This window comes from Cyrtonyx montezumae, unplaced genomic scaffold (assembly GCF_038088225.1).
Source record: "Cyrtonyx montezumae isolate F1298 unplaced genomic scaffold, pur_monq_1.0 scaffold_3, whole genome shotgun sequence".
NCBI lineage: Eukaryota > Metazoa > Chordata > Aves > Galliformes > Odontophoridae > Cyrtonyx > Cyrtonyx montezumae.
The window spans coordinates 69,196,308-69,484,665 of record NW_027072034.1 but is presented as its reverse complement, the minus strand read 5'-3'; the positions used below and the strand labels follow the sequence as shown (position 1 = coordinate 69,484,665).

General features: G+C 36.2%; 1 protein-coding gene and 1 long non-coding RNA gene across 3 annotated transcripts; one reads left to right on the top strand and one right to left on the bottom strand.

Annotated features, from left to right (window-relative positions):
• Nucleotides 1–122,775: 122,775 nt before the first annotated feature.
• Nucleotides 122,776–130,755, bottom strand: LOC136052052 (uncharacterized). Its single transcript, XR_010622518.1, has 3 exons — nt 130,520–130,755; nt 125,217–125,346; nt 122,776–123,232 (listed from the first exon to the last, which is right to left on the bottom strand). It is a non-coding gene; the product is annotated as an uncharacterized LOC136052052 (long non-coding RNA).
• Nucleotides 130,281–286,732, top strand: GBE1 (1,4-alpha-glucan branching enzyme 1). Of its 2 annotated transcripts, XM_065741856.1 has the most exons (17): nt 130,281–130,551; nt 168,388–168,557; nt 175,851–175,966; nt 194,469–194,594; nt 196,537–196,672; nt 198,806–198,896; nt 199,383–199,592; nt 214,857–214,972; nt 215,193–215,320; nt 219,967–220,065; nt 222,078–222,188; nt 224,610–224,781; nt 254,486–254,670; nt 258,579–258,709; nt 273,878–273,995; nt 275,728–275,790; nt 286,447–286,732. In XM_065741856.1, the coding sequence occupies exons 1-17, from the start codon at nt 130,451–130,453 to the stop codon at nt 286,501–286,503; spliced, it is 2,130 nt and encodes a 709-aa protein (XP_065597928.1). In that variant the 5' UTR covers nt 130,281–130,450; the 3' UTR covers nt 286,504–286,732. The 2 variants fall into 2 exon arrangements, with proteins under 2 accessions (XP_065597928.1, XP_065597929.1); XM_065741857.1 differs by lacking the exon at nt 275,728–275,790.
• The last annotated feature ends 1,626 nt before the right edge of the window (nt 286,733–288,358 follow it).

Here is a 288,358-nt window from a genome sequence, read left to right as displayed (position 1 = left end):
AACGCAGTTCACTGATTTGGATAAGAAAACAGCAAGGTTTTCTGTTCTCACAATTGTGATTTAGTTATTATCGCAAAATAAAATAAATAAATATATATACACTATCCTAGTTGCCAGATTTTAAAGAATACAGTACAAGCTAGTTAGGTAAATTCAGTATGTAATTATTGGGATCGTTAATAACATGAGTTAGCTGTTCAATTTTCCATCAGAAAAGATAGGTGGAGGGACTGCTGACCATGTGTATAAAGCAGTTTATTTATATGGTTAATAATTCATATATTGTTAATTATTTTGAACCATTTCATGCACGTTACAGTAATCTGTAAGTAAGCCATTGGTACAAAGATAGAAGGAACTTCAAACTGTGTATGTTTAAAAAAAGATTTCCATCTCAGAGTCTTTATCTGCATGTTTGTGCTCAGTTTCATCAAAGACCAGTTTTTGGATGTGGTCTTGCTTAGAGCCTCTTAAATGTAATGGCATTAAACTCTTCTTCCTAGGGCAGGAGACTAAAGAAGGTATTGCTTGCAATGGCACACACACACACACACACACACACACACACACACACACACACACTAAAGGGATAGAAACAGAAAGCTATAAATTTGATTCTGGTTTATGGATTGTTTTAGTCTGTTAGAGGAGTGACCTAGATGTCAACCTAACTAATGCAGTAGGCTTTATATTAAGTGCTGATAGAGATAAGGATGTGTATTTTAGGTTTGACAAGGTTAGTGATATTTTATGTGCTCTGCAAATGATGCCTGCTGGTTGCTAATTATGCATTTCCTTGTAATACCTGTATTACATGATCTGTATTTATGTAGTGGATTCTCAGTTTATACAATATGTGTTGTCCTTATCTTTATCACTGATAATAGAAATGTTCTTCTGCTTACCGGAACTTTTGCTTGGTGACTTCTAACAATACTGGCAGAGGAGGACTGGTTACAGTGACAAAGTGTCTGAATAGATCTGAATGTGAGTGCAGATTTTTTCTGCAAAAAACATTCTCTTTCACATAGATCAAAAATATGGAGTGCTAAAGTAGCATGTTTGTGTATGGATGCATATGTGATTGTGACTACAGGGTCTGGAAGAATATATATGGAATTCATGTGCTTCCCCATGATGATGCCAGAAACTAACTTGTTATTCAGCTCCAGTTAAAGTTGACAAAAACATTTGCATTCAGTAGAGAGGTCAGAAAAGCCATCTTCTACTCTATTGGGAACATCTGTTTAGCGAGAGAACCAGACATTCTTGCCGGTGAAGGCAAGCAGAAGCTTATTTTAGTACCAACAATCCAGTGAAGTCAACTCCAAGCTGCAGATCTAAGAGGAATGAGATGTGCATTCAGGGTGCAGAATGAGGGTTTTTGGGAATACCCAAATACTGCAGTTGTCCAGACATTTACTATGTCTCTTCACCATTCAGCTGCATTATTGATTAGAGGAGGGAAAAAAGGACTTAAAATATTTGTGTTGGTATAATTGTTTGTTGGTGAATTAAGTATTAATTTAAGGATTCAAAAATTTAAATATTGTTCATATATCATAAGAAATTTAAGTTCCCTAGGACTGCTGCACAAGTTAGTTTAGATTTTTTTTTCTATTACTTCCCCCCAGCCTTTATTTTGGCAGTTGCAGTATTTGTGGGGTGATGGTAGGTGGTGTGTTCCATCATGGTGCTCTGGTATGATGGAACTAGTTCAATTGAAAACAAACATTTTTTCCATATATAGCTAAGGAAAAGCACAGAGGATTAACCTAGGGCCAGTTGAATTGTTTGGTGCATATGAATTGGTGCCTGTAGTCTGAGCAAAATATTTGGGAGTGTTCATAGTCTCTTTTACAATGGTGCGAAAGAATTTGATTTAATTGGAAAGCATTAGTAAATGTTAATAAGTAGCACTGTATTTACACTACAGAGTTTGGCACCACAGTTGCATATTATAGCAGTATCACTGATGTGCTTGATAAATCATTGTCTGCCATGATTCAGGATAAACTGTCTCAGGCACAAAGCATAACAATTTTGTGTTTGTGTGTTTCTGTCCAGATGAAAGACTTATAAAAGCAAATATTTGATTTTTTTTCTGATCTTCTAAGAAATAGTAGATTCAAAAAATAATGTAGTCATAAAAGGCACAGAAAATGATTCCAATAATAAAAGTAAACTGATCTTTAAAAAATTTTAAACACCCATTCAGAACAGAAATATTTCTCTCCAGATTAGACAGTGTTATTTGCTATTCTTGTTTGCTGTTGTGCTAGCTGCAGCAAAACTGTCACTCATAGCAGTCTTTTATTATTTATACAAAATCAGAAAGGAAATAATCGTACTCTAGTACCATTGCAGGAGGAATTTCTATTCCCTTGTTATAGATGGTCTTTTTTCAGTATGTTTAAAAAAAGAGAAACACCTTTCCCTCTATTAGAATTATTATTTAAAATATATACATATATTTTTCCCACATTTGGCAGAAAATATATGTATGCTTTTTCTTTTCAAATTTTTCTGCCTCTTTTCCTTCTCATTCTACTCTTCTTTCATTTTATGAATCCATTTATTATATAAGTTGCCAGAAGAATTTCAGGAAACTTTATATAACTTGTACAGAGTTAGTGGAATTCTATGCGTGTTCATGCTTATGTGCAAATTTCATGATCCTTGAAGGATTTATTGAAAAAGTTCAGACCTGTTATTCCCTATGGAAGTTTCAGATAATAAGCACTTGACATTTTAGTTGTTTTCTTAATTCATTCTGTTCATGGGACCACAGAGTCATTATAAAAATAGGATAGCATGGTTATGTTGTTTTGTTCAAGCAGCTCCTCTTTAGAATAAATTTATTAAAATCTATATATATGCCAGCTAAACCTAAAAAATACCTAAAAAATAATAATATTAAAAAAAAGACTAGTTCACTGAGCTCTCAAGAAAAGCTAAAAATAATAAAAGTACGCTGAGGGAGACAGCTTTCTGCATACCTTCTCATTGGGTGCTGCAGCTTACTACAAATTATTCTGCATTTTCCTTTTTTTCGGTTGGTGCATGCCTAAGAGATGTACAGTCAAATAATTTATCATTTTATAGGAAAAAAAGTCTTGAGTTATTAACAGAAAAACTCTGGCTTTTCCTATTAAACATTAATATTTTTTCATCTTTTATTGGATCTCTCTTTTCTTCCTCTAAGGATCAGTGTAGAATTTCCTATTTCTTCTATTGGATGTCTCATAAGTCAGCCAGTGTGAATCTACAGTTGACTGAGCTAGCCTTCATTATGAAATAAGACATTGTTCAATCTGAAATAAATAATATCAAAATGCTTCTTTGGCACTGGAATCAGAATTTTCTGTAATGAAAATAATCAAATATTAGTATTATTTTCTCAATGAACACATGAGAAAAGAATTAAGCATTGATTATGCTTTTGCTTAAAGTTTAAAAATAATGTAAATTACATCACTGTCTTGTTTGCATTTACATTATGCTGATTTTGTGTGCAATCAATCTGAATTTTACCAGGATGGTACCTCTGCTATGACCTATTGTGGAAGGAAACATTTGAGGGGATTTCTAGGTGTTATATATTTCTTTTCCTGCCAGCTGTGCCTGCTCACGGAGGACTGTCTGGAGTTCCTGCAGACAAAGGGTCACCTGTTTCTCTTTGCCTAAGGCTCATGCAGAACCCAGCCAAGGAAGCCTGCAGATATTTATGCTGTCAATATGTAGCTGTGGCAGCTGCAACAAGCTCAACAGTGACAACATCAAATTCAATGAACACTTTTGCGTAGGATAGAGTTCTACAGATTTGCACACAATTTCTACTCTGCTGCCCCTCACCCGCTGATTTGGATTCTGAGTTTTAACTATTTTAAGTCTGTGTTAACTATAGAAAACTTTTTCTGGAGGAAGGCATAATATAGTGGATAATTGATGGTCCCAAACTGGGCTTACAAGCACTGAATTACTGCTGCATTAGCATCCTAAAAAATAAAGGTGATTCCTACAAAGATATTACCATATTGTTGGTGAGACACTATTACATTCTCCAAGGAACTGCTAGTGTCTGATAGAGCTGTGCATTAGTAATACTTTATATCATGTTTCTTCCTATCAGTCTATGGCAGAAGAGATGCTACTGACTACATCCAGTCAAGGGAGAGATGTGTGCTTCAAGGACACGTAGCACAGTGCTTCTCAAATTCCAACTTCTCAGTTATCACCTTCTCTAAAGCATGCTGTATCCACTTGATGTAGTAAGTCAAATGGAAACTGAGTGTGTCTTTTGCTATTTTCTTTTTAAAATATATTAAATAATATGACGAATATGTTGCGTGACATCAGAATACTGCTTTACAGTGTGGAACTGTGGCATGATGGGATGTGTAAGCAACTGAAATTATAACCCTTCATCAGATATTCTTGGAGGATTGTGTATGGTACAGAGTGCCAAACCTGAAGCAGTCACCTCATGCGGTCCATTTGGCAGTTCCCAGACTGAGAAATCTGGGAGACACATTTTGATTTTGCTTACAAGGTAATATAAGCTGGTTGAGCAACAGGGATCAATATATTAGTTTAAGGACCAATATTTGTTTAGCAAAAAGGAATCAGTGTGTGATTACAGGAACTGTTGAATCACAGCCTGAACCACTGATTGAGATCCTGAAAGAAAGAGAAGCCCTGGGAGCACAGGTGAAGACAATTCACCTGTGCAACTGGAAGGGGGTGAAGCCACGCTCCAGACCACATTTAAGGGCCACCTGCCTCTGAGGAAGGGTCTTTTGTTGGAGATTTCTCCTTTTGGAGTTCTTTCCTTGTGAACCTAGATCCTGTGAGACAGGTGGGCATTCATTTTTCCTTCCTTTTGTAACATCTCCTTGTTTGTGCTGGTCCTTTTGCCTTTAAAGTGTGCTGTGTTCTGAAACTTCCTGGTTTAGCTTTTGCTTGCTATGGGAACAGTCTTGTTATTGAATAATCCTTACCTCGCTGAAGCCACAACAGACTATTTTTATCTTTGCATCCTCTAGGTGCAACAACTTTTTCTTGAGTTTCATATAAACTGTTTTCAGTTCTAGCATACCAAGATGCATTTTAATATGGAAACAGTAAATCAGAATGAATAGGCTCTGCCTTTCTAGTTGTATTTTCCATTTACAAATATGACAGAAATATTTATATTTATCTTAAACAATGAAGTGGTCCTCATTGTTTACAATGATGTGGTCCTTACCATCAGGATACTTTTCATGCAGTCTTACTTAAAAATGATAAGCTCCCACATGGCCCACACCTACACTGTAACGACATTGCATTTCACTTTATAGACTAGTCTAGGAGTTTTGATCTAGGAAGTTCTCATAGTTTTATTGAAGTAAAACCTCAGTAATGAAGTGAAATCTTATTCTGCTGTTAAGGTATATTATTTATTCCAAAAATACAGCCACTTGGAAAAGCACCAGAGGTATTAATACTGCCCTGGAAACCCAGCCATATTGATGAGAAACTTTCTGTTAAACTTAGTCTATCTGGTTGCTAATAATGTTGTCATGGTGGAACTTTCTAGTGCAGTTAATTGGCGAAGATCATTCGAAGTTATTATTTTGAAATGATGTGTTGCTTTGAAGATAATAATGTTTGCCAACATTTTGGATTTGTTTGTTTTTTTGAACCTGTTGCCATTTTTCAAAATTTCGGTAATATCAATTCATTGCCAGATTGCTGCTGAGAGACTTGCCAAAATAAAAGATTTTAAAAGAGAAGGTCTGGAACAGATAAGAGTCCTTGAGATTTACAACCCAGCCACTGGAAAGGCTTTTCTTAGTCATCCTGTCTTTCAGACTTTTAAAGAGGATTAACCCGTGGTTATGAATAAGGTTCACTATCTGGAAAGAGGAACAGAAGCTTTGCATTGTAGCATCTAAGAAAGAATCTATGTTGCTTATCTAACTGAAGTACTGAAAGGGGATGTTACCTTCTGCTCTTGTTTGAGGAGAGATGGTTTCATGTGTCCTTTTCCTGTCGTTCTTTTATTCTGACCTATTGTAAAAGGAAAAGTTTGAGGAGCTGTTTAGAAATGCTTTTATTGCTTTTGTTGCCAGTGTACCTCTACTGGGAAAAATTACGGATGATTTAATATTTCCATCCACTATGTATCTTACACATTCATATATACACATGTTGTTGTCAAATTTATGTTAGATGTTTTCTTCTGTTCTCAGAACTGTTTATGGCTTTTCTAAGCAGTATGGAAAACTTTTAATTTGTAATTAAAATTTTAAAATCTATATGATATAATTAGGACTGATATAGTATACTAAAATTCTTATAGAGAGAAATGTTAAAAAAGCTTAAAATTTTATCAGCTATTTTTCCCCAAAGGCTAATATTCAGGAAAAATACTGTAATGCATTTTTTTCCAGAACTGTAGTTGGAAAGGATAAAATGGGTAAAGAATGTGTATTTTTATTCATGCTAACAAAATCAAGAATCTGAAGAGGAACAAATAGCCACGAGAAGGAATACATTTCGTATCAAAATGCATAGCAGATTTCTTTGGAGCCCATCAAAAATCGATTAGTGCTTTTTTTTTTTTTTTAAAGCATCACTAAGTAATATTCTTAAAGATTAGTATTTTCTTATGAAGAATTTACAGGTTCAGCTGACTTTTTTTGAAATGTGAAAACTGCGCTTCATGGAATATTACATATAAGATAGGACTGGTGAGATAGTATAGCAGTATATGCTGGTTTGCTAAGTAGAAGCATTTTTTCCTTTCTGAATAATTACTTATGTTTAAGATGCGTGGCTGCATCAATGAGATCTCATGTTGAGTGCTGATGTGCACTACTCATGAGGACATACTGAGGTGAATAGTGTTTCCTGATACTCTTCCTCCTCCAATCTTTTTCAGAAAAAACATGTTAATTTTCTCAATTCTTTATCAAATTAAATTAATCTTGATATGATATCTTTTGCCTCATCATTACTTAAAATGTCTTATTTTCATAGCTGCTAGCGCTGTAACTGAAAGCCATGGCTACTTTATTTTCCACGCTTCTCACGTTCAGCATTTGAGCTTGGGCTTATGTTTCAGCAACTCAGTGACACTCAAAACTTGGGTAGGGAAGTGGGGAATCACAAAACTATTGTAATCATGGTGATAATACTTCAGACTGTGCTGCCCTCATAGTTTCATGTGACCTTAGGTGTCATTTAGATGCCTGAGGATGTGTGAACAGTTATTGTTACAGATACTGCCCCAGCAGCCTTCTAGGCCAGCAATCCTGGATGGCTGTATCAACTCCAGTTCTCTAGCAGAAGATGCTTTGCATGGTTGGGTCTGGGGTTTGTATGCATGCTGTTATCAAGAGAACAAAGTGTAAACCACCCAACAAATTGTTACTTCTTTCTCCTGGATCTGAAAAGTCTGAAGAGTTGTAATACAGACAAATGCACTTACCATAGCTACTATTGTTAATCCTCTGTGTGTTTGCCAAGTAGAACATCTGTGTATAGATAACAGGTGTTTAATAGATTTGGATGCACCCTGTTGGATACGCTTGAGCTCCCTGTCTTGGTATGAAGAAAATCAAAGCACAGTGAAAATCACAGCATGATGGTAAACTATTCATACACAAATTCTTGATAAACAGACATAAACATCGGGTAAGTGATCCTCTAGCATGGATCAAGCTCAGCAGTCCCTGTGTGCCTCTAATTTGGGTATCACTTCAAGAATTCCCCAGTTGTCAAGATAATAAAGACTTACTCTTTTGAGTTTCATCTGTGAATTTGTGATTGTTTCTACTGCCTTCCTGTGTTGACTCACAGCATACCTCCCCTTTTGGAGACAATTTCATGGTATTATTCTTCATTGTAAATCGCTTCTTTGTTGTTGTTGTTTGTAGTTGTTTTCATTTAGGAAAAGTGAGTTCTAAATCTATTTATTCAAAGCTTTTTCTAAATTCAAAACCTTTAACTGCAATATTATTTCCATTTGAGTAATAAGTTTTTTATAGTGTCCTATAGATGTGATTAGACAGGAACAGTTGTATTAAGCAAGAATAACTTCCATATTATTGGTGGGTTTTGTAAAAACAACTCACAGCTGAAAAGGAACCTCTGACTCCAAACTTTAGCTAACCTAATTAAAACATTAAAGTTTAGACAAAGCATCTTCATTCTAGAAGTCTCACGGGAACATGTTTTCTCTAAGGAGAGTCCTAGTTCTTTCAGAAGTGTGACACATTTCTCATCTCTCAACTTGCTAACACACAAAGAGCAGTTATGAAGCATAACAAGGGAAATGAGGAAGCAACAATGTTCTGAGACAAAGCTAGCTTGAATTATGGCTGAAAATATCAGCTAGTTTCTCTGTAATCATAATGGTCTGGTAAAAAATCACAAATGAAAAAGTTATTTAAATGTTGCAGATGTGTTAAATATAGTTTTCTTTGAGACTGGTGGTTATTTTCCTTCTTAGTATTAAGGAAGACTGGGCCTAAGTTTCCTTTAATCCCTGTGCTTTGTTTTCGTCGGAGCAAAATCCAAACAATTATTGGGAAAATTAGAAGAACTTTGAAAATTCCACTTGCATTGCTCTTTAGCTAATAATAATTGCTGTCATATGATGAGCAATATAAAGGGGGGGTATTTTCCCACTCTGCTATGCACTGCATGGCCTCTCTTCCAGCACTGGCTGCAGCTTTTGGCACCACACTGGAGAGAGGACATAGATATGTATGTATCTGAAGGCGGGCTAAGATGGTGAATGGTCTGGAAGGCAAGATGTATGAGGTCCCCTGGTTGCTTCAGCCCAGCACAGAGGAGCTGAATTGAGGCCTCATGATGGCTGCAGCTCCTTACAGGTAGTGGAAGGCCTGAATGCTGAGCACTCATTGTGACAGTGACAGGACTTGAGGGAATGGCATGGAGTCGTGTCAGGGAGGGGCAGCAGGGAGTTAGGGACAAGTTCCCCACCTGAGGATGATGAGCATGGTATAGGCTGCCCAGGGCAGTGGGCACTGCCCTAGTGCTCGAGTTCAAGAAACTCTTAGATGTGGTTTGATTTCTAGGTATTTTAAGTACCACGTGTTGTGATCCTGTGATCCAATTATTGGAGGTGATGGTTCAACACATATACCCATGGAAGATTAAGGCAACAAATGCAGCCAAACACTGTCCAATGATTTATTACAAATTCTAAGCTACTAAGAAATGAGGGAAGATGGGAGAGTTAGCAATAGTAAAGAGAGAAATCCTAACAAGTATTTTACAAGGCAGGGATAGTCACCACCTGGGATCCAGTGACATCTCATCGATCAGTAGGAAGGCAGCATGTCGGTCAGTGATATCTCATTGACCTACATGGCTGCTGTTCAGCAGATGGGGTACCCGTTCTTCCTCAGAATTCTTTGGGATTTTATCCTCTCCATCATCAGTTGGTTGCTAGGGGTGCTCGTGCCTACCCCAGTTATCAGGGGTGTCATATCTTTTGTCATGGTGACAATAGCTGTTGGAGTGCCCACATATTCTCCAGGAGGAACAGCACATCTGTCCTCTTACTCCTGTGTTCATGGTAGTTAACTGTTAACTACCGAACCGTGTTTCAACTGAGCCGGTTGTATTTCAGGTGGGTGCTGTTGACCAAAGCCTTAAGCCAGAGGTCATTCTGGCCTCTTAAAGCATGGAGCCAAGAGTTGAATTCGATGATCCTTGTGGGTCCCTTCCAACTTAGGATACTCTTTGATTCTATAGAATGTTTTACAAAGTATAGATTTTTATTTTATTTTCAGTTCCATAGCAATAGAAGATCTTGTTTCTTTTTTTTTGCATAAGAAAGGGACAATTTCCTTTTTTGTTGTAGTTTCTGTACAAGTCTGCCACTTAAGTTATGTTCTGCCACATAACTTAATCTGCAACTGTTTTCACTGACAACATTTTGAATGTTCATAAATATTGTCTTTCATAGCATGGATATTTTTAATGGATTTCATAGGTGGTCCTACTGTTTTTGTTTATGATCATGTCATAAGAACAATTCAAAATAAACAGCATTATTATAGTTTAGCATAGATTATATTGCTACTTCAATTTGAACAAAAATTATTCCATGATATGTGGTCATGTTATTTCAGAATATGGTATTGGATGCAAGTTTTAGAGAGTGTTTTATCTGGCTTCTTTACTAATTTTAATTGGTAAACAGATAAACTAATGCAGTTTCTACCAGTTGAGGAAAAAAGTCTTACATCAGTATCTTTAAATAAATGCTTTATATTTGATGTTACCTTTCAGATATGTGATCTCTCCTATTGATACTTTTGTTTTAAATGTGCTTAATAAACTTCTTGGTATTCAATTTCTCCCTGTTTAAAGATAAAATCAGACACAGTAGGTAGAACAGTATTTTGTTTTGTGTCCCTACCATTGAATTAGACTTACTGAATTGATATTCTAAATTGCACAAATACATAAATATATTCTCAAAGTTAAAAACATCTCTGATGCTAGCTAATTCAGTGTCTGATCTTTTATTCTATTGCAAATTCATGATTTATATTTTTAGTCATAAACTTTAAACTAGTCTTGTTACACAATGCTTTGTCTACCACGAGCTTGCAAACTACTTCTGAAGCTGATTACATTACTCACAATTGCTTTCTTTCAATTTCCAGATTCTTTCTTCTGTTAAATGAACTATAAAAGATAATGTACTCCACTTATCTTTTACACCTGTGTAGTATGTTACCCGGAGTTGTAAATTAAATCACCACTTTCAACTAACACTTTCTTTTTTCCCCTGTCAGTTTTTAATCTCTGTACAAAAACTCCCCATTCTTCATAAAAATCAATTCTGTAGATTTTTCGTGTTAATGTGGGACATTGTAAGTTATGTCAAAGAATGATATAAGTAAGACTGATGTCCATTTCTTTCTTCTTTTCAACTATAGCTGTAATATCAGCCATTTCCAGTAAGGGAGGTGGGAAAGAGCATAAATGGATGTGTTAGTCACTTTTTGGAAACTTTACGTATTTCTGTTTTAATACAGTAGTCAATTTTTGAGCTCTTTACGTCCAGCATAATGTAGGCCAGTAGACCAGTATTTTCTACTATATTAAGAGACTCCTTAATTGTCAAATAAAAAAAATCAAAAGTATTTGAGACATTTGGTTGCTCACAGCGTCTAGAAACATTTCAGTTTTTTGAGATAAATGATTCAGGTTTTATTTAATAAAGAAATAGCTGTTTCTAATGAAGTTGTGGCTATACAAACAGCTACAACAACAAAAAAAAAACTCCAAAAAATTACATTGTTTGACATGTTTATCCAGAGGAAAAAAAAATCTAAATTTTACTGTCATTCTTCCAAAGATTTTAAATGTAATTTCCCTCTCCAGATCATTTTTCATAGTTCTGGTTCAATGTCACACAAAAGTCTTCCTTCACCAAATTGGAACATACTGTTTTTCATGGGGAAGGCAGTCCAAGTAGAGAAAGAGCAGGAAAGCAATATGTGACATTCTAAATGAAGTTATTCTTTTAGGTGAAAATATCTGTATTATTTTCAAGGCAAAGGTGTCTTTAGCAAGTATTCCTTTGAAGTGAAATTTCAGTGTGCAAGTGAATCTTCAAGTGGACAAATGTAACTGTTTTCTGCATTGTGCATTGAGTTAATGTTATTCAGAGCTAAACACTTGGTGCCAAGGCACTATGTGAAGCTGACATTTACCAGAATCTTTGGCTCTGAGGAAGTCCATAACCTCATACTTAAAGGATCCATGTAGGTTTTTCTCCTATTATCATTCAGTGCATGCATATGAAGTCTTTTGTCTTTTAAACTAGTATGTGTGACACAAAGCAAAAGCATGTTCCATTCTTTGTGTAAAATAGTAGACTTCTCGTACATTTGCAGCTAAATTTGATAATACGTTCTCTTTTCCCCCAGGGCTTTGGTACTGGGGCCACTTCTATTTAACATCTTTATCAATGACCTTGATGAGGGGACTGAGTGCACACTCACTAAATTTCCAGATGACACCAAGTTGGGAGAGAGTGTTGAACTGCCTGAGGGAAGAAGGACACTACAGAGGGACCTAGATAGCCTGGATCAATGGGCCAAGGTTAACTGTATGCGTTTCAATAGGGCCAAGCGTTGGGTCCTGCATTTTGGTCACAACAACCCTACAGGCTTCGGGAGGAGTGGCTGGAAAGCTGCTTGATGGGAAGGGACCTTGGTGTACTGATGCTCAGTCAGCTGAATATGACCCCGCAGTGTATGCAGGTGGCCAAGATGGCCAATTGCATCCTGGCTTGTATTAGGAATGGTGTGGTGAGCAGAACTAGGGAAGTAATCCTCCTCCTGTGCTCAGCATTAGTGAGGCCTTACCTTAAGTACTGTGTTCAGTTTGGGGCACCTCAGTACAGAAAGGACATTGAGGTGCTGGAGCAAGACCTAAGAAGGGCAACAAGGCTTGTAAAGGGCTTGGAGAATATGCCCTATGACGAGCAACTGAAGGAACTGGGGCTGTTTAGACTTAGGCAAAGAAGGCTGAGGGGAGACATTATTGCTCTCTTCCAGTATCTGAAAGGTGCTTACAGCAAGAGTGGGGTTGGTCTCTTCTCACTGGTAACGGGTGACAGGATGAGGAGAAATGACTGTATGTTGTGCCAGGGGAGGTAAAGGTTGGATATCTGAAAACACTTCTTTACAGAAAGGGTTGCTAAGCACTGGAATAGGCTCCCCAGGGAGGTGGTTGAGCCACCACCCCTGAATGTGTTTAAAATCCGTTTGGATGTTGTGCTCAGGGACATGATTTAGTGGTGGGTTCTTAGAGTTAGGGTAGTATAGTTAGGTGATGATTGGACTTGATCTTTAAGGTCTTTTCCAACCTGAGTGATTCAATGATCAGACCAACAATTTGTATCTGTAATATATCAGCTCTAATTAGTCTCAAAAAATTCTCTATTTCGACTGTATCTTGAAGTTGTTCCCCCATGTCTGGTTGATGCTCATTTGAAATATGTATTTTATCTATCCCAAAACTGTAGAAGTTGAGTTATCAAGGGAGGGAAGTCTATTGATCTGGGAGCACATCAACAAATCTAGTGAACAATGTGGGTGTCCAAAGAACACAGGTGTGAAACTAATGATGACCCTATCAGTCATGATATCCTATCTTATTATTTCCCCCACTGTTCCTGAGAAATTGACAATTAAAATACGATTAATGTAGAATTAGGACAATGATAATACTCATAAAAGACTGTCAGATGAAGAATGATAGCAAGAGTACCCTATATGGATGCATATAGAGGAACCCTGCCCTATCAGGATATAAAGGCACTATGAAAGACAATAACAGTTTCCTCAGAGTTAGTCAGAGATGTACAATTAAGACTATGAGAGACCAGGGTAATGAGCATACAGTGCTGCTAAAAGGACACTGTATTTACAATTGGATAAAAATAAAGGTGCGTAGTGCTCCTGTGGTGACAGATGTTATGACAAACTGAAAAAAGTGAAGAGGGAACACAACAAAAATGTGTGTGGGGAAGTTGTGTCTCCAGCATCTTTATAATAGAATTTGCCTTTATCTTACCAAGTATTGTGGAGTACCCAAACCAAAATAAATGTGTATGTAAAGGAAAAATCAAAACCATGATGTTATTACTCTCTGGACTTGCACCCCAGATTAGCTGCCTGGAACCCCAGCAATTCTACCACTTCACAGGGAAACTTCTGTCTGAAAAATTTCCCATGACTGAAGTGTGTCATTCTTATGTAGGATGTTAGTGCTGACCCAGCAATCTGAGCAAATATATGGGTATCTCAGTTTCTGGAAAGTGAGGCCTTCAGAAAAGACCAGTTCCATCCAAACTGAGCTGTCAAGATAGTGTAATAACTAGAAACTTTAATGGCATGAAAGGCAAATATCTGATCAATAAAATCAGAAACATGAAAAGATTTTGGCAGTCTACATTTCAATGACATGAAGCACCTCTTTCTGGTACTGGTCCTAATTTCCATCAGTGCTGTACAGTTTTAATATTGATGGTAAAAATATGTAAATGATCAGATTTGAATTGCTCCTTGTAGTTGCTGATATTTTAGTTGTCATTAAAATAGTGTATGTTTTCACTCCTATATATTTCAAAATTTCTATTTATTTATTACTCTCCTGACTTCCAGCCTATTTTCAGTGTGTAAGTGTAGCAGGTAAAACCCAGTCCTCATAAATATATATATGCATATAGTAATAATAGTAATAATTTTTTAAAAAAATGAAAAGAAGAACTTTGGAATCCTTTCATTTCTGGCACCATTTGCATTTCTCCTTACAGAAAAGCTGTGAAACCAGTGCTAGATTCCTTGCTATTGAGCTACAAAATTGTTCATGACAGAGAGGTGCAAAAATATTTTAGAAGGAATTTGAGTGGTATTACCTACATCAGTCTCTCTGCCTGCAAGTGTTTTCCCCTATCTGATTAATCCAAATCAAGTTGTGCAAACCTCCTGGCTTCTCTGTGAGATGCAAACTTTTCTTATGTTGCTTTCCTTTCATCAGTTATCTGCAATGCTATTCTGCAGAAATGTCTAGCCTCATCAGCTAAGTTTATAACCTTACTGTGATTGCAAAGTCAGTAACAGTCTGTAAAATTTCCCACAGGGCCCAGACACCCCTTTTGATACACTGTCTGAATTGTGGGGGAAAATGGACAACAGGATCTATCCTAGCCCCCATTTCTGAAGGTTCAGTAGCATTATTTTAATGATAAATCGGTATTGATTTTTTACAGTAAGTCTCTTTGCTGTAATAGTAACGAGACATGATTTACACAGATGCAGTCTTTGTGTTCCAGTAATGTGAAGTTGGCCTCATTTGCCTTAGAGTCATTTATACATATTTATAGCCTTATCAAGAATGTGGATTTTTTTTTTTTGTATTCTGTTAACTAGGCTTAGGAAGGAATAATATTTTTGGAGTTGAAGATCAAGCAGTATAATGTGCAGCAATAAAAAACAAAAAACAACAAGAAGCAGCATTTTAAAAAATAGAAAGGTAAATACCTGAGGTACTATTTCAACAGTATTTACACAGTTTATTCTAAAGCACGGGAACACCCAAGCATAATGGTGATTAGAGCTTAATGGATTATTTTGATTGCTTATTTGAGAAAGCACTCTATTTTACATTAAATTCTCCAAAACTATTTAAATGTTGATTGAAATTTCTCAAATGGATGCACGGTAATCCCATTCTTTGTCTTCATTGGTTTATAATGACACATTGTTTACAAAATCAAAAAGCCCAGGTTTAGCTCTATTCATTCCTTACATCTCTCAGCTAAATGTGCTGTTAACTTGACTCGTTTTTTGTTGCTGTCTCAAGTTGCAAGTCAGTGTTTTAAGGATTGGGCTTTAAAAGGAAAAATATCCCATTGAAATTTCATTGCCTCAGAACATATGTTCAGACATCTCTAACAGTCTTCAAACCTAAGAAGAAAACGTCCTTAAAGGAAGCACATCTCTTTAAAGTGATCATCCTGAAGCTACAACTTGCTTATGTTTTAGGGCAGGGTGTTTATTTTACGCTCTTGTGGTCTCTTTGTTACTCATTGTGACCTCTGAAATGGTAATATAGGAATCATTTACTATTGTATTTTTAGCTGTTACTACACCCACAAGACTTTTTATTAACAGCAGGAGTGGAGGTATTAAAGAGATTTGTGGGCCTCAGAAGGCTGAAAGCACAGTAGGGATGAAATTACAAAATTATATTGTTATAAAATATATTTCTAAAACTGTGTACAAAGGCTCAGTGTTAATGAAAGTAATTGATAGCAAATACTGATTTCTTTTTACATCACCAACAAAGCTTTTTTTTCTGAGTAATAATGAGCCTCTTTTTAGTAACAATAGGAAAAAAATGAGTCTCATGAATCATTTATGTGGCCTCATTCATTGCTATTATTACTTCTGCCATCAAATATTTTGGGAATTCAGATTCTTTTTCTCTCTGTCTTTACATCTCACAAAATAGTCTTTCTTGTGCTTTTCAGAAGGAAAATTGAACTTTCTTCTTTTTTAATGTACAGAAAAGTACCAGATCTTCCATTCTGATTCTGAATAAATGTTCCTGTTGCTGAAGCTTTTAGCTGAAGGAAGCCATAAAAGATGAATAATTGCTAAAGGAGAAACAAGATAGAGGAAGTAAAAACCCAATGTGCTGAAGGAATCCATTTTCAAAAGGTCAACACCTTCAGTAGAGGATTTAGCCTAAATTGTCTAATTCTGTACTATTTTAGCTATTAGTAATTCCATAATACTGAAAAGACTGAAAAAATGCACTGAAAGTGTCAGGCTTGTGTAGCTGATTCAATTGCAAGTAACATTGCCTCATGCTTACAGCAGGACAATGAGTGTCAGGAGGCTTTGGCTCTTTTAGACTGTTTAAACTCATCGAGACATTTAACCTTCTCTGCTTAAAAGTAATCATCTGTGCATTTGTCATTTCTTGGTTGATTCATGTGTTCTACGGACAGCTGCATACAGAGACAATTCAGAAACTATCTACAAGTATCACACATTCTTTTCCACTGATTCTAAGAAACGAGAATTTTTCAGCACCAAGTCCTATTCCACTCCAGTTTTGATATCCCTCTTCATTATTTTCCAATTACAAGTAGAACTATTCTCACATCCCAGTTTTCTTGCTGTTTTGTATGTTTCTACAGTCTTTTTTTAATCATTATTTTTTATACTCAGTACCTCCAAAATCATTTATTTGCTTATGATCTGGAAGTTTCTTTTATTGACAAGTGCTGTTTAAACATAAAGTGGCTACAGCCTATTCCAGAAATAATCTCTGTACTTCAGGTTCTTCTAAAATGATGACATATGAGGTTTGTTTGGTATTAAGCTGCTTATGGTGAGAGTACACAACTACAAATTTTTTCAATTTTCTTAAATATAAATAATGTAATTTGAGAAAAGGAAAGATTTTTCAATTGAAAAATAGTATAAACTGCACATGCTTCAAATTTCTCCATTTATGAAATTTTTACTATTTTTTTTCTTTACATCCTTATGGATTTGAGATTTGTGGATGAGCAGCACTGTGTTAATGTGAAGTAGCATTCAAGTTTTTTTGGGTTTTTTGCTTTTTTTTTTTTAGTTGCAAAATCAGATTCTGGTTCTTCTCATGGAAAAATGTGAAACCTTTTAAGTGCGCTTTAACATGAGTTCACTGTAGTTCTCACCAACGTTTTAAATTTAAATAATGATTTTAAACATTAACATTTGGAGCTGTTTCTGATGTATTGAATAGCTGAAGGAAACATCATGCTTTCATTCATGAAATATGACAATAATATCACAATGTTGTCTATTGTAAGAAAAGACACAGAGTAAACTGCTTTCAAGATGCAACTTTTTTTTTTATAAGGAGGTAATGTTGACACAAACAGTTCTTAGACATCTAAATCTAGTCTGATGTCTATATCCTCATTGCACCAAATAAGATTTTTTTTCTTTAATTAAGAAAGTTGTTCAACAATGTTAATCAAACATCACTGGAACATACAGCAATGAGTAAGTCTGTGATGTCAGCAGAGGCTGGTTTGTCACTAAAGCCACTGTTGGTCATAAAGCCATGACCATTAGGTTAAAATTAAACCAGCTGCCAAAATTTCAAGTGAGATATTTTCAGGTGGATCAATATCATGATCTGACTTCTGATGCAACTGCACAAATGCTGGGTGCTGACACAAAAGAGTAGGTGGAAACTGGAGATGTGAAGGCTGGACAGGACTTAGCCCTGTCACAGTTCTTTTGAAGAGTTTGTGAGGCAGTGCCTGTAACAGGGAGTGATAGTGACAGATTGCTGGAGGCTGCCTCTTCTACTGGTGTGGTAATTGTGCAGAAGAGGGGTCTGTATACAGGGAAAAGAGAGTTGCAGAGCCCAAGTTCTGACATAAATTTTCTGTTGAAGTCTTGAAATCATGTTTGCTTTTTTTTTTCCTTCTTCCTGCCTGTTTCAGAGCTTGTTTATTCCATTAGAAATGCATTAAGCACAAGATCACAGTAACTGAAAACACTAAGGGGAATCTGTTTTCAGATACAGGAGTATCTCTACCTTGTCGTGTTTCACTGATTGCTTTTCTTAGATTAATTGTGCGTATATTGTGTTTCTGTGCTCTGTTACTGAAGTGCTTTTTTAGTCAACGTATCTAAAGAATTTTATAGCTGTGCAATGAATTATAGGGTTCTTTTTTCATATAAAGTATGCTATTTAATAACATAACAGAAGTATGATCTAAACTAGGCAAAATATCACAGAATCACAAAATCGTAGGGGTTGGAAGGGACCTTTAGAGATTGAGTACAACCCACTGCCAAAGCAGGCTCCCTACACCAGGTAAATTATCTTTATATATATATATATATTATATATAAAATCATATATAGTATATATATTCATAGTAGTATAAGAAAGTTTATAAAAATGCAGAAATTGTTCTTTATTACCTTTATGACCAAACTTGTAAAAAGAAAGGCCTGCTCTCCTCCTTGCAAACCTAACTCCAATAGCTATGCCCAGCTCAGAAAACTTGCAGAGTAGTTAACATATTTATTTTCTTTACGGTTAGAAAAAATATGTATTGGAAATTCAAATTTGCAGATTTATAAATTTCACCCCCCCTACTCTTTTTCCTAATCAACTGTTTCAAGCTGGAAAAAATATGTAGATATGTTTATTTTATTTTTTTTTCTGGAAAGCTGCCTCGCATCACTACTGTAAAACGTGATTCCTGTCTCTGAGAAAGAAGCAAGGACAGAAATAGATTACTTTTGGAGCTGCCATTTTGAAAAACCTCTTCAAAGCTTATTAAGAGAGAATTCAAAAACCTAGGATAGGTTTTGCTAGGATAGCAAAATAGAAGAGAATGAAAACCTCTAGTGCTACAGGGAGAAGTGTTTTGGCATCCTGAAACCATCTTTTGCCCTTTATTCAGACTGTGTGCACTCTGTGCAGGAGGAGCAGTAGCAGCATTAGGTCCTGCAGAGGTTGCCTGCAATGCTAAATCAGTAATTGGAGAGACTATCAATGATTTTAAGACAACAGTTCCCAATGTCTTCATTCTTTTACCAGTCTCCCACAGACTCCCGTTGCCCTCTGTCCGTGCTTTGGGGCTCTGATTCCTGTTCCAAAATAGGCTTTCCCAAAACCACAGCAGCTAATTTTTAGGAGTTTGGAGAATTAGTTATAAATTACTGGGGATAGATCTGATGCCAGGCAGGTGAAGTGGTCTGTAGGTGTTAGGGACAGAACGTACCTGGACAGATAGAAGGCCCTGCCAACCTGCAACACCCTGCATATCACCCACCTGAATACTCTGAGACAGCAAATTCACTCCCAGGCTGGGCAAAAATCAAGGCTAGGGAAGGAAAAAAAGACTTCTACAGATAGATATTCTCAAACTGCCAGAACTAAAAATAGCAATCCTAGAAACCTGAGCAAGGGTGATCCCATTTTGTTAAGGTCAGATGGGAAAGCGAAAGTACCTATTAGAAGTGATAAGAGGCAACCAAAGTATAGGAAAGATAACAGAAGCAAACAACAAATATCCAAGTCATTTAGACTTTGCCAGCACAGACCGGAGCTGAACCTGATAGTAGTTAACTTTAGGTTCAATATACTTCTTCCTGTATGTTTTTCTGCAACAAAATAACAGATGCCCATGCTCAGGGTTCTTAAATCTTACAGTTACAGCCAAGTGATCTTGTGGTATTCACTATTCTCTGAAGAGAATAGCTGCTGCCTCAGCTAGAAAGTGCAAGCAAGTGAGACCCTACAGCAGCTTCTCCTTTCATGTGTGAAGAATCGCAAAAATTAATTCTGGTTACAGTGGCCAGCCTACCTGGGGATGCTATTGTTATTCAAAACATATGATCTGTGCTGTGCTTGAGTCACAAAATACAAATTTGCATTTCATTGATATCAGGATTTGTTTTCTGTGGCTTTTGAGGTAGCCTGGACTCTTCCTTGCAGGACAGAGAGCTCCAGGACAGCAGAAGGAACATTCCCAATGGGTTCGGGGTAGATCAACACATTTCTCTTTGATGTAGAAGTTCTTGAACCAGAGAAGTCGAAAACAGTAGTAAGTAAAACTGCATTCAGCAGAAATGTTAGATGTTTATACACACAAATGACAATGTACAAAGTAATTTCACAAAGAAAACTAATACCCAAAATAGGATCTCAAAATGCCTGATAATTACTGTTAAGTTATCCAAACACTTATTGTACTTACATGAATATGCTTTGTTGCCATTATGGTTTCTGCAGCGGGCATTTGAACATGCTCCAGTAAAAAAAAAAAATAGCTAGTTGCAAAGAGGGACTTGATTCACTGAGGAAATGTATACATACATAAGTTTGTTCATATTACAATAATACAGATCTATTTATGGAGTATGGAGGCATCCTTTTGAAAGAGCTCGGTAACTTTGAGCAAGTCTGAAAGTGTCTCAAGGGGATTCATTTTACAATTTAATATCTAAAGGTGGTATTCATCCATGAGTTTCCAATAAATGTAGGAATTTCAATGTTCACAAGAAGCAAGTGACACACTTTTATTCCTGACTTATTCCTGACCCTACCTCAAAACATCTGAGCTTATTTCAGGTTCTGGTAATCTGAATCTTTGAGGGAGCAGCTACAGAATGAGCTATTTCTTGAAGTTCACTAGAGATTTCACTCTTGTGGACTGGGCAGGTCATAACTCTGTTTTGTCCAGAGAGTTTTAAGCCACAGGAAGTAGCTTCTCTGAAAGAGGCAGTTGTAACTTTTCTGGGCAGTCCTGGCAGCTCCAAGTCCCATCCCTCCAGCTCCACTACTTTGCACAATTTGGAAAGTGTATGTGAATGCTTTGTGGTGCACCTTGCAAAAATTTCAGGGCAACTGAACCTTCACCAAATGGGAACTTCATGTTACAGCCAAGGAAGAAAGGTTAAGAGCAAAAGATGCAATTACAAGTATGACTAAGCAGGTGGATTTATACTGAAGACAAACCTCAGGAAAAAGGAAAAGGTGGAGTGGGGGATGTTAGAAAGAATTAAGCAACAACTGAATGCTTAAAAAAAAAAAGTATTAAAAATGTCTAGCTGCAGTAGCAGCATTCATGTGCCAGAAACTCGTCTTCCTGTTATAGGACAAGGTTGCTATAGAAACTTACAACTGGGAGCTAAATAAAGTAATTTCTATGCTAGTGTTGGTGTCTGTAACTTGAGCACCTGATGCTAACCAAATTGTGCTCAATAAACAAATTTAAAGTCTAAAAGCCTGCGATGAGTTTACAATGGTTTCTCTACAACTGATTAATCTCAATTGATCTTGTCTTGGAATGCAAGAGTGTGAGAAATCATAGAAACAGAGAAAAGACTGCTCAAGACCCTGCTGAAGATATCTGCCACTGTTTTATTCTTATCTGATTTCCTCCTTCATCTGTGCATCTCTTTATTCTGCCTTAGCTTTTTTTTTATTCTGAAAATATCATTTTCATTCCTGGTATCTCTGGTTTTCTTTATATGAGGGATGCTCTGAAAGTAAAGCATCCTATTTTATTTTGTTTGCCCATGACATCAGCGACAGATGTTGGTGGTATGGCAGTAGGGATTAATCTTCCTACTAATATTCCTTTACATTTTGTTGTCGTGTGACAAGAGACACCAAAGGGGCAGTCTGAAAGAATGGCATCTGACATGGAAGAGTGTATGAAGCAAAAATGTGTCACTGAATTCCTTCATGAAGAAAAAATGCCCCCTATTGACCATTCATTGATGCTTCCTGAATGTTTATGGAGGCCAAATAGTGAATATTTGCAGGACATGTACAACAACAGTGGGTCATCTCCACTGTTGCAGATTCTTATGAGCATGGCATTCAGGCTCTTATTGATCACTGCCAAAGTGCACAATTAGTGATGGCAAGTATGTTGACAAACAGCATTTGGAAGGTGAGAATTTGCTTTACCAAAGACTGTTAATGTGTGCTCTTTTTATCTGTTTTAGTTTCTATGGAAATATATAGGAGGTATCGCTTTTAGAGTGACCTATCTACACATTAATTCTGTAATAGCCTGCAGTTATTCTTGCATTCCCTTCTTATAACATTAGGCATTTATTTCAAGTTAAAAATGTTAGGAACAACGTTAACATTCTTCTTCCCAGTTCTGCAGTCCAGTCTCTCAGGAACATGAAGTGAGGGGCAAGTTTGCACATGTAGGCAGCATATACCATGGGAACTTTGAGAAATGCTTGTCTCCCACTGGGCATCATGGGCTCAAAGTGGACTGAGATGTGGGACGGTCTGGTGAATCAGCATGCCGTGGTATCAAGGGTTAGAAACAACTCTTTGGAGATGAGGAATCGTTATTGTTATTATTGCAGCACTTTCATGCTCTGACTGGGAGACAAGAGATCATCTCAAGTGTTTCAAAATGCAGAATCTATTTCTGTTTGACATTATCTTGAAGTCCAGGTAGAATAAATAACGAGTCCCATGAGTGATCTTATAAGATAGACTTAAAACTGCTTTGTCTTTGTTATGCATGGACCTCTGCAACACCTGAGTGTAATGACAAGAGCTGAAGTCATGAAGGGTGTCACAGAGCCATAGTTATGACCTCTCTCCCTTTGTCAGCTTAGTCAAAACCTGTTTGTTCATCATCAGAGTAACCATAATAGCCCATAAATAGCACGTGAAGGAGCGGGTTAAATGCTCAGAGTAGACGATACCTCTAGGGGAAGAAATCAGGAGAGCCTAGCAGTGGTGAGAAGGTTTTCTCACTTCTCAGCAAAACTGAGCACCAACCAGCACAATCTCATCCTTGGCATAAGAGCTGAAAAGCATGTTGGGCAAAGCAGTGTACAGGTAGCAAAAGACCACTTTACTTTTATGCACTATGTGAGGTGAGAACTAAGGGGAGAGAGAGAAGAGCAGGAATGGCTAGGCAGCCACTGCAGGAGGAATACAGGCTGACCAGAGCAGGCTGGTAGCTGGACTGCTGGGAAGAGACTGGGCTTGTTGGACCACAGTCCCCATCAGTTTGCTGTGAAGGGACTGGCAGCACACATGATCCTCAGGAAGGGCTGAAGCAATAGCAGGACCTAGAACAGTATTGGTAGAATTGGTCTCAGAGAGATAGGTCTTACAAGACCTGCCTTACATGCAAAGGATCACCCCTGGCTTTGGCAGTCAGCACAGGCAGCTGGAGATTGAGCTGTCTGTGGCTGTGGACAGCAGCAGGCAGGCAGGCAAAGCTATCAGCCAAGTCTGAGGGTAGCAGGACCAGCTGTTATGAGTCCAGATGGTGGAGCTACTTGAAGGGCAGTATATCAGCTGCTTGGTCAAGGAGATCTGTCTAGAAAAGCAGAGAATGTGTGTGTTTTATCAGCGTTCATGCAAACCAAGGCAATCTGGGCATGAGGCCAAAGTCTCTGGCACAAACATGGTCAAAACAGCTAGACTTTGAAGTGCTTTTCAAAGTGGTCTCTTTTTCATCCAAATCTGTCTGGTAATACCAAATTTTAAAATTAGCTGGACCTCCAGAAGAGCTACACAGCCTGTATCTTGTCAGAGGCAATGCCTGTGGATATGTATGCATATGCATCCCAAATATACGTGTTTGTGTGTGCATATAGAGACAAGGTCTGCTCTGGAAGTAATGCATTGTGTTGTGTTATGTTGGTCCATGATATCAGAGGCAAAGATTGGTGATCTGGCAATAGAGACTGAACCTCCCCACCAATTTTGCTTCTGTGCAACAGATGGCAACAGAGGCCTAGTCTGACTAAATGCATCTGACAAGTGGATGTGAGCACAATGGCACACTGAGTGGTGCGTTTCAGCAGTGATGACAGTGACAGTTGGTCAGATCTGCTAGTGAAGATCCTTACAAGCATGGATGCAAGGTCTTGTTGATTGCTGGCAAAAATGCACAGCTAGTGGTCATGACTGTTGAAAAATAGCGTTCTGTAGGTGACAATTTGCTCTATCAAATAGTGTTATTGTGCTCCTTTATCTCTGCTGTAGTTTCCATGGAAGTAGATAGGAAGCATTACTTTCAGAGTGACCTACGTGTGAGCATCTATCTATCGAACTATGTGCACTTTTTGTAATCTTTTAAGCATAGCAGGACAGTGGCTTTTTAGAACTGAATAGAATCCTGCTGCTCATGTCAAGACCAGGGGTTAAGGAGATCATGCTGAAGTAAATGTAGTCTAGCCAGACCCTTGGCACTTGCCTAACATAAAAGGTGTGTTCACAGCCCACTGACTTGAGGAGATTTAGCCACAAGCTGAAGTTTTCACAAATGCTTAAATGCTGTGTTGAGTAAGAATAAGATGAAATCCACACATGAATTTTAAGAATACATTTGCTGCTTCATTTCAGAGTTGCTTCCAAGTTTTTGGATTACAAAGGATTCCATAAGGAAAGGATCAGGAGGTATTAAAAAATTTGTTTACTTCATGTATAGAGGGTCTTAAATTGGGGAAATCAAGATTGGAAGGTTAGGATCCTAAAATGGAGAAACCAAGGATCCTAAGCACTTAATGTTGTTGGTGACAAGATGCAGGCTTTTGTAGGGAGATGTTCAGAGCAAGGAAGTAACTAGTAGGGTACTTGCAACACCCCTCTCACTTAGTGGGGTTGGGTGAGCTCAGTTATTTTAGCTTGGACAGGCAAAGATACAAATCTGTCTTTCTTACTGTAATAGAGGCAGCTTTTCACTACCTGTAAGGAGTAAGTAATCTGAAAATTGAGAAAACTATATTATTTCCTTGTTAGAGTATAAGGAAGATATATTTAGGTTTTCAAGGACATTTTGAGGGTCTTGCTTTGAATGAGATCTAATTTGTAAAATTGTTTTTATTTCAAGAACTGGCAGTCTCTTAGGTTCATAGGTACATTAGGTTGGAAAGGACCTACAAGATCATCTAGTCCAACCATCCTCCTATCACCATCCCTACCCAACTACTAAATCAAATCCCTTAGCACCTCATCTAAACGCTTCTTGAACAGCGCTAGGGATGGTGCCTCAACCACCTCCCTAGGCAGGCCATTCCAGTGCCTGACCACTCTTTCAGAAAAAAAATGTTTCCTCAGGTCTAATCTAAATCTTCCCCGGCGCAACTTGTGGCCATTGCGTCTCGTCCTGTCATTATTTATCAGGGAGAAGAGGCCCACCCCCTCCTCACCACAACCCCCCTTCAGGAAGTGGTAGAGTGCAATAAGGTCTCCTCTGAGCCTCCTCTTCTCCAGACTAAACAATCCCAGCTCCCTCAGCCGCTCCTCATAAGACTTGTGCTCCAGACCCCTCACCAGTTTTGTTGCCCTTCTCTGAACACGCTCCAGGGCCTCAATGTCCTTCTTGTAGTGAGGGGCCCAAAACTGAACACAGTACTCGAGGTGCGGCCGCACCAGAGCTGAGTACAGGGGGATGATCACCTCCCTGCTCCTGCTGGCTACACTATTTCTAATACAGGCCAGGATGCCGTTGGCCTTCTTGGCCACGTGGGCACACTGCTGGCTCATATTAAGCTGAGCATCAACCAACACCCCCAGGTCCTTTTCCTCTCTACGTTCTTCAAGCCATTCTGCCCCAAGCCTATAGCATTGCATGGGGTTATTGTGGCCAAAGTGCAGGACCCGGCACTTGGTCTTATTGAACCTCATCCCATTGAGCTCAGCCCAGCTGTTCAGCCTATCCAGATCCCTCTGAAGGGCCTCCCTACCCTCAGGCAGACCGACACATCCTCCCAACTTGGTGTCATCTGCAAACTTACTGAGGGTACACTCAATCCCCTCCTCTAGGTTAGTCTTTACAACAGTTAAGTCTGTTTGCAGAAGTTTAGGAAACCCTTGAGTAGACACTTAAGTACAGTGATATTGTTGCAACGTTAAATTCAGCTGTTCCTACAAGTGGTACATTTTGCCTTACTATTTCAAGAAAAAAGATCTAGTAAAATCTACACAATAAGTGATACCTGGAATCCAGATTTTTGTTTTGTCTTTTCTACATGTTCTGCAATTAAGTATCCAAAAGCCAAAAGAGCCACAACTTCATGTCCCGCAAGACTGGAAAGCAATGTTTATACCCACTGACATTGCTTTTCTTCCTACCATTTTTGTCCTTTATATCATTTCCTCATTCTGGCTCCACTTACTGCAATGTCCCTGAGCGGGAAACAATATGGCTTGTATCTTCCTTCAAAAAAAAAAAAAAAAAAAAAAGAAAGAAAAAATCTGGGAAATGTAGCTTTTTTCTGTTTGCTTATTTGTTTGCTTCTTCTTGACAACACTGATTTACGTTAACTAAGAGCAGCTGTAGATAATATGTATTTTAATTTCCATTCCTGACACATTAGTTCTGCCACTTGAAATATCTGTGCTATAGAGCATCATATATTTCCCTGAGATGCTTCTCCCTCTGGCAGGATCTGAGCTTCCAAATACTCACAAACCAGAGAACTGCTAGCTGGTCTCTTCCCTGTCATCTGTCTCAGGACCTATGCCAAGCCTTCTGGACTATGTTCCAAACCTGAAGCCTTTTTTTCTGGTGAAGTTACAAGGAAAGACAGAAGTGTTTGAGTTCCAAAGGATCTGCTCAGGCTGTAGTGATTTCCACACAAGCAGATCCCTGTACTCAGATCTGACTGAGTCCGGTAAGCTCTGACTGAAACACAGAGGGATTTTTTATGCACAAATCTTTTGAAGAAGGAATATCCACAGGAGCTTCATAATGCATAATTTTAGTCATGTACTTTTATTTATTTATTTATTTATTTATTAGAAATAAACAAACTTTAAAAGTTAATTTTCATCCATATGTAAAAAGAGGCTCTTAGTTCCTAATCTAAATGAAGTGAATAAAAATGAAATCATGATAATATAAACCATGGCCTGGAATTTGCTAGGGCATACACACCCACTTAATTTAATATGCACCAAGGACCACCACAATGATTACTTACAGCAGATTACATTTATCATGTGCATAACTATTTCCAGGATAAATGTGTAACAGGTCATCTTTCAATACACAGGAAACTTAATGAGGGGTCAGAACTTAAAATCCTGGATTTGAATGACTCTGGAATGTGAAATTTCAAAACACCAGTCTAAGGATCTGTAAGTTGCCAATATATTCTCTCTAAACTTCAACAGAAAAGTCTAGCTAAACATTTTCATGTGGTATTCTTGATGGTATTTTTCACAGTTATACCTACGCATATTTTACTTTAAAGAAGCTTTTGATTTTTAAAATAAGGAGATGGTATTTTGAGGACAAAATTTTGTTTATAAAACATATTTGGGTTTTTAGTAGGAAGATGGTAGAAAGTTGTTAGCTGTTTGTGGGAAGAGTTTATTGCGTTACATCTTTGTTTTATTTTTGTTTCTTAGCCCCACTTTTGGGAAAAAATAGTGAAGAGAGAAAGGAACAGTAACTGTTTATGACAGAAATGAATCTCTTCTTCAATGCTTTTGTATGTTTGACCAAGCATGATATTTCTTCCTTTTAATTCTTAAACACTATTTAATTTTGAAGAAACTTTTAACATTTTTGAAAAATAATGATGAGAAAATAATTTATTTCAGAGGATTTTGTAAACACTATGCCTTTAAGGGGCAAACTGGGCTGATACTTTCCATCTTTCACATGCCTGTGATGAAGTAACTGACAGTGGCTGTTGAAGTGGGAGGGTCATTGCAGCTGAGTTTTGGTTGGTATTGAAGCTCTGGGCATTCAGAGTGGGCTGGGTGCATCTGGGTAAGGATCAGTGCAAGTAAATGAAGGTGAGTCTGTCTGGGGCATTTTAATGCAATTTTTTTTTTTTTTTGAGAGAGAGAGTGGTTTATTATTGTGTTTCCAATGTAATGAAAGTTCTTTCTTGTTACACTATTCATAAGACGGATATCTGTTTTTTTTTTTTTCTAGAAAAGTAGTGTATCTACTCAAGTATTGTCTTCTTGGCTTATGTTTTTACTGACGTTTAAATCTCTCCTCACACACCTATTCCCTTTTTATCCTGCATTTTGATGGCATTGGGTGCTTGGGGATTTTGGGGAGGAGAGAGAAGAAAAAAGAAATAAGAGAGATTACTTTCATTGTGGAAATGCCTTAATACTGGAAAATGATGGCTGATGCTTTAAAACATATAATTCTTCCAGTATAAAAATGCAATAACTGTCTTACAAAGAAATAAACAGATAACCATTGGAATCTGAATTTGTATTCATGAGTACCAAACCAGAAACTATTCTGTCTCTACTTAGCTCTAAAAATAAGGCTTACCTTGCTGAAAGTCAATGTCCCCTTCCTCCACTGACAGAGGCTGCATAATACTGCAAGGAGTTAATTGAATTGAGTGTGACTCCAGGAAATTCAGAACTTTTTGAAACTTGATCAAGGCCTCTCTGTCTTTATTTTGATGTAGATCCATAGCATCCGTTGAAAGGAGATATAAGTCTGCTTTCACAAAAAAAAAAAAAAAAAGTCAGGGGTTTAAATATATTTCTATTTAAATATGTTTCAAGTAAAGATGAACGAAATAAATAAACAGTAGTTAGATTTGTATTGCAAAAGGACTTTATATACTAGTGTGGAGGCAACTGAACCTGGAAATAAAAAATTAAACAAAAAATCAAAAGATGTAACAGTGATGGAAGATTTGAGAAAAACTGAAAATAGTAATTTAGATAGAAATATGAGGGTGAAGAGATCTTTGAAGAAATCATCATACAGGAGTAAATTTTGCTGAGGAACTTCATTTGAGGTGGATGAATAGGCAATTGGGAGAAAGGAGGTAATTGTCCTAGCATGTGACTACAAGATCAGATATACCCAAGGAAAAGAGTGTATTGATTACCTAAAGGATTTAGAAGTCAACTGTCTGCAAGGTTGCTAAGGAAGCAAATACCTCAGTGAGAGAAGGATACAACCAGAGATATAAGAGCCTGTAGTATTATGTGATGTTGATTATCATATAAAGGATATTTTCTTGTGGTTGATTCAGTGAGCAAAGAAGTATGAGGTAAAGTAATCCAAGTGTAGGTATATTTATAAGCAGCATTGGTAGAGGGATATGTGAAGTCAAGAACAAGAACAGTACAACAATGATTTACATGACTGCCTGAATAGTACTTATGCAATCGTCAAGTATCATCATAGATCTGTTTGGAAAATCTGTGTTTCTTGAAGGATATAGATCTGCTGAGAGCAATCAAAGTCCTGTCTTTACCAACTCAGTCAACCTGTTGTCAAATGTGCCTGGTACCACACTTGTGTCTACTTAATATGAATGAACCAATACTGATCAAACCTGATGATCAAAGCATTTGAATGGTCAGAGTTCTCAATAAGCATACCAAAGTTTCACAAGCCTATGAAGCACAACAGTTATGTAGGATTCCTATTAATATAGTGAGTAAAATTGGCAAAAGGGGGAATTACAACTTTAGCCACCCTTGCAAGTATTTCTTAAAAATCTTCACTTAAAAATGAGAATGAAAAACAGTTTGTAAAACCTCTGAATGTTGAAGACTTATGTTTACAGACAGGTGCAATAGTTTCCCTGAATACATAAAGGTCTGATATGTAAAGATCTGTATTTTACACAGTGAAGTAACTTTCCTATGATCACCTGTGGTTTCCATTAATATGAAGAAGATACATGGTGTTGAAAAGTATATTATCCTAGAAAAGCCTATGGATAGCCCAACTGATGTGTTCATTTCCCTTTCACGAGCCCAAGGTTTGTGACTGACATTAGGGGAGTACTGGAGTGCAACAGCAAACATTCAGACAGGTTGCTGAAATGATTTGCTTTACTAACCAAAATATAGAAAGACATCATATTTTATTTATGTTATTATGACTCAGAAGGCTTATAACAAAACAACAAAAGAATGACAGAGTACTATGAGTGCTGTTTCTTACAAAATACAAGGCATGGAAGAATGTGCTTATGGAATTTTGAAATCACTTGTTGTGTTGCGGCTCCTCCATCAGGGACCTTGAACAGGAAGCAGGAATGTGAAGCATGTTAAGTGCTCAGAAATACACCAAGTAAGGTCTTCCAATTCCAATGCACTATGGATGCTGACAGAGAGTATAAGATACCAAATGTCATGCTCAAAAAGTGGCTTTCCTCTAAATGAATGTTAGATTTTTTTTGACAGAGCTGGGAATGTTCTGCCTCTTCTTACACACTTATAAGCCCTGTATGGCTTGTCAAGCTAATAAAGCCTCATTGAACTGAAACTGCTTTCTAATTATGTTGTGTGGCAATACCTGTGGAAACTCTTTGCCTTCAATAGAATTGCAGAGGTGGAACTGATTGGGAGTTAGTGAGGGACCTAGTAAACAATGCTCAAGAAGGGATAGGATTCAGCACCCTCCTGCATCAGTCATTTGCACAGAGCTAATAAGAACAAAATCCAGTAAAGCACTCTATGTGATATGAATGGCTGTGGAACTCTGCTGAATATAAAGATGCTCTTGTACAGGCAGCTGTCAGCATAGAAGTACATACTTATACAGTCAAGTAAACTCAACATTTCTCCAAGAATTTTTGTAGTTTTGTCATTCACAATCTGGGAAGAAAATTCTCTGACTCCATCGTGGTGTTAGAAAGTGGCATTCCTTTATTCCTCATGATAGGTACTGGGTGACTTGACAAAAAATGTGCGACTCTCAGAGATCAGGTTCTACATTTAAACAGTTAAAACATACATATGCAGTACGTGGGCATACATATTCATTTTCCAAGAACTCATTAATATATGCTAATGTCATTCTGGGTATGTGCAGTCACATTTAGGGTGGTCCTACACCCACTTATTTTATCTCTGTTTTTCCACCATCAGCTTAATCTCTGAGACTTCTGGCTAACCTTTAGCTGTTTTTCCCCAATTTGGCAAATTTCCATTGGTTGTTAGGCCATAATGAGCAACTTACAGAACAATATATGTGACATCTGAAAACAATGTTCATGCACCTGGTGGGTACAGAAGATAAAAGTAGCCTATTATGACTCTAGTGCCTCTTGTGAAGCAGAATTAAGAGAAAACGAGGCTGTTCACTCACTAAGCAAAGAAGCAAAGTTGAAATTGAAAGTTTTAGAATTAGTACTTTTTTATTTTTATTTTTATTTTTGCTGAATTAGGATGTTGGTCCTTAAACAAATACACTGATCCTATTGCTAAACAAACCAGTCTATATCAGTTTCCTCCACTCCTAAGCATAGCTTCATATCAGGGATAATTCTCTCATGATGCTGCTTTAACAGCACTGATTGTGGAGGTGAGCTCTGTGGAGAAGCACTTGGGTATCCTGGTGGACAACAGGTTGGACATGAGCCAGCAGCGTGCTCTTGTGATCAAGAAGGCCAGTGTATTCTGGGATACATTAAAAAGAGAACGGCCAGAAGACCAAGGGAGATAATCTTCCCCTCTTCCTTGTCTACTCTGCCTTGGTGAGGACACGTTTAGACTATCGTGTCCAGTTCTGGGCTCCCCAGTTCAAAAAAGATAAGGATCTCCTAGAGTCCAGCAGAGTGCCACAGCTGCTACTGCTCGTCCTGAGCACCACATGCCAAGCTGACCTCGGTGCCTGCGGGGACGTTAGTCCCACATCTCACGCTCCTCTCTCCCAGCTGCACCTGCAGGGCAGTTTCCCTTCCCTAACTCCGCTCTCCCTGAGCACACCCGGCGTCACTCGCGGCTCAGCTCCAGCAGCATCGGATCCCAGCTGGAGCTGCTCTGCTCTGACTTGGGGCAGTGCTGGGCCCTGCTCTCAGATTCCCCCCAGCGGATCCCCAGCTATAACAACTTGCCACCCTAGTCCAATACTTCAGCACAGGTTAGGTTTCTGTCCGTACAAGATGGAAGTCATTGCATCTTGTCTCTTTTCATTTTCACTTGAATTATTTCCCCTTTTCCTCTTTCTTTTCCTCTTTCTTTTCCTTTAACATGATCTTACTGTCAATCCTGGTTGAATGCATTACCTTTTTCTACTGAAGATGCAGCATGTTTGATGGCAGGTTTTGTGTAAAGAGTAGCATGTTGTGGTAGCTTACAGTGTGGTAGATAACAGCATATCAACAGATTTATCGAGTTTATCTGAATGCGTATTTAAAAATGCCAAATGCTTTCAGCTTGGTTTTGGCGAGTCTTTTGAATCTCATTAAAATGCAACCTTGAGGGAGTTTAGAGATCTGAAGCAGATGTAATTAGCTCTTTCTTTAAAGGAAACCTGCCCTTGCTGACAAAGTACGAGTCAAGATGATTATGATTCTTGAAGGGTTTATTATATAGAAACTCTTAAAACCGTAAGAGTGGGTCTCCCTGCAGGTGTACTTGAAATTATATATATAAAGAAATAATAATAATTAAAAAAAAAAAAAGATGGAGGATTTGCTCCTGATGTAATGATGCAACTCTGACATCACAACAAAGAACGAGTGTTCCGCATTACAAGTGAAATCACAGGTATGCAGACACTAGCATTTCTATCCTAACAAATTGCTTGACCCACACATGATTGAAATCACAATACAGGGTGTGGAAATAGCACTTGTCTGAATACATGACACAGGGTTGGAAATTGAAGTGTTTGCAAGCTTTTCCCTTGCTAGCATTTTTCTGGTGTGAGATTAACATAAGCTGTAGTTGCCACTTGATATTCATGTCAAGTTAGCATACTCATCAGGCGGAGCTGGATTTTGCCTTCAGCTATAGGCAGCAAACTCCTTTTTTTTTTCTTGAGATTCACCTCTAAATAGATGCTGAACTGGGACCAGGGAGTAGTGCGAGACGTTCTGGGTACTTTATTCTAAACAGTTATTGCCAAGCTGAAATGTGCCAGCTGCAAGAAGCTGTTTCCAGGACTTTGCAAACCTCCCCCAGCCTGCTATTTCTGATAGCTCAGGCTGCAGCTTCCCACAGAAGCTGCAAATTCTCGGCCCAGCAGAAGTAAATAGGGTGTCACACCGTAGGTGTTGACTGAAGTGTGCTGGATGCACACTGTTATAACAGAGAAATTGTGTTTGGCACAATCTGAGAAGGGAAAGAAAATTTTGAAGTCTTTTGGAGAAGTTTTTTTCTTTAAAAAAAAAAAAAAAAAACCCTCAAAATTTAGGCAGTCTTCGTGTATTTTCACTCTTTGCTTTTATCTTCCCATGGCTCTGCTGATTGTCCAGCGCTTCTGTGAGGTGTCTCGTGTGCCCGTGTGGACAAAGTACATCAGTAATGGTATCTCCCTCTTCTTGACCAATGGCTGGTGAAATGTCTTGCTTCATGCAGAAGTTATACATTTACCACTTGCTAAAACAGAGCAAGAGTTTAAAAACTGAATACAGTCTTAGCTAAAACAGAATATTACTGAGAAATTGCAATGATAATATGCATCCTGAATGCACATCTATGGGGTAAAAAAGTGACTTTCCTGAAGTTCTCATCTTAAGCATGTGTATCTTGCCATTTTGTCTCATGAAGCTGGTTATTTGCACCTCTGTGGAGTTAGAAAAAATGAGTAAAATTATTCTTGAAGTGACTGGTCAGAGTGGAATGAGCAGATTTTCTAAGTGTATGAGATTGCCCTCCGCAAATCTAATACTCTCTCTTATACATTCTGTTCAGAGTTCTTTATAATTTTGCCCCTCCCTCTGCTCTACCTGCAGTTACCATCTGCTGATGAACATTATCTTACTGAAAGCCTTACAGTGAGTGATGTTAATGTAGAAGCCTTGTGTCTTCCATTGGTGTTGATTTTGTAACTTCATAAATCTAGGATAAATCTAGGGTGACATTGGCCTTCAGCAGAGTTGTCTCTCTATGATGTGAATCCTTGCTCTCTGGTTAAGGGAATGCTGATATCAATGTAGTTAACACTACTTAATTCAAATGAATTTGAGTCACCTGTCTGTCACAGTTGTTTTTTTTTTCCTGTCAATCATCTCCTAAAACAACAGTGAATTATTTCATAATATTTTCATTTATTCGAGCTATATGTCATGTAGTCTGATATTTTGCTTTGATTGACTTGTGTTTAAATATCAAAAGGTAACACCTTGGAAGAAATCCATGTTTTCTGAGGAGGCTGATGGTGTATTTTTTCATTGTACTAAAGATCCGTAGAGGAAGCCTTGAACTAATTCCAAGGGTTCGGTGCGTGCATATCTATATGCACACTCTTACATGCACATATCTGCACTGTCAGCACACAGTAGTATGTGGCTGTACCTGCTTCAGCCCAGGAATTATGTTAACGATGTTTGTATGGCATTGCACCTAGCCCAATAAGCTCTGCCTCTGAGCAGGGCTTTCTGCTTCCAGACTCAAAAGTATTTCAGCCACAGGCAATTTCATCAGCACTCTGTATTGTGTAGACACTCGAATGCACACAGTCTGTGTGTTATGGCACAGTTGTGCCTTGAGCTCTGAGGACCTCATGTCTAAAATGCCAGGCTGCTGTTCATTGTGTGCTATGCTGGAAATTGTGATCCTGGGGGGATGCAGGCAGTCACTGCGTTGGTAGCCAAAGAAGCCTAGGAAAGAAAATACCAGAGAATGTAATTTCTCGGCAGGCAAACACAGAACAGCATAGGCAAAATGCAAGGTTTACTTTCACAAAGAGGAAAGCAGTGTGACCTGCCTCTTTTAAGCCTGTTTGTTTCCAAATTATAATCATTGTTTCACAAAGTCATGAGGACAAGTTGTATTGATAGAAATAAGAGCAATCAGAAAATTTGCATGAAAGTCTGAGACATACTATAATCATCTCCTCATGAATGCAAAGCCTTTTGGAGTCACTGCTGTCCGTATCAAGAAGAAACGCTGTTTCCATCATTTCTTTTATTTTGGAAATTTGGGATTAAAGTATTTTTTAATGTTAATTTACAAAAATAAAAAAAAAAATAAAAAAAGAAGAAGAAAAGTATTGTTTTTACCATTTTGAGCTTTTTGAGGCAAATATTTAAAAAAATATCGAAGTATTTAAAGTTGTACTGGATGCATATGCAGCTTGCTTAATTTTGTGTCATAGAAGAAAGGAGAATTGATGCTGTCTCCTTTGTGATGTTAGATAAAGCATAAATGGGTGATATATAGAGTAACACTAGCTGAAAGGATATTCTGACCAATTCCACAGCCAAAGCAAAGCCAGAAGTATCTGCTCCATGATCGGCCCAAGCACAGAGGTGAGGCTCACTGGTTTGTAGTTCTTCGGTTTTTCTTTCTCCCTCTCTTGAAAGTAAGTCATGTTTTCCTTCTTCCAGTTACTGGAGACCTCATCTGACAGCCACTACTTTCCAAATATGATGCAGAGCAGGTTGCAACCATGTCAGCCGGTTCCTTCAGGACCCTGGGATGCATGTCCTTCCAGCCCCATAGACTTGTACACATTCAGCTTCATGGGGTGGTCTTGTACTTGCTCTGCTCCTACAGTAGAAGGGATTTTGCTCCCTTAACTCTTAACTAGAGGTTCAGGTACACGAGAGGCATGGAAAGACTGACTGCCAGTGAAGACTGAGGCAGAGAATTCATTGAAATGCCTCAGCTTTCTCCATATATTTGAAGCCAGTTTCTCCCTTCTCATTTATCAATTAGTGTACACTCTTTGCCTATCTCTTCTGACCAATGTACCTATGTAATACTTTATTATTATTTTCCACATACCTTGCCAAATTCAGTTCTATCGGCACCTTAGTTTTCCTAATCTCATCTCTGCATGTCCCAATGGCATCCCTGTATTCTTCCCAGACCATCCATCCCTGCTTCCACTGCCTGTACTTTTCCTTCTTTTCCTTCATTTTTCCAGCAGGTCCTTGCTTAGCCATGCCAGTTTCCTGCCTTTTTTGCTTGATTTCTTATGCTGGGGGACAGAGAATTCTTGTACTTTCAGAGATGTGTCCTTAAAGAGCTGCCAGCTCTGGGTACCTGTACTTTACTGTCTACGTGAAGAAAACAATAGATAAGGGCTTAATTTAAGAAGGTCAAAATAGTAAACAAATTTAAAAGGGTCAGTGTACTTCAGAGTGTAAAACAATGTCAGACAGCGGAAAGATTGTTTTGATCCTAATTCTCTGCATCACATAAAGATGTCGGTCCTTCTTAGACTTCCCTGATGCTAACAAAGGAAGACAAGAGCTGACTTGTGAGACCTTGTTTTACTGTTATAGACTCTGTCTTCTTCCGGCAGAGTCTTTCAGTGTGTCAGTGTATAAATAGCCCTTAGAGAACTACAGCTCACAGTTGTGCTATTTGCTATATGCACAGCAGAACCAATTAGAAGTGATGAATCTATATAGTCAATTTGATTTGTCAGTGTATGGTTTTTTGGAATTGTTTATACTCCCCCACCTGTACTTTGCAGTACACAACTACTCTCCACACATATGGTATAGCAATCTACCATCAGAAACCTATTGTTCATACTATGCATTAATACAAATATATATATATATATAAAAGATACAGTTTTGAAGCCCAGTTGCACGCTGCATTGAATTCAATGACAAATTCTTTTTTTTTTTTTTTTAATTGCCTTGTAAGAGAGAACTGTGTTGGTTGGGGAGCTTTTTGTTTGCTTGTTTTATTGGTTTTATTTATTCTATTCTTCAAGGAAACTCCCCTTATTTATATACACATATAACAAAAAAAAATTAATTCCCAAATTTGTATAGTTAGCTAGCTCTGTAATCACAAGCATTGTTGAAATGTTTTTGGCCAACAAACAAATCCCATGCTGATTTCAAGGCAGGGTCAATTAAAACAAGTAAATGTTTTTTCTCTTTTTAGGGAAGCTTTTGCAACAGAAATGAAACAAATTATGTTCTACTCCAAAACATAAACAAACACCAACTACAGAATTTCTTCATTTGGGAACAAATAACTTATGGCATAGCATGGAAATTAATAGTTTATGTGTAATTCTTGTATTGTAGCATTCTACAACTAGTTCTAGTAGTTCAGTTAGCTTAATCACTCCTGATTTCAGAGAATCTTCTCATTTGTAGCAGTCCCTATTAGGGTACAGCAGGCCCATGGCTACGAACACAAACATGGATTAAGAGTCATAATGCAGAAAACTGTGGTTGACTTCTTTTATTTAATTTTCAGTGGGTACTTTACAGCCTAATATACAGCAGTGACAAATTCTGCAGTGTGTTTTCCTAACAATGTTCCTTCACTGTATAACCTTTTTTTATTCTGGGACACGTTGCTTCCTTGGCGCTTTGGAAAGCTCACTTAAACAGCACCATTCCTATATCTTCGGCAAAGACAGGAGTAACTGTTTTGCCATGAATGTGTACCAGCAAACTCTGATAACAGTTATGGCAATGGGAAAGTGTTTGAACTTCTTCTGATGCAATACAGCTTCAAGTAGTACTCTTACTACAGGACTCCATGGCTTGTCTGCTGGCAGGACAGAGGAGTGAGTGGCTACGCACCCTTGACCCACTTCCAGATCGTTTTCTTTTCAAACAGGAAGGGTTTGTTTGTTTCTTTGTTTTTCCCCTTCTGTTTTTCCTTCTCCTGTTAACACAAATATTGGTATGTATATAAGTTATCTTCTATAAATCTAGTGCATAAAACTAATATGCAGCTTGGTGGTGACTCCTCAGCATCTGATGGGATGTGCTACTTGCTAAAAAGAAGGACTGGAGAGGACGGGGAGAGATAAAGCTAATATTTCCAATGCCACCCCAAAAATGTGGAAGGAAAAATGGCTAACTACCTCTCCAGGATAGACAGCAGACAGCTCTATTAATAATGACAAATACAGCAAATGTAGCAGTGATTATTATATGAAAATAAATATTCATTGTGAATGTTAGTCATGAAAGTTTGTATTACTGAGGTTATTTCTGTCATTTTTTGTTCTATAGTTGTTTCTGTAGTTCTAATCAGTTTTGAGGGATAATATTTATAGATTTTCTCCTCACATCCAGATAATCAGTGCATAATATAGCATGATTGGATGTTTTGTAACATGATGATATTTTTTGAGGCTGTGAAGAGAAAGCTGCTAGTAATTCAGGTTTTCCTTCATGTTGTTTTCCTGATTTATGGTATCCATCCCCCGTTGTCTTAACTTTCTCTTGCAAGGCTGCAAAGTTGTGCCCTTTTTCATGACCTAATCTAAGAAACATGAGAGTTCACATGAAGCTTCCAGCCCCAGAAGTAAGCAACTTTACTTTGGGTCAATTCTCATTTGAAAACAAAAGTCTGTATAATGTTAAAAGGAGAGGAGCTGCTCACGTATCTGTGCATCACAAAATGCAGTTGAGGTCCAGAAATGTTTACAAGAATGCCATCTTGAACTCAGCCTTTAGAAACATCACGTACACCAGTCATTTGAGAAATGAAGCTTGGACAGCAATTCAACTTGAAAATCTTCTCATCCTTTTTGAGCTTGATAAGACAATCAGAAGTGCATGTTGTGGGTTGCACAGCAAAATGAAACCATTTCTTCAGTTTATTTAGGACAGAGAGCATCAGATACTTATTGGTTTGTACTCTTATTTTGGTTCCTGTCTGGTTAATGTGGACCCATTGCCTACCCAAAAACAACAAAAAGGCTGGCTTAGCCTCTTTTATCTGCGCCCTTCTGTAAACCTAACAAGGTATAACATTTCTGTATTCTTTTAATTTTCTTTCAATATTCTGTGACCCTGAAAGTTCTGAGAGGGAAATTTCAATTTGGAAGTGGTCAGTTGAAATATGCAGAACTCCCGTTCCTTCACAGTTGATCTCCAAACATTCAGAGAAGCCTCTGTTCTTGCTCAGCCCATTCCTTCCCCATGTTCTGATCTCAAATCTTTTTCGCATCCAACTCCTTTCCAGATGCTGTTTTCATCACATAGCTCATACCTTCTCTTGCTGCTTTTAATGTCTTCTGATTTTTTTTCTTGTCCCTGGAAAATAATTAATATTGTCCAACTCAGTTTTCTTTAGATTTCTTTTGTCAGCAAATGCCTGTACACCATTCCAAAAATAAGTTACTTATAACTAATCAATGTAAACACATTCTAATTAGTTATGTAATCTGAATAAACTCAGTGAGCCCTCTCATCCAGCCTAGCTTTTCTTTTGTCACTCAGCATGGTGCTGACTCTGAAACTGTGGTATTTTTCAGAGTTAAAAGACAAAGCTGCACTGGATGTTCAAATGCTTTGTATCTTAGAGTTTTTCATATAGCAAGGCTGACTATATGATATTCTGTTCTGAAAATGCTTGTCGGCTGTTTTACACATGAGTAGCTGGAGAGCTGTTATCACGTAACATGTAAACTGTAACATTTGTCCTTCACAGTCCAGGCAGAGCTGTGGCAGTCTATGTACATAGTTAAGTAGTCAAGATGTGACTACTAGATTTGACCATCATAGAATAATAGTCAAATTGTGAATAATGTTGTATGCCTCCGGGTGATGCAATAGGATAAAAATAAATAAATAAATAACTTTCTCACCCAATTCTGTTCTAGATTTTACTAGCAGAAGATGAGAACTCAATCAAACTGAGCAGTTCCCATTCAAGTTCTGTGATCTGTTTGATAATCAGTTGATTTCCTAATTATTACGGAAGTAACCAACAAGACTACAACAATACATCTTTACAATTCTAATTTAAATGTTATTCTAATGTAATTTCAGAGCATAAATCCATGGTGTGCTCTCTTTGAGACCTAGCTAGCACCTTTGGCACCTGTAGGTCTTTTCAGGAGAGTTTATATGAGGATATTGGTAACAGAAACAATTTCTTTTTGCTGTTATGATGGCAAAAAAAAAAAAAAAAAAAAAAAAAAAAACCAAGGCAGCAGTGGCATTTTCTTTGTTCTTTTCTTCAAAACATAGAGGGTACACTATCTAGATGCACAAAGTGTTGTAATGTAGGAGGTCAATCAGTCAACAACTGGATCTTTTCCTTTCCCTACAGTGGCTGAGTATACAGGAGATATCTAACATAATTATGAAAAACACTTAAAAATAAAGAAAAGCTACATGAATATTTATGTAATTAAACATATATTTTTTGTTCAGTACATGTTAAGATTTTTGTTTGCTTCTTTAGGAAGTCATTTAGAAACTTCTACTCAATTGAATGTTTGGGATGCTATCAAAAATATTATTTTTCAGGTCTTTCAGCAAGTAGAAGATTATATTAGTGCCAAGGGAGCAGTTGAAACCAATTGCTTTAGGCAATGTAAAAATACAAAATAAATGTCTGTCTTGATCCCAATGAGTGCTTAACTTATGTAAGAGTGGAATGTTAAGGAGAAAGGAAATGTAAGAGCAAAGTGAACACAGCTTCAATTCTTCAGGTTTTTTTCTTTGTTTGTTTCTTTTGTTTTTGTTTTTCTTGAATGTGGATTCATGTCAGTAAGGTGTACTTTTAATTGAAAAGAATGATGAAAAGAATGTAAGTTGGAAGAAAGAATGCTGAAGGAAATGACTAGGAATTTAACTGTAATAACGACTTGCATAATCTTTGTGTTACATCAGGCAAACCACGAGGCAATGTTTTAGAAAAAAGCTTTGTCAACAAAGATAATGCTTCAGTCCAAGATCCAAATGGTGTATGACTTGAGCCAAGAAGGAAATGCCCAATGTGAATTTCCTTGTTTCTCCTTTTAAAACAAAATTGGAAAAAAAAAATGCTGCTTTTCTTTCTTTCTATTTTTTTAATCTTGTCCTTTGATGTTCATTCTGTGTTTGCAACCCACTGAAAAAAATGATCTGTCTCTGACATCTTTAAAATTTTCAGTCTTAGCCCACTGTAGTAGTTTACTCTTCTCCTAATTCCCTGGTGGCTCGTAACACTGCTTCTTACTGAGCCTCGCTGTGCAGCATGCGTTGAAACTAGTGTAGGTTCCAGTTCACTAGATGTGCCATCAGAGTGCAAAGGGGTTGAAGTTCGATACGCACAAAAATGAACTCCTTCAGAGACAAAATTCTTTAATGCACTCCTCTAATGATGTCAGAAGAGGCAGGCTTTGGACAGCCTGAGTCTCTCTAAAGTTGAGTTTGGAACATGAAAACCAGAACCTCAAACTTGCAGATTGTTCTGAAAGATCTATTTTGCTTTGTGGGAGGTAGACCGTTTCTCCCGGCTCCTTTGCCTTCTCTTCTTAAGGCAGAATACTTGCATTTGAAATACATTATTTCTCTAGTGCAGCTATATCAAACAGTTATGTTAAATCTAGATAAAAGACTGTAGGGAGGCCTCCCTGTGTGCCCAGTGTGTGTATCTCAAGTACTGTGATACTGCACTTCAGCAGAGATTCTGATGGGTTTCCAATAGGCATTGTCAGGTTCCGTGTACTTGCATAGTTTGGGAAAAGGATGCCTGAATTAAATATCAATAGCATGCAGTCCAACTGCCAGGCTCTACAAAGATTTGTGATGGGCATGAATAACATGACAAATGTGTTTGAAATACATAGTCACATATGTATGTTTGTGCCCAGATGTACGTAGTACTTGCTACATCTGAATGTTCAAGACGATACTGACTCCCAATGGATAGGAATAACAGAGTTATTAACTAATGCACAGACTGAAATTCAGTATGCTGATTAATATTTGATTTTAAGGAGCAGCTTTTTTAAGAAATCCAAACATAGAACACAAAACATCAAATGATTTGCATAGCTACCTTGAGTTGAAGGTTTTATGCACACAGAAATACAAGCAGGACTAAAAATGTGATAGACTTGTGGAATGTTGTCAACTGAGAAGATAAATTACTGTATCTCAGAGCATTTCTCTAGCTCATAGAGCACATAAACATGTGTTTCAGGAGGGTTTGTATTCATTTTACCTTTGTAGAAGTACAGCACTCATTACTGTCATTTAAGCATATTAGCAGTGAGGATATAGGACACAGGCTTACGTCTGAACCTGGCCCAAGTCAATGAATTGACTGAATAAATGAAGTCATGTTTGGAAGATCCAGGCAAACATTTACGTGAAAGTAAGGGCTGTGTCAGCTCAGCAGTCACGCAGATGAAAAATTAAGTCAATTTTCTGGAACTACTCAGGATTTGTTGTTCTCCCATTATTAGGTACTTGAAAACTTTCTAAATACAAACATTCTTTCTTGTCTTCTGGTTGGATGGGAAATGGCCACAAAACTTATCGGTGATTAGTTTTGTTTTATTTAGACCTTTTGTGTCGTGGAGTGAAATTGGAATAGACTGAAGACTGCCACTCTTCTAATATCACATAAAGCATGAAAACAATGAATAGGTGATTGCTGTTACTAATATGGGCACAACAGTATGACTAAACTAGTTCCTCTATCACTCCATATGCTTTCAGAAATACCTGTTTTTGCTGACAAAATCACAAGATCTATTCATGTACCTTCTAGAGGAATCCTTCCCTGTCCTGAAAATGTCCTTCAGTACTCCAGCTTGAAAAAAGTAACTTCAAGTTGTGTCTTTTTCTTCTGTTCTGCTTCCATCTTTATTTGAGAGACCAGTTTGAATACATTGTACATGATGAGAAGTTAAGGCTGAGTGAAAGAGGACAGGGGTTGACAAGTCAAAATAACACTTGTTAAGCCCACAGTTTAAGACAAATGGTGAATATGCATGTATTAGTTTCTTTAAAAACAATATTTTTCTGGAACAAGCTTTCAACATAAATGATACAGATATATGTTTGTTTCTGTAACACATATCTTTGGATATCTTTACAGACAAGGGTATATTGGTAAAATAAAAATCACTGGGATGTGAATCTGATATATTTACTTTTTCCATCTCTTTATGAAGTCTTATATAACACATTCTTTATGTCTTATTTCCCCACCTATGAAAAGGTTGTCATTCTAATTTTTCCACAGTTTTGGTCTCTGTTTTCTATTAACTATCATTAGTAATAATGATGATATAACTAAAAAACAGAAACCATGTTTTTCTGAGAGGAGTCATACTGTTTAAGTATTTAGTGGCCTACAGAAGAGCTCAAGCATTAATAACAGTGTACTTTGGGATGTTTAAGTCATGACCAGTTTACTTATAATATAGATTCCAGGTTTCAAGAGGCTATTAAATGTGTAATGCTCTCCTCTTCAATACTGTCCACTCTCTCTGACATTGTCTGATGACAACATTTACTCAAGTCCAAGTGTTTCTTGGAAGTATCTTTAAGTGCCAATAAAGAAGCATCTCAGAGGCTCCATGTCTCAGCACAGTTTGTATTTTTCCAAGCTTGAAATATAATGCACTCAAATTCAGGTGTTTTGTTTTGTTTTTAATCAAGGAAAATTATTTTCTTTGTCTAGCATTAGCTCCTTTTCCCTTGCCTTCTGTAAAATCTTTGAGGTTTCTTTTTTTTAAATGAAGAAATAGATGTTGTTTTCTATGCATTATGTTATCTTAGGAAAGATCTGTGAGCCTTAGAAGCTTTTATTATCATTATGCTATAGAGGAAAGAACTGGGAAATAATAAATTTGTTAGAGAAGAGGCATGGAAGATTTTCATCTTGAGATGTGCCGGAGTGTCTCGTAATTGGCAAGCAGTTGTACAGTCAGATCTACCTGGTGCAATTTGGTCCTGAATGCTGAAGGGGAGTTAGAGAGTATTAAGGGTTTCTGTCCTAAGAGTTGATGGACTGGCCACGTCAGATAGCAGCGAATGCTAAATGATACAAGAACATTTTCTGACCTTTTTGTGTTCTTTCAAAATGGATTCATTCGTTGTTCCTTTTTTTTTAAATACACTTATTTAAATGAAAATTCCAGCTCAAACATTATTGGTCCTCTGCTGCATGAAAAGAATTGACATTTTTCTTTCACCAGATGTTTGCTAACAAAAGTGTCATCAGTGTTGTTTGTTACTTTGAGATGAAATATTTTATATTGGGCATAGCATATAATTAACTATAGATAAGCAAATAAGAGCAAATTAAGTTTCATAATAGGAAGTATTCTTGAAAATCAACACACTAATTATAAAGTGCAATAGCTCTGTTTATAGAAATGTAGGGTTTTTCCAAGTTCTAAAGCCCTGTGTTTGTCAGAGATGGTCTCAGTTAGAAACTGCTTAATGCTGCCCAAAATAAATTCTTAGCATTTTCTGTAATATTAGCTTGATTCTCAGAGGTAGAACTTCCATTGGTCTCTGGTAGTTTTGCTAAGTGTCATTTATTTACAGGAACTGGATATTATGGATAACTTCTCACTTAAATTTCACATTAAAAACAAAATCTTGTCCCATAAGGTATCACAAAGCCTATGGACCATCGAATGACATTTAAGTGAAAGTATTAGAAAAATAGCATGTTATCAAAGAGATGTTGTGAGAAGTCATTTGTTTCGGCTCTGACTTTTCTCTTTTTCTGTTTGCTTTTTTTTTTTTTGCAAATCTGCTGCCAACAGCTAAATACTTACATGGTAAGATGTTTAAACAAAAAAAAAAGGTTAATAGATGAAGATGGTTTCTAAGTACTTTAGTCCAAATACAGAAATTTTTAAATTGTAGCAACATAATCTTTTTTGTTTGGAAATGTTGTCTGTGTACTCTATTGCACTCCTACCTGCATATGTGTGTTCTTCAGTAATACTTGAGAGCCATATGTGGTGATAGAGCACAGGCCTGCTGAGGTACAGGCACTGGCTGCTCCTATTATTTACACGGTGTTGGGCAAATCGTCCACACACACCTGTTTCACCATTTCAGCTTGTGTGAGGTGGAGGTCAACCAAGTAGCACGAATGCAGGTTACATTCCTTAGGTAGAGCAAGACTTTCTGGAAACAGAAAGCAAAATAAAAGTGAGAGCAAGCCCCGTGTAGTGGAAATGCTGAGTCATGATTTGAACCAATGATTGAGCACCTGGTAGGAAGGCAGGGCCAACCCAGGGGAGTTCAGGTGCAGGCAATGTACCTAAGTGATTGGAAAGGAGTGAAGCCAGGATCTACCCCTTCCCAGATATTATTTAAGGGTTGGCAGTAGATGTGAGGGTATCTCACCAGGAGGTCTCTGCCTGTGTGAGGACTCTGTAGTCTTTCTGGTAAACAGTTTCTCTTATTTCTGTGCCTACTCCTGTTGTGTTTGAGAAGATGTTCACTTGCTGTGGCCTGGGATTTTGCTGCTCTGCTGTCTTGTGCTTTCTGTTGAGTTACACCCTGCAAGCAGAGCTGGTACTGATGTTGGTAACTGTGTAGAAGAATTATGTAGAAGAACAGTGATTGCACCTAACAGTTGTTTGTTTGTTTTTTAAATTAGTTAGTTAAGGGCTTCCCAGTATAAATCCTAATGAATGGGGAAGGAGTTCAGGAGGCAATTTCTTCCACAGAACTGGAGGAGTTAAGGACCAATGATGTCTTCAAACAGCTACTGTAACTTTCAGGCTTGCATTCTGACTTCATACTAATTTTTCCCCTCTACCTTATCCAGAAGATACCTATGTCTTTGTATACAAGTAGCAGCTGTAAAATAAATGTACACACATTGGTTATAGGTGAGCATAACATGGTACCTGGATGCCTACAGGCTGCCTGAATGCTTCAGCTTGCACCTACACTAGTTCTCAATGGTTTTAAGGCATCTCAGAGACTTATACAAATGTGCTTTCTGGGAGGTGGCAGAGATGGAGGTGACAAGAGTATGAGCACAGAGCTTACAAAGATGATCAGTTGTTATCTTGTGTGAAGATAAGGGAAGCATGGTTCATGAAAACCACCTGCACCTCATCTCAAGTTCTGCAATGAGGGTAGGTGCTGCAGGAGGGCACAGGGCAGCATCTCCTATCAGCCACATGCAAAAATGGGCCTGAACTTATGCACTCATCTAGAATTAGGTCCTGATTTAGCTGTTTTTTCTAATTAACTGGACAAATGGCCACTAACTTTCAAAGTGATTTGCTTGAGTAAGGAAAGCATTAGTATGTCATTTGGGATTTATTCATATTTTATGGAGCATTTAAGAATTCTTCAGAATGAATTGTTATGCACATATAATATCAGTTACATAGAAGGCTGCTGAATTCAACAATGAACAGCTAAAAAGGGCAATTTTGTCCTTTATTGCCCTGTTTTTTCCCAATTTCACTTTGTCTGGAGTAAAATTAATAATAATACTGTTTCTAGCATGTCTGAACATCTATTGAAATAATAAATCAAGCTTCCATGGCACAAGTGTGATTTTAAAAATACATAAACATTAATGAGCTTCATTTTTCTCAGCTTTGTCTTTTTGTTTCTCACTTTGATAGCATATCAAACCATTCTTAATAAATCAGATCTCCAAGTTAAATTGTACACTACATGTAGAACAGTTTATGCTGTGCAGACACATAAATGGCTTTGGCAACCACTTTGAAATATAAAGAGATTCATAAACAAAATATTCATCCAAAAATCTACAGTTCAAAACATACTCAATTAGAATTCAGAAAGCAGATGAGTTTTAAATGCAATCTTAAACTTGGAAGGAGAATCTATCAGGAGATAATTGATTCCACCGAACAGAACCAATCATTGAAAATGTTCTGCCACCAGAGGATTCTAGGGGCTATACAAATGATAATAACTCTATACTTTTCCTTATGATATTTCTGACAGATTTCTACAAGCCATTGTCCCACCTCACTGAGCAGACTCCCCCTCTTCTGTCACGCTACGTTGCCCTGCTGTTGTCCTATTTCTTTCCTGGATGATGAGGGTGGCTCTGTGTTCACCTCCCTTTCTCTTCCAACAGAGACTGGGGAGAAGTGTGCTTCTGAGGGGCTATGCTGGCTGTCTTGCCGCCTTGAGAAAGGTGCCATTTGTGCAGGCAAATGTGCTTCTGCCACTTCTGTTGTTGACAAAGGGACTTGCCATATGGACAGAAGAGATGAGGGTTGCCACTCCTTATACCCCAATTTAGTTACAGTGATGGCTGGAGCAAAGAGATTCATCCTTTTAAAAGCTTTTTGGCTTTCCTTTCTGTGGTAGGATAGATTTGTCTTAAACTCAAACTTTTCACTCCCATGCATGCACACACCTGTCAGATCAACAGAAATCAATCTTTTCTGTTTATCTACAAGCTCTGATCCAGCTTGCTTGCTTTTGGCACTTTGGGGGTGGGGAAGGAACTGTTACTGCTTTCATTTCAAGTGTTTAGTTTTAATGTGAATCATTTAAAATCTGAATCAAACTGAACAGATCTGTTTTTTTACTTTCTAACCTACTTTATTTCCAAAACTGCCATGAAAGGCATGAATTTTCCCAGATGGACTTGGGCAGGGACGTGTAATGGAAAGTCCATGTGGGTGACAGATCAATTTTACTAGGCTTATGCAGTGGGACAAACCTAATCACGCTACTACTGTCCCACAACAGAGTTAGTGGTGTGTGCTTTGGTTTAGTGTTATGCTGTTCTTTCTCTCTACCCATACAGAGAATGTGCTTAGACAATCCTAAAAGGAGTCTATGAAATAATTATTCTGGCCCTATATAAATAAGTCATTTTCTCCCTTGCTGCTTCTCAGCAATTTAACTGTTTTTTTATTTTTCCTCTGCCCTCCTTTTCACCGATGGTTTTATTCATATAGAGTGCTTTTAATGAAAAGTCTTTGTTTTGTGAGAGAGCTTTGTAGGGTTATGTGTATATATGTATTAAAAACTTTCTTTTAGTTTCTCTTTTAGTAAGCATTTTTTATTAATTAATAATTGTGCTGATGCGTTTTGTACAGTAATTTACTTAGAAGTGTGCTGGTTGCACAAGGGCATAATTCTCCTTGTAAAATAATGAAAAAGTATGCAGTCAGTGTTTCTATATTTTTAATGCTTCCATGAAGGAAAATTGAGCTAGGATTTTATTTAATTTTTTTGTTTGATTTTTTTTCCTAATAAACATCAATAAAACAACACACTGCCATCTAGAATTAATAGGAAAGATTGCTATGATATGACAGCAAAGGATGTGGAAACCTTTCAGGCTGACATACTAGGCGAAGTAGGGATTACTGCTATTTTAAAATAAGTTATTCTATGAATAGAGAAACTAAAGAATCTTTTTTTTTGTGTGAGTATTCATGTCTTATGTGCTATCTCTGACAACAGCCATCTCAGCCCCCACCTGCATCTCCTGTACTGTTCTCTCTCTAATCCCTGACTTTTGCATCTCTAAATCCCTGGAATATCTTGTGCTCCCTTCTGTGTTTTCTAACCACAGGCTGGGCAAAAAGCACCATGTGTTGCAGATGGTGCTGAGCTGCACATTTGCTGAATGGCAGTCGATAGACCAAACAAAGCAGCTAAGCATTTAGTGGGTACAGCAGCCTTGTGTCCGAATTTACATTTCTGATCTGCAGAACACAGGAAATTTCTAGTCTTCTGCCCATTTGGCTGATACAGATTGGTAGGGTTTTCTTTCCTTATTATTTTAAGGACTGACAAATAGGGAGAGAAATGTCAAGATCACACATCTTGTTTCCTTATGTTATGAAAGTGAAAACCATCTTGGTTGTCTTACTTTTCAGCTAGGCTCAACTTGAGCATAAATCCTTACAGACCTTTAATAAGCTCTTGCTTTGAAAAATAAAGTAGCTGCCAAGACTTAGATATATAGGCTGTGGTCTTAGTTTCACAGAAAATAAAGACTTTGGCACTCTGGGATTAAGGTGCAGAAGTCCAGCTGATACTGAGATGGGTGGGAAGGGGAGAAAAGTTCCAATAGTAAGAGTTATCCAGAGGAACCATGGCTAATTTAAGCCCTAGAGACGCTCATGCTTTGAGATGCACTAAATATAAAAATGTCTTTTCCTCTCCTTCTTATAAGGAATATTTGAAACAGCACTGCAATTAACTTCCTATAAGTTACATTTCTCTTCTGTGGGGTCTGGTGCCCTTTTTTGCTCTCCTCAGTTCTTGCGAGCAGCCTTATGTTGGGCTCATTTAAATATTGATAATTAAGCTGTTTCTGTATCTGTCTTCCTCTAAATGAAAGGAATATTGCTTCCAACTCATCTGGCTCAGTTAGAAGATTCTGGATGATGTATAACATCTTCTTTAAGAGATAAAACACTAAAGTAATAGTTATAAATAGATGTGTAAAATCATACTGGTGGAATCTCAGAAGCACCACACTCAAGGAGAGCAATGCAATTGACAAGCAATTTAAGCTACAGTGTGAAAGGATGCAGAAATAACAAGATTTGCATGAAAAATATCGAGATCATGAGAACATCAAATTTAAACAGAAAACTCATGTGCCTCATGATTAAATCATGAGAGCTGACATTACTGTTATAACATTCAATATCCTTGGCTTTTGAAAATAGTTTTATAATGAGGGTGGAGTGTATCCATCTGTACAGAAGATGAGCATTGTTTGTATCTGGTTAACTCATTATGATGAGAATCAGGAATACAAGGCTCTCAAATCTTAATACAGGTCAGAAGAACTCAGATACCTCCAGCTATGGCTGAGGCCCTCCTGTCAGGAAGATTACCCAAAGTAAAGGCAGAGATTGACCCTGCTTTTGAATCATACGGTCAACCAGTCAATCAGACAGTGATTAAACAGTACCAAGAAATGGGGAGGAAAAAAGAAAAAACAGAATGAATTTCAATCAGGTAGCTTATTGTCTATTTATTCCATCTTATCAGTGACTATCATTTATCTTAGGACAGAATACAGCTACTCACATCACTCACAGAGCCAGGAAGTCTAAAGAAGGGTCACTGCAAAGAGGGTATTTCACATCCATCAGGCTCTACACTTGCATGACCTACAACCACTATGGCAGACTCCTTTCTTTTTCTTTTGGTGTTGTGCTTTTTGATATACTGCGTGGTCAGGAGAACCTAATAGTTACTTATGTGGAAGTATGGACTTTTAAAAGCAGTTTGTACTTTTGTGATGTACTGTATCATAGTACATCTGGATTTTTCTTCCACTGCCTCTGTATTTAAATCTAAGAATGATAAGCTAGTTGTAAATGGAGGTGCTTCAAGTGTATTCATATTTTCTGAATTCTTTAACTGCTGGGAAGAATTCAGAAAATGGAAAAAAAAAAGAAAAAAGAAAGTAATTATCATTGGAATAGATTTATCTTTTTTTCTCTCTGAGTGATACTCACTGAGCTATCTTTAGTGCTTAGCTTTGAGTATTTTAACTAAATCTGTAAGATGTTTGTTTTCTATTTGTTTTTAAAATAGGTATCATCTTCATGATAAGAAGCAGCAGCATTTATACAGAACATTATTTAAAAAAAAACTGAATGAAGGGGAAGATAAAATAACTGGAACCTATTGTCTGGAAGTAGCTACGATCAGATGTTTTATAGTGCTCTCTTGAATAAGAAATATACCTCTGGGAAATATTAAGACTGTTCCCCTATTTTCCTAAAGAAGCAATTTTTTTAAGCCCCATACAGCTTATGATGTCATGGCCATGTCAGACAAACTTGTTTCTGATTAAATCAACTGCGTCAAACAGGACACTCCTTGCTGTGCCATAATCCCCAGCAGCCAAGTCAATTTTGCCACATCACATTTCTTCATAAAATATCTCATAGCTGACACTGTTACAAGAATGCTTTTGCCTTGAAAAACTGAAAAGATAATTAACTATTCCAAAGGCTGCAAAATCTGTAACGATTCATTGCAAAAGTTATGATGTCTTCATACTTACAAGAACAATATTTTTTTTGTTTATAGCAGAACAAAACAAACAAACAAAAAAACCAAAATAAACAGGAATTTCTTCTCAAAAACAACTTACTATATACTGTTCTTATCTTTTTGAGTTTGTATCTTGGAAACAAATGTCTCTTTTGTTTTTGATGTCAGTGGGCTTTTTTGTGTGTTTAACAGAGGCTTAAAATATTGTGGCCAGTATTAATAGAACTATATTAATGAAACTGCAGCACAATAGCATTAAAATAAAACCTGTAGAAGGAAAATGGATATTGAAGGGCAATTTACACTTTTACTGTGACTTCATGATTAGCAGTAAGAATATTATTTTACATGGAGGAGGAATATCTTATGCAAACAGTGTGTTTTATTGGTCTCATCCATGTTACAAAATATCAAGTGAAGACAATACTCAAATTAGAATCAATTATAAAAGACCTATCTCAGTCTTGCTCGAATCTTGCTTTTCTTTCCTTTGGTTGTGAGGAAGGAGAGAAAAGCAAACCATGCTCAGTTCCCCCATCACGGCCAGGAGCAGAGAGCAAACCCCTTGTTCTTGAATGCATGCTCACTTGCAAAAAGATCCTTTCCTCCTGTTTGATCAGCTCAGCATTACACGAGGCAATAATGTTTATTTCCTATGTAGTCTACCAAGCACTGAAGGGATTAGGAGTCTGGAATGATTAAGCCCTGAAGGAACAGAATGTTAGCCAGCTGGTGTTGAATGTTTCAGAAGGGGCATCCAGAGGAACATAGCCACGGGACCCAACCACCCTGAGCTGGGCACGTCCCCACCCAAGTGGAGGGTAGCCCAGGGGCACTGCCAGCAGTGGTGCCCAATAAAGGAGAATGTGAGTTGGAGAGGACAATTCCCTAGCTATGCTGCAGGGATCCTGTGGAGTGAAGATATTTTATGTACAAACTGAAAATTTCAAGTTTAGGTTGTGTGTATATGCTCCACATAGGCAATTTGATTTTTTTACTGAGGAATAGGTAGCCTAAAAATCAATTCAGCTGTTGATTAAAAGTTATCTCTACTGGAAGTTTCAACATTATTTCATCAACAACAAACATTTAAATCTGCATCTGTAATGCAGACTCCAGCAATAAGAAAAAAAAAGAGCAAAAAAGAATTTGCTGGATGTCCTGCCTGATTCTAGTGTGTTTCAGAAGAGTAGTAGTAACATTCTGCTTCTAGTTCAGTGAGGTACCCTGAAGATCACAGTTCTTTGCATTTAACGCTATTTATCTTTTAAATTCAATTGCCTGGAACTGGCTAGTTTTTCTTGAATATGAGTTTAGGAGTTAATCAGAAGTACAAGTGTTTTCTGAATGAAGATTGTTTTGTCCCTGGTATTTTGTGCATCAGAACAGAGTGTACTTAACAAATCGTAGTTCTGGGATAAATCCACTTTTGGAGGAACAAACTTCTCAATTCTTGCTTAACTTTCTCAAAAACCATAAGAGAAAAAGTGTTCTTCAAGTTTTAAAGTATTTAAATTCTGAAGTTTTCTTTAAAGCAAATTTAAGTGTACTTGGGACACTGTTTTGGTTTTGCTTTTGCAAAACACCTTCCATATTAAAATGATCTTTAAAGGAAAGCTTATAACTTTTGAAGATATTTAATCTTCAGTGGAGGTTAAAATGCATTGTTATTCTTTGTTTTTTTATTTTATTTTAAGATTAATCTAGTTTCTAACACATTTAGCTACTGGCAGTTGCTTTTCCTCTCAGAACCCTTTCTCCTGCATCATCACTATTGCTGTACTCTCTGATTGCTGTACTTCACACATTAAGGGAAGAGACTAAGTATCTGTCAGATGCCGTTTGTTTTCCTGTTGTCTTCTCAGAAGCTGTTTGGACAGTGAAGTGTTCTGTTTTGATGGGGATTTGGGTTTCCAAATTGCATGGTGTGCAAGCTTAAAAAACAAAACAAAACAAAACAAAAAAAAAAAACCATTGTCCTTCAAGGGGAAAATACTCCCTTCTTCAAACAGGAACTCTCACCTCAGGAAGAAATGCTGTCTTCAGCACTGGTCAGGTTTCCTTTTCTGGCAGAGGTCAACCTGTCAGTCATAGCTTGCATCTTTGAACTAAAGGTAATTTTTCACTCATTAACCCATTAGATATTCAAAGCAGTTATCCATCTCCTCGTTTTAGTTAGCTTTCCTGCAGGAAGCAGAAGAGCAACTTTGGTAAATATATTAGTTTGTGATTACTGGGAAGATGAACTTCAGTATTCAGCAACAGTTAGAGCAGCCCAAGAGGTGACTATTTTTTCTCATAAACTCACTTGTTGTAATGTGTAATCTTATTTTTTTTTACTTTTTACTTTTTTCTTTTGTTGAAGTCAAGAATGCTGCATGTAAAGAAGCTCTAATTAAGATATCACTGTTGGAGAGCTTTAGTTTCTGTTAGAAATCCAAACTGATTCACAAAGTACAGAGTGAAATGACTACATGTCATGCCTAGCACTCATCACACAAGTGTGCACCTTGCTGCAAGCTTTTTAGAGCTCTCCTCTCTCCACTTGCCAAAAATGTTGTCTCTTCCTGCTGGAATTTGGTGCCAGGCCCAGCCAGCTGCCTGAACTTTCTCCGTTATCCTTTGTCACCCCAATTCCTAGTGTTGCCTATAGCTGTTGGAAAAATTATGTCCAATTAGGATTACTCATGAACTTTTTAGTGACAAAGAATTCAGTGTTTTGCAGCAGACGTTCAATTTTTCAGACAATGCACTTTGCCTGAATCCTGTTGGGAAGAACTCAAATTGTGTACCTATGTTGATGTAAACAATCCTTGTTTTCTGATATTCCAGTAGTACTTTCTGGAAGAGATTTGAGCATCTAGGTTTGAGAAGTTTAGAAAAATGTTTGGATGTCTTTCCAAAATGTGACAGGTACAACCACTGAGCTGTAATTGCTGTATTCTCAGGGCTTAGTGAAATGACTTTCTTCTCAGTTTCTTGAAGTATATTAGTTAATTCTGTTGGTAAGCTGTCTTGATTGCCTATTTGGATGCTAAAGAGAAACAGACTGTGATTAGTCTGATTTATTTTAGATGTCTACTTTAAGTCAAGGTCAATCGCATACCTTATTCTCACCGCTGCCTTTGAAGAAATTATAAAAGTGTAACTCAAATGCAAATATGTGAAAACTGGGCAAAATGAAACTTTTATTCATCTCCAGAAGATGTCAGCTATCTCTGTTGTGGGCTGTCATTACATTTGCATTTATCATCATAGGATATATCACTTGATTTAGATTTCTACCACTCAGAAAAGTTCTTCCAATGAGTAACTGTAGAACTCGTCTGAGGGGCTGTCATTGATCTGTAAGAAAGAGGAAGACTGTCTGAATTCCTACCTATGCTCATATGATAGAAAAGGTGAAATAAAAAAGCTTTTTAATAGCCACAGTTTTTCCTTCTTTTTATAGTCCTGAATCAAATTCAAGTGAAATGAGAATTGCAAGAAGCCTTGGGGACTTATTGTGGTATTTTTCTCACTAGATAGACATCTTGATGCTATTCACTTATTTTGCCTAATCTTGGTTCACAAGGAAAAATGCACTATTTCTTTAAATTGGAGGTCAGAGAAGCATGTTTCCACTGTTCCATGGAAGATGATTGTGGTGATGCAACTGATCTGAATGCACAATTATGCATATAAAATAAAACCAGCCAGAGTCAAAAAGGCAGAAGTTTTAGAGTCAGGAAAAATCATTATTTCCTAGAATGTAAGAATTACTGTAAATAGTAGGTACTTGCATGATTACAATTCATTTTCCTTTTAAAATGAGACAGTAAAGCATATGAACAATCCTGTGGTCAAAGTCTAATTTATGCATTTCTGTTAGGAGTTTTGTTTCTGTTAACATTAAATTTCTGATTAACACTATTATGTAAACAGAAGAACTAGGTACTATCACAAATATAAGACACGTTGCTGAATTTGTTGTTTCTTGACAGAAAAAATATAAGACATTTTATTTTGCAGCAGATTATCACAGACATCTCACTTTCACAGCTTATTATCAACCCTGCTAACGACAAGAGGGAGAAGATCAGGTTTGTGATGAAAATGACCTTGAAGCTTTTCTAACTCTGTCCATTGCAAAACGGAAATGTCACAAACCTCTTAGCAGTTGTAATGGTGTCAGGCTTTTGTTATGAAGAGTTCTCTAATGTGGGAAGAAGACAGAGAAGGAAGGATAAAAAGGACATGTAGCAAGCCATAGAATTCTCCAGCCAAAGCTTCTCAACCTTCAATAGTAACTTATAATTCTAATTAGAAACAGATACTTTTCAGGACAGTTCATGGCCCTACCTGTGGATGGAAGAAGGGCACTTCTGACAGCTATCTGGGGTGATATTAATCCATATACTCATTAACGTTGTTGCAAGTTTTGGCAGTGATTTCAGCAGAGCTGGTGTTTAACTCTGCCTCTCTCCAGTGTCCTCTACTGGCTACTACTAAGCAAGGAGCGCCCAAGAAGAAATTCCATTTGAAGTCAGAAAGTAAGCTAATCTAGAAACTTGCTGTAAGTGTTGAATAATAAAGCAATGTGCAAAGTATTTTTTTAGTATTTCAGGAATATATATTTAAAAGAAAGACATGGCAATCAGAACAATCATAAATCCAGATTGTTTTTGAAAAAGTTGATCTTTCTAACAATGGAAATAAGATGTCAGTGCCAAAAGAATTCTGTTTAGACAGGAGGAATGTTATCTTCAGCTGTACCTGTAGTGAAGACCATATTATAAACCAGTCAAGCTTTCCTAAGCTTGTTGAAAAGGGGGGAAAAAAAGGAAAGGATGGAGAATATACGTCTAAAAATCATTCATGCCAAAACACAGATTACCATTTAAAAGTCTTAGATACTTTTTTAAACTAGTAAAACATCCTTGAGTTGCTGATTTCCCTTTTGTTAAGCAATCTGTGCTATAGTGTGTCAAGTTATATTTGATGCACATGAAATGTTTTAGCTTCTGTTACCCACTGCAAAAAACTCTTGGACATACACCCATATGCATTTGCTCTCATGCCACTTATTCTATGAGCAAGTGGGAAAGAAAGTAACCAGAATAAAAATGATGCAGAGCATAGTGCAGAAAGGAAATAACTTGATTCTCTGCCTAGCTGATGGAAACAAATGCTTGAGAATGATTGCAGCGGTAAATGGTTGTTATTGCAGATAATTATTTGAAACGCTATGCAGGAATATGGTTCCAAACCCATTCTGAGCCATGTATGCATATGTGAAATGCTGACCAATATCTGAAAAAGTAGCCTTAATCTTTCCAAGACTAGATTCGATTCTTCAGTTTGTTTGTTTGAAGTTTTTCTGATAGTATGGGGAACTGGAAATGAGTGGAAAGCATACTGTGAATTTCAGGACTATTGGATCTCAGGAAAAGGAACATCCTACTGCCTGATGATCTCATGAAATTATAACCATGTAGTGAGATTTTTCCTTAATGAAAGTGCAGGTCAGAACTGCGGACATGTAAAGTAATTTTGCAGGTTTCTTAGGTGGAAACCTTTTAGCACATACTTTTAAAATAGAATGTTCTACCAAGTATTAGCCACCCTCATGCACTTCACATGACTGTTCTGATGTTAGTGTCAATACTCAGAAAATGTAAGAAGCATGAGGCATATGTTCTGTGAGACCTACTGACAAATGCATGCAGAATTTGCAGGACTTGGAAACAATTTATCTGTGGCTTGAAAAAATAGATCCTATGTGGTAGTCTACAGAGCTGAACCTGCTTCTCAGTGATCATTCACCTATTAACAGTTTGTGTTATTTTCTTATTTCAGGGACTGTCTCAAAACTCCATAGTAATATATCAAAGGAATTAATGCTAGGCTGTTAGTTTATTGGTCAAGTCGACCTAAACTAACTGTTGCAGGTCAAATAGGTAAGAATTGTATATACGTGAATTTAAAGATATCAGACTCCAGTGATTTTTTTTCTACATTTCTACAGTAATGTTAAATGTTTGTATTTATAGTACTTCACGAGGAGGGTACTTTCTTTTACCCTTGTTCCTGATATTTGAAACTGCCAAAGGGGTATTCTTAGAGTGCCTCTGATTCTTGACTGAGATGGAAGAGGAATGTATTGGAAAGGTAATAAGGCAGTATAAGCTAATTGAAGTGTGAAGGAATAAATATCAACTGTTCCTCTTCATTTTCTTCTTCTGCAGTGCTTTCTTGTTTGGGAAGGACATTCCTACAGATGGTTGGTGCAAGAGGGGTAGGGACAAGGTATGTGAAGCAATATCTAGAGCCTAGAGGCAGTGTGAGACAAGAAAATTAAGCATCTGAATTGTTTAAGGCAAGAGTCAAAGTAGGAAATGTCTGGGACTAGGTGAATGAGCTGTTGCTCAGAGGAGGTGCAGTTGCTGTGCTCCCCAAGGCACTCTGTGCTTCTGCAGGTCTACTGGCTTCTACCTGTATGCTTGTGCAGCCACTGCTGCTTTCTCTGATCAGGCATTTCATTTTGTATGCTCCTGGGGGAGTGCTGCTCCTGTCATACCAGCATGGGAAACCTGCCCTGTGATAGAATAACAGGTAATGGCTTTCAGTTTTGTGAGGGGAGGTTTGAGTTGGGTATTAATTATGTGAATTTTTAATGCTGAAGTAATTTATCACATATTTGATACCGTCACAAAATATAGACAAGACTACAAAAAACAGAAACAAGAAGAATTCAAGAATATAGCGTATATACTCCCCCAGTTCATTTTCAACTCTTGTGACCCAACAGTGATGGGTGTGGTGATGAAGGCAGGTCAGGTGAAGCAGGGGACTCCCATGTGCGTACCCAGCAAAAACGTTGACATTGGAATAGTTACAAGTTTTGAAATAAACCACAAGCCAGTGAAGGTGGCAAAATATGGCCAAGATGTGTTAAAATAGAACCTATTCTGGGTGAATCACCAAAAATCTATGGATGGCATTTTGAAGCAACAGAAATCCTCATCGGTAACATCATCTGTCAGTCCGTTGATGCTCTGAAGGACTGGTTCAGGGTCGAAATGCAGAATTCTGACTGTCACTTCATAGTGAAGCTGAAGAAAGTGTTTCAGATCATCTAGGTAACTTTTTTACAGCAATGGGAGCAATGGGAACAGACTTGCTATTTCTGTTCTAAAAGTGAAGTGTCCTTAGATCCACTACGGAGAGTGGAAAAAAAGGGGAGAGGAATGCAGTGTTTTTCCTTTCTGCAACCAGAAAATATAGTGGAAGCAACACCTCATGTTTGTCATGTCATTTTAGCACTGGCGAATGTGTGATTTCTTCATTTCTTTTAAAAGAGATATCTGAATTGTGGCTTGACTAGAGAAGTAAGGTTGAGTCAATTCTCACAGTCATCAGCAAAATTATTTCAAATCTACAGTAACTTTATAGGTTCATAGGTTCATAAGGTTGGAAAGGACCTACAAGATCATCTAGTCCAACCATCCTCCTATCACTATTCCTACCCAACTACTAAATCAAATCCCTTAGCACCTCATCTAAACGCTTCTTGAACAGCGCTAGGGATGGTGCCTCAACCACCTCCCTAGGCAGGCCATTCCAGTGCCTGACCACTCTTTCAGAAAAAAAATGTTTCCTCAGGTCTAATCTAAATCTTCCCCGGCGCAACTTGTGGCCATTCCCTCTCGTCCTGTCGTTATTTATCAGGGAGAAGAGGCCCACCCCCTCCTCACCACAACCCCCCTTCAGCCCCCTTTATTTAACAACAAAATAAAATTTGTTCTTCCAGAACTCTAGTGTAGCATTAGTAACTCTTGAGATTATTGTTATCAGATCTAAAAATATTTTTTCCTTTTTTCTCATTTGTCACATCACATAATCGCAAGTAACTCTCATGATCATTTAAGGACTTTTGTTTGGATTCTCATTATTTGTTTGGAATCTTTGAAATTATCCAAATGTTCTGAAGTCTCAATGTAAAGTTGCCTTACATTTTTAATCTTTTTGTTTGTTTATTTTTAAAGTACTTTTAGTCCCCCAACCATCAATGTCATGAAGAGACGTGGAGGAAGCTGCTAACCTGTGACATTTTAAAGTGCATGTGGTAGGGGATGTTTTAAAGTGGGATAATTTCTACCTTAAGTTTGTGTGCTTAGCAAAGGATGTGTTGGTCTTTACTGATTCCTGTAGGCTTCTACAGAAGGCAGTGAGGATTGATATAACACGTTGTCCACAGCTACTAGTGAAATAAATGCAGATAAATACTGGGCTACACACAAATATTTGTGAACGTGTGGGTATAAAATGTTTCTTCGCAAGATGAAGTGCAAGTATTAACACATTGAGTTTAGGATGGAGGAAGATCAATAACTCCCAGCTAGCTGCAAGATGTTGTGGACTCCTTGTTTAGAGGCAGGGTTTGGATGAGATAGGGTTCCCGGATTCTTATCCAGAATTTTTAAGATGTCTCTTTTCATAGCCAAACACAAACTTTCTAATCTGTTCCATTACATAATAGTATTAACTGCGTTTTTGATGTTTGCATAGGACTTTGAGATCATGCTTGGAGTGAAGGCTGCTACATATTTACAAGGCACTGATTTGATTCTGGGAAGTGATTCTGAGGAACCTGAGTACAAATTTAATGACCTCACAGAGATGTATTAGAATAAGGGATGGCAGGATCTGGTTGAGAATTCTAGCAGCTATTTTAATTACACCAGTGACCTACTGAGAGCATCAATTAAGTTCCCTTTCTACTTGCTTCACAATAAATGTTTTTGGTGACATGTTATTAAGGTTTTCTGGGATTTAGTTGTTGTAGTTCTGAAAATCAGAAGAGTATTTAGTAGTAACTGGTGTAAGCAAGCTACCGTAACTAGGCTCTTTCAAAAATAATTTATGGTTTGTTTTATAGGTTCTACCACACTTATGGATCTAAGTTTAATTATTGATGCAATTGATTAAACTAAGCCTAGTAAAGACAGTAACAAGACAGAGGAAGGGGGACAGATTTTTTTTAGAAGAATACATTCTTTAAGCAAGCAAGAAAGCTAGGAGATAAACAAAACAACATTACACTGATGTTAGTAAACCGAGCTGATCAATATCCTTATTATTGGAGAAAGCTGAATCTTCCCACTCCAGAAGTTTTCTGTGCAATCTTAAGAGGCCAAGTGTAAAAGTGGGAGCTTGCAGTATGTATAAGAAAAAAAAATGGATACAGAGTTTGGAGAAATTAAATGGATGTAGAGATTTCAGTCTGATCATTCTTTACAAAACACTTGTGGCTGGCAACATTAATTACTTGACTTTTAAAGAAAGAGGAGGTGAAGTTAAAAAAAACACAGGGAAAAAGAAGCCCTCTTTATTATCTAGTGCTGTTTATATGTTTACAAGAGTACGATCTTTGTCAATTGCTCTTATTTTATTTAAAAGCAAAAAGAATCATTACATGTTGATGAAGCAATAGTTCTGGTAAATAATAGCCGTTGGGGTGTCTCAGACAAGAAGCATGCAAAATCTCTGCTGCTTGCTATGGCAAGGAGCTGAGAGAACCTGCTGGACCCACATTAAGTGTGTATATGTGTCTCATAAGGGGACCAAGAGATGACTCCTGTCAGAACAGGTCCCTGTTGAGGACTACAAGAATAAAAAGATGTGTGTGTGCTCAGGGAGCGGGAGCATGTAGAGAAGGAATGCATTGCGGTCGTTTGGCAGCCACTAGTAAATTATGCCTCTTACCTGTAAACTCTCACAATCCCCTTTCAGCATCTCACAAAGAACAATAATTGTTTATTGATCTAAATGTTAACAATGTATCACTTGTTCTTCAATAAGGCCTAGAAATGTAACTCAAGGGCAATAACTGCTTTGGATAAGCAACGTACTTGATGGACGTGTGATCTTTTTTCCTTGTACAAAATACAAGCATAATATTTAAGCATTTTGTTATTGTGATGCAATCTCTCTACATATGTAGAACTGTATGGACTATAGATTTTTTCTATATATCAGACATTTTTCTCAAGTGCTTAATATTTCCCTATAAATGTCTGTTTAAAATTTTTTACAAAAATTGAGATTAAAATCCAGCCCCTATCATTCTGTGATTAATAGCAAAATGCAGAATTCTTTTCGAAATCACTTTTTTACTTTCATGTAACATCTGCACTTTCTTAGATGCTCAGATGTTGCATACAAAAATGAAAAGTGATGCAAGAAAATACAAAATACTCTGTAGCATAAACACCAGTAAATAAATTCTCCACACACTGCTAATATTGTGTGTACTGTTTGGACATATTTAAATAGAAACTGAGTATATTGCCTTAGATTGCAACCAGTCACTTTTTAAGAGAAAGGTCATAACATAAAGATGTATCTTTGTGTATTTGCTTATTTTCATATTTAGGGGATTTTTAAGGGAGTCCGTTCTTTTTTGTTTCAAGATAGAAGGGATACATTTAAAATTAAAGTTGCTGTCACCTAGGAAAATGGCAGACAAGTCATCACTGGGTCTTAGATAACAATGCTGGTAGCAGCAGGCCATAGCATTTATAATATAAAGCTAGTTTTCATATAGAACAACTACAGAAAAGTTTTCAACTGTAAGATTTCTTCCAACCTGGTAGATCTGAAGAGCTGATAAACTCCTAGATATCACAGTGACAATTAGTTACTTATCTTTCAGTCCTAAAAAAAGAGGTTGAAAGTTAAGTGGCAACATAATGCTAAACGCCTCTGAGACAGGGCCCAGGTCCAAGCTAGGCAGAAATGACAGAAAATCATTGAGAACAGAAGACGTTAAAAGGTCAGAAATAAATTGTGATCAAGCCCTGTTTGACCATTTTATCAGTTGGTATTTTTCTCGCGTTTTAAGAGCGAATCGACATTTTCCCTTCTCTGAAGCTGTTTGTGTTGGCAATAAGGATTTACCTACCATCTAAATACATCATCTTATTTAGATGTGTTTTGTACAGTAGAAGGGTCATGTTCTCAGAGGAAACTGATTTAGGGAAACTTTTAGTGGAAACTTCAGTGGTAATATAAGAAATGAGAGGCAGGATTGGGAAGATGCAGCTTCCCAATTTAGATGTTGTAGAATGACTAGTGGAAATTTTTTTTGCCCTCTGAGTGAAATTCTTGCTGGGAATGAAAGTAAAGCTCTTTGATTTTGGTGGCATCCGAGTACTTTATCCCACATATTTTATGCCCCTCTAAGCAGAGACCTTTTATCTAGCAAAGACTTCAGCTTATGAATATATTGTGGGGAAAAAAAAGTGTATGTGTATATTTGTGGATGTCTTTTGACTTGTTCGTGTGTGTCATGTGTATCTCCTAGATTTTGATCCTTCTGCAAAAATTCAGTCACAAAAATAATTTTCTCTATCCTCATTGATTATGTACGTTCTCTCTCTTTCTCAGAATTTTGTTGTGGAAAAGTGGGGTTTTCCTGGAAGTTTTCCTAGGAATTTCACATTAAGGCTATCATATCTCAGATTGAATATTTCCCTTTTGCTTTGTCATTGCAGATAAACTGCTGCTATCCAATAGCTGAGAGACATTTACCAGGTTTCAGTCCATCCTTGCAAGTAAGACATTCTGTTGCCTTAGTTGCTTTATATATCCAAATATGGAGGAATATCCAAATATGGAGGAAGTAGCTAAATATACTGGGAAGTGGAAAGGATTTTTTAATTATTTTTATTATACTTTATTTCTTAGATTTTACTGCTTAGTGTGTTTTTCTTCTGGAGGCTAGAAACTGATTTCCACAGCTATAATGTCTCAATTTAGATTTGTTATTTGTATTGTAGCACCTTCAAAGGGTTCTACTGAGTAACTTCTTTATATGTTAAGTCATTAAACTTAAAGATTATGTTGTTCTTGAAATTTTTGAACTGCAAATTAAAGCAGATTGAGAATAGCTTTATTGGAAAATCTGTGTGCTTTCCAGAGGATACAACCCTTCATTCCATGTGAACAATCTAATCTGGGCCAGATGGAATCATTAATTGTGATTGATTGGCAAAAAATAAATTAAAAAAAAAAAGATAGGAAGATCAAGATGAAAGAGATGGAAAAGACTAAATAAATGGAAAAAAATCATATATTATTTGATTTACTTTATTTTTCAATAATTATTGTGGTACATATTTCTTAAAAATCTTAACACTGATATTTAAATGTGTGGCTTCTTCTCTACTGAATGATAATTAATATGTGATTATTTTGGTTTTCTTTGTTTTAGTGGGCTAATGGATACTTGTAAAGATTAAGACATAAGCCATATTTTTTTTTTCCAGAATTTTGTAAGAAATTTGGACAGGGCACTGGTTGGGTCACTCCTCTCTCTTTCATGTAGCCATTCCTCCCTTGGTGTGTCCCTAAAATAAATATAGTCTCTTTCAAATCCTGTAAGGTCTCCATTTTATGTAGGAACTTATCTGTTAGTGAGTACAAATTATATTTGTGATAATGGGAATTTCAACATGCAGATAACTGATTTCTACTTACTTTTCTATTTGCACATCCTGTAACTCTAGGAAGATTATTGTGGACTTTATTTTTAATCCAAGCAGTACTGAACATGCAGACTCAATATATATATCTAGTTGTAATTCTCACTCATATGCTCTGTTGCCTCATATTGTAAAACAAGTGAATTTGTTTTCAAGGGCAAAATTACTGAATTTGCTGTTGTTCTGTGCTTCCTCCCAACTCTTCAGTGGGATTGACTGCTGAATTGGAACCCGTTGCTAGCTTTGGTCTATTAAGAAATTCAGTGTTAGCATACCTAGCATGTAACAAAATCTTACATGCTTGGGAGTGAAACATCCTTAGGGGTAAATGTTTTGTAGAAGAAGATATGCTGTTGGGTTTTTTTTTTTTCTCCAGCTCTGAGAGCTTCTGTGGATATTTGCTTGTTATATTTATGTTTGATCATCAGTATTTAATGTTTCCACTTTGTGTGTCTGGATATCTTTGCACCTGATGTTAACATGAGCTTGTATTTTTTCCTGTAATGGACCTTGCCCTGTAGATGTAGAGCCCAAGTGAAATTTATTTTTACTTATTCCAGAATACAGTTCAACGTCCAGAGTTACAAACTGATTGTCTACTGATGTGCAAGAATATTTCTTAGAAGACTGAAGACTTGTTTAATCTCCATTTAATGTCAGATGTGCTCTTAAAGTTTGCATGATAATGTTAAGGGGTGACATCTAGGGAAGAATGATGTTTGAGTATCTTACTTTCCTTTGTTATATGCTAGAAAACATTGTAATTCTCTTTTCTGCATTGTCAGTGTCCCTCTTCTCACTTCTGAGATTATACCAAAGTTTACATCATATCTAAAAGGATTAGATTCATGAGAAATGTGTGGTCTCTACAGTTGGAGATGGTTCAAATTCTGACAGTTTGCTGATCTGATGTGAACTGGAGTTTGTGGAAGCTCTTGGCATAGTACAAGGATATTCAGGTGGAGTACGAGTATATTAAGTTGGAGAACAGTGTGTATACCATCATACTGAGATGACTTCTTTAAACAAAATTACATTATTTAATGTAGGAAATAGAAACATGAACTGAGAAGAAAATACCTTCAACCTTGGGACAATACCTCATAAGATATGGCTATTATCAACTTAAAAGAAGGTCCTGTCATGGACTCATGCTATTATAATAGTTGATGCTTTTATTAATATGTGGAATTCTCTAACAGAAGCTTGGTTTGTAGAAGTGAACACTTCATGTGTATAAAATACTTTAGAAGACCAGAGGGTATTTCTAGGATGAAATTTGAAGGAAAAAGCAGTATTTCAGGCATGCGTTCTGGGATTCCTTTGACATGTGCACAGGTTTATGTCAGAAGTTTAAAAGCTGAAAGAAGAACATGCTATTACTGTTTTGGAGTACCATTAGCAATTTATCCATGTAGTCATCCTGCAGGGTTATTTCAGAATAACCAGCATTCCAGTGTAAGTTTATATAAATACATACGTATCTATAGATATATTTTAAAATGTGTGTATATATTTAAATATGATAATCCATATTGGTCTGGGATTTGAGAAACAGAGATTTAGGCTACTGAGGTATATTGTTTAACTGATAAAAGCCAGATATGCTCTGAAGTCATAAAATTAAAATACATTTCTTTGAAGATATTTTATGTCTATGATCAGACAGCAAGGAAAGCATAGATCACAAGAATCTGTCCAAAGGCAGAAGTGGGAACAATTTCTGTTAAACTATATGCACTCAAAGTGGTATTGATCTTTAAGAAAGAGTAGTTTATTTTACTGAATGATGTAGTTTTTAAAATTTGCATTTAAAAACTAGCTCATTTCTTTCTAGTTACTGATTATCCTACTGAAGAGTGTAGGAGAGGGGAAATATCCTGTTTTAATGCATGATTAAACTGTGCTGCTAGTTGCCTAGCATTGCAGCTACTTAACTCTATGTTTTATATTAAGGTAGCTGTGGATAACCTGGATTACATACTAAAACCTTTTTTCTTGCATCTTTGTTTTTTCATAAGAATACATTCTGCAAATGCTCTACTAATTCATATAACTTACAGAAATAATAGCTAGAGCAAACCATGGAAAGCATGCAGGATAAGCTGAGTTTTCATCTGAGATTTAATGGCAAAAATGACAGGAAAATAGTGGTGTAGTTAAGAACAGGAGAAGCAGAATAGCTGTCTTTATTTCTGCTTAAGAAGATAAAATAAGTAGGATTTTTCTCCTTTGTATAAGGACAGTACAATGCAATTAAGGGTTGCTGTGGTGAGAATATATTTTTCTCTCTTTTTGTTCTGTGCTGTATGTATTTGCCATCATAATGAAGAAAGAATTTTTGTAAATAGTTACAAATGTAGGGGTTCAAATTAAAGAAGTGTTAACACATTTCTGGAAGAACTTATTCTCCATCTTTTAATATATTTGCAATTCTAATTCAATAGATCTCTAACACTTCCTACAATTACATCACTACTCAATATTTTAATAGGAGTTGCATGTAAGGGTGTGTTAGTATGCAATATGTTGTTCAACCTCTGGTTATCCCTGTATGCTTGGTAGCTTATCAGTCAGACTGTATTTTACACTTAACAAGGGAGACAAAATTGGTCTTCATTATACAGTATATTCCTGAGGAATTTTCATATATTTTAAATGGGCCATATTCAATAGACTATATCTCTGTTTGTTGTTAACACTTTTGTTTTTCAGTATTTAACAATTGCCCATTGCAGTGATCTGCACTGACCTGCAAGTGTGCATATACCTATATACACAGAGAAAGAGATGCAAATGATGGTAGTTGTCAAGTTAGAAGATAAATCCAGGGAAGCTTGCATTTTATGTGAAGTATCCATGAGCAGATGAGCTCATGAGCAGACCAAATTACTGGACCTGGGGTAATATAATATGACGACACAGTTACGACCTCAGATAAAACCAAGAAATAATTGTAATTAAAAAAAGCACAGCTCTATAGTTTTGGTCTCTTTTTAAATGTATGACAACTTCAGATTTTCACTTTGCATTTGAAGTTCCATTAATGTCTTTTCAAATTTTTGCTCACGTTTACTGCTTCATTCTTTCCCTTTCTTGAAGTGACCACGTGTGTGAACTAGCTACATATAAGGAGTATTCATTATTTGCTTATTCAAGTATAGCAGGATATTCAATTTCAGGGTTTTCTTTAATTAAAGATATGGAAGATGCCTCCCTGTTCTCCAGGTAATGCTTAAAAGAGCTCAGAATTTTATAGTTCACTAGTTAAGATATCTTTTGGAGGTTAAGCTAATGACATCTTTTATACCTAATTAACTTTCTGACAGTGCACTAACACAAAAATATTAAACTTTTTTTTAAGTTAACTAATATAATCTCATAGAATATCACTTAATACTGAAAGCCCCGAGCAGAGCTGAAGTGCAAATTTGAGTTTTATGTATTGTACAAAGGTAGAATATTTATGATCCACAGTTCCTGTAATCTTCTTTCACTCTAAGTAGTTTTTTCTTCCCTCTTCCTCCACAGTTGTTGTGATATAAATGGGTTAAAAAGCAGGATGTGCTTTTCCAGGCATAGTTCCTTGTTCTCAGCAAGAAAATAAAATATTCAGAGGAGAAAAGAAAAGCAGCCCTAAGAATTACGTCATCACTTAAAAACCAAGAGCTTTTCTGTGATTGGTTGAACATTAAGGCACAGTAGAATAAATGATCCAACATTTTGTGTCTTGCACCTATCTATCTGGGATGGTTTACATTAGTCTGATTCTGCCCTGTTCCCTGAGCACAAGATCCATGTGCTGCAGATATGCCCTTTCTCTTTCCTGGGGATGGTTATTAATCTTCTAGTAGAACCTAAAGATTCAAGCATTAAGGTTACTTCATCTTCTTTACAAATGCCACACAGAAGTATACAAGAAAATGACTTGTCCTTCCAATGTAGTTGTAATGTGAGGCAATTTGTCAAAGGTTATCTAATTCTGAAAAATATTCTAGCCCATGTTGTCAGCATAAAAGCTGCCTTACAGTTGTGAGATTTTCATAGGTAGAACAAGGAAAAAGAGGGTAAAACATCTGAGTTATGCTGCTTTATCAGGATCTGCGTCTTCACTCTGAGCAAAATAGAAGTTCTGAATGGAGTTACAAGCATCACAAAATGATACTGCTCTTACCCCTGATCTATTCAATAAGTTGCTTCTACCATTCTATCTTCAGCGCTATTAGTGCTGGTGATAGTAGGCATTAAATGGCTAAGCCACAAATTATGTCTCATACTTGGGGAGGAATTTGTAGAGATAAATGAGGAGGATGGTGCCAGAAATCTATGAGCTGGAACAATTATTTTGGCAGAAAAACTTGGATGGATAGAAGTGAAGACATATGGTATTCAGGCCAGAGGGGTGGAAACTGCAGTAGCTGAGACATGACAGAATGAAAACTTGGATGAAAACCTGTTTCCTCTCTCATTCCAGACAGCTCAACTTCTTAAATACCACGTGCATAAGGAACTTTTAAGTTCTAGATGTTGTTGTGTGGGATTAAGTGAAGGGACATCTCAAAAATGATTACAAGTTGTATAACTGTGTGGGAGGACAGTTAAGGTTGTCCTGAATCTGAGACTAGAGTAAAGGAAATATATTTGAAGAAGGAAAAGAGATAGGGCTGTATTATAATTGTGCTGTAATTTAGCTGGATGAGAGATGGATAGAAATGAGAGTCTACAGGCTGAAAAACTTGTTTAAATTTGAGGTTCCAGAAAATTAATTGTAATTCTTGCCTTCAGTGTGAAGACTCTTTGGGTTAGGGCAACAGCCTTATCTTCAGAAGTTTTGTAGTATCAGGGGAAGTTAAGTCAGTATTAACAAACAGCTGAACTGAGTGGGTGCTCTTTTTGCTTCTTTACCAGAGGAGAAATAATTTGAAATAACAGTTGAGTTGGTGATGCTCACCTTTTCTCAGACTGAAATGCTGACACATGGAGCATTGAAAACTAAGCAGGCTTATGTATTCTTTCATCTAATGACTAAAGCACTCATCCTAATGTAGTAAGGTCATATCACCTTGGTTTGACCTAAGGTCAATACACCTATGGTTGTATTCCCTCTGTGTGCAAACAGTGCAGTTCTGCTCGCTGTATGACAATAAGGGATAGAATAATGAGTACTGTTGAATGATTACAAAACACAGGAACGAAATTTGAATGACTAACAAAGTGGAAAAATCTGTTTCAAAAGCTGTGAGCATGGAACCTCTGTTGTCTATGATATGCCCATAAACTTTGCTTTGAAAGCTGTGTGTTCAGAGAGTTTCAAAAGGGGGAGAAAAGCATGTTGTTCTGTTTGCTATTAATCTTCTGTTTCTTTTGTCTGCTCAATATATTACTGAAAATAGAAGACAGACTTATGATATGTACACAAGAAAAAACCTTTTCCTGTGACAAATGGCAGGAAGACAAGGTCAGTAGCAAAAGCGATGTAAGGTTTTGCTAAGATCTGTTGTATTATTACACTGTACAGTTTGCAAAACAAGAACACACTGAGGCTAATAAATACTGAGCTAGATTCTTCTACTTATGTTTCTGTTTATAAAAAAATAATAATAGTAGAATAAAAAATTCTCAAAGTTCTAAATTTCAGTTTCCCACCCTTATGTCAGTCAGCTATGATTTTCACCTTGGTAGAAAGGTGCTCAGGATGTGTTCGCAGTTCTCTAAGAGAAAGCAAAACCGTTGCAAGAATGCTCTGAAAATGAATCAATTGTTGATCATTAGAGTTCTGAAAAATAACACATCATTTGCTGATAATTTCTGAATAATTTTACCTTAATACTTCTATAAGGAAAAATAGATTATTTTTCCTCTGTTATCAAAAGATTATCCTTGAGTTGTATTTGACACTAAATGACTGGCTGAAAATATTGATAGCAATAGCATACAAACACTAGCAAAACATGTTCCTTTCAGAGTAGCATTTTTATCATAGGAGTTATAAAAATACATTTGGGAGAAAGGAAACAGGGAAGGAAAAAAGAAAATGATATATAAAATAAAATTACATTTGAAAATTATAGCTGCCTCCTTAAATGAAATAATGAGTGAAAGGTGGTATGAACATTTCTTTGACGGAAGATTATTGCCAAGAATCTTCATGCAGCACAAGCTCCCTACAGTGTATGTTTCTTTATTCTACAATCTGTTTACTGTAGCACTGTTCATAATAATTGGATCAATAGATTTTTGTTACCTAGAGTGACCAAGATGTCTTGGAAGGTATCAGGCAGATGGCACTGCCTGCATTGTTCCCAGGGCATACCAGTGTGGGGCAGGTGTTGCTTGGTGGGTCTGTACAACTGGGGAGATTCCCCACGGGCTGGTAACTCTGCCAGTCAAACTCGCCTGTTGAAGACTTCTTAGACTCATGTTGCAGGAATGCAAAGATGATTGTATTACTTTGAAACTATTTTAATAAAGACTTTATCAATATTTAATGCATATTAGGACTTAAATAGAAAATATTTATAAGGAATAAATGGCATTAAATTGAGAATTATAATTTCCAGTAACTTCTATTTTTTTATTAATATTCAGAGAATTTCTCCTCTAATCCTTTTAACAGATCATTCTGCTTGGGGCTGCTGTTTCAATAGAGCTCCATTCCTGGCCTTGTCATATAAGCTCCCCATTTAATTTATATATAAAAAATTGAACAGGTTTAATGTTCCAGTTTATCATTCTTTTAATTAAAATGGAAAATACGTCCCTTTGTATCCCACTTCAGAATCTGAAGTCTGAGACATTTAAGACTGCTGTAAAGAAATATTCCTTAAGATGCAGTAGATGAGAGGGATTATGATAAGCTTTCTTGAACTGGATGTTGAATTTATTAGAAGACTAATGGTCAATAATTAACAGACTTTGTTATAGCAAGGCATGTCTAGATTAAGTTTTCCTGTAAGCTGACCTAGACAGTGACTTCAGTATATTTTGGACCAAATCTCCAAATTTTCTTGTATGTTTTATGGCACAGACTTTAATGATGGTAGTTTATGAAGTTTAAAAGGTGTCTGCATCCAATGGTTATTGCTAATTTCTGCTGAGTTATTGAAATGCTCAATTTTTGGCAGTGAGAGTATTGCGACCACAGCACCTGCTGCCTCCAAATGGGAAGCCCTGATTTAAGATATTAAAACTAAGGAAAGGGGTGAGTTAACTCCTGGAGACTGAGGTCAGAACCTGCGAGACCAGAAAATCTGTCTGCAGAGTGCTCAGAAACCCTGGTCACAGAGTCTGGTTGCAGTTTTTAATTTATTTCTGTTCAAAGCCTGAACAAACCAAATCTGGAAGGCAGCACCTATTTCCCCTTCAAAGAAGTACTAACATGATCAGCTTCAGTCAGATAACCTAGCACTAGATCAAAATCCCTCCGGGAAATATTTACATTTTACCAGTTTACTCAAAGGAACAGCTTTAGGGATCCGGAGATATCTTTGGCATTTTTTTCTGCTGAAGGAAACACTAATGCCAGGGCTGAAGCTAGTGATTTAATCATAGGATTGCTAGAGGCTGCAGTACTCTGTCTGCTCAGAAATCGATACCTATGCTCTCAATTATATTAGAGAGATGTTTACTTCTTCACCTGACCGAGGTATTAATTTGTATGCTAGGTTTTTTTAAAGATAATGATTTGTGAGGAGGGTAAACTAATCTGTTTTGAAATCTTTTCATGCTGCATGATTTTTCTGTTTCTGACTGATTGTTTCGCATGCATATGTAGCACTATACATATGCATCGGGATGCTCTACAAAGAATTTGATATGCTGTATATGTAGGAAGCAATATACTGCTTTGTTGAAACAGCCATCTGCAGAGTGCAGTAGCAATCCTTGTGTTGCAGGTGCAGCTGATTTGGGTTTAGGAAGTCAACAGGAGAATTCAGATGGTTTATAGAAGGAATTAAAGTAGGTACGATGCAGTTTTCCATGTTGGAATGTGAGCAGGATGGTAGCATTAAACTCTAGTCTCGTGAAGGGCACTGTGAGATTTTTTTAATGGCCAAGAGATGGATAATGTTTTGTTTCCTATTCTGAGGAAGGGAACTTCTCTTAACAGTGTGCCTCCCATCGCTGGCCATGATATTGGTATAACAGGCCCGCAGGAAAAGACATCATATTCTGTGATTAGCTCCTGCTGCTATCATTGCTGCCTGCCAGGCAGAGAGAGGGTAAGCCTGGCTAAGTGACTTGTCCAGTCTGTAGCAAGACATGGTACTCGGTGGGATGGTGGAGGTACTGCCATACACTTTTCTTAGTGACGGAACATACTTCCACATGGAAGCACTACAGCTGTCCCCTGAGACCTCCTGTCCACAGACTGACCCACCTCCACTTCATTTGCTTAACGAGAACCGACGAGATCATGGCTTAAGGTGGTTGGCTACAAAGAGCACATTAAACATGTCAGAGCAGGTGATTCTCCTGCTATATAAATTGACAGCCTAGGATTAGCTGGTATTGCGTTAGAAATCTATTAACATTTGAAGCAGTTTGCTTGAATTAGAAGTCTTGATAGAATTACAATTACTTTCCTTCTCCTCTGTGATCTTTGTTGCTATCTTTGTGTACCTTGTAATGAGAAGGCTTATAACTCAAATGAGATATTTCCCAATATCTTGTGTAGCCACATTCCTATTTCAAATTTATAAGCCTATACAGGTAAGGGAGAAGAAGCAAATGGAGGAAAGAAAGATAAGCAGAAGCCCATTGGCTTTTCAAGCTTGACAGCACATTCTAAAGAATAGAGGTGGAGAAGTGTGGAGGTTATGGCCTAGGAACAGGAATGTATTGGCAGTCTTCAGAATTGCACAGGATATAGGCAAGAGCATTTTTCTTCATATAAACCCAGTTCAGGATAATGCAGGTAGAATACCAGGGGAAGGCAACATCACAATCAGGGAGCTGGATGCATTCCCCTTCTGTCTGGATTTCTTTATCTTTGTAGATGCCAGCTGCCAGTTAGAAATGGGCAACATCTGCTAGTAGAACAGGTGGAGGATATTCAACTTTCTTCATAACTGCATCTATAAAATTAGGAGGCTACAGTGTGTTTCATTCCTCTGGTAAATAGCTCCTAGATAATTTGTACTCTGCTATTTTAAATCTACTACTAGCAGTTGTAACATGATGTATGTGGAGTGGTACCAGAATTAGTACAAGAGGAGATTAAGGCCAGGAGGTGAAGCCAGATGGATACGGTGAGTTTAGGGCACAAACTTGGGAAACTGGCTTGAAGAGAATACCAGATAGTAGAGACTGCTGAGCAGACAGAGAAAGACAAAGTGGGAGGGAAAATATAGTGACTAACAGCATTTGGTGAAAAAAGTGAGTGGTCTCTACAAAAAGTACCATTTGGGGCTCGCAGTCTCACTGCCTGGGAGAACGGTGATGTAAAGGAAGTAATGCTGTGCTCTGTAGAGCAAAGGCAAGCAAGGGGAAAAACCAGGAGTGACTGAAAAATGGGCTCAGGAGTCTAACCCAGAAAAAGTAATGTATAATACAGAGTACAGAAAAAAAAATTGCCTGCTATACTAAACCAAATGTCATTATGTACTTCTCCCCAAATGAGAGGATGCTTCAAAGTAATGATGTCATAAGACAGCTGACCATCTCATGAGAGCTGTAAGAATGAGATGCTGCATCAAGTGATTATGGATTTACATTTGAAACAGCAACAAAATCAATGAAAAAATAACAGTCATAAAACAACCCTTCTACAATATTTCAGTTTTCTTATAGGAACTCAGAAAATCCTTAGATTTAATTTTCATCAATCCTACTGTTAATTTTTAACCCGAATGCTTCAGCTCATGCCACATTGCTATTCGTATTAGTACCTAACCTATGTATGCCACAGACCATTCTGACTTATTTTAAAACTCTTGTTCCTTATGCTAGTGCAGTACCATTTTACTCATGTGAATCAGTCTTTTGAACAGCCCCTTTTCTGTGCATGTGTTCTGTCCCAAATATTCAAATTACTTCTGTCTTGTATGCCTTGATCATCCTCTATGAATGTTAAACTGTGACTGAATATTACATACCCTCCATAACGTATCCCTCCCCTGGTACAGCCATCTTTGAGTTATGCCAGGAAAACAAAATCATACTTTATCCAAACATGGAAAATCATCCCATCTTCATTTGGAATCTTCATAGCCTCCAGACATTGCTCAGATCTAATTTCTGACAGACAGCATGACTTTTCATCTGATCTTCACTCTCTTCTGCAGCAATGTCTAGGTTATTTTAATTTCTTATTCCTTTATTTCCTACAGGTAGCACTTTCTGCATAAAAGCTTCTATAATATACTCATTCAAGGGTGCCCAATATCCATGTCATATCTGAATCTCAGTCATTTTGGTTCGTAATCCTTTTATCTAAGTAACAGTTCATCTGCTGATAGCTTTTCCAGTTTAAAAGTTCTTGCAGTTTACTGTTTAAGTAAGTGAAGATAAAGGTTTTGTGACATCAAGATAAATTATTAGTATTTACTGGATATGGCACAAGTATGACAAAGAAGAACTTTATATTTTGGAAACTTAAATTTGTGATGATTATGGGAAAAGAAATCCGGTTATCGATGTAAATAACCTTTGAAAGTTCTCATGAAACTAGTATTTACTAATCAGTATCAATTTGTTTTTCCAAATGCATAGGTTTTGAGTTTTCTCATCCATTTACAATTTGACTTGTGTATAGTAGAGATACAGAGGGTAATTCAGTCCCAAAAAGTCTTCACCTATTAAAAAATAGTAACTGTGTTATATTTTGGGGAGTTATTTCATTTTTCTTTTTTTTTTTTTGTTTGCTTGTTTCTTTTACATTTTTAATCTCTATAAGGAATAAAGATTTAATCCCTAATTTACACAATCTGTCATTAGACATATAAACCAAACCCTGTAGTCTACAGAGGTCATATTGTCATTATCTTGTTTTATAGTACTTAAAGGAATTAAAATATTTCTAGATACAGGAGTAGTTCTGAAATTTGCAATGCTATGTCTATTGTTAAATCCAACAGTCAAGAACTGTTGAGGGGGAATAGAGAGGAATTATGCTTGTTACAAAATCCAGAACAGAAAGAAAATGTCAGAGATGTATCACATTTCCAATTGCCAATAACTGAGTCCATATTTGCACTGCATAATTGGAGTGGAGTCAACCTCCTTCAATGCACAGAACTGGGGAGTTAGATGTCTCAAAATCTGGGGGAAATGAAATAAATAATCCTCTAACATTTCAGTAATGAATGAGCTTGTAAACTACCTGTACTTCTTATTAATGCAAATATTCCTTACAGTATATTTTTCTTAGTACAAAACTACCATTTCCTCCCTTCATTTCCCACCCTTTTTTCCCCTTTTCTCTCTTTTTTCCCCTTCTTTTTCTCTCCACTTTTTCCTAATTTCTTCAGGATTTTTATTATCTTGATATTGTAAATAAAACCTTTCAAAAATACTGGATAAACCAAAATAAGTAGAGTACTGAGACACCTCTATTTCCACTGGAGATTGTAAACAGATGGAGTGTTTCCAGAACTGGATGAATGAAATAATTATTCACAGAATCATAGAATTGTAAAAGTTGGAAGTTTTGAATATTTCTACAGAAGGTGACCCCACACTTGCTGCATCTAAAAAGAGCAAATGATTTCAGGCAAGGTTCTTTCTCTTTTATTACAACACAGATAGGAAGATGTATAGATGAACAGGTGAACTCACCTGTAATAATAGGGTAATTTAGATGAAAAAAAAAGAATCAGGCTGAAGAAAATGACTGCTCAAGGGATGTGTGTTTGTGTAAACAGTACCCTATTACTACTTTTGAGCTCACGTTATATCTATTGTTTTCTAATGGAAAGTATGTGTCAAAGGTATTCTATTGATAAGTCTATATTTAGCATAGATGAGAAGCAAGGGAAAGGACTGCTGGAATTACCCAAGTTACAAAGATCAAGTAACACAGAGAGAAGAGGGAATTAATCAGTTCCACCCACAGTACTTGCAGTGAAAGCAGGTGTCTATTAGGATATTCATACCTTCACAGTGCACCTCTTTGGCTGACTGACAAACTGTACCTGAGGAACACATAGCTCCATTTCTTCTTTCATTCTGTGATACTGGCCAGAGGGAAATTTCATATGTTAGCTCCCTCCTGAACAGCATGAAGACATCTTGATACTCTTGCTCTGGTAATGGAATACTTCTCACTACATATTGGAGTGAGTGGTTCCTGCTTCTACAACAGTAAGATGAACTAAGGAGGCCTTGTGTTATGAAAGTTTAAACCAGTGTCTTCCCATAAGACTTTTGAACTGACACAACATAAAGGGATTTTTTTCTCTCTTAAAGAAGTGGGCAGAAATTCAATCATCTTTCAAATTACTCAGGAATTACTTTGTTTCTAAAGATCATGAAGGGATGAGAAAATCATGAATAGAACTGACTGAAAAAGCACCTTTTTATATACAAAGTGCTTTCTGATTTCTGGAGACTATAACGGCACACATATAGTTATATAACATGTGTGTAGTTATACATGTAATTACTATACAATATATAATAACCTTTGTATGTGACTTTATTTATTACAGTCACAAACACATATATGACATATACAGCTTATCTATGCAGATGAAGGTTGTATACTGTAGACCTTTTTTTTTGCTGTGGTACCCACTACTACTAATGCTGAAGTGATGCTCAGAATGTCATGACACAGGTAGGATGTCAGATTCTTTTCCTGACAGTTGTATATTCTAAACAGTCACATTGACAAAATAATTTATGCCTTTATCTAAGGAGATTATTTTATTTGTTTGTGCCAGTGTCAAAACTCTCACTCATGGGATTAGGTCTTACTTCTGTCGACAACAGTGGCCAACATGAAATGAAATGGTTATACAATAAGCAATATGTAGAACGTTGTGAATGTCAACATGTAAGATTCTTTACCTTCTCAATTACACCAAACCTTAGATATTTTCTAGAGACCTGGTCAGATGTTTAATACTTGCCTGACATTCTCTTGAAATATTGAGTGCTTTAAGAAAACAAAAAAGAAGCCTCTAGAAATTTTTATAAGTTTTTATTCTCTGCTTCCACAAGTTCAGCTTGAGATTTTCCATCCTGGTTGGAGATAAATGCACTTAAATGGTTATGCCAAAACTTGATGCATGTATTCCTTTTGCGTGGTGTGGCTAAGGCAGGAGTTGTAGTACATTATTCCTCTCTCTCTCTCCTTCTGTGATAAAAATGTAACCTTATCGCGTTTCATCTTCCAAGTGAATGTTTTTGTGTAAGAAAACCTGGAGATTTCATCCTTTTTAAAGCATAATACGGGATGAAATTTTCATATTCTTTTTCCAACTTTAGGGCTTGAGCTAGTGAATAACCGCTATAGAAAGATGAGATCCATCATTGCCAAAGATGAGAATCTGACGTGCTCTATCTGGTGCTAGTGTTTGTTGACTCAGGAAAATTTGGCTGACTTCTAAGAATGTGGAAAAAAACATTTGTAAAATGGCTACCATTAACCAAATGCAGCAAATAAATAAATAAACTTTTTCAGCTGGTTCCAGATTTTGAAGCCAATGCTCTAAATGCCTCCATTGGCAGCTCCAAAAGGAATGCCAAAAGCAGATCAGAAGGCAGAGGAACTAGAAATATCTTTTGACTTTTCAAGTTATATTGTATTGAATCAGATATTCCAGGTTGTAAACGATACGGCACAGGAGAAAGATGATAGAAGACCTGGGTTTAGCTGAGCAAAATATCTGCTTTGAAGCTACCTGGCAATATGTTTTGCCCATTTCCCTCTTTTTCTTCTTTCACAAATGATTGTGGTGGTATTTGATTCCCTCTATTCATCCTCCTATTTTCAGAGATTAAAATGTATTGGTTTTTTTCTTGTTGTTTTGGGAAGAAGGTAGTTTTTGAAGGGAAGGCTGTATATAGAGATTATTATGTATTCCAGTGCCATTTACGTGGATAATTTGGAACTTATATTGTGCAAAGATTTGTATTTGTAGGACTCACATTCTAAAGAAATTGAATAGTGCCAGGGAGACTGCACTTCACTTTTTCCCTCTCTCACACAGTTCTTGTGTGATGCTAATCGGAGCAGAGCGCGTAGTAAATAAAGCCTGAACAAAAGGATATATCCTGAGGAGAAGTAGAGAATATATTGACTAGTTGTTATGAAGAGTGAAGTGTCTATTGTGTACTCTGAATGGCACAAGTATTGTAGGGAAGAGGAAATCATAGAATTAAAGACAGTCTGCAAGCATAGGCATAGCATGATAATTTAAAGTTCCTGGGACAATTGTAAATCCTGATTTCTCTGCTTGTTGGTGGATATTTGTTTTTGTTTTTGAAAACTTGATTATGAAAATTTACATCCTTTAAATGGGGTGCAGAGGAAGGATGTCTCTCTCTGTAAAAACTTTATCTGTGCTGATGCATAAGTACACTTTTCTAATAACAGTTCACCTTTAAGATCTTTGAAGAAAATTCCCTTGGCAAAGAGACCTAAGGTTAATGTCTGATGTGAAACTGTTATTCCCATCTTCACAGTACACAAAAAATTACTGACCTGTCTGAATAAGAAATTAATATTTTACCACTAGTTGATTTGCTGGCAAGATATATCTCTTTACCTTGAGAATTTTCTGTTTAAGTAATCTTAGAGCAATTTATTTTTGTTTCTGGCTAAACCTTAACAGTAGATGCATAGCATAAAATATTTGTGCAGAGAAACTGATTTGAAATGTGATAAAGGATCAGAGATGGCTATATTTCCTAAACTGCAAGTAGGCAGAGACTATATAGTTGTAAATAATATAAGAGATACTGAAAAAGTTCAGTTACATAGGTTGAAATACAACAGTAAAAATTACACAGTGATTTACTTTTCTACAACAATCCAGCATCACTTCAAGAAAAAAGGCAGAATGTAAGTATAATTAAATTGTTTCTATATTTTTTGATTATATATATTAACTGATAATCTGATTTTTACTCTTTTTTTTTTTTTTTGAAATTCTAAGAAGATAAAGGATAGGTGACCTTGAGATAGACATTGTAGTGACGAAGGATATAGAAGAGACTCATTGCTTTCTTTGGCTCAGCCTTTGTAGTGGCAGTGATGGTTTTCAGGTCCCCACCATGTCCTGTGTTTAGAACAAGAGTTTCTGGTAATTTACTTTACTCATGGTAGGGGAAGTTCAGGCAAGGGACTGCTTAAGCAAACCAAAGAAGCATAAGCCTATAGGACTTGATAGTATGTGTTTAAAAATTCTGTGGAATTCTATGGGAATTGTCTGAAGTTATTGAAAAGCTGCCTTCTGTCATCTTTGAAAGGTTGTGGCCATTTGAAGATGTCCCTGATGACTTGAGAATGGCAAATGCATCCATATTCAAGGAAGATTCAGAAAATGATAGGTCGATCAGATCACCCTTGCACCTGAAGGTTATGGAGAAAATTCTACTGATCTTAGTTTTCCAGGGATATGAAAAACAAGCTGACTGGGAACAGCTACTCTGCCAGGCTCAATTTTCTCTGACCAACCAGTTTACCTTTGAGGATGATATGACTGGCTTGGTGAATGAAGGGAGAGCAGAGTATATTCTGATTACAAGAGAGTCTTGGATGTCGTCTGCCATAGTATTTCTGCTGTCCAAGTGGTAAATATAGGATCAACATGTATAAAACTTGTTAGACTGCCGATAGGTTATGATCAGTGATATAAAATCCAGGTGGTAGGTGTTTAATAGCAACGTTCCTTAGCAGTTAGGATGGGGCAAATTGTGATTACTGTCTTTATTAACGAGCTGAATGTTAGAAATGATAAATCCTGATCATGTTTATATATGACACCACATCATTAGGGAGCCAGTCAATACATTGGGAGGTAAGACTGCTATTCAGAGAGAATTCAGAAAAGCAGAGAAATAGGTTGACAGAAATGTCAGAGAGCTCTATAGTGGCAGATGGAAGAAGATAAGGCCGGAAAGAGATCTAAATATCACTTTCAATTTCTTAAAAGGTATTGTTAGAGAAGATGGAGCTAAACTTTTGTCAGAGATTCACATCAAAAGGGCAAGAAATAACATACAGAAGCTACGTCAAGGAAAGCTGTAAGTAGATTAAGAAAAAGTTCTTCCCCATGAGAGTTGTTTCACAGTGGACTAAGTTGCCCAGAGACCTTTGGAGTCTCCATTTCCAGAGAGAGCTAAATTATGGTTTATGCCTGCATTGAGATAGCTGACATATTCAATGAGACTGTGAAGAAAAAAATGTCAGTTCCAGAATTCTAGGCTTATAATATTAGAAAACACCTGCTAGGTGATCAAGTCATTCTATCACTTCCCAGGAAGAAAAAGGGATTACTGTTTGATGCTTCAATGCAAGAGAATTTATAAAGGCTTTCCTGTTCGTATTAATGGTCAGGAGATATCACAGTTACTGATTTCTGCAAGACATTGTAGACGGTCTTTGATCTTAATACAAATGGTGGCAAAGCAGCACACCATATTCAAATCTCAGCTTTACTTTCAGTATATCTAAGGATGGAGCTTATCCTGCTCTTTGAGAAAATTGAATCTGGACTGTTAGAAAAACTTGGATATGAAATTTAAGTAACTCATGTACTGGCTGAAATGTGGATAAATTTGAGTGATTTCTGTCCTAGAACCTTTCCAAATCTTCTGTCCTAGAAGATTCTGTCCTGTTATTAACAAACACAATACAACATCTGTCTATTTGGGACATATGTTGGGATACATTTGTTACACAAAAAGCTACCTGGGACACATGCTACAAAAAGCTACATGGATAGTTTTTTGCAGACTGTCAGGTAAGAGCAGACAGAAAGATAAACATTTGTTACTGCAAAGTTGTTGATTATTGTGACTTACCCCTGAACAACACTCTTAGAATTCTGTCATAAGACGTGGCTATTGCTGTTCAAGTGTACTATAATATTATAGGTCAATATGCAATAAAACTATTGGCAGTCTCTACACTAATTTGCATTATAAAATTAAGTTGGAATTCAACATACACTTTTTGATTTCTTGCATCTGAATAACTTCAAAAGATTCAGCACAATGACAACACATGACTGAGTCCTCATTCTTTCTGGCAGTAAGGCCATAAGCCTGAGAAATTTGCAAAGGAATACAGCTTCTTCATCACGTTTGGCCCTGATAATACTCTGTGTAGGTAGAAACTGTTGCTCTATAGTGCTTTCTTTTTTATTATTATTATTATTATTTTTAGAAGTGATGCTTTAACTATGATAACCACAGGTTACTAAACAGAGAGCGTTTATTTTCGCAGTTGCTTTGAAAAAGTCAATTATGACTGCAGGAAACTTCATTGATTCTTTAGTCTGTACATCTTAGATGGTCACTGAAAGATGAATCTTAATTTTCTAATGTTTTGTTTGGAACATCAAAATTTACTTTTTTTTAAATGAATGCTGGATACTGCACAGCTCAGGAAACTGGTAAAACAGCACCAAGCATACTATTATGCTATTCAGTGTCTCAAATTTAGACACGGTGATGACAGAAAGTCATTACCATCTGACAACTATTCCATAAATTTACATCAAAGGCAATGATGATGCTAGTCCAGTTTGTTAAGGACATCTGTCCACTTAATATGGTCATCTTTATTATTGGTTTAAATTTTGACTGAACAGTAATAGAGAATAACTATTAAAGAAAAGACTCAAGATAGCATAGAGGTAGTGCAAAGAAATGCTCACTGTTCCCAAGCCTCATGGGAGCTTTCTGGGATCCTTAATTGGTTTGCACACACCTCAGCTTCTCTACAGTACTGAGCAAACTAAAGGCAGTTTGCTTGGCTCTTCTCCTTGAGAAATCCTCGGTATTTTCCAGGAATATAAAAATCTTGCCTTCAGTCATTGCTGCCACTTTTAAGGCTGGAGTGTGAATTGGTCATTTCCATAAGCAGTAATATTCTAATATAGAAGTTACACTTTTCAAATCTCATGAACACTTTTCAAATCTCATGAACACTTTTCAAATCTCATGAACACTTTTCAAATCTCATGAAAAAGTTTTCCAACTTCACATTTCCACTGTTGCAGTATAATGTTTCTGCGATTACATCTTCAACATAAAACAGTGATTAGTTCTCTGTTTCACGGAAAATGGGACATCTGACAAGCTGTCAACACCATATCTTTTGGTACATATTTGTGGTCTTTTGTTCTCTGAATAAGCAGCATAAATGTGGTAGTACAGACATGAGCATAAAAATACCTAGTTTAAATCTCTTTCACCCAACTATAAAAATAGCTAAAAATAGGTTATGAAATTCAAGAATTTAGGTCAGTTACCTTTAATATTTGGAAATATATCTTGCTTATACTACTTGAAAAATAAATAAAACAAAAATATTATTTTTTTTTCTTTTCTTTCTAGCAATACGGGAGGAATTTTGGAGCATTTCATGAAGTTTTTTTTTTTTTTTTTTGCAAAGTACACGAATATTTTTTATTCTGTTAGTACAGGCATGATTTATTTTCCTTTTTTTTTTTGTTTGTTTGGTTGGTTTTTTTGTCTACTGCATTTCATTTCCAAGTGAGATTAAATATATTATAACATAAACTGATTGTATTAGAAAGTCATTATAAGTAGCAGGTATAGGTCAATGACTATTTGGCATTTATTTCAACAGTTCTGATGGGTATTCAGATGATGGTTGCCTTACTAAATTTTATCTTCTTCAGTTTGTTACTCTGCTGGTATAAACTGATAGAGCTCCATGAAATTCAAAGGGTGTGTTTGATTTTTACGTACAGATGCATTATATTAGAATGGTGTATTCTAAGTATTCATTTTAGGCATATTTTGAGCAATGTAACTGAAAGCTGAAGCAAAACCTAAATATGAAAGCTACAGACTGGAATCATCTTAAATGACAGAGGAGATGGTAAATGCAGAATTCAAAAGTATGTATTATGGTTTTGGGATACCTGAGTGTAGTAAAACTGAGTTTTTAGGTATTTGATTTTCTTTGTCCTTCTCTTGTGTCCCCATTTTCCTGTTGCCATGCACACAAACATCCTCATTTTTCAAGATGCCTGTTTATAGGGCTGTTCTTTCAACCTAATCAAGGAATTGATTTGGGCTAATCAAAAAGGCAGTCAAATAAGGCTTTTTCATTTTTAAGAGAGAATTCTAATCAGAGCTGTAGCACAAGCTTAGCAAATGATTGTGCTAAAACAATAGAAAGTGAAGTGCACCATAAGACAAGGAAAGGAATTGTTTAAGCTACTATTGCTACTAAACACTTTGCACTTGAAACAATAGTTTTAGAGGAGTTCCAATGAGCAATTAAATGCTGCTGTGTGTTCTCAACAAGATACTAACAGCTGCCCACCAATGTGTGAAAGGAAGAACAAGTGGGCTTACTTGTCAGAGAAATTCAAATTAAGTGGGATAAGCGGGTTGATAGCAGCTGAATCTTTACTTAGAAACCAGCTGCATGATATTTTAGAGATTCTGTTTCCAAGCCTCAAAGTGTGAGTCAAGAAATTTGACTCAGACACAAAATAAAAAGCCAAGGATATGAGAAAGTGGCAGACCAGAGGGATCAGATTTTCTGCCTGTTACCTTGATAGCTTTTTGCAGGTGATAAAGGTGACCTCTGCTTTTAAGCAGCCAAGGAGGTGCATAGTCTGAACTAGGGTCAATATCACAGGAGGAAATAAAAGACATGCTCTACCACAGAGTCTAGCACATAAAATTGAATAAGCTGACAGCTTTATGTAACTATTTACTCTATGGTGGAAATTAGTAGTTACCTTAGCAACACTAGTATCACCTGAGACAGCCATGCTGACTCTGATTTACAGAGATGCATTCACTTTGACAATGTATTGAGTAACCTTTCTGAATGTTTTACTGTGCTTTTATGGGGAATGAGATGTATTGCAACCAAGAAAAATGGTTTCCCCAGATTTCCAAGTGCTACATGCTGGTCAGAGCCTTAACTGGCATAAATCCAGAAAACTTCTTCTCCAATGAAATAATGATGATTTATTACAATGGAAGAACCAGCGCATCATTTTAGGCGTGCTGTGGTTTATTACCAGTCACTCTTTTTACTTGTCAGATATGAAGGAGTTTGACTTGCTTCCCACTGTACTTGTAATATCATTGCCATGAAAATGAGAACCATTAAAAGCCTTTGGTGCTATCAGATCTTTTGCAGAACTGAAATGTGCTTTTTCTGCTAAACTCAGTTGGTAAGATTAAATTGGGGTCAGCTTGGATTCCCTTCTGTCACAAGGTACTTCAAATATTAAGAACATAACACAGTTATTACTAAAAGCATAGCTTTCTATTGGAAAAAAATTCCAAATTTGGTCCTGTGATACTGCATAGTTCATATTACATGCCAGTTGGATTATTTAATTCAAAAACATTCTGACAATTCTAAGCATACTCACATATATAGCATACTATCATCTTCAAAAGACACATTAAGGTATATTGAATTCTATTGTAAAAATTCCAAGCCAAAGCAAGTGTCATATTCTAGGTGAGGTTGATATTAATACCCAGTACCTGGAAATTGCATCCTATTTGGATACTGAATTTGTTGAATTTTCAGCTATTTCAGCTTGTGTTGTGGGTGAATTCTGATACTGCAGATATACAGGTTAATTCATTGTATAAGCACTCTGCATACACTGGAAAGGCTTATCCTTATTTTTACTCTATTGTAAACTAGACAGATTACATTTGTGTTATGTCCTTCTCTCAGTCACTTTGGGGACCTTTCTTAGAAGTCTAGGATAATGTCTCCTGGAATATGGGCTCCAACCTTAAAGGCGTGGTGTCTTTCTTCATGGGAGAGGTGCTCCAGACCCCAGTGAGCCTTCTGGCCAATAATGTTCTTGTACTCCTGGAGATGAACACTGAAGTGCAACTGGGTTCTCACAAGAACAGAGTAGAAGAGGGAAAATCACCTCCTTAGACCTGCTGGCCATACTTATTTTGATGCAGGTCTTTTCATCAACCAGTGCCCCCAAGTCCTTCTCTGAAAGGCTACTCTCAATCTACTTGCTGCCCAGCCAGTATTCTTGTATAGGATTGCCCCAATCCAGATGTAGAATCTTACCCTTGGCCTTATTGAACTTCAGTAGATTTGTAAGAACCCATCTCTCTAACCTGTTAAGATCCCCTCAGTATGGCATCTTTCCCTCTAACACAACAACTGCACCACACAGCTAGGTGTCATCCACAAACTTGCTCAGGGTGTGCATAATGGCACTCTGTGTCATGGATAAACATTCTCACTTCTCATGTTAGCTTTGATTACGTTTTGAACTTGAATATCTGTTGATGGCACAGAATCGGGTTTGAACACCTTTTTACTTTTGTGTGAGGTCTAAATCAAGCAATTTCTGTACCTGAACTCTCTCCTATTATGAAAATTTGGTCTTGACTTCCAGAATTGTTTAAAGCTTCATCAAAATTTTCCGTAAGATCATTTCTATATTTCCATTCCTGTATTCAACTTTCTGTTCTTTCCTTAATATTTTATTAAATGTGGAAACACCTTGTTTTGTACCAAATATTAATAGAACTGTCAGGTGGATGTTTGTTTGCCACTACCTCTGATCTTTTTATATCTATGATTAGTGGTGACTTGATTCTTCATCTAATGTTCTGCTCTTTTCCTAATATATTGAAGAAATATCTTTCTTTCCTGTTAATTACAGCTGTGGGTTTTGTTGCTATAATTTTTTAAACCTATGGTGGTCATCTTGGTTACTGTCTTCTAAATTAATATTTAAAAAATACTTATGTAACATGAAAAGGCAAAATATGTAATACATTTTCAAACGAATTGATTGGTTATCAATGTAATTGTATCGCATACTGAGATTGATAAAATATTTTCTACATGTATTTTCACTGGGAATGGAAGTTAAAATGTTAATGGAATTAATCTGTCTAGTTTTAGGGTGGATTTTTTTTTCCAGTAATTTCAGGATTTTATTTGGATTTCTTTTTGGCCTTGATAAGTAGTTTCTAGCACAACATCAAGTTTCTATTTATTTATTTATTTATTTATTTACTGGTTTACATCTTCTTGTTGTTTTTCATATTCTAGTTTATTTTACATATGTTGCTATTACCTGAGACAAGTTCACCTTTTATTTAGCTTGTAGTTATTCTTTCTATCTCTATTCATTAAGAATAACTTGAAATACTAAGTGAGGTCCTCAGTGCTGTATGGAAAATCTTTGATCTGTTTTGTATCATTTTTTAATGATTTAAAAGATTACTAATGACAAAGCATGGCCTTGGAGAAATGGTAGGAACAGATGAATATCCATTTTCTTGTTATGTTAAACATATGGAAGATAAAATTACTTAAATGTATTTGCTTGGGAGTTGACTCCTAGAGTCAGCAATCTAGTTTGTATTCCTCTCACCATAAGATATTTGAAGTGTTTGTGAAATGCATAAAGTAGGTTCATTCCTAGATTTATTACCATATCACTAAAAACTCCTGAGCAAGAAATCTGATACTGGTGTGTACGGCTCTCCCTTAGCTTAGAAGTTTTTCTCTTGGGTAAGAGAAATAATAGCTCTCTTCACCTCTAATTTTCAGTTTAAATCCATCCCTTTTCTCAAATATTATTCTCATACTATACATGCATTTTTCTGTACTCAGTTGTTCATCTCTCAAATGAGCTTTGGCACCCTTTACACTAAGATGAAGCAGTGCACTGTAGTACTGCAGTAGATTATGTCTTTACTTCTTGAAGTAGATCTTAATGAAGACCACATATTTGTTCACACTTCAGTAAATTTAACATGTAGAACACAGGCACACAATAGCATCTCTCTTTTTCTAAAAATGAGAAACTGAGATGCAAAATGCCTTCAACTTGTAGAAACAGTCTTCAAGGAGCACAGCTGGTGCTTCTAAGCCATGATTCACTGACTTTCAGCCACCAAGCCTCCTTCATTCAGAAGTTGGACACCTTCTCCCTGATCTTTCTATTGCTGAGTTTGCTAAATGTTTATACATTCTCTCTTTTATTCTGACAAGCTATATTATAAAAGGGCTACCACATATTAAATGTCAGAAGTTACACTGAACTGTAGGGAATTACTTCTTAAAACACAGTGATCTTGTAAGCAAATCTTGTTGGGGGAAGAAGAGTTCTGTTTGTGACAGATGACATCTTTTGAATTCCCATGAGGGTTGCAGGAGGATCTGGAGAATGAATAAATAACGTGAATTCGAGTGTATCTAGCCCTGAAAATGCTATGAGGACAAAATAAATGTGCATAAAATAAGGAAGATAGTGGATAAACTTAGCATGTGTAACAGTTCTAGAAAATAAGTGATAAGTGGTTTGTTTTTCTAGTTGTAAACACATGGGTAGCAGTAACTGTCGCACACCAGAAAGTAAAGGTTGAAATCAACTTTAGGAACTGAGGAATAAAAGCAAATATTTTCTAGGTACGTTTTGGGACCCTTTGGGTTTCTCTCATAATAGTTCCTTTGGAATTGTTTCTTTTCTGATTGGAGGAAATAATCTTTATGTACAGGAGCAGTGCCTGAAGAAATCATTAGGGCAATGAATATTTCAGAAAGAGCATGGGGAGCACTTCAGGGAGAAAAGCATATCAGCAGAAAACATGTTCTGAGGAAGTTTATGGCATTTTAAATCATTTCCTGGCCTCTTTTTTGCATATGGAAGATTATTATATTGGCAACATGTATACATCACGGTTTTGAAAGAGAGATGGAATTTTTCTTACTACAAGGGGAGGGAGGTATTGATAGCTGTGCAAGAAACATATTAATATCCCTTATCACAATTCCTGCAACAGTGCTCGGATTGTGTTTCAGCTCTTTTTTTATTTTTTTTCTGGTAGCAATGATGAATGTCCAAACAGTAGAGATAGAAAGCAAGACCTAACTAATCCAGGGATGACTGGGTAGAGAATATGCATCTGCACACAGGAGGAGATTGCTGATCACATTCTTGTGAGTAAGCTATCTCACTCAGCTCTTTACCCGTTTTCACACACATACCTGCAGCTTATGGAAGCCACACTCCTGGGTCTCCTGCATTTTTAGGACTAAGCAAGCTAAAAGGAAAAGTACAACGACAATTTTTTTCCTCCTGGTCTTTCCAAGGAAAGAAAACAGAAAGAAAGAAATAAAAGGAGGTAGCCACAGTTTTTTAAGTATGTGGGTTGCCCGCCCACACAGCACAGCCTCAAAATTTCTTTCTTCTTATTATTTATTTTTATTATTTTTTCTCCTCTCTGTCACCACAGTGAGTAGACCAGAGGTGTACAATAAGATGGGAGGAAACACACCTTGGTCAGCTTTTCCCAAAAAAGGGAACTACAGGCTACTGAGCCTCACATTTGTGCCTGGAAGGATCATGGAACAGATCTTCCTAGAAGACATGTTAAGGCATATGAGGGACAAGCAAGTGATCTGAGACAGGGAAGGTAGTGCCTGACCAATCTGGTGGCCTTCTGTGACGGAACAACAGCATTGGTGGATAAAGGAAGAGCAACAGATGTCCAGGTAGACCTGGACTTCTGCAAGGCCTTTGACATGGTCCTCCTCTACATCCTTATCTCTAAATTAGAGAGGTGTGGATTGGAAGGGTGGACTATTTGGTAAATGAACTGGTTTGAAGTTTGCAGCCAGAGGGTTGTGGTCGCTGTGTCCAGGTGGAGGCCCATAATGAGCAATGTCTTCAAGGTGTTCATCTTGGGTCTGGTACTCTAACATCTGTCATATCTACATGGGTCTCCAGATTGTTAGTTAGGAATGCTAAGATGTGGGAAAACATGTTTTATTTGCTTTAGTTATACCCATCCCTTGAGGATAGGAAGGTTCTTCTTCAAGACATTCTGCTGTACTATATAAGGATATACTATATTAATATATATATTTATATATAACATATACTTTTACAAAAGCTACTTTCTTTACTTATGTGTGTACACATGTATATAAATGTGTGTATATAAATCTTGGGAGGAAAAATGGGAAAAGAAAGGGCAGAGGTTTCTAAACTAAAGTAAAAAGGGCAAGATTTCCCACCTGTGAGAAGGGATAAAGGCCGAGACTTTCTGAAGTAACAACTTAACAAGGAGCTCCCCAGGCTATAATTAACCATCTGTCTGCTTTGCTGTGGTACCAGGCTCCTAGGAAAAATCAAGTTGAGAGGTTGGCTGCTCCGTGCTCTTCAAAGCAAACAGGTGCCCAAACATGGCCTTTGGGAACCCAGCTTGAGGAATCTATATTTAAAATTCTTGTCCAAAAAGTAGCACTCTTTGTGAGAGGTTTCTAAGAACATTTGGTCCTGATGGTGATTTTGTGTGTGTGTGTGTGTGTGTGTATGTGTTGGGGGAGGGGGGGAAGAAAGTCACACTGAAACTTTGAAAGTTAACTTTTTCTAAAAAATACCAACTGTAAAATTCTCATGTTCTCTTCCTCACCTTGTCTTAGGAATGCAAAGCAACTTTTAAAGGACAAGTGTCTACTTTGCAAAAGCACACTTCCAATGTTGCCTTTCAATGCAAAGATCATGTACTGGTGTGAAGATATATCCTTCTGTGACAAATAATTTACATATTCCAGCTCATCAGAGAGCCCAAAGACTTTGTCTTATGCCAGTGTAGCTTTGGTGATATTTTCCTGAACTCAGGATTAAGTTTACTGAAGTAAAAAGTGCCAATCTGTCTCATCTGTTTCACCAGTATTGCTAGACAGAAAAACATCAGTGTTCCTTCCACAACAGTATCTCAAGAGGGCAGTAAAGAATGACCAGACTATCAGATGGGAATGAGTTGAAGTTGTAATGGTATTTTCTTTGCTTAGTTTGTACTTGGCTGTATGTCCATACAGTCTTGTCTAGAGTTGCAGGAGTTGCTCAGGCATTTAATTACTTGAATTCCAATCAGTTGAAACTATTTGGTTCAGGAGATAGCATAATAAAGTATTCTCCTGAGTTGACTATATCATTTTTTTAAGCTTTACTGACAAGCTAGAAATAGTCACATATTTTAAGTGTTGCCAAAGATTGTATTTAAAAAGTATGGAAAATCTGAGCCTACATTTTCTGTGACACCCATGATCCTTCAGGAATAGCAAAAGAAGATAGTATGTGCTTCCTAGGTAGCTGCTTAATTATCTGGCTGACTACACACAAGCTTTGGCCTTGTCATAGTCACTGTAATAAACAGCACTGGTTAGTAAGGCACTAAAAGGGGACAGTTTGGACTAAGTCTTCCCATTCCTGTGCCACTGCGTATCTAGGTCAAGAAACAGGAAGATTGACTTCACATTACCTACTGCTGTTTGGTTCCTGGAGTACAGACTAATTTCATCCCAATATCAAGGTGACAGGAAAGACTGGAATACCCAAGAGACTCAGGGAAGAAGGAAATGTAATAATATCATACCTTTGAATCGTGTTATTTTCCATGTTTGAGAAAAATGAATGTCTTCTGGCTTTATGTATAAATGGGGCTACTGGAGTGTCTGGTGTCCAGCTAGGCATGCAGCTACCATGTATCAGTAATTACAAATAATTCTTTCACAATTTTGCTACCTCATAGAGTTTGTGTGGATTTTTCTGCTATTGGTTCATTTATTTTTAAACTGATTTTTTAATATATAATTCTTGTGAAAGCGTGAAGGATTTCCATGCATTAAAAGAAAAAGGGTGTGGATTTTGGATACAAATCCAAATGAAGAAAAATGTCCCCAGAGAAATCCAGATAGTGACTCATGTAGAATACTGCTCAACACCTGAGCAGGCAAGATCATGTGTAGGATATGGCTTAAGAACCTCCCAGTTTTTCTCTCTATAGATAAGTTTGTCAAATCTGGAATAGAATGTATGATGTATTTTCATTCCAGGGTAGAAATGTTCTTTTTGAGTTTCAGTATGTGGTTGATGAGCACTTGTCAGTGCACATTTGTAAAAAGTAAAGAAAAAATTATAGCACATACTTGGGCCCAAGAGAAGTGGAATTAAAGTCACAGGCCTGGATTTCTCTCTGCAGTATGATTAAATCGGTCCGTTTATTCTGTTAAATGATACAACTTTGTATTTTGCACTACTAGAAGTAAGGAAAGTTCATACTGTTGAAATAGGAATACGAATTCTCCATCTATATCTCAATAATTCTCCTCAGGCTTCCACATAATTATATGCTGTGGACTATCTGAATATGATTTTTTGCCAGCTGGAAGATCATTTGAGCTCTAGCCTGACAATCCTAATTTGTACCATAGAATTCTTTCACTTGAAATTTTCAGTTTTCTGAGTTCACCTTCTTTTTGAGACAAAATATGTTCTTGTGTTTGTACAACTTCTCTATAATGGCTGAAGAGGAATTGCATGATAATAAATATAAAGTTGAAGAATGGCTAAGAAAATAACAACAGTGACAGCATAAGCTCTGAACTTTCTCATACTGCTTTCATTCTTCCTGAGAAGGAAATGTGGATAGCAGATTTAAAAGCCCTTGAAGGTTTGTCTGATACTTAATCATACAGCTAAATATCATAGTTGAACTGAGATGTACTTTTATTCAAGTAATTAGACAAATAATTCCCAAACCATGTAGGAAGAGCTGTTAATAGCTACCTGCCTTGACTTTTCTGCTTCTTTAATTCTTTAAAACTAAAAAGTATATTGCTAGATAGGATGAAACTCAAGCCATAGTTTCACCTTTGCATCCAACAACAAACTGGAGAACTCTGTATGTTTAGTCAGCTCCACTGAAAACTACAACAAAGCAGCCTGTAGGTATATATATATCAGTGCTCTCAGAAGCAGTTTGCTATGTGCAGTTTCTATACCAACATAGCCATTCTAGACACCATTGCTCTAGGAGACCACCCATTTTTCCTGATTGGTCCCAGATTAGTGCCTGTCATCTTTGGTTAGCTTTGAATAGAAGTGTCTCAAGGACTTCCAGGAAATAAGAATTGATTATTCAGAGTTGTATTGTCTTCCACCCATTTTTTGGAAAAGAATGATAGAACTTGGTTTAAACTTCTTTTACAGTACAGATGAGCCAGTGTACAGAGTTGTGCACAAGCATGTACTGAGTTACTGTCAGAAGCAAAAAAAAAGAGAGGAACATTTGTGTTAATGATCAAATGTTTCTATTTTGATGCCTGCTATAGTTACTTCTCTACTGACAAGGTTTATGTGCTGCTCCTTCCTCTGAGCTTTGTTTAAAGTCCTGATTTAACCACACATGCATTTATTTTAGCTAACATACTGGTAGGGCTGATAGTATTAATTTGTCGTGGTATAAGACTTCAATGAGAGTTGGAGGTGGTATTGTGCAGTGCAACCTTTATATAGGGCCTGCTTGTTTCATTAATGTATTTGCTTCCACTACTAATATTATTTTGGAAAGACAAATACCATAATCCATGGCTAATTATGAGGCCAGACTAATTCTGTCATGTCAGTACTTTCTTAATCTCTTTCTAACCAGATTAAAGCCCTTAATTTAGAGGCTATTGACATTGCAGATTGCAGCATTCCTAGGGAGCTGTTACAGTTTATCTTTTCATACAAGTTATTGTGATTTTTAATAGCTATTAATATTTTTTTCAAAGAGTAAAAAGACTCCTTGGGATGAAGGATTCCAAAAACACATTTTAGCAAAAGAAAAACTAAAAAAAAAAAAAAAGCTATTTAAGCTTAAAAATTTGAGAACTATTCCCTTAAGAAGTTTCTACCCCTATAAGTCTTAAAGAGTCAGAGCATAAATATTAGTAGCTCAACACAAAATCAGTCCAGTATTTTGGTACAGTTAGCAGAAGAGCCAAAGTGTAGGAGGGCTATTTTAAACATGGAATTTATGTTTTGCAGTCTACCCTGACTGAAAAATCGTGATTTACACCTGACAAGTACATACTTTGATCACAGGCTGATTGTGTGTTACTAATGGGATATTCTGAAGTGAAAACATAAATGATGCCTTAGGCTGTATCAGGAAAAGCTTTCTAGGGAAGATGAAGAAAATGTAATTACAAAAATATTCTTCATTTTATTCCTTGAATAAGCAAGCATGGCCAAGTTTTGCTGTTATCTCTTCCCAGAAATGTATTTAAATAATTATCAGTAGTTTTAAATATACTTCCATTACATGATTTTGTTAATTCCCTTTTATCAACTCTTTTTTTTTTCTCTTGACCAGAACAATCCACTTTTAAAGCACTTGAACTGTGAGTGTGAACTCCTGATGATGCCAAAGTCAGTTCTGAACACAAATTAAATTGCTAACTTGACTGTGAAAGGTTGTAAATGCTTTGTACGTAGTCTTTGTTTAGAACATCAGCAATTGGCACAAGACCAATATATTGTATATCCCCATTTGAATCTGCTATGGTCAAAGCGCCTGTGTTATCACTTGGCTTATTCTATCAAGTTCAGTATTTATTTTTTAAGTAATTCTTGTTCTCATCTTAAGAAAGAAGGCTATATTTTTCCTAATTGAAATGCTTATTAAATCTGTTTTAGCATGGATTAGTTTATTTCCCTGTCATGCTTTAGCCTAAAGGAATTGCTTCTGACAGTTTATTTCCTGATGTCTTATATGTGTTTGCAGGGATGTTTTCCTCTTTAAATAATGCCTAACAGCTGTTGTATAACTCGTACAGTACAATAACTTTAAAATATAGGCTCTGTGATTTTGAAATATCGATGGACAATTGATGACAGAACACTAGAAGTGATTAATTTAGCTCAAAGAATGGAACTCAAAGAGCATAAAGCTATTCTTCATATCTCAGGCACAAAATATTGAGTCAGATTTTTCCATTATTAGCTGTATAAACTTTATACTGATATCTGTACAAACATTCTTATACATACATCAATCAGAGATGTTGTAATCTGAGAAATAATGGTCCTAACTTGTTTTGTAGGAAAAAAAGCTGCAGTGTTATAAGCTATATTCTTTAATAGCATCTGTAGCTTGGGTTGCTTTTACCCTTTAGGTTTTGCTTCTCACAGAATCACAGAATTGCAGGGGTTGGAAGGGACCTCCAGAGATCATCAAGTCCAACCCTCCTGCCAAAGCAGGCTCCCTACAGCAGGCTGAACAGGTAGGCATGCATATGGGTCCTGAATATCTCCAGAGAATCTCCAGAACTTCCCAGTTGTTCCAGTGCTCTGTCAGCCTTACCATGAAGTCACATATTGGTGCAGAACTTCCTATGCTCCAGTTTATGGCCATTTCCCCTTGTCCTGACCCCAGAGACTGCTGAAAAGAGTTTAACCATTATCTCTTTGTCTTCCACACTTAAGGTATGTATAAACACTGATAAGATCCCCTCTCAGTCTTCTTTTCCCAAGGCTGAACAGACCTATGTCACCCAGCCTTTCCTCATAGGGGAGATACTCCAGGCCTTTTATCATCTTTGTGGCCCTGCATTGGAGTCTTTCCAGGAGATCCCTGATTTTTTTTTTTTTTTTTGAGGCTGTTAACAAGAGGGGAAAGCAATGAAGAGGACAAGAGGAAGAAAACATAGAAATTACTGCACTCATAAAATACTAGACTAAGAAAATCTCTCAGCTAATTGTTTGTAAGATGGACTAGCTACAGGGTTATAAACTAATTAGGATATAAATCACACTGTGTGATAGGATACTTACTACAAAAAAAAAATCTAACCTTTATTACCAAGCACATTCTGCTCTACAGATCAAAATTAACATTTAAATTCAGCCTGCTGACTTCCTGCCAAAAACCTAATTCTGTTACCAAGATTATGCACATTCTTTAAAAAAAAAAAAAAACTATGCTTTTTCTCATTTAATTTTATTCACTTTCATAATTCTCAGAGCTGTTTCTCTGTCATTTAGATGCCAGTTACAATTCTCCTGCTGATTTAGATAGGATGTAGATAGAATCCTAGCATCAAGAATCCACTGATTCTGTAAGAGTGGTTGTTTATTGCATGCTGTCCATTCTATTACATTTTTAAGCTGTCAATTCCTTTTATTGTTTATATTTAAGTTAACAAATTACTGAAGTCCAATCATGCACCAAGATCCATAGTGTAGTTAAATTTGTAAGCAAACAAGCCACTGGGACCATGCTGTTGGATTCGTTGTCTTGGGAAGCATACCTTTCTCTACAAAAAGAAGCTACATGATGGTACTTGAATCAAGAAAATTGTATATGTTCATAGACTGACACTGCTACAGCAGATGACATCCACAGTCCAGTTAAGATATAGGAACAAGGTAGATTAGAAAACCCAAAATGTGTGAAACAGATTAACAATACAGAAAGCAAAAATGAGAAATTATAATGGTCAAAATGGTGTTTGTCCGTTCCTGCAAAATTGGTCATGAGAGTTCATTGCTAAAATTTAGACAGCCAATGCCAATTGAGTTTTGAAACTACAGGAATGCTCATACCAAGGGTGTTAGGTCAGAATGGGCTTCGGACTTCCTGACACCACAAGTGTAGCAGTGTCTGTACCATTCAGATCTCTTTACAAAGATTGGAGTGTATCAAGGACCATCCTGACCCATGTTTTTATCAGATCTGGGTGTTTGAACTCCATAACTTTGTGAATACTGCTAGCTTTGACAGCCAATGGCCTGGAAATAATGTCCTGAGGGACTGTTGCCACATCTAGCTGAATTCTGCCTCATCAATACAAATAATGAGATAAGTGTTAGAGTTTGGATTTATAGACTTACACCTTAACAAACTTGCTGCCTTAACTGTATAAAAAAGTAATTGAATTCACATTTTCAGTTGTTTTAAAGTTTTTCAGGGAGGATTAGGTAGTGAGGAAACTTTCAAACCATGTGACTTTTAGAAAAGTCCATTTAACCCAACAATTACATAAAGTACTGCGTCTCTAATATCATAGTTGCCATAGTAATGTCTGGTTTGTTATTTATTACTGAAGTAAATTTTCTCCAAAGTCTGCCACCAATTTCACACTGAAAAAGGATGAATTTCAGTCTGTAGTTCTTTTCACATGCATTCACTTACACTACACTCTAATTAACAAACTATCACCCTTTATTTGTGATATTGTGATACTGTGAGTGATTGCTATTTTTTAATCTACATTCCTGTTCACGCTTTGAGGGAAAATAATATTCAGAAGTAAAAACCCATGCTGAAATTATTTTTTTTTTCCTATTGAAATAAAAAATGCATACAACGCTTTTAATATGTCCGTCTTTACCTTACGTTTATGCAGGATTATTCACCACACATTACTACATATTTTGGGCTTGGATTGCCTTGCTTAGACTTTTGAGTGTCACTGTGATGATAAAGGGACTTTCCTTGCTATCCCTGTGACTTTAGGAAGCCTCTCTTTTCCTTTGTAGACTGAATCTTGAGTAAGTTGCAGTGCAACTATTTGTGTTGTGTTTCACATCAGATGGATGCCATCAATTTATCTGCTCTCCATAAGACTTCCAGAAGACACAGTAAGTTCTTTAGAATTTATTGTAAAGATTTTCCTCATAAGAACAATGAATTCTAGGAAAAGTTCTATGAACATCTCTAGAGAAGGAGTTATGGAAAATTATTTTTGTATTAGTGCTGGTCATGCTACTGTAGATAAAATATTTCAAGTTAATGAAGTAAATTAAGGGCTATTGTATGCCTGGTGTCATCATTACTGCACCTATGACTTTCTAGGTAACCACAATTTTGGTATTTTAAACAATATCCCTGGAGCATGAACAGGCATACATATCTTATGCCCTTGGTTTAAAAACAAAAACAAACAAAAGAAACAACAACCAAACAAACAAAAAACTCACCAACCACATGTATTTCTATTGCAGATTAATATCATCCTCAAAATTAAGATCACTTAAATACTTAAATGGCTTTTCCCAGTGAAATGTCGTCATAATTTATGATCATATTCCTCTTGATTCAAACAGTAGTGCAAATAGCAGTAGAGCATAAGAAAGACTTGCTTTACTCTTTTACTTTCTCTGCTAACTCTTGGATGCTGATTATCACCTGGATATAATCAATATGCTCATAAAGGACTCAGAGCATTTCAATTGTTTTCCTAGCACTTAATTTTTTTTTTTAATTCTATTTCTCACAAGGTCTTTGAGAAATGACATTACCACCTCTCATAAAAATTATCATTCTACATCTTATGAAGTGACCGAACTATATATATTTTTAGGGGGCTACCTTTCCAACCTGCAAAACTCAAATTATTTCTGTTTTACTGAAAGAGATGAACAAAAAAAAAAAACAATCAAAAATTATGCATCGTATCATCAGAAAGATTAACTATACAAATAATCTTTAGATATTTGTATAACAGGGAAAATAGACCCATATTGTAAGCACAGTTATCACCTTATCAACTATCAGTAAATACTGCTGGAATTTTTCTTCAGAATGTGTATACATACATCTGTAATTTCTGTTCTCTGGTCTGCTCTCAATTCAGCCATCAGTTACAAAATACATACATAATCTCCATTGATGTCATGTCTCTGGCCTATGTGTGCTGCAATGTTTCATATTTTTTTCAATATTTTCAGATCATTGCAGCTAAGAACAGAATGCAGTATTTAGTATTTGATATTTTGTATTAGACAATAAGATATCTTTCATTTGGAGATCATTCATGTAGCTCCTTCTGTATCTAGGTGCATTTGGATAAGAAAATTCAATCAATGTCACTCTACTTTCCTCCTTGTCTTTTCTGGAGTTTTGTTCTTAGCATCAATTTCAGTAGCCAGCAAAAGACAGAATACATAAAAACCTCAAGCAAATCAAATCCAATCAAAAATGAGAACAGTGCTGCAAAAAGCACTTTTTACTCGGAGATTTCATTAGAAGATAATGATAGCATCATTTGAAGAAAAAACTGAAAATTTGTGGATACTGGTTCTTTACGAAGATATTTTGCAATTTCCAAATCAATCTCTATTGTATACATATGATATCATGTGAAGTATTTATATCTGATGCATAATTTACATTGCAAGAGTGTCAGTATTAATGTTCTAAACATTTACTGCATTTGATAAGGTATAAGGCAGCTAGGAACAGATTGGCAAACTTGATTCAGCAAGTCACAAATGTATACATGAAGTTAGATAGGACCACTTTTTTTTTCTCTCTTCATGTGGAATTCTTCAAGATATTGAGATGTAATAAAACTACCAAACAGAATTGGATTCACCAATCTGGAATGAATAGGAAAGGTATATATTTTATGTTTAAGATATGTTTTATGAAATATGCAAGGAAAAAAAGAATATATATTTTTTTTGCATTCTTATTTTCTAAAAGTTTACTAACAAGGATCTTGACTATGGCTTTTCTTTTAATAAGAAAATATCAAACTTGTTCAGTGGAATGTAGAGTCAGAATTATTATTTAAATGGACAATTGTCCTTTTAGCAATTTAATTTATATGGTAGCAGTAATCACAAAAAATCACTTGAGAGCTATTTTTTAAATCTCTCTGGAAAAGTAAAATGTATTTAATAATTTTCTGAATGTTTTTGAAATGTTTGTGAAAATAATGCATTTGTATTAATCAGAACATCATTTAGCTTTTATCTTCCATCATCATGCAATATTTTGTCACATCAGCGTAGTGTTACAAACCTGACATTTGTGAACCTAAAATCACAAGCGGAATTAATGCTACTTTACAATGAAGAACAAATGGTTTTAAAATGTAGAAACTGATGGGATTGGTGTATAAGATTGTTATGTGGTTTTTAAATTACTGGGTTATGGATATCCCATTTTTGAGTGAAGTTTCACCATTATGCATATGCCTAATATCAGTATAGTTATTTCCTTGTCAGTGTGGAAATCAACTTTGATAGTCATAGAACTTTGAACTTTGAACATCTTTATACCCATCTAATAGCAATAAGACAGTTGAGGGACCATGCTAATATTGCAGGAGATTTGAAAGGCATAGCTTTTGCTGTGCATGGTTATGAAAATAACAACTTTAAGCAGAAACTGCACTGATGTATTTTGTATATATCAAATCAGCCACATACAAATGGCTGTGGAGAGAATTAGATCCAGATCCCCTGAGGGATTTGAGCATCTAATGATTTTGATGAACACCAATTGAGATTTTCAGAGATCTTTAACAAGTTAGGTACTTATCTCCCACTGACTTTATCTATTTAGTCACATTGCAGGGACAAAAAAAAAAAAAAAGCTATTAGACATTTCTAAGCAGCTTTAGATGCCTAGAAGAAAGGCATTCATTGAAAAAGTTTGTCCTATTTACAGTTAGTGATTTGCTATTTGTTTTAAAGGCTTAAATCTATAAAATTACCGTTATTGATTACATAAATGCAGTATTTTTTTCTAAATAATTAATAATAATAATAATAAATTCATTCTAAAGTAATAGTAATCTAATAAAACTGCATCCCATAAAGACAAATGTGATTTATATGATTTAAGGGCCGAATTGCAATTATAGAAGCATACATATGTGTAATTAGTTTAATGAATAGAAATTATGCAATTAAAAAACTTTAGAACAGGTCATAAAAGGTGGGAGCTATTGTTTGAAACTGGGACTAAAGTTTTCTATACTACTGAACAAAACAAGCCAGAGTGAATATGATACTTTTATCTCCAGCACAGAGACTTGAAAGCAAAGTAGGTTTATTTCACACAGCTATTTAGCTCAGTTCAAAGACCCACACATTCAGGTTTCCTGCAGAGCTCTACTGCAACCAGAGACTGACAGATGAAACGAGTCTTTTCATTTCTGTTTTATTACCTGCCATAGCAGTCAGTTATACCTGATCATATAAAAACATATCATAATTTTTATTAAAGTCCATAATTTACTGTCAAGATGTTAACCTTTTTCCAAAACTATTATTTCCTTCTTTTAGTTTTCTGAGCATATGATTCTTAACTGCTCCAGCTAAAACCCTTCTGTTTTGACTGCAGTTGCCCAGAATAAAATTGACATTTCTCATAAAGATTACATTCATTTTAGTTTTTTTGAAAAGCTTCTTGAACTTTAGAACTGCCCTCAGCTTTTTGCAATAGATGATTGGTTTCACCTATTTTTATACTTTTCATTTCTGAGTTTTAAGGCTACAATTAAAAGTGAGTTTGTTTTATCTTTCTACCAGTGAGAAGTGAATAGGTAAATCATAAAAGATGTAGAGGTAGTCTAATATATTTATAAACTGTGCAAAAACTTGGTGTTTTCAATTTATAGAGAAAGCTCAGGATTTTGATAGACTGGCAGTATGATTTACTGGTACTCTTTTTGTTGCTGAGCTTCACTAGAGAGCTATAAATGCTAAATAGAAGGTTTTCCCAGTTGAAAATACGAGACCATTTTTCCAGTATACTTTGTTTAAACTTCACCAAGGTAATTTCTACAGACTGTATTTGGCTTTCATGTGTAACTGCCACTGTGTTTACATGAAAACAATGAAAATGAATTAAGATGAAAAATAGAGGTATAATTATGTCTTACATTAAAACATTAATTTGTAAACATCCAGCTATCTATACGGGTTCCTCTCTAGTCAGCCCTTTTATCTGTAACTTACTCCTCATTCATGCATTCAGACTACTCCGTATTTTTCACTTTCAATTACAAGAGCTTTTCAATTTAACAACTTAAATTAAACTTTCAGTTCAGCAACTTACTGCAGTAAATTTTGTTAGAGGAAAAGCAGTTTGCTTGACCAAAAGGCTCCAATTTTTAAGAGAATGAGAACTTGACAATATTTTATGGTACTGACTACAATTAAGTAGCTGCTTACATAGAATATAGTCAATTCTATTACACGATACTCTTGGTACTACTTTGGATACATATAATCATGAATTCTGTCAGTATGTAAGCACAACTGGGTAGTGCTAATGAACTCTTCATAAGGCAAGATGATTTATTAAAACCTGTAAAGAACCATATTTAAAATTTTTAACCTCCCAAGGCTATGCTAAGAACAGAAATTAGTGCATGCTCTCAGACAAGTTGCATTAATCCAAAAGAGAACCTGAATAAATACATTTCAGTTATAAAATGTACTTCTTCAAAATGTTTAATCCAAATGACTTATTTTTAGTACTGCCAAGAGCAATATGCAATATATCTACAACTACATTACCAAAGTTCAGTTTAAAGCTGAATAAAATACATTTGTATTACTGCTTTTACAGAGACAACATGTATTTGGGTGTATATATAGATAAGCATGTATCAATACGTCTGTCTTTATGATGTTTTCATTCTGATGCAAGGGAGTTTATATGCATAATGAGCATGGACAAATAGGACTTCTAATAGTAACTACAATGAGATTATGTCAGTTATTTTCAGGAGAAGGGAACAGATTGGCATTAGAAGTGACTGATGGTTGATACATGAATCTGTGGCATGGAGCATTCCAATTGTATCAGCCATGTGGTACCATGGGCATGTTCAGAATTACAACATTTACCGTATCATACTGATAATAATAGAGGTATCTCTTCACAGTAGGAGCAGAAAATGATTTAGTTCTGCAAATGCTGCTGTGTAGCAAAGCTTTTAATGGCTTCCATGTACCAGCTGAAATATGCATTTGTGAAATATGCATTTGTGTAGTAAAAATAATTTTTACCTGACATGTTTCTCTGACTGAGAATTCTGGTAAGAGAATGCCACAGTATGCAGAACAAATATGTATACAGAGAATAACTGATTTTTCTTTGTGTGTGGGAGAGTTGTTAAAAACAGGTGTCTTGTGTTTTGATTTTCATGATGTTAAAACCCTTTTATGTTCTGTGTCAAGGCGAGGGAGCCATAGTAATGGCTTAGCAAAAACTCTGCAATAATCTTTTCACTTAAGTAAAATGTATGTTTTGTTTGTCTGAGATTCCTTTTCTCTCCCTTTTGGCATCCAAGGACAGATTGGGGTGCTCTCTAGCACGTGCTGCAGTATGACTACCCTCTTTTCATATGCTGAAGGAACTAAGGTTACAAAGAGCTCAAGTTGTTAAGAAGCATAAGAGCTAGACATGCATGGAAATTTGTGTGGAAATGCTTTGAGGAAACCACTATAGAAGATTTCTATTTCTACTTTTGCTTATTTAGCAATTCTTAAAAGAGTTCTTATGCAGGTACACACAGATTCAAGTAAATTGTAATAACAAGAGATATAGCATAGGCACAGGGAATTTAACAGGGATTTTATTGTATTTTATTTTATTTTTTGTAGTAAGACATGTAAAGAAAAAGAATTAAGGCTGTTCTCAGAGTTTTGCTTTTGCCTTGTTGACACAGATGAACTTTCACAAGTACAAAGGAAGATAGGGTTAAGCCAAAGAAGATCATACAATGAACAGGAACGGGGTCAGTTCAAGGTTGAAATACAGTTATCTCACAAGTTTGATCCAACGCTGTTTGAAATCTATGGCATTGTTTCTATGGTGTTGTGTTTATTTCGTATATTAAATACTGATTCTAAAGTGATCATTATTGAAGAGCACAATAAAAGGAAAGAATAAAAACAATATACTCATAACAGATATCCAATATGTTGCGTATACATACTCTGTCTTATATTTCTCCTTTTTAATATTAAGTGTAAGCTAGTGTAGAATGTGGTTCCTGGCTATATTTTTTTCTGAAAATTAGAGTCCTCCTTAGGTCAGCTTCTATATGGTAAAATTTTTTGTAGCCTGTGGCCTTTTAACCTACTGAGATCCTATCTATCACTTTATAAATGAGTATCTGAATATCTTTGCTTGAGCTACTTTGTGGAAGAAAATTCAGCATGATTCTTACCTGTGCATATTACTCAAAGATATAGTTCTGAAAATAGATGTCAATCGCTTGAGAAAAGTGTTCTTTAACAGCTTACAATACTAAGGCAATTTCCACAGCTGAACTTCATCTAGTATTACTACACATTGACTTCCATATAATTAATTTTAATGTCTTATCACCAATTATCTCTGCCATTTTATAGAATAAAAAACAACTTTTTCCTAGATTACATATTTAAAGCTTTGCAAAGGAACACAGAAAATATCTGCAACATAAATAACTTATTAGTCAAAGTTTTACAATTAGATTAACATTTTTTCCCTCATTGTGGTCTTGTTCAAGCAACTGAACTATCTTTAGGATATTAAATTTCATGGATATATTCACGTTGTATTGCTTCAGAATTCATTTTAACTGTACTATTCATGTGAGATAGGAATAAAAAAGGTATGGGGAAAGTGACTATGCAGTAGTCTTGTTGCTTGCTTTCTCTTTCTTTTCTCAGCTGCTCAAAAGAATCGTGAGAATTCATACACAAAAACTGCGTACCGTATTCCAGCTCAGGAATTCTACTTGGCAATTAAATTGACTTTACTGGTTTCTGCAGGTTATTTTTTATTGCTCTGGTATTATTTTAAGTGACTCATGCTCGAGATTTTTGTGCTTTAAGCAAGATAGATGTCTACAGCAGGATAGGAATGGACAGGGGAACTTCACAGATCAAAAAATGACTTGGGCAGCACAGGCTTCTTGTCAGCTCTGACAAGTCAGAGGTCAAAATGGGAACAATTTTAAGTGAGAATTTGGACTACTTGTTCAAGATGAATTCAACATCTTCAACAATTTTCTTTAAATGGTGCAAACATACTCTAATAAAATATTTACAAAATTGAGAAATGTGGAAAGTGTAAACAAAAGTTTGATGCTGGAGACCATAACTGAAACTGTCTAGCATCATGTAGATGCTATAATAATAATAATAATAATAGTTAGAGAAAATTACATGGTTTTAATATTCTTCTGCTTAATCAAGTAGTTAGTATTTGAAGCCTTGTTATTTTCATCAGAAATAGGTAATCTAAATCAGTTATCTTCTGTTATAATCAAATGCAATTTACAGAAATGCAGAGAATGCTGACCATAGAAAAAAACAACCTCTGGCCTTTCCATGAGATTGTCTCCTCCAGAAGAAGCGCTCTTCTTTTTCATAACTTTGTTAGCTAACTTGTCTCATTTTTTGCTCTCCTTATGTCTGGTTGCTTCATGCAGTTATTAATGCAGTGCAGCCATTAGCGCACTGGTATCTATCTGTAGAGCACCCTAGACTAATTCATTGGTCTTTGCTCTGTCAGTCCTCAGATTAATGCTCCTTCTGTGTATTTTTCAGAGTATACTTGCATCTTCTAAGTAACTTTAATTAGGAACTGTCTTAAAACTTGTGGGTCTGTTGTTGTGGGTTAACCTTGGCTCAGGCCAATCTCCCATCCAGCTGTGCTCTCGCTCTCTGTATTTCCTTATTCCAAAAAGCAAAACAAAGCAGGTATTTAGAAGTTTTGTTATGCCATAACTCCTTTCCTTGAGCAATATTCCAGGGAATGAGTCAGGCCATGTTTCTCTGCTGTGCTCTGGCCACTGCTGTCCCATGTCATCAGCCCTGCATCCCCCAGTGAGCATGAGGCTCACTGTTGGCTGAAGCCAGCAGTCAGCTGCTTTGCTCACGGTGAGTGAGGCTTAATGAGAACTACAGCAGAGTAACTTCACCTTGCATCCAGGCTTTTGAGGAAGAATTTGATTCTGGTTTGAGATGCAGAGCTGCAGCTGCCTCCTGAGGGAAGAGGATGCATCCTGTCCCCAACGGGTGAAGGAAGGGGTGTCTCCACTTCATGCAATGTACCTGTTCTGTTTGAAAAAAATACTTCAGTTTTACAGATGAGATTTTGAGTGACAGAGACAGCAGATTACTAAAGCCACATAGATGAAACGAGGAGTTGCATCAGGATTTATGAAAGTATTAGCCTGTACCTTTTCTCTGTGACCTTTCTTTTATTTTTTATCTTTAACTGAAATTTGGTGTTTTAAATGAGGAAGAACACTATAAACCCATTCATTTTTGGACTTCACAGTTATTAAAATAGCCTAAAACTGGCTTAGAAATTCATTAAAATCTGTTTTATTTGGCTCTCTGTTCAAATAGGGCAAAGTTCAGTAGTGATTGACCCAACCCTGAATATTGACCCGACTTCTTTCTAATCTACAAACATGAATATTTAAGCAATTTAAAAGCTAATGCTGTTTACATATGTTGCATGCTAATAATTCTGTTCTATTGTGTAAATGTATATTTACACTGGAAAATACTTATGAAGCTGAATTAAAGGCAAATGTAAACATTTGGGTTAATTTTTGCGTGTTTTCAAGCATATTATAACAGATAAGAGTAAAATTGGTCATTACAAGTCCATAGTGATGAAAAATGGCTAGACACAATAAAGGATAATTTCTTTGGTTTCCAGAGCATAATGGAGTATGAATCATATTTAAAATTAATGGCTGAGAAGGCAGGCCATGATTTGAATGTCATCAGTAGCTATTTTACTCCTCCCTAGAGCAGCAACAAGCCTTTTATGAGAGATGAGCTCCTGCAAACAAGCGTTTCTAAGCTATCTGAAAGCTCCTGATTTATAACAGAGAGCTTTAGAAAATGTTTTGGTTTTGCTTTATTTCAGAGCCTGGAATAAGGGAAGCAGGCTGGGAACAATCTCTCTGCCCTGAAAGTAACAAGCAGTTACTTGTTTGGAAGTAATTTTTTCAACTGCACTTTTTTTGTATCATGAAGCATATCCCTAACTCCATGATTTTCTAAATGACATGAATTATTGGACTTCCTGGAAACAACAAAGCTTTATCTGTTTAAATACTTAATCTTTAGCAAAAGGGAAAAAATAATTATGTAAATACATGCACAATAGGACCAAAGATCTTTGTTCTTCTCACATAGAAAGAACAAGTGCTTATGGCCAGCTCAAAATAATAATATACCTAAGGTTTCCAAAAATTAATGAAAGGATTGATTCCTTCTACCAACTTATCTTTCTGTGCAATCCTTTGAAATCAAATATCCAGTCAGGAGGAGTTTCTTGAAATGAATACCTGTAACAGTGAGAAAAGCTTTATTTTCCATTACTTCAGGTCTTGCATTTGGGAATTTCAGGAAATGGTTCTTCCCTAACACAGTACTACAAGATGAACTTACAGCATCTCCTGATGGGTTACTTGTGGCAGCCATGGTGTTGGAGAGAGGCTGGGCCTAGATCAATGCCTGCAGAACTGAGAGACATCATCACGGTGTCACAAAATGTGAGAGAGTGAAGGTACCACTGAGACATACTACAGGATACAAGCAGTAGGGCTGCATGTATGCCCATCTGCCATGTGGGATGTACTCTCTCATGCTCCCATAACCCACTTATTAACGTTTCCCCTTTCTTCAAAATCTACAGATCACAGAAGTATTGTCCATCTTCAAATACATAACTCTGTTAACCATTTCTTAATCTGTTTATTCCTGTATACCAGGAATACATTACAGTGCTGCTTGTTCAAAAATAGTGCATTTGGCCAGAGTGGTTTCTGACAATTAATGGGAAAGGAAAAGGAAAGAAGTAATACATAATATCTATCTGTGGGAAAAAAAGAAAAAATAGAAAAAAAAAAGATGGTGTTTGCCTTGAGCATATTATTCACAAAATAAATGGACTTCAAATTATGTGCCAGTACTCATTTTAGATACTGGATAAGTAGCATGGTAGAGAGAGATATACTTTTGTTTCCATTTAAAAGAACCTTTAATTTCTGTTGTTATGCACATATGCCAGGTAGTAAGTAAAGATAAGTGATCAACAGTGATTTTTTTTCATAAAAAAAGCATCTTGACACTTTGACAAAGACATTAAGTAGGAAATAAAGTGGAAAATCTGTGTTAGTTTGCTTTATTTTTTTCTTCTACATATATGCAAAGTAATTTATGCTTTTTGACTTTCAGCATAGTCCAGTACTGAAGACTGAAGTCTGCTGCTAAAGATACAACTTTTATTAATAGATGAAGTATGTCTTTTGTTCTGAAGTACCTAAGTAAGACCTTTTCTGACATTCAAACTTTGTGTTTACTAAAACTGTTATGTATTTTCAGTTCACAAGCTGTCCTTATAACTGTTGGAATTGTTATAGTGGTGTACTGCCTTTCATTCTTCCCACCAATCTCTCACGCCTCATTTGCTGTGCACCATGAGGTTGTTTTCATTTTTCAGTAACTTACAACACAGGGTACCCAAGATTTAGACATAATTCTATTTCACTGGCAGACTTCTCAGTTCTGTTCATCCTAGAATTGTCTATTTAAGAGCGTATTTGTAAAGCACTGCCAGTTAGGAACTCAGTTTAAAAGGATGTCAAAGTTTTACTACTTCAAATCACAGAAAGGAAGGATCATAGACTGAAAGGCCTAAGAAGGCATTGGAATGGCTCATTCTTACAAATTGAGGGAAGCCAGAAGGGACACTTTCATGAAAATAATAGCTCAGCTTCCCATTTTAGGGCATCATTCCTCAAGCTGCACTGTCCTATTTATAGTCTTGTTACATCAGAAAAACATTTTCAACTGTATTTAGGTTCTCCCACTCTTTGGTAATATCTAGAAAGGTACAGAAGCTATTCTACTAAAGGTACATGAAATTTTATTGAAAAATGCCTCCCTTCAAGTCATTACAGCATATAGTTCTCCAGGAGGTGAAATGGGTACAGTGAAAGTTATGGACTCTAATGATCTGTAGCCTGGCAACTACAGGAGTGATCTGGGATTTAAAAGATGCATACATGATAAAGTTCTGGCCCTGACAAACACACATACATACACACACACGTGTATATATATATACATGTGCATACATACATATATAAAAATATATTACATATATAAAAATAATAACAGCAAAGTAAAATCTTCTCCTTAGACACTACTTCCATAAATCCTAGGACATGATATCTTGACTACAATGCAGCAAAATTCTGTGCTCTTAATAAATACTTTCTAAAACAAACAAAAATATTTGAACCTGTCCTCTAGCTCCAAGTGTTTTGTATAATTTCGTTATTGCAAAAGAGTCTTGTTAAATTTACTTCTCATTTCAGTGTGTTGAAAAACTAAATGTCAAAACACTGGAATTTCAAATACACAATTGCTGCTTTTTAATCAATTATAATACATCAGTTCCATTCCCTCTACCTGATAGCTCTCCTGAGCTATGTAGTGTAGCTCTACTTCTGGTGACTCATCAGTAACCAAAGCAGAATGACTACAGAGAAATGCTACTTTTTCATGTATGGATAATTAGATTTTGTATATGTTGGGGATATCAGTGGAAAGTTTGTTGGAACATGAATAAACAGAAGGAATCTACTGGTTGGGAAGATGACCAAAGTAGTCTTAACCGTCACAATTGTCTTAGCTGTCCCTAGGCATTTTCCTATTGCACTTTTCCTTTAGATTAAAATACACCTGATACAGTGTTGTACTATGGAGGATGGGTCTGATGGTTTGGAAAGCAACCCAAATGAAATATGAACAGCTATTTGCAATGCTCATAGGAATACATTAGAAAAATATTACATGGAAGGAATTAATTTGGGATCCTAAACCATTTTTTCCCCCATTTATGACATTTTAAAATGCAGAAAGTTCTTCTGTGAAGCATGAAGAATGGTCAGGGTTAGCTAATGAGGCTGATAGGTGCACTTGCTGCATGCTTGATCTGTCTTTGATCCTAATGCTCATTTGGACATGTCTTATAATTGTATGAGTGTTAAGTCTGTCCAAGCTCATAATCAACAAATATATGGTCATTCATAGTGTTTATATCTGTGTCTTAGAAAGCTAGAGCAAAGCGATCAGAATGTAGTTTGCTGGATTCATACCAAGATTTTTTTTTTAATATCTGAGCAAAGTAATTGTCGTCATTACCGGTCATGTGAGCTGTGATATAGATATGGATAATGAAACTTGTGTTACTGGGTATCATTTTATCACCTATTGGTTCAGAAAATAATTTATTCAACACTGAGCTGCATTTTATAATTAGCTATTTGTATCTGGGATTATTCTGGTTCCCTATGGTAGCTTTAGAAGTCATTTATTGACTGTAAAAAAGTCCTAAGTGCATCAGAAGAAAGAACATTGGGCACTCACTGTCAAGGTGTATTGGAAAAAGAAGACTAAAAAAAAAAACAACCCATCATTTTCAGTTTTTCAGTTTTAAACACATGGATCTTTGAGATTTAGAGAAAATGGCCTGAACTGGCAGCTTAACAGATTTATTAAGACTGTATATCTGCCAAATGATGATGATATGATACTGCATGAACATACTGAGCGAAGTCAAGTGGTGCTTTTGTAAATGTACTTTCATTTTGGTGATATGACTCCTCAATCTCACAAGAGGGATGGGATTTCCCACCTTTAGTTCTGCACTGGATATCACAGCACATCAAATTAATGAAAGTCCCCCTAGTGACAGGATGCTACCTCTTCTCAAACTCTTAAATGCCTGAAAATCAAGAGCAGGAAAAAAAATCACTTATTTTCTAAAAGCTGAGTCCAACATAAGACATAGCCACAATTCTTTCAGCCTGTGTCTAGTTTCTGCATTGATAAAATAATCTGGAAATCCAGTTTTCTTAATTGTAGCATATGCAGACAGAGAGGCACTGCTATGAAGCAGCCTACAACTTATATCCATCCAGAAAGCAATTTTGCCTTCAGTTCTTTACCTGTTGGCTGTATAAAAAGGCTACACAGAGTACGATCTTAGTTTAAGCTGGTTTTACCAAGACTATTTGACTTATCTTTAGGTATTCTGACTTTGCTGTCCCAGGCACATAGGCATAAATCTCTGCCTTTATCAGCAGGCTAAATGTCCCCCACAGCAAAGAATTTATTATGTGTCTTCAGCCTCAGCTGTGAATTGTAGCTCTGTAAGACCTTAGCCCTTCTCCCAAGGAAGAGGAGCAGAAGAGCTCTTAGGTGGCTAACCATCACCTCTGAGCTGATAAATAGTACCCTCACCTGCACTTCACAGCTGAGAACAAGACCCACCCACTGCTGTGCTGGTTTTCCATTCCCTAAAGTGCTTTCCTACAGTGTCACCTGTAAGAGGTGGAAAGAAGATATTAATGGTCAAGTGCCCCTTAACTTGCACTGTCTGTTCAAACAACATAGAAGAGCTTGGAGTGACTGGTTTGTGGCTAACAAAGATGCCATGACCACAAAGCCCAATGAATTATCATTCAAATACCAATGCATTTCAGTAGTTCAGGTTAAATATTTAGTTATAGGAAGATTGCTTGGAACAGACCTAAGATTTGATTTTGAATCTTAAATCTCCTGCTTGCTGGTTACCTATGGTGATATGGCTTTTAATGGCACATCCCTCAGGCATCAGCTCTATTCCTGGGTTAACTCCTTTTTGGAGTAGCTGTGCTAGTAGCTTCAGTTAAAATCAGATCGAGTCCCAGGTAAAGCCTTTTCTGATTAAAAAAAAACTTTAGATACTCAGTACACAATCACAAGATTGATTATTATCAGCAAGGTTATGGTTGCTCTCTTCTATCTAACAATAAATAAGCTATGAATAGCCTTTTATCTTTCAAGACGGTTTCATAATAAAAGGATAATGATTTACAAAGACAAACCAAAATAATCTTGTATTTAGTACTTCTAAATAATTCCACCTTTTGGAATTGTTTCAAAGCACATTATCTGGAAATAAATTTTTGAGGCAACAATTACATCCATGGCATAATACAGCAGAAGTGTATTTTAGTCATTTCTGCTTATCATTCCAGTTAGACAGTTGAATCACATCTGAAGGTCTCTATCAGGGCTACTCTTAGGCTGGATCTGAGCAAATACCTGGGCTAGGACCTTGCCAGACTATGCTTGCTGTGCTTTTTACATTCCTCCAGGATAATGCCTACTTACTGTTTTTGTTTTGTTTTGTTTTTCCTCACCCCTCCCACCTGCCCCCAGTATCCCTGGATGCAGCTGCACCCACAGTGGTCCTTAGCTACAGAAACAGCATCCAGCACCTGACTGTCCTGTCAGAGAGTTGGAAGTCTGCTCATTGCCTGGGCAGCTTTAGGACAAGGACACAACATTATTATATATGCTGAAGCATTTGTTCTAAGCTGGAAGTAGTACTCCAAGGGCCCGGAACATAAATGTAAACTCAATGACCAGATGATGTGCTAGGAAAACAATAACAATAAAAAAGTCTGTTTCAGTGTCTGCATGTGGTCTGACCTCAAGAGAATTTTGGATTCAATGTGGTGCCTGGATTTTTGCTAGTAACTTGAGGGTACAGTACCAAGCAGTTTTACAACTGTGATTGCTGTACTGGAATATTAAAAATATTTTTTTCCTTGTACTTATGACCCATGAGACTGAAAACTCTCTGTTCTGAGAATTAAAGCATCAGTGCAGTTTAGGTTTCAATTGTAAGAAATGGAGATTTATTGATAAGACAATTGCTGAGTTAAGAATTTTTTTAAAACCAAAGACAATTCGTGAGTAACATAGGCAGCTAAATTGCACCATCTGGAGCAAGAGGCAGATGTAAGCTTTTCTATTTAAGAATCAGCTTATAAATAATAATAAAAGTTGTGTGGAATAATTGGCTCCTTTTCTGTTAGTAGAAACATTGAGGAGAAATAGCTTTATTAGTTCACAGTATATCTACGTAGCACATAAAGCTTTGTACGGACATCTGGAATAGATATTTCTTAATCTTTATTACAGAATAAATCCATAATAACTTCTAATGACTACTAAGCAGTATTGCTTGAGAGCTTCAGACTAACAGCCTGGACAAAGAACAAGCAGTTGCACTCTATAGGCTGTAAGAAAGTCTGAGAATTACAAGGAAGCCACAGAAGTGACCTTTTATTGTGTCAGGGACTGAGTGTTTCATTGAATACCTAAGCACCAAACAATGAACCAAATTAGATTGATACGTAAACTGCATTCAGACAATTTTGTTTACCATCTATCATTCTGGGCCTCTCAATTTTCAGCTTGGCATTCAGAAACTGAGGCATATAAAATTTTCAGTTATCTACTAAATTTCATGAAGAGGGTGGTATTTTCATAAGAGTGCATGCATTTCATTTTCAGAATACTAATCTGTTGTCAGTGATTAATAAAATGGTAACCATTTTATAAAATGGTAACCATTTTTTTTACTGAATATTATAGGGCTTGATTCACAAAAAAATGACCTTAATTCATGTAACGTTTACAGATGGAAGGAAAGGAATGTGTGATCCTTAGTAACATTCATACTGTCATCAAAGTTTATTCAAAGTGAGTCTAAAAATAAAAAGATAGCATACACCAATAATCTATGTATATTCAGGCAGAAACAGACTATGCTTTAGAGCCTTCTAGGAGAAAAAAATAATGAATGAAAAAGACTGCTAATTAAAAATTAATGTTAAGTTTTGCACTTTAAAAAAGGTGCATTTGATTCATGCAAGTTATTTCTGAATGGAAGGCGTGCATAAAAAAAGATTATATTCTCAGAAAAAAAAAAAGGAAAAAGAATAATTAGTGAGGCTAAAGTAACCATTAGTAAAGCAAACATTTATAGAGCTTTGACAGGGGAAGGTCCATGAAATGAGTGTCTTTAAAAGAAGCTGCTGCCGAAGAAAGGTATAAAAGCTTTGATTTTGCATGTGTGCCTATTCTTTCATGTCAAGAACTGTTGAGTTAATTCCAAATATATTTCATGATGTGTACAATTAGAATATGTGTCTAAATGAACACATGTGAAATACTGTCTACCCAAAGAAACCTGGTAGCTTTGTTCTTGTGATTGAAATTAACATACCAAGAACAGACAAAAATGTTGCTCTTTAGTGAATACTAGTAAGCATCAGAAAGAGAGATCTATCACAAGGTCTGTTTGGGTCCTGGTAATTCTGTTTGGTGAAATTTAATTTAGATTTAATTAGAGATGGACTGGAGTCGAGTCAAGACACATGTCTTCAATAAGAATTTGTTAATACAAGAGGGGTAAAAGTTACTTTTGTCTGTTGGCTCTCCCAGTTGTTACTGACTCACAAAAACCTATGTTTCAGGTTAACTGGCTGTGGCCATCATCAGTCATCAAAGCAAGATTAATGCCTCCCTCAACAGCATCAATCACATATTCACTGTTGGTGAGAAATACAATTTGGCAATATATCCATGCCGAGAGCAAGCAGCTCTGCTTATAAAAAGCTGTGCTTGGCTTTTATTTCCCAAAGGTGGGGAATAAAACGGTGGGCAAATATCAACCATTTGCTCACGGGCCTCCTCCAACTGTTCAAGAATACCACCAAGCTCAACATTTTTTCCTGCCAAACAATGATGTTAAAAATTTTAAAAGGCTTTCTTGTTTCTTTTGTTAGTGTCATGGCTCTTGAATACCTGTGGGTTTTTTGTCAGCATTTGCCTTTTCATTTGTGATTATACCTTTTTCATTATGTCTAAGAACTTTTCTACAGATGAGTAGCATATGGTATTGGCTGAAGAGATGAAACTGTAATGAGATATAGAACACATTATCAAAATGCATGCTAAATTGCAGTGACTCAGTTGTGTTAGTAGCATGTGAAATTAAATTCCTGACAAGACAATACAAATGCATATCAGCAGGCATGCAATAACTAAACCTGCTTAAAAAGTGATCCAGGAGATGGGGCAGATGAAGCAGTGTTGGGGGAAATAGGGACTGGATTTTCTCTTTGATCTCCTAAAAGTCATTCTAGTATTTTTTTTTCTCATTTTGCACATGGACATAATGAGGCATAGTATTACTTGGAGATGTAGAGATGCCTGCTGAACCAGAAGTTTTTTTTAAAAATGTTGCACTTATCTTACGTTTATAATTTCAAACAACTAAACAATCATCATCATCATCAACACAGTAAAATGTATTTTGTGACACACTGTAATTTGGGGCTACAGACAGTATTTAATTACCTCCACCAAAAATTTTTCATTAGGGAATATGAGAATCAATCTTCTATTCATCTGAAAGATTGACTATTAGGTTGAAAGAAGGAACTGGTATCAGTACCTCTAACACTTTGGACTCCCAAATCACCTGTTTTTGCATGGAAGAGTTAAAAGTAATAACATTAATGATATTGTTGTGAGCAGTTCACAAGGTTTGGAAGAGTTTGTTAACATTATTATTTTGTCTTGAGAGAGATTAAAGAAATGAAATGTTGGATTTCTAGCCAAGGAATACAGATCCAACAGCTGTAATGGAGGTTGAATATTTTGGATTGTAAAATGAACCTATAGTCACAAAAAAGGAGTGACAGAAGTCAGTGTGTTTCTGCTGTAAAGTCGCTATTTCACATTCTAAGCCTGAATGTAATCTAGAATTAATGGTAAAAACTGTAAAGCAAGGAAATGAGTATACAGAAACAGAAGCAATGGGAACATTTTGAAAGAGAAAAAAAGAATTTTTTCCCTTTTCAAACTGAAAGCAAATGTTTTTATTTATTCTAAACAAACAAAAAGTAGATAGGTAGTAATCTGTAACAGCAACATCTACATGTGGTAGTTCGCCATCTTGTGTCAAAATTTACTTTCTTGAGAGCAAAAAAGTAGCTAGCGACCTCTTAGCTAAGATAGATGTTACAAACTAAAGGAAGTAAAACTTAAAAAAAAAAAACAAAAACAAAAAAAAACTTAGCAGTTTTCAAAAACTGAGTGGTTATTAAGTAGGAGACAACTAATCTGTCCTTGTGTTTCATAAAGCTCTCCCTCAAGTGTCATAAATCCACAGTTCGGATTCTTGAATGACCAGTTGAAATTTTACATAATAAAAGGAAATGTAAAATCTGTTTGTCTCCTATGGCAGTGGATATGCTATCTCTGAGGTGGTTTCTTATGCCTGTAAACTCTGACACTTGAGCACTACCTAGGACCTCAGTTTTTCTTACCGTAATATATATAGGTAGTACATGGACAGTATGTGTGGGGCACATGGCTGGCTTGTGTCAGCACAAGATGAGTTTATTTGAGAACCATTTTCATGCCAATACTTTATCTATCTCTATTGCATTGCCAAAGGCCAAGTAAGAAGTACCGAGGTATTCTGATTCCCAGAGGCTGCTGTAACGAGATCACTTGTAACCCAGCTCACATTACCTTCAAATGAAGTGGGAAAGCCCTAGAGATATACCCCTGCTACTTCCTACGTGTAAGTCATTTTTAGAACTCATTCAGATGTCCAGAATAAATGGTGTATGCATTTGCTTTTAGCAGAAAACTGTTCAGATCAATATAGTTTTGTTGAAATTTTTCTTACTTTTTCTATGCCAGCTATTCTCTACAAAACAATGTTTTCAATCTTGAAGCTAAAAAGGAAAAAAAAAAAAAAGATCAGGAGTCATTGAAAGGACTGAGAGAGATCAGTTACCTGAGTGAGCACCTGCATGGCCTTGCCATGAGTGGAGAGGGAGACAAAATCTCCAGATTGGTATTTTTATTCATACTCACTCTTGTCTACTTCATATTTGAAGAAGTCTTCCTTCTTTAAGCACACCCGTATTTATCTCTTTCTTTGAGCCAAATACATTATGCTAATAATGCTATGCAAATTTGAGAGATTTTCCAAAGGAGCTATAGAGTCTTCTTAGGATGATGGCTTCTAGTAGAAAGATTATTTTGTTCACCAAGTAATGCACAAAACATGTTTCCTTATAATATTTTTTTTCTTCTAAGTAAATATCTTATAATAGTTAAAAATAGAAGTAAATAATGTTCAGTTATTCAGATCTTGTGAAGAGAGGACTAAGATGCCTTTGTATTTTTCTGTATTTGAATACTGGGCTAAAGCAGAAATGCTCTGCTGTGTCCACTGCTTTCAAGAATATATTCATGAAGAATACTTAGAAATAATCAAAGATGTATATAACATACATTTACCTAACATATGCTGTTACCTATATAAGATGTTTACAGATGTTCCAGTGATACCGAGACAATCAATGAGGTAGATAAAAACAGGTCCATTTAGTAATTGAATTGTATCTTACATGCCTATGGGATATTCAGTTATTCCTGTTGTCTTCATTGGAGTAATTATCATCAGTAAAAATCCTCATATGTTTTTGCAGGATGGAGATTTTGCATTCATCCAATAAAAACATGATCATCCATGAGTATGTATCAGAATAGCTATATGTTTAGAAACTCATTTTGGTTTTTTGTTTTTTTCTTAGAGAGAAAGACAGAGATGAACAAAACTTTGGGAAAGTGAGTTTCCCTCATTAAACATTTACCATTTCAGTTCCAGAGTCAGGAAAGGTAAGCTCTATCATTACTTTTTATTTTTAGTATCCAATCTACTTGGAAGTAAATGGAATGCAATAACCTTCAAATCCCTTTAGAAGTTGTGAGTTACATGGAATCATTTATTTGAAAAGCACCAAGAGATAATAGAGGAGGTGGTTGGGAGGTATAAGGCACTTTATTCATGCAAATCCCATTTTCTTCCTTTTTTTCTCCCCCCCCACATTTAAAGCTGTAACTCTGGAGGTAAGAATATGAATTGATTATTATTATTATTTTTTAATGTTTTGTGCTATGTTAATTTAAAATGATCAGCTAACAGAGCAGTAATGATCACAGAAGCTTGTTCTTTGGAAACAAAGATAACATTTCACTGATCTTATGCAGCAATTGTAAGCTTTAAAATACATCAGAGATTTTTAAGGCCACAAGGGAGTGTTTTGATCATCCAGCCTGACTTTTTGCACAAGAAGCAAAGAGAATTTCACCCATAGTTCTTGCACTTCTATACAAACACAAATAATTTTGTTTTTAAGAGCTTCTGAAAATGAAAGTAAGGCTTTCACTAGGTAATTTTAACTTCTTTTGAAAACACAGCTGAACATTTCATTGTACAGTGACATTATATGCTGATTAAGATCAGGAGAGGAATGCGGAAGTGATTGAAAGAGATGAGTTGTTAGTGAATATTTGAGTAACAGAATGGAGCCAAAAACATTATAAAATACTTAAGTCATTGATCTAGTACAGTTTTAAAAAGCTAGGTCTTAGAAATAAATATGGAAAAAAAAAAAAGAGGAAACAGCTGAATGTTTCATCCATTGAAATACTAAATACTAAAACATGCTTGTGATTCCCATCATGTGAGAAGTTTCATCAAAGGCAATGAGACTGTTAAAAGTTTGAGAAGCGTGGATCTAAGCACTTTAATAGACTGGAATCCAAGCGCCTACTCAAAATTAATTCTTAAATTATTTTAGCAAGGAAGTACTATAGAGTTTATGAGAAGCAATAATACAAATTACAAACCAGAAGGAACTATAAGAAAATTTATTTTCATCAATAATCACATTCATGGTACTACCTAAGGAACCACAAAAGAGGTTCATGCTGAGCTGTGTAACATGCCTCACAAAACACTGGGTATTACTTGTCCTGTAGAACACATAAGCTAAACAGAAGAAAAACATGCCATTTTCATGCTATAATCTTCTGTTATTTTATAGTGTTTTTTTTTTTTTTTTAGTATGTCCTCATGTTTTATTCTTGATTATGTATTTCTATGATACTACATATAGAACTACTACATAACTACTGCTGAAGGTAACAGGTCATACCCTGAATATTGCAGCAGCCCTGCAGGTGAGTTATGCCATAATATCGTTTAGAAGACTAAAGTGCTTATATCTGAATTAGGCAGAGTTCATATCTGAACAGAGTTGCTATCATTAAAACACAATGAAAATTGTGAAGCCCTTGAGCATCTGAAATTGTGGAATGATAAAATATTTATCAGGCTTCAGAACTTAATCACATCTATGGCCATCAAGCCATGATTTGCTCTTTCATCAGAGAAAGTACCCTTCTATTACTGTTTAATGCATCTCTTTATGTGACACAGTTTGAGGTGGAAGAGTAAGGATTGCAGACTTGTGTAGAAACCAAGCCAATAAACTGCCAAAAACACACATGCACTTAAGCATTTGTTTAGAAAGATGCTTTATTTTTCTGTTAAAAAAAAATGAAGCTAACATAAAAATTTGACAGGCATAAATTTAATGACTGCTTCTGATGCTGCAATCTATAGATGATTTGCAAGCAACCAATTGATTAGTGTTCATTTAATGCAAGGAATGATCTCTAAAAAGCAAAAAAGAAAAAAAAGGCAAATGTGTAATTGATTCATACAGCAAATATTTTAATATTTGAGGTATTTTGTACTTAGGTCTACACGTTTCCTTTGAGTATCTGTATGTGCATACTCTCTCCACCTGCGTTAAAAATAAAAAAGTACAAATGACCTTCAGTTAAAAACTTGGCAGCCATTTCAAATTCTACTTCTAAATTTAACTTTGTTATGTATGCTTATTAAGAATATAATTCATCGCCTGGGACTCTGGTCTGAAATACCAGTATCTATCATAAATGCTGGATGATTTTTCAGTGTATCTGTTTTCAGACATTGGCACAGTATCAGCTTCAATGACTAGGTCAAATTAAGGTATTTGCAAATGACACCATAGGCTTTAATGACAGATCTGTGAATCCACTGACAAACAATGCTACTGAAGTTCAAAAGATTCACAATTATTTTGATTTTCTGTCACCTTTAGAAGTTGAGTCACAAAGATCTCATAACCGGTGCCTAAATCAGGACAAAATAATGCCATCCTTACTCATGAATGGCCTTAATTAGCTGTTAACAGCACTGGAATGACTTTCTCTGTTTTGTCTTTCCAGGTAGGAAACATATAGTGGGGGGTGGGGAACAAGCAATTTTTGTGTTTGTTTGTTTTCATCCTAAGCAGTAACTGCTTGCAAAAAGATCAGGGTTTAAACATTAGAAACTCTACAGTGTTTAATAGATTTTTGTGTACTACAATGTTACTTGCTATACTTCCATGAGGCATAGAACACACGTATGTCTGTATTGCTCATCCATCAGAAAATGAACATAGACATAACTTCTCAGTCTAAAACAAATGATGTAGATCAAAACCAAAATTCTTTCCAAATATAAAAGCAGGAGCTTTTGAAATAGGGCTTTCAAGAGATTGAGGACTAGATACATTAATGCATTTTAGAGCTGAAGGTTCAATTTCCAGTACTGCCAATGCAACTACCACAACTTCCCAACAGTAGCTACAGCAGCAGTAGAAAAGAGAACTGTGCCGGTTGTACACAGCCTAGAAATTGAAAATGTGCTCGGCTGAAGAGGTCAACGATCTATTAAATGGTGGAAGATCCTTCTAATTTCATCCTAATCGTGTTCCTGCTGCAAGTGGTGCTTCTTCAAATCAATGCACATACTCAGGCTGCCCTTCAAGGTAGCAGCACAGGCTCAGTCATAAACCTGGGAGCCTCACAGGCTCTTGAGGCAGCACCTGCCAGCCACTGGGATGAAACTGGCAGGTGAGAGAAAAACTTCCCCTGCTAATGGCAGGCTGGAAACCATTTTGAGTCATTAACAAGCAGCACTTAACAGGTGGACAGAGCACAGGACTAATGGGGGATGCAAAGCAGGTAAACACTATTTAACCTGAGTGTCTGAAAAGTGGTTGCTTGTTTCTGAGCAGGGGAGGGTGGACTTGATATTATAAGTCTTTTTTTTTCTTTTCCTCCTGTGACTGCAATGCAGAAGTTTCTTTGTGCTAATCTTGGCACTGACATTGAAATTGATGTGTGGCCTTTAGGCAAGTCACTTAATCAATGTGTTTGTAAAATGAGGATAATAACATTTATTTGCCTGCCTGGAAAGGATGTTGTAAGGACAGGCTAGTTAATGCTGTAAAATGTTATTTACTAGTAATTGGAAGTATTATTATATTACAGACTTAAACCGCTCCTTAACTGGCAATTGAAATAGCTGAAAAACCAAATAGCAGCCTTAAGTGTAAAGGTGACAATGTCTTAGCTAAAGCAGAGGTGGTTAATCCCATTTCTTTTTCATGCAGCTAATTATGCTTTAACTGTGGCCACGAATGCAAAAATGTCCTGAGCATACATCTGCACTTGCTCAGAAACTGAATGAAGAGAAATATGGAAGCAATCATGTTTGATTCACTGTGTAATTTGCCACAGATAATAGGTCAAGGGAGTAGCTGGGCGCAACACAGAAAAATACATGTTAAAAGCCTTGTTCTGGGATGCAGGTGTTGTCAGGTGTTCTGAAAGGAGGGGGAACACACAGACATGAGAAAATTAGATGCATCATTACCATTTTCAACTCAATTAGCATCCTTGCTCTTCAGGATTAAATGAGATTGGTAGCATGCCTTTAGGTATGGCAGGTGAAAAAACAACAGAAAGAAGACCTGAGAATGAGAAGAATGGATGGATGTAATACTGTAGACCAGCAGGAAGTAGCTGAGGAAATGAACTGTAGGAAACTGTCTTATCTGTGAGCTAAGCTCTAAGGATAGCATTGAGAACTTCTCTGAGGCCTCATACTGCAAGTACACTGTAACATCAGCTGTCTCCCTGGGCTAAAGGATCAGGCCCTTTTCCTTTGTTCCTGCTTACAAAAACTCTTTTACGCCACCTGTAATGCTTTCAAAAATCATTCCATTAAAAATAATTGTGCTTAGTTAATGTAGTAGTTAAAATAAACAGTCTTTGGTTTCTCTAACAACTGTAGTACAGGGTCATATTCTGATTCTTGCTTACACTGAACAAACCCCAACCAGAAGAAAAAGTGCCTCTGACTTTATTAGGAATTGGGGGGAATATCTTCTTCATAGATATTACACATATCTCGGTTTAACTGCCTGATATTTTCATGATGAATTTACTTGAAATAATCAAAGAATGAAGGAAGAAGGGAACCAGACAGGTATTTCCAAGGACATACCAAGAGTTCTGGAATGAGAAATGACAGAATTGTTAATTTAGGAATGCCATACTTTGCCCACCTCCAGGTTACACCTCTGCTTTTCTAATCTGAAACTTTACAATCAAAACTCAGGGCAAGCCTAGTCTGGGAAGCAATGGGAGGTGAAGGAAATCATTGACCAGCATCACCAAAGTGAAGTGAGACACAAAGATGGGTGCTAAGTGCTGGATCTGTGACACAGAACTATTGCTTGGCACACCTGAGGCAGGCACAGTTCTGATGCTTACCACAGGGGTAAGCTTTACAGAGAGACACAGATGGACAAACTTTTATCAGTTTTCTTTAAAATAGTTCTGTGAGAGACTGCAAGTCACTGTGCACTGGTGTAGTAACATAGAGAAGTGTCACACAGAGAAAAATCATAGTTTGGCTTGCCACATTAATAGAGACAAAAATGTCTCTTAGGAGCTCAGACAAAAAATGGTTAGATTGTGAATTTACAGAAAAGATATTAAATATATGGAGAAAAAGTTTCTGAAAGACAATGATTTTTTATTTCCCTTCATTACTAGATTGGGTGACAGTTAAGCATTAAAATAATTATATTAAAATAATAATAAAATAATATCAGTTTTTGAAAGAACGACCAGGTCGAAGATGATACAGGTTTATTTCATTTATTTATTTTTTATTAGAAGGATGAAATAACAGAGCATTTAAAATTTTGCTTTTGTTCACCATTGCTGCAGCAGCACTGGCTATTGTCTTCAATCATGAATTATAAACTCCTTAATCTGCTCTTAGTACCATGAGTTTTGAATGAACACTGAAATCTGTCTGTACTTTACTTATAACTTTGTGATGATAATGCCCTGGAGATGCCTGTTCTATATGAAAAATTTCTACATATCTTAATAGGAACAGTGGATCCTTAAACAGATTTTAAACAAGCACTGCCACTATCCAGTGCTGGGCAGCTTCTTGTTTGCTCTGCAGCTCTGGCAGTTATCCCTACATCACACATTTAACGGTCCATAAACTGTAGACATCCATCCACGCAGACTTGAAAAGAAATTAAGTATCTTACTTCAGCAGCTAAAAGGAAAGTCAAGTAAGGTTGCATATATTACTGATTTCTTAGCAATGCATTTTATTCACACTGGACTGCACACTGGGAGGTGAGTAAAAAGTTATGCTGAGCAGAAGGTGGCTTTGTAGCATATATCTGAAACTGCAGTTATGCAGTTATTTTTTCTGTGCTGGAGCAAAGAATTACTAGGGGCAAAATAAAATAATGGAAAGGGTAAGGGTGTTCCTGTGGAAACAAAGACATGTAGAACTGAGGGCATACGTATTCTCTAGCCTTTCTGAATTGTAGAGAGTTTTGCATGTGTGTTGGAGGAGTATATAAGTGTTTTACCCATCTTGTGCCCATCTTGTGGCTGCAGATGTCCTGGCACTGCTTGCCGCAAATTCTAAGGTACAAGCACAGTGTTTACTTACTAAGGTGTTTTTCGTTGTCAGTGACACCAGTGGAAAGCCAGGAATTCAGCAGATGGTCATATGAGGTCCAGAACAGTGGATCAGATCATGAGTCTAGTGACTCTTTCAAGGTTTGTGTTCAATTCATGTTCTTTCTAAAAAGAAACAGGTGCTGTTTTACTTATAGCAGAACTATATATTTTTACAAAATCTTGCTCGGTTTTCCTTATTTTTACTTCATTAGACCTGGTTACTTGAGGAAGTTTCAATCAGCAAGAAACTCCTTTTTTTTTCCATTGATATGTAAGCAAGGTATGTCATTTTGCCAGCAAACATAAATTCACTGAGTGTTACGGTCGTTAATGTGTACATTGGAAAAGAAGACTCACCATACTCCTTTAATGAGCTATTCTTAGAACTAAAAGTCTTTCCTGACCTGTGATAGGAGGAGATTTAACCCTGCCCTGTCACAGCTAGCAGCTAGATCAAAAGTCTTAGAATAGGGGGAATTCCAAGTCATCTCAATTATACAGCACCACATGAAATAATTATATTTGGTTTCTTTAGAAGGGCATGTTCTTGAGGGATAGCTTTTTATAAATTACTCCTCCAAACATGACTAGATTCTGACTTTTATTTTTAAATAGCACACACAGCTATAACCTCTGCATATTATGTCTAACTCTGAATGACAGCATTTTATTTACGTGCAGATATCACATTCATGAAGATTTTATTTTCTCCACTATCCAGGTTTACAATGTAAGACAAAAGAAATTTAATCCTTTGCTGAATCTTCTCTAACATAATTATCAGAAATATCAGAGAACATTTTATACTTCTTAATAATGGAGGTAATACACAAAGCAAAAAACTTTTTGAAAAGAATAAAAAGAATAAAACTAATCAGTCCCCTTTTGGTTAATATGCAAGTTTGCACTCAAAGCAGTATAGAAAATTTAATAATCTGAAATGTGCAGTGTACCCATTTTCCAGCTTATACAAAGGCCTTTTTTTCCTGTAGCTACTCAACTTGTACAGTAATTTACTTGTTGTATGTAAATTATTACAGAAGCACAACAGATTCTACCTCAATTCCTTGCAATTGTGTCAGTGCTGAAAGAATTCTCCATGTTTATGAAAAATTGGTTCCCAATATACAAATGAAATAATGAGAACAGGACAAATGCTAAAAGCTGAAATAGTTAGATTTATTCTAAAGATCAAAAACTGGGCCAAGACAACTGATTAACGACTTAAGATAAGACCTGCAAAACATTTATAGGTTGAAGAAAAACAGTAGACAATGTGATAATTTTTCTTGCATTTGGCTTTTTGAGAATATGAATGCTACACTCTACAGAAAGGAAATTAGAAAAACAAAACAACAAATAACATATGGTATTTATTTTTCCATTCTTGGCAGTATGGCTTTTTTACAGTTATGAATACCCATACTTCATTGCACAGAAAAGGAATGACTCCTTGTGCAACTCCTTACAAAAACAAGGAAATATTATGACATTTGCATCTCATATTTCACAGTTACATGCTTTTATCAATATGTGGTGTGATCAGGGAGAAGTCATAAAGTCTATCTCATCTACTGGCATGAGACTCAATTTTCTTCTATGTAGATTTGAATTCCTGAAGGAAAGCAGTGCAACAAGACTTACTGTAAAACAAAGAGTTAAAAGGACAAAACACATTGAAACAAATAGAGTGATAAGACAAATATGCACGCAAATAAAGGGAAATAAAAAGGTAGTAAGTTGGAAAATTATACATTTAATAAAGGCATTATTTATAAAAACAGAGCTAACATGAAAATTCTTAACACACAAAAAGAATTATGCTGGAGAAATCAGCTGACGAGTTTTATTTTATTTTATTTGTATAAATCTCATTCAGTGCTGTAACTCACCCTTCAATTTGGGCATAAACAAGGAAAATCATAATGTTAATAACATACAGTGCTATAGTGGTTTCAGCCTACTAAAGAGTTTATTTTGGCAATCACAGATGCAAGATTTAATTTTTTAATTTAAAATGTTTATTTAAAAATACAAAGAATGTGTAAGGTACTTTATAGTGCTAAGAAAAGGGTAAGAAATAAATAGTCAGTCTTGTTTTTTCCACATGTCTAATACATGTCACCGTTAGTCAGCTCTTTTAAATGTTAGCTATCTCAGATGACTAAAACCAGACTGCTATTCACCATGACTGTCTTTTAGAGGTGTGATTGGACTAACAATTTGATTGTACAGATCATGTTCCTTGAGGACTGGAGGCTTCCTGGATAGGAGGAAAGTAGTTATAGTTCACAGGAATTAGGTGCACATACAAAATCAGTGAAAATGTGAGTCCATTTTTTGAAATAACAATCAAACAAGTAACATTTTGGCAATATGTAACATATTATGTAATTATATGAATGCAAAGAAGTTTTTGGTGTATACAGCTAAATGATGTGGTATTTTGAGTAAGATATTCAAGTTATTTAAAGAAAGAGAACCCCTCCAAAAACCATAAAATCGTATATGTAATACTTGCCCTTAAGCTCAGCAGAGGAATATTTTATGTACAGAGAATGACAGTTCTTGATTTAGAGAATGACTCAGCTCCCAGGATGGAATCCTTTGTAATTTTTTTTCTTGTGCATGTGTTGAAACAGAGGACAACGTGAGAGTTACTGAGGAGAGAGCGGAAGGATCACACAGGCCAAGAAGCAATAGATAATTTGTGAACTGCATAAGTGTCATGGTTTTATGATTTTTGGTACTGGTATTCCACATCATAACATCATGTAGTAATATGTAGTAGTATGTGGAATACCAGTACCAAAAATCATAAAACCATGACAATAAGCATTTCAGTATTCTAAGTGTGCAACTGAAACCAGGAAAGAGGCAAAGAAGAGGGAAAGAAAAAACATTACTAATAATTTGGATAACAATCTTATCAATGAAGAAGTCTTTCCACTAGCATAAACCAATGCTTTAACAGCAAAAGGTAAAAGTGCCAAAGACTAACAGAAAAGTATTGGTAGAGGATCTCAACGTGGTCTGTGAGACCAAGTTTAATAAAGGAAAACAAAGGTACAGAAGACTTTTTAAAGCATTTCTCATTTATGGTGCAATAATATGGCTGTTATTTATTATTTATTATTATTATTATTATTATGGTAAACAGCTATAGTGGATGGCCAAGAATGTATTTAGTTTTAGGGCATACTGGTATCAGTATAATAAAGAATGAGCTAGCACCTCATATGAGGGAAGACGTGATCTAGGAGATCATAAATAGGATACAGCAAAATAAAAAATATCAAAATGAGCAGATGACTCAGAAGTTGTAACACTGTTTTTTTTCAACAGTATTTACACTCAAACACTCTTTTTCAGAAAATGTGGCAAAAGGGATATGCCAAGGTAAGATACAGCAGCAAAGCAATCCATGCATATATGCAGTGGTAGGAAACAGCATAGCAAGAAAGCGCTTGAATCTAGCACAAACATCTACAAACAGTGAGGAATCTGGGGAAGATTCAATGTACTCGAGCAGCACCTCCAAAAACGTCTCTACTGGATTGCTAACTGAAGACTGACATAAGGAGAAAGGCAATTCATACCTCTCAGTTGCAGACAAAAAGGCTTACTCTTCACCTTTATAGACTTCAAATTACAATTTGATCATTGGGGAAGGCCTACTGTCCAGATAGAGCCAAGGGACAATTGGAAAATGAAGAGCCTGGATGTTGCCTGAGAAGAGAACATAATGCAGAAAGACTGAATACTGGCACAAGCTGAGATCTATACAATTTAGAAGGCTATTCTGATTAAGCAGACACAGAAAGATAATGAAGTGCTAACAAAGCAGCTGAAATATGAAAGCAGTGGAAACCAGAACTGGTATGACAAGCCTGCTGCAGAAGCTGATCACGCAAAATGGGAGAAATATTTGCACAGAGTGGTTAGTCAAACTAAAATCAGGTTATCAGATGTTTCCTCAGTAGAATTAGGAGACTGAATCCAACATCCAGGGAGAATTTTAACAAAAAGCTCAAAGACATACCAAAACTGACTGAGAAATATCAATCCATAAATAATTCCAAGTGAATTGGGATAACATTAACTCAGAAAACCCAAAATTAACCTTATGTATTGTTGTAATTAAGATCTCAAAACTATGGTTAAAAAAAACCCAAACAAACAATGTTTAACTATAAAGACTACTATTTGAAGTATAAATGTTTATCTGTTTGTTACAGAGTTGAAACCAAAGTAAAACAAAACCAAATGGAGTATTACTGAAGTGATGTAATAACATGAATTATAATACTCTTACTAAGTAATGATGAATTATTGAATCATAAAATCTTCTGAGTTGGAAAGGACGTTTGTAGGCCCTTGAATGTCTCTAAGGGGCATCCACTACCTCTTTGAGCAACCTGTTCCACTGCCTCATCACCCTTATTGTACAAACTTCCTTATGGCCAATCTAAATCTCCCCTTTTAGTTTGAAACCATTTCCCCTCGTCCTGTCATCACAGACCCTGCTAAAGAGGCTGTCCCCTTCTTTCTTACAGCCCCCCTTCAGACATTGTAAGGCTGCTATCAAGTCTCCCCAGATCCTTCTCCAGGCTGAACAGTCCCAGCTCTCTCAGCTTGTCCTCAAAGGGGAGGTGTTCTATGTGGACACCAGATCATAGTAATACTTCAATAATATGAAAGCAAAAAACAGCCATTAGCTAGTGCTTTCAAGCTGCTTGAGTGTGAGTTTGGTTCTGTATGGTAAGTGCAAATGGCATTCCTATCAAGAGCCTTTAGAGGAATTTGACAAGTCTGAAACTGGCTTTTTAATAGTTTGGACTGCAGATTATTCTTGATCTTTAAAGATGTGTTATTATTTAAAGTTCTTTAAACCATAACAAGGCAAAGGTAAGACCTAAAAAGACAATCTCACTGAATAAAACATTTCTTAAAACAAACTAACAGGAACAACAAAAAAAAAAAACAACAAAAAACCACCCAAATAATAAACTAATTAAGGGACATCCTAATGGATTCTTGGAATGTTCACTGTAATTTTCAAGGTTGTATCCTTTATTCTCTGTATGTAATTAATTAACAGTTGAATCCTTAGAAAACTGCAAAACTATGTTTTAATTAAAGAACTCTGACATGGTACTGAGATTCAGCAGCTGTGCAATGTTGCCCATTTTTCCTCCTATATCTCAGCAGAGCCTTGGAAAACTCAAAGACAGGGATAAAAAACTTGTTTAGTCTCCTCTGCCAATGTCTGACCTACCTGTACAGACTATGTAGATTAGTGACAATTAAAAAATGTACTGGATGTTTGCAATGCCCCCTTTATGCCTATACTGGAAGAAAAACTAGGTACACATCACCTGTGACAACTGCCCTTTCTGTCTCTCTGCAGGCTCCAGCTTACACTATGTGGTGGTCTCTGGCCAATCTGAGAGCCAGGATGGTGGGAAGAACGTGAACCAATGCTTCTAAGAAAGAACCTTCTTCCTACAGTTCAGCATCTCTGTCTACTTTTGCAACTAAGAGCAAAATCCAAACCTTTGATTTCTTTTTGAACTCTGTACAGAAACTATTGCAAGAATTGTAATCATTTAGTTATTGCATAGCACTGCTATGCAACATTTTAAAGTATACACAACTTTATAATGAACATTCATTGAAAGACTAACTTAGAGTGGATTGATATACTCCATTCTCAGTGGTAACTTTTCTCAGTGGTAACTGGGTGCCAGACACGTGCCTCAAACACCACTCCTTTAAGATCCATTACTGTCCCCAAAAAGAGCAGTTATTACCATCCACCCCTTCTTCCTATCTCTAATGGCAGCTGCTTTGTATGGATGTCAGACAAATGCACAAAGCAGCATTCACCTACTGCAACAACATTTATTGTTCTGAGTGCCCCTTTTCTGCCTCTAGGTAGAAGACGAAATGCCACTGTCCTGAGAGCCAAATTCAGCCTTAGTCTCAGCCAGATCGTGCTGTAATAGATGATCACAGTAATATATGTCTTTGTGTCTTTGAGCAGGCAGATAAAATCACACCTCAGCTGTATACTTGAACGTGAATGGATAGAAATTGAATGGTTATCAATTTCCCAGTTCACAAGGTATTAAATACAGCACTTGGGGCTACTTGAAGAATTTAACTTCCTGACATTCAATGGTGCTTGGATGTGAGTCTGGATACTGTGTTATTTCTGCTCACAAACTTGCAAACAAAGGTTAAGAAAGGGTCTCTGTCTCCAGGGAGCTAGAAGTCACAGCAATACTCCTACTGTTTACATAAACTGCTAATGCCAATTTATAAATCTCTCTCTTGTGATTATGCCAAATAGCTAATAATGGTGCTCTGAACCTGTTGAGCTTTCTGATAATTAAGAAAACCAAATAGACTGCACTCAAAATGAAGCTCCTGTTTTCTGTGGTAGTGTATTCAAAGACTGCAGGGATTTCCCCCCTCCTTCCTCTTCAGCAGCAGACAACCTCTCCATTACAGCTGGAAGCCTCAAACAGCAGAACAGGTAAAACGCTAACTATTGTGAAAAACAAGTTCCTGGCTCTTGATTAACAGCTGGATTTTCTCCCCTTCTAGCTTGCCCAACCAGGTAACTATGGGAATGGCAGTGACAGTTTGCAAAAGAAAACACAACGTGCACAGCATGATGTAAGAAACAAGATGATAGAGTTATTAAACTTTGGGTTTAACACAGACAAGGGAATAAATAGTGCATAGACAGTTCTAAGGCATATAAGTTGGACTCAAAACAGGTTTTCAGTCCTGAGACTAAAGAAATGGTATACACTGAGGGAAAAAAAAGTAATCCTATTCTAAGCTGGTTATGATAGGTTGTTCTGCTATATCATAATGGCATTTATCTCATAAAAAAAAAAAAAAAACACCAAAAAAACAGAAACTGCTCAGGCCTTCTGATGGGGCAAGTTATGTAACAATTTCACAGAATCTTAGAATCATTTGAGTTGGAAGGGACCTTTGAAGGTCATCTAGTCCAACTCCCTGTAATGAACAGGGATACCTACTGCTAGATCAGGTTGCCCTGAGCCTTGTCCAGCCTCAACAGTGAATGTCTCCAGCGACAGGGCTGCCACCATGTATTTGACCAACCAGTTTCAGTGCCTCACAATTTGTATTGTAAAAAAAAAAATAAAAATTCTTATATCCAGTCTAATTTTCCCATACTATAGTTTGAAATAATTTCTACTTGTCCTATCGTGGCAGACCCTGCTAAAGGTTCTGCCCCTTTCCTTCTCACAGCCCCCCTTTAGATACTGAAAAACTGTTCTCAGGTCTCACCAGAGCCTTCTCTTCTCCAGGTTGAACAGCACTGGCTCTCTCAGTCTGTCCTTGTAGGGAAGGTGTTCCATTTCTTGGATTATTTCTGTAGCCCTCCTCTGGATGTGATCCAACAGGTCCATAACTCTTTTGTACTGAGGACTCCACATCTGAACGCATTACTCCAGGTAAGATCTCAGCAGTGTAGAAGAGTAGAAGGGCAGGAACACCTCCCTTGACCTGTCAACCACACTTCCTTTGATGTACCCCAGGATAGGGTTGGCTTTCTGGGTTGTGAGGGCCCAATGCTGACTCACGTCCAGCCTCCCATTCACCATTACCCCCATGTCCATTTCTGCAGGGCTGTGCTCCATTCCTTCACCTCCAGCTTGTACCGATAGTGGGGGTTGCCTTGACCCAGGTGCAAGACCGTGTACTTGGCTTCATTAAACCTCACGAGGTTGACCTGGGTCCACTGCTCAAGGCTGTCTAGGTCCCTCTGGATGGCATCCTGTCCTTCAGGTGTGTTGACTGCACCACACAGCTTGGTGCTTTTTGGAACTTGCTGAGGGTGCACTTGATCCCACCATTGATGTAATGGATGAAGATACTGAACAGCATTGGTCCCAGTTCTGACCTGACAGACATCACTCACCACTGACCTCCCTTCAAACAGTGAGCCATTTCACACTCATTCTTAGGACAGAAAACAATTTTTGGTTCAAATCCAAGTACTTTTGTCCTTGTTTGGACTCTGTAAGGCAAAAGGACAAAAGTACTTAGATTTTGTGTGTGTAGTTATAAATTGCTGCAAGGAAGGAAATATAGTGTAGTTAAATGCATGCCACTTGACGAAACAAATCATTTTGGAAACTGTCACTGCAGCCAATTTTTGAAGAAGCTACAAATGAACTGCTGCAGTTTGTTACAGGCTGTGCTGTCACCTGGCAGCAGGATTGGAAGCCACTCCAAATCCAGAGGAAGCCAAGGCGGGGGATATGAGTTACAAACCAAGGGCATGAATCTTGGAGATGGTTGTGGAAGCAATGTCAAGTACCCTAGTGCTGGAAAGTTAATAACCTGTGGCTAAAAAGTATTCAAAAAGAGGCCTCTAAGCACACACCGCTAGTATGTGTCTTAACAAAGCAATACTGCCGGACCTTAAAAATAAGTGCTGGATGTTGGCCGACAGCCACAGTCAGGCTGGTCAAGAGTTGCCTCGGTTATCTGGAGGCCGCTCTAGGCTGCGAGCCGCCGAGAAGGGGAGGAATCCAGCGCAGCGCTCCCACCCCGCGTCCCTCCGGGCAGCCCCTACGTCCCACCCCGCCCAAGGCCGTAAGGCACTCGGCGGGCGGGGAGCGGCGGCGGAGGCGGGCGGGGAGCGGTGCCGGGGCTGCCCCACCGGTGGGCGGCGCCGGGCGGTGAGAGGCAGTGGGCGCCTCGCCCCGCGCCGAGACCCCCCCCACCCCCGCCCGGAGGTATATAGCGGCCGTGCCCGGCGCTTCCGAGCCGTGGCGGCAAGATGGCCGTGCCAGGCGCGCAAGGCCCAGAGGCACCCAAGCTGCCCGAGCTGCTAGAGCGGGACCCCTACCTGGCCCCCTTCGAGCGGGACTTCCAGCGCAGGTACAGGGCCCGGCATGGCGGCGCCGGATCGGGTTGGGGGGGGGCGGCGGCTGCACCCCGCTCCCTCCCCGCGGCGGTGGGCTGTCCCTGCGCCGGCGCGGCTCCGCTTCCGGCGCCGGCGAAGCCTTTCGGGGTATTCCTTCCTTCCAGCTCACGTGTCGGTCAGGTTTATGGTGGACTGAGCACCGTGCTGGTGCAGGTGTCCCGTCCCTTCCTTCCCGTCCCCCACTCCGAGTGCCCCTGTTGCCGTCCCGCCCCTCCCCTGTCGCTACTAAATCTCTAGCGGCAGCTTGAGAGCTGCACTTTAGGGCTTCCCTGGTACGCTTCAACGCCTTCCGTTTTGTTAGCAGTCCCCTTAAACTGAGTAAACTGAGAAGTGTAATACTCACTAATAGCCTGAGTTCTCAAAATCTGGGAAAACTCTGGCAGGGAGAGAGTAGGGCTTTTCCTTGCTCTGTCACAAATAGCGTGTTTGGTTTAGGGCTGCTAGGTGTCCTGTTGGCTTCTGGCAAGGTAGCGGTGCGGCTAGGTCTTGTAAAATGGGATTAAGAATTGAGTAAACTGCGAGATTAGCTTATAGCACATTTTCTCCAACTGTAATCTCTTAATGATAGAATAAGAGTGCTTTGAGCAGTGATTCCTGGTGAACTTCTGTTTACAGCAGTGCTGTAAGGCACCTGATCCTTTCAGTAGGATGCCTGTGTGTAGGAAGTAATGACTAGGCAGATCTGACTTAATAAAGCTGCTCATTAAAACAATTTGGAAACCCAGATGCACCTGCCATCGAAGCAGCGCATTGTAGAAAGCAGTGTTTTTGCACGACTGTGCTGAACACAGTGAGTTTGCGGAACTGATGTGTAGTCTTTAGGTTCATCAGGACTTCAGATGATTCTGTTTGTCTGCTCTGTTCCTGTCTTCTTCAAGCCGTTCCTTAATGATAAAATTGTTCTGAAAATCTATAAACCCATATATATATATATATTTTTTTTTTTGGAAAACAGAAACAATTTCTCTGACAACTTCTGATAAACTAAATGTCTTACTCAAAGCCCAATCAGTGCAGCTGTTTATGCTATGGGAGAGAATGCCCAGGGGAAGGAGGCAGACTGAAATGCCTGTTGATGTCCATGAAATACTCATCCCAGCTCCAGAAACTGTGATTCATAGTGTATTTGATACCTCCAGGTGTGCTTATTATCAAAAGCTCTTGCTTTAGGAATGCTGGGGAGAAAGGAGTTTCCTAGCCTAATTGTTACTTGTGTGAATAACTGGTTCCTTGGAGCATTCTGGAGCTCCACTGGATTGGTTTCACACTCTGATCTCAGATTCTCGTGGTGAAAGAGGTGAACAACTCCGCTTAATTCTGGCTGTGTCTTAAGATCCTGAGCAGTGTGTAGTTTTCTGATCTTTGTTCCAAGCTGAGGAATCCTAATATGTTCAACTGGTTGTTACAAGGAAGTTGGTTTCTATGTGTCTGTGACTTTCCCTTTTGAGATGGGATTTAGAACTGAAAACAGTCTTTGAGTTGCATACTGTATGAGTTAATACTATGGGTTAAATCAGTTACATAGCGATACAACAGTCCTGCAACTTTTCCTTCACATAAAAGTGTGAAGAAAAATAAAAACTGGCAAGCTGTCTAGAGGCAGAAATGTATTTATCTTTGAAGCTTCAAGTGTATGTACAAAATTAAGTTGCGTGTAATCTGGAATGCTGCTGACAGTGCATTTTTATGCCTTGACAAGGATAGTGGTTATTTTAAGTGGTTACTTAAATTTTGGTCTTGCAATTGTGGGGCATATCACTGAGTAAACCAGTGGATTAGATACATCCCAGATAGCATAGGAAAGGTGGTGATGAGGTGGCTGTTAAGCAATACTGCCTATTAGTTGGTTGACTGTTAACTGCTTGCCTTCTGATCATAGCTAGAGTGGGAGGGCCAGTTCTTAGTGTGTATTGTGGAATTAACCTTTCTGCATAGAAAAATTGTGTGGGAATTGTACAACTGAACTCCTAAATGGTGAAGTCCATTGTTCTTTGTGAACCAGCTGTCTGGCCTTCCTCCATGTGCTGCTGATTCCACTAGCTCTCCTCTTCAGTGTTTTCCAGTGTTATTTTCCACTTGAATAGTTTAAACAACAGTAATACAGGTAGCTTTCCAGCTCACAGGGTTGAGTTGTTCCTGGCAAGGGGGGCAAGACTGATGTGCTTGGCACTGTGCAAAAAGAAAAAACTTTCTGGGTATTTTCCTTGCTTGGGTTAGGAAAGCAAGAAGTGAAACAGACTTGATGAAATGCAATGTTTGTGAATACTTTGTGTAGTAGTCTAAATTTATAAATAAAGTATACAATGATGTTGAAATCAATATTGGAAAGATAAGAACCGATGGAGATCTTGTGGCTTACAGCTGTATATGTACAACCTAAAGAAATAAAAACTGGAGATTTTGACAGGATTAAAGATTTAAACAAGCAAACAAAAGTGTTTCTCAAACATGTTCGTGGAGATTTTTTTTTTACTGTGGCTTGTGCAAGAACACAAAAATAGTCCTTCCTTTGCTTCTCCTCCTAACTGAAGAAGTGAGGGGAAAGAAAAGGCTTGAGCTCTATTCCTGGCTGTGACATCAGCAAACTGTTGACTCACCCCTTGAGCTTGAGTCTGCCTGCTCTTTATCCATAGTATCTTAGCATGGATTATTGCTGGTGGAAAATTTCATAACTTTTTCTTTCTGGTTGTTAAAAGACACACTGTTAACTTCATAATAATGGCTTATTCTCTTACTCAAAGCAGGGCTATTTCTGGTTGTGGATCATGTTGTGCTGTATTTCTGAAGACGTATTTCTGCAACCTTTTTGGGCAGCTTGTCTCCTGGTGTTAGGCTGCACTGACTGAATGTTTGTCTTAATTCTGTAGCTTCCCTTGCTGCAATTTTTTCCTTTGTCATAGTTCTGTATGTGCTGTAGAGATGAGCTTGGCCCATTCTTTTTTCTTGTCATTTCTCTTTTGGCTGGTCCCTTTGGTAGCTGGGGATTGTAAGTTAACGTCTGCCACCCTCACCTCCCCAAGGTTAGATTTTTCTTCTCTAGTCAGCTCTCAGGATTCAGAAATAGCTGTGTAACATGACTTCTAAGATTGCACCCATATAATTCAAGTGATTGTTGATGTTTTCATTTTTCACATCTGCTTAGACATGAATGATAGAATCACTAAGGTTGGACTAGGATCATCTATCTAGTCCAGCCACCAAGCCATCCCCACTGTGTCCACTAACCATGTCTTTCAGTCTTTCCTAACATCCAACTGTGAAGTTTGCTGCTAAAAGAGATGTATTCTGCTTATGTAATGTGTTATGCCTCTGGACTTTCACAAGCTGTTATGGCAGTCTTTATATTATTGTTCTTTATATAGGAGATGAAGCCCTCTCAAACACAGATAATCTAAGTTCTGATTAGCAGACTGTCAAAAGTTATCTGCTATGGTTTTGCTTCAAGTTGTTTGCAGTAAAGTCTAAGTTAGCCTTGATGTTACAAGCTGTAAGATGCTGCTGCTGAATTCTTCCCCTTTCAAGCTATGTCCTCCCACTTTAGTAGGCCACAGTCTACAGAACTAGTGTTCTGCAGTTTCTCAGGTGACCTCATCAAAATTTTTATTGGCAAACACTGTTTGCTCTTGCATTCAGAACTGTTTTTAGGTAGTTCTACTCAAACGTAACTTGCTATTTCTTGCTTAATAATTGCCATAATTATATGCTTTCTCTTTTTATTTAGAGCTAAAAGAAAATAAGATATATCCTGCTATGTAGGGTGTCCCCACAGCCTTGGACACTTGCATGGGTAGGCTTTCAGTGAACACAACTGGCCTTTGCAAGTCTTCCCAAAGAGCCATTCTGCAAATGTTACCTTCCTCGTTTTGCTTGACTTCCAAGCTCTGCTTATTTATACTTTGAGCTAAGAAAGGGGGGAAGGGGGAAAAAGGTCTATCATAACCATCAATTAATGCTTTTAGTAACAGATCACAAGTAGATGTTCTGTGCCCTTCCATCACAATTGGATGGTTAAACTGTTCTACTTGCCCTAGTACATGGGTCAGAAATCAGTACTTTACTCTAATATCCCACATCTTGATACATGAGGCTGCATCTGTAAAACGTGGAAGTGTTATGAAATGCTTTGTTTCAGTCTGGCTGCTTCTGTGAAGGGGTGCTACCTAAAATGTGATCCTAGAGGCTTGCTTAATCATCAGCATGGAATATGGGCTACCTTGGTATAATGGATGGCTTATGGATGGAGTTGGGCTTCTGATCTTTTTTTTTTTTTTGTGCATGGTCATTTCATTGCAAGTGGTGTTTCAGGGTAGGGCAAATAAAAATCTGCAATTGCTCATTTCTGCAAATACTTGAATTTGGCCTTGAGTTGTGTGAGGATATATATATATTTAGGGGATAAAGGAATCTTTTCAGTGTATGTTGTGAGCCCTTCAGATTTGACCTAAAGACATTTGGTTCAACACTTGAAACAAGAATCTACTTTAGTTAAAAAATAAATAAATAATAGGGGGAAAAAATCCCAAGTGATAATCTTTGCATTGGATACCACTGCTCTAAATTGTTTGACCATCTGTGATATGTTTTCCCACAAGTATTTTGTTAACTCCCAAGTGTTATTTAGTCTAAAGACTTTGTATAATTTAGTATGTATTTTTAGTCTTTTTACCTCTTAGTACATAATTGGCTCAATTAAAACCATTAATGCCTGTGGTGTAATTGCATTTTATGGAGTTACAAACTAGGATCAGAAAGTGTTGCCCATTAGAATTTTCTGTTGTTACAGCACGCATGGCTTATTATATTTTACCAGTCTCTGCAACTATCTCTATCTGCTAACTATACAGTCCTCATTAAAAGATTATTATTGAATAGTTTAATTTATATAGTAAACAAGTAAAAAAAAGTACTGCTGTGTAGCTTTAGACTTTATCTTGACTAAAGCTTCAAAAAGGACATTGGTTTGTTCAGCTGGACAAAACACATGCCGTAGTTCTTGATCATAGGCAGAGGTTGTGAGGGAGTGTCCTGCTTTTTTCTTAAAGTGTTGCTGAGGTTTTTTTGTCAAGAAGGACGGATCCACGTAGTGGCTTTAGTAGCTGGATCAATTAGGAAGATTTCTGTCAGCTGGCTCATAGTTATCTGGTGGTGTTCTTTGATCACTTCACAAGGGAAATACTTGTTATTCTCCTCTTGCATTTAGCTATTATCAGATTATGGCTGCTTTATTATGGCTTTGTCAGTTTTTTTCCTACTTTCAGAGTAGTGAGTTCTCAAAGTACTGAAAATGAAACAAGTACAAAATTAGGTTTGGTAGCAATGAGTGGGAAGGCATTTGTTGAGGTCTAGTAAGTTAGGGAATGATGGCTGTAAGAGTGACTCAGATAGCATCCTAGTCATGGATAATAGTGGGAGTGAGGTGGAAATCTGGATATGTTCTGTCATAGAATTTACACAATGACTGTATGCCTTCTCTGTAGGGATTGATGATGATAACTCTGGAAAAAATAGGTTTGCCACCTCCATTTGTTCAGTCTGCTGTATTGGCTGCAAAACTAAATGTCATGCACTGCTTTCTTTTTTCTTCTGGCACTTCCTGAGTACAGCGAAGTTCTGTTGAACAAGTCAGAATGATTTCAGGGCTATGTAGGAAACTATATTGTCTGCTTATTATGGAGTATATGCTTCTGCATTATGATACTCTAGAATCATTTTTTTTTGCATTATAATTAATAATCTTGATGAGCTTAACTGATTGCGTTACTGATGGCCATAACTTTAAGCTTGTGAGGGGAAATATACATATCTAGGCACTTGATGTACATACAAATGTTTGAAAGCTTGTCTTTCAAACTAGTTCTTATCTTGTGCTGTACAACAGTGCAGTGAAGTTGGCTTCCTTTACCAGTTGTAGAAAAGTGTCGTGATGTGAACTGAAGCACAAGTGTAACCTAACTGGTTTAGAAGAGAAAGCTTAGTAAACTAAAACCTGAAGCAGGGCCATTAGATTAATCAGTATTTTTCAAGAGTTTGGTTGAGAATAACATGGGCAGGGGTTGCAAATATAGGTCTTAATACTACTGACTAAAACTAGAACTTGAGAGATTTCTGAAGGAAGTGCCATGCTAAATTGATGTTAGGAAATTGTTGATGCCATTAGGTTTAGAGCTGGAGTTGACACACTGACACCTATTGACTGCAAAACCAAGTGTATGGTTGGACAGTAAAATGCCTTGTTTGATAGCATTGTTTGATGACATCTTGTTAACACATCTGTCATCAGAATATTCAAGCTGCCTATTGGCTTAATAGCTGCTAGGCTTAGAAAAAGGCAGGGGAAAATAAGGGTATTGATACTAAATTTTGTTAGTAGGGCATTTTCCTCTGTATTTTAATTATAACTAAGTACTCTTTGCAAAACTGATTGGAGGTCTCCTCAGTTCTGCTGCTTAGCATTAGTGTGTCTAAGATGGTTGGATTCTGATAATTTGTCCAGAACTCGGGCATTGTACAGTATGTGACCCCAAGTCTCACTGTAATAGTGAGAAATAGCTTTGTCATGTTGAATACTTCACATTCAAGTGTTTATGCATGCTTCTTTACTTCTCCTAAACTGTAAATAAAGCCTTCTTTTTCTGAAGGACCTTCTGAAATTGACAATCAATCTTTTGAAGATGCGATTTCCTCTCATTCAATATTTATGTATACATACTTCCCTATCTTCTCTGCTTCCCTGTTACCCTCTGCTTACTCCTGCTATGCCTTCTAATCTTGGCTGCTCCTTCATCTCCTGTCTCCATGAAGGAAGCTCCTTTCCACTCATATGGTGTCAGAGATCTAAAACCTGTCTCACTTCTGCTTCAGTTTACTTTGTACTTCTGAAGCTTTGCTTTATACAGTTATTCATTAACTTAAAAAGAAAATAATGTCTTAAGTCAGTATGTCAAGAGAAACAACATAAGATTTTTGTATTTAAAATGTTTAAAACATGAGCTTTCAGTTTTCCTTGGCAAAAGAAATATTTTTCTGCAAAAAAAAGTTTGTAGCTAGAGAACAGCTTGCTTCTTCCCCCAACTATTTGGCAATTTATTTGACATTTTTATAGCATTTCATATTAATGAGTTGAAGGCCAGTTATTAGTGATGATTCCTGGTCATGCTGCAAAGCATAGGATTCCAAGCTGCCTAGAACAACAAAGTCTGCTTTGCTCATGTTGCTGTCAGAATTACCTTACTGATGAATGTTATCTTCATATTATTTACAATTAAAATCTAGTATAGATCTGTTTCCTCAGAATAATGCCTGAAGACCTGTCTCATTATACAAGTCAACTAGCTTGTTTGAAATATATATTCACTTATGTGAACATCTTGAGAGTATTTTACTATCTGGGTATTTCTAATGCTGAATTTATTTTAATATATCATCATGTATAGTTAAAACAACAAACAGGAAAAAAAAACACAATACAAAAAAAAACCTTACTGACAATCTCCTCAATAAGAAGCTGTGATTCTATTAACTTAGTGCTTGTGGGTAGCTCTAATGCTGTTTGACACTCTCCTTTCCTTGGGGCTTCAGGCACAGCATTCTGATTCCTACGTGTCCTTATGCTCTTGGTGTGATGCGTTGCTGGTTTTTGTGCTAGCGTGTCTGAGCTTATGCTTTTCATTAGAGAGAGGAATTTACTGGATCTTCACAGCCCCCTGTTAAAGGTGGACGTACTTTCCCGGGAATTTCTCTACTTGAGAGGTTTGCCAAGTTCAGAAAACTTTGCCCAGATCTGCAGAAGAATTGTGTGAAGCTTAGTCAATAAAAATTAATTTCTGACTGCTTAGTCGTTAGAACAGTAAGTATGAGTTTCCACCCTTGTTACATGAGCTGGTCTTAAATTACTTTTCCTTGGAAGATGGTAGAGAAGGCTCTTTTATAGGGTATATTGGAATGACTAGTGGAAAACAACACTTCCATACCAATAACACTGCTGTGAGAAGTTAGTGTAGGGACATTCTGACAAAGTAGTGCTTATTCCAAGCAAATCCTTCTGAGCCAACTGTACGGCCCAGACATCTGTTTTGAGGGCACTATTTTCTTGTTTTGTAGTGGGTCATTGATGGGCAGGCTTTGCTGATGGTCACATGTGAATACAGCCCCATCAGATGTAAGGTTTTTGGCTGTATGAGCTTTTGGTTAGTTGCTTTGGAGAAAAGCAGGAAACTGGGAGAATTGTGTAAAACTCTCCTATTAAAATCATGCACATAGTATATTTCATGTGGCAAATGTGCTGTACTACCACAACTGCTCAGGAATTGCCTGCCTAGAATGAGTTTATTACATATACACAGAAGACTATTGGCTCATTCTAGTAGCTTTAGGAGTTATTCTGACTGAATTGTAACTGTTATTCCAGAAAAGATTATAGAATTTTCAAAAATTCTGTTATATGTGATAGTGGGTATTTTGAATACTTCAGGCTAATGTGACCCTTAGATCTTTAGGCACGTAGCTCTTACTGTTAACGTCATTTAGCATCTATTGTGGTCAGTATCACTAGTGTAAATACTCCTGGATACATTAATAAGCCATGACATCTGTCAATGCTTTACTGGGCCGGTTCGGCCGGGTTCTGTGACAACTTGTGCGGGGGACCCACAGACCCATCATGCTCTGGGGAAGGGGAAAAGGGAGATGGGCCTAAAAATGAAACAGTGACAACAATCTGAGGAGGAAAGCTAATTTACTAAATAAGCGATTGGAAAACAAAATAACATAATTGGAATTGAAGCTAATAAATCAAATAAAATGAGCAAGAGAGAGTGTCCGATAAACCGAAGGCCTTACGCTAACGCTGAAGGCGAGACGGCAGCAAGCATCCACTGCTGAGTCGATCCCAAAGGGAAGGGAGTGTCCCGTGACGGCAGACAATTTTTATCTTTCCCTCTGAGCGTAAACATGTAAAAATACAAAGCATTGCAAAATCCTCTGGGGAATGTAGTTCTTCTCTTTTGAGACAGGTATACCCATAACTATCGATGGTCCACAGAGCTGGAGCACTAGCTCTTCAACTCTTAATACGCTACATGATGTTATGATATGAATACCAATGCCAAAAATCATAAAACCATGACGTTCCACCCCTTATTCCACATCATTACATCATGCCTGATATATATATATATATGTGGACAATTATTAACATGCATTAGATACACACACACCGTATATACATGGAATTACTGACTGCACTCCCCCAACATCAAATTCCCTTGTGGGGATGTTCAATGTATACCATTCTTTTGCATCACCCACCAAATGGACCCAGGTCCCTGAGCAAAGACGGTTCCATGGAGAGGTTTGCTCTTTCCAGAAGCTGGAAGGACCCAAACTGCTTTTCCCAACATGTTCTTTACATGTACTACAGGGACCTTATCTCCCTCTACAGTAGGTAGAGAGCTGGATTGGGCAGGACCATCACAATTGATGGATCCTCTGGTGTTGACCAACCAGGTGGCTTCTGACAAATGCTTCTCCCAGTGCTTAAATGTTCCGCCACCCGTTGCTTTCAACGTGGTTTTTAGCAACCCATTGTATCTTTCAATTTTACCAGAAGCTGGTGCATGATAGGGGATATGATAAATCCACTCAATGCCATGATCTTTGGCCCAAGTATTTACAAGAGAATTTTTGAAATGAGTCCCATTATCGGACTCAATTCTTTCTGGAGTGCCATGTTGCCACAGGACTTTTTTCTTGAGCCCTAAGATGGTGTTTCGGGTGGTAGCATGGGGTACTGCATATGTTTCAAGCCACCCAGTAGTTGCTTCCACCATGGTGAGTACATAACGCTTACCATTGTGAGATGTAGGCAAGGTGATACAATCAACCTGCCACACCTCCCCATATATATACTTTTGCATCGCCCTTACCCCCTAAAGAGGTTTCATCCTCTTGGCTTGTTTAATTGTAGTGCATGTATCAGTCATGGATAACCTGTGCAATAGCATCCATAGTTAAGTCCACCCCTCGGTCTCTAGCCCATTTATATGTTGCATCTCTTCCTTGATGGCCAGAGGTCTCATGGGCCCATCGAGCTAGAAATAATTCACTCTTGTGTTGCCAGTCTAAGTCCACTTGAGCCACCTTAACTTTGGCAGCTCAGTCTACCTGATGGTTATTTTGTTGTTCCTCAGTTGCCCGGCTCTTAGGAACATGAGCATCTACATGGCGCACCTTTACAACCATATTCTTTATTCAGGCAGCAATGTCTCTCCACAATTCAGCGGCCCAAATAGGCTTACCCCTTCACTGCCAGTCATTTTGTTCCCGTTGCTGTAATCACCCCTATAAGCATTTGCCACCATCCATGAGTCAGTGTAAAGATAAAGCACTGGCCACCTCTCACGTTCAGCAATATCTAAGGCCAGCTGGACAGCCTTTACCTCTGCAAATTGACTTGGTTCTCCTTTTCCTTCAGTGGCCTCTGCAACTCGTCGTGTGGGGCTCCACACAGCAGATTTCCATCTGTGGTGCTTACCCACAGTGCGACACGATCCATCTGTGAACAGGGCATATCTCTTTTTACCTTCTGGTAGTTCATTATATGGTGGAGCCTCTTTAGCATGTGATACCTCCTCTGCTGGTGTTGTTCCAAACTTTTTACCTTCAGGCCAGTCCATGATCGCTTCTAGGATTCCTGGATGACTGAGGTTCCCCATCTGAGTTTGCTGTGCAATCCACTTACTCCAAGTGGCATCAGTAGCATGATGGGTAGAGGGAGCTGTCTTTGAACATCCAGCTCAGCACTGGCAGTCGAGGTGCCAGAAGGAGCTGCGTTTCAGTACCGATTTCTTCGGAAGCAGCCCAAACCCCATTGTATGCGGCTGAGATCTCCTTCTCAGTTGGAGTGTAGCGCTCCTCAGACCCGCTGTACGCCCAACTCCAGAATCCAAGGGGTCGGCCTCGGGTCTCTCCAGGAGCTCTTTGCCACAAACTCCAAGTGGGACGTTCCTTTCCAGCAGCAGTGTAGAGGATGTTCTTTACATCCTGTCCCGTCTGCACTGGCCCCAGCGCCACAGCATGGGCTATCTCCTGCTTAATTTGCTCAAAAGCCTGCTGCTGCTCAGGGCCCCACACAAAATCATTCTTCTTCCGCATCACCCAAAAGAGAGGGCTCACAATAAAACTGTAGAAACACGTGCATTCTCCAGAAGCCCACTACCCCCAAAAAAGCTTGGGTCTCTGTCTTACTGGTGGGTGGAGACATGGCAGTGATTTTGTTAATCACATCTGTTGGGATGTGACGACGTCCATCTTGCCACTTTATACCTAGGAACTGAATTTCCTGTGCAGGCCCTTTCACTTTGCTTCACTTGATAGCAAAGCCAGCTCGCAGAAGGATCTGGATTATTCTGTCTCCTTTCTCAAAAGCTTCCCCTGATGTATTGCCCCACACAATGAGTGGGGAGCACCGCCCTGTTTCAACACAGTTTGGACCAACCCATGGCAAATAGTTGGGCTGTGCTTCCACCCCTGGGCAAACAGTTCCAAGTGTACTGAACGTCCCTCCAGGTGAAAGAAAACTGTGGGCTACATCCTGTGGCCAGGGGAATTGGAAAAAAAGGCATTGGCAGTGTCATTAATGGTATACCACTTGGCTGCTTTTGACTTCAGTTCGTACTGGAGTTGTAGCATGTCTGGCACAGCAGCACTCAGTGGGGGTGTGACTTCATTCAGGCCACGGTAATCTACCGTCAGCCTCCATTCTCCACTGGCTTTACGCACCGGCCATATGGGGCTGTTAAACGGTGAGTGGGTTTTGCTGATCACTCCCTGGCTCTCTAGCTGACGAATCAGGTTATGAATGGGGAGCAAGGAATCCCTGTTGGTGCGGTACTGCCGTCTGTGCACCGTTTTTGTAGCAGTCAGTACCTGTTGCTCTTCCACTTGTAGCAACCCCACAACAGACAGATCTTCTGATAGGCCAGGCAAAGCAGACAGCTGCTTAATGTTGTCTGTGTCAACAAGTATACATGGAGCCTCTGGGCCAGTCACAATAGGATGTTTTTTCCAGTCTTTACCAGTGAGGCTTATTTCAGCCTCCAACATGATCAGCTCTTGGGAACCCCCAGTCACCCCAGAAATATAGATTAATTTTGTCCCTTGGTGATTCATGGGCATTAGAGTGCACTGTGCATCAGTGTCCACCAGTGCCTTATTTTTTTGGTTCTGATGTGCCAGGCCATCGAATCTACACAGTCCAGTGCTCTCTATCCTTTTCCAAAACCCATGCCATTTGCACTCTGTCCTCATGTAGCTGTGCACTGCCAAGTGCCCGGCCTCTTTGTTGTGCAGATCAATGAGTGCACGGATGTCATTTTTCCCCTTCTTGCTCTTGGCATCCAATACATCTTTCAAGTTTAGTAAATGGATTTTTTTGTAATAAAATATTTCCATTTTTAGGAGTAAGTGGTATAGGTAGTATGCATCTAATACTGGCAATGGCATTGGCTTTTTGAACATGTTAGGTTTTAAATGATCTGTAATCTGTTGGCAGAGGGCTTTCACTTTTTCTTTCTTTTGTAAGAGAGAAATCTCTAAATTTTTCTGTCTTAAAGGGTAAGAGAGTTTAGAAAAGTGAGGCTTTAGAAATGATCAATGCAGCAATCTATTTTTTTTCCCCATTTTTGCAGATACTTGTGGTGTCTATTCTACCTTTGGTGCTGTCTTAGGGAGACAAAACAGTTTTATCTACTTGCCCTCATATCATTGCTTCTGTTTCCTTCTTTGGTTAGCTCCTCACTATTTTCTTGCTACTGGCAGTTATTCGGAACAGCAGCAGGTACTTTCTGGATGCTGAACTAATTTCAGGACGTACAGCCAGTAGAAAAATAATCTTTTTATTGACAAGCCTCAGAGGGATGAGAGGGAGACCATAGCAGAAACATAGCATTTAGACTAGCTACTTTGGGTTGTATACATGCTCTAAGCGGATTTTTTTCTTGTTTTATCCCTTTTCTTAAATAAATAAATAAATGGCAGTACTGTTTTTTGTTTTTTTTTCAGGAATTAAGAGGAAAATCTGAAGTGTTTATTTATTTTTAAAGTGATTGTGGGGGAGCTGTGTGGAAATGTGGCTTGATCTGCAACTAACTGTTTCTTAGCTTGTACAAAAATTAAGGTAGTTAGTTATTTCTTAGCCTTCAGTGACAAAGCTTTCAATTTGAGAGTGAAAGCAAGCTTTTCCTGTTATGTTTGCTCTACACTAATTTTTTTTAAAGCTTTTGAGGAAAGTTCATGAGTGTTCTTTGTTAATTGCACACATGCACTTAAGTATGCGTACTCACCCTTTTTTGGAGTTTGTAACTAGCGTGTGTGTCCAGCAGCCATCGGTTTCATTGGTGACTTTCACTATGCCTTGCAAAGTTTGCAGTCTTAATGGCATATTTGTGAATTATCAAGTAAGAGTGAGTTCATTAATGCTGGATTGCCATAAAGATCTGAAACACTTTTTTTTCTGCTTTATTTTAATCCTGTTTACAGTAATTGGGCAATATTAACAAAAAATAAGGCTTCTAACAGTTCCCTTTACATAGCAGTAAAAAGATTTGTAATAGTAAAGCTATTGAAGTATAATTTGAATGTGATTATAATGACTAGCTCTTTTAGACAGAAAATTATAAATTATTCTTGTTAGTATGTATATTGCCAAAGTTCTTTGGATTTTCTTCTTCTGTCCAGAAATGTTTAGGAGATATGAGGTTTTCCTAGTTGTTTCCTACATGTCATCCTGAAATAAAACAATACTGAAATACAGTATCAGTGTAAAATACTGAAATATATGAAAAAATACATGCTTTTAAAAAATGATGCAAGATAGAATGTGTATGAAAAGCTTTTAAGAAGAGTAAGACTCGGTGAGGCTAGAGATGTTAATTACCAGACATAATCTAAGGAGTAATGATTACATAGAGTGATAATGCCAAGAATGGATGCTATTTGGCAGAACTTATGTGTCGTATGTAAATTCCACCTGTCTTTCCCCAGAATGTGTCACAAAGTAAATGCTGTTTATGTTGCAAGCTGTCGTTTCTGATTTTAAGATTTATGGAATAATTGCCCTATTTCAGCAGCAGAATTTTAACCTTTGCAGGAAAAAAAAACCCACATGTAATTTAAGTTCCTTGATACTCGTGGAGTTCTTAATGGCTGCCGAAGGCTCAATCTTGAAATCTAATTGCTCAAAAAATACTCTCCCCGCCTCCCCCCCACGTCTGAGGAAAGCCATCTGCCACTTCTCAGGAGCTGATAGCAGGAAGAAAACGTACCTTTCATTTCACAGTAGTTTACCTATTTCTTGACACCTTTAGCTGGCAGGAACTACTAGAAACTATGAAACTAGGTTCCATAACTGGTAAAACTAAGGAGTCAGTTTTCATATGGTGATATGTGTTTCAGCTTTAATTTGAGACTTTTGGAAATAAAGTGAAATCGGTTACTAGAAGATTACATGCTGGAATAGGCCTAATGATCATTATTGCTATAAAATTTAGTAGATTTGAAAAGCAACTACTTTCGCACAGCCAGTAAAGAATGAGTGTTGGTACTGTACAGTAAAAATGAGTGGACTGAAGTTTGCTTGGTGTCTCCTTATCTCTTTTTAACCATGAAGCATAGCCTAGCTATTATAAAATAACAAGTGATAGCTTTGAATATGCCTTGTCAGCCATTGTCTTTTGGCTTAGTTGTTTTTTTTCTTAATGGGAAGTAGTTGCAACAAATTGAATATAGAAATAAAACATACTTTTTAGTGTTGGAACCAAAAATAACTGAAGTTGGGTCTTTGAATTTCAGAACATTGAATAGTGCATTATTTTTCCTAATATCATAAGTTATGTATTAGCATCAAAGTAGGTGTCAGACTGAGCTCTCAGCAGCAGTAATGTTTGACTTTGAGTGGCTTCCAGCTTAAAATGAAGGTAGCTGTAAATAGCAGTTATATTTGTTAAGTGTCATTGCAGGACTCTTTGACCGTAATGACTTATGACAGAAGCATCTTCCAGGAGACCCTGCAGAAGTAGGAAATGCAAACTCTGTCAACATCTAATTTTTTTCTTTTTTTTTTCCCCTAGAAATTCCCCTGAAGATTTTGTTTGCCCTTACATAGCGGGAATCAGTGTATTTTGCTGCCAAGTCCAGTACCTGTCTGTTAATTAATTCAATTATAACAATATTTTCTCAGAAATGCTTAGTTCTGTGCTATCAGTTGGATAATCATTACATTACTTGGCAGGGCAACCAAAAAAAAAGCAGATACTGAATTAGATCTCTCATGATGACAGACAATATCAGGCATGGTTGCACTGTCTATATAGCTTACAGGTGCAAGAGCATTCTTTTCATAGTCCACGCTGTTGCCAATTTCGCCCCCCCAACCTCGAAAGAACTTGTGATGACATATTCCTTGGTCTTACTGTTTTTTTTTTTTTTTCACTGAGGCCTTTGGCAGAAAAAAGGATATTTCTCACTAGCAATAGCATTAGCTGTTTTATTAATGAGCACTTATGTTGGCTGGATAAGTAGTTGTAAAAATGCAGCTGAGACTTCTACCCTGTTTTTATTAAATGCTTAATAAGGTTAGTCTATCCAAGCTGTTTACCACCTTGATGTGTTGATCAAAAGCTGATGCTTGTTTTCTTTTGGCACAGCGAAATGTACTGTCGTTTTGGTAAGATCATGAGCTCCAAACCCTAGCTTTGATGTTTTTGATCATAGAACCATAGAATGGCTTGAGTTGGAAGGGACCTTCAGGACTTTCTAGTTTCAACTCCCTGCCCTGGGTAGGGCTGCCCCCCACAAGCTCAGGCTGCCAAGGCCCCATCTGATGTGGCCTTGTGTGTCTCCAGGGGTGGGGCATCCACAGCTTCTCTGGGCAGCCTGTGCCAGAGCCTCACCACTTTTAATTGAAGCACTTTTTCCTTACATCTAATCAAAGTCTACTTTGTTAGTTTACAGCCATTACCTCTTGTTCTATTGTTACATTCCATAATAAAGAGTTCCTGATTAAAAAGTTATGCAAAAATTGCAATTATTGAAAGCTTATCCTTAATTTTTCTATTCTTTATGAAAGACTACCAATTCTTGTGAGGGGGAAAAAAAACGTAAGGACAGGAAAAGTGGAATGTTTTCCACTGTGGAAGCAAAGAGGTGCTGAAGAAACCTCGAGATTCAATGGGCTATAAGCTTTCATCTGGTGATATAAAATCTAATGCTCTAAAATGTAAATAGGCATCTAGAAAACAGTGTAGAGATATGGCACTGTTGTTGTACATGCGTTTTAACAATTAATGTGGCTTATAAGGTGAGGTTTTTTTCCTTCTATTTCTCCTGATACTTTTTCATCAGATGAGCCACTTGTAAACTATAAAACAAACTGTAAGGAAATTGAAGTGAGGGGGAATTCGTGGTCTTTGCAGATGAACTTTTGTTTGTTGTACGAAATGAAGTTGAAAGGGGCATGTAGCCTCTTCTGTTCAAAAGTATTTGGTTTTGGAGGAAAAATAAAATGAAGCCTGAAGGGTTTAAATATCTCTTACTGAAAAAAGTCTAACTCGTCTGCTTACTGATTGTCAGACTGTAAGACACTTTTATTTCTGTCACTCCCTTCCATTGACTGAATTTAAAGTAGCCTGTGGATGCAAACAATGTGTTCTGCTTTGGTTCTGAATTTGTGTTGTATGCTATACACACAAGCTCACGGTTTTGATTGAGTTTGTTACCCTATTCTTTAGATTTCAAAATCATGAAAAGTGAATGTAAGGATTTGAAAAGATAAGTCTTGGCTTTTACTAAATACCTGTGTGATCTTATTTGAATGGTGGAGATATTTATTAAACAATCCTTAAATCATCTCGCAGGAAGCTAAGCAGGCCTGTTGCATTGTAGGTTATGTATAAACTCTGAAGCCTAGACAGCTGATGGCTTGTTGAGGATGAAGTATATAATACTGTGTGTATATGTTACTGTGAGATTCTCATGTTTTTCTTTCTCTACTTTTTATAATACCACCAAAGCAAATTTTGGTGAAAGCCAAGAGTTTTTGTGCACGCACTATTGACATTACAGAAATTCAGGTTTATGTTGCAAAAGACATTATTCCAAAACTTCCTAATGAATTTGTCTTAAAGAATCGAAGTATGTGTGAGGTTTGGGTCAGGAGGAACGTGGCAGAAGTAAAGGAAACATTGTGAAGGTTTTCAGATCTGTCTTGCTTGTCTTTCACAATCCCCTCTTAGAGACTGAGATAAAAGGGAAGATACATGTGTCTCTTTCAGAGAGATCTAGACTCTGCTGGGGTGTCCTTTTCCAGCTCTGAAGAAGGATGTAGTGTGTGGGTTGTTTATAGGCGAGCAGGAATTTATTTTAAATAGTAGGGTGGTCACAAGGCTGTAATTGCAACGTGTTGTTACTTTTCGCTATGCTTACTGCAGTGACATGGTAATTGCAGATCGCACGTAACTCTCTGTAACATTGTAATGGTGTGTTGCATCTCCTGGATCTTTCCTTTGTGCTCTGCTGGGAGAGCTGATGTGAGAGTTGATCAAATTCAGAGAACTAGAAACTGCATAGTTACATAATGTATACATGTGATTGAGGTGACTTTAAACCTCTGGTTAGAATAATTCTGTATTTCAGTCTGACTTCAATTGTTCTTACTGTTCTCATTGCCTGACTACATATAGCTAAGAAACTCTTATTAGTAGGTGGAATTTCCTATTTTTTTTTTTGTTAAATTACTGTCAAATTTTAACAGAATAGTTTGTGTTATTTGATACAGTGTGCATTTGGTATGATCATGTCAGCAATCTACTGAAAGCCATATGCTATGGAGGAGTTTCTACCTTAAAAACAAACAAACAAAAAACAATAACCGAACAAAAAATATTGGGATAAATTTTTTAACAATAGGACATCTCTATGATTATTGCAGAGTAGTACATTTTTAATTAATTTAAACTATTAGGGAAAGATAAAATATGTGGACTTCTTGTGATTTTAGGTTTTGATGGATGTTCTACACTACATCTTCTATTTGCTGTTCTTATTTGTTATTTCATTTGTACTTTCTTCTGCTACCATAGTTATTTTTCATCTTGCTTACAAGCATTAGCTGTTTTTTTTTTTTTTTTTTTTTTTTACTTCTTGTACTGGGTGTAATCTGTAGTATGTACTTGAGATATTCATGCCAGTGCTTTATATTTGGGAAGTTCAAGGCTCAAAATAATAACTTCCTAATTTTTCATTGTTGTAACTTGTAGTATTTTGGTGTTGTAAAAACCCATTAATCAGAACACACAGCATAAAATCAGTAGATGAGGCAGTAGAGGATGTGGTCAGTGTTTATGGAGGTGATAGGATGGGTTTATTATGAAGATTTCAAACACAAGCTTAAATTGAAAGCAATTATTTAATATGGCAGCATTTGGTCTTCCAAGTTTTTAATGTAATGAGATGAATTTGGCTGTTCAGATGTGCCCAAGGTATGGTTTCATCAGTTTGATGAGAACAGTGTCTGTGTAGCATGATTTTTGTGGGGGATGGGTCGTGTGGTTTTATTATGTGTGCTCTTTTTTTAGTTACTTTCTCTTTAAATTACTTTCTGAACTGTGTAAACCCAGGATTTTCTGGAACCTTTGTCAGTAGACTTTGATCACTGAATTGGCTGTCCTGGATGCAAGCTAAACTTGCTTCCAGTGCTGTTTTGGTTTCTGAGAGAATAAAAAAGGAAAATAATAATTGCATTACATAAGCTGGAGTAGTTTCTGTTGCTTTCAGTGTCTCCCACCTGCAAATAACTGAGAAAAGCCATTTGAGAACTGAGGATGAATTTTGGCCTAGAAAGAGAGCTAGCTAATGAGCAAAGGAACAATATATAGTTTTAAATTGTAGGTTTTGCCTTCTATTCATTTTAGTAAAAAGCTGCCATACTTCAGATTCACCTTTTTCACAAAATAACAGTCGTTTACCTCTGCCAAGATATTTATTTTGAAACTGTTTGCCTGTTTTGCTTGATAGCTTAATATGTAAATAATGAGTTAATTAGTGTGAAGGGAAAAGACCTTAAATTTTTAACAGAATGGATTTCATTAATGTTTGTGGCTTTAAACTGTGGCTATGTGCAAGCTATTTGAGGTGTTAGGTGTATAGAAATGCATAATAGCACAACTGTCCACTTTTAAGAACTACGTGCAGCAATGTGCTTGGGGATTTCAAAGCTTGGTTTTGTTCCAAACTGAAATGAAGAAGGGGAGGGAAAAGACCTTGTTAAAGGACAGCCATGGGCAAAGAGCGGATCCTGACTTTGGGCCCTGGCTTGTTGCCTCCCCTAGGGCTGAAGGCCTTGGAGGGTTGAAGTAAAGATGTATGCTTCCACCTGCCTCACTCCCCAATACATAAAATTGTGTGGGCTCTGGGTAAAAGCTATCATAGAATTTCAAGTAATCTCTGTGAAAGAATGTGCTCTAGTTACATGCTTTGTGTATTGAGTCTGGGTTGTGTGCTGTCACTGAGCGGTCAGCTTTCTGATTTTATAGGTAGAGGGGGGAAAAAAGTGTTGTTCTCAAGATCAGAGCTCTGTTTTCAGTTTTCTTTGTGTGAGGGCACAAGCAAACTGGGAGTGTTGTTTGTAATGCATGCTACACTGCAAGCATATACTGGGGTAAGAGGCCATCTGAAAAAGATAGCAACATAGTGGAACAGTACTTAGGTAAAGACCTCTTCCCCCCCAGTAAAGGGCCTTGCCGTGTAATATATGCAAGTTGAAATCCCTATTAGCTATGTTGTGATTAGAATCACTCAATCTCTAAGCGAAATGCAGTTCTAGCATCTTCTAAATGGTGTAAAAGATTAATTAATTATCTATTTGTGTTCTGTTTTTAGTGTCTGTATCAACTTTTGTTCATACTGCTTATTAAAGATGCTATTGTGCTTGCAAAATTTTGTTTCTTAACATGGACTTTTCTCAGTAAGGAATCTGAAAGTTTAATCTTAATTAGAAATAATTGGTATTTTTAAGAGGTTTCTCTCAGTCGTCAGGCAGGTTAAAAAAAAATGACTTCAGCAGTACATGTGTTTTTATGTAAGGAAAGGAAAAAAGAGTTCATTTTGAACCTGAGATTTGCTTACTATGTTTACACAGTGCAGCACTTCCAGTTCACATGCTGGTAACCTTGAATGAACTTCTTATGCTCCTGTGGTTCCATGTAGCAGACTGAACTGTTCCTTTTACCAGCTGTGTGATATTTTAGGACTGGGGAAGAGGACATGGCTCTGGCCTGTATTTAGAAATCTGAACTGTACTAAAGGCCTGGTAGTGCAAGGGGCCCTTTCCATGAGGTGTTCCTGTCAGCTGGTGCTGTGCTGGTAGCTGATAGTGCACAGGTTGCTCCAAAAGTAATGCCTGCTGTTTGTTTCTGAGGAAACAGATACAAAGAGCACAATAACACTGTTAGATAGAATATTTGCTCAGCTTCAAAATTTTCAACATGCTCATCACCCTTAGCTGATTTGCGTGGATGAGCAGACACAGGCTTCCATCATCTTGTATAACAGCTGTGCATGAATGTGGCTTGTCTTTTATGTTGTTGTCTCTGCTGCTAAAGCACACCACCCACCACCTCACTGTACTCACACTCAACATTTTGGTAGACCCAACAGTTAGGAAACGTTGGCGAGTGTTAGCAGGTGCCGCTTTTCTGTATGGAGGAGTTCAGTTGCACACATCTTGGTTCATATGTACTTCTATGTCAGACTGCCCCTCTGCTGCCATCTATCACACAGCAAGAAAATATAATCAGATATTGGTGGGAAGGTTCATCCTCTGCTGTCATACCACCAATATCTACCTCTGATGTCTGGGACAGTGTAATAAAGTAGGAGGCATTACTTTCAGAGGTCGTAGCTAAGTGCACTTTCTAAACAGTTGTCTTACTGACTTTGTCAAGCAGTACACCTACTGATGATTTATGTTGACTTACTTTGTATTTCTTCTAAACATTATTTCATTTAGCATTTGTATTCTTAAAAGGTGTTAAATGCTTAGCTCAGAAAAATGTGAGAATTTCAATTTTTTTTTGTAATTATAATGTATGGATTCTTATATTTTGATTATTAATTCTTCTTCCAAGAGAGCTTAAATTGGGTGAGATAATTGGGAGGATTGGCTGACACACCTGAAGGCTGTGCTGCCATTCAGCAAGACCTGGACAGGCTGGAGAGCTGGGTAGTCAGAAACTGGACGAAATTTAACAAAAGCAAGTGTAGAGTCTTGCGCCTAGGGAGGAATAATTGCATGCACCAGTACAGGCTGGGGGATGAGCTGCTGGAGAGGAGCTCTGTAGAGAGGGACCTGGGTGTCCTGGTGGATGACAGGTTGACCATGAGCCAGCAGTGTGCCCTGGTGGCCAAGAGGTTCAATGGCATTCTGAGATGCACTAGGAAGAGCGTGGCCAGCAGGTCAAGGGAGGTGATCCTCCCCCTCTACTCTGCCCTGGTGAGGCCTCATCTGGAGTACTGTGTCCAGTTCTGGGCTCCCCAGTATAAAAAAGACAGAGATCTCTTGGAAAGAGTCCAGCGCAGGGCCACAGAGATGGTGAAGGGCCTGGAGGTTCTCCCCTGTGAAGAAAGGCTAAGTGAACTGGGTCTCTTTAGCCTTGAGAAAAGACTGAGAGGGGACCTGATCCAGGTTTATAAATATCTGAGGTGTGGGGGACAAAGTGGTGAGGCCAGACTCTCTTCAGAAGTGTGTAGAGACAGGACAAGGGGAAACAGACAGAAACTGCAGCACAGGAGGTTCTGCGTGAATGTGCGCAAGAACTTCTTTACGGTGAGGGTGATGGAGCACTGGCACAGCTGCACAAGAGGGTGTGGAATCTTCTCTGGAGATATTCAAGACCTGCCTGGACACCTACCTGTGTGACCTGGTGTAGGGAACTGCTTTGGCAGGGGGGTTGGACTCAATCTCTTGAGGTCCCTTCCAACCCCTTTGATTCTGTGATAAACCATCATAACTTTTTGCTATGTAAAAGACTTAGTATGAGCATTACAGTGGTTATCAGAAATAGCTTAAAGTTAGTGCCTCCCTGATAAGGCAAGAGTATGCTCATCTGTCTTAACAGAGACCTGCCAAGGAGGAAAGATATGTCAAACACAACTCTCCCCAGTAGGTATGGGTCCCTTCTCAAAAGCCACAAAGAATAGTACATCTATCTTGAAAATTTAGGAATAAGTGCTTTTATACTGTGGAGATGAGTCTTTAAAAAATCCTGAAGAAATGGGGGAAGTTCTCTACAAAGGAGTTCAGCATTATAGGATTAGGGCGAATGCTCTTAATTTAAATTTATCAGAAGCTGACTGAAAGGTGGGGGTAAGGTCCTGGTCTTTGTGCGTTGGCCCATTCATTCTTGCCTTCAGAATCTCATTGCTTGCACAAATGTGAGTCTGACCTTAGCAGCTAGGGGAGTTTGCCAGTTAATAGCTATGACGTACATAAGGTGAGATACTGAGTAGCTGGCTATGGTGACTTCACATTGCTCCAGATTTTGGTGATAGGGAAAACAAGTGATCCCCATCTTATCGAGTTGTTGAACAAAAGCTATGTGCTTCAGCTGGGGAAGGAGGCATGATAGCATTGCTTTTCCTGATGTCTCATCCCTCTCTGGTGTGAAGTACTCAGGGGAGTATGAATCTTCTCATTTGAGTTCTTTTCCTGGAAAGAAAGACACAAATTGCACCATTACTATTTAGTTAAGGAATACTGAAGAACAATCGTTTGTATTGGGTAATGTCTAGTATGAATGCAATCTTGTATCCATTACATCCTCATTAATAGTGTTTTGCACTTCCGTGCTGAAAACTCTTTAAAACTGTGTCAATAGTAATTTTTATTATACTTCCAGAAAGCTTTGAAACAGTACTTTCTACATAAATATTTAAATTTGTGCATATATATGTGAAGTGTATACCATACAGCTATTTAACTTATATACAATAGATCTGATTATTTCCATTTTAATTTAGTTTCTTGTGAAAGTCTGGTTACTGGAATTATGAGTAACTTTTTTTTGAAGTGATATTGATGTAGAAGATCACTTGACATGCTTCAGTGACTACTTTAACTGATTTTAAATCATGTGGCAATTGTGCTAATAAGACATTTAAGAGGAAAAACAATACCAACCGCAACAACAGCGGGACTGTCAGAGTAGGAGCTGAGTCGTTTTGTTTTATTTGGTCTGTTTTATCTATGTAGAATTCTATTATTGGTTTACATAAATTCACATACGAAGAAAATGAATGCAAGCCTAGTGGGGGTGTTTGCGATTCTCAGTAACCTAAGATATATTAGAATGTTTTGGCACTTGCAGTAGTTGCTGTGGTTTTTTTCCCATTATCTGCATTGTTGTTCTTTTTATGTCTTACCGAGTTCTTTGTTTTCCTTTTGCAAAACTGGCTAGCTTCAATAGATGTGAAGTAGTAAATATTCATAGAAAATTCTAGTTGGCAGGGACCAGCATTCTGCTCAGAAACAAGTCAGTATTGACTTCAGACTAGATTGCTTAGGGTTTTCTTCACGTGGATCTTAAACCTGGAAGGACACAGATGCTGCCGCATCTCTTAGATTCTGTTCCTAATGGAATCTATTTCTCTTTCTAGCTGGTACCTCATGTGTCAATTCTGCATGCATTTTACCCTAATCTTTCATCATATACCAGTTCAAATGACAATTAATGCTTATAATTGACAGTGTGAATTTGCACCTGTGGGTTCTGAAGTATTTGTGGCCTTCCAGGCTCTTCAGAAGAGGAAGAAAAGGTTGAAGTGTAGAGTTCTGGGGGGAGCTTTATACAGTTTATAGATGACTTGTACTTAAAGAATAAGTTCCTTAGCTACTCTAATTAATATATTATGATGGAAAGATCCGTGGTGCCTCAGAAGACTTTACCAGCTTTATTCTGAATACCTAGCTCTTAAAGGAAGAGATCAAGTTCCTGATGAACAGTGAACAGAGCTCTAGGTCAATTTCTTTTCCCCTTTACTATTCTTTGCTGCTACTGGCCTGGTGCAAGGAGGCTGTGCTGACTGAAGCTCTTAGGCTAACCTGTTGGCCACTTGACTTCGGTAGGCTTGGCAGGCTTTGTGTTGGCAGCTCTCCAGTTTGAGAATTAGAGCTAGTGGTGTTTTCCTAGGCTTTATTCCAAGGAAGATATTGCTTGTGTGTTTACTTGTACCTGCTGCAGTTTGGGGAGAGGGGAGGGAAGGGATGCTTATTTAAGTACCTGGTGTAAATACTTAAATCACATACATACAGGCACCTTCAGCCGCGAGTGTAGTGTACTGCTTTTTCTAGTTTGTACTTCAGAGATGGACAGGTACTTTGAAGTAGAATTTATCAAGCAGATGAGCCAACTCTGTCTAAATTCCTCTACAGGAGAAAAGGTATTAAATAGCCATAGGGTATCATTGTTGGAGGAAAATTACTAATAAGGAAGTTCTTTTAAATGTGTTGTCAGTTATGTTGCTCAACATTTGTGGTGTTTAGCATTATTCTTCTGAAGTGAATATTTACAGTACTAATTTTTGATATAAGAGGTTCTGTATAAATACAGCTTTTGATCATAATTTGTCATGAGAGACTTCTCTAACTTACACACTGTCTAAAGCAAGTGCTAGTAGATGAGAAGAACATTCAACTGTAAAAACAGGTTTCAACAACCCAGTAGACAGAATGTTAATCTTGTATTTGTAACTCCTAGAGTTAGAAGAGTGTTAATACTTGTCAATCTCTAAAGGCTTCTCAGTAGCTGTATTGAAAAGTATGATGATGGTGTGCAGCACATCAGGGTGACTCACTCTGGCAATACATGGCTTTCTGAGGGGAGTGGTGTGTGTGTATGCTGTCAGAGTTGAGGTTTTCCTTCTCCTTATTCACCCCACTGATAGCTTCAGGTGACCTCTGTGTGTTCCAAGCTACATCATTGCTTGGGATGTTGAAAACTCTGATGCAAGCTTCAGTGTCTTACTGAGTCTTGAGCCATTTGTGTGGTGGATGGCTTATGAGTATTGAACAGTAGTGCCTTGTTAGTTTTTTCTCTCCTCACTTTTGTTTACAGATTTCTATATCAATTCAAAACTTGAACCATAACTTTCCATTGCAGTGATGGACAAGTTGGCTTACAGGTAAGTGACTACCATATGCTTGGAGGCTGCAAAGTAGCAGTGACTTCTGTGATTATTAGGCTGTCCCTGCTAGCTTCAAATACAGCTGTGATCCCATCAGAAAGCAGATGTCTAAGTTGTCATGTCCTTCAGAACTCCAATCCTGTGGAAATGGATTCATCTCAACCACATATCCAACAGCTGTTGAGTTGTGCTCACTCTGCAGTTATGAAATCCTTAACAGATTTTCGACGTGCAGCAGTTCATGTACTTTTATTCCAGTCAAAAGATTGTGTTAATGAGACAAAGTTTCAGAAGAACAGACAGACTCTATAAAATTTGTTACTCTTCTGTTTTCTAAAGAGATTTGAATATTAAGGGTAATAACTTTTTGAATTTGCTGTTCATATGTCTCCAGATGGTGGTACAACTCACTTAATGGCCTATATTTCTCAGCTTTTTGCTCCTTGCTGCTAAAGTTTGAAAGAGCCTTTTTAGAGTGAAAATAGTGGGCTTTGAATGATGTGAGTCTTTGTATTGTTGATTGCTGTTGTGAATAGTTAAATACATGCTTCTTGATTGTTCATCTTCCTTGGGAATAGGTGTGATTAGCTGGGGCTAGTTATAAATACTTCCGAAATACCCAAGGTCTAATTGTACTTCTAGTTTATTGATATTGAATTAGAAGCATTTAGTATTGTAGACAGTACAAATGTTTGAGTGCTTGGACTTTTTTGGTTTATCTTGTCTACAGTGAAGGCACTGAATAATTAAATATAGGCAAACTCATACTGAAAAGATGGTGTGGTACTTCTGCTAAGGTGCCTAAAGCTGACATCATCATTTAGCAGACAAAAGGGTTCTATTGTGTTCCTCCTTTGCAGTCCCAAATTCCTCTGGGATCTCATAGTCTCTGAAGGAAACGTTTTCTTTCTTAAAAATCTATTTTTAAATGGCTGCTATTATTTGGCATAACAGGGAACCCAGCTAGCAGACCAGGTTTGCTTGGTAAGTTTAATCTGCAGTCAGTATGAAATGTTCTATAGAGCTGCTGAACCTAAATAGAAAAGACTTATTGATCCAACAAGTGAAGACTGATCAAACTACCACAGTAGTCAAACAGAAAAGTGGAAGTATACCTTCCTTCCCATCCCATATTTAATAGTTGTTTTTAAATCCTTTATATGTAAAATAATGTGTGCATTTCTTGGAGTATTGTGAAGTTTTCTTTGTAACATTAAAATACAGAGAGGTAATCTAAGAATGGGTAATAAAAACTTAAAGGCCAGGAAATAAAAACTATGTTGAGAGTAAAGCTGTTTCTCTGTGAGAGGAAAACAGAATGCTTATTTAGTTGGTGTACATGCACATCTCAAAATTGAGGCTAAAGTGGTAAGGTTTGTTGTTTCTTGTAGGCAGAAATCAATACATTTGCAGGAAGACTGAATGCAAACAGAAATTACTGATTTTAATTGTCAGTGCTTGCAAGTGGAGGATGGAGTGCTCTAGTTTAAATGAGCAGCAAGATGTGGCAGGAATTCAGTGGTTACTTGGGCACCTAGAGTGCTGGGGGTGTGGGGAGGGCTCAGAGTGTGGGGCTCAGCTCCTGAGTGTATCAGCTTATTGGTGCTGGAGGGGCAGGCTCCCCAGGGAAGTGGTGAAATCTCCGCTTCTGGTGGTGGTCAAGAAATGTGTGAATGTGGAGGTTGGGGACCTGGTTTAGTGGGCATGGTGGTGATGGGTTGGTAGTTGGACTGGGTGATCTTAGGTGTCTTTTCCAACCTTAATAGTTCTGTGACTCAAAGGGTTATTAAATTAGTTGTGTACTATCGTTTTTACACTAGATGAAAGGAAAAGTGTTGCAAGGGAGCAGTGTTCACTGTGGTATGGAACCCAGGTACAGCTGTAGGTATCCTTCCTCCAGCCATCTTTTTGACAACTTTGGCATCTATTTAAATCTGTTCAAGACAAAGCTTGTCATCTTTCTCTGTGACTAAACATATCTGTAAATAAGATTTGTTTGCTTTATTGTTGTAAGCGGATGACAACTTTTGTTTACCTTTCTGACTTGACTTTCAGGTTGTAAATTACTTGAATATACAGCCCACTGATTTGATCCATTAAGTCAAGAGCTCGTTTTTATTTTTTTTAATAGTTTTTAATAGGAAGTGCAGTAACATTTGTGAGAACTAACAACTATCTCGTAGCTAGTTCCATTATGAAATTTGGGTCGTTGTTGCATCATGTGTCCTCTAAAGCAGGTTGGAAGACTAATGTAATGACAAATATCTGATGTTTTATTTGAAATATTCAAGAGTGACTTTGTCCTAGAAGCTTGGTAGGACAAAAATTTTGGTAGCCAACTAAAACTTTTCATTTTGCGTTTCCTGGGGGGTATTTAATAGGATAAATAATTCTTAGCATTGTGTTGAGCTTAATTTATGCCAATTGAAATTACTTGCAGCATTCCTAAGACTGTGAAATCCAAACTGATACAACGTACTTGGAATCCAAATTTGAGAAGAAACAGATGGCTTCTTATGTTTACTGCTATGGAAAGCTAATAAAAAAGAAAATACATTGAAAATGGCTTCTTTTTAACAACTAAAATTAAATGAAGTAGTTACTGAAGTCCATGTTATCCTGTCGCTATGTGCAGAGTTCTTAAAACTTGTAAGATGTACCTGGTCAGATTCTTACCATGCAGGTAACTGCATTAAAAACAAGACTGACTGATGCTTCTGGGTTGATTAAGACCTTCATGAGGCAGTAATGCTTGCAAAACAAAAATTGTATTATAAATTATTTCTAAGAAGTTCCTATATCTTTTTCTGAAACCTCTGCTGTAGCTCCTGTTTTAGACTTGATTCCAGCATGGTGCTAGTGCTGTGGAAATCCTTGCCTATGTTTTTAACTTTCCTCTTATCTAAATTTGATGCCTATTAACACAAAGGAAGTATCTTAAAAATAGTTGATAGGATCAAATGGGAATGGATATGCTGTTATTTACAGATTGATTCTGGTAAATAACAAATTTGAGTGAGTTATCTCCAGCTTAAGGGGGGGTTTAAGCATGTAATTAGTAAATACTATTTTGGAGCTTTCTACCAGTGCATTATTCTGAAAGGAAAAATGAACTTAATTGTGTGAGGGGGGCAGGGAAATGTGGAGCTCTACAGTTTGAAGATAAATGATACTGAATAACACTAAGTTTTGTACTTAATTCACCTGGATTACTAATGCATTTTTACTTTAATTTTTGACTGTATTGGGTCCCTATTACAAACAAATGAATAACTGATTTTCCTGTAGTTTACCTGGGAGTATGATTAATGTTCAGTATTAGTTATTCTGGTGTTAATTTGGCGATATGAAACTCTGAATGGTTAACAAGAACACTGATTTGAAATAAGTGATAAATCAGAGTTGCAGAAGTACGGCTTGTGGAGTTGCTGTGTAGGGAGCAGTGTTGTGTCCCACGTGCCTGTGGCAGTGCCTCTTCATCAGCACCGGTCTTTCCAGTCACGCTCGTGTTCACGTCTCTGCTACATGCTCTGCTGATTACCTTGGAAAAGGGCAATGCTGTAACTGTTCAACTGACCTTTCAGTTTATTTTCTCTTGTGTAATATGAAACATGAGCTAACACAGTCTTAGTCTGCTGATTTCGAGAAAGAAATCTGTCTCTTTACGTTCCTACAGCTTTCTGCTCAAATATGGAGTTTCTCTCTAGTGCGTTAATTCAGAAAGCACTGCCTCAAATTAGTTTGTTTCTCTGGTAAGGTGGCTTCCAAAGTTTTACAGTTAAAGGCCTTTTTAGAGCGTAATTTATGCATACTTAAGACTACTTTGCAGAGAGATAGCGAGACAATGACTTACATAATGAAGAAATCTAGGAACTGAAGGGTTTATCTGACAAATATTTATTTAGACACGTAGAACAAAATAAAGAACGCTACTGGTAAATTTATACTTTTTCATTTGTATGTAAAACCACAAAATGGAGCTTTTAGATAGTAATTGGGAAATAGTGCTTCTTCAGGCTGTTCCTTCATGATGAGGAAGTTGGTTTATGTGCATTGGTATTCAAAGAATATATATAACCTTTGTGTTCCAGAAAGATGTAATGCTGGTTAGTATCTTGGAGGAGGCTGTCTTTTGGAGGTGTCTTTCAGGTCTTTAAACAAACAAAAAAGAAAACCTGTATAGTTTTTTATCCCTAAATGGGTAAAATAGCTTGCTCGTAGGAAGCATTAATTTTGAAGTATTTGTAAACTTTTCTCTCTTGTTAGTATTGATGACTTTAACTAGTTCTCTAGATTTCCCATGTAGGGGGAAAAATTCCTTCTGCTCCTTCTAAACATTAGTGGTTTGCTACACTTACTCTGAACTGAATTTGTGTTTCTAATAGAACTGAAGGGGACAAGGTCAACAAACATATGAGATGTGGGTAAGATCACCCTTCACCACAATGTTTAGAGGTTGTCTTAGAAGTGGATTGGCTTAGATAATTCAAAGGAGGAATTAGTACTGATTATATTCATTATATCGATTGTGTTGTATTGCTGAATTTGATACATTTTGTAATTGTTCTTGAATTTGGTTCTGAACCAAGCAATACGTTTGTTATGAGACTGGTGGCAAGACATTACAGCTGTCAAATTCTGGTGAAGTCTCTAAATTAACCCAATGTGTGAAGGAGGAAAGAGGCTTGCTTCTAGGCTTTGTTACTGTGCAGAAAGCACTGTGTAAGAACATGTCAGCAAATAATCTTGATAAAATACTGCTGAAATTTGTCTTTAATAAACTAGAAGTTTAATAGTCTTTACATTTGTCAGAAACAGCAGCTGCTGATGTCAAGAAAACCTCTATAGTTGCTCTTTATTTTTTTTATTTCTGACAATTTTCACAGTTTGCTGTGCTCATAAAATAGACTGTAGTTAGTGTTAGGCCTTGACTTGCAAATCACTGCAGTATATTTTGGAAAAAGCTTATACTTCATTAGTTATTTTGTCTTGTATGAATAACTTTTAAAAGAGCAAATGATTACTCATTAATTACCCCAAGAAAATATCTTCCTGATGTTTAAGATACTGTTTAGCTTGAGACAAAGCTGTGCTATCTCCTTATGCTGAAGTAATAGGATATTCAGGGTTCTTTACTCACCATAAAAGATGCCTGAGAATTTTAACCCCTGAATTAGGGGGTGTGGATTTTTTTTCTCCCTCTAACTTTTTTCTATTTTGATTTCTTTTGTAGCTTCCAGTATTAGAATGTTATTCTAGCTGGAAAGAAGTAGCAAAGACACTCAAGTTAATGCCTGTGTTCTTCATGTTGGCACTCATCTGCCGAGTAGAGAACAATTTAGAAAAGCTGCTTTTGAAGTTTTTTTTCTTTTTCAAAAGTGGAACCAGATCTTGAATTTTGAGCACTCACTTAGTGGTAGGAATAGTAACAGAAATGATTTAACTGTGCGAGTTTCTTATTGTAATACCTATGTATCAAAATTACTTGCATGACACCTTGTATAAACATTGGATGATATGTGAAATCTTTAATTTTCTGCTGAGAATAGATGTTACATTGCTTCTTTCTTGGGATAAAGAGGCAAATTACTTGTGTAATGAAGTATTTTAATAATTGTAGCTAGAGTATCTGGGAAATTCTGATTTAGCTACCAACAGGCAATGATCATGATTTCAGAAACATAAAATCTTTGCTTTTAACCCTCAGAAAAACAAAATGAAATTACAGACTTTGTCTCTGTAAATATTATCCTTTGGTATCTTGTAGGTACCCTCTTGGAATTCTTCAGATACTTCAAAGGTTACATGCTGTTCAGATGTAAATATACATGCCCATTTAAATGGGTTAACCAAATCTTTCTATTTAGATAGTTTTAGGTGACTGACTTGCACTATAGAGTTGATCTAGGTTACAGTGCAGTTAATTTTTTTGTTCTGAAATAGCAGTACCTCCCTGCTTGAGAACAGCCCTGAGGAGAAAGGTTTGGGAGTGCTTGCTGATGAAAGATACAGCATTAGCCAGCAATTTGTTCTTGCAGCCCAGAAGGCCAGCCATATCCTTGGTTGCACCAAGAGAAGTGTGACCAGCAGGTTGAGGGAGGTGATTCTGTCCCTCTATTCTGCACTTCCGAGACTCCAGGTGGAGTACTATGTCCAGTCCTGGAGTCCCCAACACGAGAAGGACATTGGGGTTTTTGGAGCAGATCCAGGGGAGAGTTATGAAGATGAGCAGAGGGCTGGAGTGCTTCCCCTATGAGGTTAGGTGGGGAGGGCTGGGGTTCTTCAGCCTGTAGAAGTGAAGGCTGTGATATGACCTGATAGCAACCTTCCAGTATCTGAAGGGGCCCTATTGGAAAGCTGAGGAGAGATTTTTTTTTTATAAGGGCAGGTAGTGACAGGATGAGGGGAAATTGCTTTCAACTGGAAGAGGGTAGGTTTAGTCTTGATGAAGAAGTCCTTTACTGTGAGGGTGGTGAGACATTGGAGCAGATTACCCAGTGAGGTTGTGAATGCCCCATCCCTGGAAGCATTCAAGGTCAGGCTTTGAGCAACCTGGTGTAGATGGAGGTATCCCTGCCTATAACAGTTAAAACTAGATGATCTTAAAGGTTCCTTCCAACCCAAACTAATCCATGATTCTATGAGCCTTATACTATTTTTATATGAAAGAAAGGTGAGTGAAGGGAGGTGAAGAAGAGAATAAAATTGTCAAATGCTTTGTTTTGATATCCTTTCACTAGAGACCAAAGTGTCTGAGGAAACAAAAAAGAATTTGTTTTTGCTGCATGCTTCTAGTCACGGTGCTCTTAATTTGCTGAACTGTAGAAATTTCATTTGGGAGGAGCTTTATCCATCCTTCTCCTGTCTTCCTTCAGGCTATCCCCTTATCAGAAGCTGAATGAGGACGGTATTAGAATTAAGTAAACAAAAATGCATGGCCCTCATTGTCATTGAAAGTATATGCAACCACATCTACATATTAATAGCAGCAGTATTGGAAAAAGTAATCTGTGAATGGCCACGTTCTTTATTTTGAAATATTCAGAATTGTTGAATCTATGCTTCTGACTTCCACTTTCATCTTTTCATTTCCTTTTTTTTCTTCTGTGAAATAGTAGGGGGCACAGAGGGAATAGATATGGATGTTATTATCAGAGATTGTTTTGTGATTGTCCTGTTTAATATTCCCCCATGTTCCTCCTTCAACTACTTGGAAAATGTTTAATTCCACTCCAGTTTTCCAGGCACACCCAGTGAGAATACAGAGCTGCTTTTGTATGGGGTTTTGTGACCCATGTGTTAACATCTTATCTTCAGATACGGAGTTCCTCTTCTTACATGGCTATCAAGATGTGTTTCATTTTTTTTTATTTTAAGAAGCTGTTGCTGTATAAATGTTCAGTGTAGGCACTTAAATGATACCTGTCACTGCTAGTTGATGACAGCTTTGCAAAATTTTGGACATCGATATCTAAAAGATGGGCTGTCTGTGGTAACAGAAGGGAACTGCAGCTCCTGAGCCTCTCTTGTTATATCAATCAAAACCAGCTGTTAATCCTTTCTGTTGTTCTTGCCGTAGGAGTCCATCACAGCTAAAATAAGCATTTCTTCAATTCCCAATTTTTTTTCCAGTTTTTGAAGTGTCTTTATTTAAACAATGAATTATTTAATGTAGAAAGAAAACTTTTAATAATGGTTTTTATTCCTCATCCTACAGAGAGGTGATCTGTAAACAGTACTATGCTGGTGAAAGAGTGGTACAATGACAGTTTAGATTTTCTTGTTTGTTGGAAGCTTGGAAATAAGACCTAGCATTCCTCTAAGAGATTTCAGGAATGGGTGTATGAACAGGATAAATAAATAAATAATATCTCAAAACATCAAACAACTTTTTTTTCTTTATCCTTAAGGTTTGTTGTTTAAAGGAGAGGACAAAAACAAAAGAAGGGCCCAAAAATAAATCTCCCAAACATTTTATCCTTTCTACTTTTATCTTTCAGTCCTTCCAATACCTACATTAGAAGAAATCTAAATAAATATAGAAGACTGAAGTAGCTGAGAGTGTTATTTTCTTTCCTTTTGGCTGTACTTTTATTTTTAACACCGACGTTCCTGTAAATGTTTTTATTTGTTGGAAAATGAGAGGACTTGGTTACAGAGAATACCTAACTGGGCGTTTTCTTTCATATCCTTTTCCCTTTGGTGTCTGCAGAATTGGGCTTTCCATGTGGACACTAGATATCATTATCAAAGCCTCTCCTATTTGCTTTCATGTTTTGAATAAATTTGCATTAATATTGGGTCAATATCATGGAAATAAATTATGGCACAAAAACTAATGTGGACAAAAAAATCTAGAAAACGAATAGCTACTCAAATGTGAACATCATAAGCAGAAGAAGGATGAAAATGATTAATGTCAGTGTTGACACTACAGGTCTTAAAATAGGCTGATTGACTGCTCTATAAACTGCAATAATTATAACTTTCTAAAAAGGTCCAAGAGTGGGCATAAAAATGTTCTGAAATTATGCAGCCATGTTAGAGTGCAGCACTGTGGTGATTAAATGAGGATATTATGTATACTGCCAAGACCTCTTTGGTTATATTAGTTTCTATTTAGATTCTTATGAGACCTAAGAAATTCAGTGTAAATACCAAGGTTTAAAATTTATATTACTAGGTAGCCAGGGGGGTGTAGATAGTCCCAATTGTTTTAGAAAATAGAGGTCTGAGGGCTTTATGTGGAGACATAATTCATTATTATGACTTGCCATCAAACATCTTCAATATTCTGCCAAAAGTCATATTTCACTAAGGCAGTTAAGTTTGGGAAGGGGGAGGCTTAGCTCTTATTTATTTTGCCATAATGAGATTATTAATTTAAATGTCTTTTTCCCATTTTTAATGAGTTTGGTTAGTTGACTTAAGTCAGCGATGATGGGAATTGAATTATCATTGTTACCAAATAACTGGAATGTTATTTCCTTAAGTAAGAGCTGTCTACCTTTGCACTGAACTGAAAGACTTTTGAGATACCGTTTTCTGTAACATTATATATGCTATCACTACTTAAGTTTTAGGCCTCAAAGAAGTTAAAAGGCAAAATATTTGAGTCTTCTGAACTGATAGCTGCTTGCATGAAAAGCAGCCTCCTTAAAATGGCTTGAGTTAATACCATCTTTATGATTTTTCACTCATCTTGCTTCTCTGAAGTTGTTACTGGCAAGGCACCTACTTTCTGGAGAGCCATTATGCAATGTCATATTTGCAGGCTTTAATCCTACTTTTATGCTTGTTCTTACATTTCCATTGCATTGTTCCAAACAAGGCTTCGTAAAAAGCATAGGAATCAAAGCAACAGTATGTTGCAACCCATGAATATAACAACAAAGAAGACTTTTGTGACCCTGTTCCAAGTAATGTTTATGATTACCCATACTTCACTATGAAATACTAGAGGAGAGGAGCAAGAGTGCTGGTGTGAAAGTGTTAGTCTGTTACCAAATGTACTATTTCATATTGGATGCGTGTGTAATAATGTCAGAACAGAATCTTTGTTTCCATAAAGTGAAGAAAACACTGAATTTATTTTTTTTAGTTAAAACTCATTCATCTGTTAATGGAGATGAGTTGAAAGGACATGGGATTTGAATTGAAAAAGCCTTTGTTGTTGTCCGATGATCCCATTCTAGTGCATGGGTTTGCTTTTTTTAGAAGAATTCCTGGAGCAAGAAAAGCACCCACAGCAGTCCTGTTCAGCTCTACTTGTGTTTTGTCATCCCCTCCTCTATAGGAAGGGAGCTAGTGTATGTCTTCTTCCAGTTATCTCTTGACTAGATCCCTGAAAATATGTGGATCTTCTTGTAACTGTTTTTTTTTGTTTGCTTTTTATCTTTGTCACAAAACTAATCATAGTACTTCTGAAAGTATACTTGTGTGTGTTTTGAACATTGTAATATCTCTTCACTGTCAACTTCAGTATGAGAGTAGAAGAATCTGAAGAGAATTTACAGTAGTTGCTCATGAAGCTACGAAGGCTTAAGAGGTGGGAAGGCAGAACTTAGCCTCTAGTTCTGGCTTTTAGTTTTGAATATTTCTTGCAATTCCTGTCACAGATCCAGAATTTTGCAAGATCCTCTCATCTTCAGATTGTTCCCTGTTCGCAGTCTGGTTGTAGTCTATAGTCATTATACCTACATCTGCCCTGTAAATTTGTATGTGTTTGCCTGTGATAACTTCTGGTGTTTGAAGGGGCTAAATGTGATAATTGGGAATATACCTACCTCTTTTAACACTTATTTGACGTGAATGAACATACCAGCCCTTGGAATTGCTTGAACAAGAAGGTTTTCATGTCATTTTCTTTGTGTGATTCTGGGGTTTCAATCTGAAAGATGAAAACGTTTCAGTGATGTAGAAATAAAAGAAGATTCTGTGAAAGCAAAACTTTAAGGTTGCTACACCTGGATTATACAAATGCTCTTAAATAAATCCTCTCCTTTAAAGCAGACAGAGAAATACACTTCTGTTCTGATTTACAGGACCTTCAAAGGAAGATAGCTTTGTTTTGTGGCCAGATGCATTTTGTCTCCTGAGATGAGTTTTTCAGAATAGTTCACAGCACAAGTAATTGATCCATTTTAGAAGCCTGTGGCTTTTTCATGAACTTCGAACAACCCATTGTCCTATATTTGATTACTTCAGGAGGTCATTGACAAAATTAAAACCGAATGCTTTCTAGAATATAATGTAAAACAAATGCAGAGAGCTCTAGTTGTTTCAAAGTTTGTAATTTCTATAATGATTGCACAGCAGTTGTATCTGAATGAACTTGCTCTGGCCCAACCACTGTGCACTTGTATAATTACTATATTTTAAAAAGGAGCTTGAAATAAAACAGCAACAAAGCTACCCTCCTTCCCCTGAGCTAAACAAATCAGAATACGTTTACTTTTCAAAGACAAACTTTCAGTAGGGAATAATGTTTCTGTTACCAAATACCATATGGTGAACTTTTGAGGCTGTTCTAGTCACTTGTTCTGTTTCTGTATTTAACTTTTATTTTATTTATTTATATAAATCTTTCTATGATTGCGATTGTTTAAAATTTAATTCAGTCAGCTTGCTGCATTTGTATAGGTTATACATGTATTTCTGAAAATCTGACTAAATATTCTGTTAAGCAATGCAAATGAAATTTATTACCAGGGTAGTAGTTTGTAATGTGTTTCTGACGATTAGATTCGTGGGTAAATTTTAAAGGGATGATGCAGGTAGATGTTGTGACACATCATAAATATTTTTTTCTGTAGTGAATCCTGAGGCATTTTCAAATCTTGCTGTTTTCAAAGGTGAACATTAGTTTTTGTAATACAGACCTACTGGGAGATTAACCTTGAAAGTGGTCAGGTCGTAATACTCAAAATTAATGTGCTATTCTGTCTCACTTTAACCAGTAAATTGACAGTTTGATCTCCTACTTTGAAGTAATGAAGGCCAATTCTGAAACAAAACTTTAAAATAAAACTGAGAGTAGTATAAAGGTCCTAATGTTTTAATGTTTCAGGCAGAGTAACTCTTCTTTTTTTCTTTTAAACCAGCAAACTGTAATATTATAATGTTGTTTGCTTTTTTACAGTTTATTTTTTCGTTTTTCAAAATTCAGTAAGTGTAATGAGGCAGACAAGCTGGTTTTGCTTCAACTCTTTCTAGTTTTTAAACATTTCAGAAGCCTCCTTTCCATTTATGAAGAACACAGGTATATTTCTAAATTGCAAATAAAATAATCCTACAGGTCACATTAATAAAATTCTCAGTTGAGGTTTTTTAGCCATGCCTCTTCACATAGTAGCTCACGCTTCAGGAAGCAAAGGTGGCCCTTTCTTTTGTGTAGTATGTGCCTCTTGTGTTTCTCTGAATTGCTGGTAAGATCTGACAGGAAAACTCCAAACTGTTAATAGCAAATTTTTACATTAGAGGTTTATTGCATTTCTAGCCCTAGCAGGAGTAAGTAGAGGATAGTGCAAAATAATTACTTCCATAAAGTTTGAGTGCATGTGTAAGTAATTGTATGTACTTCTCTCCAACTTGTTCCAGTGGCAGAGGACCACTTAATTTTCCTGATGGTCTTTCTAGAGAGATTGGTTAAGCAGTGCTAGATTATTTCCTCTATGCTTGTTACATGCTATATTGCAGACTTTTCAGTGTTTGGAGATTGTCTATTAGAACTGGTTGTGACAAATGTACCAGGCCTGTGCAATTCTCCCTATGATGCCCTTGCTCAGTATTAATGAGATAGATGAAAAAGTGTTAGGCTGTTCAGAGTGGATTTTTCCTGTTGTGTTGTAATACCATAATTTTTGGACTACCGATCAGGACTTGTAGTCTTAGACTTAAAGTGCAAGTACTTCATGTGAAGTAGAGAAAACATAGTGAAAATTGCAGCTTTATTCTGTGTTGCAACCATGAAATATTCTGTAGTTTGATTGTTTATTTTCTATTTCTGTAAAGAGCGATGCCTCAGTTATTCTAATTTATTTGTTTGTTTTTGAAAGGTATGCTCTGTTCTATAAACGCTTGAAGAGCATTGACGACAATGAAGGAGGTCTTAATAAATTCTCAAAAAGTTACAAAACTTTCGGAGTTAACCAATTTGTGGATGGTGGAGTATACTGCAAAGAGTGGGCACCGGGTGCAGAAGCAGTGTTTCTCACGGGTGATTTCAGTAAGTATTTTAGGAACGTTTTCTTTCCCTTTCCTCTGCACTGTTTTAGATCAACATCCTTTTCACATAAAAACATCGTAGCAAAGACAAAATTCTGATAGCAAAAATATATGTCATGTATTGCTAGTGTAATGACATTTAGTAACTCAATCATCTTTTCCACCATATTACATAACCTAAGAACGTGTGTATTTCCATTGTGTTCAGTATTATGTATCAAAATGATGTATTTATATTTTTTATATCCATGAGGTAATGACTTCTCTAAAGATTGTAGCCTGGTTACAGTGCAGCATTAGCTGAATATGTCTAAACTGTCTGATATTTTTCCTAAAGCCCTCTAGCTAGTGTTATGTAATACTGTATGGAGGGAAGGAGGAAATAACAGCGGAATAACTTAATTTATCTTCTCTGCTCATCTAACAGCAGCATTGTCCAAGAACCAAGGTTCTTCAGGTTATAACTAGTCATGAGAGTCCAGAGACAAGTACTGCTTCAAAACAATAATATCGAATTCTAAGTGAACATACTCATGGAAAAAATAGTACTCACTCTGGGGGGATGGAAGAAGGAATAGTGTTGGCAGAGCAGGAAAGTGGCAGGATCACAGTGGAAGAAACTGTATTGCTAAGTTTGAGAACTGGTGAGACACGTAATTAAAGCTTGACAAAAAATGATGAATTTGCTAGCCACATGTAGGTCATGTTATGCAAACTCTTAAATGCAACTCAGGTGCATTTTTTGTTCATAAACCCTGCAATACTAATACTATCTGCAATACTATCTTTTTAATTTTTTTCTATGTGCCTATATAACTCTAAAATAAGTCTTTACTTATACTGTTAGCTGTAGTATTTGGTGATTCTTCTTGAAGTATGTACAGTGATTAAGATTTTGTACTGAAATGTGCTGTTAGAAAGAAATTTAACTAGTTTACCCTCATAGTACTTTCCAGATACATCTGAGATTTTTTTCAGTATTTCATAGTACAGTTTTATTATTTTTAATAGTCCTAAGATTCACTTAAATAGAATATGGAAGAGAAACAGTTAAACATTCAAATTATGCATTAGTTCCCAGACATAGAATAGCTTTAGTTAAATAGTCCTTGTCTTTTAATTGGAATAGAAGTTGATAAAAATTGGTTGATATAGTACTAAGATTTTCATACAGGAATCAGATGCCTCTTTTGATTTCAAAACTCAGTAACAAATCATGACTATAGTTCTCCTCCTGTTAGTTTACAGTGGCGCTAGCTGTTAATAGTGACTGTAAGGCAGGTGCTTGAGGGAATTTTAAAAGCTAAACTTTATTTTTATAAACACACAGTTCTCCTTTTCTTTCCTGGTTGCCGTCTCACATAGTCAGCTACATCTACTGATTCTTCTTTGTGGGGGGTTAAATTAAACAGTGCAATCTGTTTAGACATTTTGAAAACAAACTTTTAGTGAAATTAATACCGAAGATTTAAAAAAAAGAGGATGTAAATTGGGTTGGAGTGGAGTTAATAGGGAGACACATGTATTGGTACTGGAAAAAAAGTTAAAAACCAAAGCAACGATAAAACTCACAAAATAACCAACCTATTTTGTTTATAAATATTTTATGTAGTACATCATGTTAGTCCTAAAATTCTCCTTCATAACTTAGAGTAGTTGTATCTATGTTAATGAAATGTGGCAGTAAGATGTCAAAAGACTAAAAAGAAGTTCACTTTAATGTGAGGGAAAAAATGCATTTGTCTGATATATCATATTAATAATCAGTCATAGTAAAGTATTTATTCCCAAAGGGGAAGATAAAATATTCAGAAAGCCTAGAGAAATGGAGGATTGTCATTCAATTCAGATGATTTGGCTTTAATGATGCTCTGATGAGAAACTGGGTTGCAAAACCCTAAGATTTAGAATCAGGTTACTATTGGTGCACTTAATTAAAACTGAATCCCTTTAACCTTTCTTCAAGTTTTTGAATAGGTTAAAGTCTCAAACTAAATTTATGATTATATTGTATTTAAATTGAATATCAGGTTTTCTGTTAATAAGGTTTTTTTTTAAAGAGCTCGGGTTTATAAAGAAGAAACTGTAGTTAAGCTACTGGAGGGAGGAGGGGTTGAAATGTTACAGGGAAGCAAACCAAGCTTTAAATAGGGCTATTCAGATTTAAACTGAAAAATAATTATATGCAATATAAAAACAAGACAATTCAAGGTTTTCTTTTAGTTTTGCTGTGGATAAATGGTCAGTGGTATTTTCTCATACTGGTTTTCTTACAATCTTTCTTATTATCTGTGAGTCTCCTAGATATTTGGTTGAAAGACAAGGAAAAACAAAAAAATACTAGTTCCCACTACTTAACCTTTTGAGTTATTAACATTCAAGGATAGAAAGCAAATAAAAAGTAATAATGCAGACAATAAAAACTTCAATATTAAGAACTTTTATCTCAGATTGTATGGTTTTTGTTTGTTTAATCTCCTTCTGACACGTTTGCAGTGAATGGGATCATCTTTATGGGATAACTTCTAATGTCATACCTTTTGTAAAAAGGTAAAATGGCGCATACATCTGTATTTGAATTGGAGAATGAAAAGCATACATTTCAGATAACTCCAGTGTTTTTGGAGCTTCTCTTTAAAACATAGTAATTGGAGATAAGATAAAATCTGTTGATATTCAGGTAGATTGTTTTATTCTGTCTAAAAAGTATTAATGAACATCTGAAAGTGTTAAGTTTTGTCAATTAGTACTTCTTGCATTTCAGTAAATCAAATGTATGAGGCTATTAAACGAATTTCTAATACTGGAGGCCGTATCAATATTATAGCTACTTCAATAGCTTTCAGTGATAACTCAGTATTATTTGCATGCTCTACTGCTGAAAAAACTTGTTGACTACTGGTAATTTATTGCTGCTTTACAATCATTTTTTTCAAAATAAGTTAAGTTTTGAGTGCAACCCATGGAAAATATGGGATTTTGGAACACTCAGAGTTGTATTTGGTCATGCAGTGACTTCCTGTGTTGTCTGTAAATATGATTTTAATCAATTTTAAAAGTTAATGACTTCATGTCAATATTTGACATAATGAAATATAAGATTTTTATCATTCTGGAATATTTTTGTTCTAATTTCTGCCTTATTTTTTGCACTAGTGGGGACATCTTTTTGGGGGTTAGAGTTTGGATACAGGGGGACTGGCTACTTTGCATTATTTACATAATGAACTCTGTCAGGTTTTCTTCAAAGTGAAGCAGGGGACGCTTAAGGCCACCAGTCCTCATAATCTGGACATCAGAGAGTTGTGAATGCAAACTTGTCATCTAAGAATTATTTGTCTTCAGATCTGACTTAAACCTTTAATCAAATGGAATATAGATACTTCTGTGATATGATACCAAAGTTAGTACTTCAGTCAAAGCATTCTGCAGATAAATACCTAGCCTTCATTAATAAAGACAAACGGTGTTATACTCTTGTGGTTGCAGATGACGGAAGGCAATACTGAAATGTAAGATGCTATTAATATCCAGGAAGATATCATATCTGGGATGTAATGACATTTGTTTTCATGTCAGTATTTGTGCTTTCTGTTTAATGACTTCTTAAGCAGATTATGTTAATGGCCTGGGTATTGAACTGTCTGAAATGAGGCTATGTAGAAAGAGATATTTTTGACCATTCTGTGTAACCTGTGGTGACTTTAGAGAATCACTCCAGTTGTGATCTGCTTTCAGTCTTCTAAATTCATATTTTGGGCAAATGAATTTACAAGTATGTTGAGGGATAATAGGATTGTGGTGCCCTTTAGTGCACAAACAGTTCAGATATCTTTTCTTAAAGGAAACTGTGTGAATTCTTATTAAAGTCCTTATTCTCTTTAAGCATCCTTCTGTTAGAACTGTGTGTTTTCTAGAAATATGACTGTCTTAGGATGTGTTTTGCAATTGAGATTTTAATCTCAATTTTCAGAAGACTTTCACTTCTGAAAACTTACCTTATAATCACAGAATTATACTATTGTAACACGCACAAAAAAAAGAAAACCAATTAACAAACAAAAAAGCAAAACAAAAAAAAAAAACATACTTTTGAACTGTTTTTGGAACAAATGAATCATTTGGCCAATATACAAGAAATTCTGCTTCCTCTTGTGAGGGCTCCTGAATTAAGTCTCAGAACTGAATGGCAATATGCTGATCAACTTGAAAACAAAACCTGAAATTGGGGAATAAGTCATCATTTAATTTGTGATTTATCTGGAAAAATTGTTTTTTTTTTTATGACACATGGTAGAATCCAAAGTATCATTATTTTACTTTTTTTCTAGGTCAAAGCTCAGTTCATGGTTGTTTGATACACACAGAGTGCAGTTTTGAGTGAGAAGTTCTGAGGTGCCTTCTTACCCTGAAGAAGGATGTAATGATTAGATAGGAAACATAATTTGTAAGATCCAGTCCTGGAGAAGTTAGAGTTAGAAAATAAAAGAACTAGTTATTCAAGATGTCTTCTGTGATGATAGAAGACATAATTAGGTTCTGAGATTTTTGTGTAGAAGCTCTTGTCTTTATGCATGTACTAAGAATCTTCCTTCTATCCTAAAACTTATTCAAGTTGATTATTTCAAATTTTGCTAGTAATTTTCTCAACTTTTTTTTTGTAGCTATTTAGTAGAGCTTTTGAGGCCCCTGTTAACAAACAGATATTTTTTTTCTTGTATTTTTACTTTTTTTTTGTCAGTAGCAGACTTGGGTAGTCTGGTTTTTTTTTTTTCCTTAATTTTTCCATAGTATTGTTGGCTATGTTTTGCTAAAAAGTCTGAAGACTAGGCAGTAGAACTAGACAAGCCTAAACCAAGTCGTCTTTATATTAGGCTGTCAATTTCAAGGTTTTTTTTAACTTCTTATGTCTTTTGCCTAATGCAGGGCAATATCTATTACAGTCTTCATAGTTAAGTTTCTTTCCAGGTGGTAAGAAATAAATGATAATTTTTATGTAGGAACACCTGGGACAGGTGAGTATTGCTATCTGTATTTTGAATTCAGTACATCTGCATATTACTAGAGAACAACCTTTTTTTTGTTTTGTTTTACACATTAGACAGTATTTTGGATTATAGATGTTTATTGGAAAAACCTATATAGGTAAATAGAGGTAACTTTTTCACTTTTCTACTTCTGGTCTGATTTCTGTGGAAAAGCAGATGGTAATCTTTGATCTCATCACCTTTCATTGTATCAGAGTTCTTCAATTTTAAGACCATCTCCAACTTTCTAGTAGAGCACAAGATGTGGTCTTACTGCTCTTCCCTAACCTCCTATAAATTGGTTGTAAGAGACATCTAAAAAACATTTATTCCAAATCTGTGATTGAAGTGAGACTGCTATTAATCCCAGATCAGATCTGCCATCTAATAAATAGTATATGGTGAAAGGCACATCAAAAACTGTTTCTTGGCTTTGGATGATGTTATTGATGTGATTGTTTTAATGGGGGTAAAAAAAAAAAAGTTTTGACACATCAGTGGTCTAATTAATTTGAACTAAGCTGTAAACTGTAAGTGTTGAGAAGTAAAAACTAGTATGTGATGGAATACTATGGGAATATTCAGATCAAATTACTTTTGGTCACTGCATTAAATGAATTCACCAGTTTATTATGAGTTTCTGTTTTTAAGAATGTTTTCACTTTTCCCCAGGAGGAGTGCTTTCTGTTTCTTTAGGACAAAGATGAAGCAGGTGGCTTTAGAACTTAAACCACTGAATCAGTGATATTATTTTAACCATTTTCTTTCACCGCCATTAATGTTTTCCCAAATTAGTATTCAAAGATCTTGCAGTATATATGATATGTATTTATAATAGGTATCTATATCCCTTTCCCCCAACTTAAAGCAGGAAAAAAAATTGTACAGTGAAATGTTGAATCATATTAGATGTTAAGTGTTACTTGTAAGTAATGCTTTGGCATCTACTACTGCATGCAAAGAAGTAAAAAGCTCTATTTGTCCAGTCTTTCCCTGAAAACAAGCAATCAAAAGCTGTGGACAAGTAAGTGAGGTAGCAGTTTTAAAGTAGTGTAAGTTGCTACTGCCACTGGAGCAGGGAAATAAATTTTGTTGTTGCGTCTAGTTTTTCTGTAATTACTTTTAATCCACTGACATGTTTAGTAAAAACATTGTTTTATATTAGCTTGAATAACAGAGGATAACTACTGCTGAGGACGTGAACATAGCATTTATCTTCTCTTAGTGTATGTATTTAAGATCTTGTATATAATCTATGTACATAGGAGTTTGCAGAAGACTGCTTATGCTTCTGTACTTGAGATGAAAACTACCACTCGTTTTACTGCAGGAAATATAATATAAATAGATCAGTAAGAAGGCAATTACGTCTTACAATTCAGTTTTCTGTTTTGACTGATTTCTTGATACCTTAAGATTCCCTTTTGCTGTGGGCTATGTGAGGTGGACAAGTTTCAAGGCAAAATGAGAAGTAATTTTGAAACTTGGTTTGCCGCTTCCTTCTAGTTCAAAAATAGTTTCATTACCTGAGTCTGTCAGTTCAGGAGCTTTATATTTAGTTGCATTCATAAGAATTAACCTTGAATATCTATAGAAACATACACAGTTTCCTTGTCAGGCGTTAATTCAGTTAGGCATGTCATAATGACTAGCCTCATATCTCTCCAGCACTCAGTGAGTCAAAACAGTATGAAGAATCTTTAATTATAAAATCTAAGCTCGGTTCAGTAAACGTGTTTTGTGTTTTTTTGCCTTTTTTAATGAAAAGGGATCTGTCTTCAAGATTTACTTAATTATAACTGTGGCATTTCAGGCTAAAGTTCTCAGCTATGTTGTGAAGTATTTAGTATTAAGAGGCTTTGTAGCTGTTTCTACCAAGTCTGCAGCTTCCTCTTTCTCCTAGCTTATGTAGTTTGTTATTAAGGTCATCAGTTAGTTGAAATAGAAGCAATTAGAAGTGCATGTATCGGTATCCAGAGCTGGTTTAAGCATATGGTTTATGGAGATGGCTTCTATTTTGTCCAAGATAATCTTCTTTCCTTTTCTGTAATCAGAAACTGTCAAATTAGAGTTGGAGTATGGTTTCCCATTGAACATCACATTGAACCTCTTCTAAAGGAGGTGTGCAGCAGTAACTGATATAGAAGTATTTGCATTTCCTGCAAATGAAATGTATTCTGAAAAAGACTTAAAATACTGTTATGCCCTTGAGTTTCAATTGGTCATATTTTAAGATAAATACACTTAGTTCTATATTCTTATTACAGATGGCTGGAATCCATTTTCTCATCCATATAGGAAGATGGATTATGGGAAATGGGAGTTGTTCATTCCACCTGGACAAGATGGTTTTTCTCCCGTGCCTCATGGATCAAAGCTAAAGGTGCTTGTTCTGATGTTTTTCTTTTAAATTCTTATAACATTTCTTACTCATTTTGTCCTATTTGTTTTCTTCTGAATATATTGTAGTTGTTATAAGAAGCAGAATCAATTTATATTCTTGTGCAAAGTGACTCTAAATGGTGAAACAGTAATGTCTAGTTTTCTTTGCTGGTTTTGCATCTTTACAGGAACTGGTCTATGTAGTTGAAATGTAGTATGATACACTACTATATATCCACAGGTTAAAACCGTTATTTATAACTTGAAAAATGAAAAAAATAAGCAGTTCTGTATTTCATGCAACTACTTAGTATTCTATTCAAACCTTAGTACCCTAGTGGGAAATGCTGTGCTTTTAACCATAACTTTTCTCTTTGTATGATATAGTATATCTAGCCTCTTAAAACTTTACCCTTAACCCTTAGTAGTTAAGTGTATTGATCAGTTGACACTGCTTAAGGAATTTGAGCTAACTACAGAATGAGAGAAAACTCTCCACCGGTCATATTTCATGAGTATAAAGTCCTGTCTTTTAAAAATTAACTGGAAGTTTCTTTGAGCTGTGTAATATCACAATTTTTATGCTTGTTGTCATTATATATGTAATAACAGCTCTCACTGAATGGACTATTTGCATATGAATACTTATTTCTGTCATTGAGTTATACTTCCAAGAATTTGACTTGTTACAATTTGAGCTTGTGTTCTAGAGAAATCAAATGATAACAGGGTCATTTATGAGTACTTAAGGAAATAAATATTCTGAAATCATACATAAAACTAATAAACTGGGAGTGTTTGTATAATATATACTACAGTCTCAGGGCTCCCATCAGCAAAAGTAACAAATTGAAATCTTCAGTTTTTCCTTAAAAATCTGATCTCAAGGAAACAGGGATTCTCCCGAAACAAAGAATTCTAGCATAAAGCTGCACTGGAAATGCCTGCTCAGTATGTGTGCTTAACACTGTGTTTATTATGGTATAGAAAGTTATCTCAGTAATAAATATGGATGAATTGAAATTTAGGAGTAATCATTCAAGGGTGTGAGAAAGCTGATCACATTTTGCAGAGCAGGGGAGAAAACAGTTCTCTGCAACTAAAATGTGGTGATTATACAATAATTTATGACACTAGAGAATGGCTACTTCCTGTAATTTAGAGATAAATAGCTTATATTTTCTAATTGCTGCTAAATTTACCTTTTATTTATGTTATGTTTTCAAAATTATTGTGCTTATGTACTGTTCTATGCTGAGTGTAGAGATAAAAGGTGTAAATGATGAGAAATGTTGATAACTATTAGCAAATAGTGTATATTCCTAAGACAACTCTCAATTTTATTAAGCATTCTTTCACTTTGTACGATCTTGATCATATTTCCTACTTTTAAACTGCAGAACTATATGGTACTTACTAACTCTTTCCATTCTCCATCTGTAAGGCAAAGACAGTACTGGTCATAATTGGATAACTAGTCGGAATTTTTTGACTACAGAGGATGACTATTGATATCAGTAACGTTGTTCACTGTAGTACTGTAGTTGCTCTGAGTCTTTAGAAAAGGCTGGCAGAGCAGAATGTGAGTTTGATTTCCTCTTTTTTTTTTTTTCTTCTCCCCCTTGTCTTCAGCTGTGCTTTTGAGCAATTTGCTCTAAACAAAGATGTATGCAGTTATCACTGGCACTCAAAACATTTAATTACCAAAGAGGTCCATGAAGCTAAACTGTTATTATTCTGTCTGCCCAGAGTTTGATTAGCTTTTCAGTATGTATATCCTGATGTGAAGCAAATTCTGTAATCTTTGGGTTTAAAGTACAAGTAGGTATACCTACTTCACCCTCACAATACTCATTTCAACCTCATATGTAACTTTTTTGATAATATGTCATGATTATTTTTCTTGTTTTGGTTCCTATGAATGTATCATCATGTTTCCTTTACATGTGTTTATGAATCATAATAAGCGTGGAAAAAATTCCTCAGTTAAGTCATCTCAGAACCACCTTACCTTATCTGTCACAAATCCTGAAGTGAGGTTGGAATATTCTTTGTGGCTGCCCAGAGATGTGATTGATGCCTCATCTCTGGAGATGTTCAAGGTGAGACTGGGTAAGGCCCTGGGAAACATGATCTAGCAGTGGTGTCCCTGTTCATTGCAGGGGAGTTGGACTAGATGGCTCTCAGAGGTCCCTTCCAACTCTGGTGATTTTATGATTCTATATGGTAAGAGAGTACATTATCTTCATGTTATGGGTGGTCTTTCTATCTGCTGTGATTATAAACATAAAACTTCTGTTTTTTTTTTTTAGTGACTATAGCCATTCATAGACTTGTTTATTTTGGGGATCATTAGAATTTGTGTAGTAGAACATTGTTTTGCAGAATTTCATTCATGTAAAAGCTAAGAATATTGGATTTTATGCAGATGAGCATTATTATGCAGATTGCAGAAGTAGTGTCTAAAGACACAGTGTTCTCTGTATAATAGACTAGAAAAAAAATAATATTCAGGGTATGTATGTTATGTTGCATTACTGTAAAAAGCATAAGTTTTTAAAGTTTATTTTGCCAATATTAATTCTTAAATATTCAAGTAGTTAGCTCCAGACATTCACATAGAGATTTGAGTAATCTGATAGGAAGAAAAACCATTCCTCCAGAAGGTCCTTATCTTTAGCTTTTCTCTACACTATTTTCATCTTCAGTTCTACACAGTTCTGAAATTGTGACAAGGTCATTTCTTTTAAATAAGTAATTTTTGAACTGGAATGGAAATGGATGGAGTGTAGCTGGTGACACTAATTTAGATCAGGTCACACAATATTTTTATAGAAAAATAAATGAGGAACAGAGGTTAAACGTTTTCCTGTGTACAGTAGTAGTTGACTATCTACTGTAGCTCATCAAGCAATCTTCTCGCTACCAAACATAGACATTAAAGTAGGTGAGTTAACCAACCAACCAAAAAAAAAAAAAACACACAAAACAAAACCTTGCTTTTTTGTATATTTCTCAAGCATTTTTCTGTGTGTATTTCAAGGAATAGATGCTTATAACAGTTGGGCATCTTCTTTTTCTCTGAAAATAATGATGTTGGGTTTTTTTTATTGTTGAAAATACCACTAGATTTTTTTTCTGGAGCTCCTCCTAGGTCCATGGGGGAAGTTTATAATGAATTACTTGGTGAACAAACCTAGCTGCTGTTTTTGTTATTCGAGTACTTTTTATTTTCTGAAAGATGTCATAAGCTGAGCACAGATTTTAAAAAAGCCACCTCTGCTTTGATAAGTTGAACCTCTGTCTACCTCTGTTTCTTCATTCTAATGGGATTTGTTTGCTTAGTCTTGTAATGATGAGGGTAGTTGTGAGGAGGGGTTGAGAGTTCTTATCTACTTTTTTTGTCAAAAATATCTGAATTCTTCCTTCATTGACAGTGTTCCCACTTTTTTGTAGTATTTAGCAAACTGGTTAGAAGAATTCAGATACGTAGGCTTCCTTAGTAAGTCTCATGTTGTAATGCATGTGTAAGAATTTATGCACTTCATTCTTTCTACTTGTTCTTTATAAATCATAGAATCATAGAATTGCTTAGGTTGGAAAAGCCCTTCAAGATCATCAAGTCCAACTGCAACCGAACCATACTCCTTAACTCAAACAACTCACTGCTAAGTTATATCCCTGAGCATCATCACATCCAAACAGATTTTAAACACATTCAGGGATGGTGACTCAACCACCTCCCTGTGGAGCCTGTTCCAGTGCTTAACAATCTTTTCTGTTAAGAAGTTTTTCCTTATATCCAACCTAAGCCACCCCTGGAGCAACTTGAGGCCATTTCCCTTTGGTCTGTCACCTGTGGGAATAGATCAACCCTGCTATCACTGCAGTCACCTTTCAGATATTTGAAGAGAGCAATAAAGTGTCCCCTCAGCCTCCTCCTCCCCAGACTGAACAGCCTCAGTTCCTTCAGTCACTCCTCATAGGGCATATTCTCCAAGTCCTTCACAAGCCCCGTTCCCTTCTTTGGACCTGTTCCAGCACCTCAGCCTCTTTTCTGTATTGAGGTGCCCAAAACTGAACACAGTACTCAAGGTGGGTCCTCACCAGTGCTGAATACAGGGGAAGGATTACTTCCCTAGTCCTGCTCACCACACTATTCCTGATACAGGCCAGGATACCATTGGCCTTCTTGGCCACCTGGGCACACTGCAGGCTTGTATTCAGCCAACTGTTCATCAATACACGAAGGTCCCTTTCCATCAGGCAGCTTTCCATCCACTTCTCCCCAAGCCTGTAGGGTTGCCTGGGTTGTTGTGACCAAAATGCAGGATACTTGGCTCTATTGAAACTCATTGGTTTACCTTAGCCCATCAATCCAGTCTATCCAGGTCTTTCTGTAGTACCTTTCTACCTTCTAGGAGATTAATGCTCTCTCCCAACTTAGTGTCTTCCGCAAACTTACTGAGAGTGTACTCAATCTCCTCATCAAGATCATTGATACAGATTTTGAATAAGAGTAGCCCTGGTACAGAGCCCTGGGGGGCACCATTTATGACTGGCCACCAACTGGACTTAACTCCACTGACCATAATTCTTTGGGCCTGGCCATCCAGCTAGTGTTTCACCCAGCAGAGCATATGCCCATCCAAGCCATGGGAAGCCAGTTTCTACATGAGGATCTTGTGGGGGACAGTGTCAAAGTCTTTGGGGGCACTATCAAATGAGTACTGTAAATGCTGAAAGTACCTGTAAATTCAGTTTTCACTATAGCAGTCTCTAATTTTGAAATAGTGCCAGCGAAGCTTAGGTCTGCTGATAGCACTATTAAAAATTGAAATCTTATTATCTGTGTTGGAGAACTTGTTTAATATTCTTCATAGGAATAAAAAGATCAAAAACAGAAAACAAAGAACAACTGGAAAATATAGGCTAATAAAAATTCAGATCTAGAGGAAATTGTCTTCCAAGTTTCTGACTAACAATCAAATTCAAAAATATTTTGACACAGATAAATAATAAAGCATAATACTTATAAAATGTTGGCAGTTATGGACTATCGGCTGTCTCAGAATATTGAATAGAAAATTTTAAATGATATTGATATAAGCTGAACAAAAATTTGTGTGCTGGAGAAGTAGTACTAAAATAGTAATAATTGTTGAACTTCAGTGACAGTTGATCTGTGATTTTTGAAATGACAGATTATGAATCTTAAGTAATTTATCTGATGCTTTATCTGACATGTTCAGTAAGTGCTTGAAATTAAAACGCTGTGTACATCCAAATCTTATTTATATATAAATGAAATTTAGCTCAGTGTAATTGGTTCTGGTTTATACACGTTGACTTACGAAGGCAAGTGTTAAGATGTCTTCACAATGTAACTCTTAACAATGGTATGGTAAAGATTAGGAAACCGTCTGAAAAACATCAGGGTTTACTACTTTTATTGGTTTTGCGTAGTCTTTTTCAGGCTATATCAATGAACTACTAATGGGTAGCTTTCTTACTTAGCTTTTATATTATTGCATGCGGGTTTATGACAGTAAGAAAAAAGTATATCCAAACTACAAAGTTGAGGTTGGCTAATAAGTCATAATTTCTTATTTAAAAAAAAAAAAAGCCAAGTCCACTTCTGCTGGTTTTGGACAGTTTTCTAGTCAAAATTTATAGTACTTTAATGTTAAAAAGTCTGCAAAGATGGAACCACTTTACATCAGAATGCACACACTAACCATGTTTAAAGTACCTAAAAATGTACCTGTGAGATTCTGGGGAAAATTGGTTGTAAAGAGTATTATCAAACCTTCATATTTACAATTTATCACTTTATCTAGTAACTCATAGAGCTGCATACTCTGTTTCACTTGGAAACCTTGAAAAAGAATCAAATGTGGTAAGCAAGTAGGTTAATCAGTGTCAGGGAACTACTGTTGGTAAAAATTCATCAAGTGTAATTACTGCCAATAATGAAGTAGATGATGTTGCAGCTGACCTTACTGATCACAAAGCCCAGTAGCATAGTATAAGGCAGGTTTCAAGTTCAAGTCTTACGTGTTTCAAGCAGGTTGCAGTCAAAGTGTGAAAGCATTTTTAATGTGAACATGAAAGAATAGTAAACATGAATAAATGGGATAACAAGTTTGTGGCTAGGATGCTAAGATATAAAAGCGTTAGGGAAGTTGTAGCTTTTTTCTTTAAATATTAGATGTAAATGGATTATATGTAGCCAGAGAGTAGTCTACACGTGCAGAGGGAGCCCAGGTTCCCCTAGCTGAGTTACTTCCGTAGGAAATTTTCTGAAGAAGCATTCTTCACTTTTTCATACGTACAAAATCTAATATTTCCTGCTTCCACCTTAACTGTACATGGGGAAAATATTCTTGCTCATAGTCTAAGTGCAGTGTCACTTAAATTTATGCTTTCAAGTGAGCGAGGGGAGCAAAACCCCATATCTACCAAGTTGAACAGTGACTGAGATTAGTGTCTTAATGCATCATGCTACATCATTTGTTGCAGCAAGGAGCAGTCATCAAGTCACTGGTATTTTGAAACCCTAGAGAACACGACTGGGGTAGCATATCTATATCCATATCATTTCTATAATGAGATGCATTCAGTACCTCAGTGGAGCTAAATGAGAAGTAAAGCCTTAGTGTGCGGCACTGCCTTTTGTTTCATTGCATGATTGTTAGCGAGTTATTGTTGAATTCTCTGTTAACTACAGATTAAATTTACTGGCAGGAAGAGTAGTTGTCTCAATGGAATGAAAATGGTCTTTTGACGTTGTTTATCAAATACAAATAGGCAATGTGCAGCTACTCATGGGCACATAAGAGAGGCTGTAGCAGCCATAAATCATTGTGATACAGTGGACTGTTGCTCTGCAGAGCCTTTTAAAGCTGTAGGTTTTTGTTTGTTTTTGTTTTTTTTTCAAATTGAGCCCAGCACTTCAGAATGTTTTTGTTCAGTTATTTTGGCAGTCTGAGCTCTCCTGTGACTTGTGATGACTGCACAATTCCTTGGTAGGAGGTTTTGCCATTTAAAAATTGTTTCCTTTTAGTTTAGCCACACAAAAGATGAATTGTTTCAACTGACAATGGGTATGCACTAGACAATTGTAGGCAGAGGATGAGGTGGAGTATAAACTTCAGTATTCTAATGGAGCTCTTCCATACAGTTGATGCTCAAGTCCTTTCTTGAAATCTCTGCTGGCAACACAGGCATTAGTGAAAGAAGACTTCTTCTGAGGCATTATAATGAACTATTAATGGTATTCTCTTTTAGGTTATCAAAAATAGTTAAATTAATGCATCTAGCAGTGTATAGAGGTATTCAGGGGAGTTTATCCCTGGGTGATGACATCATAATGCAGAAAACACATCAGGATTGTGTGTTTTTCTTCCTTTTTTTTTTTCCTCCTCCCTATTATCCACTAAAGAGGCTGTGACCAAGTATGATCAAAACTCATGGAGGGAAATAACAGGGAAAGGGGAGGACAGTGAAAGAACCATTACCAAAAGCTATCTCAGTCATCTATAAAAAAAAAACAAAAACAAGCAAACAACTGTGATTAAGTCACAGGAAACTGTGCTACTTTATCTAAAAATGTTTCTTCATCAATTTGAAAGAACTGTGAATGAGAGCACAGAAAAGTAAGCAGCTATACCACAGCCACCCAACCTTGTTCACTATGCATCAGCTGTCCTTTACGCAAATGCTTTATAGTAGAGGATAAATCATAGTGTTTTAGTATGCCAATTATGTACTTCAGTGGCTTCTTTTCTACTTGACATGGCTTGAAACAACTCTAATAAGTTGCACTTATTGTGTGTAATCTGCCTTGTAACTATGATTACTTTTCAAATCATGCTGTCCCAAGCCTATTCATATGCATTAAATAATTAAGATTTTTATATTGTGTATATAAATTTTTATAGTTTTTAATCTTCTTCACTGTTGTTATGCTAATGTGATTCTGGTTAAGTTGCAGTGGGGAAAAATATTTTGTTGAATTATGTGTTTAAATATTCCATTTCTCTTTTTATTAACTTACCTTTGAAACAGTTTTTCAAAATCTGGACTCTAGATTCTAGTTTGAATGATGTCCTGCAAGGTAAATATGTGGCATTTTCTTTTTTATGAAGTAGCTTTGTTGTCTGTGAATACCTAATAGTGTCATCTTTTGTGTAGCTCATAGTTTTGTACTTACTGTTTGTTCCTATGGTAGCCCTTGTACTTTTAGAGTAGTTTATGATGATTAAGTGAAGTGCTGTTTGTAGTCTGGTGCCTCCTGAAATATATTGGGCTTGTTTCCATGTTATAGTACTCTCATTTTTAACAGTACTCCATTGTTTGCTTGAGTTTGATTCTCGCATGTTATTTATATCTGTATCTTCATAGAAGCTTTTGTAATAGTAGGCTACTGTAGCTGTCTTATGAATTATACTGTATCCAAATAGATACTGTATTATATATAGTAACAAAAATGCATAGAAAACTTCTAGATGAAGCAGGAAAATGAGGGAAGGGGGAGGGGAAGACAGAAGTTTTTTTTTTTAATTTGTTCTAGTAAACTAGTTAAACAGGTTTTTAGGTTCTTCATTGAAATAGAAATACTTGCTTAATTCACAAATGGAGTTATATCTCCCTCTTTTGGAAAATCCAAGCATGACTTAACTTTAGAGTTAGGCTTCTGCTTCTTTCATATCTTGATTTTATTTATTTTTTCACAGCGAGAGGGATGAAGGGAAAAACTTCGAATATCCCTGATAAGTTTAGAGGCTGGTGTGTGATTATATATTTTCATACATTTAATCTGCACAGAAAATGCCCCCCACAGTGACTTCCGAATCACAGTCAGTTATCTACAGCATTATTGTTAAACATAAAACCAGCTGAGATATATTCACATGTATCCAATAACTAATCAGCTTTTTAAAAAAAATCTAAAATAAATGCTTGACCCCTTAACACATTCCTATTTATTTTTCTCTTCAGAGCAGTCTTCCAAAGCAGGCAGCTTTGTAATAACTAATTTTGATTTGACAGTAATATTGAACAGATGATGAAAATAAGTTGGAAAAGGAAGACCTGAAGTAATGTGACTAGAGTGTTCTATTACTTTTCCTTTCCATTTTAGCTGACTTGCCATTTATGAAGAACAACCTAGCAGGTGAAACATACTTTTGTGTTTTCTGAAACTTCTCTTCATAGTTTATACTGAATTAGCTTTTTAACAAATAACTTGGAATCATAGAATAGTTGGAAGGAACCTCTGAAGACCTAGTCCAACTCCCCCGCAGTGAACAGGGACACCACAGCTAGATTAGGTTAAGCAGGGGCTTATCCAGCCTCTCCTTGAGAGGGGTGAGTCATCAACCACATCACTAGGCAACCTGGTCCAGTGCCTCACTACCATCACTGTGAAAGATTTTTTTTCCTAATACTGATACAGGCTGGCTTGCTTAGCAATAGCGATTAGTACGTTAGTTTAAGAACCAATGTATTAGTTTAACAAAACAAATCCATAAGTGATAGTTCTAAAACTTTCCATTTCAGCTTTAGTGGGTAAACAGTCTTGCTTTTCCATAATTTTGCGCTGGCAACAGAATACATTTATCTTCTGCCTCAATTACTTTGCCTTACGAGAAGTGTTAAAGTCACAATAGAATACTTTTATCTTTTGCCTCAAAATGTGCAAGGAAATTTTCCTTGGGATCCACAGTGATGGTTTCAGTGATGAAGCTGATGGTGATAATAGGTGGTCAAGTGCCCCCCTATGATACCACTGAGAATGCCCAAAGGGACATTAGTCAAATATCTGAGTCCTTGAGAAAGAATGAATATGTGTGCCAATGTACTATGTATGTATGTCTTAACTGTATAAATGTAGAACTTGAACTCTGAGAGGGTGTGCTTGCTTGTCAAGTCTCTTGATGCACATTCTGAGGAATAAAGGAATGCTGCTTTCTAACACTGCACTGGAGTTAGAGTTTTCTTCCTGGATTTTGGATGACAATATCTAACCTAAATCTACATTATTTAAGCTTTAAGCCATTTCCCCTTGTTCTGCCACCACAGATCTTGCAGGAGTCTGTGGTGTCTGTCCTCTTCTTTCCTGTAGGTTCCCTTTAGTTACTGAAAGGCTCTATCAGGTCCCCTCAGAGTCTTCTCCAGGCTGAAGAGCTTCAGCTCTCTCAGCCTGTCCTCGTAGAAGAGGTGTTTCATTCCATGGGTCATTTTTACGGTCCTTCTCCAGATGCACTCTAACAGGTCTATGTCTCTCCTATACTGAGGACTTAACATCTGGATGTAGTACTGTAGGTGGAGCCTCACCAGCCCAAAGTAGAGGGGCAGGATCACCTCCCTTTACCTGTTGTCTGCACTTCTTTTGATGCAGCCCAGAATATGGGTGGCGTTCTGGGCTGTGAGGGCACATTACTGGCTCATGTCCAGTTTCCCATTCACCAGTACCCCCAGGTCTTTTTTGTCAGGGCTGCACTCAATCCTTTTGTCACCCAATTTATATTGATAGTGGGGGTTGCCTCAACCCAGCTGCAAGACCTTGCTCTTGGAATTGTTGAACCTTGTGAAGTTTACCTGGGTCCACTGCTTAAGCCTGTCTAGGTCCCTTTGACTGGCATCCCATCCCTCAGGTGTGTCAACTGCACCCCACAGCTCGGTCTCATCAGCAAACTTGCTGAGAACACACTTGACCCCCACTGTTGATGTAATTGGTGAAGGTATTTAAGAGTATTGGCTCTGCACTGACCTCTGGGTGATATCACTTGTCACCAGTCTCCATTCAGACACTAGTTTCCTAGTTTTTTACTAGTTTTTTACTAGTTTCCTAGGGTCTTTCTTTTGTTGATCTTTCTTCCTACCCTGCCACCCATCCACCAACCCACTTTGTGCTCATCCTGGTCTGTGTGAGGCAGGAGCAGAAATAGTGAAGCAGTAGCAAACAAAAGCAATGTCTACTTGTTCATATTGCAGAGGCTGCTAAGGCATTGCTCTCTCTGTCTGGACTCTTTGAAATTTATCAGGTTGAATTCCAGAATAAGGAACATTTCCAGAATAAGGAGCTTTTAACATTTTAATTTTATTAATTTTGTCAGGCATTTGAATTTTCTATGTATCCTCATTTAAAGATAACTGTGGGAGACAAGAAACTGCATTCTAGTCCTGTATTTTGCAGCAGTTTGCGTTCCCTTACCAAAAGCATTCCTCACTCCAGAACAGGAAGAAAAGCCAACCTTGGAATATTTGAGCTCATCCACATGGAACTGTTGAGCATGCCACATCTGCCAGCTGTAAAGCTGCCTCAGTTTGCTCTGAGAGGTTTAGTCAAAAACATGTGGCTGAACTGGAAGCAGCACTGTTGTGTTTTTTTCTCTTTTTTTTTAATTTTTTTTTTTTTGTTTGATGTGTGATATGTTATTCCCTGAATAGCAAAATTACTTTTGGATGAGATGCAAGGTAGAAGTACTTTGCTTACAATCCAGTATGACCTGTAGAATGAATGGTAATATTTGCTCTGTAGTATCATGTGTGTATGTAAAATGCAGAGTCGGTGGTCATTTACTCTTGTAAGTATGCTTGGTTTGAATCATCCAGTAGAAAAAGAAGTAATCATAGTCATATATTCTATTGAGTATTGAGGACTGGCTATGTTTTGAGGAATAAAAGTCAAAGTTGCTCAGAGGAAAGCTATTTTCAACTAATTATAAAACTTAACTTTTACCTCAAGTTGTCACAGAAATAGAAGTGAGGACAGAAGGATGATCAATTTAAGAAAAAAGAAAAATGATCTCATAGCAGAATTGCATCAGTGACTTGAACAGGCTTTGAAACCGAACTGCATTTATGACATAAAATGTAAGATTAGGTTTTCTTATAGCAACAGTATGTTTCAGATACAAACTTTTAGAGAGATAAACTTGAATTGATTCAGATTCTTTTCTATTCTCGTAAACCTGTACTTCCTCTCTTTTCCCTTATTTTTATTAAAATAACAATTAAAACCATTCTTGTCTTGCAGTGTATATTTTATTAAAAAAAGTATTGGTGTAAAAGGTGTTTTTTCCTTTCCTCACACAACAGAAGAAGGGAAATACCTTGATGTTTAATTTCTAATAAATTTCATTGAGTGGGAAAAAATGATTCTTATTTCAGCATCTAACAAACTTTCTGGAGAGTCTGTCAGACCTAATCCTGACATAATTCTAAATTTTCAGTCACTTCTTTTTTTTCAGATCACATGCGTGCAACTTGAATTGAGATGGTGTTTGTACCCATTCTTGTTCTTTTATTATTATTATTATTTTGTATTCACATTATCTTCTCTCAGAAATGAAAAAAAAAAAGAGAAAAACATGAGCTATAATATATAGAAATAATAGCTTATTGCCCCTGTAAATAAGAAATCACTGACACTTCCACATTTGTATTAAGGTAATCCACACTCTCATTATGAGTTAAGTGTTGTTAGTTTGATGGCCATTTTAATTTCATCACTGTATTAAAAGCCATGTATACCAAAAATCATTTCAAGAGCTTTCAAGCCATTAAAATAATGAAATAATAATACAGTGTTTCAGAGTAGTTTATTGTTTTGCATGTTATTTTCACTATTTTCTCCTCTATTCTTTCTGTCTCCTCATCTCTAGTATATATGTCAAGCCATGGTATAACAAATTTACTGAAGTGTAAAATATCACCCTTAATTCTTTATCATCTGCAGGAGTGTTTTTTCAGGAAAAAAAATCTCTAGTTTTTAATTTGAAAAATACTAATCACGATGTCTCAATGACAGTTCCTTATTTTCAGTTTTCAGTGCTTGGTTCTGCATCACTATTAGTGAGAAACAGAGGTAGATGACTTCAGGAATCATATTGTAACTGAAAATAACGTTTGTGTATGGAAATTGGCAGGAATTGAAAGCTAAAGGAGTGGGCGTGGAGGCTACAAATGGGAAAGAAATTGTGTATGATCTTTTATATATCTATCAGTTGAATGATTCTGTTGTGCTGTTCTGAAGATCTGTGTATATACAGGAAGGTGAGATAGCCAGGTAAAGCCAACATGAAAATAAGGATGGAATAGCAATACAAAAAGAAAGAAATGATATTCATAAACATGTGTGCATTTTAAACAGTGTTTTGTTGTGCACTTCAGTCTGTCATAAAAATAGCACAATCACATGAAGCTCTATTTTGCATGTAAGTTTATACTTTGTTTAACCAATTCTTATTTGTTGCTGAGCTTTACAAGTATTAGACTTGCAAAACTTTCAGACTGTTCATTGTCATAAATAATTTAAGAAAGATGTGGTTTAAAGGTTGTAAAAAACCAAAATTTTTCACTAACTCAGAGTATAAGGAAAGCTGACTGACTGTAAGTGCCTCGTTTTAATTTAAATGCCAGAGACTTCTACAAGGGATTGATAGCTGTCTTGTAGGCTGTACGGAACACCGATGCTACTTTGGAAACACAGAGAGAATAGTGGGGTATTTGAAAGGCTCTAAAACATTTAATGTATGTGTAAATTGAGGCCACTGAATCTCACTTGTCCTGCCTTGGAAGCACCATTAAATTAAATGGAACTGTTTCAGTTCCTCAGTTACTCCAGTGTGTTATTGCCTTTTCTGTAAGGCTAGGCTGCCCTCAGAGTGTTTTTTGTTGTTGTTGTTTGGTTGTTTTTTTTTTTGTTTTTTTTTTTGCTAAATGTAATAGACTGCTTTTGAGAATGCACTTAGTTTTATCCTACAGCTTACTCTCAATTTTATAAATCTCCTCTACTCTAGTGGGACAGACACCTTGTCATTTTGATACTAACATTATTCTGAGATTTAGGTCCTACTTTTTCCTGTGTTAGTCCAGAATTATTTAAAATAGGAATGCATCTTTGCACACCAGTTTTTACATACCTTCAAGGTCAGCAATTTCTTAATGTACATTTGCTCTTATTACAACTGTAGCTTCCAAATTTTATGGTGGTTTTACTTAGATGTCGAATTTCTTACTTCAAAATTAATCACTTCAGTAGCATTGGTGCCTCAGGTTACCAAGGCATCTTTTCACTACCTTGGGTGTACTCATCTGTGAAATCTACTTCACTAATCAAAGTGGTCTTAGTTGCTAAACTTAAGGTGTGCTGAATGTTTCAAATAGAAACGTTTAAACATCTGTATAATGGAAAATGTAAAAAAAAACACACATTTTTAAACTTTACGTATGAGAGCTTAGCAGAAGCTCTAACTTTTTATTGTTCTACGTTTATGCATATATGATTTATATATCTGTGCCCGTTCATTCTATCTTTCTGATGTTTGCATCTCTGTCTGAGAGGATTTATTTAATGTGTACTTGTACTGATATTTCACTTTGAATGTTGTGTGCTTCTGGCTTCTGTGGTTGCCAGAGTTTATACATCTTGTGTTCAAATATTTACCACTGGAGGGATAAAAAAAAAAAGCAACAATGGATGCGGTATATCTAGTGTTTGTAGGCAAATTCTTTATGATTAATCTTGAATTTTCTGGAAGTTTGCACTAAAAATTACCAGTGGATAAGAAATTCAAGAAGTATGGGTAAGTAGATAAAATAATTTTTGTATAACATTCTAAATATGAAATACACACTAGATTAACTGTTGTGAGATGCGTCCTCCTTTCCACAAAAAAAAAAAAATACTGAATTGCTTATGTATTATGCAGTTTGCTGGTACTATGTAGGTCTCTCTGAAATTAATGCCTTGTAGTATCCATGGAAAGAAATAGAACAGATACAAAGAACACAGTGACACTCTTTGATAGAATTAATTCTCAGCTACAAAACATTATTTTTTATATGCCTCACTGTGCTCACATCCACTGCTTGGTTTCCATAAACATGCAAAAAATATCAACGGACATCAGTGCGTGTAATTTCTTCCACGTGGAAGAAGAATTCAGTTACGCACCTTTGCTTCATATGCACTTCCATGTCAGATACCATTTTATCAGCTGCCCCTCTACTGCCATCTGTCACACAGCAACAAAATGTAATGGAATACTGATGGAAGGATTCAGTCTCTACTGCAATAGCACCAATATCTGCCTCTGATGTTGTGGGCCAACATAATAAAATAGGAGACATTAGTTGTAGAGCAGCACTCATTAAATAATACTCTGTCTATTGGTAATGAAGATAAAAAGAAGTCTTAATGTAGGTGGCTTCTTCTTAACGTAGTCTTGGCCGCTTAATAGATAACTTTAAACGTAAAATGGATGAGGATGTATTATTTTGTGTGAAAAACATGAGTTCCCTTTTTTCCTTGTACTTGACCTCTTCGAGATTTTTTCTGTAATGAAAAGCAATTAATCTCTTTCCTGACCATTTTAACGTAGTTGGTGTTTAAATAGGGATTTAAATCCCAAGAGCTAAAGAAAGAGGTTCGAAACTGTATTCTCTTCTCCAGTCTGAACAACCACAGCTCTCTCCTCCTCCATTCAGAGGAGAGGTGCTTCAGCCCTCTTATTATTTTCATGACTTTCATCTGCACCTGCTCCAACAGGCCCATGTTCTTAAAAGCCAGCAAAACAATGCTGTTCTGAAAGTCAGCAAAAACTGAAGGAATAGTAATAAAATTGAAAATATATTGAATATTTTCATCTACAGTTTTCATTAAAGCTTAATGTGTATGAAATAGGTTTGTTGTACTTAAATGTTAAACTGTTGCTAGTTTGCTTGATCCATGTGACAAATACATATCATGTTTTGGTATTATTCATTTTAGAGCTGTATTAATGGGATTATAGGGTTTATACTAAATAGTATAATGTCCTTCCTCATATATATTAAGCAAAGAATGGGTACGTACCTCTTAAAAATGAGATAGGTAAATTCAAAGACCATTCTGAATCAGCCTATTTAATGAGCATCATAATTTTATACATTTTTCTGTAGAGAACATCAGTTAGGTAATTGGGAAATGTAAACTCAGCTATAAAATGTTGATGAACTAAGCTGTAGCGAGCTTAGGTTATGCACAATAACTTTTAAATATTATTTTAAAATTAGTAAAAAAAAAAAATCAAATTAAGAGAAAAAATGAAGTATCTAAGTAGACTCATAGGTATGTTGTGTAATGACTATATTCAGTATTTTTCCTGTATGTACAACCTGATGAAGTGTATGCAGCCTGTACATGGTAGCTACATCTTATCTATAAGCACTGCAAAGAATGAATCTTGGGTAGTACTGTGGGCAAGTAGAGCATGAGTTATTTATGTATCTTTTAGTTTTACATGTGTTATATAAAAGAATTAAATATAAAAAAAAAAACCCTTTCATTTTAATTAGTAGTTTCAAGAACTGTCTAAACAACTATGGAAACATACTTGAACCATTTTCTTGAAGAATTTTATCAGTCTTGAGCTGAATTTCTATTTGTGTTGGGGCACCCTTCAAGATTTTGCAGTGTTTTGTCATTCCTCAGTTAAATATAATGGTATAGGGGCTCTATGTTCAGATAACACTTCATCAAATTTAAGTCTGTTTGTAATTTATGAATCACTTTTCCTCCATACTATCATGCAGAGGAATTATAAAATGAATTACAGAGCCTAATAGTTAAGTTTCATAAATGACATTCAGGTAAATTTAAGAAAAGAGTTATGTAAACTTAGGAAAAAAATAATTGAAAATGCTATGTTGATAACTTGGAATAGTTCTAAATAAACTTATTCTTTCTTATTTCTTATAGATAAATTGGAAAAAACTTAATGAAAAAGCTATAACATCTTCAGAAGTGTGTTGTCAGAAAGAGTAGGTAGTTTTTAAAAGTAATATGCAAATTGCATCAATGATATTGGTCAGAAGGATCTTATTGTTGATACAATTTGCAAAAATAAGTTTTATTCCACTTTCTAGCACAGCACTTTGGCACAATGAATTTTTCATGTTGCTGCGCAGAGTATGCAATAACGTAACTGTCAGCAAAGCCTGTCTTCAATTATCACTGAAGTTAAGGTGCAAGAGTCTTTGATATTACACACTTAAGGACATAGCAATAACATTTCTTTACTTTTTTCAACCAACTTCCATTAACCTGCCATGTATACTTATTTTCATCATTTTCTCATGTGATTAGATGAGGATACAGATAATCTATCAAAATATAATAAAAAAAACTCACCACAGGCAAGAATGTAAGTGCTCATAATTGTCTTAATCCAGCCTACTTGTTATGAAATGAGAGCGAAGAAGTTTATTTTTATTTTTATTATTTTTACTGTTTTTAATTAAAGATGAGAAAACTCAATTTCTACCCTTCATTACTATTATAGCATTCTTTTACACACCACCAAAGCCAACACAAAAAATAAAAGCAGAGATGGTTTCCTAACAAATGCAGAATAAAGAAGTTTAGATGAAAGGCTTCAGTTACTTGTGTGTTTCTAGGTTCTAAATCTGCAATTCTTCTATGTCATTGCTTGAATGGCAACAAGCCTAACAAGGCTGACAACTGTTTTACACTGACGAAATGAGTGAGAGGGATGGAATAGACATTTTCAGGATCTTAGTAAGGAAAACCCTAACAACTGACTTCTTGTTAACTGCTTTAATAAGACAGAATAAGAAGGAAAATACAGATAATGAACAAGTTTTTGTGTGCCTTCTGATTCTGAGCACCTGTGCTTGTGCAGCACCAGACAGAGCCCCTGATACTGTCCTTAATTTCAAATATGCTTTTGTTATGTAAATTGATAATAATCAAAATAGTTTTCTTTTGTCCAATTGCACACTCTGGCAAAGTGAAGTTTTGTAAGTTTTTTGGGGGGAATTAAAAAGTCATTTTTTTTCAACTCCTTTGTAATATTAGCTGTCACCAAATTATATGCTTACCTTTACTTTAGCATTAGATTGGTGAAAACAACTGGAGAAACTGCAAGGCAGCAGAAGAATCCAGCAATCTTAATTTTCTTCTTTACCATCTTCTTGGCTTGGAAGCTTTTCTGTACCTTTTGTGTAAATCTGTTTCTCATCTATATTGTCATGGCCATGATTCATGAAGCATAGAGAAGAAGAGAAATTAAGATATTAAAATTGGTATAGTAAACAAATCATGGTTCTCATCTTGGTGGCATTATACTACTTGTCTGCTTAAATTTATTAGAATGTGGTGGTGAAACAGCAGTGATGAGAAGGGAAGCTGTCAGTAATCTGTTCAGAAAGGCTTATTTTCCCATTACTTACATGAAGTTTACATTATATATTCTCACCTTTTTTGTTTCTGAACATCATTTGTGTGTCTGACATGCCTGGTTTGCTATTGCTTTACAAACCCTGCTTGCCTATGAACAGGGTCACTCTTTCTTAACTAGAATTATGTATTTGTTTATTCTTTAAATTAAATTTCTGTGTACTATACTATTTCATTTTCTGATATAGTTTACAGTGAATGTTTCATTAATTTTGCGAGTCTGCTTTAGTATGTTATTGTTGTTTTGTAGGTGGTGATTCGTGCTCAAAATGGTGAACTCCTCTATCGTATTTCACCATGGGCAAGATATGTAGTCCGTTATGAAGGCAAAGTGAATTACGACTGGGTACACTGGGATCCACCACAGACATATATAGTAAGGCTTCAATATTATTTTTGAGAGGTGTATGAAGATGTGTATCACATCATATTTGTAACTCTATTTTGAAAATTTAGGGTTGTTACATGAAAAGAGAGTAACTTGCCACCTGGAATAGCCACCTGAGAAATGGTGTGTATTCAACACTTAGAAACAACTGACTTAATGATGGATGTTTCTGAGCTACTTTTGCTATGTCCCATGGTGTTTACAGACAGTGGCTATCCCTTAAAACAGTATCTTTGCTTTTCCTTTTCATGTTCCACATGATGGGCAAGTTTGATAATTCTTCCAGGGTTAGGTGGTTACAATCCTACTCAGCTCTTGGGGAGGGCGTTAGGTTTAGAATTAGCTACATGTACAAAGTTCAATGCCAGTAATAAGTTAATGTTGTATGAAGTCAGAAAAAGTCTTCAAACATAAGGTGTTTGCGCTCCAGTGTAATTCCATTTTTTTTCATATTGGGAAAATCTGTATACGTATTTTATAGCCCTTTACTTTTCACTCAGTGCTCCAAGGAGGACAGGGTTTTTCCCCAAGTGGGACAACTTCTGATATATAAATAGCCTAGGAAAGTGGTCAGAACTTCTGACTGGCATATCGTCATACTTTTTGTTTTCTGTTTTTGTTTGTTTTGTTTTGTTTGTTTTACAGTAAGATGTATTCTCATGCAAAATGCAGAGTATTTTGTAAGAGAGGTATTGCAAGTTCTGTTTCAAGTCAGATTTTAGCACCTCAAATTATGAAGTATCTCCTTGACAGAGAAAGAATAATTTGCAGGTAGAATCTCTTTAAAAATAAAAATTATGTAGTCTACAGTAACTTTCGAATTTATACGTACAATCCCTGTGAATTGATTGGTATACTCCATTTCTTCATGCTCTGTAACTCCTAACTTTTCTACAAAAAGAAATAACTGAGCGACAAAATCGTACAGCTGCAAGGGCTGGGTACATACAATTGGCTCTTTGGGCTACCAGGGCATGCTGCTGACTCAGATACAACTTGCTGCCAGATAAAATATGCAGATCCATCCCTGCAGGACTGCTCTCCAGTACTATTCCCCAGATTGTATGTGCATCCAATGTTTTTCTGTCTCAAATGACAAACCCAGCACTTGCTCTTGTTGAGCTCTGTGCAGCTGGTTATTGCCTGGCCCTCTGATCTGTCACTATCTTTCTGCAAGACCTCTCTGCCCTTGAGGGAGTTAACAGCTCTTCCAAATCCAGTGTCATCCTAAAACTCAATTAGCATACCACTGAGTCTTGCATTTAAGTTGCATATGAACCATTGAAGAGCACTGGCCAAAACACAGAGCTCTTTCGAACCCCACCAGTGACTGGCTGCCAGCCTGATGCAACCCCATTTATTAAACCCTTTGAGCTCAACACATAAACTGCCTGTCAACATACCACTTTTTGTTAAGCTGTATTCTGAATGTTTTGTCCAGAAGGTTACAATAAGAAACCATGTGGAAAGCATTGCTCAAATTAAAAAGTTTGATTTCCATCAACTGGAAATCAGTTTTTATGGACCAGAGTAAAAAGGAGGCAAGAACATACCTAGGCTGAGGACAAGCCTTCACTGAGTTTTGTCAGCTAAAAAGAATGGACTCTTTATGAGTAAGAGAGATACTTAAACTTCTGCTTACTCATTGTGGATACGTAGCTCTGTGTGTATTTTAACTGTTTTTGTCTAACTTGTTGACTTCACTTAAGTACCGAACTGAAGAGTAGGAAATAAAATCTTGCAACTTTATTTTTAATTGGGAGACATTAGAAGAGAAAAACATTGGGGGAAAAGTATATCTTAAACAATAGTTTATCTGTTTCTTCATATAAGATTTTTGTTTTAAAAAAAATAAAATCCCAATTAGATGTAAACGTCTCATATTTCTTGTTGAATTCTGTTGACAATCAGTTTTTATTTTTCTTTGTAGCGTAAGCATCGTTCCCCCAAGAAATTAAAAAGCCTGAGAATCTATGAATCTCATGTGGGAATTGCTTCCCCAGAAGGGAAAATAGCTTCTTATAAAAACTTCACATTTAATGTACTACCCAGAATAAAGGATCTTGGTAAGTAATAACACAAATGCTTACAGATATGTGCTTGTATTCTTATTATAATATGCAATTATCAAGTGTCTGAGTGGTTTTTTTTTGTTGCTGTTTGGTTTTTTTTTGTGTGTTTTCAGATTAAAAACATTGCAGTAAAAGATTCTTAAGGCAGAGAAAAAAAAAAGTTAAATTTATGGAAAAGAAATGTGAAATGGAGTATAATTTTCTACCCAAATCCAGTCAACAGATTTTAAAATAAAATATCATCTCAGAAATCAAGACAATTATTGGAGGGCAACTTGCTTTTGGCATGGCTTGCTTTTCTTTCGACAACAGATCTGTTGGTTGATAGCTTTTGGAAAATACTGTGTTCTCTGCTAATGTACATCTTGCTTTTTAGAAAAGACATAGAAAGGACTGTCCTTTTTAACATGCTAATTGTTTGTTTTCTTTTATCCCTTAATAATTGTAACAGTTGTTATGAGGTGTCAGAATATGGAAACTTTAAACGTAAGAAATCCTCTCTTACAAAGAAACTTCTAGCATAGTGGAGGGTATATGTGAAACAGCTGGTGTGATAAAATTAAGAAGCATAGCAAACTGTTAACTTCAATCTGTTGAATTATTGTTTTTTTAACTCTTGTGGCATCTTTGCACTGTTTATGCAATGGACAATGTTATAACTTGTTAACTTCTACTCGCTGTGATGAATTATGTATTGTTACACTCAAATGTCATGTAATCTTGACATACGCTATTGAAAGCTTTTAGATAGTGTCTGTCTGTATCTGTAGTTTGATTTTTTTATTTATCAGAGTGCCTGAAGAAGGTATGTGGTTTTCTTGTAGGCTTATTTGTTGAGTCAGTGTTTCACAAAGCATGGTGGGAGTTTGCAGTCTGCAAATCTGAAGGCCCATTAAATACCTGTGCCTCTTTCCCTAATGCCAAAGCAGTTCCTTCTTTCCAGGAGGTTAATGATCTCAACAGAATTATGATGACTTTCTGCTTTATGTATCAATTCTTTTTTGGGGGAGAAGAAATGTTGTTAAAAGGCTGATATACCATAAATGGAATTCAAAGTTTAGCTGGCACATACAGAACATGATAGGCAGTTTTCCTTCTTATTTAAATGAGTAAACTCTGTGGGAATGATCTCTCTCTCTCTCTCTCTCTCTCTCTCTCTCTCTCTTTTTTTTAAGTTGTATTTTTAAATGATATTAGACTCAGTTTTGAAATATCTTATTTGTCCAGACAAGCTTAAAAACATAAGTATTTAGGAATAAATACTAAGATATGATTAACTTGTAGGAACATGCATGAATGATAGAAAAATAGTATAAATCATACTAATTTGATGCTATACAATTGTTTTTATTTACAATAATGCTGTAAATAATAATAAATGCAATGAGCTTGAATTATGAAACATCATTTATCTGACAAACTGCTGAGCTTATGCTAACTATCTGTGAATAACTAATTTATGGGTGCAAAACCTGAAAACAAAACCAACAACAAAAGTTTATGGTTTACACTAACAATTGGAGAGCTTGGTTAGACTAATAAAGAGAAGCTATGTTTTTGTATGCGGCTAAGCAGATTGTATATGAAACTTGAAAGTTAACCTTTTGTTCACTGTCCTTATTTACTTATAAGTTGGCGCACTTATTTGATGATGTTAATTATAGATTCGGTGAGGCATAGTAGTGAAGTAGTTTCATTGCTAGTGCTCAGTTTCTCCTTCAGATTTCGCTCTCTTGTTTGTGCTGAAATATTTTAGGTGATGCAAGATAGAGTCACTTAAGCTTCTGTACTGTCTTGGTTCTTCGGTAAATTCAAAACAAAAACACATTACTCCTGTATTTTCTTTCTTTTGAAAGATTAAGTTTTACATAGATTACTTGATGATTGAACCTTCCATTCTCAAAGGAAGGTCATGTATGTATGATCTATTCAGTAGAATTATCTCTGAAGAGAGGGCAAATTTGTATTTAGTTGTTAACTATACATTAGAGTTAAACCAGCTACAATAGGAAAAGGATAAAAAAAAGTGGAACTGATAAGTTACAGGAATTGAATTTGTTTTTGTTACCCGTTCTTGAGGCAAGTGTGTTTTGTTTTGTTTTAAATATATTTCTGTTATTTCTATAGGCTATAACTGTATTCAGCTGATGGCTGTTATGGAACATGCATATTATGCCAGTTTTGGTTATCAGGTCACAAGCTTCTTTGCAGCATCAAGGTAGGTAATAAGTACTTAATCTCTTTTGTTCTTTTACCTTTCCATCTGTTAAAATCAGTATGTCTTTGATTGCAAGTACATGTTTAATGGAAGAAGAAAGTACAGGCTTAGGCATCTGCAATGACTTCTTCAATCTAATATCAATTTGTCATACTCATCACGTGTTTCTCAAAACACTTATCATAAAAACAAAAGTTGTAAGTAACTTTAGTCACCACAATATATTCCATCTAATCCAGCTTCAGCTGTCTCTGCATGTGTTTTGCATGCGTATGTGGGTGATGGCATTTCATAGTTAAAAAATCTTTTTCACCGTTAAGTTGCTACTTCAGAGGCTGAAAAAAAACAACAGAATCTATGTACAATTGGAAACTTAGGCGGTGAAGAACTAGTGACATTGATATACTCTCTGTTAGTGATGCTAGCTATTTTTGGCTTAAGTTCTTGCGACTCCCCTCATAACATGTTTATTTTTAACGTCGATAGCCGTTATGGAACTCCAGATGATCTGAAAGAACTGATTGATGTTGCTCATTCAATGGGTATCACTGTTCTTCTGGATGTTGTGCACAGCCACGCGTCAAAAAACTCAGAAGATGGTCTCAACAAATTCGATGGTACAGATTCTTGTTTCTTCCATTCTGGATCTAGGGGAACTCATCGGATCTGGGACAGCAGGCTCTTTGATTATGCAAAGTAAGTATACAATATAGTTTCAAGTATTTTAGTGATAATAATCTCTTAGCCAGTTATATTAAAGCTTCAGTACTTGCCAAGCTGAAAAACATAATTTGGGTTGCTTAATGGTTAAAATATGCTGAGTTAAGTTCATCTGATTTGCTAAATATTTAAAATTTAAAATTAAGTAATTAATTTTTAAAATTAAGTAATTGTCTTCAGTTTGTTATTCTTCTGAGATCCATAACTGTGTATGTACATAATTACAAAGCTTGTGCAGTTATCTTTTTCAGATGTATGAACATATATAGTTATAAGAATACATATAAGTTTTATATATATGTGTATATACTTACATACACATATTATATGCATATACACTTAACATATGTTTGTATTTTATATACATTATATGTAAGTAGGAAATATATTGATATATAAAATAATAGAATAAGAAAAGCTGAAGAAAACTTGTGAACTCTGGAAGTCTGCTGTCAAACTGTAAGATTGTTAAAATGCAGTGAAGGTTTTGGCCCTGGCTAGCCAAAACTTTCCAGAGGTATGAGCAGTTAATACAAAGCAGGGGTCATTCTTAGTAGGCAGTTTGGTTGCAGGCATCTTGTTTTGGACACTGAAGGATTTGCATGTGGAGCCTTTTGCAAGCAGTTTGGTCCAGATCTAGAGACTCAGTCTGGGCACACTTTATTTCCTATTAGAGATACCGTACATGTCAACAGGTTAATGCCAGGTAATGATTTGCATTTAATATAATTTACTTTGTGTTCTCTGAGGTAGTGGAGTGGGGAGGGATTTGTCTTGTGTGCTGAGTATTTGTAATTGTTTTACATGGAGAGAGGGAGAGAAAGGCAACCAGCTTACTTCTGTCTCCTCTAGTTTTGCTATGCATATTTTTACCTGAACCACTTTGATTTTTCCCTTTTCTTGTTTTCAGTTCTTCCTCTAAATATCCTCCTGAAATGCATAATTTATCTTGTTATCAATTACAAAGTTCTTCAAGGTTGTGCTTGAGTAGTTCCTTCAACAACTCATCAGTCAGTGACTTAAGAGTTCTAGTCCCTTGTTAATCTGTTATTTATTAGGGTTTGTGTATGTGCAAGTTCAATTTACTGTTTTTTTTTGTACTCCCATATCTCTCCCTTGCTTGCCTATAATTGCCATAAACTGGCTATGTTTACAGTGCAAATATCTTTAAACATTAAATCCAAATTCTGTGGGTTCATGTAATTATCCCCTCCCCCCCAAAAAAGTGTATATATGTGTATGTATAGATAGATAGAGAGATCTCTGTGTATTGTACTTAGGCTGTACTCTTGACTGACAGTTTAATAGCTAATGAGGATTATAACTGTTTAAGAAGGTCACTCTTGAAGAAGTAGTCTTATATATCATAGGTCATTTAAAGGAAACTCACTGTAACTCACAATTTCAATTAAACTGAGTGACAAGTGTAGTAACTTATTTACACACTATGTTTCTTAATAGGATAAATGCTTACCTATTTTTATTTCTTTTATCTCGGATAATTTTGAATGATGAATTCAGAGGGCCTATTTGAATTATGCAACAAGTGCATTTTAGCGTGTTTCTTAATCACTTATTGTTTGGGTTGTTTCCTATTAATCTTTGGATCTATGTTCAAGTTAACTCAATTTTAGATAATCTTAAAGCTTGAATATTATACTATAATGCTTCACATCATATTACCTTTTATTCTTATGTATAATCAGATAACTAGTGATGGCACCAGCCTATCCAGTGAGAAAATTAGCTGAATGTAGTTACAAACCTTTAATTCCAAGCAGAAACAGGTTGTAAGTAAAGTGGTGATCCTATTGAGTGTTTTGGAAGGATTCATAAATGGAACAGTAAGCTGCTTTCCTGGTGATATATGTTGGATAGCATAAGCAATATTGAGCTTATATTCAGAGCTGAAGAATTGCTTACACAGTTCTTTTTAGTTAATGTTATATGCCTTTATTTGTTGAAGAGGGGCACCATTGCATAATCACCCTTTTTATTATGTGACTGGAATAGACTCCTGACTGCATGCTGAAAAGGGGAGAAGGTGAAGAGATGTGAGAGGGAGAGATTACAAAACAGTGAAGACTAGAGCAATTGAATGTATTTTCAATGAAAGAGAAAAAAATGATGTCCTGGATGATTGATGGCGCCTTATATGTCATTCCCCATCCCCTGTCCTCTAGTGAAATGCAATAATGAATTCAGTTTTCCTTTTTTAAACTTTTGAAGTTATCCATCCTATTCCTTTAAGTGCAGGATGCTCTACAGTAAACTAGGTTTAGTAAAAAAAAAAAGTTTTCTTTAGTTCTAATATCTGAAATATTAAAAATTCTATACAGTTATAGTCAAAACTGAATGCTTAAAAGGTGTAACAGTCATGTTTCTTTTAGGTTGATCAGAAATTGGTAAAAATGTATGTTATTTTCTCTTTTATGTGTATAAAGATTGCAAACAAAATTGGGAAAGTGTTGGAACTGAAAATATTATTTTTTCCATCTGCGTTTCATTGACATGCTTGCTGATTTCCATACTGGTAAATGAGCAGCTATCCTCTGAAAGAGGAGAATACAAAAATCTGTGGGATTGACTCAGGTTGTTTGCCGTTGTTCAAAGTTTGCTGAAAATAAATGACACTATTGAATAGCATATCGAATAGTGTCTCTATTGTTCTTTAGTGGGAGAAGTTAAATCTACACATACTTAAACATCAAATACAGAAGGTGCTCGATTTATTTTGGAATTGAGAGAAACTAAATCACTGCCATTAAAGAGATGGAAAAAACAATTGCTTTATCAGTTTAGTCTGTCTACATTTTCTTTGAATGCCAAGGCATAAGGAAATTGTCTCACAACATTTACAAGATTACTTAGTTGTCTGCCAAGGTGGTTGTCCGTGTTTACTGCAGGTGGTAACGATATATATCTATGCAAACTATATTCATGGTATATTTAAAATATTTCTAGTTGTGTTGAAATAAGTAGCAAGGAGGTCCAATAAAAGCAGTACTAAAATTGGTGCTTCATCTCTAGCACAGTAGTGTAATTTAAGAAGATAAAAGCACGTTTTGTATTGTAGACTTCACAGCACCTAATGAGCATGTTTATGTAAGAGCTCTATAGTGAACTTCTGTAGTAAAGTGGAGACATGTTAAAACTAGTTTAAAGTGGTGTGATGTGAGGGGGAAAAAAACCCTCAATTTTATAAAAACATAACTGACAGAAAAAATAACTATCAGTAAAATAGTATTTTCTGCCTAACTTTTATTTGGAAAAAAAAAAGAAACAAAAAGCCCTCAAGAAACAGCAACATAAAAGTGATTCAGAAATAAACTAATACTTTAATGGTCTTTATCTTCTTTTCCACTTTTTTTCTAAAATTTGATTCTAGGCATTGTATTCTTAAAATATAGTAATTTGGTGACTCTACTGCTTTATTCTGTCCTGTTGTTCTACTGTTGTGTCAAGCAAACCAGAAGCCAAACTAACAAACTCTTAGTTGGTATTGTGTTATATTTTAATAATAATGTTTATGACAGGTACTTAATTTTTATATTCTTTTTCTTGATTTCTACTAAAATGGGGCTTTCCCATTCCTGAATTCAGAAAAGGGGAATGCTTTAAGGTAGCAGAGATACCAAATACTCTGGTTCTGTACTTTACCTGGCATCGTCTATTTCATTTTGTGATAAATTGACAGCCTTGTCTCTGTTGTCATCCTGTTTGAGATGGCTCACTCAAAATGCATGCAAAAAGCCTATTTTCTCTCTTCCCTCATCTTCATTTAAGTAAAGATTCTGCTTATAATTAACATAACACAAGCTAAGTGTATCTCTTCTTTCCTCAAATCGTGTTTGAACATTATCCAGCTGCCAAATTCATTAGATGTGTCACTGTAGACCCTGTAGACCAGGTGGGATCACAACTAGAGTAGGTGATTGTGTTTTGATTTATATTCATTTCTCGAAATAGCAAATGTTTAAAATACTAATTAGACAAAACAGTTTAAAAATTATTGAGAGCAAGATTTTATCTAGGAAAGATTTTTGCCATTCTTTTTTTGCCTGTAAACGAGTCTGCTTTTCCTCATCTTGAACTGAGACTATTATTTTGCCTTTTTTTTCTTTCGTTTTGTGTTAGTTTCTACACTTAATCTAATTCTAAGGGACAATAGGTATCCTAATATATTTGTGTGAAGTGTGTTGGGAACTATTATTTTAGATATTATTAATGATTGGTAAGTGGAGGATCCTTTCTGCAATCATAATTCTAGCACATACATTCAGAGACATTTCTCAGAGCTATGTAGACAGCAATTCCATGTTGACCCCTTCTAAATATTAAGGTTTCAGTGGGAGTGAAAGCTTTTTGCCTTATGTGGGCATATCACTGTGGTTTGTAACTGTTTTTCAGGAAGAACTGAACATGCTATTACTCTATGGCACTTGCACATGTAGCATTTTCAGTTTATATTAGTTGATACTTTATTGGGTATTACTGTAGCATAGTTCATTGCATAAAGCACTAGCAGAAAGCTGGCACATCAGAGTGAGTTTAAGAATGAAGATAAGGTAATGTTTGTTATTACTGTCCATCTTGGGATATTTTTATTCATGTATGTCTCAATGAATGCAAAGAGGATATACTCAGCTGCAAATTTTTACTTATTAGTTATCATATAAAGAGGATTCATAAGATTTAAAAATTGCTTTTATAGTCATAGCATCCAATAAGACACGTGAGGAGTCTTTGGTCAGGCAGTTGTCAGTTAAGAGAGAGGAGTCTTCCACTACTCAGTATGAAGGACCTTGGATGGTGCTGGACATCCTCTTCAGACTTGCTACTTTTTTCCTCTTCAATATTTGAGCAACCCTTGTTTCAACAGACTTGTGCATTCACATTTCTTACCTTTCCTAGCTCTATTCTGAAGACTTTTTCTTGCTACTTTCTTTCAACTATGCAGTTTCCTTAAAAGCTTAATCTATTCTGGGTTTCGGATATAGCTGATCCTCCAGTCATGGCAATGGTAGAGGGAAAGGTGTACGGGAAAACTAGCAAGCAATTTATTTACCACATGCAAAAGAGAGAATTTTCCAAATTGTTGGTAAGTGGTTGAAGTAATCTCTCCTGCAGTTTTTGGGGACTTAGCCAAATACAGTTCAGTATTCTTCTAGCTGCATTTATGCAGTAGCAATGACATCCAGTGGCAGGTCGTGTTTATCACAAATGTATTTTTATTGATAGGAGATGTCTTAGATATCTAGCTTAAATTATGGCCAAGGTTAAAGGTAATACAAAAACAGGTGTCACTGAGCTCCATCATTTGTTTTTTGTTTTTTGGTTTTTTTTTAATTTTTAATATATATTGATGATTTTGAGGTAATTATCATAGGAACAAAAGCGTAGATTAGTTGTAGCATGATGTAAGAACCTTTATACTTTTTTCAATTTTTATTCTACCAGTCTTCTTTACAGGAAAGCTCTGCATTCACGGATCCTATACTATGTGTTAGCATTGGAACTGGATTTGATTGGCAAATATTGTTTCTTAATGTCTAACTTTTTGAAGAAAACACCATTTGTGATGCAGTAGTGAGATCTGTATTTTTTTTCCCAAAGCTCTTACATTTTGTTTATAGAATGGTCTTCATAAAAAACTACTTCCTGACATATCCAGTTTCCTACAGTAATTTGCAGTCCAAGCTTTACATTAAGCTTCTGAAATGTGTGTTATAGTAATAAATTAGCACGTGAACAATTGTTCTAAATTTTGTCAGGTAGTCAGTCTTAAAATATAGAGGTCATCGCTTGTAGTCAATTGAATTCATTCTTCTTTTGAATAGGCACAATAAGTCTTACCTGAAGTTAATTACGGTATTTCAGTAAAGATCTGAAATTAGACTAGATTCAGGATGCTGCAGAGAATCATTCCTCATCAGCCTAAATGTCATAATGATCTTGCATTTAGTAATCCACACTTAAATTGACATCTTTCACGGAATGACTTATGTGATTACTTCAGCAAATAACATGAGCAGTTTAGCAGGTGCAGTGAATCTGTTGTGAATAGGACCTTTTGCTGGGAGGAAAAATGGTGATGGTTATACAGATTTGAGATTAAAGAGAGTGGTTATGGAAATTGTCACGCCTGAAGCAGGGAACGTGGACTTTCTCCTAATTGTGATGCATCCAAAAAAGATCCAACCTGAGGAAAAATTAGGATGGTACATCTCATTGCGAGGCGAAAGAATAGGAACATTAAAGGAACATTAAGAATATTGTCAGTTTGTGTGGTTGTTTTTTCGTTGTTGTTCATGTTTTTTTTATTATTCTCATGTATGTGTTACATAACATACAGATAATTGAAATGTGATTTTGGCAAGGTCATTGAAAAGAGGCAAAATAGATAATAATGGGACAAAATAATTAAGAACCATAGAAAGTAGAAAACAATCAACTATTAAAATACTGTATGTAAGATAACAGTTTTCCAAAGGTCAAGTGTATATATGGCAAAAGTGTATATATGTGTTACCTCTTAAGTAATGCCTATATATTAAGGTGTAGGGTGTCTGATCTGGAATTAGAGGTACAGACAGTCAGTGTTCAGTGTTTAGAATCAAGTTCACTTATTTTTAGTACTTTTCATCATCTTCATTAGTTCACAAGAGAAATTAACTGATAAGAAAAGAACTTTGGATTATCAGGGTCGGTAGCAGTGACTTTGGGAGAACCTCTGAGAAAGACAAGATTGCCCTCAACATCTCTTAATTTTAGCTTGACAAGAGGTTAGAGCCTTTGACTTTTTACCTAGTACATGTTTAGTCATCTTAATTTAACTTCAAAACTAAGGTAAAGCATCAGAATCTTTATCCACACAACTTCTATAAGATATAAGGAATTAGCAACAAGCTTCTGTAATTCATCCGTTCAGCACAAGTTGAATATACCTCAGTGAAAAACACACTGTGCTCTCAGTACATAGTAAAGAAGAAAAGAGGTAGAAAAAGGAGCTCATTGAAATGACAGCCCAAATACAAAATGACATCTGAAGAGTGCATCTCTCAGATATTTTGATGGATTTTAGAAAAAATAAATCGTGCTGTTATTTATGCTGTCAGCACTTGGGATGTAATGATATGGACCAAATCTGTAGCATGCTTGAACTTTTCTTTTTCCTTACAGCATCAAAGTCATTTTTCAAAGAAGTATTTTGGAATTGGCATCTGTTAAAAGTTTATTTTCAAAATCACTTAGTTTATGTTTAGAAAATGTGGTTAAGCTTTTTTTTTTTTTTTTTGAAATTTCAAAGAAATTTGGTTCTTGAAAGTGAACTTTGTAATTATAATGGAAGGTATCCACAAATCTGTCATCTAGCACTACATAGTTGAATTCTCCTCCTCCTGTACTATTATCCTTAGGACTGAATGAATAGCCTGCCCCCATGCCCTTGTGTTCCTATTACAGATCAGCTTTCTAAGCTCTGGAGTCAGCATAGGTTCAGTTCTTTACTCGTTTTGCTGAAGAAGAGATGCTCTGATCTAGGTATGATTTCAAAAGTAATTTAAAAAGTCTGAGAGCATTATAGGGATGCATTTCAGTTTCTGCGAGATTCTGCACTAACAGATCCTCACTAAATAACACTTCTTTGCAGCAGCAGATGAAGAAATACTTAGAAATTTTTTCAGAATTACTGCTTTTATTTGAATAAAATATAAACATACTTCTAAAAATAATTTTCCCTAAGTAATTATTGAGTATGTATCAAGTCAAGGTCAGGATGGACCAGGCTCTGAGGAACCTCTGATCTAGCTATAGATGTCCCTGTTGATTGCAGTGGAGTTGGGCTTGTGATGGCCTTTAAGGGTCTGTTCCAAATGTGACATGTCTATGTTTCTATAAGTCTAGTAAGTGCATATTGCTATGGTATCATTTACAGTGACATGAATGCAAGTTTCTCCTTCCCGCATAACAGTGAACTTATGGGAGTCAGTACTGATGTTTTCAGAAGAGGCATTGTCTGATATGGGACTCTGGGACTCCGTAACTCTGGCTAAAAATAAATTGGAAAATCCTCTGCATCTTCAAAAATGTTTTTCTGTTGATCTTTACTTGTAAAGGAGAGGAGACAGATCTTCAGTTAAATAAAATATTTTCAACTAAAGCTAAATGTGGAAAACTACTGATTTCATTTTTGCATAGAGTAATCAATATTTTATACACCTTTCACTTAGCTTTAGAATATCATATTATGGCTTCAGACTCTCTAAAACAATTAATTATGGGCTATGAAAAATAGCTTGCTCATAATTAATTTTGATGAACATAATGCAATGTTAATGATTCTTAATTAACAGTCTTTTTACATTGCTCTGTTGTGTTTTTTTCCTTTTGAATTTATTTAACCATCTTTTCTGCAGCAAGCGTTTGATTATTAGTTATCGCAATATACAAGAGCTGCTCCAAGGGTAGTGTCTTCTATTTTATTATGTTGGCCAGAGACATCAGAGGCTGATGTTGGTGATATAGCAGCAGAGGTTGAACTGTCCTAGCAATATTTAGATTCATTTTATTGCTGTGTGACAGATGGCAGCAGTGGGGCTGTATGACAGAATGGCATCTGACATGGAAATGCAACTGAAGCAAAGCTGTGTAATTAAGTTCCTCCGTGTGGATATAATTGCACCCACTGACCATCATCAGCGTTTGCTGAATGTTTCCAGAGACTAAGCAGTGAATGTGAGCACAGTGAGGTGGTGGGTGGTGTGTTTCAGAAATGGCAACAGTGATGGAGGGTCACTTCCTCTAGTGCAGGTTTTTATTAGTGTGGCATGCAGGCTCTTGTTTGTAATCACAAAGTCATTTTATGACCCTGATTCCTAATTTAGTGTTTCAGACTTTCATAATTAACTGCATCCTTTTCTTGGCCTCAGGGTAGGCTATGTACTTCAGACCACTGTAGTCTTCAGTCACCCCTGGTTTAGTCTCTGTGTTCTGGTGCAGACATCTACTCCTCTTTAATATTCAATATAAGCATGATTATCTAAAACAGATACAGATGTGTGTTCCACAAGTCAAGCAATCTAGCACTGCCCCAGAGGGATTTTTTTTTATCTCTTGAAATGAAGATCTGGTATGCTGTCAAATGTCTTCCTCTGAGTACTTCACCTTTGCTCATCTTTTCTGATTTCAAAAGTGCAGTGTTTTTGTTTCTTTCTTTGAGTTGACACTTTTTCATGTGTCCATAATTAAGGTCTTTGTTCCTTTTCTTGTGCCAGAGTACTGTTAACTTGAGTATGAACCTGAACAGGCAAATCACTTTTAATGTTTTCCTTTCATAAATAGTTCTGGTTTGTGAAAACCTTACATCCACAAGCAGTTACCTGTGTGCATTCTTTTTCAGTAGAGAGCTCTCTCTTTGGGTCCCCAGATCTTGCACTATCAGTCAAGAGTTACTTAGTGAGGGCTGGAAGTAAAGCAACCTTTAGACAAAGCTGTCTAATCCACAGTTGAGAATCTTTTGGTTGTCATACTAGAACTAAAGGAAAGATAAAACTCAGTTGTAATATTACTTGTGTTGTTTAGTGTAATGCTTTTTTTTAAATTTCAAATAGTATTTAAAAGATAAAGTTGTTTTGCAGAGTAAAGATCAAAGGTTACAAGTCTTGTAGCACTCTCAATGTCTTTGATGCATCTCAGAATATAAATTGTGTGCTTTCAGTGTTATGAATTCCATACAGGTAGCAAAGTGAGCATAATCTAATCAAGTGAAACAGAAAGGTCATGATATGGATCCATTTCTATTTAAAACAAACAAATAGAACCTCACAATGCAGAGAACAGAGCGATAAATCAATAAATGATTGCAAGTAGTAAGTGGGTGTTGTGGTTTTGTTGATTCTATTACGAGTGATGGGGCTTCCCTCCCTGCCCCTTTATTCCTTCTTCCAGAGGGGAAAATGCATGAGGAATGTGACCAAGATAAAGAGGGATAACTAATTTACTACAAATGATAAGAGAATATAAGACAATATGATATGAAAAGCAGTTACAGCTGATAAATCAAATAGAAGAGAGAGAAGTTCCAACCATGTTGCTCATTGCTCTGCTGTAAATGGAAGAGAGCTCTCTCCCCCATCTCTGTGCTATTCTACCTCTTTTACCCAGAACTAGAAAACACAATATAGAATACTGGAGACTTCTGGGATCTTTTGTCTGTCTCTTCTCAGTGTATCTTCCTTTCAGAGAGCTGGAACTCCCATAGGAATAGCCAATGCTGACAGGATCCAGGTAGTGCAAATAGCTGAGAAAGCTAGGAGTAGACTCAGGAAAGTGCAGCTCTCCTGCACCAAGTTCCAGGTCCAGGAACAAGCTAAACAGCTTGTCATATGATGTCACGTTATGGAATATTGATAAAATCAGGTCTGTGGGGAAGAAAATGACAGTGAGGCAGTACTTAGGATATGTAGATTGCTCCAAAATTAATGCCTCCCATTTATTACTGTGGAAACTACTGCAGATACTAAGAACACAACACTTTTTGATAGAGGAAATTCTCAGCCACAAAACTTTGCTTTTCAACATAGTCGCCACCATTAGCAATGCATTTTCAATAGCAATGAACAATAGCCTGCATGCCGTAGTCATAAAAATCGGTGTGACTGTCTGGAATGTGACTTGTCTTTCATGTTGTCTCTGCTGAAATGCATCACCTACCACCCTGATATGCTCTCATCGATTGTTTGGTCTCCAGAAATATCCAGAAACACTTTCATCAAGCATGGAAGAATGTCATAGGGTGCTATTTCTTTTTTGTATGGTGAAAATCATTGACACACCTTTGTTTCATTCATGCTTCCATGTCAGATGCCATTTTGTCAAACTGCCCCTCTGCTGCCATCTGTCATATGACAACAAAGTGTAATGGAATATTGATTGCTAGATTCACCCTTTACAACCATACTATCAGCATCCACCTCTGATGTCCTGGACCAACATAATAGCATAGGAGGCATTACTTCTGGAGCAGATCACAAGTTTTCTAACTGAGCAAAAAGTTTGGGCACTAGATCTAGATCTAATATTTATTTTAAATTCAGAGCTCTCATGGGAAGAAAAGGTGGTTTTCTTCATCAGTGATATGAGTGAAGATATAGATAGATACACTTCAGTGATCCATGCTCTCTCTTAAGGAACTCTTGAACCATTAGCATTGGGAAGGTGAGGGAATTGTAAGGTTATCATTATAATCCTTTCCAAGGAAGTGTAATGATGACATGGGGCAATGTGAGTAGCATCTTTTCAACTTTTTGAGCATGTGTTATTGTTGAAAGTGTTAGTTTCAAGCTTCACCCATATCCAAGATTGTGATGGGCAGAAATAAATATTTTTTATTTCAACTTATTCATGTAGCCTCTTAAGTTCTTGTCTCTCGGCTCACTTTCACAATATGACAGCTTGAACTGCTTGGCCAAAGGGATTATGACTACACTGTTTGTCTATTGAATTGATAGTCTATACTGGATTTTCTTTTTTTTTTTTTTAATACAAAAGATTTTGTTCACATTCATTTAATAATGACATTCAGAATAGCTCAAGAACTCTGCAAGAGTGTTGCAGTCATTTTAAAGACTTCTGTCAGCTAAATTCTCCTCTAAATGGAATTTAGTTGGAATGTAAAAACTATGCCAATCTGTCCTCAGAACTTTTGTCAGCTGTCTTTTCTTTATTTTAAAATCTTAAAAACTCAGTGCGTATTGAACTATAAAATCTTAATGTTCTGTAACTTCTCACCTCTCTATTCATCTGTGCAACTAAGATTAATTAGTATTGTTTTATAGTCAGAAGAAGCTTTTTCATTAAAAGTTATTTTGTGTCTAAATGTTAGTTTTGTATTGTTACTCAACTCAATATTGCTGAAGTGTAATGGTTTATTATGCTTCTGGATGTTGAAAAGGCAGCAAAAGCAGTGCATTCTCAGAAATCCTATCTTTGGAAATGGTACCCTACTCTGCCTCTGTGATCCTTACTGGAGAAGGAAGAGTCAAGGCTTTGCTTCTGGGGACTGGTACAGTGGAAATGACATGTCACTACTGCCCCCTTCTGCTCTCAGATTACTATGTGCTCAAGGAGGATAGCACTTCTGTTTTATTTTAGTACTGGCTTTTGTTCTATTTTGGTTTCTAGTTTCTGAGCAGTTCACTTCAGAGGCATAAAGCGTTGGAATTCAGGAGTGAATCGTTATTTTGCTCTCTTTATTCATAAAGGAGGAAAAAGGTAAATAATGAGTATGATGTACACAAGATTCCACAGTTTTTCTGCCAACCTGGTTGTTTAATTCCTTATTACCTTGTGAGACCAGGTCATCTAAGCAGATGTGTGCTCATTTCACTTAAAAAGCAGATTTCTCAGTTGAAATACATACATTATTTTTCACTAGGGTGGGAGAAAAAACAAGATTTCCCTTCAAAGACCACTTTTGTTTTGATTGATACCTGTATGAGTTCTCAATAGCTTAAATTCTTTGTTATAAATTATTTTGCTAAATGCTAATAAGCATATATATTTTTCCTTTCTTAGATCTTGCAAGGAATGAAAAAAAAAATCAATTTTATGACATGCAAAAGTGTGAGAAACTGTTACAGTGTAATTTAATGTACAGCTTTTGCCAAATAGAAATTACATTCTTAATCAATGCTACCCTGTTTGCATATCTGTTTATTAAATTATGGGATCTATTTCTTTTAGAAATGTTACTGAATTATTGCTTATGTCGTGGATGCACTTCATGGAAGCTATGATTTTGCAATTCCACAAGTTTTTATTACTTCTGTTGACTTCTATTTGTAGGGCTGCTGCTCCCATTGGGGATGAACTAATGAATCTCTGTATGATTTGTTATTCGCTTGTTTCTTTGGAACTGTTCTTCTGGCTCTTGTTTTGGAGGCATGTCATTGTGGGTGACAATTACACCCACAAGTTGCACCCTATAAATTTTCTCAAAATTTCTTTTTTTTTTTCCAGCTTTATACAAAAAAAATATTTCATCTGTTTGTTTTCTTATTTATTATTCATGATCTTTTCTCCCACATGCAATCAGATGGCTGGAAAACATCTGCTCCTACACAGGTTTTTAAAGTCATTGATTTGTTAACTAATGTTTTGATACAGCAAATCCATCTTGTTTACTCTTCTCTGTAGTCACTTTCTAATGTAAAATAATTACAAATTATTTTCATACTTCCTCTGTATTTTTCAGAAGATCAATCTTCAGTGCCAACAATGTGGGAAAAATTACATTAGCCATCTTGGGAATTCTGTCTATGTTTTACAAATCCTCTTCATGGTCATAAGTGTTAGAAGGTTATAAAGTCAAGCAGTCTGTAATGAGGAAAACCAGCTTCTAAGACTTGTTGGTGCTTGTGACAATTGATGTACTCTTTGTACATGTATTATCTTAATCATGAGAGATTATTTTTATCACTGTAGAGGTATTATCAATGTGACTTGTGGTTCTTAGCTTACAGCAAAAAGCTTTCTCCAAATTTGATACTGGCCAGGAAAAGATTCAGCAACCATTGGCGAAATGTTGCATTTTTAAGTGACTAGTTTGCCAATTCATGAGAATGTTGATATTTTTCTAGTCTTTCCACAATCAGAGCATTATCTTTTTTATTGTTCATTCATTTCAAATCATCTTACCTAAAAAATAAGAAATATCTAAGTTCTACAGACAAGATGTAAGGATCTTCCTACTTTAGTGCTATCTTGTAGATTAAATAATTCAGAATAAAAAAGTTATCATGTAATACATGCTCAAAAAGGTATTAAATTATTGAATTGAGACAACACACTGATTTGCATTTCCTAGCTTTGCAATTTCTGATTTAGTAATACATCTTTTTTTATATGCTCAAGTATATATGTGCAGTACGTGCAAGGAAATTAGAAATGAGAGTTCATTACTCAATGAGACCAAGATTTTACCAGGTTCATAATGTATCTAGGGTCACCCTGTGTTTTCAGATTTAAAGCAGAATTCACTTGAGGAGGGTTCTGGGAGGAATGAAGGAGGAAATGTGTCCTTTTTCAAAATAGAGTTTGTCCCTTTTGTTGTAATAGCCTCATGAGTGTGCTGCCTCTATTATCTGATAAATAAATAAAAGGATCTCCTTCACTGGCTAATTTCACCTATGTGCAAATTACAGTAGTGATGCTTACAACTGCACCTTGATTTAGATATTATCACTTCCATCTCACCCTGCCAGAGGGTGATGAGTGAGGCCCTGCATTCTTCTGAGTAGCTTGCTGTTTTCCCTGAGCTCAAACATGGTGGGATTGTAGTTATGCCCTATTGGCAAATATGGTCTGCAAATGGCAAAAAATACAAAATTGGAATGGCTGAAGTGGATGAACTGTCCAGAACCATAGCTTGCAGGAGATGCACTTGATGCATCCTGGGCTGATGGTATCACAATACAGGGGCACAGTATGGCACAACCAGTGGAAACAAGATATGTGTGGTTTTGAAACTACTGAAGTCAGTGAGCTGGAAGTAGAAAGAATTTTGGAAATTGCTCTGCTCTTCAGTGTAAATTTTGTTCTCAAATACCTCTGTGCTTGCTTACTTTGGAAGTTCTTTTATAGGAAGTTCTTTTATATTTTCAATTTACTGTTCTTGCTTTGTTTGTGTATTTATTTCATCTCATTCTTTTTGTTCTGAATTGCAAATAAGATCTCTATTTCCATTAGTTTGTGCTTCAAGAAATTTCTGTAACAGTACGTGATATGGTGCTAGTAAATTACTGATGACATATGATTTGTATGTATAATTGGGAGGGGAGGAAGGAAAAAAAAATCTAAAAGTTTTTCAACTTCTGTTGGTCCTAGAAGTTGCTGTAAATCCATACATTTCTGGGAAGTAAATCTGAACTAATATAATTTTCTTTCAATTTTTATAAGATCTATTTCCACAGTAACACAGTCTGTATTAAAGTATGTTAAAACACTAACTGATAAAGACGTTTATATAAAAAATAGATTATAACTTTTTTCCCAGCTCCCATCTACTAGCTTAAAATTTTGTGCAGTAGAAGACACGTATTCAAGGAATGGGGAAAAAGTCATTAAAAAAGTAAGATGTCCAATATGAGTAGGGTACATGGTATATTCAATTAGATGCACTGTGTAAGGAGCTGTAGTTCCTTCCAAGACTTCTAAAATTTTCCATTCATATTATTTCAGCTGGGAAGTTTTGAGATTCCTTTTGTCTAATCTGAGAATGTGGATTGAAGATTATGGCTTTGATGGCTTTCGATTTGATGGTGTTACATCTATGCTGTATCACAATCATGGAATTGGTAAGTAATTTAATCAACTCTGGTGTAAGCAGTCCTGTTGCAGCTCTTTTGTGGAAATTGTGATACAAAAATTAACTGAATACTCAAAAAGAGGGAAAAAAAAAATTTGTTGATATCTTTTTATGCTGCTTTGAAGAAAGATTTGAAATTATGAATAATAGTGTGCATATTACAAAATATATTTCTAAAATGTGGCTCTTGAAACTTCCTGTCTTAATAGGCAAAGAATTCAGTGGGGATTACAATGAATATTTTGGCCTAGATGTGGATGAAGATGCTTTGTGTTATCTGATGTTGGCCAACCACATGATTAACTTCTTGCATCCAGAATGCATAACAATAGCTGAGGTAAAATCAGAATTTTCCATACTCAATGAAATTAATATTGATCAGTTTGCTTTGGGATGTGATTTACTGGTAATTATCAAGTCATGCTTCAGGGACTCAAGTGGTGACATGAGCTGATAAATATTAATTGGGGGACAGACTACTCCTTGTGGGGGAAAAAACAACTGGAATACACATCTTGAGAATTTTCTCTACGTGAATGGGTCATTAACTAATATTAGGTTTTCTATTCTTTTTTCTTTTCTTTCATCTTCTTGAACTTGTAATGAGGTTTGTTTTTATTAGTTCATTATTTTTGTGTGATTGCTGTTTGTCCCTAACAATTCATGGTACTAAAGATTCACAGCCCTTGTGCTGTTTTGCATATTTTGAATTATATTGGCATAATTGACAATTACCTTTCATAGTAAATGTGATAATTTTATAAATACTGAATGTGTATGATAATTTATATTTAGAATTAAATTTCCTCAGGTTTCTGAGGGAGTAAATTGGCTATATTTAAGTTATTTGAGTTCTCTTGAGGATCATCTGTTGTATTTAAATAATTCTTTTTATTAAAAAAAAAAAGAAATCTCTAATAATGGGATTATATAGATTGTTAATGAAACTCTTTTGTATTAGAGTTCCAAATTCCTTTCCAAAGAACAAAACAGTGGTACTTATGTTAGTTTATATTATAGACTAAAAGCTTAATGGAAGGCTATCAAAACCACATCTGGTAAGCAATTAATAATAAATGGTCTCATTACTCTGAGAGTAAATGAGAAGGTTTATTTTCTAGGAAGCTGCAGATTATAAGCATTCCTACCAATTAAATTTTGAGTTCAACCTGCCTGTATTGCAAGGCCTAAGAGCTCTTTTCCAAGAGTTGCTTCATCTCCTTTTCTTGCTTGTGTTGAAAACCGAGTCTATTTCAATACATCAGTCTTCATCCTTGGGGAGTATATAAAAAAATATAAATTTGATCTACATGATTCATGGAAAAAGGAGAAACTGCTAGCATAAATGAAAATTTCAAAAGACAATGAAGAGTTTTTGTTTGCCTATAATGACGGTGGTGTGAACGCCACAGGAGTAAAATATGATTTTGCCTAACCATAACTAATCATAAGATATTCTTTAATTTATTTTCTGATAATTTTTACAGGTATTTTATAGTATTCTAAATATTCTATATATTCTGCATATTCAGTATCTTAGCAGCTTTTAAATTTTTAAGTATTTCTTACTGTATGTTTGTTTGTCATTTTGTCTTTTAAATGAAACTGTGATTAAGGCTTTGTATAATTAGAAGAAAATGTTAAGTGAAATTATATCATGCCTGAAGATTTATAAAAACAAACAGACAAAAAGTCTCTACTTCAGTAATTTCGTTTTTTACATGAGGCACTGGCTGCTTACAGCTGAAGAAAAATATGCTGAACAATCTAATATTGTCTCTGTTTTTTTCAGTGTTCAAGCAAACTATAGATAGAAGTGTGTATAAATATTAATTTTCAAATTTTACTTCCCAAAAATCTAACTTTCAGAACTGTGAATAAAGTCAATGGGAGGTATTTAAATCTCAGACTCCCACCCTTGATCTGGTAGGTGCCACAAAGAAAAGTGTTTCAAGTCTGATGTCTTGGAGAGCATTAGTCATGCTTTTGTCCTTTGACTGATTTAGAAGAAATGTTGAGCTTAGTTTTCTAGTGTCTACACGTTTGGAAAGAAATCCACTTTACTAAACTTTGAGATTTGCAGCACATGGAATCTCTAGATTTATTCACCTTGATGTGAAGATATCTACATAAAGTGATTTTATATTGTAGAAAATACAGTTTTAGTACAGAAATTCTTTCAACAGCCTGTCTTAATTTTAAAACTGCGTGTGCTTTCCTTCGGTAAAAACTCCTAAGCTTGACTCCTCTATTAATTTTCTTCAGTAAAATTGAAAGAGTGAAGTTTTATGTGGAAATCATAAATACATAAATATGGAAAAATACTTTATAATTTGTTTGTGTTGTAAAGTAACTAGGATACAAAATACATTCAAAAATGAACTTACACAGATTTGGCTGCTCAGAGCTATTTTTTCAATTGGTCTTGAAAACCTCCAAGGACATGTCTCCCGCAACCTTTATTATTTAAACTTCCAATGATTTACATTTCTCCTTATATTCATTTAGAAATGTTGCTGTATCGATTCAGCACATGTGTCACTCATTCTCCTGCTGCTTAACTCATTAAAAAGACTGTCTTCCCAGTAACCCCACAGGCAGTGACTGCTGTTATGTCCCATGCAGTCACTTCTCTGGGCCGAACAAGGCTCAGTCTTCAACCTCCCCTTACAGGGCAAGGGCCTCCAGACCTGTATCCTGCTCACCTCCTGATAAACTCCCTTTAGTTTGGCATCTGTCTTTAGCTGGGCAGGGAAAAAAGTGGATGCTGTTTTCTCTGTGGTCTAGTGACTGCTGAGTGAAGTGTGATAATCCCTTCCTTTGATCTGTCTGTCCATTCAGCCAAGGATGCTGCCAGCCATCTCTGGTGCCAGGACAGGCTGCTGACTCCTGTTCAGCATGCTGCTAGCCCAGGGTCTTTTTTGGCAGATCAGCTCCCTGGCTTGGCAGGCCTTTGTCTGCCCTGATGGCAGGGGTTAGTCCATGGGTATCAAACCTTTTAGCTTGCCTGGGTTACTCTGAGTGAAGAGGAATCGTCTTGAATGGCATATAAAATAGATAATATACTTAATATATATGACTAACAAAACTTTTTTTATTATTATTAAAACAGAAGTGAGCAACAAAGAATAGGAATAGCATGATATTTGACCTTGTTTTGTGAAACTAATGCATCAGGGTGGTTTGATGGCAGTGACTGCAATTCTTAGTGTGCTCTCAAGGTGTTTGCCAGGGATTTTTGATGAAATTTTACTGTCCCTGTGCTTCATCCGTGGAAAAAAGTTGCTCAAAAGTGTATATACTGCCAAAAAGAGATAACATGTAAGACATGACTATGAACTGGGGGAATTTTTTCTCTGGGAAGAAAGGTCTTGTTTGGTAAACAGGTGTGATCCAAGTATTGTGTTGAATATCTAATTGCAACTCCGTATGTTGTATTTGAAAATTTGTGGTTAATATATTTATACTTACTTAAAATGGAGTCACAAATAGTCAAAACATTTGATGATTTTTCTGGCAATCTTGAAACCTACCCTCAAATTCCTTTCTTAGAAAGGAAAGCACACCTGCATGTTTTCCATTGTTCACAGAACTGTGTTTAGCCAGTGTATCAAAATGCATAAAATGCATAAAATCAAAATTCATTTGCCATAACTAGAGCTAGCTCTGCACTACACTCTCCCCATGCTCTGGATTCAGCCCAGAGAGTGCTGATTGCACACCAGTATTTGGTTGTTGTGAGAGATGGGTGCATTGTCTGAACCGGGTAGGGCTGCTTGGTGGGACAGAACTGCCACTGTGGTGGCATGGGATAGAGGGTGACTGCAGTGCAGTTTGAGCCTGGCCACATGTGACCCACAAGCTGTGCGTTGGACATGCCTGGGTTATTCCTTCCCATGGGCAGGATTTGGTATTTGCCCTTGTTGAACTTCCTAGGCTGCTGAATACATGTGTAACTTCACATGCGAATACCTTCTTCACTCTGAAGGAAATTCTGCTTCTTTTGATGCTGTTACAGACTTTGCATTGAAACAGTGTTTTAGTTTAAGATAACTTTTTGGTGCTGTCTTGCTTCTCAAACTAGTCTAATGCAAGAATTGCACTGAAAACTGGGTTGAATCCAGAATTGATGAGCTTCCTATTTAAGCAATGGTTCTAGTCAAAATTCAGTTCCATATAAACACTTGAGCAGACACAAAAGATGTGTGTGTTAGTCCAGAGCCACTGTGATGGAATGACTTCTCACTTATATAAGGTAATACAGCTGATTGTTGGTAGGTATTTTGCAATTATTTGTGGATTTGCATTTTCTACTTAGATAATCTAACTTTATAGGAAAGTTGCTATGTGACACAACTGTCTAATAAAATGGTGATGTAAATACTTATTTTAAGAACTTTTAATTATAAATTTAGGAGTGACCTGCCTCCATTAATATAAAACTTGAGAACTGTGCAGTAAGCGTGTTACTTTCCAGGGCTAGCTGAATCAGTGGTTTTATGTGTTTAGGAAAATAGTAGAGATTGTATTTTTCTTCCTTGCTGTACTTAATTCAGCCTTTTACTTTTATGCCATTCTTTATGCAAAATATCAATAAACAAAATGAAGGTTTCATTTGTCTTTTGTTGATTACTTTCTACTTGCTATTGATTACTTGAAGCTCAAGAGAGCCAATTATTTCAAATTCTGCCTCTACTAAGGTCTCTTTCTCTTCAAATATCTATTCTATCAAAATGCTTTATAGTGGAATCTTTGAGATGAGTCATAATGCTTCGCTGTAACTTGCTTTCGAAGCGTAAGTCTATGTGCTGCAATCACCCATAGATTTTTCTTTCTCCTTCCCCCTCTCATCCCGTCCTCCTCCAGTCAATCATCAAAGCTGTTTATAGTTTACATAGCGCTTGTGTTCACTGGAGTACAATTGTATGAAAACCTGAACAAATAATTACTGTGCTAGCCAAATTATGTTGTGTGTTATTTAAGGATGTTTCTGGAATGCCAGCTCTTTGCCGTCCTGTTGCAGAGGGAGGAGGAGGATTTGATTATCGACTAGCCATGGCTATTCCAGATAAGTGGATAAAGGTGAGAAAATGTGTTTTAAAAACACGTTCTGCTCTTCAGAGTGGTATGTTTCTCTAACTGCACATATATAGAAACACTTTTAGGAATTCTACTGATGAATTTAACTGTCTCTCTCATCCATTAACTTAATGCCCTATTTGAATAAATTCTGACAGTCTTGAGCACAGATATTAGTGGCTGAAATGAGAGCTGTCAGATATCATATCTCAGGTTTGAGAAGATGAGCAAGATTATGGGCTGTTCTTTACATTCTAGCTGATTTCATTTCTTTATTTAATGCAACAGGCATAGACTTGTTTTATTTGAAGTAACCTATAACTTGGAGCAGCAGTAGAATGTGTAGTCGATACTGAATGTGATCAGGTAAATAATAAGATAACCATATGCATATAAATTAGAAAGAAACAAACAAAAACATACAATGAAACCTTCTGAAATCGGGCGTAGTAATTGGCATTGAGCATAGACAGAGCTGAAAATATAACCAAATTAAACATGAGCTAATTACTCAACACCAATAATCTGTAGCAAGGGGTTACAAAAAGAGTAATAATTCAGTAAATGCTCTTCAAGAACAATAGTATACTAATAAACACTGACTGTGATAAGGATTAAAATCACCTTTTCCTTGTTACAGAGAATTACAAGGAAAGGAATGAAATGATAAAAGAATGGAACAATCTCAAAAGGCTTTTACTAATGTTTTAGAGAATGTTTTTCAGTTAGATATAAGATTGCATCCAAATCCCTGGAGCTATAATGATAATCTGAAAACAATAAATGTTTTATATGAGCATTAATGCACCAGTAAATGTAGTGAGTAGCTTAAAATAAAAAGTGAATTAACTTGTCTTCAGAATCTTTTGCTTTAGTGACTAGGAGGTAGAGGTTAGATTAATTGAAAAAAACAGTTTTTAAACCCTTATTTCCATGAGGAAGATAGTCTTGCTAGGTTTTCTGACAGCATCAATAAACTTTGGAGTGGAAAGTTTAGATCCTGGAATGCAATTAGGGTGCATAATTTTGTAATAACTTGTTATGATGTTGTTTTTATATATATCATTTTGTTTTATTCCAACATAACATCAACTTCCCAGCCACACACTGACAGACAAAAATTAGCAATTTTCTGCATAGGTAAAATGCATGTGGTTATGTTGTACAGGAAAAAAAAGACTTAAATTTTTAGAAGAAAAATGTTTGTATTTTTGTATTATGGATGGATAATCTGTTTCAGCAATCTCTGCTGTGCCCTCTTATTTTAGTTCAGGAGTATGTGATTTTACAAAAATGTAGAGTGATGCAAAAAATCTAGATAAGTAACCACAGCAGAAAACCTTGAGCTAGAGAAAGAGGTGATGTGCCTCATTTGCTACCACACTTTGGGAACAAAAATGAAGCTAAAATGATTGGGAAGGTAAATATTACAGTCTGTCAGCTACTTACTGACCTTTTTCTCTATCTTTTACGTATATACATTTTAATTATCTGTTTTTCTGGACAACTTCCTAAAAGATGTTTTACACCTGGAAGATCTCCAGGGTACCATAAACTTGTTCTGATGGATCTGTATAAAGTAGCTAAGACATGATAGTTGCTGTAACAGTGATCATACATGTTCAGATTAAGGTTTCCTCTAGTATGTGATATGCTGCATGGGTACCTGAGTGTTTTCAGGGCCAGAATTTATGAAAGGGAGAATAAAAAAAAAATAATGTTTAGGTGTGTGTGTCAAGTTGCAATCAGAATGTTAAGTTTTACAGTATCATATCAGTGTTCTTGAAGTTGCTACTACTTCTATCACTTCTGTTCTTATCTGTATATCATATACATAAAAAGGCATATGACATTACAGAAATCTTTTTGGATTATCAGAGAAAGCTTGTCACTTCAAAATTCATGAGTTCACCATTTGTTGACAATTTCTATGACAAAATAATGAAGAAAGGTAATACTGTGCTTTTAGTTAAATCAGCAATTACTTCTGATTGATATTTCCTTTATTTCTGTAGATAATTAAGGAGCTGAAAGATGAAGACTGGAATATGGGCAATATTGTGTATACATTAACAAACAGACGATATGATGAAAAATATATTGCATATGCAGAGAGCCATGACCAGGTATGATAGACAGTGCCTATTTATTTATCATTTATAAACAAGTAAAAGGTAAGGCTTACAGGTTTAGTTTCTTTTTGTTATTAGAATTGAGCCTTGGCTTGAGGAAGATGGGCAACAGCTTTGGACACGGACTGGTCTCATACACTTCTTATAGGGTTTTTTTTGTTGTGTGTATTTAGTTTGTTTGTTTTGATTTGTTTGGTTTTGATCCTCCTTTGCATGGATGGGTGGTGCTACTTTTCAGTTTTAGCATCCTGTTCTGCCTGCCTGTCAGAGGACATTGGAAAGCATATAATTTATTACTTCAAAAAATCCAGTTTCCTTAAGGTGGGCTGGATCACTGCTTATGTTAAGTATAAACAAGATGACAAGTTAGCAAATTTACTTACAGAATCACTGTCTGAAGTGGTTGTGTTCCCCTCAGAAAAATGTTTAATCTCTGAAAGGATTGCAAACTCCAATTCTATTTTGAGATATAAATAAATGGTGTGTTCTTTAACAATTTGGTGCAAAACACAGCAATTGTAATGGTTCTCTATATGGAAAAACAAAAAATAATGATTAGTTTAGATAACACTCAATTCCCACTGTCTTTCTAGTTGTTAGTACTGAGGAACCAGAAAACATGATGGTTGAGAATTTTAATATTAGGAACTTAAGTAAGAACAATTAAGAAATAGTTTTCTAATGAAAGGTTTTAAGTAACCTTTCTTCAAATCTTTCATTTACATAGGACATAAAATATCAATCTCTTATAAGTCAACAAAAGTCCCTAAAAAAAGATCTGTATTATCTTTTAAAATAAGAATTTAACAAGTTGCTTTTGTGTGCTTATTTGGCTTCTTACCGATGAGATTGTTACAGTGTTCACTTAAAGCATGAGAGCAGAGTCCCTGTCCTGACTAAAAATTGAGGTATTACTTGGAAATGCATATTTTTCTGTTTATATGCTTTTATAAAAGATGAGTCTTCATCCTGAAATGTGAAGATTGCTCTGAAAGTAATGCCTCCCATTTATTTCCATGAAAACTACAGCAGATACAAAGAGCACAATAACATTGTTTAATAGAGCAAATTCCCAGCTACTTAACACTACTTTTCTACATAGTCATCACCACTGTCTATGCATTTTCACCAACAACAAACAAAAGCTTGCATGCTGCTTTCATAAATATCAGCACCAGAGGAGGTGACCCACTTGTTGGACTAGAGCCAAATGGAAGGCATATTTAATGCAAGACTGCTTAATACAAGTCTTTTTAGCACAGCAGACTTTCCATTGCTGGATAGGAACTCTTTTTTTCTTTTTTTCTTTTTTCCCCTCTAATTATATAAGTGTACTTTAATATATAAGTGTACTTTAAACTTGAGGAAATTATCTATTTATGTCATTGCCAGTCTGAAAACTAAAAGATGTTTCACCTATACCTGTTTTCAATTCGGCTGTCTCTGTGGAACATAGTAAGTTTTCATAATAGAGTAAAAAATGAGAATTGGGCTGATAGAACAAAAATTACAGATTTACATACAAATACTCTCAAACATTTTCAACTACGTGTATGCTAATGTATTAGAATAATCCTTGTTATTAAGGAGATTTGTTTGGCCTTTCTTAACTACTGTAGACTCCAGCAAGTTAGTAATTCATGTACTGTTTTCAGGTAGAAATAATACTTAATATTGCTTCCTTGTTTAAAATCAGAAAACAAATTGTATTCTTGATAGCATATAAATGAATGCTTCACAATATCTCTACATCTTCAGACATATTAATAGCCTTAATTTGTGCATCCCAGGAACTTATCTTGATATGTTTACTTTCTTGTTTTATATATATATAAATATTTGCATAAAAATTCCAAAATGATTGTTGTCTTGTGGCTTATTGAGTAGAAACTAGCAGTTGCTATACATAGGCAAAAGTGTATTCAGAATTAATTGTGTGATTTGATACTATCAGGTGAAACATAATACCATAGCTGGGGTTACATAGCCAGGAACTGATTGGAGCTGATTGATTGTATAGATATACAAGCACGGAGTTGCATGGGAAAAGTGGGCAGGGAGGTCAGGGATCTGTACAGGACTCAGCTCAGCTGAGGGTGCCTCAACTTAGACTTTTCTTTTTGACAGCAGATTGTATAATCACATGAGCGTGGTATATATTAAACAATATAATGCTGCAGTAATTAGAAACTGGGCTCACTGTGACCTGATGGTCATAAATGGGGGCAGGCTGTTTGCTTTGTGAACAAGGATTTTATCATGTATACTGAGCCAAGTCCTTGACTCCTTGAAGATCTTTCGGGTTCTCCCCTTACAAAATAGAAAACTTGTTTTTGAAAAAATAAAAAGATAAAAATAACATTAGAAACTCTTCTAGTATACCTAGGGGTTTTCTTATTTACTTATTCTTAATAGGCACTTGTTGGGGATAAGACATTGGCATTTCGATTGATGGATGCAGAGATGTACACAAACATGAGTGTGTTCACACCTCTTACTCCAGTTATTGATCGTGGAATCCAGCTTCATAAAATGATTCGCCTCATTACTCACACACTTGGAGGAGATGGCTATCTGAACTTCATGGGTAAGTAAATCTTAGGAGCATGTCTTTCACTTTCTCATCTACAGAAGTCTTGGCAGGGAAATTAAAATATATGATACCATCTTACAACTATACTGTTTTTTAATATAGATTTAGCACAAATGGAAACACATTTTTTTTGTCTTAAAGATGTATTATAAAACAAGAAAATAAAATCAGTGGGACCCCTAATTGTAAGAGAACTAAGTTTTTAAAGTTTATTCATACATACAATTCAATCTACTATTTTAATTGTAGTCCTGCAGTCTGTCTGTGTAAGTCTTGCCTTACAAAACCAGGTTGACTTTTGTCTCTTCCTTCTGAAGATTTTTAGGGTAGCACTGAAATAACTAAAGGTAGCTCTTATTTCAGTTATTCACTATCAAGTAATTAGTGCAGGGAAGTAATCTGGAATCAGTTAATTTACATTTCATTGTTTCCAAGTGAAGAGCAGGAGTTTAATGAGGTGTAAGCAAAAATGAATCAAAGACAGGAGGCACATCCTGCTGTGGAAGCAGGGAAATAGTGAGAGCTAGGAGTACTTTTCATAACCTCTAAGATACAACTGTTGCATTGCTTTCTAAACACTATTGCTGCAAGACCATCCAGCAGTTCTCATTTGATCAGCCACTTAACAGTTCCATATAGTGGTCTCAAAAAATGAGTGTTATTATTAGTTTTACATACAGTGCTGAAACGATTTATGCTTGATGACCTCCTGTTGTTTTTTTTTTTTTTTTTTTGCAAAAAAACCCTCATGTTATCTATAGTAAAAAAGCAAAATAAAAAACAGTTCTGTAATGTGGTATGTCAGGTTTTATACAGCAGTTTTGTTAGTCATGTGAAATGTGAAAAAGGCTGAAAGCATGCTGAAAGCAGTCATCTTGGGTGGTTTCCAGATAGTTAAATACTTGAAAATTATAGAAGATTGAGCTTAATATTGCCTTCAATTTTGGTTGTTAAATGTCATTTATTATCAAGTTTGAGGAGAACTGGATATAGTTTGTTCTCTTTTCTTAGAAGTATATTTAAAATATACATAAATACATATTAAAATGTTTCTAATTAAAAAAGAAAAAAAGAAAAACTTTAGAAAGGGAACACTGGCATTTGATTTAAATATGTCTGTACTGTTCTGTTTCCCAACAGTAAAAAGCACTTGAAAACCCAAGTTCCATGATTAAGGGTTTTGGCATCTTCTTTTCTTTTCTGTTTTGCTTTTGTTTGTTTGTTTTGTTTTGTTTTTGAACTAAAGTAATTTTAATACAGTGCATTAAAAAAACTTCAATATATGCTACAGTAGTAAAGATATAGCTTACAATAAAATGCAGGACTTTTTTCTCTAGTGTGAAGAAGAATGTATAAAATAAATACGTGAGTTTTGTAGACAGGCCACAAAATGTACAAGGTATGATGTGTGCTGTTCTGTTCAAACTAGTGATACTACAGTAGTTGAGGAAACAGGTGTTTAGAAAATATGCCTACTAAACTGCAGATGTCTCTGGCTCAGATTGACTTCATAAGGTTAGAGAAATGATAAGTAATTCAGTGTGGCATGTTAAATTCAGTGTGTCAGTGCAGGTTGATTGAACAATTAATATTGTGTATCTTTGAGTACTGGAAATGTTTCAGTAAGTAAATTACTATGCTGTATGTAGAAGGTGAAAAAATTGTAATGAATATTGGATGAAAAAACATATAAATTCAGTGTACTTAAAATGCATGTTGTGACATGCTATTTAGTTAAGCAAACACAATGACAAATGAGGTCTCTAACCTTTTTTTTTTTTTTTTTTTTGAGAAAGTTAAGAGTTAGAAAGAGAAGTGAGGCAGAGGAAGACCAGGAATCTATTTTCAGAATGTCTGGAGAAAGCACTCTGGTTATCTCTGCTTCCATAGGTTCATTTAAAAAAAATTTGTATCTTATTTTCCTGAAAACAAAGATACCAAAGCAACATGCTGCCTTCTCAATGCTTTGCTTATCTTAAGGAAATAGAAACCCCATCTAGAAGTACTTTTTAGCACAACTGTATGTGAGATTAGAAACTTGTGCTCTAAAACATATGCTTAGGTTTCTCTTCGAAGATCTGGAATAATATTTGTTTACATCTGATTTGAAGTATAATTTGTATTCTGCATGTGCAAGCACATTCTTACGAGAAAGTTTTGCCCATCAGACTGATTGTGACTTTATCCTGACACTAATAATGTCTGGTTCTATCCTTATTACAATAAGAAACCATTGAAAAAGTCCAGAAAGTTGTTATCCTTGTGGTTTTTTTTCATGTTTCTGGCTGTTTTGTTTTCACTGAGGGCCTAGTATAGGCAAGCAGTAGCATATGAAAACTTAGAAAAAAGCAAATTAGTTTCCTAGTAATACAAACCATTGGGCATATTCTTTCTGTCTTTTGTTTTCTTTTTTTGTTTGTTTGTTTAATGCAGCCCATCTGGAATGGAGGACTTAACATAGAAAGGAAAACTTAATATGCTTGGCTGAAAATGAGTGTGACAGTGATTAACATTCTGCTTTAGGGAATGAACATATTCAGGAAGGACAGTTTGCTTATAATGATTATCATCATCATAAAGTAGTAATTGTTTTGATACTTTGTGCTTTCAAAGCAGGTAGGGAACAGCAATTCTACTGTTGCTATAGTTTGTTCAACACAACTCCTCTTTTTAGATGGAGATATTAATACTGTGCTGGTCAGAAAACATTCCTACATTTTAGGAAATCTCAAAAGTGTCAAGTTTTTTTGTGCAGTGTGAGTAGTGCCACAGCATTCTCTCCTCCATGGCAAGCATTCTTGCAGATGTTAACGTATATAGATCATACGCATGTGGTTGTCTGACCTTTAATGACATTTTAAGGAAGAGTACAAAGCATTCACAATAAGTACCTATATTATGTAGTAGAAGTAATTTTTCTGTTGGTAATGTTGGGAACACCTCTATTAGAACAAAAAATATTTGTTTGTAAAGGTAATGATAATGAAGTAAAACAAGTATATAATATTAATTAAAAGCAGAAGAAAAGTGATAGATATTTGCCTTTCCGAAAGTGAAGATTCAAAACCAAAATAAATACAACTAAAAATTATATCAAAAAATAATAACAAAGCAGCAAAACCCAAAAAACTCTTAAATAGGGAAAAACCTACAGGACACGCGGAAGAGTTGTGCTAGTTCTTCAATGAGCATGTCTCACTGATCTCTCCTTATCATGAGTTTCATCTGTGTGTCTATCCAGATTTAGACAAGCAATGGTGGCTGTTTTATTGCCTAAAATAGACACAAGATCCAGCCCACTAAACAGCAGTGTAGGTTTCTGAGATCCTTTATAGCACAAATACAAAGGTTCATCTGTAATTAAAGCCTCCCATTTATTTCCGTGAAAACCACAGCAGATACAAAGAGCACAGTAACACTATTCAGTAGAGCAAATACCCAGCTACATAACACTTATTCTGCGTAGTCACCCATCACTGGCTATGTATTTTCAACAGCAACCAAAAAGAGCTTGTGTGCTGCTCTCATAAATATCTGCACTGGAGGAGGTGACCCACTGTTTCACAGCTGCTGTCATGGCTTCATTGCTGAAATACACCACTCCTTGCCTCGTTGTGCTCATGTTTGGTCTCTGAAAACATTCAGAAAGTGTCTACAGATGTCAGTGGGTGCCATTTTTTCTGCATAGACAAGTTCAGTTACAGTTCTTTGTTTCATATTCACTTCCATGTCAGACGCCATTGTGTTAGACTGCCCCTTTGCTATCATCTGCCAAATGACAAGAAAATGTAATGGAATATTCATGAGAAGATTTAAACTCTACAGCCGTACCACAAATATCTGCCTCTGAGATTGGGAGCCAAAATAATAAAATAGGAGGCATTTCTTTCAGAACAGCCATCATGTGTACCGTTTTTATACCACTGTAAGGTCTTGCATTTCAGCATGCTAACAATCATTTTCTTGCTTCCTTCTTCATCTGAATTTGGCTTAAACTGAAATCTATTGATTTAAATAAAGATTAATCCCAACATGAATCTCTAGCACTATTTTGTACGGCTTTTCTATAATAATACAGGTCTTAATTAGGGCTCCAGAGGCCACGTCTGTCTCTTCCTGCAGGATGACTTTTTTGTTTTTTAATGTAGAAGCAAGAAAATGATTTTCAGTAACTACAGAATTCTTTGCAGTCATGATCATTGAGTGATGATGGTATTATTATTTGGCTTGACATTTGTCTCTGTTTCAATAGTATCATCAAATCAATCTGTAAAGCTTCCTTTTCTTCCTACTTGTTAGTTGATTTAGACAGCAGTTTATCTACTTTCTCTATGCTGAAGTTTTGCTAATACACCAAACAGTTTCTTCTCTAATGTTTGATGCAATGAAACCTTGTTTTCTCTCAGGCCTTTAAAAAAGATGTTATGCATCAACTATTCCTTTAAATGAGTACTTTTCAGAAAGAAACAGATTTTTGTGAACTAAGGGATTTCATAATACGAAAAATTTATTAGGCAAAAATATGGTTCAAAAGCATCAGTAGCACCAATATCATAGTGGGAGATGTGCATACAATTTGTTTGAAGAATGTTAATTTCAAGTTTGAAATAACATTCCAATTTTGTCCTTTTTATCGTTTAAAGCAAAATCTATCCTTTCCTGATGCAAGATGTAAAATTCTATTTCTCTGAACTACTCTGGATAAAAATGAAATTTTACCCAGGACAAGGATACTCAAACCAAAAGTGTAGGTTTTTGTTTGTTTGCATTTGTTTTTCTTAGAGAAGTTGCAGACAAACCACTACTTTGTTTGTACTTTGTTACTTTGCCTATTACTACCGTGCTCTGGTTTCAGTGTTCCTTTTGTATTTTTTTTTTAATCGTCTTTTTTTTTTAATCGTGACCTAAAAAATGTCTTTTGCAAAAACACATTCTTCTTGAACTAACTCTCTTCCGTAGACTCTTTTAGATGAACAGACTGTGCATTAGGATATGTATTTTGAAGTCTTTCTTCTTAATATATGCTAGTAATCCTGGCAAACGTGTTTTGTGTGCTGCCAGTTCTGCTAGGTGTTTTAATTTCCTGGCAGTTGGACAGTAAGAATCAGAATCACTGAATCATTTAGGTTGGAAAATACCTTTACGGTTGTCAGGTAAAGTGCAAAATAAGAAGGGTATAATTATATATTTCTTATTTAGTAGTAATGGACCAATTACAACATTGTTATGCAGTATATCAGTACAGTGTATCAAAACTTGGGGAGTAGGAGGGACTATCCAGTTATATAGGATAGGCTTTGTTAATTGCTTTGAGAGTTTCTTCCAAAAGGTCTTCTAGTGCAAATTGCTAATACTGCTGTTCATTTACAGTTAAGTGAAATAAATTTCATTTCTACACTTATTCAAAACGTGTTAGAAACTAGGAGAGAAGCAATTAGAGAGTGACACTTTTATAAAACAGAGCAATGCTGATATTTCCTTTCTTTGTATGACTCAGGTCTGCAGAGTGTCAGATATTGTAGTATCATGAGTGGGGCATATTTGTAGTCCATACTGACATTTTAATTGGATTATATGATTGGATTTTGGTGGATGAGTTTCTAGGCTTTTGGGGTTTTTTTTTAATCTGTTAGAGGAAGATTAATTTTTGCACCTGAGTTATTTGGGGAAATTGTAGAGCAACTTTTGATGTTCTTAATTGATAGACTGTACAAAGACAAAAGGAAGGAAACTGTATTTTTAGACTTCATATAACTAAGTTGATCCATAGGTAAGATTGGAATCCAGCATTAAGGTCCCTATTTTAATCAAAAATGAACGTTTGCATTTCTGGGAGAAACTGGTCTTGCTTTTCTTCCCTTTAGTTATATTTTCAGTAAGTTTGTGTAATAATATGTACTTTTCATATAGAATATAAGCCAAAAGCAAGGAGTAATGTTTATTGTTCATCAGCTTCACTAATTACATGCATAGTAGAGGAGGCCAGTCATTTTCTAAATGCTGTATGTCTACAGAAGCAGACCACCTAATTAAAAAAAACATTGGAGTTCCTAAATCTATCCAAGGCCACCATTTGAAGAATTTTGCATGTAACAGTGGGCACAGGCTAATGGTGCCCAGTCTAAACAGTAATAAATACATTGTTTATGAACTATTCAAGTCATCAGCAAAGGTGGCCATTCGTTAAATAATGCATCTGTTATGAACTGCGTGTCTCATCCATATTTATCCCGATGAAAGAAGCTGGATCTGATAAAGATGAAGCCTAGCTGTTATCACGTTAAAGTTTGTCTTTTCTCTCACTAATGCTCGGTGTACTTCATGCAGTTTGGTGCTGTTATTTTGTTAATAATCAAGTTTTGTGTTACTTTCATATTTTAAACGACTTATTTCTGAAACTTTCAGCACTGAAATCAACTGCAGGAGCCTCTTACCACAGCCAGGTGTTTTACTTCTGCTTTTTGCAGTCTGTCTGTGTTCAGTGATCTGGAAAATGTTCAAGAATTGCATGGTCTAGTGATAATTTTTTTAGGCTCAAAACAGTGTACCAAAAATCAATTAATTTTTTCTTGGTTTCTTGGTTTTACGCTGGCTTTAGAAGAGAGGGAGATGGCATATACTTCACTTTCCCTTCCAATCAAATAATAAAACTATAGTGAGCTGCTATAATAGCATGCGTAAGAATCTGTGCATCAGCAACTCTGCATTTGGCAATGTATTAGTCTTTCTTAAGGCTGGTATAGAGCAGTGAATAGCCAAATACAACGAAACTGGGTAGGTTACTCAGTAAGGAATTGTTATTTTGAGTCATGGCTGAATAGGTGACATTTTGTATTAGTAAAGTATGAATAGTAGACCTCTATGCATACATTCCAATTTGGATTTTAACATGTGCTGCTGTTGTAATTTTAAATTAGTTCATCTCAGTAGCATCATTAAATCCCCCAGAGCAATGTAGTTTAAGCTGGGCTAACACCTTCTGTGGTGACACTGGAATAAAACCTCATATCTTTGAGTTCAAGAACTTGTTATTTTCCCAAGCCCTATTAGCTTAAAATCTGCACATTGTCTTAATTTTCTGAGGTCATCAATCTGACACTTACTCATCAATTTACTAGAATATGAATTTTAACAACATTGCATTGATCTTCAAGGGGCAAAGTATTTCTATGCAAATTTTCATAAGAAGTGGTAAATTCTGCAGTGGAAAGCATATTAAAATAACCTTTATAAATTCTGAACTGTCTCTCGTATGTCTTGAGATCTTCAGTTTGAAGATTAAAACTATGCAGGCTGTGTGTCACTAGAATTTACCATGCAAACAAACTACATACTTTGATCTGAAGTATTTGGCTATTTATTATAAACCTGTTGAAGTTTACAAAAAGAGAATCTGAAAGTGCTATAAACCATATATTGTCCTTTTGTCTCTCAAAAGACTTAATGGAAGAATGCTTCTTTATAGAAATAATAGTGAACAGGCAGCTCTTTGTTGGTGCTGGAGGGAGAGAATGTGCAAGGTAGAAGCAATCTAGGAAAATATGGAGTTGGAAGAGGCGTGCTGTCATGATTGTACTGGACTGGAGCTATAGGAATGTTGACACAGGACAGTTACTTTATCTTTCCAGATAAAAAGATACATTCCAATAGATAATTCAGGGCAAATGATTTCCATGGCTCTAGAAATGATGGAAATACAATGAAAACTTAGTTATTTTGATTTAACTTCAGAGATAAGTGTGCTTTAAGGTTATCCTTTGCAAGCATATAGGGCTGCCTTTAGTAAACTTTTCTCAAAAAATGCGATATTTATAGTGGAATAAAATAGAAAGGGAGTTTGGGAAGAGTTTAAAACAAATTTTGGCTGAACTGGAAATGAATTTTTCTAGTTTTTTGCAAGTTTTGAGTCGGAATGCCTTATTGAATATTTAAGACTATATTCTAAATATCTTAAGTAAAAGTAACTGCCATGCTGGAAGAAAAACTGGACCGGTGACTAAAATCTCAAGGTGAGTAGATCATACATGAAATCAAGAATGCTAGTGGAGTTTTTTTTACAGCCAGAAGGCCAAAATTTTTACCTTAGATAAATATTTAAATATTTACATAAAATGCAGAACAAGTCTGACAGGCAAGATATTCCATTTGAATACCTTATTATCTAGTATTTTTAGAAATTATTTAAAGTAATGAAGTAAACCGCTCCTGACAGTCCATAGACAAAGAAACAGCTCCATTGCAGTCACAACTTCATTCATCAAGCTAACTATTAATAAAGGACACTAAAAGAAGGCTTGGATCTCCATGAAGGTTGTTGCATTATAGGTCAGCTCTTAGTCCAGCCTACATTCTCACTAGCTTTGTTTTCACAATGAAGAAATATGTGGTCGTCCTTTAAAATACTGTTGTGGAAAAAAAGGAAATATGAAGGAAGAAAATACATCTGCTCTAGTGTATATTGCTCAATCACCAACCTGCCTTTCATCAGTTCCCTTGTAGTCATTAAATTCTTGAAAAGTACTAACTGTTGTATTTTGATTTACAATTCCACTAAATGATGTGTACCTGAAGTAGAAATAGCTTTTTTATTTTTCTGCTACTGTAGGATTCTATATAGCTATTCTTTGTATGAGTGCTCTCTCCAGGAGAGGGAATTTGTGTATCTGACCTCTTAAAAAGAATCATTTGATTTAGGTTGAGTTTTCAGGCTCATGTTTGTTTATTTGTTGTGATTGATTATTTGTTTTAGTTCATAACAGTGGCCACAGTCTTAGAAAGTGAAGTATTTTAAATAATAATACTTGAAGGGAAATCTTCTGAAGTCTGAACGTGGATGACTTCTGTAAATTTTTCTTTCATTCAAGCTTGAATAATAGGAGTACTAGATGTTTGTATGTTTACATGTTAAGGGAGATGACAGACAAGTGGATGATTTGAGGCAGCCAGCATGTCTTCACCGTGGGGAAGATTGTACTTGACTACTCTGGTGGCCTTCTGTGATTCAGTGGAAGGCAACTGATATCATCCACCTAGAATTCTGCAAGGCCTTTGACATGGTCCCCACCACATCTCTAAATAGGAGAGCTATGAATTTTAAAGGTGGAGTATTTGGTGGCTAAGGAATTGATTGAAAGGTTGCAGCCAGAGGGCTGCAGTCAATGAATTTGTGTCTAGGTGGAGGCCAGTAGTGAGTGATACCCACAGGGGTCCTTGGGACTAGTACTCTTGAATATCTTTATCAATTGCTTTGATGACGGGATTGAATGCTATAAGGTCCTCTAGAGCCTTTTTTATTTTGATCTGAAAAGCCCCAATTCTCTCAGCCTGTGTCCATAGGAGAAGTGTTCCAGCCCTCTGACCATCTTCATGGCCCTTCTTTGGACCCACTTGAGCTGTTCAGTGTCCTTCTTGTTCTGGGGGACTCAGAACTCGGTGCAGTACTTCAGGCGAGGTCTCAAAAGAGCAGAGTAGAGGGGAAGAATCACTTCCCTCAGCCTGTTGGTCACACTTTTCTTGTTGTAACACAGGATACGGTTAGCCTTCTGGACTGCTAGCACACATTAGTGGCTCAAGTTGAGTCTTTCACCAACCAGCATCCTCCAATTCTTCTCCTCAGGGCTGTTCTCAAACCATTCTCCCTCCAGTTTTTATTTATGCTTGGGATTGCCCCAACTCAGGTGCACTTGGCCTTGTTGAACATCATGAGGTTGACATGGGCCCACCCCTGAAGCCTGTTCCTCTAGATAGCATGCCTTCTCCCTAGCGTGTCAACTGCACCACTCAGCTTCATGTTATCTGCAAGCTTGCTGAGGGTGTGCTTGATCCCACTGTCTGTGTTGTCTATGAGGATGTTAAATAACACTGGTTCTAGCACTGATCTCTGAGGAATGCCGCTCATCACTGTTCTCCCTTTTGACATTGAGTTGGTGACTGCAACTGAGTGCAACTATCCATCCAATTCTTTATCCAACATGTGGGCCATCCATCAAATCCAATTTTTTGACCAAGGTGCTGTGTGGGACAATGTTGAATACTCTGCAAAAGTCCAGGTAGATGATGTCAGTGATCTTCCTTTGTCCACTGACTTTGTAACTCAATCAGAAACCTCAAACCATCAGTTTTGACATGACTTCCCCCGGCGAAACCATGTTGGTTACTACCAATCACTTCATCTTCATTTTCCATGTGCCTTCATATGGCCTTCAGGACAATCTGGTCCATCATCTTGCCAGGTACAGAGATGAGACTCTCTGGCCTGTAGTTCCTATTTTTTTTTTCACTCATCTTGAAAGTGGGGGTTATGTTTTCCTCTTTCCAATCAATGGGAACTTCACCAGACTGCTATGACTTTTCAGATATGATGGATAGTAATTTGGCAACTTCGTCTGCCAGTTCCCTCAGAATCCATGGATGAATTCATTGGGTCCCAGGGTCTTGTGCACCTTCAGGTTCTTGAGATGGTCTCAAACCTGATCTTCACTTACATCAGGCAGAACCTCCTTCTCCCAGTTCTTAACTTTCTTCCTCTGCAACTTGAGCAGTGTGGCTTCAGATCTTGCCAGAGAAGACTGTGAGACAAAGCAGTCACTGAGCACCTCAGCTTTCTCTGTATCCCTTGTGACCAAGTCTCCATTTTCCTTCAGGGGAGGGCCCGCATCTTCCCAACATTCCATTGTCAGTAGGTCTCAATTTTATTGTGCTTTTTTCCTCTTTGTGTTCTACTTAGCTGTACTTAGGCAGCTTTTATGCAGATCTTTTTTTTGAATTTGCGATAATTAAAAAAAAATGCTTTATTTTTCAAATGTATTTTAAAAAATCTGTTTTCTTTCCTAATATTTCAGGTTTTTTTATTATTTGAGTGAAAGAAAAGTATGATCTAAAAATTCTACTAAAAAAAATCTATAGAAATTGCACATTGAAATACTAGCTTATGATTTTTATGAATTTACTTTATGCTGATGAAAGCCTTACATTCACTCTCTTATATTTAATGATGTCATACTTGCAAACATCTCAATACTAAAGCGTTCATTTTGGAGAAGTAAAGATGATCTAGATCAAAGTGATTGAAAAGGTATTTGGGGTAATTTTGTTCTTTCCTGCAGGTGCCTTTATAAAGAGAAACTGGAAAATTAGCCAGACCAATTACTTCAACTGAAGTGTGAATTTTTGTTTTAAGTTCTGCCTTCTGTTTGGCTTAATTATGGAGATTATTTCTTTTTTGTGTGTGTGTGCTTAATCTTAAATTTCAACTGTGCTATACCTTTTATCTCACATTTTAATATTTGAAGCCCTTAAGTTGAGAAATATTGCGGAATTCTGATACATTAATTTCAGTAGATATGAAAAGAACTGGCTTTCTTCATACACGCTTTTACATTATGTGAAATTTGTTGTTATGGCTTCAAAAATAATCAATTGTGCGCTGCTGTTGTTACAGTTCTAGCTGTGACTACTCTTAGAAATTTAACAAGCTGTTAGTTGATACCCTTTCTTCCTGTTTATAGGACAGAAGGGGGTCTCAATTAAAAATAATGAAGAAAGCAGTCTCTTAAGAAGATGAAAACCATTTAAAATTGAGTTTAACTTTTAACTCATTGAAGTTTTTCAGATAAAATGTGAAATTTCCTTCTGCGTATTTACTAGTTGCATCTGCATTTGAAGGAAAATAGAACTGTAATTTTTTGTTTCCTCCATGTTTGATTTGTACACATTCACAACTATATCTTTTGCTTTTCTCTGAACACTTAAATACAGGAAGAAAAGAATGCATATGGAAATTAACACAAATAGCTGCTTTAAGTTCAGTTTTATATTCTCTTGGTAAGCTTCTTTATTCTTGGTATTTTCTGTTAACACAATTACATTGAAAATACTGACTGACACAGATACTCTTGAACAAGAAATAGAAAACACCATGTTGTAGGTATGAAGGAGGATTACTCTATATCTTCAGTTCCCATTAAGATCTTAATAAGAAAACAAAGAGTGAAATATGTGACCAGTACTTTTTGGCTTTGTAAATGAATGCAATGAAACTTATGTGATGATATAAGTAAAAAAATCTTTGGACAGTAAGTATGCAGTCTTATTTGTTTCAGAAGGTTGACTTTTTTTTTTTCACTTCAGTGACTTATTTTCTTCAAATTAAAAAAAAAAAAAAAAAAGTCCTTAATGAAAAATATTTAATCTGTCGAAATCAATTTTTTTATCTTTTTTTTAACTCTGTAAAGATTTCTTGTCTGTATTATGTATTTCTTTTGTTGCTTTGAATTTCGATAGGTCATTGCTACAGGGGAGAGGAGAAATTGAATAATAGTTCTAGAAATAATATTTTAAAATAAAATAGTAAATATATGCATACAAAATAAATTCTAGTAAGAACAGACTTTGGAGCTGGAAAAGAAGTGCCTTTTAGAAACATTTTCCTACTAAAAAAACTGCTCAAGAAAAAGTGTTAGAGATGACTACTTGAATGAGTTTGTTTTACACAGCTAGTTCAGAAATATTTGTTTCAAAAATTGAATTATCATGTTTTAAGCAGCCATAATGTAATCTATACCTATAATCTCTTCCAATCCTCATTTATCAGTATAAATTTCTGTATATGTTAACTTGGTGTCACAAAGAAGACCTAAAACCATTAATCAGGCATGTCTTGAAAGGATCCCGGTTCCTCTAATTTTAAAGCTTAGGGCTAAGCTAAATCTATTTCAAGTACAAGATGAGTACTACCACTTGTGGATATAGCAAATTCTACAATTCTGAAACCAAAGTAGCTGAAATCTGAAACTAAAGAAGTATGATATACCCTAGCGAAAATGGATAATTCATGATGAATCCCAGTGTCTTAGAAACTGGATATCATAGATTTGTAGAGTTAGACTATTCATTTAAAACTTATTTACCTGTTTCCTAAATTCATTTGAACAAATTTTTTAGACTTTTTCTAGCTTTTCTTTGATGTCTCAAAATTAAAAAAAAAAAAAAAAAAAGAAAGAAATTATAATCGTCAGTAACTTGAAGTCTAGCAGGTATCTTCTGTTTCTGTTTTGTAAACTTAAATGACTCTGCTGCTGTACATGTATGTATACCTTGTAGTAGTGTTCTTAATGTATGAGTTGATGTATGTCCAGAGTTGTGAATCTATTATGCCAATTATCAGACAACATCTGAGGTCATTACTCAGTCTTTGTCTTTCCTAGTTATTTGAACAGTTTTTCTATACTGAAATCTGGAATCTAGTATCTGAAATATAAAATTGGCAGTTCTGCATGACAACACTGTGTACCTCTTAGAAGCTCCTCATCAGAAGACATTATAGGGAGTCAGATGGCCAAAATCTTGTCTCTAGTGTTTCTGCCTATAGTAAGGATGAGTACTTGAATGAATGGGAAAGTACCAGTATCACTTAGGACAGTGTATCTTTTAGCTCTTCTGATTTCTCTTAAATCTGTTTCTCTAAGGTATTACACATAGAGAAAGGACATTTTTTGTTACAACTGATTTTTTTAAGGAAAGAATAAGTTATGTTTCAGTTTGTCAATTACAGAATTTCCAACAAATTTTCCCACTTTCTTACATTTTTCAAAATTTAGAACAAGATCTTGATGCAAGTTTGTTCTCCAAATATTACAATATATTTTTTTCTTTTCTTCCTTCATGGAAACAAAAAAATATGATGAATCCCTCACACGACAGTTGTCCCCTAATCCTATAGATTTTGTATGGTATTTTATAAATCACTTGTTATTTGTAGCAAAGTAACCATCAGTAGCAATTCTCTACGCTGCGTTGTTGGTGTTTTTGTCTTGTTTTTTTTTCCCCTCTGAGAAATTATGTTTCACTTTAGCTTCCAAAGCTCTTGCTTGCTGGACAATTGCCTAATGGGCTATACCTAAACCTGCTAAATTGCTTTTCTTCTTTCCTATATTTTCTTCTTTCTGTGTTGTTTCCGCATCCATGTCTCAATTGTGCAGATGCTGATTAAGTGTACATACAAATTAACACTGTCTTTAAATTATGCTTGTAAATGCAGCCTATCCATTTATCAGGACACCTGTAATTGTCTGCTGTAGCGTCCTTGTTGCACTGTATGCCATCCCCAGAGCAGATGGCTGCCATGTGAGAGCAGGGAGAGTAAATTCCATGGCAATTACTAAGGTCAGAACTAAATAATCTGAGGTTTTTGTGAATTAATACAGATCTTTCATGCATCTTCTTGCAGGATTCAAAATCCTTTCCCACTTAGCAAAGTAAAGATATCAGCGTAAAGATAATTTTGCCTCTAAGTATTATTGTTTTGATTGACTGTAATAAACAAGGATTTCGGAACAGATTGTGCTGTCACCATACAATTATTTTATCAGCACTTTGGAAATACTCTAAAAGTAATAATCATCACTTATAAAAATTGTTTTTAAGTGCCTGATTATATTTTTAAATAAACAGTTACCTTCTTTCATCTCTTATCTAAGTATGTCTGAAACAAAAGAACACTCTAAACATAACAGTGAAGAAATTGAAAGGGAAAAGGAGACTTGGAGGCAGTGAGTACACAAAGTAGGTGAATTGATGGAAAGTTTTCTGATACACACTCTAATTATGTGCATAATATCATGAATATTTATGAACTACTGAAGATGCCGCTTACAGGACACACTGCAAAGGAAGAGTTTCACTCTTTGGAATACTGGTATATTGCACAGGTAGCATTCTTGTGAAATAACTTTTCAAATTAGAATGACAAGTCAAATTTTTGTGATGAAAATCAACAATTTTCAAACAATAGAATTTAAACTGTTTATTCTCCTGTTTTAATGTGTTTATTCACTAGTAAGTAGAAAAAAATTGAATAATAATGTAATCATAATGTTTAATTTGGTGTAGTACAAATGAGAATTTGAAACTCTCAAGGCTTTCCATGTTGCCTCAACTTTTATCTATAAATTATTTGATCAAAATTACTTCTATACCCCAGCAAATTTTATAGAAACACTGAAGTCTGAGTGGGAATGCCAAATGAGCAAAACACAATACTATGACATGTTTTAGATTGGTGACTTTTTGTCTTTAAGTAGAGCCAGTAAACATTAAATGAATGTTTGTTTGAAATTAAGACAGATTTTTTTCTCTCTTTTTCCAAGAGAATATGGTAAGCAAAGTTACTGTGATGTTCAGGTTGTGAAGTGAAACTACTGCCTGTAGGTTCATAGATTCATAGATACATTAGGTTGGAAAGGTCCTACAAGATCATCTAGCCCAACCATCCTCCTATCATTATCCCTACCCAACTACTAAATCAAATCCCTTAGCACCTCATCTAAACGCTTCTTGAACAGCGCTAGGGATGGTGCCTCAACCACCTCCCTGGGCAGGCCATTCCAGTGCCTGACCACTCTTTCAGAGGAAAAAATGTTTCCTCAGGTCTAATCTAAATCTTCCCCGGCGCAACTTGTGGCCATTCCCTCTCGTCCTGTCATTAGTTATCAGGGAGAAGAGGCCCACCCCCTCCTCACCACAACCCCCCTTCAGGAAGTGGTAGAGTGCAATAAGGTCTCCTCTGAGCCTCCTCTTCTCCAGACTAAACAATCCCAGCTCCCTCAGCCGCTCCTCATAAGACTTGTGCTCCAGACCCCTCACCAGTTTTGTTGCCCTTCTCTGAACACGCTCCAGGGCCTCAATGTCCTTCTTGTAGTGAGGGGCCCAAAACTGAACACAGTACTCGAGGTGCGGCCATACCAGAGCTGAGTACAGGGGGATGATCACCTCCCTGCTCCTGCTGGCTACACTATTTCTAATACAGGCCAGGATGCTGTTGGCCTTCTTGGCCACTTGGGCCCACTGCCGGCTCATGTTAAGCCAAGCATCAACCAACACCCCCAGGTCCTTTTCCTCTCTACATTCTTCAAGCCATTCTGCCCCAAGCCTATAGCATTGCATGGGGTTATTGTGGTATTGTGGCCAAAGTGCAGGACCCGGCACTTGGCCTGTAAATTGGAGGGATGTGTCACCATTGTTTCACTGATGCTATGCAAGGTCTTTGGATCAGCAGCTGTACTTGGAGGACTAACAGCAGTTTCTTCCCATCACTGCAGGAAGTCCAGGTGGATGAGGCTAGACTTGTGCAGAGTTGCTTACCTCAGAACAAGGTAGCATGAGGCAGATAAGTCATTCTATGGATCTGTAGAAGGCAGTAGCTGTCACTTGGAACTTCATCTGAATTTTTGCCACTCAACCTGTGTGAGTAGTGGAATAGGCCAATTTCAGCTAATCTTGAGGTCAGGAAGAGCTTCTCTCACTCCTGTCTGTTATAAAGTCTTGTCCTTACTATAAGTGTGGTTGTCTGGTTTCAGCTGGGCTTGATCTGTCCTTACATTTTCCTACTTCAAAATGCTATTGTATTAAATTACTTCAGTGACAAAAAGTAGTCATCAGTTTTTAAAGTCAAGCATGCAGTATATTTTAGACCCTTCTACAGCTTACTCAGTATATAAAAAGAGTTATGAGCATTTGGGAATGTCAGGTTGAAGTGTTTGGTACTGTTTGCCCACACTCTGAGTCCTTAATCTGTGCATATAAATATTTTCATTAATTTTATGTATCACATTTACTTTGATAACTGTACAGGAAAATATCTTGATTAAATAAATACTACCTCAGGATTGTTCTAAACTGTTAGCAAAAGTTATGATTCTCAAAATCTCATTTTTGTATTTGTATTTTTCTCAAGCATGTTTGGATTTTACAGATGGCTAATATTTCATTTATAGCACAGCAGTAGCCCAGAAGGAAAGGGAATAGTTGACACAACTTCTTTTTCATTGTCAGTGGCTGGCATTTATTTTCATCTGCTGTGTGTATTTATGAAAAAAAAAAAAGATCTAACCTGATATCTTCAGTCCATTATTATTTAACATCAACCTTCTACATTACTTTGCTGAGAAGAAGAAATACAATAAAAATTCAAATGTCTTCCTGCTAAGTAGCAGAATTGAAGTAGTTGTAGAAAGAAATTATGCTATGCTGAACAGTAGGAATGCTGAATTCTGCCAAGGCTACACTTTTTTATCAGCTCACTGAGGCAAGTCTATTTTTGAGAGAATTGTGTAGAAGAAACCTGACTTGAAAATGTTTGCAATTTTTCTCATTTTGGAAGGCTTTCTATATTCTGAGTCATTGTTAATATGTAACATTGGGTCAAATCATTTGCTTTTCTTTTTAACAATGAGTTTGGATGTGCTAGCCAAGCTGTACATGAAATGGTGTCCTCAAACTCTGTAACAGTTAATTAAAAGACTCTAATGAACACTTTGTAAGAAACAGACATTGTATATTCAGATCTTAAAGGGTATATAATTGGAAGATGTGATTATGTTCAAAAACTTCGACATATGCACTCGTCTTGTTTAATTGCTGAGTTAGGATCTTGCAAGAATGTTAATGTAAAAAGTTTCTTACGAACGTGACATATGTGACTTAGTTGAGAATCATTTTTACTGTTTTCTTTTTCACACTTTCATGTTGTGAAATTCTGTTCCATCGAGAAGTTTTTCTGTGTGATAGAAGCTTTCTTCTCCCCCAGTCCAAGTAGTCAGAAAAAGCAGTGAGTTTTCTAACTTACCTCAGAGACTAAACTAGGTACAGACCTAATTATATGGTGGTTTGCAGTCACTCACGGCAGATGAGTTAACTTTGTAAATGAAGCAGGTCTTCGTAAGAATCAATATCCATAAAACAATTAGAGATGAGCTCTTCAAGTAAGAGTGTCACAATGCTGCTACCTTTTGTGTGAAGTGCTAGCCATGCTTTTATCTTGGCTATCCTCATACAAATCTGTAAAATATACACTTGAAAACAATAATAATCTATCCATGCGGATTATTATTGTATATGCACTTTCACTGAGGTGATGAAAAGTGAGTAGGCAGAGTAATGCTACTGCTGTTGCACTGGAATCTTCTGTAGGAGGAATGCTACAAGTCAGAAACATTCTAAAAAATTGGAAACGATGTAGTGCTCTGTAGCCGCTTCTGCTTGATTTTACCAGTTTTCTGATTGTTTCAACTTATTATATATTTCTGAACAAAAGTCCTTGCATATCTAAAGGTGTGGCTCAAGTTATATATTAGTCACACATCAGATTTCAGCTGTTTTAGAGAACTCTGTTTACTAACAAATGAATCATATAAATATGTATGTCAAATATTTATATTTGTGTATATATTTATCATAGAATCCCTAGAGTTGGAAAGGACTTTTAAAGGTCATCTAGTCCAATTCCCCTACAATAAACAGACATCCACAGGTCGATCAGGTTGCTCAGAGCCTGGTCCAGCCTGACCTTGAATGTCTCCAGAGGTGAGGCAGGACGTCTACCACATCACCATGTCTCTGGGCAATTTATATATATTTTTGTATTCATGTATACATAAATATATATGCTCATAGTAGGGAGGCATTACAGTAATAGTCTGTATTGAAGTGCCAAGTCCTGCAAATGAAATACTGTTTGTATTGTCTAAATTCAGAAGCCACTTATGTAACATTCAGAATACTCCTTAATTACACTGAGACATGTCTGGTATGCGATCTAGAGATATTTATGCTTGCTTGTTGTTGTTGGGCTTCTTTATTGTGTTTGCGGTTGCTGTTTTAAATCACGGCAGTCTAACATTGGTACCCACAGCACTGAGGCTGGCATACCAGAGAGAAGTCTCTGGGTCCTTCAAGAAAAGCACCTTAGTGTGCCACAGTGCTCAGATGCAACTGGCTTCAGCTGCTCTACTTGCTTTCCATCTCCTTGAGGAAAAAAAGTAATGTAGATAGCAGGAAGATGTTGTGTTTTTTGCTGATTTTTACAGTAATCACAAAATGAAGTTTTTGAAATTCCCTTAGCAAGTGCCCAGGTACGTGTAAAACGATGACAAATTAGGTGTTTGAAATTGGTCTTAATATGGCTTTAAAACAACTATCTTTTAAGGAGTTTATGAATGCATACTCATTGTGACAGGGTGAGTCACATTCAGGCAGAGAGCAGGAGGCAGCTGACAGAAGGAAGCTTTGATGTGGGCTCAAAGCAGTGATGTGTGATTCTAAGAGGAATATTGGGAATATACTTTTTTGAGGACATTAAATAGGAAGAGGTTCAGTTCTGCAACTAGAAGTATTAAAACTGCAGTTTCAAGAAAGCAAGACTTCATATTACTTTTTGTTCATTTGACATAAAAGGATCTGGCCTGTTCTGTGGGCAGTTGAGCAAGTTCATAATCCATTGTCTATCTGACTTATTGTTTATTGCAGTTCTGTGTATGAAGCATTTGTTGTGGAGGTTTAAATATGTCTAGTGCATGTAAAGGCATATGTACAAGAAAGGAGCTGATTTTCTAGAGTAGTTGATATGTCAGTTCTGAAGTGGACGCTGTGTGCAATTGAGTAGAAGATAGACTGACATTCTCTGTGCTTTATTTTTATCTTCCTGAGGAGTTTAAGCTGACTCTTTATAGTCAGCTAGTATGAAGGATTTTGTAAAATATATGTAGGTTACTCTGAAAGTAATGCTTCCTATTTACTTCCATGGAAAATGCAACAGATGCAAAGAGCACAATAACACTCTTGGTCACAAACTGCTTTTTTTCTACCTAGTCACCACTGTGAGTCAAGTTGTGTAGGTAAAGTGATTGAGACACTCTTCATGACGTGATGATACTGCCGTGCATTTCTGTCTGGAACATGGCTTGTCTTTCATATCACTGTCACCACTGCTGAAATGCACCACCCACCACCTCACTGTGCTCACATCCACTGTGTGATTTCGTCAAACTTCCAGCAAGCATCAATGAATATTAATGAATGCCAGTTTTTCCATTTGGAGGAATTTGATTTACCTTTGCTTCATGGGCACTTCTGTGTCAGACACCATTCTGTGAAACTGTCCCTCTGCTACCATATGTCTCATGGCAGAAAAATGTAGTGGAGTATTGGTGGGAAGGTTCATCCTCTTCTGCCATACAACATAGGCCATACATCATAGGCTAACATAATAAAATAAGATCTTCGGACCAGGCCTCACATACATCTGATTCTGACAGGGTTGTTTTGTACCTCCATGCCCAAGTTATGCTCCCAGATATCTTTTCTTGTCAGTATTGACATCCATTACAATCCTCTTTCCAGTGTAACATTTTTTGTTGACTCCCTAAAGTCTAAAGGCAAGCTGACAATTTTTTTTCCTTCTTATTTTTTGGAGTCATATCAAATTTCATCACTTCCTGCTCTTAGCAAATGCATATTTACCTAATTTTAACTACATTTGCTCCCATTGCAAGTGCTGAATGTTACTGAACAATTTAAACTTTCATTATTCTATGAATCTATGAACAATTTAAACTTTCATTATTGACTTACTTTATGTGGAAAGCTTAAACTTTTGGTTTTTATCAAATATTATTCAAGTAGTCTTTTTCTTTAGTTTTCATTTAGTTTGACTAGCTTAAAACTTTGTTATCCTAATATTATAGAATTAAATTCTGGACTAACTAGAGCCAGTAAGAAAGCTTCCATTTATTTAATGTGTTATGGCAAAAAAAAAAATCTGCCATTTTTCTATGACCTCTTCCTCTTACAAACTTGTCCTTGATTCAGTTTTAAAATCCATGGATGTGTTAACTGTGGTATTCACCAATAGCTAGCAGTATGTCACACTGAAAGAGTAAGCTAGAACTTTGCTGTTGACATCTTCTGTTTGGAAAAAGTTCCTTCCCATCAAATTTTGTTCTGCTTTGTTTTGAAGGGGATTGTTTTTGGCTATTTTTTTTTTCCAGAATTTTGCTGTTGTTTTAGCAACAATGTAGTATGAAAAGATGTATCATTGAGTAGGCATGCAGTGTAGTGGAAATGTCACAGTTTCCGTGTCAGTCTGTTGTTTTGCCAAGATGCTACTAATAGGAAGCAGCAAAATGAAAACTCTTACAGTATAGCAGCAACACACATAGTCTGTGTTGTCAATTTGTTAAATGCAGTATTGTGATCTTGGAGTAAGTTTTATGTCTGAAAAGTATTATTATACACAGCACAAGGGGTGCTGAAAACAAACCTCCGTGACTAGAATTTTTTTAAAAGAAGGTCAATAAAATCTTATCTAGATGATTTCTCATGGTCCTCAGTGTCAGTAGTATGAATTGACAAAGCTCCTGAGCTCTGTTCACTGAAGCATTTAAGGAAAAACATTTGTCTGTCCCTAGGACCTGAATATCATTAATGGCATTAATAATATTTGATTGAATACTTTTTTGATGAAACGCTACAGATAAGTAAACAAACTGTTCATTCCAGAGAAATACTTTCCTGTGTAAATATAGTTCTACTAACTGTGAACACATTGTGCTTTGCCTCTGTTGGAAACTAATGTATATCATACTGTACAGTGTCTATGCCAAGCTGTTCCTCTTTGTAAGCTAGCTCCAGCGCTGTCATGCCTTCGCAGATTCAAAGAGTTGGAGTAGAATGGGTTGATGGTTGGACTAGGTGATCTTAGTGATCTTTTCCAACTTTAATGGTTCTGTGATAACACACATATCATGTACTTAATAGTAATGTCAAAGTCATACACAACTGCCAGTTCATCACAGACTGTTTACTTTTGAGTATCTACGCATAACTATAAAAGAATACATTTCTAATCTGGGCCTGGGATTGCCATCCTTACTACGGACTTGAATATCCCTGTTTAGTAAAAAATGCGAGAACAGATGGAATGCTGCTATAAACCAGTGTAAACCTTTATGCGATAATAAAACAAAGAAATGTATTTGAGACTTTACCTCTAATTTCTTTCAAAGTACGCTTATAGTTATGTTTGAATGAGTTAGGTTAGCAATCACTATTTTTAATGTTAAAATGCCCTAGGAAAGTTACAAAACTCATCAGATACACAATATAAAGTAAATTTAACAGCATGAGTTTGAGCACTCTGTGTGTTTGATGCTGTACAGATGTGTCTCTGTTCTAATCAGGGAATTAAGGATTAGTTGCAGTTCTTTTTGAAAAGTAAGCTCTTAGCTGAGAAGCTAGGAATGCCTGGGCAGTATACAAGAATGGATTCCCTTCTCTATGTATGAATGTTTTAGTAGTGTTCTCTACTACAGCCATTCTTCCTGAAAGATATCTACTCTTCCTTAGATAACCCAGATATAGCCCTGGGAAATACACATGGGAACCAGGGTGTCAACTGTATCATTTTTGTGGCATATAAATCTAATAGAATTCAAGTGAAATATATTTCACAGAAGTCTGGGATGTGGGCTTATTTCCTTGGCTTTACAGCAGTATTTGCTGAATCCTGAATTCTACTCAGGTTTCAAGATATTTATTTTTCCAGCTTAAAACGAAAGTAGCATTACTGGTTGTGAGAAGTGTCTTTTAATGGGATTTCTGCTGACTTCTTATTTTCCATGTAGACTGTGTAAGGAATAGATAACATGGAATTTTAAGAGATTATTTCAGAGTATTTGTCATGGTGAACTTTGAAAGTACTGTGATCATCTAATATAAGGGAAAAAAAGCTAATTTTGCCTATTTTAATATATTTCAAGACTGGAGGCCTTCTGAGAAATTCCATATCATCTACATACTGGTATAGGTTAACTGTCTAGGCTTAATAACCTGTGTACCAAGCTACAGTCTGATGTTGTGTAAAATGGTCAGCATATTAAATAGAAAAAAAAAAGAGAATACCAAAACTTTTAACAGTAATACCAAATTAATGCAGTATCTTGCAAGAGCACCAATTTTGTAAGCATTTGTCCACTTCTATGAAATATAAATTCAAGAGACCTCTTAGATTACTGTTTAACTAAGTCTCTGATATCTGCATATTTGTTTTTTTCTGGGTGATTTATTTGTATTAACTTGTGGTATTTTGCCTTAATGACTGAGAGAATGATGAAGTAAATCTGTTTGCTTTGACAAGAAGACATTTATTGTAAGTGGCATATACTGCAAGTGTATCTCTTTTGAAGGAGAAAAGGTCAGTAACCAGTAAATGATCTTGTGTGTGTATGTATACACTATTACTGTATATGTGTAGTAGTAAAATCCTTAGTCTGTTGAAGATAGCTTATAAAACTCGTATTTTCCTGCTGAGTGGTATATGGTTTTCAGAATCAGAGAATCACCGTGGTTGGAAAACACATTCAAGATCATTCAGTACAATTGTCTACCTACAAACAATATTTCCCCACAAAGCCATGTCCCTAAGTACCTCATCTAAATGTTTCTTGATCACCTCAAGGGGCAGTTACTCAAACATCTGTCTAGACAGCCCATTCCAGTGCCTGATCACTCTTTTGGCGAATAAATTTTTCTTAACGTCCAATCTGAATCTCTCCTAGAGCAACCTGAGGCCAGTCCTATTGCATGTTTATGCAGTAGAAGAAGCCAACCCCCACCACTACACAACCTCCTTTCAGGTTGTTGTAGAGACCAATAACGTCTCTGAGCCTCCTCTTCTCCAGACTAAACAATTTCAGTACCCTGAGCCACTTCCTTTAACACTTGTGCTCCAGGTCTCTCTCTAGCTTTGTTGCCTTTCTATGGCTTCAGTGTCCTTCTTGTACTGAAGGGCCAAAAACTGGCTAAAAACTCAAGATGCAGCCTCACCAGAGCTGAAAATGGGGGGTATGATCACCTCGCTGCTCCTGCTGGCTGCACTATTTCTGATACAAGCCAGAATGCCATTGCCCTTCCTGGCTACCTGGGCACTCTACTGGGTCACTTACTTGAGTGTTGACCAACAACCCTAGGTCCATTTCTTCCTCACAGAAGAAGCTTTGGCTGCCAAAAGCTTTGGCACATGCAATAAATACTAAGTTTATCTACACAGTTTTCATAAATTTAAATCTTTTTTTTTTAATGTTATACTTCATTCTTTCCAATTTGAAAATCCATGATAATAGTGTTTAGGAAGTAAGAACAGAAGACAATTTTCACAATTCTTGAAATGTTTTGAGTTTTAAGTAAGCCAGCCAAAGATTGATAAGGGAAGGGAGAAGAGCAGTAACGCTCGTAACAGAGCTGACACCCTAATTTTGTTCTCAAATTGTCAGAATACAGAAGCAGTTTCTCTATTTATTTTATTAGCCTCAAAGAAAGGTGTGGAGAGCGTTTGCCTTAGTTAAGATTTTGCCAGAGCTGTTAATCTCTAGCACAAAATTGTTTCATAATGAAAGAGTATTTTTTATGATTCCGTTGGATTTACTTATATCATCCTGGTATAGAATTCCAGACCCAAGTATATTTACCTGGTGTAGGGAACCTGCTTTGGCAGGTAGGTTGGACTCGCTCTCTTGAGGTCCTTTCCAACCCCTATGATTCTGTGATTCATGTTAAAACCTTGCATTCAAGTTGTTGGCTGTGATAAAATTTGAGATTGAGAAGCACTGAAGAAAAAAAATATATGGAAGTTGAAAAAGAAGTTATAACAGATGCCTTTATTTAGTACTATAGAAATATCTTTGTTATTCTGGTCTAAGAACAAGAAACTGTATCTATAGTTAACCAGAAAGATTTTTTGGAACAGCAAGTCAGACATGCTAGGAATTCCGTAAAATTTCCATTACAAAAAGAATCATTGAGTACTTGACCTGGCTCTTGTCAGCTACTGTGGGTAGAGTACTTCATCTCTTGTGTGATCTAGGGTAACCATTTTATGGCCTGAGTGCTTTCCTATACCTTTGGCACATTAGCGAAACGCTTGTGTTTTTTTCACACCAGAAGAGAGACATTCTTTTGTTCCTGTAATACAGTCGTTGTTCCCTCCTTTATTCTCTGTCTTGAGCCATTTCCAGCTGATCCACATACAACAAATCAGCGATTACAGTGTTTTCAAGCTGGAGTCGAGAATCCCAACAGAAAACAACTGATGTGTATATGTGTGTGCACAGTCATAAAGTGCAGCAAGGGTTTAATAACAAAACAGGATCAGTATAGATTACTCACTATATAGCTGAATAAATATGCTCATCTGGTATTATACTCTGCAACAGGAATAAATGTCTGTTACCTTTTATCATCTCCCTTCATGCTGATTTGCAGTCAGCCTGAATTGCCATGTGCTCATCTGACTCTGGGAATAGCCAGGGAGTACTACTGCACAACCACAATAATGCTTTGCATTGCCAGGCTTGACACTAGCAAGGGCAATATCCATGCTTAGCAAAAGAAGCAAATGAGACTCAAAAAAAAAAAAAGTTTACTTTTTTTTTTTTTGTTCCATACAAGCCTGTTTTAGTTTCTGATGAAGTGAAATTGTGATATATTTCTTTGGTATTTCTTTTCTGTGATATATTGTAGAATTAGATTTGATATATTGCATTTCTTAAGACGCTATCATAAGTTAAACTAGTCTAGAATGCTATACTTCTGATAAGCCCTTTCTGTATTTTGTCATTTTCTTAGATACATTCAACTTAGTCTCTCAAGTCTATTATAATGTCTTGCACATCATGGTGTACTTAATGTAATTTCTAGGATCAAGGATCTTAATTACTGGAATCATATTTGCCATTCCCATATTGTAGTTGTAATTTAATTCGTAATTAAATTTCTAATTCTCTCCTAATTCTTTCAGCAATATAATTTATTAATTAATTATTTTCTTAAGTTTGTTTAACACTCTTAGGCTTTTGTTCTGATGTCCTGCATGGCATCCCTGTTCTTATTTATTGTCTTGCCTTCAATTCCATTAACAGCACAGCTGTTGTCACAGGCTGAGGGAGCTGGGCTTGTTCAGCCTGGAGAAAAGAAGGCTTTGGGGTGACCTAATTGCAGCCTTTCAGTACCTAAAGGGAGCCCATGAACAGGAGGGGAGTCAACATTTTGAATGGGTAGATAACAGCAGGACAAGGGGAAATGGTTTAAAGTTAAGAGAGGGAAGATTTCAGTTGGATGTCGGGGGGAAGTTCTTTACTATGAGAGCGGTGAGGTACTGGAACGGGCTGCCCAGGGTGGCTGTGGATGCCCCGTCCCTGGGGGTGTTCAAGGCCAGATTGAATTGAGCCCTGGGCAACCCAATCTAATATTAAATGGGGAGGTTAGTGGCCCTACCTGTGGCAGAGGGATTGGATATTCATGAGGTCCCTTCCAACCCGGGCCATTCTGTGATAATGTTCACAAAGGTAGTGAACATAAATCAAATCAGTTATAACTCAGGAATAAGCTGATTACTTGGCTTGTTCAAACTACCACTTACTTTGGTAGAAATGTATTAAAGTACAACAGCCATATATCTGTCACAGTGTGTTTGGTCTCTAGCTAATCTGCTTTAAGCAGAATCTTTCTGCAGTATTTTAGATCATTTATATACTTGTTCAGTATTATACACCTATTAAAGCTTGTAACTTTTGATGTGTCAAGTGAAGTACTTGCTTAAACTGCTTTTTAAGAACTTAATCTCTTAATTCATTAAAAAACAACAAACAAAAGCTAAAAAAAAATACCAAACATCTTTTACCACTGCCTACATCTTCTAAATATGCCCTCAGTTTTGTTTAGCCTTATTCTTTGAGAGGAAATAACTAGTAAAGATGTCTTAAGAGGGGAGATCAAGAAAACTCTAATGACCTGTGGGGCTCAGCTACAAAGTAATCATCATCATCTTGAGTACTTTGTGCAGTAGATGTATTTCTACCCCAATAAACAAGTGTGATGTAAATTTTCATTATAGTGATAGTGGTAATTCCTTTGTTGAGACTAGGATCTTGAAATTTTGTACACAATCAAGTTCCACAATATGTAGGGAATAGCAAACTTGAATCAATTCCTAAATAAAATTAGTATGCATTGTACTTCAATGATTTGTCTTTGTTTTGTTTCCCTAATCAAAATCTCAGTTAATTTCAGCCTTGTTCTCAGCCTCCCCCACATTAGTTCCATTGTTTTGATTTGCATCATTTATAGCAGCTGGCTTCTTGTTAATCTGTCCTTTGGACCTTTACATCAAACAGCAAATTAATTACAGGAAAAGAAATCCCAATAGTACTTCTATGCTTGGAGGTTTTCACAATTATTAAGAAGAGAATGCTTCTGATTCTCATCAGAAAGGAGAAGGGGAACACAGGAGAGGATGAAGCATGTACTTAACAGATACCTTTGGCTAGAAGTAAGCATCAGTCAGTTACCCCCTACTTTCCATTTTCTAGCTCCTCCTTTCTTTTGCTGTAGAGTTAAAATAGCACAAAAGGCAATTAAAAATAAATAAAAGTAGTACAAGGTGTGTATTTCATCTTAAGGGATGTTTAATGCTTTTTAAGTTGCAGGAGCATATTTAAGTTTATTAGAAGCCCTGCTGTCAACCTTAATATTAGTAATATAGTCTTGTTGTTGAGTTGCTATACTGTGTACTCAGCATTGGTGAGGCTGTATCTTGAGTATCGTGTTCAGTTTCTGGCCCTTCACTTTGTAAAAGATATGAAGGCCCTGGAGCATGTCCAGAGAAGGGCAACAAAGCTGGTGAGGGATCTGGAGCATAAATTTTACTTGAAGTAGCTGAAGGAACTGGGAGAAAAGGAGGCTTAGGGGAGATCTTATCGGTCTCTACAATAACCTGAAAGGAGGTTGTGGTGATGTGAGGGTCAGCCTCTTCACCCAGGTGATAGGACAAGAGGGAAAGGCATCAAGTTGCACCAGAGGATGTTTGACATGGAAAAATGGAGAATTTCTTCTCAGGAAGAAGGGTGACACACTGACACAAGCTGCCCAGGGAGGTGGTGGAGTCACCATCCCTGGAGGAGTTCAAAGAATGTGTGCATATGACGCTGAGGGATATTGTTAGTGGACATGATGGGGACCATGTGCTTGGACTAGATGATCTTAGAGGTCTTTTCCAACCTTAGTGATTCTATGATTCTATACTAAATTCCTTATTTCTTACTGACCATTATTAATGATTAAAACAATAACTTTTTTTGCTTTCTTTTTCTTTTTAAACATCATAAAAATACAAACAGCATTAAAACAACACTAGCTACTGTGGTGGGGAAACAAGGAAAGCAGATGGAGACAGAGGAGTTGCTGTATGGTCCAAACATAAAGAGCTACACTTCTGGTGAAATACTCCATTAAAATGACGTGCTGGTTCAGTTTATCTTCACTATCTTCCATTGGTTATCTCCCCACTTTTATGTTTTTCTTGAATGAAAAGTTATGATTTCCCAGGCTGTCTTTTCAAGATACATATCATCTCTGACTTTCTAATGTTTCTTGCTCTCTAACTAAGCTATCTTGTGTTGTCCATCTTTTGGATAGTGTATATAGATCATCAATGAAGGTAATGCCTTGTCCAGCATATTGAATGTGGTTAGGTAAACTTTTTTGCAGCAATATCTTTTCTCCGTTTTTGTACCTTATTGTTCTCACTGTTTAAGAACTCAGTCCAGCATTATTCCAAGGTCATTTTGAGAGTCCTGCTGTGAGTTTGATTCTTTTATATTTATCTCTGTTTCTGAGCTGAATATGAAATTTAGTGCCTTACCTTTTCAATGGGAAATTTAATTTATAACTTGTCAGCTTGCTTACAAAACAAGTAGCAGTGCAAAGGATTCTCCTTAATATATATGCAGCCTCTCTCTTTTGTTCTTGTTTCACTTCTTTATTCCCATGAAGCACGGAAATAGACCAAAACCATTTTGAAAATCTAAATTCATAGCTGTCATTGTTGACCACAACCTCAGAGCCTCCCAGGCAATGCAGGCTGTGTGAGACAGCAGATGGTGGCTACACATGCAGGGTATCCATCCAGGAAACTGCACACCTTCCCTCAGCACCCCTGTCCTTCATCTGCCCACAGTAGTGCAGTTTATTGCCAAAAGTTGGGTAGCTGTTTGTAGAAAGATTAGGATTTTAATAGTAACCCCTTTACGTCTGATTGTATTAGTTTATGTATTTCCAGATACACCACTTGTTGCCTGTATTTTGGAGTGACTAGGTATTGTGTGCTCTCCATAAAAAGTTCGCGGTGAGCCAGCTATTGTAGACTTTGCAGTGTGTTTAATTTACAAAACATTGATTGTCATCTAATCTTGTGTAAAATGAGTAGTCAGAATTGGCTGGGAGTATACTAGGCTGTAGTTTATAGTATGAATTAGAGACGTTAAAGCCCATCTGGATTTGCATCAAACATAATAATTACGGTATATAAATAAAACAAATCAGAAAGTTTGCGTACGTGAATGTTATTCTATATACTGCATTCCAGTTGAAATGTTGACGTGATTCTTTAATTTTTGTCAGCTGAGATTTGCTTTGGATATTCCACATAAACCATGGTGATGGTTTTAGAGTGACTGTGAAACTTGTATCCTGCTTAACTGAATTACTATTGCCCTTATTTTAAGGAAGAGGAATGAGAAATTATCATGGTATGATAGCATAGGGGTTAAAATGCATCCATCAATTCAGATATCCCTACAAGTTAAATGGATATTTTGCTCTGCTAGTTTTATTGGCCAAACAAACCTGTTACCAAGCATGAGTGTTCTAAAAATGATTTTAATAATAGAAGGACCAATTCATGTACAAGGAATTATTCTTTGAAATTTAAAACTTGTAGAAAGGAAATACACTTTAATGAATCATATTTTGTAAGATTTTATTATTATTTTTAGCACATGATTTTCACAGCTCCTCAATATTTTAAATATAGGTAATGAATTTGGGCATCCAGAATGGCTTGACTTCCCCAGAAAAGGGAATAATGAGAGCTTTCACTATGCCAGAAGACAGTTCAATCTTACTGATGATCATCTTCTTCGCTATAAATTCCTAAATGAGTTTGATAAAGATATGAATAAATTGGAAGAAAAATTTGGCTGGCTTGCATCTCCTCCGGTAAGCTGTATATACTAAATGATAAGTTTTTAGTCACCAGTTGTGTACATGTTCAGAATAACAACAATACAAAATTTGCATGCAGAAATTTTAAACCGTACTTTATTATGCACTGTGTAACGCCTCTCTATATATTTCAAGTTGTCAAAACTTGTCACTGAGATATCTTCCACAGATAATGCAAATGTGGAACAGTCTCCTTCTAGCTTCATAGCAAGCTGTTTTAGTATTATTTTTGCAATTTTTTTTAAGTAACTGCAGATTGGATAAAGCAGACTATGAAATTGTGTGTAATCCAATCCAAGGATTGCTTTGTGAAAGTGTAAATTATTCTGACAGGTCACTTTTGCATAAATAATCATTACTGAGAAAACACTTTTGATCAGCTGTAGCGTAAGGTATAGTTCCCTAATCTTCAACTTGTCACTTTTGTGTTTGCTTTTTTTTTCCTAAAAATTGCGCTGTACCTTTTCTTATTAAAGCAACTGAATTATAATTTCTCATGTGAGAGAATGTGTTTAAATTATGTGTTTAAATGATTTCATACTAGTCATAATATACTTCAAAGATTTTTTTTAAATACATTTCTAGTTATTAATAGCATTAGCAAATGCAGCAAAGGTGTTTTACGTAGTTTATCAGAGCAATTTGGGCACAATTAAAAAATAGAAAACAAAACAAAAAAAAGAAAAAAAAACACTAAGAACTGATACTGATTCTTACCTCATGTAAAAGGAAAAATTCATATAATAAAAGAGATCCAGTTTTGCTAAAAGGAAAATGTGGTTCTTCCTCTTAAATTTTACATATAGTTTAAAAAAGTTCATAAATTTTCTATGGTATTACGTAGGTATAACAGTTACATATTACATCTGATGTTCTTATCTGTATTGCTTGAATCTTTTATTGTTTTACTTGAAATGAGGTATTGCATCAGTGTATTTTCTAATTTTTTGTTAATTCATTTAGAAGTCTGGAACAGGTTGAGAGACTGTGGGTTAAGATTAGGGATGAGACTGATGGCAACTGGGGTCTACTACAGGTCATTTGATCAAGAGGAATCTGTTGATGAGGTCTGACAGGGGATTTCAACCTTCCAAACATCTGCTAGGAAAGCAATGCAGTTTGCAGCAAGCAATCTGGGAGACTCCTGGTGTCCATTGACAATAACTTCCTTTTAAATATTGGACAGACCAACCAGAGGTGAAATGTTGATGGACCTGGTGCTCACCAGTGTAGATCATTAAAGACGATTGGTTGAGTTTATGATCTTGAGGAATGTGGGCCTGCAAAGAGTGGAGTCAGGACCCTGAACTTCAGGAGAGCAAACTTCAGGTTTTTTTTAGGGAATTGTTGAATGAGATCTCCTGGGAAGCTGGCCTCAGAGAAAAAGGTGTGAAACAAAGCCAGCTATTGTTTAAGGATACCTTACTGAGAGAGCAAGTACTCTCCATCCCTCAGAATAAGAAAGCAGGCAGAAAAGGCAGGAGGCAGGTTCGGCAAGGACCTGCTGGTCTTTGAAAGCAAAATAACACAATATAATACAATATAATAAGAATTGAAGCTAATAAATCAAATAAAATGAGCAAGAGAGAGTGTCCGATAAACCGAAGGCCTTACGCTAATGCTGAAGGCGGACGGCAGCGAGCACCCATTGCTGAGTCCATCCCAGAGGAAAGAGAGTGACCCATGACCACAAACAGTTTTTATCTTTCCCTCTGAGCGTAAACACGTAAGAACGCAAAGCATCCCAAAGTCCTCTGGGGAATGGAGTTCTTCTTCTCTTCTGAGACAGGTATACCTGGAACTATCGATGATCCATGGAGCTGGAGCATTAACTCTTTAACTCTAAATGCACTGCATGATGTTATGATGTGGTATACCAGTACCAAAAATCATAAAACCATGACACAGGACATGACACCTAGGAAGAATACAGAGATTATGTCTAGACTTGCAGAGATGGGATCAGGAAAGCCAAGACACAGATGGAACCGAACTTGACAAGTGATGTTGAAAACAACAAGAAGGGGTTCAGTAGGTACATTGGTCAGAAGAGACAGGCCAAAGAGAACATAGTGTACCTCTTCTAATAAATGACAAAGGGAACTGGCTACTGCAGATATGGAGAAGGCTGAGGCACTCAGTGATATATTCATCTCAGTCTTCATGAGTAACGTGGATTTGCATATTTCTCACATTCCTGAACTTCACATCCCTGAACTACTTCGTGGGAACTGGGAGAGTTCCCTCCCACAGACTGTAAGAGCAGAGCATGACTGAGATCAGCTCATGAGGCTGAATGTGTACAAGTCTATGAGTCTAGATGACATGCATTCCAGGGTGCTAAGGGAAACTGGCTGATGGATGGGGTTGCTGCTCTCTGTCATATTTGAAAAGTTGTGGCTGTCAGCTGAAATCTCTGGTGACTGGAAAAGGGGAAATATCACATGAATTTATAAAAAAGTGAAGAAGGGAACTGCAGGCCAGTTGACTTCACCTCTGTGCCTGAGAAGGTCATGAATAAATACTCCTGGAAGACATGTTAAGGCGCATAAGGGATGAGCAGGTGATCTGAGACAGCCAGCATAACTTCACCAAGGGAAAGTTGTGCTTGACTGATCTACTGACCTTGTATAATGGAGTAATGGTATCAATGGACAAAGAGAAGACAACTGATGTCATGTACCTGGACTTCTACAAGGCCTTTGACTTGGTTCCCCACCAGGTCCTTATCTCTAAATTGGAGAGAGATGGATTTGAAGGGTGAATTATTTGTTGAATAAAGACTTGGTTGGAAGGTTGCAGCCAGAGAGTTGTGATCAATGGTTCTATGTCCAGGTAGAGGCTGGTGATGAGCAGTGTGTCCCCCAAGAGTCTGTCCTGGGATCAGTACTCTTTTAACATCTTTATCAGTGACATAGAGGATGAGATTGAGTGCACTCTTAGTGAGTTTGCAGATGACATGAAGCTGAGTGGTGCAGTTGATAGAAGGCAGGGATGCCATCCAGAGGGACCTTGATTAACTCAAAAGGTGGGCCCTTGTCAGCGTAATGAGGATCAATCAGTGAAACGAAGTGCAAGGTTTTGCACTTGGGTTGGGGTACTCTCAGGTATGTATGCAGGCTATATCCTTGAGAATAACCCTGCTGAGAAGGACTTAAGGACCCTTGTAGATGGAAAAACTTTACATGGACCAGCAATGTACTCTTGCAGCCTGGAAGGCCGGTGATATCCTGGGCTGCATCTGAAGAGGAGCTTCCAATTGGACTAGAGAGGTTATTGTCCTCCTCTACTCTGCCCTCATGAGGCCCCAGCCTGGGGTACTGCATCCAAATCAGGGGTCCCCAGTATAGGGAAGTCATTGAGCTTTCAGAGGGAGTCCAGTGGAGGGCCGCAAAGGTCATCAGAGGGCTGGAGTACCTCCCCAATGAAGACAAGCTGAAGGAGCTGGGCTCACTCAATCTGAAGATGAGAAGGCTGTGAGGCTGTGGGGAGTCTCCATTACAGTCTTCCAGTATTTAGAGGGAGATTATACACAGAAGGAAACTCAACTTTTTATGAAGATAGATAGTGATAGGACAGGGGTAATGATTTTGCACTAGAGTAAGAGAGATTCAGTGATCTAAGTCAGGGGGAAGTTTTTCTCTGAGAAGATGTTGATATGCTGCCCAGAGAAGCTATGGATGCTCTGTCACTGGAGATGTTTAAGGCCTGATTGGATGGGGCCCTGGGCAATCTGATCTAGAGCTTGATCTAGCAGTTGGCATCCTTGTGTATGGTAGGGGTTTGGAACTTAATGATCCTTGAGATTTCTTTCAATCCAATCCATTCTATGATTCTATGATAGGTTCTATGAAGCAAAACATTTCTTAGCATTGGATTTACATTTTTTTTTTCCTTCCTAGGCTTTTGTGACTGAAAAGCATGAATCCAACAAGGTCATTGCATTTGAGAGAGCTGGTCTCCTTTTTATTTTCAATTTCCATCCATATGAAAGTTACGTGGACTACAGAGTCGGTGTTGAAGTTCCAGGAAAATATCCTTTTCTTACTCTTTCATTTTTACAAGGAAATTTACTTAATTGGTATTTATATTTGTTTGTTTGTTTAGTATTAATGCAAACTATAACTAGAAGGTGAGACATCACTTACTCCTCATCAGTACAGTCTTGCTTTAATTCTTAGTGTATAGTAAAAACAACTATTAGAAGTTTACTATCTTCATTAAATCATTTTGTAGAACACATGTAGATGTAGAACCCTAAAGGCTCCATTTGAAAATGTCTTTGTGTATCTCCCCCACCACCCCAAAGTGCTGCATAGAAATCAAGGAACTCCTTCTTAAATTACAGAAGCTGACAACAGTAAGATGCACACAGTTGCACAAGGAAATGCATTAGTTTAAACCTCCAGGAAGATTGTGCAATTTCTGCTTTATAATTGGGTGTACTGAGAATGTGCTCTTAGCTCAGCTGAGAAACAGTAAATGATTAATCTTGAGTAATTGGCTGGTTTTACTTGTGTCCAAATCCAGTTTTTCAAGTGCGTTGACAAGCAAAGTCTAATGAATCTTGCCGTGTCAGTTTAAAGCAGTGCAGCTCCTAACTTTTTTTATTTTTTATTTTTTTAATTAGCAGTTTCAGCAAACTGTTGATGTATTTGAGTTGCTTTCATACAGTATAGCACCTTATTACTGGATTAACGCTGAATCTACCCACAGAAACTTCAAAACATAGCAGGATTTTGGTTTAGAAACATCAGGTCAAATCCTTCATTGCTGTACTTTGCTGCCTGTGTTTTTCTACCTTAGGTCCTAGTAAAGGTAGAATGGAGTAGTAACTTGGTTTAGTAAAATCTTAATCTGATGATGTGAGATATACCATCACTTCACTGTCACAGGTATCAGATATCTACCTGTTTTAGTTGATGCTACCATACTTCCTTTGTCTTGTATGAAATGCTTTGACTTCTGCAGATGGAAAAGATGTTAGATCAATTTTAAGGACTGCAACACATAACAATAGATTTAGCTTGACTTTCTGATACATATACAGATAAAATTAAACCCAAAACACGTTTTGTTATTCACTTTCTTTTTCAAAAATATTAGAGCTTCAGTTCTCAGAAATGCTTGAGAAATATTTCCAAAAAACTTAATCACAAGAACTTCATATCATTTATTTTCTCTCTTCTATGACTAATGTCTTGATGAGGCCTGTATTTTAGTACTATTACTTATGTGTCTGTTTCCCTAGCTTCATTTTCTGTTCTGTTCTAAGTGAATTAAATGCCCAGGCTTTATTTTTATGCATATATTTAAATGTGTTGTGCATAATTTTACAAATTTTTTCTTCTATATCACATAAAACAAAGATGGGACTAAGCTGTACTCAGGCACTTTTGAAACTATTTGATCTTCATGAAACTATTTTTATGATTAATCTATTGAATAAATATTTTATATAAGCAGGTTTTTTTTGGCATTTTTTTTTACCACTGCTCTAAACTTTCCAGTCATTTCAGAAGCATTTCATGAGTCTACTTTACAATACCAGAATCTCCTTTCTCCTTAGGCATTTGTTATTTGTGTAGAATTCTGAATGTGTTGCTCCTGTTTCAGCTGAGACTGTTCTGTAGTAGTTGTTGAGAAGCAAATTGGAAAATCTTGTCTTCACTGGTTTTCCTTTGCAGATCACAAGGCCCATCTGGATTTCAGTAAGTTGGTCTGAGAGTAGTTTACTCTGGTCGTTAAATAGATTCCTGTGCTGTTTCTTGGTGAGCAGCACAGTCAATGCCAATTGATTTTATTTATTTTTAATTTTTAATTTAAGCAAGTGGAAATTCACTGGGAAGTGTTTGTTATTTATATAGTGGTAGATTATCAAATTTTTTTCAGATTCCTTTTCAGAAATCTTGATTCACTGACAATCGTATGAGAACTTAGCAGCTCAAGTGTGTATAAAACAAGCATGTTATAAAAAATCATAAAGATGATGTTTCATATTTACAGTTTAAATTATATATTTATTTTTAAGTGTTAGCCTCAGTACACATTCTTGTATAAGTGAATGCAATATATAATTTTATTTACAATATATATTACAGATGTTTTAAATGAAAAAGGCCTTTGTTAAGGCATAAAGATACGTAATAACTTCCGTTCACTGAGCTAAAGTTTTTATGGCTAATGGAACTGCCAGTTATAAACAATGTATTTGCATTTATTAGAGCTGTTTTATTGTACTAACTCCTCCTACACTAATCATATAGTGAATTTCTTAGTTCCGTGTCCTCAGTGTGCCACGGTACCTGCTTGCTCTGGTAAAGCTGAGGGTTCTTCATGCAATCATTCTACTGCTTTTCCGTCAGATATGTACCTTTACCTGAGAGCTTTTTTCATTTGATTAAGAAAGTGTTTTCTTGTTTTACTGTACTTTACTGTTCACAGCTTTGAGGGAAAATAATGAGCTTCTTGAAATTTAGTAGTCTTATTTGAGAATTTCAAATATAGATTCTTTCTGTCTGTTACCTTCTCAACAATCCTTCCCCTAGCAGCTTTCTTCTACAGAAGTTCAGTGTATGAACAAGGTGAGTGAACTCTGGGCATTAGCTGTTGCCAACTGAATCACAGCCTGATTAATGTTGTATTTTTATGTCTGAAAACAGGAAGCTTCTTTTCAGTATCTAAGATTTTAAGGATGCTAATTATTCCAAATAATGTGTGCTATCTCTTGCTACTATGAGCTCTGGTTCACACTAACCTGCTGCTAGCCAAGTCCATGGGCAATGACTTCTTTGTGAACACCTTGAACATACCTAAGTTTTTTGCTCCTGTTCTGTATAGGTAAAAGCCAAGCAATATTAAATCTAGCAATTACATTCTTTATATTCTTTTCATTGATAAATAAAGATGAAAGTACTCCATTATCCCACTGTTGTATGTAAAAAGTTTGCTTTTCCACTGCTCCAAGGAAGGCCGTGGAGTTGTGGAACTACCGTGACCTGGTAGTGCTTGATCAGCATACTAGGGAACAACTGAAATCTTAAAAATAGCTGGTATGTAGTTGGCAACACTTCTCTGAATCTGAGCTTGAAAGCAGAATCATGTTACAGAAGTTTCTTAAATATCTTCTAGATAGCAGAGCAGTGGTAACTGATTGTATGCATGGTATTAATTGGCAGCAGATTTGAGATATTGAAAATAACTAAAATGGCTTCATTTCTATCAGATAAGAAGACAATATATGATATATGTAATTCTGTTTGTGCCAGCAATCCCTAAAAGTTCTATATTCTTTTACAGAAATGGTTAGACAAGAGATATGAAGCTTTCTAAGTCTGGTAAAAGTGAGCCAGTACAGAAGAAGTAAAAAATGGTGTAATTTCCAGGATTAAGGAACAAAGTTGAGGCTTTTTTTTAGTACTTCAGTTAGGATTTGCCTTTATTTTTGGAACTGAAAGTTAGGGGTGGTGGTTACCAATAATACACTACCATAGGAAGTCCTTTGTATACCTCAGTTAACCAGGAGAGTTAAAATTTGTGACTTCATTTAATCGAGTGTGCTGGAAGTCCTTCTTGATTGAGTTTTCTGAACTACTAATCAAAAATAGCTTCCTTGAATAGTACTTATCATCAGCTTATAGGCAAAAAAAAACCCACAATGATGTATTCTTGCAGCTCAGTCTTTTATAGCGTTCAAACGTTTGTAGTATAGCAACAATACATAAATGTTTATAATACCAATTTTTAAATGGAATGTATCCAGAAGTTAGCAACCACTATTGCCAATTTCAGCATCCTCTCTTCTGCTTGCCAATATTTGGCTGACCAGTGGTTAATATCTGTTTACTTTAAAGACACTGTGTTGTTTTTCATGCAGAACCTCTTTTTTTTCTAACTCATGTCCTGCAATTAGAGTAGTGAATTTTATGTGTAGTTTTGTAATTTTTAGCCTGAGATTTTATGAAAGTATAAATAGGAAATGTTGTCACACGTGACCTTAAAACATCAGAACTTCTCCACTTCTGAAAGCAATTCTTTACTCTCCCTTTGGAACTTGAAGATGAAGCAGAACTACTAAAAACAAGAGCTTATTGTTACCCTATGTTGTATTTATTTTAAGAAATGAGTGGGTTTTTTACTTGGCACTCTGAGAGGCAATTTGCTGAATAAGCCTTAAGGCCAAGTACTATAATGTATTGATTAAATTCTTTTTAATAAAAAGTTCTACTGAACGATATTGGAAAGAAACTTAGTGATGTAGTGTAGATCATTCTACTTACCCATACCTAAGTTTCAGTCTGTATAATAAAAAAGATTAATCAGATTTGTGTATGCAACACTTGTCTTAAATTTGTCTGTATTAACTGGATGGCTTTGGCACATATTCTAATAAATATATAGATAACTACACTGTTGCTATTTCTGACTTCTCAGGTATGTTATTAGTTACATTAAAGGATACAGAGCTTCCTGAGTCTCTGGCCAATGTTTTTGTAGGCATTCAGCTGTCCTTATCGTTACCTTCTTCCAGCAGCTCTTTATTTGTAGCCTGTTGGCACAGCAAACTTGACTTGTACTTTTATAGAGAAATAACAGTAGACATTACAGTCTTTCTAGTATTGCATAGTTTGTAAAGTCTTTCTGAACAAGCAGCTTAATGAAGACTCACAGCTAGCTTGAATTCAGTTTTCTTCTCTCTTATACCGTTGTCTTCTCTGTTGATGTATTTCCCTTCTAAGTGAGTTGCTCAGTTCTTATTTGCTTAAGATCATGTATCCTAGTGTGAAACATTCAAAGACTGAGACCTTAATAGTGGATGTGGGCATGAAAGTCTGTGTTGCTGAGCAGTACCAAATCTCAACTAGCTTATGTCTGTTAGTGTCTTGGCATTTTATATTGTCATATACTACACTACTAAAATACAAAGAGGGAAACAATAGTGTGAAAAGAAATGCTTACCTCATTACAAATATTGCCATTTTTATATAACATAATGTTCCAAAGCATTGTGAAGCTAGAGTGAATGAACATCATAAAGTCATACACTCATTGTTGGCATGAATTTACAGTTAATATATTGAAAGTCAGAGTTGTCAATATGCAGGTAGCTAGATAAGGCCTGAAATAACACGAATATTGAATATCACAAATATTGTCACTGAAATGCTGGAGAAATATTCTTTGGAAAAAAAAAAAAGGCTCTCTGACATTTGCAACCTGCACCAAGAGCTTCTAATGAGCAAATAAGGTCACTTGAATGAGTCACTGGAGTGTGATTGCTGAAGGCAAAGATGCTGCTTTGCAGGCTGCTTTGAAGTGCAGTTATGTAACTGTTCTTGCCTATTAGAATTCAGCATGTATACAGCAAATGAAGACAAAGAACTTAATTTAGGATCAGCTAAATGCCAAATTCTATCAAGGTAGTTCATACGTTAAGGTTAATATGTGTGAATTAGAAATATAGCCTACTAATGCATCTTGAAAAAGTTTGATCTGAGTAGGAAAAGCCACAGGTTTCCAGCACAATGGATCTGTGTAACTATTAGGGCAGCATATGCTATTTCTCAATTTCTATTTCTTTATGTGGAGAAGAAAATATTTCTATGCTGATACTGGAATTTTACCTCATAAATGGTGCTCTTGCAGAAGCTTCTTCATGAGAAATAGGCAGCTTGTGTTAACAAATTTCTGCCTAATTTGCTTCAGTTTGGAGATGTAACAATAATCAACACCTAGATCATCCGTTTCTAGTTCTGGTTATAGATAATTTAAATGTTAACAGGAAACTATTGATAAGTTTCCTCTTTTCTTTTTTTCTAATTTTGGCTAAACCTTTCTATGGTGTAGTGGTTAATTTGATTCAAAGGCTTGTCTGCAGTCAGACTGTTTCCTCTGTTGAGAAGAGTGATGGCTGAAAGGAAGAGCAGAAAAGGAGCTTTAATTTCCATTTAAGTTAACAATAGTAAATTCAAAATAACTTCCACACTTCTGTAGAAAGATTTCTTCCAGTGTGTTACTGTCTCTACTATTAGAATGATTCCTTTACTGCTTAATTGAAATATGTTCAAACATGTTTTAAACGCTGTTTATTCTTAGTCCCATTTTTACGATGTAGAGAGATTCTTTCTGTTTAGATGATACTGCTGTCACTTTTCTCATCTTCTCTTGTTAAAATTTCTCAACCATTCCTCTGGAATTAGCTTACTTGAACTTCAGTGTCAAAACCAAGTCATAGTTCTGTCAGTTTTCCAAATCCACAGAGCTATAAAGATTCATGGTCTTGAAAAATTAGAATTGCGTGATGTTTATGCCAATGTTTTTCAACTGTATACTTCCTCTCATTTTGTACCATTTCCTACAGTTAAATAATTCTTAGCTTTTTGCATCTACCCCAGCTGAACTTCCCACCATTCACCCTGGACCATTTCTTAAATTTACTGTGGCCCTGTAGTACAATTGAACAAATCTAGTATTTTGAAGATGTCAAAATATACATTTGTAACAGAAGTGTTACTAGTATGTACAAAATACATGAATGGAAACATGTTTGTGCAAGTACTGACAGAAGCAACAAAATAAGAGTTAAAAGAATGATCTGTATTCAGAGTGGAGAGCGTTGATCCCAGAAGCAGAACAAAGGAATCAGTTTTCTTATCAAGACGGGAAGGTAGCTAAGTGTCACCAGCTCTGTTGTGGCACAGCTGACTTGTCAGACGACCCTCCATCCTAACAGCAGTGGGATGGCAACAAGATTTAACATATGCTTTTCCTTTTCCCATTAGCACAGTAGGAAAGCAGACACATTGCAAGTAAACAAGGATAAGCAGACAGTGAACAGCAATCTTTTCTAACACTTACAGAGACTGTAGTGAGGAGAATACTAAAGCAAAGAATAACAACTCAGAACAACTGTAATCTTTCAGAGGATGTAAAAGATTTGTCCAGTAGCTGCATCCTCATTATGAATCAGGAAGAACCTAAGAGGCATAATGAACTGTTGGTAACTGACATCCTTTGTTTTCTGTGTTGTATGCTTATAGTGCATGCTTGGACATGTAATTTAGTATGAGAGTGAGAAAAATTTGTGACAGAATGAATGTGGCTAAAAGCAACTTTCTTAAAGATTTCATAAATAACCCTTTTTCCTTCCATAAGATTTCATGCTGACTTTTGTTAAACAATTTTTCTGCAGCCAGAAGTCTCATTAAAATTACTTTATATTTATTTTCCTTTTTTTTTAATAAGGCTCGTTATCTTGCAACAAAGCTAAATCAGCATTTTATCTTCGTGATTATCAGCTGATATGTATTGATATACATCCATATGTACGTTCAGTTGAAGCAAAAAGGTATAGCAGTTGTCCCCTACCCCTTCAGTGCTGAATCATTAGTTAACTTATAAATGACTTCTACTATCCTGTAAATGTTCTGACTTGAATATCATGAAGACAAGATGTTTAATTTGATTTGAAAACTCTCTGATATACTCTTCTGTGAAGTTGACACCTTAAGTCTTCTCCAAAATTTGGACTGTTTTTAGAGAAGGAAAAATGGTAGCCTTCACCTTGAAATTATGCTAATTTCTTGCTTTGTTATTGAAATTAAAGAACTATTAAAAAGAAAACAAACAAAAAGGGGTCGTAACAACTATGGGCTTTTTTACAGTTCTTCTGATATCTTCTTTATCTTTCCTCCACACATGGTACATTTAAAAAACGAGTTCTTGTTTTTCATATTATGTCTTACTAGCAAATAGTTTTGTCCCTTTAACATACTCATTATTACCTCGTTCTTAGATCTGCAACTATATTTCTTGGTTCTGTTCTGCATTTTAGTAATTCATGTTATGACTGTGACCATAGCTTTTCTTTTACAAAATCAATTCAGCGTTATAATGATTTTCAGTTCTACAGGTGCTTTCCTTTCCTTTTTCATTTGATTTCTTATCTTCCCTCTTTGGCAGGGTGTCTTCTTCAAGCAGTAACATTTTGGCAACTAAAATTTTTGCCAGGGCATCTTATCTGTTCTCCCTTTCTGTAGTATTTTCCTTTAGCCCTAAGTCATTACTGCTGGCTTTGACTTCTCAAACCAGCTAGTACCTTTGTATGTAACAGTAATGTATCATCTTCATTATCATCCTCATGATTTCTATATATCAGTGCATTTTCCAACAGCTTTTCTGCATAACTATGAAGAACAGAATGACATTCACTTCCTATATATCTTTTGCTCTTGAGCAGGGCATGGTTCCAGTAAATCCAGTCTAAAGTCTGAATTGGAGTGGCCTTACAACCATGGTACAACTTTATTAACTACAAATCTAATTTTAGGAATGTTGCTTTTCCAAACAGAAACTTTCCGTAGTGCAGACAGGCAAGCAAGTGTTGAAACAGATTGCTCATGATGTTGTGCAGGCTCAATCCTTAGAATAACCTTTTGAATAACTTACTACATAAAGCCCTGAGAAACTTGGTCTAACCCTGTAGCTGACTTCACCAGAGGTCCCTTTCAAACTAAATGTTTGATGATCTCATTTTTCCTTTAGGCTGCCTTATGATATTCTTTTCTACACTCTTGTGGGAGTATAAAGTTCTGTGGTAAGTGGGGGCCATCTCTCTTACGTAGATGAGCTGTTTTTCACTAATTAACTTGAATCTATTTAGCAGTAGCTTTCCTAAATAGTAGTTTTGTGTTATTTCTGTCAGCTTGATTACACATAAGTAAATAATTGGAACCATCTTAAATTTGGGAAACACGCTCTTGATAATGCCAAGCCACACTCAGAGTTGATTTTAAATAGATTGAAACAGTGGAATAACTAAATGGAGCTGAAACTGGGATTATAAACGGTAGGAAAATCAACTCATTATGAGGATAGATAGTGATAGAACAAAGAGGAATGATTTTAGACTAAAGGAGGGAAGAATTTGATTAGATGTTGGGAGAAGTTTTTTTTTACAGAGAGGGTGGTGAGGTGCTGGCACAGGCTGCCCAGAGAGGTTGTGGGTGTCCCGTGCCTGGAGGTGTTTTAGGCCAAGTTGAATGGGGCTTTGGGCAACCTGGTCTAGTGCTTGACCTAGCATTTAGCAGCCCTGCCCACAGGCTGGGGGGTTGGAGCTTGGTGATCCTTGAGATCCCTTCCAACCCAAGCCATTCTGTGATTCAGCAGAGAAAGATTTTTGTGTTTAAAGTTGATTTCTTGATTTTTCTGAACTTCAGTTAACAAAAACAAAAAAACAAAAACCCACATTGCTTTCATGACTGTCCATATACAATGAGTTTCTGTAAACATACAAAAGATAAGTTATTTGTGGTAAGCAAAATGGCACTTTTAAAGCATTGCACTTCAATTTTTTAACACAGAAGCTCTCTAATTCTCTGTGTAACCAGCTTTAGTTTTTGAAGAAAGAGAGAGATTTTATTCTAAGAGCTGCCCTGAATTGAAGCCATTCTATTTTCATTTTTTCTTGGAATAACTCTGGGTTTTGCATCTACAGAGTGAGTAAACAAGTATATACAGCCCGACCTGTTCTCACACTAAAACCAAGGCAGTGTTTCTCTTTGGCTATTTGAGAGATTTAAGTAGACAAAATTAGCTTGGTGTCTTACATATCTGAACTGCTGGCTGTATCTAAAGAACAGAAAAATATGCATAAGTAAGGAAAAACATTATTTCAGATAATGATGTGTTTAAGGGCATATGGACTTCTGGTTGTGACTAGTATCTGTGAAGGCTTCAAATGAAACGTGGAATCTGTGAACTTCATGTTTTGCCTCGTGTAGTTTCCAATTTTGAATAGAGAAGTACTGAAAAAGCAGGATAAGCTATTTTTGTGTTTAAAGTAGTAAAAGGAAATTTTGGTGCATAAATGACATACTTTTAATCCATGCTTGTAAGGGTTGATCCTTAGTAACTTCTATGCTGTTTGCTTAGGGTGAGGTTTTTCTTTGTTGTTTTTTTTTTTGTTGTTGTTGTTTTTTAATGAGCAAAGTTGGAAAGACTTGTATATTCAGCTTTATATGTGGATGTGAGTCATCCTACTGTTTTGCTGGTTTATTCAATCTGACCTCTAAGCATCCACTTTTATTACAATATTGAATTTAGTTCATGTGTAGACTACTTGCATGCTAGTTGCTAAAACAAGAGAAAAGAGAAATGCTGGTAAAATACTTGTAGGTGGCTTTTGATTCCTATTTCACATGGGCAAAAATATTTTACCATAGTCTAAAGGTTAGATTTGTCAGAATATTTCCAAATCATTAAAGATTTTTATTTGGAAGTTTTTATCTTGTACAATCACTATGTATGTAGCCAATAAACTAACTGTACTAAAAAGCAGTTCAGTGCTTAGCATCAGGCAGAGTCAGCCTTCATTTTCATCTGCTATGCTTCAGGATGATTTTTAAGTTGCTAAATGCATCCTCATTAAAAATTTCAATACATCCAACTTCAATAAGTCACATATTCTCTGTCTTTTCAGGCAGGAGCATTAGATAGGTATAAACATGTATGGGAATTGTATCAACTTATTTCTGCCTAAAAGGAGAGAATTCTACATTCTAGCATTTCTTTATTATAAAAATTACAGTCCCTGGAATTCTCAGAATTTTATTTTTTTCTCCTTCCCACCGCTGCTTCTTAATGGTCTTGCACATCTGAAAACATACTGCCTTCTCCAGCAATATTATCTAGTAAGAGAGAGAAGGTGTGTTAATCTAAAAGCTTATTAGTTCATTTTAAGTTTTGATATTTTTTTTCTGGGGTTTGAAGTCTATTTTTATAACTCTTTATTGAACTGTGCTAATGTAACTGTTTCAGTTCACTGTCTGTTTTCAGTAAAAGCAGAACTTTTCTGTAATTTGGTGTTGTATTAGTGATTGAGGAAGAACTTTTTTTCACTTAATCTACTATGATATAACTTATTTGAAAGAAGGAAACCATCCCCTAATATCTGTTTCTGGATTAGAATGGTGAGTCGATACTGATACAGAATCTGTCTAACTTTTCTGTAAGAAAATGTGTTTTCTCTGTTCACTATTCCATGCTTATAAAGCTTTCTTCTTCTTGTCATGCGCAAGATCGCATGTGGTGAGCTGTTATAACAGTGCTTGAGCATATTTTTCTTCAAAAATCTATGACAATTAATTGGATAGTGTGGGGAGAGCTGTTTGGGTTTTGTTTGTTTGTTTGTTTGTTTTCTCATGCATTCCATTATGTTGTGCCAAATGCTCTAATTAAATATCTCTTGCTTTTGTACAGCCTCTGCAAATATATTTAGAACAATAACTAAATATATGGAAGTTTTTAGTAAGATATAGGGTTCTTGAGAAGAGTTGGTCTTTTATATGTGATATACAATTATGGGAGCATATACACAGCTATTTCTCTAAAGGATTTCGTTTGAGAAATATTGAATGAGTTGTTTGCTTTGTACAAACAAAAGAAAGCACCCAAAATTTTCTTTGGACATTCCAGGGAGGAGGGTGTACCTTAGCTGTTAATATGGGTGTAGTGAGAATGAGTCTATTTAATCTCATCATAAGGTTATAATTTCCACGTGTATTAAGTGTGCAGTCATTCCAGTGTTACTGTTGTTGCCTCTATAACTGGCTCAGTTGATCCCAGGACTGTTTAAAGGATCAAAGGCTTTTTCAAATTGTTCTCATGTCTGTTGTCTGTACCTGTATTTTTTTCTAGCCTAAATTCATTTTCTGAAAGTTCCTATATACAGCCATACAGTAGGTGTTTCAGCACAGTTTTTGATCTTTTTTTAAAATGTGCTTTAGCTTTGTCCCCTAAACTATATACTGTTTTGTTTTTTGTTTTTTTAAGCTAAGAAATGGTAGCAAGGAATAAAAATTAAATCTTTTTAAGATATTTTGTTTCTATTTTGAGAAGAACAGCAAGAAGGTGGGAGCTTATTTGCATCTTAGCTGAAAAGAAAATAAATATTTACATTCACACTCAAGCTCTACATACATGTCTGGAAAACACCACAGAAACAGAAGTAGGGGTGCTTAAGCATTTAATTGTATGATGAATTGAAAACTATAGCAGTGCCTGAACCTGATTTTAAAACACATTATGAAAGCTGGAGGCAAAACAGTCAGGATGACACAGTGTTTTTGCACATTTAGTTATCCTTTCTACATTTCCAGTCTTGCTCAGTTATATTCAGATTTTCTAACTCGATAGGTCAAGTGTCCTGTCACGTAATCTCTCTAATAGAACTTTTATGTATAATACAGAGGACCCAACTGTACTTAAACATCTATCATAGATCAAACACATTCAAATAAAACTGTATGAATCTAACCAGACTATACAGAGGACCGTTTCTTTATAAATACTCAGTCTTACACCATTTTCCTACTGGCCAATAGAAAGTCCTGTCTGAAAAGTCCCTAATTATTCAGGGCCATCATCCCCACAATTAACACTGGTATTCATTTTTCAATACCAAAGGTTGAGGAACGAAATACAAATTATTTCATTTTATAGTTTGCCTTTACTTGGTGGTGCTTTACGTGTCATTAAGCATGCAAAAGATTAAATTAAAAATCTGTGTTAAAATATGTATTTCAAAATATCATAAAAGCATGGTAATTCAGTAATTAATGTGGTATATAATGACAGACTTTCCATTTCCAGCTCGATCTGTACAAGAGTTCATTGCTTTTACTGCTCTACTCCACTGTAGTAGTTAAGAAATTTACAGTTAGAGAATCAAACTGAACAGAAATTGGTCCTTTTTCAGTGAGAGTACAGGGTAGTATTTCCACCATTCTGTCACTGAAACAAGAGAGACTTCACTGCAAAATAAAATGCTTCTATTATGTGCTTAATTAAAATGCAGAACTATTGTTTAATGCTTTTATGAAGGTAGCATTCAAAGCTTAAATGTTCATACGATTTGGAAATGTTAATGCAACTTCTTTTTGAGGTTTAAGTTGGAAGGGAAATGGTCGTGTTTACCAAACTAAGTATTTTTCCTTCTAATTTATGAAGATCTTAGAATGCTTTTGTCCCCGTTTTTCAGGATGTGGTTAACAGCAGTTCAGCCAAATAAGCTGTGTTGCAAGGTGTGGAGAGGCAGCGATTGCTAGAGAGCACTGCAAGACATACGTTTATGGTGTAGATTAAGGAAATTGGATAATTTGTTTCAAATTAGTACAGCCATAACAATTGCATTTGCTGTAAATAGTTTTAAAGGAATCATTAGAGATGTCAGGCCTCTCAGCAACATTGATAAATTATTAAATTTAATGTATAATGTAGATCATAGTAGCAGTGAGTGAAATGCTTGAGGGAGACATTCCCTTGCCATGTTCATAAAATATACAGTGCAGCAGTAGCAGCCCTTGATGATACTGGCTTTGGAAGGAGACTAAAGAAAAAAGTCAGAGCTGTAGTTTGGTTTGCTATTTTGTGCATGGCAAGACATTGCTGACAATTTGGGCATGTTTATAAAATAAAGGAGAGGAACTATATAGTGAGCATTGAGAACTAACACTGACAACAAAGTATACTTCTCCTAACATTTTCTTAAAAGACAAACAAGAAAAGCAATGAACAGAAATAGTGTTAGAGAATGTAGTGTACCCTCTAGAAATCAAAAAGTAGCGTGGCATTTAGGACATTGGTTTCTTTTGGTGCTAATAGTTGCGAGGAAGACATTACTTAACATTAATCATGCAATAATTGACAGCTTTGGTTTTCTTCCCTCATCTGTAACTGTATTTCATATTTCTTATATTCTGTCACCAAAACCTGTGCAATCTGCTGGTCTTCTGAACTATCACAGAATAAAATTGCACTTAATTCTAGTTTAGAGATCTTTTGTTTTATGTCAGACTTCAAATGAACAGTCTTTCTTGTTGTTGGGGATTTAAATCGGTCAGACTGTGGCAGTCAGGAAGTTTTCTAAGTTCATCAGCAACTGTTAGAAATAGAGAAATGTAAGAAGATTTGAATAAAGACAATTCTGTCAATACCAAAATCCCTAGATTGTAATCAGGCCTGTTTTGAAAGGGTGGGCAAATGCAGAAGTCCAAGAGCAGTTAAAGAACCCGTAAGTACAAAACATGTTGCATTGTTCTTGACTAATCCTAATAAATACAAGCTCTATCAAAATAAGATTCTTCTGTGATTTTAAATTAAGGAAGCAGATTGTGGTAATAGAAAGTATATTTATTTGTATGTGTTTGGGGTTGTTTTGTTTTGTTAGAGATTTGTTTTTGTTTTCTTTTGAGAGGCAGAAAAAGGGTATAGATGGAGGCTTTCTGTTGTAACTTCTGAAACTAAAAGATGTTCTGTTTATACCAGAACAAGAAATTCTAAACTATTGGAACTCATGGATTCTAAATAGCTTGTGTAATAAACTTTTACACTTCTGAAGGGATGCCAGAAAATAATAAAATACTAATTTATTCTTGTCCCAACTAAGAACTATAGATTAGATTAAGTATTAGCACTTTATTTCCTCTCTTCTTTTTTTATTTCCTTCCTTCAAAGTTATTTTATTGCTTGTTTTTGGATTTTAAAATTGTTTTTATAGTTCTTATAAGTATCCATGCAGGTGTTCCAACTCATTGTTAAAATGCTAAGTAACACCCCCATTTTAGCAACTGAAGTCAGAATAATGCTTGTTTTAAAAGGTCTTCTATTAAATATAAATTTTCTTTTATTCTTCTGTGATCCTTTAAAGAAATTACAAGGTTTTATTGCTATAAATATATATACTTTTTTCTTTAACAGTTGATCAGACTCTGGCAGTTAAACTAGGTTTTATTTTGATGATTGTTCATAATTGTGTTATTAATAAATGCAATTCAAATCCAGGACACTTATTTTGTTTACTTGTGTAACCTTAATCTAGATAATTGCACAAATTGCTGTGTGTGTCCACTGTAATACTGTCAATTTGTAATTCACTGAAAATTACAGAAAAAAAATGGGAAGCTACTTTATTTACTAGAGTCACTATGCTAAGATTAAATTTTCAAGAGAAAATGTCATACAGTTTTTACAGGTTCTGTATGTTTTCTCATTCGCATGCCCATATGTGTACATATATATTTAAATCTGCTATATATTGAGTATGTTAGCATTAAATATGTTGTAACTCTTCTTTCTGAATTCCCACTTTGATTTATTTCCCATTTAACAGAATTTTGACATAGTACCTTAACAGTATTCTTAAGTATAAAATCCTTCTGGATTCTGATGCTTCAGAATATGGTGGACATCAAAGGTTGAACCACGATACGGAGTACTTCTCTGAAGAATATCCTCACAATTACCGACCTAATTCAGTTATGGTAAGAAAGATGTTGTATTTTTATCTGAATCACTGAACAATTTTAAAAGTCTTCAGACATATGGAGTCTATTCTAGAAGTATTTCTGTGATTGGTTTATTTGTTTTTTTACTTTCTGAAATTAACCTGTGTATGAGTACATCAGAGGTGATGTTACAATTTCAATATGGCTTATAATATTAACTGATTTTCTTTTGACATTAAGTTTTGATTTGCATGTTCTCTTGCAGTGTCTGGCACACAATATTTCTTGCCAAACAATATGCATGAAAACCTAATGTACTTTTGAGTTGTCATTTTTAATATAAGCATTTACTTCATTTTCATGTCTGAGAAACTCCATGCTTTCCTTGAGAATAAGGCTATAGAAACTAATTTTTGATTGCTACCTTAAAATCATTTGCCTAACTTCATAAACCCAACTGGCTTTATCCTCCTCAGTTTACAGTAAAAAAAAAATAACACTTAGAACAGACCTTCTTTATTCCCATCAAGAATGTTTAGACCTAATTGTTCTGAATAGTGAACAAAAACTTTCCTTCACATCACTTCTAACAACTTGTAATCACTTGTATCGTTGTATATACAAATTCTGTTGACTGAGGTGGTGACTAATAAAAACTAAAATAGAGCCTTTTGTCATTACTCTTGAAATCATAATCCCTTACCACAATTAATTTATAAAGCTGCCATTTCACATTCTTTTTATATGTATACATATACATGTATGCATATACATATATATATACACACACATATATATATATATATACACATTTGTATGTATTTTCACAAGTTCAATAGATACTAAAATTCAAAAAGACCATGCATTTGGCAGAGTTCACTGGAAAAGTTCTGAGAATGCTTATGTTGCTGACCATATTTTCATATGTAAACCATAAGATGTGTGTGAAAGGGTGTGTGTATCTCTATACACAGGTATATCTGTATACAGAAAGTGGTTTTTTTTTTTTTTTGTAATGTAACAGACTACAGATACAGAATATCTACACTGGTACATGTGTGACAGTCTTCCATGACAGAATGGATAAATCATCTTCTGGTGTTACATTTCTTGTGAGATCCAAATTCCTGAGAATTACTGTACATTTTAATCTCTGTCTCTCATGCTTTCTTTTACCCCCTTTTGTTATATTCAGAGTATTGACAATTGTTTTGTTTGCATGTTTTAAAATAGTTTCATTACATTGTGCTTTTATTGTGTTTGGCCTAAAGGATCTTGGGAACATGTTTTTTTGCTTATTTTTTTATGTGTATGTGACAGTGTCCTTAGAGTATAGGTAAGTATCTGTTCAATCATTAGTACACTAAGACTGTGGATCTAAAAGTTCATTCCTGCAGGTTATGCAGCAAATTAATGCTCCCAGAATTCTTGCTTCCTGTGTCCAATTTAAGTATGATGCTTTAGTGATTAGAGAGCATTTTAATTATCTGCCACTAACTTAACTTTTGCAAGCCAATTAACTGTAATTTAGAGTGTATATTTCACATTAGGACTTTTAGATGATGAGTGCAAATCATTCAAAACAGAAAAAAATACATCTAAGTGTGAAAATGTGACTCAGCTAGGAGCATGTGGAAGACAAAGCATGTGACAAGCAAAGCAGCAAACGCATCTGTGCAGCATAAACTGTGGCATGGCAATGGCACTTCTGAGTCAGATAGAAACCCATCAGAGTGGGGTTATGACAACTTTCCTTTATGTCCTTCAGCAGTCCAATTCACAGACCAGCTTCAGCCAACACTCCAGAAGATGCCACACGCACCTCATTAAGGTAAAATGGTAGTAAAAGGACACAAATCCAGCAAGGTATAACACCAAGTAAGAAAGAACAAAAGTTACAGTAAATACCATCAGTTGGTATTTTTCAATAAAACAGAAATTTTTTATCATAAGTAGAAATTTAGATCCCAGTTCTTTGATAATCTGTCATCCTTGAGAATGTCTTTAGTCCTGGTTTAATGTTAAGAAATCCAATTAGATGTCCCTTCTCTTGATTTTCTTTTCAATTACACCAGCCTATTTAACACAGAATAAGTTTTTTCTTGTACTTTAGTAATTATCTTATTGAACTTATATAATACATGTTGCTTAAGCATCTAGTTTCAAAAATGTTAGTTCTCTCTTCACCACAAATACTTTTTTAATAGTGAAAGATGCACCTCCCTTAAGGTGTGCTCCTTAAACACTGTCAGTAAAACATGCCCACAGGACTATGACAAAATGAAATTACATGCAATAATTCTGCTGCTCAAGTCAAGTTTAAATAGTGCAAAAACGTGTTACAGAAGTAGAAGATTAGATATGACATAATTCATTCTAAAAACATCACCTAGTAAAAGAAATACTGAAAGTGACATTGCAAAATGAGAAGAAAAGGAATGTGAAATACCTGGAGTAAGGAAAACTGGATGAAAAGTAAACTTTGTAAGCACTACTTGGCACTGTGAAATTTTGCTGACAAATATATGATAATTCAGGTTCTGTAGAAGGCTAGATTTCAAAATCAGCATGCATGCCTTGAAAATTCCATAGAAAAATACATCAAAAATATTCTTTGTAAATAATCTTATCTTTTCATTCTGCTGCTTGCGCTGCTGTCGATTTCTTGCAAACACATGAAATGTACATAAGATTTCATGTGATTAAACCTTCTTCAAACAAGGTGCTGACCTATTTGTCATTGTACAAATGGACTTCTAAACTGTCTTATTTTTGTTGGTATTACTACCATGGAAGAGAGGCTTTAATAATCTTTCTTGAGCTATGTTTGTTGTGGATGCCCCATTTATGGATGTATTCGAGGTCAGATTAGATGTAGCCCTGGGCAGCCTGATCCTAGTGGGTTGCAACCTGGCCCATGGCAAGGGATTGGCGCTAGGTGATCTTTAAGGTCCCTTCCAACCAAGACATCCTATGATTTTATGTTTTATGAAAGATGTGTGCTTTTTCAATGCTTGCATAACCTTCCAGTTTTATATATGTATTCACATTTCAAATTAAATGCTGTGGATGTGTTTCAACTCTGTAAGATCCTAGTACCCCCTTATGTTTGTACCTTACCTGATTATTGTAGCTGGATGTGAATATTAGATCTGGGGCAGGGAAAGGGTGGGGGAAGAAAAAAATCTGTTTCTAATAATACTTACTATCAAAAGTTTTAATAAGCATCTAACTTGATTGATTTTCACTGCAAAGGTAAAGATATCGAAGTGTGTCATAGTAGCTTAAATATTTTTTTTAAAATACACCAGAAGGAAGGATTTGTATGGAAGCAGTGGGTTTTATACTTTTTGCAGCAACAGAACTGAGTAATAAGCAGTCTAAATGTAATGTTACAGAATATGTCATTGCCAAAACAGTATGCAGTTTGGTGAGAAGTGTAATTGTTTAACCTATTTCAGTTTTTATAGATTTACTTTTCCTGTAGTTCTTTTCAATTAGCTAAACAATAAGTGGAAGCTGAAATATTCCTTCTCCCTTTCATTAAATCAAATAGAAATTGCATATTTTGTTCTAAGAATATCCTTATTGCTGGGTTGGGCTTTTTAACCTTGATCTTAATGTATAATACTCAGTGTCAAAGTGCAACTTTGTGTCTCCATGAGTCTATTGACAAATTAAAAATATTCACACAGATTGAAATGATCTAAAAGCTTTTAGTGACCTTAGCTTTGAAAATAGTAATTTGAAAAACTTTCATGATAAGGATTTATGTATTGAATTTTAAACGAATGATGTAATCTTTTACTATATTCTCCTCTAACATGCACAAATATAAAGAATATATGAATATTTGTAGTTAGAAAATTGACTGCACTAACTAGGAAAATTGGAAAGCAGTAAGATTTTGCCTCTTGATGATTAAGATAAATCAGCAGTAAATTGATAAATTAGTTTGCTCGTATTCATTGAAAGTTTCAATTCTTCAACAAACAAAAACTCACAAACAAATATTATGATTCCAAAGTTAATCTGTTATCCACTTTCATTCAATTGTAGCTTTTCTGAACTGCATGTTTGTGTTTGTCAGGATTTTGCTATCTTTCTGAAGTAACTTTTCTTAAGGAAGAGTGCAAAAGATTATAGAAATTTTGAGATAGAGCCTGGAGATCTTTTGCATAAATGAAGCAAGACAGTCAGAGAAATGATTTTCTGCATATTCATCCTTTACTGCTGTAAATTGAAAAACAAATTGGAAGGCAGTGCTTCACATTAATTTAAGCATACCTTCTTTTAAATATGCAGTATCTAGCAAAATGAAATCTGAAATGTGAAGTTCTTTATTACAAGTTACAGTCAGAAAGGAAAAGCTATCATGTATCTTATTCATTGATGGTTAATTATATTCTCAGAATAGTGTCAGTGTATGACAATTAGTAGTGATATAGAGACATGAGATTGTCCAAAGCCCTCATTTTAATTAAAAGTTTGGAAAAATGTTGGCACAGAGTCCTGTGATATTGCCTTCTGCATCCACCAGCTGCAATATGCACTATCAAATATTTTTCTGCGGTGCCTGATCTAGCTCTGAGTTCCAGTAATTCTCCCATCTGCTGCAAAATGACCTTGAAATGATTTTTAGGACTTGATGTTTTCCAACCCTCAAAGTGGGATGAAGAGTAATTCATTACAATTCCAGCCAATTTCAGTTGTGCTTGCACCTGGTACTGAATCTACTCTGATGGATTTGAAAGTAGAAATGTAGTCTGTAGAATTTTTTCTTCATGTTTGGTTGTTGGTTTTTTTTAATATACATTTAGAGATTGCTATATATTGCAACCCTCCCAAAATATCTAAGGTGAGCTTCGTACTTATCACTGCTGCTATTCACAAATACTTCCTGTATTTTCTTTCTGTAACTTTTCTAGGCTCTTGTTTCTTGAAATTATCCAGGAGTGGGGAAAAAAAAAAAAAAAGTATAAGAAATAAGTATTTGAAGTGTTTAAAGGGCTGAAAAGCATTGTATATATTTCTGTCAAATGGTAGCAAGACTGGTTTCTTTTCCCTGTTTCTGCAGTAGCCCACACGAACAGATGATGATCTTGATAGAATACTGTCTGTGTAGGAAAAGCAGGCTGCTTGTAAGAAATGTTGTAACGTGTGTATTAGATTGGCTATACTATATTAGTGCTCGAAACTCTGATCTTTGCAAAATTTGCCTAATTCACAACAGTGACTGCTTTCATTTTAAGTGGTCAAGTTGTATGAAAAGGACAAATAAGAGATAACAAAAAACATGTTGTATGTATTTGACTTACAAACATTTCTGTCCTCCATCATCACCTTTGTTACCAATTCTGCCTGTGAAGTCAGCCACAACTATTCCACTTTATTCCTGCTGAATAAAAAGATTCTCAATAACTTGATGACTAAACATCTGAAAATTAACTTTGTCAAAAACTTTCACAGCTGAGTCAACCTAACTGTCCCCTGAGGATCTGATGTTCTCCCTTCCACATATTCCACTTCCTCCATTAATGAATGCCATATGAGTCTTCTGATGTGTTTTTTGATGGCTTCATAAAACAGCAGAGCTTATATGGCAGAACAGAAAATTAGTAGGTCATAAGTAACCAATTGGTGTAGATAACAAAGGTTCCATTCATTGAGTTATCGAAAGCCTTTAGTAACCTGGTTTGACATCATAGCTGACCCTGCCTCTTGAGGCCCCTTCCAGTGTGAATGAGACTGTAATCCTGAAGGGGAGGAAGGAGTTAGAAGGGCCTGTAGTATGAACAAAGAATGCTTGAAACAAGATTCAGAGGATGATGTGATTAAAAGGTAGTCAAGAAGTTGATTAACTATGAATGTATTCTCCTTAATATTCTATACTTGGAGTTTTCACTTATATGCATGTTCATCAAGTAAGCCTTGTGAAATGATGAAGATGACATGAATGAAATAAAATTTCTGATCAGAAAAGCAGATTATAAGAGCAAAGATAAACCAAAATGAAGCTGTTAATTGGAACTGTATAATGAGCAACAACATATGAAAGAAAAAACTTCAGGAAAAAAAAAAACGGAAAAAAACTACTGAAACTCTCTTCACTGATGTACTGAAAAACAAGAAAAATGGCATTTTCTTTTAATGATAAAAATCTGGGTTTCCTGTTCTGGTTTGAATTGAGATGCTTTTATATACTGTTACATGATCTGAGCTAGATAGGCATTTTGAAGGAAGTAATTGGGGCACAAGGAGGTGAACATCTTAAGAAAGGCTTCTAGAATTCTTTTCTCAGTGTCTTCATCTCCTGGCTTTGAACAGATGCACTTAGGGAAAGAAAGCCTGGGAAAAGAAGGTCAAGTTTTTAACTGTAGTGACCAGCACCATTAAGAATAGTAGAGTAAGCCTGGTAAGAAAGAAAACATGGATGTTGCTGCTAAGATATTTGTACTGAGCTAAAAAGAGAAGTAGTTCTTTTTTAATATTTTTTGTTATTATTTCTGTAGCCAAATAAAGGATATAAACTAGTGTAATGTAATTACACTAATAATAACATTGTCAGTTATGTTGTTTTTTTTCTTCCTAGAACATCCCTTAAAGTCAGTTATCACTTCTTAAGAGACTTTTATTTTCATATGTTAATTGAAAGTCAACATCTCAGTAACTGTTTTATGTAAAATTATAAATGACAAAAACATATATGCTGAAGACAGCAATAAAAAATTAGCTACTTGGCAAACTTAATTACATATGACAAATAAGGGAATAAGGCAGGTAATGAAGGAATATTTAAGCAAGGCGTAGACTATGAAGAGCAAAATTAGAGAGATAAGAGCCTCGCTGGAGTTAAAAACTAGTTAGAGATACTAAGGATGGCAAGAAAAGAGTTCTACAAGTGTGCAGGAAGTGTACAAATATCAGAAGAGCTCAAGTAAAAATGCAAGATCCTTGAGAAAGGGAGGAGTTAAACACTATTTTTGTTTGTTTGTTTTTAAACTTCAGCCTCTGGGCGCAAAGTCTGCTTTCCAACTCTTTTCTGTGCCAGTGCACTCTTGAAAAGAATGTATCAGCAGCAGAGCAATAGGTTAGGGACACCTTAAAGAAGCTGGATAAATGGTATATATCCAGGGATTTGGAAAGATTTCAGTGGCATGGTTGCAAGGCTGAAGTCATCTGTGAAAAATGATAATAGCCAGGGGAAATTTTTGACAACTGGAGAAAGGTTGTAGTAAAAGCAACAAAAGAAACCTAAGGGATCTGTAGGCCATTGAGCCTTACTCTTGCAGTCTCTTGGCAGATCATGGACCATATCCCTTTGGAATTCATATCTGATGAGGTAGGTATGAGTCGATCAGAAAGCCAACTCAGATTTAGCAAATTCATAATATACCTGATTGCTTTCCCTGATGAAATATCTACCTATGTACACGAGACTACTACAAGCGATGTTGTAGGACTTCAAGCTTTGTCTCCTACAAGTGGAGGTACAAGCTGGATGGGAAGATTGTTATACACTGAAAACTGAAGGTGCAGTTTTAGTAGTCGGAGGCTCAATGTCCAGCTGTTGACAGATTTCAAGAACACTGCTGTAGGAATTGCTGCCAGAGCTGATGCTCTTTGATGGAGTCTTTAGCAGCAATTGAAATAATGACGCAAAGCATACCCACAGCAGATTTGCAGATGATGCTGAATTAGGGTCCGTTGTTGATTGATCGAATGTTAGAAGTCCAATCCAGATTTAATATAACTTGGACTTTCTTGAAAGTAAGTCAACAATACATTTAAAAATATACATAGTGACTTACTTGGAAAATGCAAAAAGAACCATGGTTGCCTTGTTTTTCAGTATTTAAAGAAGGTAGAACTGAGTAATGCAGTGGAAGCATGGACGGTATGTGTCTGGGGGTGCTGGCCTTTTATTGTATGCTATTGCAAATTTATTTTTCTACAGTATTGAGTATGATATGTATGTGTTTTGATACAAATCTGAAAAATGGATTAAAATATGATAAACAGTTCTTAATCTAAATTGAGTAAATATATATATATTTATATAATATATATATAGTCAAAGAAATATATATATAATTATAAATAAATATATATATAGTCACTAATTAAGTCATGCTTTTACTTGCTTATAGCTAGGATTTATCCATTCTTTTGTATTTAAATGTATCTGGACTTAAATACAATCAGATGCTTGCATTTCAATTTATTCTGTCAGTAAAGGGTTTCTTTTTTTAACTGTGTGCATGTGCAGAAAATATGAAAAATGTTATCTCTTATTAAATATTATTTAACTGTATGAATTACAAATTCAAGAGGGAGCAGGGTTGTAGTAAATTGCTAAGAGACCAATAGCCTAGATAATTTAAGTTTCTTGTCAGTTTTTCCAACTGCACTGATTTTTATTTTTACTTTATTTCATATATATCACTACTTCTACCACAGGTCTTGTGTTTTGTTTTTGTTTTTTTTTTAATTTACATCCTGACTTTATATAATTATTTAAGGTTCAAAAACTTTTATAAGCTGCTAATTAGGCAGAAAGTTCTGATCCACCTAGAGGTAGGTGTGAAAGATAAATTAACTTGATTGTATACTTAAAACTCTTACCCTTCATAAACGAGTGTCTTTCAAAATAGAAATAATACTTGTTTTGGAATTTGCTCTTCCACTTTCCCTCTTCAAATTAGAGGTCCAAACCATATTCTGATAAAGGCAAAGGAATGCAGCTCATATGTCAATGGATGAAGTTGCACATGATCCCCCAACCTTGGACCCATTCTAGTTAATGTTTTCATTACAAATATACTTTGGTATACAGAGTAATTTTATAGTTTTGACAAGGCAGTCTCTTTTCCAGTAAATTCAAAAAACATATCAAGTACTCTGTAAACCATTGAACAGCCTGAAGACATAAACTTATTAAGTGCTGAAAGGCAGTATCTAAATTTAGGTCATTTTTGTATTTTCATATTGTTCTATGTTCTAATAGCTGCCTTCTCTACTAACTTCTTTTTCTAAAAGACAATAGTTATATGCTCGAGTATTACATTGCAGTAGTACAAGCAGAAGGGAACGTTCATCTGCTTGAAGAAGTCAAGCAGTCAATGCTTACATCTAGTAAAAAATAAATATATAATATGCTGTTTGTGGAATATCTTAGATGAGTTGACACCCCTTGTGAACTGGGCGATTGAAGTGACTGTTCAGCCAAAGGCATGCTAGCTCAGTAAAACAGTATTGACTAGTCTGGCCAGCTTGAAGCACAAGAAAGAAGTTCATACAGATACAGCCTCAGTTAATGCCACCTGAAAGTTCACCTCTTAATGTTGGAGGTTTCATGTAATAAACTTATTTGGCTCTGAGAGAGCATATCTTTCGTAGTATGCTCTCACTTGTTTTCAGTATCATTAAGAATTGCTTGGTGTCAACAGTTTGCGGGACAGTTCGACCCGGTACCGTGACAATTGAGGCAGGGGGCCCACGGGCCCACACCCCGGGGAAGGGGACGGGGGAAAAGGGAAAAAGGAGAAGGGAGATGGGCCCAGGAACAAAACAACGGCAGCGATCTGAGGAAGAAAGCTAATTTACTAAATAAGATATCAGAAAGGAAAATAACACAATATAATATAATATAATTGGAATTGAGGCAAATGAATCAAATAAAATGAGCAAGAGAGAGAGTGTCCGATAAACCGAAGGCCTTACGCTAACGCTGAAGGCGGACGGCTGCAACAAACACCCATTGCCGAGCTCGGTCCCGAAGGGAAGAGAGAGTCCCGTGACTGCAGACAGTTTTTATCTTTCCCTCTGAGCGTAAACACGTAAGAACGCAAAGCATCGCAAAGTCCTCTGGGGAATGGAGTTCTTCTTCTCTTCTGAGACAGGCATACCTGGAACTATCGATGATCCACGGAGCTGGAACATTAACTCTTTAACTCTAAATGCACTACATGATGTTATGATGTGGAATACCAGTACCAAAAATCATAAAACCATGACACTTGGAGAATGTCAAAATGTCTAGCATTCCTCTTATTGTCTCTGGATTTGCTAGTTGCAACACATTAGATGTAATCTCAGAATTTTTGAAGGCTGCTTTAAAAATTTGTCTTCTGGTTTTTTTTTTCTTTGAAACACAGGTGGTATCAGTATTACACAGGTAATCAGTACGCCACTACTGGCAGGCTGCCGAAGGAATGCAGTAATTACAAGTGTAATGGGTCTTAGTCTGGACAGAGGAGGAGTGTCTATGACTAGGAAAAGATCAGGAAAAGAATAGAGAAAATAAACACATGGGGATGTGTTTTTACACAATTGGTAGTTAAAGTTGATGAAAGAAAAGGCTTAGGAAGCTCTAGGGTTTGAGTGCCAGAAGGAGCAGTGGAAGTGAGAAATCTGGACTGGGAAGGCTGAAAAATTTGCTGAATCGTGGATGGATAATCTTCCAGATCTCAACTCATGAAAGACGAGCAACCTCTTTGGTCACATTTTTTTTTCTAACTTTTCAGTCGCCCAAATGTTCTGAATTCTTTTTAAACAAAGTAACAGGAATCATGTAATGCTTGTGTAAAATTTCTATTTTTAAAAAATTGTATTCATACCAGTGGAATGAATATTCAATCTACTATGGAGAATATTCCTTGCTCGTGCCCTGATGGTTTTGTTGTTTCTTGTAGTATTGTGTAGGCCTTAGAGGTGGTTACACTGATAAATGATGTTGATAGGATTAGTAAATAATGTCATAGTTGACTTTTTCTTTTTATATAGTAAGAAGGCAACAAAGTCAATTAATACTATAAACTATGTTTAATTTGCCAAGGTATGCAAAGAAATGTGTGATTAAAGTAATAAGCTTACATTTGAATGTCTTCCTGACAAGCAGAAAAAGAAGCAGAAAATTATCAATCTAAGTATAATATTTTACACAACTCCAGAATTGGTTATATACCTGAAACCAGTTCTAAAATTGGGATAGGTATTGTACTGGTGGAGTGCTTCCACAGTGCTTGCAGATTCTCAGCTGGTGCGAGTTGACTTTAGAGGAACTAAAATAATGCACTCCTCCTAAGGTCTGATATATTATTAACCTGGCTGTAACAGAATTGATGTATCCTGTCAATCTAATCAATGATTAGGGTCAATCTTTGTTGCCTTAACTGAAGTAACTTTTTATGAATATTTTCTTAGAAAAATTGTTTCCTTTAGCTCCTTTCACTTTTCATCTTATCAACTCAGTGCTAAATTTCTCAATACACAATTTAGAAATCTCTGCATTATCTATACATTCTTAGCTAGTTGACTTCATTAAGTATTTCCTCCCCCGAACATGGGAGCTATTTATCACTGAAACCTTAGGGGAAATCATCATGTTCACTGCCTTTCAAGAAGCATTGGACATGGCTCTGTCTGATTCAATGAAAATCAGCTGTTCTTTTCCTTTTTCTCCTTTTCTTGAAGCTCTTTGCTATATTGCTTCATTATGTTCTGAAAACTATGAAAGCCTTTCATGCCATCAAGCTCTAGTTTGCAGATAACGTAGTTGAAATTGTGGAATATTAGATATTCCACAGGGATGGAGAATAGTCTAAAGAAGGATGTTGTCAGAATGAAGCCAATAGTCTTCAATCTTGTGTTACCTTTTATAATTGCATTTTTATTGACTTGTTCAGCAAACACATTCATACACTTGACAATTGATGGAGTACCATATATCAAGGTAATTGGTAGGTAGTGCATATCAGTCTCATTTTCAAATTGTGATTCTACTTTGCTTAGAAGGAATGTCATATAATATATATTGCCACAAGCTCTTTTGTGATCTATGAGAAGTCTTTTGATTATATGCATATCTTTTTTTCATGGTAATCAGATAAAAAAGAGTAAAGCAAAGTGTAATAGTGTAATGGTTAATTTGAATCTGTAGTTTTTAGAGTGAATTTTAGTGACTGGCCCTGAAACTCCAGAGATGTCAAGACTGAGCTGATTGCAGTGCTGTGTTGTAATGCTGGTATTTACCTGAATGGAACGATATCATGTACCTTGAGGCAACTTTACTTCACAGCAGAGGAGTGTTCAGATGCTGCTGTAAAACTTTCTCATTTATCATTATGTAGTCCATTGACTTAGATGTCCTCAAGTATTATAAACTGGACTTTGGAAGTCATATGAGGCCCTCTACTGGTAGCCACTTTAAATCTATAAAACAAGATTTATGAAAAGAGAAAAGAGAAGAGATTACAATTCAGATGTCTTTTAAACTTTTAGATTATCTTGTATAACTCAAGCACTGGGAACTAAGCAGCCAATCACATTTAAGATACAATTAGTATGACCTACAAGATCATAAAAATAAGAAATTCAAAATGGCTAAATATTTCATATGTTGTTTCATATACTGTTTTTTAGAAAACAAATCATGTGATGTTTATGGATTTTTCATCTATTCTTGTTCTTATCGTCTTTTTACTAGGTGTACATTCCAAGCAGAGTGGCTATAGTGCTTCATAATACGGATGTCTCACAATGAAGATTGCTGTAACTATTACTGAAGAAGCAAGTGATAGAAGTGCTGATACATTGTACTACTGCTAAGTGTGACAAAACTAGCTCTAATGAATCTTTCTGAACTTAATATAGTAATATTAATGTTTTCAAAATGAGAGATTAATATTCACATGTAAATGCAGAGGTCTGTGCTTGCTAGAATCTATTTTGAGGAAATGTTAAAGAAGAGGAAGAAGAATGTTGCCATTATTGTAAAAATTTACCACTTACCATTTTGGTAAAAAAAGAAAATAAATTCTAACAATATTGCAAAACAGCAGGTATTCTCAATTAAAATGTTGTTTACAGAATTTTGTGAGGAATAACATTCTTACCAAAAGCGATCCTGCTCCATTGTTTATTTCTTGAAATTTATTTCTTGAAATCTTTTTCAAAAAAGTGAATTAAAATGCTCATTATATGTAAATGCTGCTTATTAATAGTGGTTTGCTTAAATAAAACAGTTTTGGGCTGAAAGCCAGCCTTAAGGATTTGTGGGACCTAATTTGAGGCTCCTCTTCTGCAGTAAGTTCTAACGTGATATAAGAGATTCGCTCAAACTCATGAGAAGATCCTTAGGAGTATTGTACTCTGCCATTTTTTTATTTGATTAGAATAGCTAAAAGATGCTGAACAACCAAGCAGGTGGACGACTGTCTGCCAACCTGCTGATGCCACTGTGTTGCTTACTTGCTCCCTATCAAATCACTTGGTCTATGCACCTCACTTGCTACAGCTGAAAAAAAACCAAACAAAAAACAATACTTAACTGTTCTATTTACACTGCTAAGGTTTTCACTAAGAAGAGCGTCACACTGGCAAGTGGTCTAAATACGTAATTCATCTTAATGCTTGAATTTCGGTGATGTTAGGACTTTGTAATACTGATTTCACCATTTCCAGAAGCTACCTTTCAGCTTGGTATGTGAGCTTTTTCTTGCACTTTCATAACTTCTAAAATGTTGAAGTTTTGAGAAGATGATGTCTCAAATTACAGTAATCAAGGGGTTTTATATTTATTTTCAGTGAAATCAAGATAGTTAATTATTGGAGTGCTGCTAAGATTATTCAAGAGAATTATTTAATAAATAGAACTTTTCTATTTGTATGGATTAAGATCCTTTATATTTGAAAATGTATTGAGGAATACTCTGAAAAATTAATACCAAATTAATGAAATGTGCTTTATTTTGTTCCACTTGCTCAAAGGCACATTAGAATTGGCTATTAAATGAATGTCTTTTTTTTACAAGTCTGAATTTTGTAACTTTAAATTAGCCAAAGATGTAGATGACCATAACCATTTCAGAAAGTTTCTTTTCTTTGTTTCTGGCTTTTTAACCCAGCTTCCTACATGAACCATTGCATAAATTACTGAAAAATTGTTCCAGTGCTGAAATTCTATTTGCTATTCCTGAAATTCTTGTACTTCTATATACTTCTTACACTAAGTAAGGTATACGATGGAATTTTACAATTTTACAGCATGATGGAAAAAACTCATTGCTGCCAAGTGTTCACAGTGAAAGGTCTTTATGAATGTCCCTAGTCTGCTATATTCTTTGTGACAGAGAATTCTGTATTGTAGTGGAGTACTACGGTATTGGCTACTATCATGCTTCATTTTCTGATATACCAATTTGATCGCTGCTTGGCAATCGGTTAATAAAAGCATTATTATACTGAAACTTTGAAATAGTCTTTGAAAGAAAATACACTGAGCTATTTTAGCAACTGGAACTAATTATCTTCTTTTTCCAAATTGTTTTCCTTGTATTGAAGTAATGAGGAACTTCTAATATGTATGCTATATTTACATTATTTTATTTACTAGGTGT

Coding starts and splice junctions, on each gene's coding strand:
- GBE1 (XM_065741856.1), top strand. CDS start 130,451: ATGGCCGTGCCAGGCGCGCAAGGCCCAGAGGCACCCAAGCTGCCCGAG. Junction 214,973..215,192: donor GTATCACAATCATGGAATTG/GTAAGTAATTTA, acceptor CTGTCTTAATAG/GCAAAGAATTCAGTGGGGAT. Junction 275,791..286,446: donor GCCACACGCACCTCATTAAG/GTAAAATGGTAG, acceptor TCTTTTTACTAG/GTGTACATTCCAAGCAGAGT.